This window comes from Saccoglossus kowalevskii, chromosome 19 (assembly GCF_978046115.1).
Source record: "Saccoglossus kowalevskii chromosome 19, keSacKowa6.1, whole genome shotgun sequence".
In the NCBI taxonomy this organism is placed as follows: Eukaryota; Metazoa; Hemichordata; class Enteropneusta; family Harrimaniidae; genus Saccoglossus; species Saccoglossus kowalevskii.
The window spans coordinates 22,832,954-23,121,311 of NC_140659.1; the positions used below are offsets into that span (position 1 = coordinate 22,832,954).

At 34.6% G+C, this 288,358-nt stretch overlaps 7 protein-coding genes, 1 long non-coding RNA gene and 2 other non-coding genes across 10 annotated transcripts; 4 read left to right on the forward strand and 6 right to left on the reverse strand.

Moving 5' to 3' along the window:
- Positions 1–1,947: 1,947 nt before the first annotated feature.
- Positions 1,948–2,235, reverse strand: LOC146730902 (signal recognition particle RNA). Its single transcript, XR_014927735.1, has one exon.
- A 1,963-nt stretch (positions 2,236–4,198) lies between these two features.
- Positions 4,199–4,496, reverse strand: LOC146730903 (signal recognition particle RNA). The gene has a single exon (XR_014927756.1).
- Positions 4,497–30,781: 26,285 nt separating this feature from the next.
- Positions 30,782–110,480, forward strand: LOC100372820 (uncharacterized). The gene is made up of 47 exons (XM_085493755.1): positions 30,782–30,980; positions 31,801–31,899; positions 32,814–32,944; positions 34,350–34,554; positions 35,758–35,963; positions 36,804–37,008; positions 37,704–37,876; positions 39,852–40,023; positions 40,930–41,112; positions 43,572–43,748; positions 45,205–45,396; positions 46,305–46,496; positions 49,857–49,991; positions 50,064–50,097; positions 50,235–50,449; positions 51,771–51,974; positions 53,127–53,318; positions 55,170–55,343; positions 56,412–56,591; positions 61,059–61,139; positions 62,027–62,263; positions 63,837–64,049; positions 71,423–71,643; positions 72,151–72,394; positions 74,623–74,778; positions 76,729–76,878; positions 77,175–77,336; positions 78,186–78,276; positions 80,798–81,162; positions 81,994–82,197; positions 83,090–83,241; positions 85,180–85,379; positions 86,244–86,368; positions 86,799–87,056; positions 88,061–88,229; positions 88,963–89,148; positions 90,428–90,720; positions 92,701–92,946; positions 93,451–93,651; positions 95,974–96,226; positions 96,443–96,603; positions 97,046–97,207; positions 97,948–98,103; positions 104,328–104,489; positions 104,926–105,042; positions 105,727–105,820; positions 106,310–110,480. Exons 1-47 carry the CDS (start codon positions 30,806–30,808, stop codon positions 106,662–106,664), a joined length of 8,658 nt encoding a protein of 2,885 aa, XP_085349881.1. The 5' UTR covers positions 30,782–30,805; the 3' UTR covers positions 106,665–110,480.
- LOC146730904 (uncharacterized) lies at positions 100,467–101,286 on the reverse strand. Its single transcript, XR_014927483.1, has 2 exons — positions 101,135–101,286; positions 100,467–100,640 (listed from the first exon to the last, which is right to left on the reverse strand). It is a non-coding gene; the product is annotated as an uncharacterized LOC146730904 (long non-coding RNA).
- A 13,412-nt stretch (positions 110,481–123,892) lies between the features above and the next one.
- Positions 123,893–198,001, forward strand: LOC102802972 (uncharacterized). The gene is made up of 55 exons (XM_085493756.1): positions 123,893–124,105; positions 133,111–133,198; positions 134,247–134,334; positions 134,734–134,834; positions 136,001–136,204; positions 137,104–137,202; positions 138,474–138,610; positions 139,299–139,497; positions 140,249–140,496; positions 141,011–141,221; positions 142,008–142,189; positions 142,517–142,694; positions 143,030–143,218; positions 143,756–143,935; positions 144,654–144,842; positions 145,528–145,713; positions 146,260–146,391; positions 146,579–146,773; positions 147,547–147,762; positions 147,885–148,076; positions 151,611–151,784; positions 152,510–152,695; positions 153,608–155,662; positions 159,307–159,555; positions 160,332–160,523; positions 161,017–161,228; positions 163,011–164,324; positions 177,569–177,818; positions 178,597–178,752; positions 179,041–179,190; positions 180,183–180,344; positions 180,795–180,888; positions 181,191–181,561; positions 183,165–183,368; positions 184,092–184,255; positions 185,354–185,547; positions 186,276–186,400; positions 186,942–187,199; positions 187,491–187,668; positions 187,789–187,971; positions 188,104–188,381; positions 188,481–188,720; positions 188,993–189,193; positions 189,661–189,934; positions 190,213–190,373; positions 190,704–190,865; positions 191,659–191,814; positions 192,008–192,169; positions 192,688–192,849; positions 193,132–193,161; positions 194,009–194,122; positions 195,528–195,650; positions 196,119–196,221; positions 196,360–196,675; positions 197,233–198,001. Exons 1-54 carry the CDS (start codon positions 124,037–124,039, stop codon positions 196,673–196,675), a joined length of 12,636 nt encoding a protein of 4,211 aa, XP_085349882.1. The 5' UTR covers positions 123,893–124,036; the 3' UTR covers positions 197,233–198,001.
- Positions 198,002–203,902: 5,901 nt separating this feature from the next.
- LOC100372668 (neuronal acetylcholine receptor subunit alpha-10-like) lies at positions 203,903–215,717 on the forward strand. The gene is made up of 7 exons (XM_002734655.2): positions 203,903–204,002; positions 205,128–205,190; positions 206,824–206,960; positions 207,838–207,882; positions 212,333–212,442; positions 214,150–214,685; positions 215,155–215,717. The coding sequence occupies exons 1-7, from the start codon at positions 203,903–203,905 to the stop codon at positions 215,715–215,717; spliced, it is 1,554 nt and encodes a 517-aa protein (XP_002734701.2).
- Positions 215,718–218,346: 2,629 nt separating this feature from the next.
- LOC100372520 (uncharacterized) lies at positions 218,347–227,616 on the reverse strand. Its single transcript, XM_002734654.4, has 2 exons — positions 227,361–227,616; positions 218,347–220,388 (listed from the first exon to the last, which is right to left on the reverse strand). Exons 1-2 carry the CDS (start codon positions 227,554–227,556, stop codon positions 219,604–219,606), a joined length of 981 nt encoding a protein of 326 aa, XP_002734700.3. The 5' UTR covers positions 227,557–227,616; the 3' UTR covers positions 218,347–219,603.
- Positions 227,617–230,885: 3,269 nt separating this feature from the next.
- LOC146730905 (uncharacterized) lies at positions 230,886–236,037 on the reverse strand. Its single transcript, XM_085493757.1, has 2 exons — positions 235,914–236,037; positions 230,886–233,115 (listed from the first exon to the last, which is right to left on the reverse strand). The coding sequence occupies exons 1-2, from the start codon at positions 236,035–236,037 to the stop codon at positions 232,328–232,330; spliced, it is 912 nt and encodes a 303-aa protein (XP_085349883.1). The 3' UTR covers positions 230,886–232,327.
- An 18,168-nt stretch (positions 236,038–254,205) lies between these two features.
- On the reverse strand, positions 254,206–262,839 carry LOC146730906 (uncharacterized). Its single transcript, XM_085493758.1, has 2 exons — positions 262,661–262,839; positions 254,206–254,993 (listed from the first exon to the last, which is right to left on the reverse strand). Exons 1-2 carry the CDS (start codon positions 262,782–262,784, stop codon positions 254,206–254,208), a joined length of 912 nt encoding a protein of 303 aa, XP_085349884.1. The 5' UTR covers positions 262,785–262,839.
- Positions 262,840–272,660: 9,821 nt separating this feature from the next.
- LOC100372370 (prolactin-releasing peptide receptor-like) lies at positions 272,661–285,335 on the forward strand. Its single transcript, XM_002734653.2, has 4 exons — positions 272,661–273,104; positions 279,147–279,551; positions 279,662–279,877; positions 285,147–285,335. The coding sequence occupies exons 1-4, from the start codon at positions 272,661–272,663 to the stop codon at positions 285,333–285,335; spliced, it is 1,254 nt and encodes a 417-aa protein (XP_002734699.2).
- The last annotated feature ends 3,023 nt before the right edge of the window (positions 285,336–288,358 follow it).

The following is a 288,358-nucleotide window of genomic DNA, read 5'->3' on the forward strand; positions in this document are numbered from 1 at the left end:
TTTATGCCCCTCTTCAGGACACCTATCGTTGTGGCTGGAAGATTCGGTTAAGGAGTGAAAGTACTCTGGAAAGTAGTACCTCCTGCATTACTATAAGGCCAAAAAAAAAAAGTGTTTTGCTGCCCTCAGCGACCGACCGAAAAATATGAAATATTGGGTCGCGTTTTTTTACATATACCTTGGCTATTTATGATACCTTTAGTTTTCACGAGTTTAAAAAAAAAAAAAAATCCGACCGACTGACCCAATTTTTCAATTTCCCGACTTGAGGGCAACATAAGTTGTTGTTTTTTTTACCTAACTGAAGTACCAGTATTCTCTTTCATCCATATTTATTAGTAGTAAATCATTCTTTAAGGCCAAAATAACCATGAATAACACATCTGCATAATTTGCATACTGTCAGCACAACAGAGGCATTCCCTTCACCTTATAAATATTTATAAATCCTAATAGAAATGAATACATCCAGGTAACTGTGTGTATCCAGGGGCGGATACAGGATTTTTTTTATGGGGGGGGGGGGGGTCCAAACTTTAAAATCACCAGACTAAGTTAATGAATTTTTTATATTATACAAAAACAAATTGAATAAATTTTTCAATAGGGGGGTCCGGACCCCAAGAACCCACACCCTAGATCCACCACTGTTATCCACATCTTTTTTTTTTAATGTTCCAGTGTCATTCAATGGGCCGATACACCAGGTTTCATTTCTGCAAACGAGTTACCGTATTTTCAATGTTTACTGTTGCCGCCATAATGTTCCGAACAATAAAATTGCCACATTTCCAGCAAAGTTGCTGACTTGTGTTGTCATGCACGCCTGGAGGTCGTTATGCGATTAAAATTGGAAATTGTGCACAAATTGTGACATTTAATGTGGAAAATGCTTTATAAGTTTACAAAAAATAAGATGTTTCAAACATGGAGGTAATTCTTATTACTTCCATGGTACAAATTACGAACGAATAAAATAGCTGATTACATATTACACCTTGCCCATGTCGACGAATTTACGTTTTTTATTTACTTAAATTACATTATTACGAGAATAAAAGCAATTGATTACAGCTTACGAAAATACCCTTTGCCGACCCTCTGGAATGTCCATAACACAGTTGATGGTGTGTGGGTTGCATGTGTAACTCTCGTAACTGAGTGCATTTATTGGGCATTACCATTAAAGCGGGGGAGTCGACACCTGCGCATTCTTCAGATGGTCATAGCGTGTCACTGTTTACAAACAAGTGTCTACCCATGAGCCTTTTCGTTTTTAGCGTTTGTTGTTATCGTCGCTTGGAACTCAATTTCCGCGCGTGCACAGGTGACAACCCTAGCGCTTTAACTGTTCTACAGCTAATTAAATCGTCTTTGGATTTCAAATTAAGCGCCAGGATCTAAATGTTTTATAAATGTCCATAAAACAAATTCACGCCTTTATGAAACCAGGTGTAGAAACCTCAAGTTTCAGTTTGAGATGTTTATAAAGATGACAGAAATGCCAATAGCCATATTTTAACGTCTTTGGTTAAAGCACGGTGGTCGTCGCACAGCGCGTGTTCAAATTTCATGTAAATAAACAATGTATTTTACACGTGTTGTATACGTCGCTATGTAGACTGGCGCAGTCGGAGCGATTAATTTGTTTTTTGTAGTTTAAATAAAATAAAAAAAAATCGTGAAATGGAGGTGTTACAGGGGATTTCGCGCTAACAGTCGCCAGTCTAGTCGCTATGAGTTCCATATCGAACAGGACGCGGCACGACGACTGTCGACCTTTAAAATACGTTTGCTTTTTTTGGTAGAGGTCGCTTTCTGTCAGTCTCATGTCGTTTGGTAAACAAACGATAAGTGAATGTTTTGGGGGAGAAAAAGTAACAAAAACATTGAAATGTGTGTGGTAAATATAATTACTCGATATAAATCGGGAAAATGAAAAAAAAAAAAGGATTGTGTTCAACTATTTTGGTAGGGCTGCTAGCCGCTGCCTATTCACGAGCGCGATCCCACTACTGCTCCACACGGGAACTTTTGCCTGCTGTGTTTCCACCCTGGGCCGATACGTCCCTCATTATACAACCTGGTCGTCCTAACCTCCGTCGGGCCGACCATATTGATGCCGAGCTTAGCATGGACGCCTGATCTCCATAGAGCGACGACTAACAGGACTCCCAACCTCAAACCGTCCAACAATTGGTCCAACAACTTCCAAACTTCATCTGATAAAGTGGAATACTGATAACGTTCATGGGAACATATGCAAACAATTCGCTCAGTTAAAGCTCAGACTAGTAGTCTGAGGTTAAAGGGTGGCAGTCGTCGCGCCGCGTCCTGTTCGTATGGGACCCATAGCGACGTATACAACGCGTGTAAAATACATTGTTTATTCGAACACGCGCTGCGCGACGACCACCGCACTTTAAACTTGAGAAGTTGACGCATTTAAATCTAAAAAAGTTTTTTTTTTATGGGACGATTCTGTATATATGAATTGTATTATTGGAAATAATGATTACAAAGTGGTATGCATCTTTAATCTGTCGTACGACCTCTTCGCTATAAATTATACCCATCATCCTCTTCGGCAAGTACTGGTAACCATAACTGTGTTTATGCAACACTAGTGAGTATGAGTAACGACGAGATTCATTTTAAACAACACGCTAATGATCATCATCTACCATCATGCAAAACGACACCAACTTCAAATTAGATATTTAAATAGATCATTACTATTTACTGCGTTTGGATGAGATTGTCTTTTCCACATTCTCTACACTTTCTACGGGATGCCTGATGTTTAGTTCATATAAGATCACTTTGAAAAAAAGTACCAACGTAGACCTGTGTTATTTTCATTGACTTGCTTGTGCAGAAATTCAATTGGATAACTTTGCCACCGTCACGATGACTTTGCTGCAGTTGGACAAAATATTTTACATTCCAAAATGTTTAAATTGATACCGTAACATAATAAGTTTATTATACTATAAAGTCTGCCCCGGATAACCAGTCTTGTAAATTCTTTGTATCTTTCAATCACATTAAGCAACAGGGAATTAATAGCGGGTAGTCGGACATTGTGCCATATAATAAACTACATTTTTCAGTATTACTAGTAAAAGTCATCAACAGATTTGATCAGCCATAACGTGTAATTTTGCAAGACTTATATATGTATTTTGAGGTATCTTTGCGATTATAATTTGGAAAACGTTAAAGAAAGAAGTAAAGCCCTAGCTTAATAAGTCAGTCATTGTATTTTTTCTTGAATTCCTGCAAATATATGCATGTCGTCAACTGCGAGTTGTAAAACACTTTTCGGTCATTGTAGTTTTTGACTAAATCAAGTTCACGGTCTTTGTGAAAACATTTCTATTATATTCGGTAATCCCTAAATGGGTAATGACGTCAATAGTTTATATTATATGGTCAACGTTACATTTTCATTGAATTTTATTCTACTCCAAAATTAAGAAGTCGTCACGTCTATAGACCACTTTACCGGAAGCCGTAGATACGGCTTTTCGCATGCGCGCACATGCCGTTTTAGGGTGTAACGTAAATTTTCACGCGTGATATTGCGTTTCTGGGTGCACCAATCGACGTCACAGAAATAAAATTCCGTTCTATCGACTATCAGCAAACTGACATGTTTGTCTTTTCCGCCATGACAAAGCAGGAGTATTTTTGCACCTCAGTTTTGCTACTTCCGGGAAAGTGCTCTATACCCCACTGTGTTGGGTTTGGAGCACCGCGGAGGGCGCAACTCACGCGACCTTGTCAGGCTAATTTTACACCAGTTACCCAAAAATCCAATATAAGTCATCGTATACGATATCAATATTAGAGACAAGTCAGGATATGTGTGACGAAACTGGTAGACACAAGGATAGATGTGTTCTCCATTCAAGTTTCACAACAATTATATTTCATGGGGGAATCGAGATCATTCGTCATTCCATACATTAAAACGCGGTTTATAAATAAATAAACGCTGCTCGGACTGATAAGTATGATATATTGAAGATAATATTTGGTAATCGTAGTCCTAAATAACTATTAAAAATAGCTAGACGTTTCGAGCAATGGCTCTTTATCGATAGCATATAAGCAAGTGTGATAACGTACAGGTAGAACATAGGAACGTAAGAACGCGCATGAAATTAAATTAAATCTGGAAAATGAAAAAAAAAAAGGATTGTGTTCAACTATTTTGGTAGGGCTGCTAGACGCTGCCTATTCACGAGCGCGATCCCACTACTGCTCCACACGGAAACTTTTGCCTGCTGTGTTTCCACCCTGGGCCGATTCGTCCCTCATTATACAACCTGGACGTCCTAACCTCCGTCGGGCCGACCATATTGATGCCGAGCTTAGCGTGGACGCCTGATCTCTATAGAGCGACGACTAACAGGACTCCCAACCTCAAACCGTCCAACAACCCCGGCCTCCAAGTAACTGGATTACAGGCGCACGCCACAACGCCCGGCCATTTATATCTGCCATTTATAGATTAATTATGTATGCTGGTAGACAGCGCCATCTACGATGCCCACCTAGCAATCGGCCTTTTTTCAGGCAAGTTTACTGGCAAAAGTATATTCTTTTAGCATTTTTATTTTTATTTTACAACACTTCCAAACTTCATCTGATAAAGTGGAATACTGATAACGTTCATGGGAACATATGGGAACAATTCGCTCAGTTAAAGCTCAGACTAGTAGTCTGAGGTTAAAGGGTGGCAGTCGTCGCGCCGCGTCCTGTTCGTATGGGACCCATAGCGACGTATACAACGCGTGTAAAATACATTGTTTATTCGAACACGCACTGCGCGACGACCGCCGCGCTTTAAACTTGAGAAGTTGACGCATTTAAATCTAAAAAAGTTTTTTCTTATGGAACGATTCTGTATATATGAATTGTATTATTGGAAATAATGATTACAAAGTGGTATGCATCTTTAATCTGTCGTACGACCTCTTCGCTATAAATTATACCCATCATCCTCTTCGGCAAGTACTGGTAACCATAACTGTGTTTATGCAACAGAGTAGCGACGAGATTCATTTTAAACAACACTCTAATGATCATCATCTACTATCATGTAAAACGACACCAACTTCAAATGAGATATTTAAATAGATCATTACTATTTACTGCGTTTGGATGAGATTGTCTTTTCCACATTCTCAATACTTTCTACGGGATGCCTGATGTTTAGTTCATATAAGATCACTTTGAAAAAAGTACCAACGTAGACCTGTGTTATTTTCATTGACTTGCTTGTGCAGAAATTCAATTGGATAACTTTGCCATCGTCACGGTGACTTTGCTGCAGGTGGACAAAATATTTTACATTCCAAAATGTTTAAATTGATACATAATAAGTTTATTATACTATAAAGTCTGCCCCAGATAACCAGTCTTGTAAATTCTTTGTATCTTTCAATCACATTAAGCAACAGGGAATTAATAGCGGGTAGTCGGACATTGTGCCATATAATGAACTACATTATTCAGTATTACTAGTAAAAGTCATCAACAGATTTGATCAGCCATAACGTGTAAAAATTTTGCAAGACTTGTATATGTATTTTGAGGTATCCTAGCGATTATAATTTGGAAAACGTTAAAGAAAGAAGTAAAGCCTTAGCTTAACAAGTCAGTCATTGTATTTGTTCTTGAATTCCTGCAAATATGTGCAATGTACGCATGTCGTCAACTGCGAGTTGAAAAACACTTTTCGGTCATTGTAGTTTTTGACTAAATCGAGTTCACGGTCTTTGTGAAAACATTTCTATTATATTCGGTAATCCCTAAATGGGTAATGACGTCAATAGTTTATATTATATGGTCAACGTTACATTTTCATTGAATTTTATTCTACTCCAAAATTAAGAAGTCGTCACGTCTATAGACCACTTTACCGGAAGCCGTAGATACGGCTTTTCGCATGCGCGCACATGCCATTTTGGGGTGTAACGTAAATTTTCACGCGTGATATTGCGTTTCTGGGTGTACCAATCGACGTCACAGAAATAAAATTCCGTTCTATCGACTATCAGCAAACTGACATGTTTGTCTTTTCCGCCATGACAAAGCAGGAGTATTTTTGCACCTCAGTTTTGCTACTTCCGGGAAAGTGCTCTATACCCCACTGTGTTGGGTTTGGAGCACCGCGGAGGGCGCAACTCACGCGATCTTGTCAGGCTAATTTTATACCAGTTACCCAAAAATCCAATATAAGTCATCGTATACGATATCAATATTAGAGACAAGTCAGGATATGTGTGACGAAACTGGTAGACACAAGGATAGATGTGTTCTCCATTCAAGTTTCACAACAATTATATTTCATGGGGGAATCGAGATCATTCGTCATTCCATACATTAAAACGCGGTTTATAAATAAATAAACGCTGCTCGGACTGATAAGTATGATATATTGAAGATAATATTTGGTAATCGTAGTCCTAAATAACTATTAAAAATAGCTAGACGTTTCGAGCAATGGCTCTTTATCGATAGCATAGAAGCAAGTGTGATAACGTACAGGTAGAACATAGGAACGTAAGAACGCGCATGAACTATAAATTAGAATCACAAAAAATTCCACAATAGAACAAATAACGCGCCTTAGGTAGTGAGCTCAACAAATGAGTTGAACTGTTTGTTAATACCATGGGGTTCTTTAGTTCCAAGGCGGAATATAGTTTCCTCCTCGACACGCCTGAGCTGATTTTCGTTGCCATTGGGTACGTCGTATTTGCAGCGATGATACTGATTTCCGTAACCAGGCGAGGATTTTATGTGATTATTTCAGAAAACGGGGTTATCCTCGTAATGTCACTGGGAAAGCATTGGCCAAGGTTGTGTCAATGTCAAGAACTGATTGTATTGGTTCTACGGTTTCCCGTGACAATCAGGATCGTGTAATTTTGGCACTTACGTACCATCCTTTAAATGTCAGGATTAAAAACATTATGTACAAACATTTTCACATTTTACAGACCAGTGAGGAGACAAGTTCTACGTTTCCACTAATGCCTACTACTGCCTGGCGCCGTGACACTAATTTAAGGAGGTTATTGGTGCATACGGGTGAAAGGGGAGACCCTGAGAAATATGGTTCTGTCCCGTGTAATCGTCCTAGGTGTAATACTTGTCCTTTTATTACAGACACTAATCGTATATTTGGTGCCAAGGGAGATGTTGAGGTCAAATATCCGTTCAGTTGTATCACTATGAATGTTGTATATTGCATTTCATGTATTAGATGCGGGAAACTTTGTATTGGTTCTACAGTTCGTCGACTGGGTGATCGGTTTGCTGAGCATCTACGGCAAACTAGACAGAAAAATCGTTATTATCCGGTTTCACTTCATTTTAATTCTAGTGGACATAATATTACAGATATGTCTATTTCTGGTGTATGTGTTGTCAATGGCAACGAAAATCAGCTCAGGCGTGTCGAGGAGGAAACTATATTCCGCCTTGGAACTAAAGAACCCCATGGTATTAACAAACAGTTCAACTCATTTGTTGAGCTCACTACCTAAGGCGCGTTATTTGTTCTATTGTGGAATTTTTTGTGATTCTAATTTATAGTTCATGCGCGTTCTTACGTTCCTATGTTCTACCTGTACGTTATCACACTTGCTTCTATGCTATCGATAAAGAGCCATTGCTCGAAACGTCTAGCTATTTTTAATAGTTATTTAGGACTACGATTACCAAATATTATCTTCAATATATTAAAACGCGGTGGTCGTCGCGCAGCGCGTGTTCGAACTTTATGTAAATAAACAATGTATTTTACATGCGTTGGATACGTCACTATTAGTCACATATCGAACGGGACGCGGCACGACGACCACCGCCCTTTAAATACACACACCAGATAGAACCAGTTGTAGCTTTCAATCTCTGCCAGGAAGAGTCACCTCGATGCAACCCTCCTTCCATCTTTATTTCACATTGAAGACGATACAAAGAATTCTAGGTATTAGCTTTTAAATATACACCCACTAATTAAATCACCATTATCCATGACTTGCTTATACACCAATTTCAACTCCATATGATTATCAAAGTTAATCGTATGCCGTATATGGTATAAACACAACTTTACCAGGCCCGTAGTTTTTTTTTTGGGGGGGGGGGATTTATGATCGTAGATTAGAACATAATAAAACAAACAGTATTAATTATAATAATTATCATTGTTTAAATCACTTGACTCCGTGATGTAACTATCAAAGTAATGTAATGAGTAATGCATAGTAATGAGCATTTAGGGGGCAACGAGCTTTAAATATCAATCGTGAAGTTATGCCGTCTCAGCTCAACAGCAGCCAACCCAAACAGGTTGTTATAAATAGGCAAACTTTTATTCGGTTTTTCCGCGATTGTGTAATGAAGATCGCGTTCAAGCACCTGATGTTAAATATTAAAACAACATTGAAACAATAATGTAATGGTATATAGTCACTCTCTGAATGATGTGGTGGTCCTGAATAGGGCAGTTTGTCTTGTGCTAATGTTCGCTCAGTTAGTAAAGTGGGATCGAACCGGATTGACACGACAACACGACACTGTACTTACCTAGTTTGGTTCATTAGTTTTGTATTCTTCAAGTTAATGATGGCATATATACTGTTTTGTTCCAAGTGTATCAGCCAAATGTAGTTAACTTATTGTATTAGTACGTGTAGCCTCTGTTATTGGACAATTGTGTACAGCTACGGGTTGAACATATCATTAAATCAAAGAAAGCTTAGAAAGAACTCCCGTGTGCTGAGAGTTTTGGAGACACATTAAAAATTAATTCAAAATTACTTACACTTGAGATATTGATGGAATAGCTGAAAACTAATTATGCAATAAGGTAACTAATATGAACAGATTTAAGTGTAAAACTAATAAGGTCTGCACAATGTACCAAGTTTCATTGAAATGTGATTAGAACCAAACAAATATTAGTTATTATGCTAATTAGAGAATTAATATGAACAGATTTTAACTCAAAATTAATCAGGCTGTCTATTGTCCTAGAGCATTTATGGACCAAGTTGTATTCTAATGTGATGATCAATACTTGAGATATCAGTATTAATTAATTATGTTAATTAGGTGATTAAGAAGCATAAATATTTACCAAAAACTAATATGGTGCATAGTCTTAGGTTCTTTAAAAGTTTCATTGAAATCCAATGAGTGGTTTTTAGACATCAGTGCAACAGCCATAGAACAGCAAAAAAATAACTAATTATGCAAATTAGGTAATTAATAGGCACAATTATTTATCCCAAAATTAATCAGGTCTCTGCATAGTCCTAGAATATCTATGTCGCAAGTCTCATTGAAATGTGATGATTAGTACTTGAGATATCAGGTGAAAAGCTGAAAATTAACTAATTATGCTAATAAGATGATTAATATGCGCAAATATTTACCCAAAAACTAATTAGGTCTCTGTACAGTCCTCAAGTAACTATGTACCAAGTTTCATTGAAACATGATCATTACTACTCGAAATATCAAAAGCTGAAAATTAATTAATTATGCAAATTAGGTAATTAATATGTACTGATATTACCCTAAAAACTATCAGGTCTGTGCAGTGTCATATGACACCTATGTACCAAGTTTTATTGAAATGTTATGATTAGTACTTGAGATATCAGTGGAAAAGCCGAAAATTGATTAATCATTATGTAAATTAGGTAATTAATAATCAAATCTACGCATTAGTTCAGAGCATCCATGTGCCAAGTTTCATTGAAATTCAATGAGTGGTTCTTCAAAAATCAGTGGAACAGTCATAGAACAGCTTAAAATCAGTTAATTATCATGCAAATTAGGTAATTAATATTCATAGATTTTTACCCAAAACTAATCAAATCTGCGCACTAGTTCAGAGCATCCATGTGCCACATTTCATCAAAATCCAATGAGTGGTTCTTTAGATATCAGTGGAACAGTCTTGGAACAGCTAAAAATCAGCTAAGTATCATGCAAATTAGGTAATTAATATTCATAGATTTTTACCAAAACCTAATCAACTCTAAGCATTATCCCAGAGCATCTATGTACCAAGTTTCACCAAAATTTGATTAGTGGTTCTTGAGATAACGGTGGAACAAAAAAAGTGACATACATACATACAGACAGACATACAGACATACAGACATACAGACATACAGACAGGGTAACTGCAAAGACTCCCTTTTGTGCTTCGCACACGGGAGTCAAAAAATGACGAAGATTTATCATCACGAGTTGTATAGGTCGAAGAGCTTCTTGCAGCCAACAATTTACCCCACAGTGTTGCTTCAGCACTGAAACTATGCGATGAATCATAAATTGCAAACATATTTTTTTTACACGTTTTTTTTTTTATGTCTCAGAGAATTTACTATATTTTTAGTGGGTTCATAAAAGGAGTTGTAGTCATTGAAGTCTATTGAGACCGCTGCTAATCTGCTACTGTGTGCATATTATTTTACCGCCCTCTAAAAACAGATTTACAGTGAACCAAATATATTTACATACTGTAAGAAACTTGGTAGTATACCATTGGTTAGTGCATTTAATTTGTTTGATACAATCATTGTGCCAACTATTTCTTATGGTAGCGATATGGGGGTACGTAAATTCGGAAATCGAGAGGGTACTGATAACATTTTGCAGATATCTACTCGGTACTTAGCATTAATAGTTGTACAAACAATGTAGCGATGTTAGACGAATGTGGAAGGCTGTCATTGTGCTGTGGTTATTTCAATCGTTGTATCTCATATTGGTTAAAATTACTGAAACCCCAAAACATGTTATATCATGCTTAAACGATTAGACAAGACCGGCAGACTTGCTTGGGAAACCCACATAAAAATCTCCTGTTCAAATACGGTTTCGGCATTGTCTGGTTTGAAAAACAAATTGGAGATACTGCAAATTTCTTAGGGATATTTACTCAAAGAATAAAAAAAATAGTGGCATGCCTCAATTTCACAATCATCCAGGCTGTGTATTATAACCTGGGAGATTTATTGGCAAGCAATTATAGACTAAAATATATACTGACGAGTTTTCACTGTTTTGGCCATAAACATAATGTTAATAGATCAATAATTTTTTTAGTTTTTGCAGTGATACGTTTGAATTATTTAGCATGGTAGAAAATGAAATTCACTTTGTTTTTATATGTCCATTTTATAATGATCTAAGGGCTGATCTTTTGTCAATACCCCTATGCAATTATGCAAATACTGACAGTCTGAGCTTACTTCGTCGCTACACAAACTGCCACACCTTATATCAAATAGCTCTATATCTTTTAAAAGTTTTCAAGCGACGAGATGAATATGAATTCAGCTTAACTTAGTACTATATATGGATGTTGTATTGTGTTTAAAACGTGCTATGCACTTTTATACCCATTACATTTTGTACGATAGGCTGAGGCCCTGAACAGAAATAAAATTACATAATACAAAATTGACTAATACTAAAATGAATAATTGTAGACAGATTTCGACATGAAATCGTGTCACTTCAAGGTGAGCTAACAGTTGCGAAGAGCGAAAAAACTCGTAAGTAGCCTTCTACCTTAAAATACTTAGACGATAATGCTAAGATAAGTACAGTCTTTTGTACAACATTTTGCCGTAGTGGATCAATGGTGTGGATGTGTTTGTCTGTAGATGGAGAATGGCTCAGGACCCCTTCTCTAAAATGGTAAAATAGTTCAAAGACGTTATGTGAAATATCTTACCAACGTAACACAAAGTAAACCAATTGAATTTAAAACCGATAATATAAAAATGTCTGTAACAGAGCTCAAAAACTCTTTTTGAATATAATAAAATTCACACATTTCACATCAAATGTATAATTGTTGTTTTCGAACCCCCTATTCAAAAGTGCTGGCTACGGGCCTGTTTACCCAACTTGACGTTGTTGTTGTCGCATCGTTGACGGTCAAAATCAATGTTGCGATTGTTTACTCGCATACCAGTGTACATCTCTAAACAAACCGTGTATGCCTGCTCACATACAATGTCACTGTAACGATAACCGACTCGAAAGTGTTGTTTTTGTTGTTTTAATGATCTGATATGACTACTATGTCACACCACAAGTTCGCACAGATGTAATGCCTTTTGTCGTAACCTCAAGCAATATAATTTAACGTATTACTTCACAATACTCACAATCCCACATGTGTGAATTTCATTACAATTTATCAAAATAATAAGGATATATTTCTCAATATAAAATCATCAAGACTAATTCAAATAAGGCGTAAGTAGTTGTGTTTGGCGTCATTCATCTTTGGCGCGGAACAGTTATTATATATTAGTACTAGTATTGTCTTTGACGTGTTATACTATTTACTGAGACATTGTTCTTGCCTAGCATCTCATAAACATTCGGATTAAACGTCAGAAACACTACTGTGTGTTCGAATTTATGTAAACAATTAATGTATTTTCTGTTGTGTGTACTAGTTCGTCGCGTGGGACTCACGCCGAACACAATGCGCTATGACGACCGTGGCGCTTTGTTTGATCCCATATAACGCGCACTAAACGAAATGAGTTTATTGAACCCCTGCTGTTAAGCTTTTCTCTTGAAGTAAACGATCATTATGTTTGTGTATATAATGCTTCAAAACTGTGAATAAGTATTGTAAGACGGGAATAAACTCAAAGAATTATATTGACAATACAGCGTGGATTGAAACGTCACAGTGATTGTCTATGTTAACATGTCTCTGTATACTTCGTTACCATGACAAGTAATATGTTGCATCTAATCATGTAGAAAAATTGCAAAACTATTCACACGAACCTGTAAATATGGGTGTGGTGTTTACCAAATATAGTAGACAGTTGCTGTATTATAGCATTCACTGAATGAAGAAAGAAATATCGGTCAGAAGAAAAGTCAATCCGCCCTGCCGCTTTTGTATTACCTACCGGCAGAAGAGTTTACTTATAATTGTAAAAGAAGATTGAACGCTGCTTGAATGTGCTAAACTCTGATAAATCTGGGTAATACAGCGGTGTTAAGTATTGTGTTTCTATTGATATTGCAAAATTAGCACAGAATAAAAACATTATGAATATAAAATGCACCAAGCTGTTTTATACGTAACATAATTGATTTGTATAATTTTTAACTCAAAATAAGTTTTTACTCACTTCACATGATATGGTTTAATACTACCACTGTATTTATTTTGATACTCGTTATGTATTTGGTATTTGTGTGACTTTATTAATGCAATTTCTGTTTCCATTGTTCTTCTTTCATTGTTATTTTGTTTAGATGTATTTTAGGAAATGTATGTATTACACAATTATATCATGTAGGTATAATGAAAAAAACAGTAATTCTGATCAGTCTATAATTGCCAAAGTCAATTATTAAAGATGCAATATGGACGAGAACATATCATTTTTATTATTGTTGTTTGATATTGTGCGTTGATGAATAAGTTGAACTATGACTTATCGTAACTTAAAAACGCTGTTCTTGTAGCACACATTCTTGAATGCATGTACACTGGTTGTTTTGGAAGTATAATAACAGTCACTGCACATGTGTATTAGTGGTTATGATTTTTCATTTCGCGAATATTACGTTATTTCCTGCAAGAGCAACATTTAAAATTTCTGATTCGATTTGTTCTACAGCATATAAAATCACACAACAATATTACAAAATGTAAGTATTGCATCTTTAGAGTATTAGGCTACTATTAAAACAGATTATCATATTTCTTTGACTTCTACAATATAGTTTTATTTTACGCTATGCACAAAACAGATACGGGTCAAACATTTATGAAAATGGTGATTTCATGGTCATAGGCATAAGTCTACATATAAATTGGAACTTATTGATGGTAGCCGCTACCCACGCGGGGATTTAAATGTCATACATATTTAATTATTAGTAATTAACAAAGACAAAGATTTGATTAAATCCGTGCGAATTAACAGTTCCACGCACGGTTCAATAACTGATGTGTTGAAATCAACTTATTATACTAATATGCATCGACGAGCAACGTTCATCGAGATCCGATATGCAAAATGCAATTATAGATGAACCAGATCGAGGTTGAGTGCAAATATTGTGACAGGAAGAAGCGCTATTATGGTATATATGAATCAGAACCAAATATCAAGAATCAATGATTGTATTGAAAAGGCACTGCAATGGCTCAACGTATTCGAGAAAGAAACGTACAAGACCAAGTTCATGACGCTAGGAACTACACATATTGTACACATAAAATATCAAAGATTGCAACCGCCCGGAGAAAGGGACAATTATTCCATACTATATTGAAGAACAAAATAACAATAGCTTAGACTTTCAATAGGTGTCTATATGTCATAATGTCTATATTATAAACAAAATGCCCGAATGTTTGATTGCATTTATTAAAAGTTAAACTTGCAATAAATTAACAAATCACATTGACTCAGTATAGAACGTACGTACGTGGTCCTACAAGGGCACTCCAAGTTTTAAAATGTCCAATACATCAGTGTATGAAAACAGATAGGGATTAAACACAAAGTACGAGGTGAATTACCCCATCCGTGAATTACCCCACCCATTTTACAATCGAACACCACAACGTACCCGACGAAGCTAATATGTTTATCCTTAAACATAATCAATTACTGTCCAACGTTTTGCAAGTACACTCAAGGATTTTCCGCATCATTAATTCGTACTAATTGTTTCTTCTCCATTTACGTTTCTGAATAGTATCCTGTGTGAAATGGAATGCCAAACAACTGTGTTGATGCTCCTACATAGTTAGTACACACACAGGGTGAAGTAAAAACACGTGAAACAAAACAAAAGCTGTAGCATGGAAGATAGAAGAACTACTGCCTTCCATGGCTGTAGCCATACAAGTTGGAATACAATTAATCTTATTGCAGTAATCTTATTAAATCTAGGTGTATACTCTCTTCACTTTGTCTTCTTAATGTGACTAACTCGATCGGTATGTAAACACGTGATGAAGTTGATATCACTTTTATGAAAAGATTGACGACCCTTGATGTAATCCATGTTACAATGGCCTATGTCTGATGTTATTGTACTTTAGCACCTTGGTGTGCTACTGGTGAATGCTAAAATACACTCCGAGTGACAATGAATACAACTACGCATTATGTCTGCTATAACTATAACTATAACTGCTTATATGTATTGATATTTCTTGAGTGTTTGTATTGACGTGTAATTCTTTTTTGCCTTGCCTGTAATGAAACAAAATGAAAAGGTATTGAGGTGAACTTGTCTGTTCGTCGTCGTCATTAACAATTTTTGTATTCAGGATAAGTAATTGTTCTACGATCTTTTTTTTCAGTTCAGTCAAAATTCTGACACATTTCGAGTTATTGAAAAATCTGAATAGGACATATTTTTGTTATTAATTGGGGATGCCAGGTGGCCGAGGGAAATACGTGCCGTGACGTGAGGCTGGACAATTGGGTGCCGTACGCGGGTACCGGTTCGAGTCACGCACGCGCTTTGATTTGACGTAGTATTTATCATACCGTTTATTCGGTGTTACTAGCTCTTCAAAATCTGGATTTGCTTAAAGGGCGGCAGTCGTCGTGCTGCGTCCTGTTTGATATGGGACTCATAGCGACGTATACAACGCGTGAAAAATACATTGTTTGTTTAGATGAAAATCGAACACGCGCTGTGCGACGACCACCTCCCTTTAACATAGGCTGTACTCAGTTGAATGACATTTAAAAGACTTTATTTAGATACAACCTCGAAACTTATCTACTTATATATGTGTTTGTGTTATACTGTACTTCGATCACGTGCGTTTGTATAAATCATTTCGTTCCCTAGATCAATTTTGTAAAATTTGACATGTGCACGATTGTACTCTAACTGCCCTATTTTGGTCAATATTAATCATATTCGCCGAATTTTAAATTCACAGATTGCAGTATTCAAGTATCTCCCAAATTCGCAGCTGTTAATGAATGGATCTCTGCCGATGACTTTCGACTTCTCATTCAGACTATATACACACATTCAGGATACAGTGTGTGCCAGATTTCCAATGAATCAGTGCCACAATCTAGTTGGGTACAGTGATTTTGGCCTCCCCGGTGAGTTTGTGACACATTCACCAAGAGTACAGTGATTTTGGCCTCCCCGGTGAGTTTGTGACACATTCCCACACGGTACAGTGGTTTTGGCCTCCCCGGTGAGTTTGTGACACATTCACCAAGGGTACAGTGGTTTTGGCCTCCCCGGTGAGTTTGTGACACATTCCCATACGGTACAGTGGTTTTGGCCTCCCCGGTGAGTTTGTGACACATTCCCCCAGGGTACAGTGGTTTTAGTCTCCCCGGCGAGTTTGTGACACATTCACCCAGGGTACAGTGGTTTTGGCCTCCCCGGTGAGTTTGTGACACATTCCCACACGGTACAGTGGTTTTGGCCTCCCCGGTGAGTTTGTGACACATTCCCACACGGTACAGTGGTTTTGGCCTCCCCGGTGAGTTTGTGACACATTCCCACACGGTACAGTGGTTTTGGCCTCCCCGGTGAGTTTGTGACACATTCCCACACGGTACAGTGATTTTGGCCTCTCCGGTGAGTTTGTGACACACTCACCCGAGGTACAGTGGTTTTGGCCTCCCCGGCGTGTTTGTGACACACTCACCCAGGGTACAGTGGTTTTCGCCTCTCTAACGAGTCTGTGGCACTCTACACATGGTCCCGAAATGTTTGCCTTTTCATTCAATATATATATGGCACACACAGGATACAGTAGATGTTACCTCCTTATGCGGTATACGACCTGTTCTAGTGTATAAACGCTATGTAAGATGTGTGGTTTTATAAATGTGGATATATTTTAGTAATTCTTTGTCGTGTTACTGACTCTCCTCGGAATGTATGTCTGACGCCATGTTGACTGTGGTGTTATGAGAATCAATCAGTTCCATTCATTCTCAGTGAGTCCCAGTACTCAGGGATCTAAGCCACCTGTTGATTTTGTGGGCTATTCAGAAATGTGAATGTATTTTCGAGCACAATGTATGAAAATCGCTTAATATGTCAAGCAAAACGCCGCGCCAGAGGGGTTACATTTTGTATTGTCTCGAACAAACGCCTTCTTAACAGGTACGGCATTCGTGTTGGTCGCAGATGCCGATCGACTCACTCTTGTCAGCATAAAATTTGAAGCAAATCTTCCCAACATTCTACGAACAACGATTTACTGACCCAAAACCCATTACTTTTCGGTGGATGGGTGTCGATCGAGCTACTGTCGCAACACAAACCACGCCCAACAGTGAATGTGCTTAAACTCAAAAAAGCTTTGTGTTTGTCATTAGTGTGGCCTTATATTTTATTAGTAGCCAAACAAAAATAGTTCAGGCCCGCCAGACCCTTTGTGTTAAATTTGTAACTTGAAACTTTATTTTTGCGAGGCCTTGTGATATCGAGAACACTACAGGTGTTAGACTGCCTTAGAATTGTCAGTGTGCCGCACTCACCAGTAGAGATGTGGCTTCCAGAGTTCGTGACCTCGTATGCAATAACGTCTTTGTGAATTACAAAGGCGTAAAAAGGAAGGCGCTTACGGGGAACGAGACAAATACAGAGGTTCTTTTATTGTGCTCACCAAATCTAACAGAATGTTCGATTGTTGATAACTAGGGTGGAGCCCGTATAACCACAAAGGTTTCCTCGTTGTTGTTGGGATATAGGATAAAGGTTACCATTCGCACTCTTTGACCCGAATTTTATCGATGAAAAGTGTGATATTTATGTATCTTGTCTTCACTTCAACATTGGTAGTGAACACTGCGTACTTATCCAACGTGAGAGTGACCGGCGCCGTATAAGGTTCGAAGCATAACTACTGTCAACTAACGCTGCTGACCGTTCACCGTGCTTTACAAAAGGCGCAATGAACTGACTCATTTATATGGCGTCCGAGGCATAAAAACACTGTGTCTGAAGTACTTTATTTGAACATTGGCAGTGGGTGACCTGCAACGAAACCCGCTCTTACAATTTGTAGTTGACGTGAAATCAGGAACTCACTACCTTCGCCACTTGCCAGCTAGTGGATCTGAGCGGTATATCCCGGAGGGCGGGTATATCATAACGGCCATGTCGTTGACAAGGCACATGTGTCGTAGGTGTTTTGTTTGTTTTTCTATCATATTGGTGCTGTTTCAGAAGCCGTCCAAAGCGGTGAGTCTCACTTTTCAATGGCTGTGTAGTATATTCGACCCCAACCATATCTGCGCGCACACCGAATCGTAGTAAACGTCGTCTGCTAGCAAGCTCAAAAAATACTCGCCGACGTAACGGAGCCTGTGCACGTGTGTACGGTGACCAAACCGTCACATTTCGCCCAAAACTGTAAGCTCCATTCATAGTATGTGTACTATTTAACAAATACATCTGACATTTCCAGCCGTTCAGTCTGGTTCAGACATATACGCTGTATATAGAGAGTTTACAATACCCCACTTTTCTACCTCGTTACACATCCAATGACATGTAGTTAGCTATTCACCGGACAATCATCAATGAACTCACCAACGTACACAGTAAAACTAAGATCCGTCAAATGATAAGTATGTACATAATACCCGTACCTTTCAACACGCAGATCAAAGTATGACGCTCAATTTCATTTCCACACAAAAGAATAATACATCAGCTGTTTGTTTCTCAACGCTTCATGTATTATTATTATTCCAAAGTTTTGAATGGAAATACTTGGGTGTCGGATTTCCCTGGATTCCGGCACGTTTCTCAGGATAGCATAGCCACCTTCTATTTCATACCATACATTAATACCGACAACTTGTTTGTTTTTATTTGGTTTAGAATTTAACATTATACCTCGAAAACTCGAACCAAATTGCCTGTTATGCTCCCAATATTCGTCTGTAATCACTAGAAGTATAGTGAAGACCGGTCTTCGAAATTAAACAATAGACTTAGGGGATTGACGACGATAAAAAATGCATTTATTTCGTCATCTTCGTGTGTCTATATATGAATTTACGTATTTATAATATATTGCCATATAATTATATTTAATTCATTTCAAACGAAACGAAAATTGTTTAATTTTGTGTATTCGTAACTGTATACTGTCACAAAAATCATATAACTTATATATCATATAACAGTAAATAAGATCAAGTCTTGTGTTCAAGTTCGTACAAAGCAATGCACAAGTTACTAGTTTGCATTTACCATGGATGTACACACCCCTTTTAATGACGGCAAGACTCATCTAATTACTTTGATCTGGTTTTATCATGTTTTATCTGAATGCTTATTGGTAAGACAAAGGTTTGAAGAGGATTTTAACGCATTATAACACCAAAAGTAAACTTTCTCGAGTGCCTTTTTAATCTTCTTAACTCAGTGGTTCATCCTTTCTTAGTACATCCATGCATTTACCCATTGAATACTATTATATAAATCGTTTTATGATATTTGTATATTTGTTTGAGAAATAATTTTGGACAGAAGTTTTTGGAGTACTCGTTTGTCATTTCTGTGTGTAAGACTGTGCAGAATAAGAATGTTGGCATGTGATTATTTTAAGGGACTAGATTTATTTTTGGCATTCGACATGTGATTGTTTGTTTTAAAGAACTGTAACGGGTAGGGGCGTTTGTCATCAATTAGCTGACTTTTCTGGTCCATGCATTGCTTTTTATTTAGATTAGATGTGGCTAAAATAAGACGTTTGGATAGTGTAGCTTTTCGTATAAGTTGGTTGAGACTAGCGATATTTTGGCATGACATTGCTTTTTGGTTCGATTGGAACGGGTCGATTAGGCAGTGTAGATTTTGGTATGGGTCCGGAAGATGTGTATGTTGGCATGATATGAAATACCGCACACGAACAGTAATCTCGATTTATCCCTGGAATTTAAACTAAACTGTAAACCATCCTTACAATTGCATTGAAATAATTTCGATGAATTGTATTCGATAATGTATTGGCGCCGTTATTCACCAGAATTGATTCAGCCGACAATGTCAGTGTGACCTAGCTGTAAATATGACGTCATACGTGCATTGCACCAATACAAGTTTAGTATTCATTAAATGTACTCTATGAAATGCGTTACCATGCGTTACCATGCGTTACCATGAGGATACCACTAACTCCCAGGCGCATGTTTAGTCATGACCAGTTGTACATGGCAACTTTCACTGAGTCTAATGAGTCATGTGAGTGACGCTACCGGAAACACGTCATACTATGTCATACGTCATTCAAATAAATTCTAATATTTTCAAAATATGTGCTCTTATACGATACACCATAAAACATGTATCTGTTTTTTCCATGAGACTTTATACCTCACTCAGACAAAAATCTTGAGTTTTCATAATGGTCAAATATTATTACACCATATCGCGCCCTCCTGTGACTGAGCCCCTCTGTGACGCCAAAATGACGTAGATAGGTGAAGGCATTGTCGGTCAAATCGACAACCACGTTCGGTTGTGTAGTCGTTCGTCTTCTAGAATACAGTAACATTTCTCAAAAACATATGCTTATTGATGCACAACTACAGATCAAACCAATATTGATGATTTGAACGGCCATCGTGTCATCCAATTACGTCACAGAATTGCGAAGTTAATAGAGAGCAATGTGCGTGAATCCAACTTGTAAGAAGCATAGTAAACTTGCGCACTCTCTCTCCCGAAAACTGGGCCGTTTGGAATCATAAATCATAAATACCGATTAAAAATCATAGGATGCTATTATTCTGACCTATGTTTTTCACTCTTTGCAAATATCTACTAAAATATCTGCCTCGAACGTAACTTGTCTTCTAGTACTAGGCCGACACTCTCTCAAAGTTGTAAGCACGAATTGGTGAAATACTGACCCAAAGTTTTACGGAAAACCACAGATTTCAACGAGGAATTGAAACTTGGGGAAAATCTCACTAAACATGTACAGCACATGGAATACCATCACCGCATAAACATATTATTCCAAAATCAATACAAAAACATTCAGAGAAATTGAGTCATTTCGTGCAGTTTGTATTCGCGATTTAAAATTGATATTTTGTGGTATTTATTTTAAGTTGAAGAAAAAAATTACATTTACCCGATAAAAGTATGTTTATAGTGAAACAACAAAATAAAAAAAATAAGATAAGAACATATAAACTACTGTAAAACATGTCTTTTTGGCTAGCAATTTATTTAAGCTATCTAATTTAGCTAATCTGTAATTTATCTATTTCAATCTGCAGCTAAATTAAAAGAAAGTATATTTTCACAATGAGATTGTTGGCAATGAATTAAGATTCTGTTAATTCATGCATTGAGAAAATTTTGCTAAAATGGTATGTAGCTCTTTCAAAGCTTTTTGCTGTATTTACAGAAAGTGCCGGTTTTGACAACTTTCTGACACTCTGGCGTAGAACTGTCCTATTGAACCAAATAGAGAAGTAGTGCCCACAGAATCAATGCGAATCTACGTTATGCCTGATCAACCGCCCATGGAAGGTACAAATTATATGGGTGGGCTGGGGGTGTGGGGGTGTGGATGAACATGAATAGCCCGAGGGTGCAATTTTTCGCGGTGTCATTTCTGAAAATTCTTATTTTTCTCGAATGTGCCAAAGTGTTTTTTCTTGCAACACCTTGCGTGCAATTTTAGTCGGTATCTAGCTTTCATTTTTTTTAAAAAACAAATCTGTCAGCCACCCCCATGATTTGAAATGGCCAATCCCTGAGTCAGAGAACAGCTTGTTTGTCGACAGTTTTTTCGACGTGTCACATTTCGCCTTCATTGTATATATGCTTGACTTATCTGGAAACATTGAAGCCAGAACTGAACCTGGAAAATAGAAATGTCTTTTACACATTGACAATGAATGTCATTTCATGCTTCATATATCTCAGATACACACAAAAGGCATTCCTTCATCTTTATAAATGTAAATGCAATTGAATCAAAGCAATCGACCAACAAGCACAGTGCGTGACGCCGTCAATTGAAGATGTTCCAATATGGTATTTAAAGCGGGAGGGTCGTCACCTGCGCACGCGTAGGAATTGAGTCCCAAGCGACGACTACACATGCTAAAAACGCAAAGGCCCATGGGTAGACGCTTGTTTGCAAAGCGCAAAGACCTATGGGAAGGAGATTGACTATGGCCATCTGACGCATGCACAGGTGACGACCCCCCGCCTTAATCGGCCAATAGAATACTTCTGTTCCAGTTTGAGAAATGTATAAATATTACTAAAGATGAAGGGAAATATCTTGAAAATGCATGTAAAAGATACACCATTATGGATATTGACAATATCAGAGGTACATTACTTGGGGTTTGTAACTACGGTGACATGATACCAAGATCCCGTCACAATCTCGCTCTCGCATAAACGTTCCAACTCAGAAAAAATGCGAATGCGCATGCCCGAGGTAACGAGGATACTGGGATGTCCAGGTGGATCAAAATAGCTGCCCACGATATGACGGATTACAAGAACTATATTTTCTGTACATTTTCGATGTATTACATTTTTCACTATGATAGTGACAAGAAAAGTTTATTTTTTTTCATTACAAACCTTGAACATTGATATGCGTCATGTCAGAAGGTCGTAGCCTCAGTCTCGCTATCTACGAGAAGAGACTTGAATGGGATCTTAACATGATGTCACCATACAGTACTATGCGAGTTGCAAACCCCAAGTAATGTACCTCTGACAATATACATACATTTATATTGCTATATTTGGGAAAGTGTGAAATGTTTTCTACAAGCCGGTGGTTTCAGTCGTCACTCGAGAAATTCAATAGCTTAGCAAAGTTGGGGCTTTTTTGTGTTTGTTTTGTAGTTAGTTGTTCGTCTTCTTAGCGTGACAGTTTACTGCGAAATCTTGTCTGCTCGCATTTATTTCAGATAAAACAAGCCTCTACTCAATCAGAGAGGAACAAGATATCTGCAGGGTTATTTCTTCGTTTATTTTCTCTCATTATTTTTTGTGTCACTTTTTTGTGTGCGGATATGGTTAACATTCGTGGGTTTATCTCAGTCGAGGTAAAAACGAATGAACCAGAAGCGAAGACTTATAGAGTTAATACTTCAGCCTGTCCGTCCGTCCACATCCATATGCATTGCACTCGTTTAAAACGCGGTGGTCGTCGCGCAGCGTGTGTTCGAATTTCATGTAAATAAACAATGTATTTTACATGCGTTGTATACGTCGCTTTGAGTCCCATATCGAACAGGACGCGGCACGACGACTGCCGCCCTTTAAAGATGGCTGATCCGCTATTTTAAATAAATATGTCCGATGCACGATGTGCTAGATTATGATTTATCAAACACAACAAAACAATGTTATTTTCAGTAACGTACACTGTCACTCATACTTTCCCGTCTTTTTATCGTGGGTGCGAAATCCCGCATGATCGCATTTCACAACGACGATAAGAAGGTACGGGGTTAGTTTCCCTTTTCATTATCTTTTGTGTCACTGTTCCCCTCTGATCGCGAAATCGTTGGGATTAATGGTTAGGCCAAAAATAATGATAACGCTAAATAAAAAATATAAATAAATAAAATAATATTTAAAAAATAACCAAAAAAATCTTTACATAATGATTGGTTTCGACTTTGCCATCCCAACTTTACAGTCTGCGGGAAAACTGTTCTTGCCCAAGATGCACAGCGGCACACTTCCGGTATTATGAAGTGGGAAGTTTAAAACAAAACGTATTTCGGCAGATAGTTACTTTTTCCCTCAAAATCAGCATTAATATTCGCAGAGTAGATTGAAGACATCATTTCGGCTATTTAGGAGCAATCAGGGTAGTTCTCTATAATGCAGAATGATACACAAGTTTTGGAAATTGGTTGGAAAGCAACGAAAGTCACCAACGTTGCTCCAGACTCCAAGTCCAACCAGCTGACCGTGGTTCCAACACGACTGATTCTGCCTCATATCATATATGATACGAGTACGATGCGGTATGACTGTTCAACATATATAAAGTCAGTTTCGCTGTAGCTTGCTTTTTATCGTCGGTAATGTATATCGTCAGTTGTGTGGTGATCGTTTCCATCAAATTTGGAGATACGTGAGTCAATGGGGAAATCTAAATCGCAGTCGACCAACGAGGACTCGTTGTTTGAACCATGGAACTACTGGTTGTATAAACCAAATAAATGGTTTATAGTTCCATGTTTGAGCCATGGACTAGTACGTCCATGCATGGAGGTAAAAAGAGACTTTTTATCTCCATGGTCCATGTTTGAACTTAGCAAAAAAAGTTTCGACGTTCGAGAACTTTTAGACTTTCCAGGGGAACTTACATAGCTGTAGGTCACCAACTTGATATGCACATACTTGATAACTTTTAGTCGACACAGCTGAGCTGTTCATATTACTTATTGTCCGTCGTCGTCAACTTTGAAATTTCAACTTCTTCTTCGAAACCGCAAGTCAGAATGTTTTAAAATTTGATATGCAAGTACCTTGGATGGTTCTCTCTCAGATTTGTTCATTTCATGCCAAAATCTAAAATTTTGTATTTTTGATGAATATTTTTGTGATTTTTGGTTAAAATTGATAATTTTGACTTCTTCTTTGAAACCGTAATTCTGAATGTTTTCTAATTTGGTATATATGCGCTTTGGGTGGATCTCTCACGGATTTGTTCATTTTGTGATGATATCTTTAATTCTCTAATTTTGGTGAATATTTTTGTAATTTTTGGTAAAAAGTTATATTTTCAACTTCTTGTTAAAAAGCGCATGTCCAATTGCTTTGATATTACATATATAGGTATTACATGTGGACCTCTCTAAGATTTGTTCATTTCGTGGTAATATCTTCAATTCTGTAATTTTAGTGAATATTTTTGTAAGTTTTAGTAAAAAGTGATATTTTCGACTTCTTTAAAAAAAATTCCTTTGATATTATACATATATAGGTACTATATGTGGACCTCTCTTAGATTTGTTCATTTTGTAATGATATCTTTAATTCTCTAATTTTGGTAAATATTTTTGTAGTTTTTGATGAAAATTTTGACTTCTCATTAAAAAAACCACAAGTCTGATTGCTTATAGGTACTACTACATGTGGACCTCTCTCAGATTTGTTCATTTTGTGATGATATCTTCAATTATCTAATTTTGATGAATATTTTTGGTGAAAAGTGATATTTTCGAATTCGAAGTCCGATTGCTTTGATACTATACATATTGTTCATTTTCTAATGATATCTTCAGTATTTTAATTGAAATGTGCATTGCTAACAGCGGAGCTATCTCAGCCGATAGGCTGCTTGTTGTTGATGCTCCTCAAATTAACAATTTTTGAATGTAATTTTGGATTTGTGTTTTTTGTTTATTAATGTATTGTAACCGATTTAATCTTTCTGGGAAATCAACGTAAACTGCTCCACATATATCTGTCTGTTGTATCTGTCTGTCTATATGTATATCTTTTTATTTGACGGCATTTGTGTGGGGTACCTCAACTTCAAGGAGGATATTCATATGCTCTCGTGAAAATGCACTTTGAGATCAATGGGTTTTTGGAATATTAAATTTAGATAAGATATTGGAAAGTTTACATTTGTAGTTAGGTGCATGTATATAAAGTTGGCCAGCTCTTTTGCATATGTCTGATCATACAAAACCAAATTCCTTAAGATTAAACCTCAGTCTTGTGATGGAGGAACTCTGGAGAAACTCTGCATTTTGAGACCACTTTCCAGCATACATATCATATGTTGACATTCACAGAGCATTAAAGTTATATTTGTTGTCACATTTGCGTTCAATTTGTTCCACCTTGTCTGAAACTACAACGTCTGATTTACAATAGTGATAACAGAGTTTTACATGAAGCAATATATTGCGTCATTGACGGATAATTATGACTGTATGACCCTCATGAAAATCAGCATTGCGTCCTGCGTGACGCAGGAATTTTGGCGTCAAGTAGTGAGTAATTCACCCCTCCATTTGATCGGCAGTAGTTGCTAAATGGGCTCTTGTAACACTAGAACCTCTCTCGATTTCAAATGGAACGCTCCAAATCATCATTCGTTTGTGCGTCGCCATTTACACCAATCACAAAAAATGTACTACGTAGACGCTTTGTGTTTATAGCCCGTCTGATAGTTCTCCCGTTGAAGCTTCACCAGCTACGTCCAGTGAAAACCCCCATGTTTTACTAAAGAAGAATCGTTCTTTCAACAATGGGTGGCTAAATCGTTTTAAATGGCTTCGTTACATATCAGACCGAAACGTTATGGAATGTGAAGTTTGTGTGAGAGCGAAAGCCAAAAACCTTTTCACTGACGGGTGTTCAAATTTTTGAAACTCAACTCCGGCATCAAGACTCTAGAAGTCACATCAGTGTCCGTGTGTTGACCATGAAGTCAGACTTTACAGCCGCTCGTCGGATAGCAAACGAGAGGAAATATCAAGGTACAAGTGACAATCTGAAATCATACGCAGCTCAGCTGCGAACTGTTTATGTTATGGCTAAACGGGATCTACCTTGCGATGTTTTTACCGATTTCATGCATGTTCAGAATTTGTTGTATGAATAAAGACCTCGATAAAACTTAGTAAATTAGATGTGTTTCTTTTCATACTGGTACTCCTCCATTGAACTCAAATCATCTCATTAACTCTCCATTGTATTGTTTTCCCTATTTAACAGATATCAATTTCTTGATTTGTGTATGACCCTCAAATTTGCAATTATGACCCCCAAATTTGCAGACAAGAGGTCCCAATGACCCCCACATCTAAAAAATGATGTAAAACCCTGTGATATACATGTTATGTACAGTTATGTAGCTAATGCAATTCAGCTTTTCAGGTTATGTACAGTCAAGTAGTGATTATAAATGTAAATACAACAAAAATAATTAACCCTCTGCATATTAATATAATCATCTGCATAAAGACAAAGAGACATGTGAATGTTAAGTAACTAACATGCAGTCAGAACAATTACTCACATGCCCAAAAGTGGTATAAATATCACATTTGCTCTATTAGAAGTGCATCTCCAATAAAACCATGCAGAAACCAAAAATTAAATTTGCTTAAAATACATATTTTTTTTACCATAGACTCGCGTCTGTCATTTACATAAACACATGTGCTACTAACAGATCAAAAACTAGAGGTTATCTCATGACTTATTCAACATCCGATATTGTCTTGCGATGATTTGATGAGATTATTTTTTTCTAAACGTTTTTATCATTATACATCTGTCACCGTAACGCCATAAATTACAGTGTGCCGTAATTTTGCAGTATTTCACGGGTATTTTCAACCTACCATATAAGGAAATGCGAATTCCAAATATGGAATGATTACATACATACATGTAAGCGTCTTTTACTAGTAATAATAAAAACAAACATAGCTGCCATTGGGGTTTGACCGGACTCCACACAAAAAAGTTTGCTGATTCTGTTCTCAACTTTTTGGATTTCGGCATTCCCATGATGTATCCTTGTAAGGGAAAAATGTATAATAATAAGGTTATTACGAGGATACCTCAAAGTATGCACTCAGACAGTACACTGTCGCATCAACCTCTGCTGCGCGTCGGTCGATACTCTGTAATGTCTTCGTGTATACTTTGAGTTATCCTCGTAATAACCTCATATTCACTACAGTGTTATCAGGTCATGATAAATCATGGACCAATGTATTCATCAACATACAGTGCCAAAGAAAAAATAATATTACATCTTTAAACAATAGTATATTCCTACTGAAGAAAAAATATGACAAATGAGAAAACAGAATTACAATTTTGAAGATCACAGAAATGTATTCATTTAATGAAAAGTAGTGACAGAAAGAAAAATTAAAGAGACAATAGCTGTAACTATTAATCTTTTTTCTCCATTTTTTATTTTAATAAAACATTTCCTGTGTCATTATTGACAATTTGTAACGACCATTGCCGAAGTGTAAATACTGTGAAATCATTTATATTCACTGACATTTAATTTCACTATCTTGATGTTTTGAGCATATTGACTGTGTTTTAATTTCATGAATTTGTCAAGGAGACAATATGTTTTATTGTTATTTTACATGTTCCTGTGGATTCAATTTAGCGGATTTTACTTACCAGTGAAAATAGCAAAATTAAAACCCAGTGAATAATTAATGGTTTTACAGTATGCTACACTCAGCATATACCCATTTTGTACAATAAGTCACTTGCAAAAAAGAAACTTGTGAAAAAAAAAAGACGCGTACATGGTCAACCTCAAGACAATTACAAATCATCTTCTACAATGCTATTGGGTATAAACAATTTTAATACGTCGGCATTGCATGTGTACAATCATCCATCATATACTTTGTTTTTCTCATATCACAGAAATTTAAAGATATTATCACACTGGGAAACGATATAAATTGGAAGTGTCCAGATGGTAAGTATCTGAATATCATATCATTGCTCATCTTGAAAATTGTTCTATTGCTAGAGAGAGAATTAGATAAAGATTTGGGAGTCAAGAGACATCACAGTAATATCATGACAGTAAAAATTTCAATTGGTTAGAATAACTATAGGCAAAAACTTTTGTGGAGCTAAATTATTATTATGTGCTATCAACTAACAGCATGGGCTGACTCAATGTATGATATAGCCAGTGTATCTGAATGCAACAGAGATAATGTGCCAGTTGATATTTAAGTTTCTATTGATATAGCCTGAATACTGTAAAACCATTTATTAGCCCCCTCCCGGACAAAGCCATTTTTAATGCCAAAATTTAGTCAAATTTGGTTCTTGTGTGTCCATCGTCATTTCTCGGAGATGGCTTGACCGATTTTATTGAGACTTGTTACACAGACAAAGGGACCACCCATACAGATGCCTGTTGTTTTACTTTTTTGAAATGATCAAATATGGCCGACTGGCAGCCATTTTGATTGTTAATCATGGCTCAGAGATGCCTTGACTGATATCAATGATACTAGGTATAAAGACACAGTCAGGAGGTATACATATTCGTATAAATTTTTTTCCTGATTTGATCAAATATGGCTGCCTGGCGGCCATTTTGAATTTCAATTCCTGTAAAATCCAGTTTTTTGGGTGTGTCAGTCATTATTTCTCGGAAATGCTTAGGCCGATTTTGCTGAGACTTGGTGCAGACAGAGTGACTACTGGTACAGATGCACATTGATTTATTTTGTCAAGGAATCAATTAATGAGCTTATTTGCATATTTAATTATCGATTTGAATTCTTGTGAACTAATAGTCCAAATCATACCAAACTTGGTAGAGAATTGATTTGTCAACATAAGATATATGCTATGCAATATTAAGTTTCAATTTAATTAACAAGCTCATTTGCATATTTAATGAATTTTTGTTAATATCTTGTGAACTTAATAGTTCATGTATTTGCTATTTAATATTGACTCAATTGAATTTCCATGTTCAATTAATTGTGAATTTTTGTTAAAATTGATGTAAAAAAAAAACACAGCAGAATTAAATCTAGCTTAGAACTAAGTGAAGCAATCAAATATTTTGCATAGTTCTTCCGACTCCTTCACCCAGAATTTGACCAATTAAAATCATTAAAGATTGTCTGCCATTTATTGTGCATCATGTTGGTATGTACAACTTTCCAGCATAATATAATGTACATTTTTTCACCAGACTGGGAACTAAGAGGCAGTACATGTTATATAGCATTTGATTTTGAAACAACTTGGCATGATGCCTCTGAAGTATGTGAATCGTAAGTTTCTCTTTTTTATTGTTTTATTATTTTAGTCATTGTATATAATAATAGATACATCATAATGTTATGATATATGAGAGATATATTCAAAATTCTAACATTGAATTGTATGAAAAATACTTTAAAAACAAAAGAATTTTTAATATGGCCAAATGGGGGCACTATAATGTAATATAATTTTATTATACTCTTTATGTCAAGACCACAAGGAACCTCATTGTGGTGATTTTCAATTATTAAGACTGTATTTAGGAGACTTTATGGTACTTTGATGACTGAGTTAAGGTGGCTAACGTTAAATGTTGAATGCTTTGTTTTTGCAGGCAAGGTGGAATGTTGGTGACAGTAGAAGGGTTTATACAAAATGAAGTTATCAGTGGAGTGGTATCTGGATATTTATATGAGATACTACCAGATATTACAACACAGTTCTGGTGTGGTAAGTCAATGATCTTGAAAAACAAAGTAATAATATGAGGTATCTTGAAGAAACAATATTGAAGTAAAGAAAACAAATAACTATAGAGATAATGCTACAGTGCAAACCTGTCATATCATGCAAGGTTGCTATGAGAAGATAAAAAAATATGGAAAGACTTTCCAATGTACCCCACCCCTTACCCTAACTCTAACCCCCCCTCCAGCCCCCCAAATTCAGTTGTAGATGCACCTCTAGATAACCATATGTGTCCTCAAAATGGGCATATACAATTAATTTGAGGGGGAAATAAAGGGTAGGGATGGGGTTAGTTAGGATTAAAGGTGGGGTACATTGACAAATCTTTCCTAAAATACATATGCAAAATCTTGGCAGGAAATATTAAAGAGTTACATTACATTGCATGTTTGTTTGTTTGTTGTTTCTAATCACCACAGGATTCCATGGCTATGTTGACTCTTATTACTGGGCTGATGGTGGTATAACCACAATAATGGAAGGCAATTGGGACTGGAATAGTGTTAATCTAGTGATACCTAATAATGCTGTTGATGAATTAGAGGAGACATGTGCTAGCATCAATTGGAATAACACGCTACATCAATGGGTTCAAAGCGATTGTTCCAATGCATTCTCATTTGCATGTCAAATGCCAGCTTGTCTAGAAGGTAAATCGTCATCAGTTAAACCCATCATAAAATGTTTGACATATCTAGTGAGATACAAAATGCATCTTTCTTGATAATTCTACATAAACCATATTTGATCTATTTATAGCATATATAATGTATGCTTACATAAATTACAACAATTTTTCCATGAACAAAATAAGTAGTGTAATAATTTAGTGTACAGCCAACTCGTGTTGAAGATGTACTTCTAATTATTTACAATGACTAGGTTAATGCATTTAAAAATATATACACCTATGCTATAATATGAGACAAAAAGTATTGATTGCATACGTGATATCATCATTTAAGGAGGTTTGTGCTGAATTCAAGATTATATGTCATTTTCGTCATGCTTTCATTATTATGAATTCATATTCCATCAGGATACCAAAAATGAACATACAAAATTGAGGTCACAGGATGATTTTTGAGATACAAGAGTCTGAAATATCATGAAAAATGGTTAATATTGACATTTTACACTGCTTTCTATGGTGGGATTATTTATTCATATCTCAAAATTTTGCTCGGAAACATGGGATACATAAGCTGTTTATTTTATTGATATAAAATCTAACATAGTGAAGTCAATTTTTAAAAAAAATGACATACATGTATAATTTAGTGAGTTTTGAGGGTGATGGGAGATTATCTCCCATAATCCATTGCATCCATATGCAGTAACATGCTCATGCAGCACACAATTTTGAATATTAATGACTCATTAATATTCATAACCGTTCAGCACTTGCTTTGAGATTTCTACATCATGTTTTCAGTTTATTACTACTAAATGCTTGATTATTATATTTAGATGACTTCCACTGTAATAATGGACTTTGCATTCAGGGATCACAGCACTGTGATGGATATGATGACTGTGGGGATATGTCAGATGAACTGGGATGCCCAGGTAAGTACCAACAGGCTGCTTGATTCGAAATTATATTCTCTTCTAAGCTAACCATGTGATACACAGAACACCTTGCTATATTTACACATAAAAGGGTAAAGAGCAGTTGAGATTTTCCTACAAATTGGCTACTTTAAGGGTTTAATAAATAACCTATTGATAAACAATCAGCAAACAAATTTGAAGCAGTGGACTGAGAATCGTATTTTTACAACCACCCAAACTGACCCAATTGAATCATTCTTTGCAGAACAGCAACATAATTAGGTTCAACGTAATGTCAGACATCCTAATATTGGAACCATAACGAAACTATATCTTTATACCAAACTGAAAATATTAAACTTGACAGAAAATGCAATTCGTCCTGTAGAGACCTCAGCAAAAATTAAACACTGAAAAACAGCAGTATTAGAGAGAATGTTTTAAAAGAAAATGAGCACAAACATCATCCTATTCAGGCAATGACTGAATATTTTCAGTTAGATATTGATCATTTAATTCACCACTCGTATGTTTTCTTTTCTTGACCATATTTGAAAAATACAGAACACTGCAATCTGCTCAATCTCACTTGTACAAGTACCTTAATGTACAACTTGCCTTGAGGAGCAATAATATTAATCTGTAATACCTTGTTTTTCACTTGATATTTATATCTTTTCGTTATTTCTACTGAAAATGTAAATCAGCGAAAATAAAATGCAGTAAAAATATGTTTTCTTCCTATAGTTGTCATAACAACTCAATGAATATAAATTATGGTGTGAACCTAAAGTGCGGTTTTCAAAGTAAATAAACCAATTCTAATTGTATGTGTGTGATGAATGTGGCATCTGTGTTTTAGAGATGGAATGTCATTAAAGACAAAGCTTTCATAGTTGAACTATGTTTTCATAATGGTTTCCTAATAGGTGTGTGTGGTGGCATACTTGAAGGACTGTCAGGGAGCATTGAGAGTCCTAATTATCCAAATAATTATCCAAATAATGTTGAATGTACATGGAAAATTATTGGACCAGTAGGAACCAAAATGACACTACATGTAAGTATTCTCATTTTTAGCTTGCCTGTCGACAAAGTTGACACAGCGGAGCTGTTCATGTTACTGATTGTCCGTCGTCGTCAGGATCAACTTTACAATTTCAACTTCTTCTTCGAAACCGCAGGTCAGAATGTTTTCAAATTTGATATGCAAGTACCTTGGATGGTTCTGTCTCAGATTTGTTCATTTCATGTCAAAATCTCAAATTTTCTATTTTTGGTGAATATTTTTGGTGAAAAGTGATATTTTTGACTTCTTGTTGAAAACCGCAAGTCCGATTGCTTTTATATTACATATATAGGTACTACATGTGGACCACTTTCAGATTTGTTCATTTTGTAATGATGTCTTTAATTCTCTAATTTTGGTGAATATTTCTGTCATTTTTGATAAAAAGTGATATTTTCAACTTCTTGTTAAAAACCACAAGTCCAATTGCTATGATATTACATATATAGGTACTACATGTGGACCACTTACAGATTTGTTCACTTCATGATGATATTTTCAATTCTCTAATTTTGCTTAATATTTTTGTCAGTTTAGGTAAAAGTGATATTTTCAACTTCTTGTTGAAAACCACAAGTTCGATTGTTTTTATACTATATATATAGGTACTACATGTGGTCCTCTTTCAGATTTGTTAATTTCGTGGTGATATCTTCAATTATCTAATTTTGATGATTATTTTTGTCATTTTTGGTGAAAACCGATATTTTTGACTTCTTGTTGAAAACCGCAAGTTCGATTGCTTTGATATCACATTTATAGGTACTACATGTGGACCTCTCTCAGATTTGTTCATTTTGTAATGATATCTTTAATTCTCTAACAGCGGAGCTATCTCAGCCGACTTGCTGCTTGTTTTTGTATTAAATTATTTATCTTGCTTTACTGTGATGCATTACAGAATTAGAACAAGTCTAGAGGAAAGTCAAAGCTTATTGGTCACTAATATAAGTGTTATTCCAGGAAGCTCATTATCAGTAATTTTATGCCTTGGTGGGCATGCTTCTGACTCAAATGTACCAGACCTGGTTGACCTTTGAATATCACATTATATAAATCTTTATGTTGCAAAATGTTGAATGCGAATGATTGATTCTTTCTAGGCAGTCACTGTGCACACAAAAAACATAAAGAAGTGCAAACGACCTAAGTACATGTTAAGTTTTTTGGGACTGAAAAGGGCAGACAAAAGGATGACTTTATTTTGGATTTCTAAATTAACAGTCATGAATTGTATGTGGGAGAGGTAGGGAGGGTGGCACTGAAAATCTAGTTCATCCTTGTCGCCTCCCTAAAAAATTACAATGTACCTATGGTATGGTCTGGGCCTGGAGATGTTGAGTCTGTTTGGCTCTTGTCAGACTAACATTTACATACAATCTATTTATCTACAAAGGTAACCTCTCTAGACTTAGAAGATGACAATGACTTCCTTAAACTATTTAAAGCAGTAAACCCAGTTGAAAAAAAGTTAAAAGTAAAGTATACTGGTTCAGAAAATAGATTTTCAAAGAAAACTATGCCAAGTCATGTAGCATCTGTGGTGTTTAAAAGTGATGGCAGTGTTACCAATTCAGGATTTGCTCTTGATTGGTATGCAGGTGAGATGACAATAAATTCTTTGTAGGTTTCTGGAACATTTGATTACTGTAAAACATGTCTTTTTCGCGAGCATGTCTTTTTAACAAATTTAGCGAGAGAAGTGATTCGATAATTCAAGATGTCACTAATGACTTTATTATAATTTCAAAATGGCCAAGACTTGGAGATTTGTATACAGTAATCAGGAACATAAAAATCTGGGGCGCTTCCTAATTACACTGTTTTTATGGAGACAAGTACAGTGAATTGTGAAAACAGGAAATCAACAATGACAATAGAGATACGCTAAATTTCGCTATTACTTCATTTTACCACAATTCGCTAAAATTGCATGTCGCTTTTTCAACATGTTTTACAGTATTCTGTTGTTTTAGTCACCAATATGTACCTGCCAATTAGGCGATTAATTTAATTAAACAATTCAATTACTTTGGATAAGTTATTACTTAGTTTAAATGGTAAATTCAAAGAGGGAATGAGAAATTCCTTGCTTAAGGTAGAAGCCTAGTCATAATTTTTGACAAAATTGGTCATAAATCGCATGACAATGTTCATTAGTTTATTATGTACAATCATGAAGCTAACGTCCCATGGTATAATGAAATAGCATTATTTTGTGTGTTACAGTTATGCTTTTTTAGAAACATGTCCCAATATTTCTTAAAAATTGCTATTTTTAGAACAATTCCATAGAACATAATGTTAAAGAAAAATTATTTCTTTGAAACTTTTTAAAACCCAGATTTTTTTAATAATTCAGAACAAAAAGGTACCGGTACTCCATCATTAACAATATATGATTTTTTCAGCCTATGTCACCAGGCTAGATTTTGAGTTATAGATATTACATAATATCTCTGCCATAGGAACCTGTGGTTAAAAGTGTTGTAATAGTGTCAAAATGGCGACTTTCCACTAAAATACAACCATCCACTTCTCGAAAAAAAGGCTGGTGACCCCCAACTTTTTTTAGGTCAATATCCTTATATTGCCCTGGAGTACAATATATTGCAAAATGAATAAATTCTGTTTTTTTAAAATTATGAGTAGGCTTCTACCATAAAGGAGAATTCATCAGCTACTGAAAGCCCCCATGAATAACCAAAATAATTATGGATAAAAATTGCATCAGCATGTGATGTATTGAGATAAAAATACGTCTATTGCTGTGCTGAATGCCTCTAGATAATTCGTTTTCTTAGCAGCAGAGAATTCCTGCAAGAAGTCAGAGTCTAAGACAGTAGCATGGAATTATGTAGATCTTATCAGCCCGGGACGAATATTTAATAGTAACTACCCAGAATCAGCAACTTGTATCTGGCATTACATGGGAATCAACGTGCGATGTGAGAAAGATGGTTCAGAAATGGATATATGCGATGACTGGAATAATGTATTGACATTACAGGTATGCTACCAGTATATTGATCACGTCTGTAAGCACGTCATGTTGTTTCGAAATTATGACGTTTATAATAAGCATTAAATTGTAATCTGATTCATTCAGGCAAACAAAAAGTGAACACTATCAACTGTCCGTGATGGTATAAATTCTTTTTATGCATGTATTTGTAAACAAAATTTAATGTACTAGTACTGTAAAATACTTTATTTTCTCTTGGAATTAATTTTTTGCTATTTTCGCTGATGGAATGGTTCAGTGAAACTAAAATCCAGCGAATATACATTTTTCTTATGTTTTACATTCAACTTGTCAAATATCAGTGAAAATAAACTCCATACAAAACACCCAAAAAGTATTTTCAGCGAAAATTAATTCTAGCTAAAAATAAAGTATTCTACTGTAAATGTATTTAATATAATGTAGTATGTAATCTTCATTTGTATGATGTTCTATAACAAGGGTATGTATGTGACATGCCAAGTCTGATCACCTTCAAAATCCAGTGATAAGATGCGTCAGATGACCATAGCGTGTCATTGTTTACAAATAAATGTCTACCCACGAGCCTTTGCATTTTTAGCGTGTGGTGTTATCGTTGCTTGGAACTCAATTCCCCCGTGTGCGCAGGTGACGACCCTCCCACTTTAAATTAACCCTTCCATTGTCAAAGCCAACTTTCATGACTAATCACGAAATAAAATGTTACATTTTTCAAATTTTTTTTTTAAATTTTGATCAAGTCAATTAGAAATTATTTTCATTTTGTCCAAAATGATAAAAAATACATTGATCATTTGACTGAATTTAGTATTGAATCCAACTTGTTTTTTTTGTTTTTTACAGTTTCTTGATTTTGAGACAGAGTATGATACAGACTTTGTAACAGTTTTTAATGTTGCAAGTACCACAAATAAAAAAAAACAATTGGCTGCTTTCTCTGGTTCTTCTCTACCACGACCAATCATAACTTCTGGACGACATATAAGTATCAAGCTGACCTCAAACGATGAAAATACATTTGCAGGATTTCATGCCATTGTGAAAAAAGGTAAAACATGCAATTATTATAATGAATGTAATTATTAATTATTCACTGGGTTTTAATTCTGCTTATTTCGCTGTTTAGAAAATGCGCTAAATTAAAACCTAAATCTAAATGATATCACAGCTCATCATGACAAGTTGTAACAATGTCTGTGGCTTTGCAGGTCTGATTGCATAGTGTTTAGTCAAAATGAATTCAAATTTATTAGTCCCTGTTCAGACGAAGTCCGAAAAACGGGGACTATTAATTTGGGTTCCGTTTGTCTGTGCGTCTGTGTGTCCGTCCAGAGCCATTTCTGTAACATGTCTGGAATTGGTGATATGACCTGATTCAGGTCAAAGTTGAATAGGACATTTTCAATCAAACTTTGTATGGTGACCTTACATATTAGGTTACGGTGCAAGCCATATTTCTTTTGGAGATACTTGAACAACAACACTGGCTGCGTTTTTCTTTCATGCTATTTCTTCTGTAAGATATATTCCAATTCATTTCAAAGTTTCCACATAGTTACTATACTGACAGTAACACAATCTATAATCTGTGTTAGTGTTAAAACAACATTGATCTTTCATTTCTACATGTCACTTGTATTGAACATTTACATCTACTACAGCTAATACTGAACAGGGGACATTGATAATGCTTGTTCAGATTAAAAAGACATATCTTTAAATATCTTTCCTTTTCTTTGACAGGTTGTGATAACATAATAATGAACCAGACTAGTGGTATCATCACTTCACCAGGATATGGTGTGTCCGCCTATCGAGACAAAGTACAATGCTCATGGAAAATAATCAACCCACAGGGATTACCAGTAATTTTAGAGTTTACTGAATTTGAAATTAAACCCAATGATTATATTTCAGTAAGTTTTTTTTCTATGAATGTATTTCACTTCTTCTGATGATGCGTCAACGAAGTCATTTCTAAAACTGTTTCACGAGGGAGTCATGTCTATAACTTACCCCTAGGAAATCATTGCTATAACTGTTTCCACTGGGGAGTCATTTCAGTATTAACTCGTGCCACTATGCAGTCATTTTTTATCTGTTTCCACTGGGGAGTCATTTCTGTAACTTTTTTCACTAGGGAGTCATTTCTATAACTTTTTTCACTAGGGAGTCATTTCTATAACTATTTCCGCTATGCAGTCATTTCGGTAACTCGTGCCACTATTCAGTCATTTTTTATCTATTTCCACTGAAGTCATTTCTATAACTTTTTCAATAGGGAGTCATTTCTAAAACTGTTTTCACTAGGGAGTCATTTCTATAACTTTTTCACTAGGGAGTCATTTCTATAACTGTTTTCACTAGGGAGTCATTTCTATAACTGTTTTCACTAGGGAGTCATTTCTATAACTTTTTTCACTAGGGAGTCATTTCTATAACTTTTTTCACTAGGGAGTCATTTCTATAACTTTTTTCACTAGGGAGTCATTTCTATAACTGTTTTCACTAGGGAGTCATTTCTATAACTGTTTTCACTAGGGAGTCATTTCTATAACTGTTTCCATTAGGGAGTCATTTCTATAACTATTTCCGCTATGGAGTCATTTCGGTAACTTGTACCACTATGGAGTCATTTTTTATCTGTTTCCACTGGGGAGTCATTTCTATACTTGTTTCCATTAGGGAGTTATTTCTATAACTGTTTCCACTGGGGAGTCATTTCTATACTTGTTTCCATTAGGGAGTCATTTCTATACTTGTTTCCATTAGGGAGTTATTTCTATAACTGTTTCCACTGGGGAGTCATTTCTATACTTGTTTCCATTAGGGAGTTATTTCTATAACTGTTTCCACTGGGGAGTCATTTCTATACTTGTTTCCATTAGGGAGTTATTTCTATAACTGTTTCCACTTGGAAGTCATTTCTATACTTGTTTCCATTAGGGAGTCATTTCTATACTTGTTTCCATTAGGGAGTTATTTCTATAACTGTTTCCACTGGGGAGTCATTTCTATACTTGTTTCCATTAGGGAGTTATTTCTATAACTGTTTCCACTGGGGAGTCATTTCTATACTTGTTTCCATTAGGGAGTCATTTCTATACTTGTTTCCATTAGGGAGTTATTTCTATAACTGTTTCCACTGGGGAGTCATTTCTATACTTGTTTCCATTAGGGAGTTATTTCTATAACTGTTTCCACTGGGGAGTCATTTCTATACTTGTTTCCATTAGGGAGTTATTTCTATAACTGTTTCCACTGGGGAGTCATTTCTATACTTGTTTCCATTAGGGAGTTATTTCTATAACTGTTTCCACTGGGGAGTCATTTCTATACTTGTTTCCATTAGGGAGTCATTTCTATACTTGTTTCCATTAGGGAGTTATTTCTATAACTGTTTCCACTGGGGAGTCATTTCTATACTTGTTTCCATTAGGGAGTCATTTCTATACTTGTTTCCATTAGGGAGTTATTTCTATACTTGTTTCCATTAGGGAGTCATTTCTATACTTGTTTCCATTAGGGAGTTATTTCTATAACTGTTTCCACTTGGAAGTCATTTCTATACTTGTTTCCATTAGGGAGTTATTTCTATAACTATTTCCGCTATGGAGTCATTTCGGTAACTTGTACCACTATGGAGTCATTTTTTATCTGTTTCCACTGGGGAGTCATTTCTATCATTGCTTTTGCTAGGGAGTCATTTCTATCATTGCTTTTGCTAGGGAGTTATTTCAATCTGTAGTTGTTAAGTTTTTAACTGTTTCCATTAGGAAGTCAACTTTTTATCTGTTTCCAATAGATCAGAATTATATCAGATTTCTCCATGACAAACCTTCAATCCAAACTTGTGATTGACAGTAAAGAAACATTAATTTTGTATTATAGATATTTGATGGACAAGACAGTAACAGTGCAGTTATTGTGAATCAACATAATGGAGAGAACACTGGGAAGGTACTACCTCCAATAGCAAGATCAGAAAATGGTGAACTCTTTGTGGTGTTTCACAGCGATAAATCAAAAAAAGCTAAAGGATTCCAAGCGCAGTTTACAAGTGGTGAGCACAAATAACAGATGCAGAACTCACATGTAGCAGATGTGCATTAGTTTGATGTAACTCAGGATAAAAAAAAAGTTTTACTTCTTGTCAACCTGCATCTCACGCATTTATTTTTCAATTTCTATTACTGCTGGTGTTCGCCATATATGGTCGAATTGGGACAATGTTTGTTTTCTGTTTCACTGAATGTTTTGTCGATTCAAATCAACATTTAATGCATGTATTTGGAATACATCATTTAATAAATATTAAATGTTGAAATCTTTATACAACAAAATTGAAACTATATTATATATATTTGGTCACAAAGCTTACTTTTTTATTGGTAAACTTATATATCATGTAATGATGGATATGTTTCTATTTATAGTTACAAATTACATTTATTAGCTGTTCATATTACTGATTGTCAGTCGTCGTCCGTCGTCGTCCGTTGTCAACTTTACAATTTCAACTTCTACTTCAAAACCGCAAGTCAAAATGTTTTCAAATTTGATATGCAAGTACCTTGGATGGTTCTTTCTCAGATTTGTTCATTTCATGTCAAAATCTCAAATTCTCTATTTTTGGTGAATATTTTTGTCATTTTTGAGAAAAAGTGATATTTTCGACTTCTTTTAAAAAACGGCAAGTCTGATTGCTTTGATATTACATATATAGGTACTACATGTGGACCTCTCTCAGATTTGTTCATTTTGTGATGAATATTTCTTCTTTGAAACCTAGCAAGATAGCTCCTGTATTTACCAGTACCACTCCTCACATACATGAATTTGTCAATATATTTGGTTTAAAAAAAATATACAAATGCCATCACAGTGTTCCATGTTACTTTGTGCAAAATGGTTACATTTAATTTTTTTCAATAAATTAAAAAAATACTATGATTGTAACTTTTTTCAGAGTGCCCACCTTTAGAAATATCCGAAGGAATGCTCCTGAGTACACATAACAGAACTGTAGGTGAAGTATCATTCAGCTGTACAAATGGATATCATCTTACTACTTCTACATATTCTATGATAACTTGTGATTTGGGAGGTGTATGGAATTACGGTGGACATGATGGACCTCCAGAATGTAGTCGTAAGTCTGTATTTCATTATACTTTTATTTATGTGTGTAGTACTTGTCTTGGTAAGGATGTTACAAATAATTCAGTGCTCCTGTTACACAGTCAAGAAAGGGGCTTATTCCATGCTTTTAGTATGCTCAAGGGCAATCCACTAATATGTTTAGTCAATAATTATTACAGCAAGTCTCAGAAGTATTGGGGCAGCCAATTTGCAAACTCGCTAGCAAATTGGCTAACTGCTTGGGTTTTGACTAAACAGTTGGCTTTCGAATCTTGTTGGCGCCAACTCGTGGCGTGTCCACTCTGGGCAAGTCTAAGTTGCATTAGGGAACATAGAATGCTTTTACGTAGCCTGGTAGGTACATGTCTAGATTCCCCTGAATCATTTACTTTGTTACGAGGCGTGATAATGTAAAAGTAGTTTCCCTGGTAAGCCTGAAAATAGCCATAGTCAGCTGGCGTAAAGCGATAATATGATAAATGTGATTAATCCGCCGGTATTTACTATATGGGGGTAGCCATCTTGAACATTGCTTGAAACTAAATAAAGAGACACATTGATAAACAGTTTCCTCCAAATCAGGAAGAAAATGACAAACTTTCACATCTAAATGATCCATTGGGGTAACATTAACCAACCGCTAAAAAAATCGACCTCATTACACATAGAACACTTTCCCTGTATTTAAAAGCAAAATCGTCATTCAACTGTGGCTGATTAGCTCCTAAAGTATGACGACCGTCCCCTGCTGTTATAAGGATTCGCCCAGAGTGGGTGTGACCACAAGACGGCGCCAACGAGATTCGAAAGCCAACTGTTTAGTCAAAACCCAAGCAGTTAGCTAATTCGCTAGCGAGTTTGCAAATTGGCTGCCCTAATACTTCTGAGACTTGCTGTACACCACATAATAGTTATGGTATATTGCAACCCTTCTCAGTCAAGTTTAAGTACATCCTAAGAACTAATTACAAATCTGCCATGTCTGTACGATTTTCACTGACAAGGTCAGATCTTTTCTACAAATTCACAATAACCTCCAACCTTGCACTGATGTTAACGTTTCTATCTAAACGTGTGATAATAAAATAAACTTGAATCAATTTACCGATATTTACAGTATATGGTGGCTTCAAAAACTCTGGAAAAGTATTGTTTAATTAAGTGTTCATATGTAAGGGATATTTCCACACAAAAATAACAAATTCTGCCGAGTTTTGTTAGCGGTTGGCTTAATGTTACCCCAACAGATCGTTTGGCTGTGAAAGTTTGGTATTTTTTTCCAGATTTGAAGGAAACTGAAAAACGGGTCTCTCAACTTGTCTCATTATGTAGTTTCAAGACATATTCAAGATGGCAGCCCCCATACAGTAAATATTGGTAAATTGATCACATCCATTTTATTATCACGTGTATGCCAGCGGATTGTGCTAAAAACTACAGTACTGTTACATGCATGCCCTAACTATATAATTATAATGTTAATAATATCTTTTTTCTTTTATTTTGTATTTATTGATTTTTTTGAGTCATTTCAGGTAAAATATATCTCTGGTACTGCTATTAATAATATCTTTATTACACCGTAATGATTAATCTTAAGTTGAAGGAATAAAGCATAAAAGTAGTCATACGAGACAATAAAGACAGCAAATCTATGGAAGAGTACTAATTATACTAAAATTTTAAAATAATTAACTACCTGTTTGATCAGATGCAAGTCTGAAGTATTTATTATTGTAATTAAACTTGTTTGTCTTAGAAAGGTATTCAAGTCTAGAATTTGTTTTTAAAAATAGTTTCTGCTAGTTCATTGTTGTAAATTGTCAAAAGTTGTAATAAAATGAATTTCATCTTCCACAACATTGCATTTTTCACATATTGACTTGGTATTTTAGCTCGTTTATGGTGGCTAGTTCAATTTCTAGCTTATGCCTACTTTGGCTGAGCTCAATACAGAAATGATATTAAAATTAGAGTTTTTAAATATGGTGCTTGACTTTACTATAATATGTTTTCTTCTATTAATGTCTTTGAGCCAAGTTGTCAAAGTGTGTCTTAACTTTGTCAAAAATGATTATATTTTGTTGAGTCCGCCTAGCCATGATCCTCTGTATAAACAGTGACGTTCAAGTTCTTTGACTGCAAGTACCTAATTGGACCATTATTTTCAATATTTTGATAATAATAAATTGCTTGATGCATTAAGTATTGGGTTTTAATGATCAATGATCAATCTCCCAATTTCCAGTCTGCAGCCAATATATGCAGGGGTGTTCTCCACATATGTTGATCAATCATGTAATCTCTCTGATTCTAACCAAAGTTTCATAATACATATTTGGTGCCAATAAATTATAGAAAATCGCATACAAATTAAAGGTGTCAAAATGGAGCATCTTTAATTTCTCTCTCCTACTATCATACAGCTATGTAACTCACATACCGTAACATAATCTTATTTTCTTACAGCTGTATCTTGTGGTCAGCCTCCATTACTAGATAATGGTTTCATTTACAGTATAACTAATCGTACATTCTATGGTGTTGTAACGTATCAGTGCAATGTAGGATATAGTTTACAAGGCAGTAATGAGGCCAGTTGTCAAGCTGACATGTCATGGGGACCCACCCTACCTACATGTCAATGTAAGTATAATTTTGTTACGACATTATTAACCCCATAATTAAAACGTCACGCTTTCATTGGTCGATCCATACCACATGCAGCCCTGTTATCAAGTAATTAGAGATTCCTGAGGTCAAGGTACAAACAGGTGGACAAAATTGTACTTGTATCAGCAATATCTTGTTGTATACACAACAAATCCACCATGAATCTTAAGTTAACAAAACCTGGGCATTTTCATTTGAAAAAACACTAAGCATGTTTTCTCAAGTCGTTTGCTGGTGAACGTTCTTGTAACAGAAATACAAACGTAGACAATGCGGATATCACATTGTATATTTCTCTCTTCTCAAGCTGCCACTGCACATATATAAACCTTGTCATTTTCATTTGAAAAATCACAAAGCCTGTTTTCGCAAGTCGTTCTTTGGTATAAATTATCATAACAGAAAATACAAACATAGACAATGCGGTTATCACATTGTATAATTCTCTCTTCTCAAGCTGCCACTGCACATATATAAACCTGGTCATTTTCATTTGAAAAATCACAAAGCCTGTTTTCGCAAGTCGTTCTTTGGTATAAATTATCATAACAGAAAATACAAACATAGACAATGCGGATATCACATTGTATATTTCTCTCTTCTCAAGCTGCCACTATATATTATATATATCGTCATTATAGTAGATTATATCCAACATTGATTAGGATTAGGGAATAAAGCACGACACTGCTATTATTGCGTGATAACAGGGCAAGGAAAGGAATGTGGATTTGTTTATTTCGATTATTAGTTTTCTCTAACCAATATGTCTTTCCTATATTAGTTTTCTCTAACCAATATGTCTTTCCTATAGTTTAGCCCTATCCTCGGGGGCGGACATCCGGGCATTTTCTACCGCCTGGCAACCCTCGCGGTGAAAACAAAGACCAAAAACTTGCAGAAAACGGTACTTTGCAATGGTTGTTGAGAGTTCCCTGAACAGTGTAATAAGATTAGCCCTACGTGTGTAACATATATGAATTTGGTTGTTCAGGATTACTTCAAAGTTGAGTTTGTGTTGTTTTCTCGAGTTTTCACCGGCTCCACCGGCGTTCCACAGCAGCGCACACAAATCCCATAGAAATACGTGGTACAGTGGTGCGTGTCTTAGCAACGTAGAACGTCTGTGACGTAGCTCCGCCCCCGAGGATAACATTGTCTTCACTCGTATACGTCATTGTGACATCACAGAAGCACTCTGTCACTAGAGGGCTCACCTTATAGGAATAGTGTATTACAGACCATCATTTTCCTTGCCAAATCTCAATGCAACTTTTTGCAAATTTATATTTTTCCTATATCTTTTTCTTTAATTTTGAAAACATGGATGTAAATTTTCATTATAGCTTCAATTTGTTGTCAAAGTTATAAAAGTTGACTTTGGCGCTCACAGAAATCAAGTAGTAACTTGAGTATTTTCTCTTTCTAGTGGTTACCTGTCTTGAACCCAACTCACCAATTGATGGTATCATTATTAATTTACAACAAATGCAACTCAATCAGTTTCAGTATAATTCAGTTGTACTGTATACTTGCTTAACGGGCTATCAAGCTGTAGGTGTCACCATGGCAACCTGTCAGTATGATGGTACATGGTCCAATTCTGCTCCTGTGTGTGAACGTAAGTATTAAAAAACTAGGTTTAATCTGATTGTTTGGTATCACTTTCCTCATTTGTTAATCTATATCATACCAGCATTGATTTTTTTCTGAAGAGATATTATGGAATAGATGATTTTCTATTCACTGCACTGAATTACTTCAAAAATACTTTCACTTTTAACGAATCCCACATGATGTTTTGATGGCACTGCGAGACTATTTACTGCTATTGTTTGTAATGAGTGTATTTATTTATTTATTTATTTATTTATTTATTTATTTATTTATTTATTTGTTTATTTGTTTGTTTATTTATTTATTTATTTATTTATTTATTTATTTATTTATTTATTTATTTATTTATTTATTTATTTATTTATTTATTTATTTATTTATTTATTTATTTATTTATTTATTTATTTATCTGTATCTCCCTGTTTGTGTATGTGTATTATAAGGTTATTACGAAGATACCTCAAAGTATGCACGAAGACAGTACAGCGGCAGTATCGACCGACGCGCAGCGGAGGTCGATGCGACAGCGTACTGTCTGAGTGCATACTTTGAGGTATCTTCGTAATAACTTTATTATTATACATCTTTCCCTACCAAGGATACATCATGGGAATGCCGAAATCTAAAAAGTTTAGAACAGAATCAGCGAACTTCTTTGTATGGAGTTCGGTCAAACCCTGGTGGCAGCCATGTTTGTTTTTATTATTAGAAGACGCCCACGCGCGTTATCATTCCATATATAGAATTCGCATTTCCTAATATGGTAGGATGAAAATACCCCGTAAAATACCGCAAAATTACGACACGCTGTAACTTATGGCGTTACGGTGACAGATGTATAATAATTTCAGTTAATACATGCCAATATACATGGTGATAGTAATTTTTTTAATTATAATCAATTTCTACTAGGTGCTCTATGCTTAAAATTGTTTGTTGATGAGTCTACCACCATCTTGACACCTGAAGAACCCCATCGAGTGAATGATACAGTGGAGCTTACCTGCAAACATGGCTATACAGTCTCACCCAGTGATGTTGCTACAACAACGAAATGTATCAGTGCAACTGTGTGGAGTCCTGATTATTTACCATCATGCATTGGTATGTAAAAATCAAACTTTGAGTCTTCTAAAAAGAAAAAAATGTTTCTAATATGTGTGTCCCGACATGAGATAAACAAATTCCAAATTAGATTGAAAATTTAAAACTGGTCTGAAATAAATATCAATAGGCATTCAATAGAAATTAGGTTTTAATGAGTTTGTGTGCAAGTATAGATAAATTGGACATTTATTCAAGTGTAATAAACCTAGTAAAATATATTGCTAGTCATAGTACTCATAACATACTCTTAAATTTGGTGATAAATACATGCATAAAATAAAATAAAAGCATATACAATTTTTAATGCAACAACATCTTGTATATTTATTGAAGACAATTTATTAAAAGCATGCGAAGATGTACAAGCATGCAAAGATGTACAAACATGCTAAGATGTACAAGCATGCAAAGATGTACAAACATGCTAAGATGTACAAGCATGCAAAGATGTACATGCGAAGATGTACAAGCATGCAAAGATGTACATGCGAAGATGTACAAGCATGCAAAGATGTACAAGCATGCAAAGATGTACAAGCATGCAAAGATGTACAAACATGCAAAGATGTACAAGCATGCAAAGATGTACAAGCATGCAAAGATGTACAAGCATGCAAAGATGTACAAGCATGCAAAGATGTACAAACATGCAAAGATGTACAAGCATGCCAAAATGTACAAACATGCAAAGAATAGAATAGAATAGAATATTTTATTTGACTCGAAATAATGTAAGAAATTACATAACTTATGGCCAAAAACCAACACAGTAACGCACAAATACAACAAATACAACAATAATAATAAAATTAAAAAGATGTTTAACAATTAGCATACATTTCTAAGATTTTATGTATATAGACTCCTAGACTGCTGGCAATGAAACTATCTTTTGAACTCATCAGTTTCCTAAACGTGATCTGCTTAGGCAAACTTTGAAATTCTTTGTGCATTGAGATTGTTCTCATAAATTTGCACCTAGCAGATTCAGTCTCTGGGTTCCTGCAATCTAAGAAAGCATGCATCTCATTGCCAACAGCTAGATCATCACATAGCATGCATAACCTTTCCTCTGGTGGTACTTGTAAATACCTTAATTTCTCTATTGGTAGTTTATGTGCAGAAATTCTGAATTTAGTGATGGCAGCTCTGTGTTTGACATTATTTACATATTCCAAATATGGTTCCAAAGAGTATTCAGATTTGAAATTGTTATATGTACGTAGCTTGTTATTTTCTTTTTTGTGTAAGGTAGGAGACCACAAATCTTTTATAAATTTGTGCTTTAATTTATTTTCAAAACTGTCAACATCATGGCCAATCTCATTGGATTTAGTATTTTCTTGTAGTTTACGTACGCAAAGATGTACAAGCATGCAAAGATGTACAAACATGCAGAGATGTACAAACATGCAGAGATGTACAAGCATGCAAAGATGTACAAACATGCAAAGATGTACAAACATGCTAAGATGTACAAACATGCAAAGATGTACAAACATGCAAAGATGTACAAACATGCTAAGATGTACAAACATGCTAAGATGTACAAACATGCAAAGTTGTACAAACATGCAAAGTTGTACAAACATGCAAAGATGTACAAGCATGCAAAGATGTACAAGCATGCAAAGATGTACAAGCATGCAAAGATGTACAAGCATGCAAAGATGTACAAGCATGCAAAGATGTACAAACATGCAAAGATGTACAAGCATGCAGAGATGTACAAACATGCAGAGATGTACAAGCATGCAAAGATGTACAAACATGCAGAGATGTACAAGCATGCAAAGATGTACAAACATGCAAAGATGTACAAGCATGCAAAGATGTACAAGCATGCAAAGATGTACAAGCATGCAAAGATGTACAAGCATGCAAAGATGTACAAACATGCAAAGATGTACAAGCATGCAAAGATGTACAAACATGCAAAGATGTACAAACATGCAAAGATGTACAAACATGCAGAGATGTACAAACATGCAGAGATGTACAAGCATGCAAAGATGTACAAACATGCAAAGATGTACAAACATGCAGAGATGTACAAACATGCAAAGATGTACAAGCATGCAAAGATGTACAAACATGCAGAGATGTACAAGCATGCAAAGATGTACAAGCATGCAAAGATGTACAAACATGCAGAGATGTACAAACATGCAGAGATGTACAAACATGCAAAGATGTACAAGCATGCAAAGATGTACAAGCATGCAGAGATGTACAAGCATGCAGAGATGTACAAGCATGCAAAGATGTACAAACATGCAGAGATGTACAAGCATGCAAAGATGTACAAGCATGCAAAGATGTACAAGCATGCAAAGATGTACAAGCATGCAAAGATGTACAAGCATGCAAAGATGTACAAACATGCAAAGATGTACAAGCATGCAAAGATGTACAAACATGCAAAGATGTACAAACATGCAAAGATGTACAAACATGCAGAGATGTACAAACATGCAGAGATGTACAAGCATGCAAAGATGTACAAACATGCAAAGATGTACAAACATGCAGAGATGTACAAACATGCAAAGATGTACAAACATGCAGAGATGTACAAGCATGCAAAGATGTACAAACATGCAGAGATGTACAAACATGCAGAGATGTACAAACATGCAAAGATGTACAAGCATGCAAAGATGTACAAGCATGCAAAGATGTACAAGCATGCAGAGATGTACAAGCATGCAGAGATGTACAAGCATGCAAAGATGTACAAGCATGCAGAGATGTACAAGCATGCAAAGATGTACAAGCATGCAAAGATGTACAAGCATGCAAAGATGTACAAACATGCAAAGATGTACAAACATGCAAAGATGTACAAACATGCAAAGATGTACAATAATAAGATTATTATGAGAGAACAGCACTTTATAGCATTATTTGTATATGCATCAACCTCTATGACACATTGGTCGATAAAATCACTGTACTGTCGTTAATATTATGTGGTTATTATGAGAATACAGCACAAGTTTTCGAATGAAACGTGACACACATTCCCTGATAGAAAAACTTTCAAACACATTCGTAATACTTTCAAACAATTCTGTGCGGCGATTTATGTTTTTTTTTTAAAGTTTGGAACAGAATCTTCTAACTTCTTTGTGTGGAGTCTGGTCAAACCCTGGTGGCTGCCATGTTTGTTTTTATTATTAGAGGACGCTTATGTGCGTAATCATTCCATATTTGAAATTCGCTTTTCCTAATATGGTAGGATGAAATACCCCGTAAAATGCCACAAAATTACTGCACTTATGGCATTACGGTGACAGATGTATAATAATTTACGTTATTCTCGTAATAACCTCCATATGATTGTATTTACTACAGATATCAATGAATGTCTCAGTAATATGGATGATTGTGATCCTGCAACTCAGATATGTCATAATATAGATGGTACTTACGAATGTTTATGTGCTACTGGATATGAAATATCACCTGAAAATCCAGAAATATGTCAAGGTATGACCTTTAACCTTTAGTTATCATGGCTATTCAATCCTTGTCTAATTTACCTTTACATGTCTTAAACAGAATTCCATGAAATGTTGACTTTCACATTGAAAAGGTTACATAAATCTTGAATAACATGATTACAACTTTCATTGTGATTTTTGTAAATTTTCGAAATAATTTATTAATAACAGAACCTAATTGCTTTTACCTGACATTTGTGGGAGTTTTCGGCGTATGACATAATCTAAGTCACGAATTCTTGTTCACAGATATCGACGAATGTACTGATGATTCTTTAAACAATTGTGATCAGTTTTGTGTGAATACTGTTGGACGATTCATGTGTGCATGTGAAAGTGGATTCACTTTGTATACATCCAATGGCACCAATGGATTTTATTTACCACCAAGTCAAACTGGATATAGTCCATCTGATATTTATATCTTTAATGTCACATGTGTTGGTAAGTTAGTTACTGAGTATTAGTATAATGTAATAATAATAATAACTTTATTGCGACCTTAGAAGTACAAATGTTCTATTGGTTTACAGCAATAAATATATAAGTGATTAAAATAATATCAAAGTATGATAACGTAAAAAAAAAAAAAAAATAGAAAAAAAGAGTCAAGGTATTTATAAATTATATCCAAAGAAAGCTCATTTCTTAAAATAAATGATTTATGTAAAAATTCCCCTAAAAGTTTTATTATATTTCTGTCATTACTTTTCATTAAATATGTGAATTTTTGCAGGTTGGTAATGATTTCTTTGGGGAATAAAATATTGGAAATAAAATCATTTCTATCTGTTTGATATCGTGGGCAAACTAAAAGAAAGATTAGTGTAATTCGTCTTCAACATCCTGTAATGTGCATTGTTTACAAATTCTATTTTCTAATGGGGTTTTTGGATTGGTATGTCTGCCTTTTCAAATGGCTAGATTGTGACTACTTGTCCTGAATCTAGCCATTGATATTCTTTGATTATTATCCAAAACATTAATGTAATTTTCCAGATTGTAATTCATTTTAAATTTAATGTATGTTCTCAGTTTTGTTTTTTCTTTTGTCATATTCTCTCTCCAGTATGTTATATATTGTTGTTTAATAGTGCTGCTAATTGCCTTAATATTTTGATGTGATAGCTGTGATGTTTTAGAGAGGTCTACATCTTTCAAGATATTTTTGACTGATGTTTCCCATTGTGCTTTTGACAAAGTCTGATCGCTTAACGCTATCTTTGTATAATTATTTTGTGACTTGTCTGTGACACGGACCAGAACTTAATCATATTGATTTTCACTTCAGTTATCAACGGAAATGCTCCAATTTCACCCCGACATGCACTATTCACTGTGTATTTATTAAGCCCAAGTAGTTGTTTAATGAATTTTAGGTGCACTTTTTATAATGTATGTGGTTGGCACTGTCAACTGCTTAATCTTTGCTGCTAGGAATTTTTTGGCTGTTTGATGATTTTATCGCATTTTTGAAGATTACCAAAATGACTGTATCATTGAGCTGGCGTAAGAAAGATTAGGCTACACAGGAATGATCACTGTGACTTATCAGTGACAAGTAGGCTGGGTATTCCACTCACCTCGTCATACGATATGCAAAATGAAATTCATTAATATATTAAAGCAACTCCAACTTCGAAGGGACACAAGTTGTTTTTTCACGATCACTCTACATTTTCACAAACACTGCACTATTTGGTTCTTTTTTATTTGTAAGCAAATCTAAGCCACATTCTGTAATGGCTGTTTCATTTCTTTCCAGCTGTAATGTGCCCTGTGTCAACACCGACAGAAGTCTGTATGATCACCTACCCTAATGGTACGATATTCAACAATAATGGATATCTAATTCCAGTGGACACTGTAATTAGTATCATTCCGGCCGTAGGATATGTTGTGGATGGTCCTAGGGATGTAACATGTACCATTGATGGTTCACTTGATTTACCTATGCCGCAGTGTATTGGTAAGTGGTGAATATCAACATTGGTTACTATAACAACCAATCATTGCTATGAATGCTGGGAACTGTTGCCTGGCATAAAAATATATTTCATAAAAAAAAGACACATATGGTGAAAGTTTATTGCTAGGTTTTGCTTTTGCTGATTGATACATGTATACTGGAAAAGGGGTTAATTATTCACAGGGTTTTAATTTTGCTTATTTCGCTGACTGGAAAATGCGATATTTACAATTAAAACCCAGTGAATATGTAAAATTTAGCATAGAAAACATTATCCAAATGATAAAACCGTGAATTTAAAACCCACTGAATATGCCTGAAATGGTAAATCAGCGAAATTTAAACCCAGTGAAAATTAGTCATTTTACAGTACACATTAAAGTGAAAACAAACAATAGACGATTTCCTGTTCATTGCAAGAGATCCCTTCTTCGCATGAGATTTGACAACCGCAAAACTATTTTTTGGAGCATTTCTAAGATTAAAAAACCTAAATGCCCATTTTATGATTGTCAGTTTTGTAGACATAATTGTATCTCATATTTACCTTTGGAAGCTCTGCATTTTGACATTAAACTATAAAAAAAAACATTCAAGTTTAAAATAAAATTCGATTTTTGTAGTAAACATTTCGTCAAGCCCTTTCACGCATTAATATGCAAGTTCTCGCAGTGAACGAAAAATCATCTTTTATGAATAATTGAACTGATCATGCCATGTCTAGAAACTGAATATAAAATCCAACAAAAATTATTTGAATTTGTTTATATTTTAATTTTTTAATGAACATGTAAGAATCTGGGATGAGAATTTTCCGCGGATTGATTTTCTGAAACGTCTAAATCCAAATAGAAAATTTTAGATGGAGGGTAAGAATAAAAATCGTGTTCATTCACCAGAAGTAAACACGCTGTTGGGTCATTGTTGTCGGCTGCAAGAGGCCTGTATCAGTGTATGGTCAAAGGGAGACAACTCGCAGTGTCTTCAATGTGGAATGTCACGACTCCTTTCATCAGTGCAATCGTAAAATCTGAAGTGGTTTCGAACTGTTTGAAGTAATATGTAACGATTAACATGATTGGCTGGGTTTGCAAACAAGGAGGGGAATTAATTAAACAAAATAATTTTCCAAATTACGTTTTGTTCTTGTAGCTGCAACCTGTCCAAAGCCAGAAGATATAGATCACGGTAATTGGTCTGCATCTCATCCTGAGTATGGTTATCTAAGTATAGTTTCATATTTATGTGATGAGGGCTATGCTATGAATACTGGTCCTGGTCTCAGAGTGTGTAAACGAGAGTCAGAGAGTTTATATGAATGGTCTGGACCTTTACCTGTTTGCTGTAAGTATCTCACAATTTTCAGTGTGTTCAACGTGTACCGGATTCTGCCGTAAATTCTCCCATCCGAAAAATCGACCTGGGCGGTTTCATGGCCCTTATTTTCATTGAAAAATCCACCTACGCCGACTTTCAACACCAGCAGTTGGACCATCCAAAACGAAAGAAACTAAAATTGTATACATTTTTTTCTAGCTGGATTAATAAGTAGACAGCGCATCTTTCCCCCCAAAAATCACATTAACGAACATCGTGCACCAAATACAGTTATTTTGTTTCATTTTATTAGTAACGAAAGTATATTGTAAAAGAATTTTCAAATAACAATGAACACAACTGTATTGCTTAGTAGCGAATGATCGTGGTAGCGTAATCCGGTCATGCTGCATTTTACAATTGTTGATTATTACCTACCGTAGTAATGTTTATGCAATGCAAAAAATAAATTCGTTGAATTGTTATGAAATGCAAATAAATTTCAACTTATTTCATCGTAAGCAAATGATTCCGATCGCATTTTCAACGCTCGATGAATATCCTCCATGTTTTGACCTGACCTGACCTGACAGGTCAAATCGATAATTAACCAATGAAAATGATGGTTGATGCCAGCGTGTTCAAATTACCACATTTAAATATGTTAATGTTATTGAACCCAGCATGGAAGAAATTTGCCGAGGTTGTACGATCTTTTGGCTTGGATTTTGATGGGAAAGCAGCATGATTTGTTTTTAAATAAAAAAAAAATTGTTGTTTTCAAAAGATAAGCATTTGAAGAATAATTTAAAGTTATTTACAGCGATGACAACTCATTGTCGAAACAAAGCTAATCCATTCACGCTAGTCGCAATAAACATCAATTCTCTTGAATAGGCGTTAATGACTACGGCGAAACTTTTAGGCATCAGAAAAGATTAAAATAACACCTTAAAAACCTGCCAAAAAAACGGCCTGGGCAGTTTCTTAGTTCCAATTTATTTTTTTAAAAACCCAAACTGCCGTTTAATGGCCCTGGGCGAATTTACGGCAGAATCCGGTACAATCCTTTTTTTTCATGAATTGCATCATGGGAAAAGTGCAAACCAATTTTAAACAACAAACATTGAAAATGTAATTTATGCCATGTGGTATAGGACTAAATACAATACACAGAACAAAAAACAGACATACTTTTCTTTTTATTATGACCACTTATGCATTTTCATATTATTTCATATCCAAACACAGCCTTTAACATTAATCAGAAATTTATATACCTGATGAGTTGCAATGATGTTGAAATTATAAGACAAGTGGGTGAATATGTATATGCCATATCTGACATTAGAACAGAGCATCCAATTAAAAGATAATTCTTACTTTTATCATTTTTTTTGAGCATTTTACATTTTTTTTTTTTTTGCTTAATATGTAGTATTTCATTGTTATTGCTTTTAACTGATGAAAAATTATTATTATTACTATTATTACCTTTTCTGTATCATCAAACCGAAGGTAGTTTAATTACTAGTTTAACCTACTCACTACCAGTTTCCTCTCTTCATCAAAAATGCCCAAAATAGTCTATTTATAGTCTGCACTTTCCTTCAGGAGATTGGGACAAAAAAAGCCAAATTTTTTGTGTAAAAACTGAAAATTGACTATAATTTTGACTATTAGCTTCAAAATTAGGGTTCATTACCCGAAATATTGAAGAATATAAAAAAAAATGCAGAATAATTTTGGCAAGAAATTTTGATGTTGGAAATGGTGGTAGATACTGGCTGGGAAATGAATGTTTGAGATGTAGATAGAAAATTTGTATTCATCTTGTGAGTAGATTTAACTTTCAATTGTTTTATTAATTTCTATTAGCTATTGACTGTGGAGTTCCTTCAGTCCCCACCAATGGAAGTGTTGAATTCACAAACACCAGTGAAGGTTTCACAGCAGTATACGATTGTAATATTGGTTATGAATTGTTTGGATCTGAACAAAGGACTTGTCAATCTAATGGAACATGGAGTGGCGATATAACACACTGTCAATGTAAGTATTTTATAAAGCGCCCTCTGAAGATCTTAATGAGAAATGTTAAAGTCTGACACCACTCCATCGACAACAATTTAAAACTTGAAAAGTGACGTTGGAGTCTACTTTGATACATATAACCAATTAGTTCTCTACCAAAAAATATCACTTTGTTACCAAACAAAATGCTAGCTAAGAACCATATTATGAAATGTTACTTTTAATCAGTACGGTAACTGGACTAAAGTTCCCTCTGTAGATCATATTAGGAATTGTCATTTAATAGGTAACTGGTTATAAATGTCCTTCATGAACCCTATCGGGAAGTGTTATTTCTGTGACTGGACTAAAGTTCTCTCTGTAGTCCATATTAGGTAATGTCATTTTGTTAACTGGTCTTAAATGCCTTCTATGAACCATATTAGGAAGTGTCACTTCTGTGACTGGACTCAAGTTCCCTCTGTAGACCATATTAGGTAATGTAATTTTGTTAATTGGTCATAAATTCCTTCTATGAACCATATTAGGAAGTTTTACTTCTGTGACTGGACTCAAGTTCCCTCTGTAGACCATATTAGGTAATGTCATTTTGTTAACTGATCTTAAATGCCTTCTATGAACCATATTAGGAAGTTTTACTTCTGTGACTGGACTCAAGTTCTCTCTGTAGACCATATTAAGAAATGTCATTTTGTTAATTGGTCATAAATTTCTTCTATGAACCATATTAGGAAGTTTTACTTCTGTGACTGGACTCAAGTTCCCTCTGTAGACCATATTAGGTAATGTCATTTTGTTAACTGGTCTTAAATGACCCTTATGAACCATATTAGGAAGTGTCACTTCTGTGACTGGACTCAAGTTCCCTCTGTAGTCCATATTAGGTAATGTAATTTTGTTAACTGATTTTAAATGTCCTCTATGAACCATATTAAGTAATGTAATTTTGCAAATGATCTGAAAGTTCCCATATGAACCATATTAGAAAATACCAGTTAGCAACTTGACTGGATTCTGTGGACAGGGTATTTATTTGATGATAAAACTAGGTAACAGTTGTAATCAAATTCTATATTTTTATTTCAGTAATGTCTTGCGGTAACCCTGGGGTACCGGATGGTGGTCAGCAACACGTATATGGTGGTTACTTCCTGGGTAGTACTATATATTTCTCTTGCACTAGTCCTGGATTTTCACCAGTTCCAGATGTTCCTATCCAGTGTCTCCTGGAAGGGTTTCCGGTTCATGGTGAAGTGACTGCACAAGGTAAAATGTGTGTGTTATTATAATAATGTATGGCACATAAAAAAATAAAACAAATAATGATATATTATAAAAAAAGGAACTATATATGACATTGCTAAAACATCTCATGTTAGAATACCAGACCAAATGCACATTCCCCAGCAGTTCACATTGCTTGAACACCTCTTAGAATAGTAACTACAGACCCAATAGCTCCCAACTGTTCACACTTTTAAAACCAATTTCTTATATTTCCTAATGTTCCATAATATGACAGAACCCCACACCCTCCCCGTGGCTTTCGTTGCGTATGGAAGTTATTTTCACGAGTGATGCGGTGTATCCTGCGGCCGTACTTTCACGAGCGAAGCGAGTGAAAGTACAGCAGAATACACCGCATCTCGAGTGAAAATAACTTCCATATGCAACGAAAGCCACGGGGAGGGTGTGGGGTTCTGTTATTATTACATATGTTTCATACTTGATTATTTCGTATTAAAGAAAGAACGTGCAAACCGGGATGGAATTTAGGTCGGGGAACCCCATTGCCCATTAATATGTTCCAATATAAGTGTTACGCCCTAGCAGCGCGTGTCAGTGTAGAACGCGCCCGGAGAACGCGAGTCACTGTTTGAAATTAAAATAATCAGACGTCTAATCTGAGTCACTGTCCGAATAAATAACTCGATGACGTTTAGTTGGGACAACGGCAGAACCAGACCTTGAACTGGACGACTATGATACACAGTTTATGTTGAAGTTAAAAGTTCCGCCACAGAACTGTGCATTGGCAAACATGCCGTGCAACTGCGGTACTTCATAGACGGGATGACTTTTGTCGACAGCGGTTGTCGCTTAGCTGGACGCTACAACTTCGTGTGTGATGTTGCTTGCTGGTCGTGGATTGACTGAGTCTTGATTACCGGTTAAAATGTTGCTCTTTTGGCGTTGGTAATTTGTATTTGGAATTGAGTAACGCCGCAACGTCGCCAGCAGAAACCTGGTATCTCGATGCTGATGGTTGCGGCTGCATAGTAATCGCTGATTTTACTGCTGGTGGATCTTCTGAGAGCCCTTCAAGGTTTATAAAACTCAATTTCCAGGTGGTCAATATACATTAAGTTCTCCCAATCGTAGTATTCCATGTGATGTACACCTGACATGCCAAAAATGTTGTTGGACGATTTGAACTGGATAAAAATAGCAGACGAAAATGTGTTTACAAAATAAAAATAGTTCGGTAGCCAATGAAAATACCATGTTCATTTGCATATCGACCGTGAAAATACCGAAAACATTATTGCATGGGTGATATGCAAATTAGTTTGGGCCAAAATAAGTGACTGTCTAAAAGTACCATTACTGTTGTTCAAATTTCATTTCACTCGGCAAGTATATTCATGTACCCCAAGGGGAAAATATCGTACTTCTAAATATTGTTTATTCCAAAAAACTGTACTCCTGAAGGGACTACTTTGTTTGCTGTCAGACCTCATTTGCATATGGGTTGTGGAAATACCGATTTTGATTTCAGGGACGAATCAAAATAAACTGCAGTACATATGTAATAATATTTAATACCAAATGCTGTAAATCCACATATGGTGGTATAACAAACTTACAACATGCACTGTAAATCTACATATGATGGTATAACAAACTTATACCAAATGCTGTAAATCCACATATGGTGGTATAACAAACTTACACCATGTACTGTAAATCTACATATGGGTATAACAAACTTACACCAAGTACTGTAAATCTACATATGGTGGTATAACAAACTTACACCAAGTACTGTAAATCTACATATGGTGATATAACAAACTTATACCATGTGCTGTAAATCCACATATGGTGGTATAGAAAACTTACACCAAGTACTGTAAATCCACATATGGTGGTATAACAAACTTACACCAAGTACTGTAAATCTACATATGGTGGTATAACAAACGTACACCAAGTACTGTAAATCCACATATGGTGGTATAGAAAACTTACACCAAGTACTGTAAATCCACATATGGTGGTATAACAAACTTACACCAAGTACTGTAAATCTACATATGGTGGTATAACAAACTTACACCAAGTACTGTAAATCTACATATGGTGGTATAACAAACTTACACCATGTGCTGTAAATCCACATATGATGGTATAACAAACTTATACCAAGTACTGTAAATCAACATATGGTGGTATAACAAACTTACACCATGTGCTGTAAATCAACATATGGTGGTATAACAAACTTATACCAAGTACTGTAAATCTATATATGATAGTATAACAAACTTACACCATGTACTGTAAATCTACATATGGTGGTATAACAAACTTACACCAAGTACTGTAAATCCACATATGGTGGTATAACAAACTTACACCAAGTACTGTAAATCTACATATGGTGGTATAACAAACTTATACCAAGTACTGTAAATCTACATATGGTGGTATAACAAACTTACACCATGTGCTGTAAATCCACATATGATGGTATAACAAATATACACCAAGTACTGTAAATCCACATATGGTGGTATAATCTGTGGATTTTGTCAAAATCACAACATTTCACATTTTAAAGTTGTTGCTGTGCAAATTTGGATTTCCTCTGGAATCCTAGAAATACAAAGTCTGTGCGACTTGGCGCAAAGTTTTGTTCTCACAAAGGCCTTTCTATGATCAAATTAACTTTCGAGCAAAAATTAAATGCTTTGCAGTATCTTTTCACAGTAAATTGCATTACATATTTAATAATAATTATTAAGCATTTTATATAATAGTGATTTTCTAGAATTTCCAGCTATTCAATGTACAATGATTGTATAATGTTTATATACTGGATTCTGCCGTAAATTCGCCCAGGGCCGTTGAATGGCAGTTCAGGTTTTAAAAAAAAAATGGGACCAAAAAACCGCCCAGGGCGATTTTTCTGCAGTTTTTTAAGGTGTTATTTTAATCTTTTCTGATACCTAAAAATTTTGCCGTAGTCATCTACGCCTATTCAAGAGATGTTTATTGCGACTAGCGCTGTAAACAATGTAAAATTATTCTTCAAATGCTCAGTTTATCTTTTGAAAACAACTAATTTTTTTATTTAAAAACAAATCATGCCGCTTTTCCATCAAAATCCAAGCCAAAAGATTGTACAACAACAACATTGGCAAATATCTCTTCCGTGCTGCATTCAATAACATTAACATATTAAAATGAGCTATAATGATAATTTGAACACGTTGGCATCATCCATCATTTTCATTGGCTAATTATCGATTTGACCTGTCAAGTTAAAGAACACCATTTCAGGTCAAAACATGGCAGATATTTATTTCTACAGCATCAAGTGTTGAAAATGCGATCGGAATTATCCGCTTATGATGAAATAAGTTGAAATTTATTTGCATTTCATAACAATTCAACGAATTTATTTTTTGTACGTTATTATAATCATTACTAGGTAATGTTCAACATTTGTAAAACGTAGCATGACCGGATTGCGCTACAACGATCTTTTGCTACTAAGCAATGCAGTTGTGTTCATTGTTATTTGAAACTTTTTTTAGAATATACTTTCATTACATATAAAATAAAACAAAATAATTGTATTTGGCGCACAAGGTTCGTTTATAATGTGATATTTTTGGAGAAAGATGCGTAGTCTACTTTTTAATCCAGCTAGAAAAATATGTATACAATTTTAGATTAGCATCTGCAATAGTTTCTTTCGTTTTGGGTGGTCCAACTGCCGGTGTTGAAAAACGGCGTAGGTGGATTTTTCAATGAAAATATAAGCCTTCTAAAAATATTTGATGATAATTTTTTGAACATTTTAACATCAAATAAGGCCCACCAGCCGTGAAACCGCCCAGGGTGATTTTTTGGATGTGTGAATTTACGGCAGAATCCGGTACAATGTATGTATATTTAATTTCACAAGTTGGAGTGTGTTTTCACTCGACAACGAGATGCAATTAACGAATTATATCATGAACAAAACGATAAAATTCAACAATCAGTTGCATTGCCAGTGCACAGCGCTGAACGCATGTTGATTTACATAAATACGAAAGATGTATTGTACGATTTATCTTTTGATCATGAATAACATTTGACATTGAAATGACCTTTCTAATACCCATATTTTTAGAATCCTCCATCAGAAATCCAATAGCTCAGTCATTAGAGGCTCTACCTGTTGTAGTTGAATTTGAATTTGAACCCCTTACTTGGCCTACTTTTTCAATAATTTCGAAAGAACTCATCTCTTTGTCAACTACAGATGTTTCACTGAGACTAAAGCTGCTCAGTTTCCAATTAGTATAAAGTCAAAAAGACATGTGTGGATTAATTAAAAAATAAACCAAGGGCCAGAAAAATTGATCACATGACCAAGAGTGGTATAAATTGCAATAACAATTTGAGGCATGATACCAAGAAAATTTCTGAAAAATAACAGTGCTTGATTGATTTCAGGTCATCAACCTAGTAATAAAACCAAAGATAAACAAGATGAAGATGTTGCCGAATGGAGTGGTCCAGTTCCAACATGTATTGGTATGTATAACGTTTTATATACCATACTCTTAACACCGCCTTGAAACTGTTAACAAGTTATTCCATTTGTAAGCTATTGATGCAAAGTTTGGAGAGAGAAGTTTGAATAAAAATGGAATTTTTCAAAGTGTAAACTTGTCATGATCATGAAAAGCATGCATAAAAATAAGAGAAGATTTGTATAATTGAAACGTCACCATCAAAAATACACAGCTATATTGTTAATTGTGAATATTATCAGTGAGATGAGTGAAAATAAAACCCAGTAAATAATTAAAGCGAGAGGGTCATCACCTGTGTACGCGTGGGAATTGAGTCCCAAGCGATGATAACAACACACGCTAAAAATGCAACGACCCATGGGTAGACGTTTATTTCATCGTCTATGGTCATCTGACGCATGTGCAGGTGACGACTCCCTCGCTTTATTAATAAGCCCTGTATTAATAGTGAAATGTCACAGTCTTTATGCTGTGTTGTATTTGATAACTGTCCCAAATGATGTGTGCAACGTATGTAGAATACATAGTTAGTTTCCATGGAATTCAACTACTTTCTATGGTGGTGACACTTCAATATAGAATATAAAAATTTAAATTAATTAATTGAATTATAGAAGTGAGCTTTGGTCACATCAATGTAGATGCCACATCAATGTAGATGGTAATTTCATTCAGTCAGAACATGTGGACAACGTGGCTAACCAGTTATATTTCTTGTCTTTAAAAGTCATAGGTTGGTGACATATGAAGGTGACATTTCCTACCAGATAGATTCTTAGAGAAAAATATTATTTCATTGCAAGTGGGACAACTTATATAGGATTAAGGTGTATAGGCATTCTTTATACATGTAAAGGAATTGAAAAACTGTATTTATTTTTTCAGATGTTGAGCCACCCCAAGTATCCTGCCCAGACACCCAAGTAGTTTTGACGAATGACGTAGAATATGCAGTTTACTATGATCCTGTAGAAGCTACGGATAATGTGGCTGTGGCTGCTGTGATGTATAGTAAGACAAATGGTACTGTAGTACCTACTCTTACATTTGTGACTGTGACTGTGACAGCTGAAGATGATGCTGGCAACATTGCATCATGTCTCTTCTATGTTGATGTACAGCGTAAGTAATTATCTTAGACACAGACACTTTCAGAAACATTTTCTTTGAAGATGCATTCTTGTTGGTTGTTATCCGATTATTGTGAAAACAATGAAAAATCACTCACAGCCACTTTACTTCAGAAAAATCTTCTCAATTCAATTTCTGAATTCTGTTGGATAATATTTCTCTTGAACCATCTAAAATCCAAATCCCCTATGATGCTTAAAGGCGTCAGTGAGAGATTTTCTACGGATCGTACAAAGTTAGAATACAATTTTAATTTCATGCATTTTGTTTTCAAAAACACCCACTTCAAGGTATTTTTAGTCCCCGTTCGAACACAGTCCGAAAACGGGTACTTGTGGATTGACCTCTGTGCGTTCGTGTGTGCATTCGGACCTGTATCTTAGACATGCCTGGACCGATTACATTCAAACCTTGCACATACATCATACATAATATTATACATATGCACATCAATTTGTTTCACGATCTTATTCAAGATGGCCGAATGGTGGCCTTTTTTGTACTGAAAAATCATCAAAATCAAGCATTTCTCAGCTGTAACAGATGGATTTTATTCAAACTTGTTACATACATTGGACAATATGTGTCCCTGATGCATATCATTTTGTTTTTCAGATCAATTTCAAAATGGCTGACTGGCGGCCATTTTGTTCTAATGAATGTGGTTCTTGTGCCATATCTCTGCCATGCTGTGACTGATTATGTTCAAATTTTAAATATTCATTATACATCATCTCATAGATATAGATATATTGGTTTGATGATCAATTCAAAATGGCCAACTGATGGCCATTTTGTTTTTATTAATGCTGTTCCACGGCAGTATTTCTCAATATGAACAACGTTGAGTGGAAACCCCGGAAAACACTAAACCTGTCGAAAAACACTAAACCTGTCGAAAAACACTAAACCTGACAATAAAAACACTAAACCCGAGGTAAAGGGTGTATTATGGGTGTACCATAATCGTCCAGTGAATATTTGATTAAAAGAAAGCGAAAACATGAAACAGAACCCACGACGGGTTTAGTGTTTTTTCAACAGGTTTAGTCTTTTTCAATAGGTTTAGTGTTTTTCAACTGGTTTAGTGTTTTCCGGGGTTTCCACTCAATGTATGAACAAGTACTTGTACTACATGTATGTATATTACTATAAACAAAACTATATACTGTTAAATACTTTCGCTTAGAATTAATTTTTTTTTAAATCCAGTGAATATAGCTCTTTACTAAGTTTTACCTTCAACTCATCAAAAATCAGTGAAAATAAATTCCATACAAAACACGCAAAGTCTTTTCAGCGACAAAAAATTCCAGCTAAAATAAAGTCTTTCACAGTAACTTAAATTTGATAACTGACGGGGACTGTGACATGCATGGCTTGTTTAAAATAAAATCATAACATTTCCTTGGGACAAACACAGCATGAGTACCACACCTTCAATCTGTTTTTATTGTCACTGAAAAAAGTGTGAACCTATTAAAAATATAATTGATTTCTTGAGTTCTTGATAACGTATGTATTATCACCAAGTGTATAATGTTTGTACCCCTCATACTTACAGCTGTTGATTGCCCTGAATGGAGTCTTGGCTCTCCAGAGGACCTACGCAGTTGTTCTGGATTGGTTGTTGGCGAAACTGAAACTGGTTACTCGTGTAGTATAACCTGTCCAGATGGTACAGACTTCATACAACCATTACCAGAACCAGACGGAATGTTTACTTGTGTATATGGTGAAGGTTGGATGCCGCATAATAGAGTTCCACCATGTGTAGGTAAGTACAGTCAAGCCTCTTTAATGTAATAGAATTGACTTACAATGAATGCAGACTTGGTTTCTGATGTAATAGACATTATTATAGCACAGTAAAACAATATATGTTCAACTAATTCATTTGTATCTAAGAACAATAGATAACTGTTTGATAATTATCAGTTTGAGAAAATGTCCTCCTGTACTTGGTAGGACATAAAAATTAGGATTACAATTACCTATTTTGACATGATGTGCAATGAACACTTGAGGTATCATAAGCTACGACATGTATGCTATGGACTACTTGAGGTATCATCAGCTATGACATATGCAATGAACTTTGACATGATATGCAATGAACACTTGAGGTATCATCAGATATGACATATATGCAATGGATTTTGACATGATGTGCAATGAACACTTGAGGTATCATCAGATATGACATATATGCAATGGATTTTGACATGATGTGCAAAGAACACTTGAGGTATCATCAGCTATGACATATATGCAATGGATTTTGACATGATGTGCAATGAACACTAAAGGTATCAGCTATGACATATATGCAATGGATTTTGACATGATGTGCAATGAACATTTGAGGTATCATCAGCTATGACATATGCAATGGATTTTGACATGATGTGCAATGAACACTTGAGGTATCATCAGCTATGACATATGCAATGGACTTTGACATGATATGCATTGAACACTTGAGGTATCATCAGATATGACATATATGCAATGGATTTTGACATGATGTGCAATGAACACTTGAGGTATCATCAGCTATGACATATATGCAATGGATTTTGACATGATGTGCAATGAACATTTGAGGTATCATCAGCTATGACATATGCAATGGATTTTGACATGATGTGCAAAGAACACTTGAGGTATCATCAGATATGACATATATGCAATGGATTTTGACATGATGTGCAATGAACACTTGAGGTATCATCAGCTATGACATATATGCAATGGATTTTGACATGATGTGCAATGAACATTTGAGGTATCATCAGCTATGACATATGCAATGGATTTTGACATGATGTGCAAAGAACACTTGAGGTATCATCAGATATGACATATATGCAATGGATTTTGACATGATGTGCAATGAACACTTGAGGTATCATCAGATATGACATGACTGCAATGGATTTTGACATGATGTGCAATGAACACTAAAGGTATCATCATATATGACATATATGCAATGGATTTTGACATGATGTGCAATGAACACTTGAGGTATCATCAGATATGACATGTATGCAATGGATTTTGACATGATGTGCAATGAACACTAAAAGGTATCGTCAGCTATGACATATCTGCAATGGATTTTGACATGATGTGCAATGAACACTAAAAGGTATCATCAGCTATGACAAATATGCAATGGATTTTGACATGATGTGCAATGAACACTTGAGGTATCGTCAGCTATGACATATATGCAATGGATTTTGACATGATGTGCAATGAATACTTGAAGTATCATCAGCTATGTCATTTATGCAATGGATTTTGACATGATGTGCAATGAACACTTGAGGTATCATCAGATATGACATATATGCAATGGATTTTGACATGATGTGCAATGAACACTAGAGGTATCATCAGCTATGACATGACTGCAATGGATTTTGACATGATGTGCAATGAACACTAAAAGGTATCGTCAGCTATGACATATATGCAATGGATTTTGACATGATGTGCAATGAACATTAAAAGGTATCGTCAGCTATGACATATATGCAAAGTATTTTGACATGATGTGTAATGAACATTTGAGGTATCATCAGATATGATATATATGCAATGGATTTTGCATGATGTGTAATGAACATTTGAGGTATCATCAGATATGATATATATGCAATGGATTTTGCATGATGTGCAATGAACACTTGAGGTATTGTCAGCTACGACCTATATGCAAAGGATTTTGACATGATGTGCAATGAACACTTGAGGTATTATCAGATATGACATATATGCAAAGTATTTTGACATGATGTGTAATGAACACTTGAGGTATCATTAGCTATGACATATGCAATGGACTTTGCATGATGTGCAATGAACACTTGAGGTATTGTCAGCTATGACATATATGCAAAGTATTTTGACATGATGTGTAATGAACACTTGAGGTATCATTAGCTATGACATATGCAATGTATTTTGACATGCTGTGCAATGAACACTAAAGGTATCATCAGATATGACATGTATGCAATGGATTTTGACATGATGTGCAATGAACACTAAAAGGTATCGTCAGCTATGACATATCTGCAATGGATTTTGACATGATGTGCAATGAACACTAAAGGTATCATCAGATATGACATGTATGCAATGGATTTTGACATGATGTGCAATGAACACTAAAAGGTATCGTTAGCTATGACATATATGCAATGGATTTTGACATGATGTGCAATGAACACTTGAGGTATCATCAGATATGACATATATGCAATGGATTTTGCATGATGTGCAATGACACTTGAGATATCATCAGATATGACATATGCAATGGATTTTGACATGATGTACAAGGAACACTAAAAGGTATCGTTAGCTATGACATATATGCAATGGATTTTGACATGATGTGCAATGAACACTTGAGGTATCATCAGCTATGACATATGCAATGGATTTTGACATGATGTGCAATGAACACTTGAGGTATCATCAGCTATGACATATATGCAATGGATTTTGACATGATGTGCAATGAACACTTGAGGTATCATCAGATATGACATATATGCAATGGATTTTGCATGATGTGCAATGACACTTGAGATATCATCAGATATGACATATGCAATGGATTTTGACATGATGTGCAAGGAACACTAAAAGGTATCGTTAGCTATGACATATATGCAATGGATTTTGACATGATGTGCAATGAACACTTGAGGTATCATCAGCTATGACATATGCAATGGATTTTGACATGATGTGCAATGAACACTAAAGGTATTATCAGCTATGACATATATGCAATGGATTTTGACATGATGTGCAATGAACATTTGAGGTATCATCAGCTATGACATATATGCAATGGATTTTGACATGATGTGCAATGAACACTAAAGGTATCATCAGCTATGACATGACTGCAATGGATTTTGACATGATGTGCAATGAACACTAAAAGGTATCGTCAGCTAAGACATATATGCAATGGATTTTGACATGATGTGCAATGAACACTAAAAGGTATCGTCAGCTATGACATATATGCAATGGACTTTGACATGATGTGCAATGAACACTTGAGGTATCATCAGATATGACATATATGCAAAGGATTTTGACATGATGTGCAATGAACACTTGACGTATCATCAGATATGACATATATGCAATGGACTTTGCATGATGTGCAATGAACACCTGAGGGGGGGGGGGGTTGTTTAGATGAGCTATAGCACATCTGGAACAGACATACATGTATGTTGTAGCCCTCATTGACCATTAATAAATGCATTGTTTGTAACAAATTATACTGTTGACTTTCAACACCTGCAACAGTGTTTGCCAATGATGAACACACATAGCATTTATATACTGTAATTTCCCTGAAATAAGTTTTTAGGATATACAAGTCCTGGTGTTGGAAGCTAGATTTATAAAGTACAGGGGCAAAATGAGACATAATAATGTCTTAATACAAAGTACCTGCTAAACAAGCCATTTAGCTGACCACCTTCTCAACTCTTTTCACCACCTGACTTTCTCGCCAAATTTCTCTGCACTCTTATATTCTTCAATATTTCTGGAAATAAACCCTAATTACTATTACTGGGACTATTTGTGATGAAAAAAAGTGAACTGGTGGTGAAAAGATTAACAGAACCCCTTGGTATGATTCATGGGAATGTAATTTCATCTAAGTCACTGTGACTGCTTTGACCAAATAGTTTTTTCCTGATTTGATATTTCGCTTTTTGAACGCCAAAGTCAACTTTTGACATACCATCATCTATGTTTCACTTTATGACAACTTTCATCAGTGAATACCATCATCTATGTTTCACTTTACAACAACTTTCATCAGTGAATGCCATAATCCATGTTTCACTTTATGACAACTTTCATTAGTGAATACCATAATCCATGTTTCAATTTACAACAACTTTCATCAGTGAATACCATAATCCATGTTTCACTTTACAACAACTTTCATTAGTGAATACCACAATCCATTTTTCACTTTACAACAACTTTCATTAGTGAATACCACAATCCATGTTTGACTTTACAACAACTTTCATCAGTGAATACCATCATCCATGTTTCACTTCATAACAACTTTCATCAGTGAATACCATCATCTATGTTTCACTTTATGACAACTTTCATCATTGAATACCATCATCCATGTTTCACTTCATAACAACTTTTATTAGTGAATACCATCATCTATGTTTCACTTTATGACAACTTTCATCATTGAATACCATCATCCATGTTTCACTTCATAACAACTTTCATCATTGAATACCATCATCCATGTTTCACTTCATAACAACTTTCATCAGTGAATGCCATAATCCATGTTTCACTTTATGACAACTTTCATTAGTTAATACCATAATCCATGTTTCAATATACAACTTTCATCAGTGAATACCATAATCCATGTTTCAATATACAACAACTTTCATCAATGAATACCATCATCCATGTTTCACTTTACAACAACTTTCATCAATGAATACCTTAATCCATGTTTCAATACACAACTTTCATCAGTGAATACCATCATCCATGTTTCACTTTATGACAACTTTCATCAGTGAATACCATCATCCATGTTTCACTTTATGACAACTTTCATCAGTGAATGCCATCTTCCATGTTTCACTTTACAACAACTTTCATCAGTGAATACCATAATCCATGTTTCAATTTACAACAACTTTCATCAGTGAATACCATAATCCATGTTTCAATATACAACTTTCATCAGTGAATACCATAATCCATGTTTCAATATACAACAACTTTCATCAATGAATACCATCATCCATGTTTCACTTTACAACAACTTTCATCAATGAATACCATAATCCATGTTTCAATTTACAACTTTCATCAGTGAATACCATCATCCATGTTTCACTTTATGACAACTTTCATCAGTGAATACCATCATCCATGTTTCACTTTATGACAACTTTCATCAGTGAATGCCATCTTCCATGTTTCACTTAAATTAATCTTTCATCAGTGAATACCATGATCCATGTTTCACTTTACAACAACTTTCATCAGTGAATACCATAATCCATGTTTCACTTTATGACAACTTTCATTAGTGAATACCGTAATCCATGTTTCACTTTACAACAACTTTCACCAGTGAATGCCATCTTCCATGTTTCACTTAAATTAATCTTTCATCAGTGAATACCATGATCCATGTTTCACTTTACAACAACTTTCATCAGTGAATACCATAATCCATGTTTCACTTCATAACAACTTTCATCAGTGAATGCCATCTTCCATGTTTCACTTTACAACAACTTTCATCAGTGAATACCATAATCCATGTTTCAATTTACAACAACTTTCATCAGTGAATACCACAATCCATGTTTCAATAGACAACTTTCATCAGTGAATACCATAATCCATGTTTCAATATACAACAACTTTCATCAATGAATACCATCATCCATGTTTCACTTTACAACAACTTTCATCAGTGAATACCATCATCCATGTTTCCATTTACAACAACTTTCATCAGTGAATACCATAATCCATGTTTCAATATACAACTTTCATCAGTGAATACCATCATCTATGTTTCACTTTATGACAACTTTCATCATTGAATACCATCATCCATGTTTCACTTCATAACAACTTTCATCATTGAATACCATCATCCATGTTTCACTTCATAACAATTTTCATCAGTGAATGCCATAATCCATGTTTCACTTTATGACAACTTTCATTAGTGAATACCATAATCCATGTTTCAATTTACAACAACTTTCATCAGTGAATACCATCATCCATGTTTCAATTTACAACAACTTTCATCAGTAAATACCATAATCCATGTTTCACTTTACAACAACTTTCATTAGTGAATACCACAATCCATGTTTGACTTTACAACAACTTTCATCAGTGAATACCATCATCCATGTTTCACTTCATAACAACTTTCATCAGTGAATACCATCATCTATGTTTCACTTTATGACAACTTTCATCATTGAATACCATCATCCATGTTTCACTTCATAACAACTTTCATCATTGAATACCATCATCCATGTTTCACTTCATAACAACTTTCATCAGTGAATGCCATAATCCATGTTTCACTTTATGACAACTTTCATTAGTGAATACCATAATCCATGTTTCAATTTACAACAACTTTCATCAGTGAATACCATCATCCATGTTTCAATTTACAACAACTTTCATCAGTGAATACCATAATCCATGTTTCACTTTACAACAACTTTCATTAGTGAATACCACAATCCATGTTTGACTTTACAACAACTTTCATCAGTGAATACCATCATCCACGTTTCACTTCATAACAACTTTCATCAGTGAATACCATCATCCATGTTTCACTTTACAACAACTTTCATCAGTGAATACCATCATCCATGTTTCACTTTATAACAACTTTAATCAATGAATACCATCATCCATGTTTCACTTTACAACAACTTTCATCAGTGAATACCATCATCCATGTTTCACTTCATAACAACTTTCATCAGTGAATACCATCATCTATGTTTCACTTTATGACAACTTTCATCATTGAATACCATCATCCATGTTTCACTTCATAACAACTTTCATCAGTGAATGCCATAATCCATGTTTCACTTTATGACAACTTTCATTAGTGAATACCATAATCCATGTTTCAATTTACAACAACTTTCATCAGTGAATACCATCATCCATGTTTCAATTTACAACAACTTTCATCAGTGAATACCATAATCCATGTTTCACTTTACAACAACTTTCATTAGTGAATACCACAATCCATGTTTGACTTTACAACAACTTTCATCAGTGAATACCATCATCCACGTTTCACTTCATAACAACTTTCATCAGTGAATACCATCATCCATGTTTCACTTTACAACAACTTTCATCAGTGAATACCATCATCCATGTTTAACTTTATAACAACTTTAATCAATGAAAACCATCATTCATGTTTCACTTTATGACTATATTTTGTTCAAAATACATCACTCTGAAAACATTTCCTATTGTTCATTAGTATGTCATGATGCTGAGTTGTGACTTATCATTTTTTTTTAGAGACAACATTACCTTCATGTCAGTCACCACTAAAAGCCGACTTTACGACTGATGTGCCTGTCACAGATATAAAATGCTATACATTATATGGTGAAGATATCCGTAATTTCTTTCTTGACAAAGTAGAGGAGGAATTTATTACGCTCTGTAGTTTGGATGTATGGGAATCCAATGTGGAACTCACTTTCCATGTGTCCACCTATGTTACTACTGACACACAAGTAAGATGAATATTTTTGTCATTTTTGGTAAAAAGTGATATTTTCGACTTCTTGTTAAAAACCACAAATCCAATTGCTTTGATATTACATATCTAGGTACTACATGTGGACCTCTCTCAGATTTGTTCATTTTGTATCTTCAATTCTCTAATTTTCATGAATATTTTTGTCATTTTTTGGTAAAAAGTTGTATTTTTGACTTTTTATTGAAAACCGCTAGGCCAAACGCTTCAATACTTGGTATGTAGGTACCTTGGGTGGACTTCTCTCAGATTTGTTAATTTTGTGATGATATCTTTAATTCTCTAATTTTGATGAATATATTTGTCATTTTTGGTAAAAGTGATATTTTTGACTTCTTGTTAAAAATCACAAGTCCAATTGCTTCAATATTACACATCTAGGTACTACATGTGGACCTCTCTCAGATTTGTTCATTTCATGATGATATCTCAAATTCTCTAATTTTCTTGAATATTTTTGTCATAACTATGTTTATTATCACAGGTTGTGGTTGGAGTCAACTTGAAATTTGCCATCAAAGATGAGATAGATCTCGAGTATATAGAGATATGTCAAGACAACCTATCCAATCATATTATGAATGATATAACAGATTTATCTGTCGACCTTGTAAATTCATCATGTCCAGTTCTTGTGATGAGTGACATTGGGTTCTACAAACCCTCAGGTAGCGGTGATTCAGCATGCAAGTGTGACAACGGAGACGCATTTATCAATCAGCGATGCTGTAAGTTTGTTTTGATAGGTCATTGTGTCATAGGAAACGATCGTCCATCTCTGGTGAATAAAATGTGGCCGCATAATTCTTCAAAGAGAACGATTTTGTATACGTAGTTGTCAGAGTATAAACCCCTCCGGGAAAACGGCAAATTTATGAAAAATGGGGGGGGGGGTCTTATAAATGGATAAAAGTAAAAATTTCTCCAAAGTGATAATTTATGCTAATTTATTCATAAACAAATCGGTGTGTGTGTACACAAGTGTCTATCATCATCTATCAACTTGAGGATCGGCCGTTACGCTAATCACTCTTTAATAGGTGCATTTACTGAATGGAACAGCATTTGACCCTGCATTTCACGTGAATATTGGTCTGTATGTTCTGGGGTAACGAAAGTATATTCTAAACTAAGTTACAAATAAAAACTAACACAACTGCATTGCGTAGCAGCAAATGATCACGGTTGCGCAATCCGGTCATGCTGCGTTTCACAATTGTTGATTATTCCTCAGTAGTGATTATAATAACGTACAAAAAAATAAATTTGTTGAATTGTTATGAAATGTAAATAAAATTCAACTTAGTTTTATCGTAAGCAAATGATTCCGGTTGCATATAAGACCATTTGGCAATGCTGTCGGGTATCCGCCATGTTCTTTCTCTTGCAGAGTTGACCTAATAGGTCAAATCACTAATTAACCAATCAAAAAGATGGATGATGCCAACGTGTTCAAATTACCATAGCTCATATAAATATGTTAATGTTATTGAATGCAATGCGGAAGATCTTTTGGCTTGGATTTTGATGGGAACATGGCATGATTATAATCGGATAAATGAATTGTTGTAAAATGCTGTTAATTTTTTTTTGGGGGGGGGGCTTATACTCAAGCAGGATTTATACTCAGACAACTACAGTACATGAATTTGTCAATACCCCCTATATATAGCCTTACATTGTAATAGTGTCTATTGAGTTTTTAAGCAATACTGTAAAATACTTTATTTTCGCTTGAATTAACTTTTGTTATTTTCTCTGAAAAAATGATTCAGTGAAAATAAAATACCGGTACCTATTTTTTCTATATTTTACATTCAACGGGCCAAAAATCAGTGAAAATAAATTCTATTCAAAACAGCCCAAAAGTGGGTGTGTTTTGAGTGATTGGGTCATCAGTCAGTTTTTGTGTGAGAATAGACGGTTGATTTCTAGCTTACGCAATTTATTCAATGGTTTCTTTGGTAAGAGTTCTGATGAACTATCGAACGTTAAAAATATCATATGTATATGTAACTTCTTTGACCTTTTCAACTTCATTGTCTACTTTTGTTACTTTTCACAAAATGAACTCACATTATTTTCAAAGATCTTATACTAAATATTTAATATAAATTTATATTTTTAAATTAGTAAATTTTGTAAAAAAATAGCTAGGAAATTATAGAAAAATTTGTATAACTTTTTATTTACTGTAGAATACTTTATTTTCGCTTGCAATTTATTTTCGCTATTTTCGCTGAAGGGATGATTCCGTGAAAATACAATCCAGCGAATATACTTTTTTTCCTATATTTCAAATTTAACTCATCAAAAATCAGTGAAAATAAATTCCATGCAAAATGCCCAAAAAGCCTTTTCAGCGAAAATTAATTCCAGCGAAAATAAAGTATTCCACAGTATTATTCAATGTGGTTCTTAGCGTGAGTTATAAAGGGCACTCAAGAATGAAATGGAATTCTTTCTCAATTGCATTTAACGAGCAAAACGTACACGTTCTCTCTTCACTCACTACATCTCACATAAATTATAGAGGCATTTCCATGATCAATTATACTTTAATGGTTTAGTTCATGATAGATGCAATATTTAGGTAATATGCATTTCTATTGAAGATGTGCTTCTAATAGTGAAAATACAGTCATCCTGAAACTGCTATATAGTGTATGGGAATGGGTTCCGGAAACTAAAAAACTTAATATGTGATTGACTTTCATAACATTGGGGTGGGGTGGGGGTGGGGGTGGGGGTAGATGTATAAAATGAGTCTAAATTACCTGCCTCATGCTTTAACCCATAGACCTTAAAAAAAATATTTTTAAGCTTTGTGCTTTACCATATGCTTCTTTCAAGATCTTGTTTTCTTCAGCACAGTACAATTAATTTACACATGTCAACCAACACACGATTTGCTTTGTCTCCTTCCACATTTCTCAGTGTCAAATTTTCTTTTCAGTAACATGCACGCCTGGTACATATGAAAAAAATAATGTGTGTTTAGATTGTCCACTTGGTAAATATCAACCTGAACATGGTAAAAGTACCTGTAGACCTTGTCAAGGTCATCATTCAACCCTCAATGTTGGAACTAAAAATGTTGATAGCTGTATAGGTAAGTGAGTGAAAAATGATTTTTGCTCAAATTGTCACCCATTATGCAATAGTGATTTAAAAGACGTCCATGAGCTGTGATATATGTATTTGTCTTTTTGCACAAAATTGAGTGATCAAACAGTATGACATGTCACAAGTCGAAAAAATTTCACCTAAGTGTGCGTCTATCTTTGATTTAGATTGTATTTAAAATGGTCATCTTGTGGTCATAAAGTTTTAAATATTGAGTTCCAGAGTTACCTGTATATGTCTGACTTAGTTTGACCACAGGGAACCATGGAACAACTGTACACAGTCTATGAGGAGAGGGGGGAGGGCGTGTATCCATGACGATGAGGGTACTGTCAGCTGATCAACTCGTATCTTTGTAAACAGGGTGTGATCTACGGATACAGTGGTGTGTATGACGTAAATAATTGAATGACTTCTTAGTTCTACAGATAAGTTGTTTGAAGATATTTGCTTTATATTTGTTCTTCAGCGAAGCTAACCGTGTCATGAATCGCAGTGGTCTGTAACAAGACTTGTGATTGGTTCTTGACAAATTCTGAACAGGCCATGCCTCCAACTGTGCCATGGCTTGGGGGGGCATTAATTGTTCATAAATGGAGTCAATTTGTGTAGTTTTCTTTCTTAGAATATACTTAAGTAAGGCTTTCACGAAATTTGAAAGAGCAACTAATATCCTTCAAGCTGGTATTTTTTATAGATTTTATTTTTCATTCTTTTCGTCTGTTTTTTCCAGTTTAAAAAATATGGGCTCGCTGGAGCCTTCAACTATTGTCTATTTCTTACAGTAAATACCATTGATTATAGTTCCTTGGTTCCCTGTGATTTTGACCAATCACGTTCATTTTGCTATCCAGTTAATGGCCAAATGGCAGCCATTTTAAAGTTAATAATGTGTCAAAATCTACCATTCCTTTTGTTTTGAAAACCATATATTACACATTTCCCTATGGGAAAAAAATATGCACCACTACCTATTGGCACATGTGGCATAGCCTAAAATGTAAGCCATAACCCTTTGACTCAGATGAGTGAACCAATAATGACTCTTCCCTGGCTCCCTGAGGGTAGTCAAACATGAACCAAAGAAAATTCCTGGATCATGTTTGAATGTGTTGTTAAAAATATGCATAGGAATTATAATTAGGTTGTGGTTTACATTGAGATCACCCATTAAATACGGTAACACACTCATTTCAGATATCAAGGCTGTTGAAATAGTTGAATTTTAATCATGAATATCCAGTTAAAAATGACTGCCTCTGTGTGGCTAATCAGTTTGCACTGATTTATTTATTTATTTATTTATTAACACACAACATCCCCCGGAGGGGATGAAAAGGGTTACAAATCAGATATTAGTAAAAGAAAAATAACCACATAAAAAGTAAGGGAACAAAAAGGCATAAAAAAAAAAAAAAAGATAATAATTTGAATACAAGGAATGTATTACTGGCTTAGTTTATGTAGGTGCTGCTGTAGGTTGCGGCACATGAACCAAAACGTTGTGGTCCACGAGCTGCAACAGTTAGCCAGAAGACAACAAATTTCATAAGAAGTGTTATACATCATATTATTTAAGTTCATAATTAATCAAGAAATTATAGAAAAATGCTCAAAATGTTACCCCAAAATCATTGCATTTAAAGTGTTGAACATGCTGTGCGTATGAAGCAACTGCCGCTTCTCCACCTTGCATACCCATTGTATATACACTGTATGTCGTTAATTGCCATAACAATGTCCTCATACATTTTGTCAATAGGACAAGTACTAATTCAGCAAATTGTCATCGCAAAACATACATACAAACATACCAAAAAAAAAGATCATGAAATTGAATGACTCTTATAATTGAATAATATTTGTACAGTCACATACCCATGTAATACAGAAAACATGTTGTTTACTTTTAACTGGTTGTATTTATTTGTTACAGAATTATGTGAAAAAGGTACATTTTCCAGTACTGGTATGTTGCCATGTAATGTCTGTCCTGTTGATACCTTTGCATCTGGCTTTGGAAACATCGAGTGCCAACCCTGTCCAGAAGGGTTCAACAGTAATGAAGGGTCTTCTGACTGTTTTGGTAAATTTAATATTCTTACCTATTAAATCTCTGTGAAATATGAAATATCGAGAACAATTTAATCATAATCTGAAGAGTGTAATTCAGTGGTGAATTTGAAATATGTATTATTAGATATATTTCTCGTCAACGCAACATTTATCTTTCTATGAGGCTCACACTATATCAAATTTTGGATGCAGCAACACATGTTCAAACATCATAAGAATGTTTAATTACGCTCTATGCGTTTTATGGAACCATGACAACTATGGTGACAAATGTTATAATAATGTTTTATGCATATTACTTTTCAGCCTACTGTGTACCAGGTACATTTTCATCAACTGGTCTTAAACCTTGTTTGCCATGTGTTTTTGATTTCTATCAAAATCTGTCCGGTGCTTCTTCTTGTATTGAATGTGCGGATAATGAGTACACGTTACAAGATGGTGCACAGAGTTCAAATGAATGCATAGGTAAGATAAATATCTTCTCTGAATATTTTTTTATAATTATTGACGAAAAGTCATGGAAAGACTATGATACTATCAAGTGAAAGTAAAGTATTCTTTATATGAAAAATAGATACCGGTATATACAATTTTTATTTTAACCGTGTTTGGCTTTTAAAGTGTAATAACATTAACATTTAAAACATTTCTGATATATGAAAAAAATGAATAATGTACAATAACTATACAAATGAATGTCTTTCATGCATGTTCATTATATGGGCAGTTAGCATAACATGTGGGGTTTTTTCACTGTATCCTGGAAAAAATATATATAACAGTTTGTGGTCATCATGTGTGAATTAAATTTAAGAACAAGTCGGTTTTATTTTCTGTAGTAGATTTTTTAGTTATAGATAATGTATTGTTTATTTTTGTCTGTAATGTATTTTATGTTTTGTCTTTACCATACAGTACTCTCAGATGGTACTTGTTGATTAATTTATTAATTACTATTAATTTTTGGTGAAGACAAATGCATATTTGGTTGCAAGGTGCATATTTCACTGATAGCTAAAGAACCAATTTGAATGTAACTTTGTACGTAGATGCCATTGGACAATACCTGATTAGTTTTTGATGAAATTCATGCATATTAATGACCTGATTTGCATATTAATTAGCCAGTTTTAAGTATTTTAACTTGTTTTTCACGTACTATTCAACCGATTTTAATGAAACGTGGTACATAGATATGGTCACTGTATCATAATTACTGTGTCAAAAATTTCCTTTTAAGCTTCATCTTAGCTTAGTGGCTTAGTGATTTCAAAATGTCAAAAGCACTAAATTTATTGAGTTTTTGTTCTATAGATGCCTGTAGTGATGACCCATGTCTGAACGGTGGTGTTTGTTCAGCAAGTGCTCATTCATGGCATTGTCAATGTCTGGATAATTATTTTGGGTAAGTTACGATGTTACTGTATTAATGCTTTGGGCTGTACAGACTACTTATCTGTTTACCTTGTATTCAAATATGCAAATATGGCATCACAACTTTTTATTCTACTGTCATGATTAAAATACTGATGTAATGATTTTTAAGGTAAAGATGCAGTTTACCTGACAGGTATTTTAATTAGTTAATTAGGAAACCAAGATGACCTCTCTTGTCCACAAAACTATATATTTTCGGAAAGCTTAATGTATGAATTTTAAAATTATGTCATTATTTTAATTTTATGGACACTGTAGTTTGAAATATGCACAAAAATGTGCTTTTTTGGTCAAAAGCGATTTAAAACAAATTAGGTTCTAAACCATGCTTCTGTTTCCTGTCAAAATTGGTTTATGGGTACATCTGTTTCCTATGAAGAAAGTGCCGTCTTGAAAACTGTCTACCAGGTGTCAATTTTGCAGGGCAGCGACTCATATTTCACTACTTCAAGTTTATGCATAAATTAACACCCAGGCTAGTTGTCTGTACGATTGTTGTAACACTGTTCAACCAAAAACAATGCCCTGACGGCGTTTTGAAGATAAACACATTGTCAATCGTTTGTGAAAATTTCAAAACAAAAGTTCAAAGCGTCTAGGAGCTATTTTTTTTTAAAGTTCTGGGATGTGCACTAAAACGAAGCTGAGATAATTGCTAATTTGCATAACAATTCACTCAGTAAGAAGTTTGCTAATGCTCATAATTAAAATGGCTGTTAAGGTTCCAAATTTAAATGTATTATCGTTTTGTTAAAAGTAGAATATAGTGCATAATATGGAGATTCCGTCATTTCTTTTTTTCACCATGTTTTTTTTTTATTAATTATGTACAGCCTTGCTAAATCTTGTTAAGCATTCAAAAAAGAAAATGTTTGCACCTGTTATCTACATTTTAAAATCGTTTTTTGAGTATGTTCAACTATTCACAATTCTACAAAATTTTAACAGTCTTTAGCCAAGACTGTTTGAATAATAAAAAAACAAAAAAACAAAATTTCACTCCCAGGAGCCCAGGAACCTGCATCTCTACCTTAAAGGAGTGAAAAATCATCCAACCTCATTAAAAATTTGGTTATTTAGTCCCCACCGGACATAGTTTGAAACATTTTGGTTGCGTGTGTTGGACAAATATATGCACATAAATTGAACCCTTTCAATAACATCTTTAGTTTCACTTCAAATTTGAGTGGCACATTCAAGTATTAATGTTCATTTCATAATAGACTATTTTCCATTCACTGCAAGATCATATGTTATGTGTGGAATAAATTGTAAAAAACAGAAAAAAACAAAGGTTGTAGTGGCGTTGAAACATTATTTGAAATTCAACAAATGCAAAAGTGTTCTTGGGGTATTTCCATGCTTTAATAATGTGCTTGTCACATTTTATGATGGTCAATTCTGATGAGGGTATCACAGGGGCGAATCTAGGATTCTGGAATAGAAGGGCCGATAAGTTAATTGGCCCAAAGTCAAGTTCGCGAGCGCTGATGGCGCGAAGCTCTTTTGGTTGTTAAAAATAGGGGGGGTCGTGGCCTCCTCTGCCCCCCTCTAAATCCGCCCATGTATCATAATGCCTTTTTTCCCTCTGAATGATCGACTTTTTTTTATATTGAGCTATAACAAAAGAAATTCAAGATCAAAGTCAATTCATTTTATTTTTGTGGCAAACGTTTAGTCCATGCCTTTCTGCAATACGTGAGATCTCACAGTGAACAGAGATCTCCTATTGATTATTTTTGAAACATACAGTACTCTCAAGAAATTTATGAAATTAGAATAAATTGTAAACGCTAGAATACGCATCAATAGGTGTTCTATTGCAGGTGTTTATTATACCAATTCAAAATGAAAGTTTTCCAGTCTAACTTTTGTCTTTGGGCAACCAAATAAAAGAACTTGGTGCCCATTATAATTAAGACAATCATGAAAAATAGTATTGAATATAATAGTTGATTACCTACATTTTTCATTGAACCAAATTCAACATTTTAATATTCTTTTAAGCAGTTGTTTAAAAAGCAAATTCCTATATGAACTTCACTAGTGTTGAAGGTTATAAAACAAAAATTTATCAGAAAACTCTATTTTCATGTTGACAAGCAGATTCTTAGGGTCCTGCTGAATAATCAGTTAATTTTTGTTTATTTCAACCCTGCATTTTTTACCAATTCCATCATTTGAATCTATTTACTGTCATTAAAGAGGAACCGCTCAATCCCTTGGATTGCACCAAAGAATCATGGGACACTATTGTTTATGTTGTTTACAATGTTAATCTATCTTTTGTTATCCATTATTATTTTAATCCAGAAAGTAAATTTGTTGTAAAATTAATCTTAACTGGAAGGTGCCCCTTTAATAAAAATAAAATGAATTTACAGAAAATGTGGAAATGGTGCGCCTATATTGTTTATATTCAAACAGGAGCAAACCTGGTTATAAAATGTCTTTGATCACAAGTTGTCTCTTTCTATCTTATCTTTCAGTGTTGCTTGTGAGAATGTGTTCAGCTGTGACAATAATCCGTGTTTGAATGGTGGTACATGTGAACAAACAGAAGACTCTTATTATTGTATCTGTCAATCAGGATATATTGGAGACAACTGCGAAATTCAGCTGACTCTTTGCGACACTAATCCCTGCTTACTTGGTGGTACATGCTATGAAGCCGATAATGATGATGGATTTGTATGTGAATGTCCACCTGATATTCAGGGACAATTCTGTGAATCTATTATTGATGACTGCCATAGTTATCCTTGTGGTTTCAATGCTCTATGCTTTGATACTGGTTTCCAAGCCGTTGTATGTATGTGTTTTCCAGGCTATTCTGGCGAATTCTGCAACATAAGTATGTGTATTTCTGCATTATCATAATTAAATTATGCCAGTTCATCTGTGTATGATTATCATATAGAGAACTTTAGTTTTTAGCACTCATGCATATTAATTAGTTGTTTTGCATACTGCATGTGCATATCCTATAGAGAACTCCAGTAAATCTTATTTTCGCATTTGTGGATATTGATTAGTTAATTTACATATTATCTACCTTATTATTTTATTCTATCATCGTTATTACCTCTCACTTGGGTATATCTGCATGTAAATATTCTGTGGTGAACTCCAGTATATCTTATTTTAGCATTTGTGCATATTAATTAGAAAATTTGCATATTATCTACCTTATTATTTTATTCTATCATCGTTATTACCTCTCACTTGGGTATATCTGCATGTAAATATTCTGTGGTGAACTCCAGTATATCTTATTTTAGCATTTGTGCATATTAATTAGAAAATTTGCATATTATCTACCTTATTATTTTATTCTATCATCGTTATTACCTCTCACTTGGGTATATCTGCATGTAAATATTCTGTGGAGAACAGCAGTAAACCTTATTTTAGCATTTGTGCATATTAATTAGATAATTTGCATATTATCAAGCTGACTGTTTTATAATACAGATAACTGTCATCCTGATCCGTGTGAGAATAATGTAACATATTTGAGCATTTGTGGATATTGATTAGCTAACTTGCATATCATCTACCTGATTATTTTATTCTATCATCGTTACTACCTCATATCTTCATGTAAATATTCTGTGGAGAACTTATTTTAGCATTTGTGCATATTAATTAGCTAATTTGCATGTTATCTTGCTTTATATTACAGATAACTGTCATTCAGATCCGTGTGAGAATGGTGCAACATGTGTCCCATCATCTGCTGGGTTTACCTGTACTTGTACTGCAGGTTTTACCGGTGACTTATGTGATAGCAGCATTAATGATTGCGTCATTGGTGTCTGTCAGAATGGAGGCACATGTCATGATGGAGACAATGAATTCACATGTGATTGCCCAATTGGATATACAGGTACTGTTATGAGTGCAGTTATATGTGTTGTAACTTTGTGTTTTGGTTCTGCTTGTTTTAAATATTTATCACTACCTATTCCAACCACCAAAGTGCCTGCTCAAAAAGTCAAGGCCTTCCTGCTGCTTTTTTGCTCACCAGTGAAGTTTTTTGAGAAACCTGTCCTAATATCTTTAAAAAGTCACTATTTTTTGTAGTAGATTTTTGAAATAAAAATACCCCATCATTAACAATATATGATTTTTTCAGCTATTAATGTAATTTAAAATATGACATAATTTCTCTGCCATAGGAAGCTATTGTGAAACCATCATTTTCTCAGAAATTAGGCTGGTGACCCCCAACTTTTTTAAGTCAATATCCTTATATTGCCCAAGAGTACAATTGCAGTATGAATAAATTCTGGATACTTTATTTTAGCTGGAATAAATTTTCGAGTGTTTTGTATGGAGAATTCTCCTGATTTTGGATGAGTTGAATGTAAAACATAGAAAACAAGGTACCAGTATATTTGCTGGATTTTATTTTAAATGAATCATCCCTTCAGCGAAAAAGCGAAAATAAATTACAAGTGAAAATTAAGTATTTTACAGTATTTTTTATTTATGAGTAGGCTTCAATCTTAAAGCGCGGTGGTCGACGCGCAGCACGTGTTTGAATTTCATGTAAATAAACAATGTATTTTACACGCGTTGTATATGTCGCTATGAGTCCCATATCGAACAGGACGCGGCACGACGACTGCCGCCCTTTAATATAGATCTACCTCATTTCATTTGATGGAACTATAACCAAATGTTGCACTAAATATATCGTAACAACTTCATAGAGTCTTTTATTACTGTAATGATATTTTGTGAATAACACTAATGATCTTCTTTTATTGTATTAGGAGAAACGTGTGAAGAAATGGATACCAAGCCATGTGATCCTAATCCGTGTTTGAATTCTGGTGAATGTAATGAGTTGGAAAGTCCCTTTGATTGCCAATGTGCTGGTTTTCAATGTCTGTGCACATCAGCGTATACAGGCACACTGTGTGAAGTAAGTAGAGACAACAAATCAAATAGTTTGGTTTGCTTGTTTAAATCAGAGTACCATATGCTACCCGCATCACCAGACACACTGGGTGACCAATACATGTATCTGTGTAGCTAAGTCCTTCCAAAAAATTAGATCTGTTTCTGATTAACTTGCACTTGGTGAAATGTGCCTGCTGTTGGTGGCGTAATATCTTGTTCATGGATGTGCAGTTCAAACATCTTTTTTCGCCTAAGCATACATTGTTTTTGTATAGTACCGATAGTTTTAGCCAAGTTATAGACAGAGTTACTCATTTTTTTTAGCTCTGCTGTCGACTTTGTCGAGCGCGGAGCTTATTATATGAGTGATTGTTCGTTGTTCGTGTCAATGTTTTACTTATTCGACTTCTTCTTGAAAACTATAAGCCTAAATGCTTTGATACTTGGTGTATATGTACCTTGGGTAGACCTCTCTTAGATTTGTTCATTTCATGATGATATCTTCAATTCTCTAATTTTGGTCCAATTGCTTTGATATTACATATATAAGTACTACATGTGGACCTCTCACAGATTTGTTCATTTTGTAATGATATCTTTAGTTCTCTAATTTTGGTGAATATTTTTAGCTCTGCTGTCGATGCTGTTCATATTACTGATTGTCCTTCGTTGTCTTCAACTTTACAATTTCAACTTCTTCTTCAAAACCGCAAGTCAGAATGTTTTCAAATTTGATATGCAAGTACCTTGAATGGTTCTTTCTCAGATTTGTTCATTTCATTTCAAAATCTCAAATTCTCTATTTTTGGTAAAAAGTGATATTTTCGACTTCTTGTTAAAAACCATAAGTCTGATTGCTTTGATATTGCATATATAGGTACTACATTTGGACCTCTCTCAGATTTGTTCATTTTGTGATGATATCTTTAATTCTCTCAGAATATCATGGACCGATTTTCATCAAACTTGGTACATGGTTGATACATGATGGTATACATATGCCCCAGATTTGTTTTTCTGTTCAGATGCAAAATGGCCGACTGATGACCATACTTGACCTCAAAATAGCCTAAAAACCTACATTTTTAGCTCCGCTGTCGACTTTGTCAATTGCTTTGATATTACATATATAGATACTACATGTGGACCTCTCTCAGATTTGTTCATTTTGTAATGATATCTTCAATTCTCTAATTTTGGTGAATATTTTTGTAATTTTTGGTAAAAAGTGATATTTTCAACTTCTTGTTAAAAACCGCAAGTCCAATTGCTTTGATATTACATATATAGGTACTACATGTGGACCTATCTCAGATTTGATCATTTTGTAATGATATCTTTAATTCTCTAATTTTGGTGAATATTTTTGTCATTTTTGGTAAAAAGTGATATTTTTGACTTCTTGTTAAAAACCGCAAGTCCAATTGCTTTGATATATTATACATATACATATACATGTAGGTACTACATGTGGGCCTCTCTCAGATTTGTTCATTTTCTATACTATACATATTGTTCATTTTCTAATGATATCTTCTGTTCTTTAATTGCCATGTGCATTGCTAACAGCGGAGCTATCTCAGCCGACAGGCTGCTTGTATGAAATGCACTTATTTTGACATACTAAGCTGATTTGTTAAAAACTTGGTATGATTTTATATGTTGGGTTCCTAAAGTGTGTCCTGTTTTTTTGCATTTCTCAAAATGACTGGGTGGCCATTTTGTTTCATGGTTTTGTTTTGGTTTTGAATATCTGAACTAATTTCTCAAGCATGCTTTGACAAATTTGGTTTAAACTTGATAAATGGACATAATCAAAAAGAAGCATTATAAATACTGATATTTATTAAAATACAAGTAGAGGGCTGTGACATTCATTCTCAATGGCTTGTTCATCTGAAACTCAATGACCATGCTTTTCATTAAATCAGAGTAATATGTTTTTTCTATAAATTTTCAGATTGAGGTTGATGAATGCTCCACCAATCCATGTAATAACGGTGGCACATGCACTGACTTAGTGGGTGCCTTTCAGTGTATTTGTCCTGATCAGTTTGTGGGGGATACATGTAATGAGTTGTATGATCATTGCGCTGAACAACCAGAAGCTTGTATGAATGGCGCTACCTGTACTAATATCATTGGAACACTGGAATGCAGGTCAGTTTCACCATTGATATTAAATTTACCCTTTAACCTTTCAAATGTCTAAGTCAATTGTCAACTTTTTCAAAACTTTAAGACATTTGAAAATTCCACAACCAATACTATAAGATTATCATGGGAATGCCTATGCCGAAAGGTAGTAATCTTATTGGCCAACATGTAGTGGAAGTCTATGCATTCCTTTTATTACATGTACTTCGTGGTATTCTTGTGATGATTTTTTAGTTAATGGTAAATTCTATTGTTTTCACTGCAAGATGTGCAATAATGGTTCTCAACCCTTTGAGTGTTATAATCCTTTCTTGATGCCAAATTTTGTCAAATTTTAAGTAGTTTACCTAATTTTTTTTTTTTACTTTTTGACCATTGTATAATTCCCTATTGGCTACAGATCTTGATTGAAATTTAAAAAAAAAACATTGAACAAATCAATTTATTTTATTTTATGAAAAGTGACAGAAGTCGACTTTGGTGCTGAAAGGACTAACAACAACAATCCCTGTAGTATCATCAATTTTTTCTTCTGTTTTCGATGTACTCAATTTTCGCTGCTTGGATTTTGTATGATATGATGATTTGATGGCATTCGTGAAAAACAAATTTAATGGAAGTTGCATGACCGACTAGTCATAGTTTTTACTGTTACAAAATTTCAAAATTTTGCTGACTCGCGAAATTTGCAACAATTTGTTTCTTTGATATTAAAGCGCGGTGGTCGTTGCGTGTTCAAATTTCATGTAAATAAACAATGTATTTTACACGAGTCCCATATCAAACAAGACGCTGCACGATGACTGCCATTCTTTAAAGCAGTTACATTTTCCATGTTTATTGGTGTGGATCTAATTATTCTTTCAGTTGTACTAGTGGCTGGACTGGCAGTGATTGCAATGTTAGTATAGATGATTGTATTGGTACTCCTTGTTATAATGGCGGCACTTGTCTTGATGGACATAACTCATTTACATGTCACTGCCCAACAGGTAAGGCAAATCATAGACCGTACCATGCCCTCACCAACATATACTGTAAAATACTTTATTTTAGCTGGAATTAATTAATGATTGGGAATTTTGTATGGAATTTTATTTTCACTGATTTATGACAAGTTGAAGATGAAATATAGGAAAAAAGGTATATTCGCTGGAATTTATTTCCACTGAACCATTCCTTAAGCGAAAATTTATTCCAAGCGATGAGTAATTTATCTGCAGAATATGAATTTGAATTCATGTTTGATTTGTAATCTGTAGACACTCACTGAGTTAGGGGGTCCTATTTCTCCCAGGGATAAGAACCTCCAGCACTCCCAAAATGAAATGTGTAGAAAGGACTAAGCAGAATATCTACATGTGTAGCTAGAAACCACATATTCTAATACAGATTTTACATTATAATCTCTGTTGTTTCTAGGTTTTGATGGATTAATGTGTGACTCTGATATTAATGAATGTGATTCATTGCTTGATACATGTAAGAATGGTGCCACATGTACTAATTCAGTTGGGAGCTACCAGTGTTTGTGTCTTGATGGTTATGAAGGAGTCAACTGTGAGACGAATACAGACGACTGTGTTGATGCATGCCAGAATGATGCAACCTGCACAGATGGTATAAACCAGTATACTTGTACATGTAGTGCATTCTATGAAGGAATCAATTGTGAAAAAGGTAATATTCATCATGAGAGAAAAATGATATAATTGGATTAAAGCAAAATCATTCAAACAGTATTTGATTGTGTTGACATGAGAATATACTTATTGTTTTTAGTGACAACAAGAGATACAAGCAAATAATCTGAACACTGTGAATGACGTTTTTTTCACTCATTTACGTATCTCGTTGACTGTCTTTTTTTTTCCTCGATATGTTTTGATCTATAAAATTAATTTGAAAGAAAAGTTGTCAGTGCTGAAACACAAATACACTCATTATGTGGAAATCTGTTACTCTATGTGATGAGGATGGCTGGCTTATTTAACATACTATATAACATGTCTTTTAAGATAGCATGCTAATTTAGTTAATCTGCGAGTTATGTGTTAAGCTCGAAATCATTACTCTGCGCCACCAGAACGTGTTTCCCAAAATAAGCGCTGTGCGCAACCTATTTGCGCCCCTCTTTCTGCGCCTTATTCCGCACCATCTAAAAAATGATACTGTGGCACATTCTGGCATCAAAATGAAGTTACAGCAATGATTTTCAAGCCTGTTTATCAATGTCATCGGGTAATGTGAAATACTGCAAGTTATAACATTTGTAGGGGCAGCGAAAAGTACAAAACTTGGAAACAAACAAATTATTCTGCGCTCTTCATTGGAGTACAAACTTATTTTTGTTTTCAAGGACGCAATCTAGGTCAATCTGTAATTTTGCTAATTCAAGATGTAGCTAATTCTCAAGCAATTATATATATTCTCACAATGTGATTGTTGACACTAATGACATATAGTCATTTCAAAGTGATGATATATATAAGCATATATTTTCCATGCTTGTGATGTACTGTTAATACCATGTGGCTGGTATATGTGCTCACATTGTAGTTTGAACGCTGGAACAGTGACCTTTGCCTGTCACATCTTACACTAATCCATAAAATATACTTATAATTCTAGCTATGAGTACAATTTTGATTATTCATCTCTGCCTCTTTCATTGTACATCTTAGAAAAATCAGAAGAATTTGATTTATACCTATGTGTGGATGACAACAGTGCTATGGCAAAGACGCAAGCAGTACAATTTAACGTGATGGAGTTTACCGCTGTATTCTGGATTCGATATGCCTTTGCTATGGGTGGAGGTCAACCATTTCAATTACTTACATCTGAAGACGGGTATAAATTTTCATTATCATATGACATAATTCCTGTAATCAAATATAATATTGTTACAAGACAAGAAACAGTAGACTATTGCTAGCATGTACCGTATAACATAAATTTTTGTTTTATAATAAGAATTTTGTGGTTCACCAAATGTTCAACTTTTGAATTGCATTTATAAAGCCAGTACCGAAAAATCTGTATTAGAAGCTGCATCCCTAATAGAGATTTCACCCATTCTTTTCGAACAATTGAAAACCGAAAAGTCTCTCCCTCATATGTGTAAATGCTTTAAAATAGGAGCCACACTCCCTCTGTTGCATTGTACCATTTTAATAGTAGCTGCACACAGCTTCTAATACAGATTTTACAGTAACTTTTGCGAATATAACTAAAGGCAGCCATATTAAATAATTTTTATATTTGTTTCTATATTTCTAAAACTTTAATCAAATCCCGTAGCCAGTGGCTTTATTATGTCCATTTGGAGGTATTTGAAAAAGTGTGAATTTACACTATCAAGAAATCTGGAAAATACAACTCAAATTTTTGTTAGAAATTAACAAAGAAAGAAATGCATACAAAAGTGATAAATGTTTTACCCATATTTTGTTGTTGTAATAAAATGCTTGCATTAAATGAAGTAAGGCTGGATGTGACAAAACAAAATTTGACCATTTGATACAAAAACATATGTAGAGTGATCTGGTAGAGTGAAAATAAAGCTACATTTATATATTTATAGATCCAACTTTGATGTGTTTGTTGAATTGCCGTCATCGGATAATTTCAACATTCTACAAGACACACTGTGGCATCATGTAGCAATAAGATGGTACAGTCTTAGCAATAGTGCAGAGTGGTACATTGATGGTTCATTGCTAAGCCAGTCTAGTTTGAGTATTAACGCTGGCAATCCAACCCCAGCCTGGTAAGTTCACATTTTCATCTTTCATAAGTTTGATTAATTTTATAAATAGAATCTGTGAAAGTACAAGTTTAGAAAAATTAAATGTTAAGGGCGCCCTCTAGTGGCAAAATGTAAATACATTTTGTTTTCAAATCATCATGCACTTGTTTTTTAATTCTTATGGTAATATTGGAATAAAAATTGTACTTTCCTTTTGACTTTTTTTGAAAATTTGTTTTTCAATATTTCTGACAAGAACTTGAGAATGAAGCTGTGACAGAACATTTTTAACAGATGTACATGAAACTTTATTTTTTGTTTTGTGGGCTTATTTGTAATTTTTCTGAAACGTGCCATACTTACTTGGTGATATATTCAACAGTAATATTAGAAAATTCAACATACTATATGGTTCAGAGGTGTGGTTCATTTATCATTCAAATTTCAAATTTAATTGATGTCACATGACCACTATCTGCATACTGATTTGACTACTAGTAGCTCCCCTTTGAATCACTCCTGCAGTACATTTGCTTATTGTAGGGCAAATATTCAGCAGTACTGTCACTGCCATACTGTTTCAAACAGGAACAGTGTTAGCTGGTTTGCAATGCAAGTCTCAAGATCCTTACATCATTAGAACTGGTTAGGGCAAACCATTTTCTGTAGGTGCATCGTTCGGCTAAATGTGCACATTTACTAGCATTAATTATGCCGACTTGGTATGCCGCACACTAGACACTCCAGTGTCTGCATCCAGATATCAGGGGAGACTGAGTACATACATTTTGTTAATTTGCTTGGATAACATTGCTATTTCCATACAGCAATTCATTGATATGATTGAATGATATGAATTGAATGGTAATTGCACCTTCTATTTATATTCAGTGCTTCTAAGTCCCTCACTATTAGTTTGAGATCTTCTGTTGAGTTCAGTTTGACCCAACTTGGTTCTATCCCATAATGTAATCAAGACACATAGCATTCTAGTCATTAACTTTGCTGGCAATGTTGCTGTTTTGGTGTTTGACACAATGTGACAATAACAGTAATAATTGGATATATAATTACGGTAACCCCACAATATTTTCTCTATTTTTACGCTATCATGACGGTATGCTTATGTCAACTGTACACTTATCATATTAAAAAAACTGGAGTGTAAGAATTGGAATTAACTAAAATTAACTAAAATAACATCGATTACAAATATATCGTTATACACTCATACTATGCTAGTTTTGATAAAGCAATGGTGTTTGATTTCATGCTCCAACTTTGTTGATTTGTTTTTTAGGTTGAGCTTAGTGATTGGACAGTCTTCTGAGTTAGCTGATAGTACCCAAGCATTTCATGGTGAAATCAGTCAGTTTTATGTTTACAATACAGCCTGGGAAACATCAGAAATATTGGATGCGTCTTCTAACTGTGATACCTTTGTTAGTACTGGGCAACTTATACGATGGTTGTATGTTTTATCTGAAATGGTGGGTTGTGTTCATGAGGTACGCCCAATGTTATGTGGTGAAAATGATTACTGTCCATCTGTAGAATTCTACCAAGGACTTGCATGTCCTTTAGATACCACTGGTAAGTATTGGTTGTGTTCATGAGGTATGCCTAGTGTTATGTGGTGAATGTCCATCTGTAGAATTCTACCAAGAACTTGCATGTTCTTTGAATACCACTGGTAAGTATTGGTTGTGTTCATGAGGTATGCCTAGTGTTATGTGGTGAATGTCCATCTGTAGAATTCTACCAAGGACTTGCATGTTCTGTGAATACCACTGGTAAGTATTGGTTGTGTTCATGAGGTATGCCTAGTGTTATGTGGTGAATGTCCATCTGTAGAATTCTACCAAGGACTTGCATGTTCTTTGAATACCACTGGTAAGTATTGGTTGTGTTCATGAGGTATGCCTAGTGTTATGTGGTGAATGTCCATCTGTAGAATTCTACCAAGGACTTGCATGTTCTTTGAATACCACTGGTAAGTATTGGTTGTGTTCATGAGGTATGCCTAGTGTTATGTGGTGAATGTCCATCTGTAGAATTCTACCAAGGACTTGCATGTTCTGTGAATACCACTGGTAAGTATTGGTTGTGTTCATGAGGTATGCCTAGTGTTATGTGGTGAATGTCCATCTGTAGAATTCTACCAAGGACTTGCATGTTCTGTGAATACCACTGGTAAGTATTGGTTGTGTTCATGAGGTATGCCTAGTGTTATGTGGTGAATGTCCATCTGTAGAATTCTACCAAGGACTTGCAAGTTCTTTGAATACCACTGGTAAGTATTGGTTGTGTTCTATCTAGTGTTATGTGGTGAATGTCCATCTGTAGAATTCTACCAAAGACTTGCATGTTCTTTGAATACCACTGGTAAGTATTGGTTGTGTTCTATCTAGTGTTATGTGGTGAATGTCCATCTGTAGAATTCTACCAAGGACTTGCATGTTCTTTGGATACCTCTGGTAAGTATTGGTTGTGTTCATGAGGTATGCCTAGTGTTATGTGGTGAATGTCCATCTGTAGAATTCTACCAAGAACTTGCATGTTCTTTGAATACCACTGGTAAGTATTGGTTGTGTTCATGAGGTATGCCTAGTGTTATGTGGTGAATGTCCATCTGTAGAATTCTACCAAGGACTTGCATGTTCTTTGAATACCACTGGTAAGTATTGGTTGTGTTCATGAGGTATGCCTAGTGTTATGTGGTGAATGTCCATCTGTAGAATTCTACCAAGGACTTGCATGTTCTGTGAATACCACTGGTAAGTATTGGTTGTGTTCATGAAGTATGCCTAGTGTTATGTGGTGAATGTCCATCTTTAGAATTCTACCAAGGACTTGCATGGTCTTTGAATACCACTGGTAAGTATTGGTTGTGTTCATGAGGTATGCCTAGTGTTATGTGGTGAATGTCCATCTGTAGAATTCTACCAAGGACTTGCATGTTCTGTGAATACCACTGGTAAGTATTGGTTGTGTTCATGAGGTATGCCTAGTGTTATGTGGTGAATGTCCATCTGTAGAATTCTACCAAGGACTTGCATGTTCTGTGAATACCACTGGTAAGTATTGGTTGTGTTCATGAGGTATGCCTAGTGTTATGTGGTGAATGTCCATCTGTAGAATTCTACCAAGGACTTGCATGTTCTTTGAATACCACTGGTAAGTATTGGTTGTGTTCATGAGGCATGCCTAGTGTTATGTGGTGAATGTCCATCTGTAGAATTCTACCAAGGACTTGCATGTTCTGTGAATACCACTGGTAAGTATTGGTTGTGTTCATGAGGTATGCCTAGTGTTATGTGGTGAATGTCCATCTGTAGAATTCTACCAAGGACTTGCATGTTCTTTGAATACCACTGGTAAGTATTGGTTGTGTTCTATCTAGTGTTATGTGGTGAATGTCCATCTGTAGAATTCTACCAAGGACTTGCATGTTCTTTGGATACCTCTGGTAAGTATTGGTTGTGTTCATGAGGTATGCCTAGTGTTATGTGATGAATAAATTGTGTAACAATTTAGACGATTAATAAAATGGTTGCCTTTTCTATCTTCTAGATAAAATTCCTCCTACCATTGTGGAAGGAACATGTCCTGACACTGTTCATGCCATAGATCCTGATAATCGCCTTGTACAAGTATCCTACAGTCAGCCACAGTTTGAGGATGATATTGGCATAGCTGATATCACATGTTCATTACCAAGTGGTGCAGTACTTGCATATGGTGTCTATGAAGCACATTGTATTGCGTATGATGCAGCTGGTAACCATGTGGTCTGCGGATTCATGGTTTACGTCTTATGTAAGTATGTTTCAAGCTTTCGATTATTTTCTTGAATTTAGCTGTTTTCCCGGCTCTTTGACTGGTGTTCCACAGCAGCTTGTGCAGAGCCCATAGAATTACATGGTATAGTGGAGCAACGTAGAAAGTTTGGTGACATAACTCTTCCCCTGGGAATACTGTATTAGCTCTATTAGTAGCTTGTGGAAATAATAATTTAATTATTTAGAATACAATAACATTTTGTTCATGTGCACTTCTATATGAGCAAATACTGTGTACTGTAAAATACTTTATTTTAGCTGGAATAAATTTTCGCTGAAAAGACTTTTTTAGTATTCTGAATGGAGTTTATTTTCACTGATTTTTGAAGAGTTGAATGTAAAATATAGGAAAAAAAAGTAAATTTCCTGGATTTTATTTTCACTGAATCATTCCTTCAGCGAAAATAGCGAAAAGTCTTTTACAGTATTGAAATTTGTAAATTATTTTCTTTATATACAACTGCCATGTTTTGTTTCACAGCTCATGACTGTCCAGATCCATCACCTCCTGTACATGGTAGTAAAACCTGTGGTATATGGCAGCATGGTGTCTTCTGTAATGTTGCTTGTAATGAGGGCTATGTTTTCACTGTACAACCGCCTCCATACTACGTATGTGGCAGAGAAGGAGTGTGGGATCCAAACCAACCAGATGATGTTTTCACATTTCCTGGGTGTGCAGGTAAGTACTTCAGTCTGCTATTTAATAAATCATAGCCATATTGATGGTACCAGCTATTGATGGTACCAGTGTGAGTATGTAGACCATACTCTTTAAGTGGAGTGATCACTCCACTTAATGCCTATCACTCACCCAAATCAAGACCCAGAAGAGCTAATTGTCACTCTCAGCTCCTATCCATATCATTTTGTAAGGACTTTATTAGCACAGCTTTCCTAATGGATCATGTTACTATATTTAGAAGAGCTATTTTAAGCTTACAGGTCATTTTAAAAGGCAAGGACAGGTAGTTTTGTGATGGTTACAGCTTAGATAGATACATACAATGAGTTGAACTGTCGTCTATATGATCATCACATGACTTATTTTAATGTGGGTTCTATTTTGTAGATTCCAATACCGCCCCCATTACAATGAGTGAAACTATCGTCTATATGATCATCACATGACTTATTTTGATGTGGGTTCTATTTTGTAGATTCCAATACCGCCCCCATTACAATGAGTGGAACTATCGTCTATACGGTCATCACATGACTTATTTTGATGTGGGTTCTATTTTGTAGATTCCAATACCGCCCCCATTACAATGAGTGAAACTATCGTCTATATGATCATCACATGACTTATTTTAATGTGGGTTCTATTTTGTAGATTCCAATACCGCCCCCATTACAATGAGTGGAACTATCGTCTATACGGTCATCACATGACTTATTTTGATGTGGGTTCTATTTTGTAGATTCCAATACCGCCCCCATTACAATGAGTGGAACTATCGTCTATACGGTCATCACATGACTTATTTTAATGTGGGTTCTATTTTGTAGATTCCAATACTGCCCCCATTACAATGAGTGAAACTATCGTCTATATGGTCATCACATGACTTATTTTGATGTGGGTTCTATTTTGTAGATTCCAATACTGCCCCCATTACAATGAGTGAAACTATCGTCTATATGGTCATCACATGACTTATTTTGATGTGGGTTCTATTTTGTAGATTCCAATACTGCCCCCATTACAATGAGTGGAACTATCGTCTATATGGTCATCACATGGCTTATTTTGATGTGGGTTCTATTTTGTAGATTCCAATACCGCCCCCATTACAATGAGTGGAACTATCATCTATATGGTCATCACATGACTTATTTTGATGTGGGTTCTATTTTGTAGATTCCAATACCGCCCCCATTACAATGAGTGACACTATCGTCTATATGGTCATCACATGACTTATTTTGATGTGGGTTCTATTTTGTAGATTCCAATACCACTCCCCATTACAATGAGTGGAACTATCGTCTATATGGTCATCACATGACTTATTTTGATGTGGGTTCTATTTTGTAGATTCCAATACTGCCCCCATTACAATGAGTGACACTATCGTCTATATGGTCATCACATGACTTATTTTGATGTGGGTTCTATTTTGTAGATTCCAATACCGCCCCATTACAATGAGTGAAACTATCGTCTATATGGTCATCACATGACTTATTTTGATGTGGGTTCTATTTTGTAGATTCCAATACTGCCCCCATTACAATGAGTGACACTATCGTCTATATGGTCATCACATGACTTATTTTGATGTGGGTTCTATTTTGTAGATTCCAATACCGCCCCCATTACAATGAGTGGAATTATCGTCTATATGGTCATCACATGACTTATTTTGATGTGGGTTCTATTTTGTAGATTCCAATACCGCCCCCATTACAATGAGTGGAACTATCGTCTATATGGTCATCACATGACTTATTTTGATGTGGGTTTTATTTTGTAGATTCCAATACGCCCCCATTACAATGAGTGGAATTATCGTCTATATGGTCATCACATGACTTATTTTGATGTGGGTTCTATTTTGTAGATTCCAATACCGCCCCCATTACAATGAGTGGAACTATCGTCTATATGGTCATCACATGACTTATTTTGATGTGGGTTCTATTTTGTAGATTCCAATACCGCCCCATTACAATGAGTGAAACTATCGTCTATATGGTCATCACATGACTTATTTTGATGTGGGTTCTATTTTGTAGATTCCAATACCGCCCCATTACAATGAGTGAAACTATCGTCTATATGGTCATCACATGACTTATTTTAATGTGGGTTCTATTTTGTAGATTCCAATACCGCCCCCATTACAAAGAGTGACACTATCGTCTATATGGTCATCACATGACTTATTTTGATGTGGGTTCTATTTTGTAGATTCCAATACCGCCCCATTACAATGAGTGGAACTATCGTCTATATGGTCATCACATGACTTATTTTAATGTGGGTTCTATTTTGTAGATTCCAATACCGCCCCCATTACAATGAGTGGAACTATCGTCTATACGGTCATCACATGTGATTCATCTGGGGATAATCAAGACTTGATTGATGCATTTAAAGAAAAAATAAATATTCTGAATGAACAACTGAACAATCAAGTATGTGGAGCGGTAGTTTGTGATTTCTCTAATGTACGAGTTACATGTGGTGGAGTGAGTAAACGACGCAAAAGAACCCAAGAAGCTGTCATTGATTTTATCTTCCAGGCTGGGTAAGTCAAGAGACTGACATTGTTTTATTAGCGATAACAAATAGTCTGAGGAAAACTCTCACCCAACCCTCTTCCTTGGAAAAAAGAATGCACTACATAAGTTGTGAAAGACTTATTGTGTTGATTTATGTAGTATGCCCTCTATGTGGAAAAAAATGTGGCGCCCTCAAGGATGATAAATGAAAATATTTTGTTTTTAAATTTGATCCATATTAGATCTACTGAGATTAATGGACAGGACCTTGGTGACCTTATAGATGAAGCTGTATATGGCGGTGATTTAGACACGGATGATTACCAAGCTGAATATGACACTTTTGAATATCACATTATTATCGAATGTCTCCCGGGACAAGTATTGAAAGATAATCTTTGTGGTAAGCATAAACATACCACATGTAATAACTTTGTCTCTTTATGACTTTTTTTATTACATTTTGTTTTTTCTGTCATATTTGGTCCCAAATTACAGAACCATGTACACAAGTGGAACATACTAGTTTAAAAAGGAAATTAATACTATTTATGAAATAAATGTACAGGCAAACACATACACGATACAAGAAATGTAGATTAAGGCACCTTAGCCTTTGAATTTAATAATATTTAGTGCATCTCCAAAGTAAATCTGCACACGTACAGCTAGATTCCAATACCATCTCCAAAGTAAATCTGCACATGTAAATGAGAAAAAATGTAGGAGGTGCATTGTTTTTCAGGTTGAAAGATTTATCTGTTGTCCATATTCTCACATGTGTAATGATTCTCAGATTTGGTGTGATGATATTTGTTGTAAACGCGTCATTTTGTGATTTTCAGTTTATTGTGCTAGCGGAGAATACCATGATATGTCGAGTGATACTTGTAAGAAATGTACAGTTGGTTCATATCAAGACAAGCAGGGTCAAACAGAGTGTGTAGCATGCAGTCCAGATAAGACAACTCAGGGAACAGGAAATGCTTTGTCATCTATGTGTTCAGGTTAGTTACCAGAGAAACCGGAGAATTCTCTAATTTGGTCTTCACACATGTGTGAAAATTCAAGGTTCAACCAAATGTTAAAATTGTAATATTGTAAATAAATATTCACAAATGTGCCATGGCCTGTGCACTGTTCTATTACAAATTTGAATCTGTTGAAGCATAAATAATTAAGTTGTGAGTCCCTGATACTTTTTTCTCATCAATCAATTCCTCTGTCTTTAATTTTTTATTTATTTCTGATATCGTATTTTTGCTCTGTTAGAAGCGTGTCTTTAATTTCTAAGCACACTTACAATATTTGCTCAATTAGAAGCACATTTTCAATAAAAATGCATAAATACCATATTTGCTCTATTAGAAGCATATTTCGAATAGAAATGCACAAATACTGTATATGCTCTATTAGAAGCGCAAGTTTAAATATGGTTTATTTTGACATTTGTAATTTACATTATCACATGTACTGCTAATAGAACAAATATGGTACATTCTATTAAAATGTCTGATGTATATACATTCATTGCCTTGTAACCAATGGGAAATTATTTCAATTTGGTCCAAAATCAACAAAACAATTATAGGAAAATACATTAAAATTGGGGGAAAAAAAGTGTTCTGGTCTTTCATATAATTAACCTACCGGTACCCCCGGTAATTAGGACATTTATTAATATAATATCAAGACTACTAACGTCCTTGGCTTGTTATTGCATATTTTTGATTTTTTTTTTACACAGCTAAATGTGCAATTGGAGAATACAATAATGGCGGTAAATGTGATGCCTGCCCTGTGGGTATGTACCAAGATGAGATTGGTAAATTTACATGTAAGGCGTGCCCTACTGGTATGTCAACATATCAGGTCAGATCAACGTCCTCTCAAGACTGCCATTGTGAGTATACAAAAATAAATAATTATTCCTGTTTGTGTGATGTTAATATTTTTTCAACGGTTCGATGAAGATCTTAGATTTATATGGTCCAGTATATAAAATGGGACCAGAAATGAACAAATAATGAAATTTTAGTCCAAAATTAAGGCATCAATTCTATGAAAGATGTGCTAAATACTGATTTTTAAAAGAAGAATATGGCATTTCTTCTTCTTTTTTAGCCTTTCAACTCCCAGTAGAGCATAGGCCACGGAAAGTCTCCTTCCATTCTCTTCTGTTCTGGGCTAGTCTGGTGATGATTTGCCAGTTGTGCCCCATCTTCTTCATTTCCTGTTCCCATGTTCTACACCGGGTGTTTCTTGGCCTATTTCTCTTCCCCTGCGGATTCCATTGCAATGCTTTTCTAGTGATGGTTCCTGGCTCTTTCCTTAGTGTATGACCAATCCAAGTCCATTTTCTTTTTTTCAGCTGATTTGTGGGAGATATTTGCTTTGTTTGTTTGTTGGTTACTAATCCGGTTTGGCCACCATATTCCCAGTATTTTTCTTAAGCAAAAGTTTATAAAGGCTTGAATTTTCCTGTTGCATTCTGAGGTTGTCTTCCATGTCTCTGAACCATATAATAATACTCCTATGGCATTTAGATTTAATTTTGATCATTACCAAATATGTAGTAAATGTGAAAATACCCCAACAAATTCTGTGTCCTGTTTTTATGTTTGATTTCATGCATAACACAAGATCTCGGGTTCAGAAAATAATTTTTCACAAATATATTCAAAATGTTATGAACAATTGTGATCATGATCAGCAGCCATTGGGAAATTATGTCCATTTAGATCTAAATTAGATGAATACATAAAAAGCAAAAAAAAAAAAAAATTTGATGGGACAAATTATAATTTTTAAAGTGCATATTATTCAAATGATTTTAATAGATGGAAAAGATGATTATTAGATATAAAATTTATTCACTGAATTATATTTGTCAGAACTATGTCAACGGTTTTCACCTCCATAAAATAAACATTTTCTTTTTTTCTATGACATAGTATATAAGAAACAGTTAAAATGTTTTGCCGACACACCCACTAAGTCTACACCCATGTAGGACCGTAAAATATAACTTCTTGTACTGTGTAAACAACATCACATAACTCCTTACATTCAATTACAATGGTTTAAGTTTGTAGTGCAAACATTTCTACAGAAGCTTATGCAGCTTAATAGAAACTGGTTTACTTTGCCCTAAATACTGTGTATGTATTTATGTTGATGTGCTAAGCTTAGTAGAAACTGGTTTACTTTGCCTTAAATACTGTGTATGTATTTATGTTGATGTGCTAAGCTTAGTAGAAACTGGTTTACTTTGCCTTAAATACTGTGTATGTATTTATGTTGATGTGCTAAGCTTAATAGAAACTGGTTTACTTTGCCCTAAATACTGTGTATGTATTTATGTTGATGTGCTAAGCTTAATAGAAACTGGTTTACTTTGCCCTAAATACTGTGTATGTATTTATGTTGATGTGCTAAGCTTAGTAGAAACTGGTTTACTTTGCCCTAAATACTGTGTATGTATTTATGTTGATGTGCTAAGCTTAGTGGAAACTGGTTTACTTTGCCTTAAATACTGTGTATGTATTTATGTTGATGTGCTAAGCTTAGTAGAAACTGGTTTACTTTGCCTTAAATACTGTGTATGTATTTATGTTGATGTGCTAAGCTTAGTGGAAACTGGTTTACTTTGCCCTAAATACTGTGTATGTATTTATGTTGATGTGCTAAGCTTAGTAGAAACTGGTTTACTTTGCCCTAAATACTGTGTATGTATTTATGTTGATGTGCTAAGCTTAGTGGAAACTGGTTTACTTTGCCTTAAATACTGTGTATGTATTTATGTTGATGTGCTAAGCTTAGTAGAAACTGGTTTACTTTGCCTTAAATACTGTGTATGTATTTATGTTGATGTGCTAAGCTTAGTGGAAACTGGTTTACTTTGCCCTAAATACTGTGTATGTATTTATGTTGATATGCTAAGCTTAGTACAATCTGATTAAAATCTGATGTAGTGTACGGGCTTTAATTATTTTGGCTATAAACTTATTTTAATTTTATTTTTATTACTTTTGTTATTAATGCCCTTTTATTTTATTTTGATTTTGTGATTTTTTTTATTCCGCCCTACCTACATCTGATCCGACGCCTATGTAAGTCCCGTTCAAATCTCGCGTAAGTAACAGCCAATCACAGCCCCCCTTTTATACAGGCTGTCGGTTGCTTACTTTTCAGTGTAGCGACACTCTACGGGCAATCTTTCTGTACATTATATTTTGCCCACTTGAATAAACCATTAATAGAAAATTGCTAGTATATTTTTATTTGCAAAAGAAATTCTACAGCATTTTACAATTTTTGTCATTACATTGAATATTTTTTTCACTTCCAACAAATGTGTACACTTCTAGATACATCTTCGCCAGCCAAGGTTCGTTCATTCAGTCATCGCTTCAATTTTACATTACTGAGCATAATTATCTAGAATGGAAGCAAACAAATAAGTAAATCGTAATGATTAGAACACTGTAAACAGCTATAGTAAACAATGCAAACTGATTTTAAATTGTATAACGGTCACCGGCCCACGGCATCGACGCAGAAAATTGGAGCAAAAAAATATTTCCTGATCAATTGCGGTGTGTTCCAATAAAAAATATTTTATTCCAGTCCAAATCAGCTCAATTACTTTAATAAAGAGTTATTGTATAATGTACAAAATATTGTTACAACTTGATAAATATTTACAGCTACGGCTTCAATACCGTAGACGATGTTGGCCCGATCGTCAACAAAACATCACCCGTCTCCAGGGCAGGCGACTGGAAAAAGACACTGGTGTTCGGTCGAAACGGTGGAAACAAAATCGTCACTCCCAGAATAACTATGCAAAATAACGATCTAAAGTCGAACCATTCGAGCCACAATATTAACATAAAAATGACTTTCGTTGCATTTGACAATGATAAACTTACCGAAAAGCCGTGTTATTCTCGGTCGCTATCGTCGGTATAATCCGCCATTTTATTTGAGTGTGTTTGCCACCCGACTCCGCCCGGTGACGTCATCATGTGCGTTATAGAAGGAGGTCTGTGATTCGTTGACTAAAATCGTCGACAGTGGGTCTCGTTGAAATCTCGTTACATAGGCATCGGGTCAGATGTAGGTAGGGCGAAATTTAAAAAAATCACAAAATCAAAATCAAAGAGTAAAATAATAAAATAAAAGGGCATTAATAACAAAAGTAATAAAAAATAAAATTAAAATAAGTTTATAGCCAAAAAAATTAAAGCCCGTACACTACATCAGATTTTAATCAGATTGAGCTTAGTAGAAACTGGTTTACTTTGCCCTAAATACTGTGTATGTGTTTATGTTGATGTGCTAAGCTTAGTAGAAACTGGTTTACTTTGGCTTAAATACTGTGTATGTATTTATGTTGATATGCTAAGCTTAGTAGAAACTGGTTTACTTTGCCCTAAATACTGTGTATGTATTTATGTTTATATGCTAAGCTTAGTAGAAACTGGTTTACTTTGCCCTAAATACTGTGTATGTATTTATGTTGATATGCTAAGCTTAGTAGAAACTGGTTTACTTTGCCCTAAATACTGTGTATGTATTTATGTTGATGTGCTAAGCTTAGTAGAAACTGGTTTACTTTGCCTTAAATACTGTGTATGTATTTATGTTGATATGCTAAGCTTAGTAGAAACTGGTTTACTTTGCCCTAAATACTGTGTATGTATTTATGTTGATATGCTAAGCTTAGTAGAAACTGGTTTACTTTGCCCTAAATACTGTGTATGTATTTATGTTGATATGCTAAGCTTAGTAGAAACTGGTTTACTTTACCCTAAATACTGCGTATGTATTTATGTTGATATGCTAAGCTTAGTAGAAACTGGTTTACTTTGCCCTAAATACTGTGTATGTATTTATGTTGATATGCTAAGCTTAGTAGAAACTGGTTTACTTTGCCCTAAATACTGTGTATGTATTTATGTTGATATGCTAAGCTTAATAGAAACTGGTTTACTTTGCCTTAAATACTGTGTATGTATTTATGTTGATATGCTAAGCTTAGTAGAAACTGGTTTACTTTGCCCTAAATACTGTGTATGTATTTATGTTGATATGCTAAGCTTAGTAGAAACTGGTTTACTTTGCCCTAAATACTGTGTATGTATTTATGTTGATATGCTAAGCTTAGTAGAAACTGGTTTACTTTGCCCTAAATACTGTGTATGTATTTATGTTGATGTGCTAAGCTTAATAGAAACTGGTTTACTTTGCCCTAAATACTGTGTATGTATTTATGTTGATATGCTAAGCTTAATAGAAACTGGTTTACTTTGCCCTAAATACTGTGTATGTATTTATGTTGATGTGCTAAGCTTAGTAGAAACTGGTTTACTTTGCCCTAAATACTGTGTATGTATTTATGTTGATATGCTAAGCTTAATAGAAACTGGTTTACTTTGCACTAAATACTGTGTATGTATTTATGTTGATGTGCTAAGCTTAATAGAAACTGGTTTACTTTGCCCTAAATACTGTGTATGTATTTATGTTGATATGCTAAGCTTAGTGGAAACTGGTTTACTTTGCCCTAAATACTGTGTATGTATTTATGTTGATGTGCTAAGCTTAGTGGAAACTGGTTTACTTTGCCTTAAATACTGTGTATGTATTTATGTTGATATGCTAAGCTTAGTAGAAACTGGTTTACTTTGCCCTAAATACTGTGTATGTATTTATGTTGATGTGCTAAGCTTAGTAGAAACTGGTTTACTTTGCCTTAAATACTGTGTATGTATTTATGTTGATGTGCTAAGCTTAGTAGAAACTGGTTTACTTTGCCTTAAATACTGTGTATGTATTTATGTTGATATGCTAAGCTTAGTAGAAACTGGTTTACTTTGCCTTAAATACTGTGTATGTATTTATGTTGATGTGCTAAGCTTAGTAGAAACTGGTTTACTTTGCCTTAAATACTGTGTATGTATTTATGTTGATATGCTAAGCTTAGTAGAAACTGGTTTACTTTGCCCTAAATACTGTGTATGTATTTATGTTGATATGCTAAGCTTAGTAGAAACTGGTTTACTTTGCCCTAAATACTGTGTATGTATTTATGTTGATATGCTAAGCTTAGTAGAAACTGGTTTACTTTGCCCTAAATACTGTGTATGTATTTATGTTGATATGCTAAGCTTAGTAGAAACTGGTTTACTTTGCCCTAAATACTGTGTATGTATTTATGTTGATAAGCTAAGCTTAATAGAAACTGGTTTACTTTGCCTTAAATACTGTGTATGTATTTATGTTGATATGCTAAGCTTAATAGAAACTGGTTTACTTTGCCCTAAATACTGTGTATGTATTTATGTTGATATGCTAAGCTTAGTAGAAACTGGTTTACTTTGCCTTAAATACTGTGTATGTATTTATGTTGATGTGCTAAGCTTAATAGAAACTGGTTTACTTTGCCCTAAATACTGTGTATGTATTTATGTTGATATGCTAAGCTTAGTAGAAACTGGTTTACTTTGCCCTAAATACTGTGTATGTATTTATGTTGATATGCTAAGCTTAATAGAAACTGGTTTACTTTGCCTTAAATACTGTGTATGTATTTATGTTGATATGCTAAGCTTAATAGAAACTGGTTTACTTTGCCTTAAATACTGTGTATGTATTTATGTTGATGTGCTAAGCTTAATAGAAACTGGTTTACTTTGCCCTAAATACTGTGTATGTATTTATGTTGATATGCTAAGCTTAGTAGAAACTGGTTTACTTTGCCCTAAATACTGTGTATGTATTTATGTTGATATGCTAAGCTTAATAGAAACTGGTTTACTTTGCCCTAAATACTGTGTATGTATTTATGTTGATATGCTAAGTTTAATAGAAACTGGTTTACTTTGCCTTAAATACTGTGTATGTATTTATGTTGATATGCTAAGCTTAGTAGAAACTGGTTTACTTTGCCCTAAATACTGTGTATGTATTTATGTTGATATGCTAAGCTTTATAGAAACTGGTTTACTTTGCCCTAAATACTGTGTATGTGTTTATGTTGATATGCTAAGCTTAGTAGAAACTGGTTTACTTTGCCCTAAATAAATGTCATTGACATTGACTGAATGTTTATTTCATCAGATGTTTGTTTATCAGCGGGTCTTTACCTTGGTGTAAGTGGTGAGTGTGAACCTTGTCCTAGAGGCATGTATGGTGAAGAAAATGAATCATTCTGCAGATCTTGCCCATTTATGAAAACGACGAGTGAACCAGGAGCAGGCTCAGTGGAAGACTGTACAGATGGTAACAATTTAATATGCAAATCTTATACAATTTCAACCAATCAGAACTAAATTGCTTCTTACAGGTATTCTTACAGGCCTATGTTTCAAAATGTTTGTTGTGAATTGAAAACTGTATCCATCTCTCATTAATATTAAACTGATTTATGTTTTGTACAAATTATATTCAGTTGTATCCACACATATTTAGAATAAACCTCGATGAATTGCTTGAAAGAATTAACTTAAATATCTGCTTGAACTATTTTGTTTTTATTTTAAAGAGTGGCAGTCGTTGTGCCACGTCCTGTTCGATATGGGACTCATAGCGACATATACAACGCGTATAAAATACATTGATTATTTACATGAAATTCGAACACATGCTGCATGACGACGGCCACGCTTTAAGAATTCCATGTTGTTTGACGTTGTTTTACATTGTTTTTTCCCCATAGATCCATGTGATGGCTATTGTAAGAATAATGCTGATTGTATTATTGATGATTTAGGTCACCCCGTATGTACATGTAAAAATGGTGAATCCGGTGTGAAATGTCAACTGCTTCCCACGGGTAAGATATATTGAAATCATGTTGCAGTGTTCACCCTGATAAGTACCATTTGAGCACCCACTTATGGTAAAAAATTACCAAAAATAAACAGCTCCATATTCATAAAAAATCAAGAAGTCCAAGTGCAGTACATATATTTTATACTGTAAACCATTTTCATTTTGTTAAATACAAATTTTTGAAAATTTTAAGAGCCAGTCAAATATTTTTTCAGCAGTGACAATTTCTACAACATAATGCTGTCAATTAATTTTGAAAAATGTTGTTTTCATAAATGTTGTAAAAGTCAAAAATCATGAGAATTCTGAGCAGGGAAAACTAAATGATTTATTGTATTTTGCATTGTGCATCTACCCCGGTAGTATTTTTTATATCTTCTTGTTCCCATGCAAATGAATAATAAATCATGTATAATTTACTGGTATCTATGTTGTATTGTTCCTCTCACCTTACTGTCTCATGTCCATAAGTGGTAGCTTATTCAGGCTGGCAGAAATTTAACCTACCTGCCATGTAGTCAGGTTAGCATTTTTAGATGCATATTTCAATTGCACATTCACAGATTCTGAAAAGAAATAAATAAATTTATGGCAGGGATGGTAACCTTTTGACAAGTTATGTATGAGTTTTCAAATACTGCATGTGCGTATTCATTTTATAGCAACTGACTTGTCTCTATTGCAGATGATGATTCTAATACCACTAAAATAGTTGGTATTGTAATTGGCATCTTATGTGCAATAGCACTAGTTGTAATTATATTCATCGTTTCAAAAAGGTATGTCTATTTCATCACTTTAAAAGTTTTTGCTAACTTTTTACACTTTTTCAACACTAAAGTCAGATTTAATCACTTTTCACAAAAAAAACCTATGTGATGTTTTTATCAAGATCTGTAGACGATTATGTGTTTTTGGTCAAAAAATACTGTAACAAATAATTCATAGTTACGGAATATGCAACATTTTCCACCCAAAGTTAAAAAGGTCAAATAAGACAAAACTGACATTTAACAACCAGAAATGCCACCTGATATTAATCCTTATCACAACTGTCAACTTTCACATCGTCTAAAAATATTAGTGCTTGTGTCAATCAAAAGTAGTGATTGAATTTTGTGAGAAAAATTGTAAGCTGTTCATTTGGTTCAAAATGAATGCGGAAATTGAAAAGTATTTGCTCAAAAATTTTGACTTGCAATGATAATTAAAATTATTTAGTGGAATGTTTGTTTGATAATAATAATGTTTGATCATAATATTTTCAGATGTCTTCCACAATCCAAAGAACTCAATAATGAAAAGGAAGGCGAAGACAGTTACATATTTGGTCGTCGAATGTCCCAATCCATGTATCATGAAATCCCAAGAGTCAATTCTCTAATGATGACAGACAGAACATTGGATTCACCGATTCCATTCTTGAATGATCACAATTATCGCTACAATTATGCGTACCAAGATGACAACATTGATGAACCACCGTATGAGAATGCTTATTCATATCACGTAACTCCATGTCCAAGTCATGCAAGTAGTATTCAACATGAACCTCAGTTTGTTAACATTATGCCATCAGATGAGGTTTATATTTGTAACGGTGAAACAGTTCATTATTATTAACCTTCACACCTCTGCTATCTCTCTGAGAGTCTTTACTCATTCTGAGTTATGTATTGTAGATACAGGGTACAACCGTGATTTCTCCTATAATTCTGTAATGTTCATATGGGTTATTTTCACCAAACAAATTATTAGGTGAAATATGCAGAGTGTTATTAATATCATATAATAATGAATCACACATTTTTATGAAAGTGATCATCTGACTTGTGACATTTGACCACTCGTGGCACTGACCTATGTCCCAAAAAACAAATTTCTGTGAAAACAAATAATATAGTTGTACAGAAATTATTATTTCTCATGAAATGCCTGTAAACACCAGCAAACCCACCTGCTTTAAAGTTGGATATGAAAAAAAAAACTTTCTCTACCACTGGCACATTTATGTAATACATGATGCTTTGTTGTATTTGATGTGTAATGCATATACATGATATCCAAATGTGCTCAAATTTATTGATTTATATGATAAATCCTTAAAGATCAAATTTGTAGATTCTCTTGTGTTGACACCAAATTCCCATGAATAGTCTGTTCTGTTGCGCCCTCTATAGTTGTCACCTTGTTTGTGAGGTAATAAATATGCTAATGAGTAGCATGAATTGTAAGGTATCAACCAATAAGAAGGCAGCTTTTGATCTGACCTGCAACTGAAATGCACATGTGACCTGACACATTGAATCATTTGTGCAAGTGCACATCTATTTTCTTCTTTTGGAAGTGTTCCATTCTTGGGTTCTAAAATATCACTGCATATCATGAATAATTAACAAAAATGAATACTCCTCAGAATAAACCAGTAGTGGTGCTGTGTAGGACCATGTTTAGGCCAGACTTTTATTATCCCTTGTTTCGCGAACCCACCGAATGAACAGGAGCCGAAAATGAAATAAAAATAAGATTTTATTGCAGCGTAATTTCTCGCGCAAACAATTGCTAAAAAAAACTTATTTTCATCTTCTTCTTTTTTTCGCCCGACGCATAACAAACCCAAGTTGCATTTTCGTGGGAGTACCGAAGTCTCACGCAGATGAGAAACAGGATTATACATGGAATAAAATATTATTTCATTTCTTCTCTCCAATTAATGATCTCACTTACAATTCTTTGAGAATCACACAAATCTAATGGATAAAAAGAATTAATTTTATTTTTTTTCCGCCCTCCTCAAAAAATTGCCTTATAAAAATTCGAGAAACAAGGAATAAAAAAAGTCTGGCCTTAAAAAAAAATATAAAAAAAAGATTATAAAATTGCCATCGCTGGGCCAGTCTAGTGGTCAATGTGAGAAGATGAATTATAATTAATATAATAATTTACTAATTTCATAAAACATAAGATGTAATGGTTTCTTTCTATTTCACATTTTTAGTTTAGTTTATATTTGCCGGGAACTGCCACATGACTTTATGCAGCTGATTGCTTTATCGTTCATTTATTATAATTAATTGTGCTCTCATTCTTTGAATTAATTTGTCTACTCACTAACACACATAAACTGAAAAAACATACGTCAGTGGGCATTTTCGCTTTCAGATGGCAGGTCTATACTTAATAACTTGGATACGAATACCTACAACTTTGAAACATGTTTAATCTGATATACATTTAGCATCGTAGAAAAATGAGGACATAAACAAAATTTGCCTCATGCGTAAATGACCATGTGTAGTATTAGGACATAAAAGTATTTTGGATAACGTTTTAATTGACGATACACCAAATGTGTCCACTCTGGACATTCAAAGTCAATGTGATCACCACAAATCAATTGTAGGTAGTATTTGAGACACTGAGAATTATAATATTATGCGATGCCAACGATACTGGTACCCATGGTGATATGCGATAAAGATACAATTCTGCATGAGTTACTTATTTCTGGCACCAGAGAACTTGACAAGTTTGATCGCATAAACTGAAATGAGTGTGTTTATTGGATATTTCAAGAAGGCAAAAAACACAAAAGAATGCTAGAAAATAATGAAATAAAAGATTTCCTACACAGACTCGTTTGCGCAAATATTTCTGATAATGGACGTTTGTTGTGCGATCATATTTCCATGTAACTTAAGTCATATCACACAAGTTGTATACTATTATTCGACAGGTTGCAGTGGTGGATCCAGCAAAATGTATTGGGGGGTCCAAACTTCGCTTAAGATATACGGAGCGTAAATTACAGAGAAGCTATGCGTAATCCAGATGATATGAATCGTCATGCGTTTGGGGGGGGGGGGGGCATGCCCTTCCCGTCAACCTCCCCCCCCCTCTGGATCCGCCACTGTAAATTGTATTTTTGTCAAAAAGAATTAGTTTATTTTGACTGTCTTGTAGTAACAACAAAGCAAACTATGCAAGTGTCTTGCCATTATTACAGTACTATGAGGAGATGTTTTGATCAGTAAAACACAAATGTTGGACAACGAATTTACTTACTTTTGTCAAAATTTATTCCTATATTTTTTTAATGGTTAAAACTAAAAAAAATATGTTTATGAATTGAAAGCCATAGATAATAACAAATATTGAGAATTTTGTATATTTTATAATCTGACCTTGTAACTAAAAGTATTTACACATGTTTACATTATTTTAAACTATCCAATGTAAGTTAAATACATTCTAAATAGGCACCAAAATAAAATCAAAATTGAATTTATTTTTTTAACTGTATTTTTTGAATTTTTTCTCTATTTTGCGAAGTATAAATTTTTATATAGCTAACAATCATGTACCGTAAATACAGTACATAGAAAAATGACTTTCATTTGGCTTGAATTTCTGATTTTATACTTAGCTGAGACAATGACAGAAAACCTTTTCGTATACTGGTACACACAATTATATCCATATATGTCAGCATGTAGCTTACTGTATGACTATTTTCTGTAAAACCAAACTTACCATACCTTCATGCTACCCATCTTGTTTAATGTTAGACTTAGTAAACCTTATAAATAGCAACAATGTCAACTTTACAATTTTGTACTCTGATAGAAATTAAGTCATGTATACTTAAGAGACGGATAAATACTTTTTTGTCTTAAATAGGATGCTTTCCAATTTTACATTTTGGATTTCTGTTTTGGTCCAAAAACGTCAATTATTCTTACAAATATGCAATATATTCTATCGGATAATGTACTTTCATTTATTTTTATTCTTTTAAAATTATTATATTATAAGACTTCACTTGACCATTATTTATATTGAAATATAAATTGAATAAGAGCTTGACAAATGTTTTTTGTGAACATTATGCGTATTGGCACAGTATGTGGTATCAGGGGAATGGAATCGGATATTTTGAATATACATTTGCATAATCTTGACATTCAATATTTACATCATAATTACTTATAGAAGCTTTGATTTACACTTTTGTTAATTATAATGTTGTACAAACAAAATTGCAACCACTGACTTGCATGCACTTGCATCATTATAGAAGACTTTAGTTGTATTAAATTTTAACCTTTAAACCAAGTCTATCCGAAATGTAAATTTTTTCCAGACATTCATTTTTTAGCCATGTACATATAAATATTGTTAATACTCAAGTTATTTTGCTTACCCCAGTAATGTTGACAATGTTGTGATGATCATCTATTTTGTTGTAAGCAAACCTCTCCCTTTTAAGAGTCATATTTTGTGAACTTTTGAGGTGATAATGTTTACATTTTTTTAGTTCATGCAGAGTACATTTTTGAATATTTTATTTATTTTTATGGGTTACATAATGGTTTAACTTATTGTATTTTACTGTATACAAGACAAACTAAATTGAGTAAATAAGTGTAATGCTTAAAATATGTGTATTTGTATTAAATATTGTTAATGAGGTGATTTAAATATTTCCTCTACATTGGATACATGGGATAAAAAAGTCCATGCTGGATACTCTGCATATTTAATGAGATGATTTACATACATCATCAACATTGGATAGCCTGCATATTTAATGATGTGATTTACATTCATCATCACATTGGATAGTGCACATATTTAATGAGATGATATACATTCATCATCACATTGGATAGTCTGCATATTTAATGTGTTGATTTACATCCATCATCACATTAGGAAAGTCTGCATATTTAATGAGATGATTTACATTCATCATCACATTGGATAGTCTGCATATTTAATGAGAGGATATACATTCATATTCACATTAGGATAGTCTGCATATTTAATGAGTTGATTTACATTCATCATCATATTAGTATAGTCTGCATATTTAATGAGTTGATTTACATTCATCCTCACATTGGATAGTCTGCACATTTAATGAGATGATTTACATTCATCATCACATTGGATAGTCTGCATATTTAATGAGTTGATTTACATTCATCATCACATTTGGATAGAATGCATAATTATTGACATGATATGCATTCATCATCATATTGGAAAGTCTGCATATTTAATGAGATGATATACATTCATCATCACATTGGAAAGTCTGCATATTTAATGAGTTTATTTACATTCATCACATTGGATAGTCTGCATATTTAATGAGATGATATACATTCATATTCACATTAGGATAGTCTGCATAATTATTGACATGATATACATTCATCATCACATTGGATAGTCTGCATATTTAATGCGTTGATTTACATTCATCACATTGGATAGTCTGCATATTTAATGAGATGATTTACATTCATCATCACATTGGATAGTCCGCATATTTAATGAGTTGATTTACATTCGTCATCACATTGGATAGTCTGCATATTTAATGAGTTGATTTACATTCATCCTCGCATTGGATAGTCTGCACATTTAATGAGATGATTTACATTCATCATCACATTGGACAGTCTGCATATTTAATGAGTTGATTTACATTCATCATCACATTTGGATAGAATGCATAATTATTGACATGATATGCATTCATCATCATATTGGAAAGTCTGTATATTTAATGAGATGATATACATTCATCATCATATTGGAAAGTCTGCATATTTAATGAGTTCATTTACATTCATCATCACATTAGGATAGTCTGCATATTTAATGAGATGTTATACATTCATCATCACATTGGATAGTCTGCATATTTAATGAGTTGATTTACATTCATCATCACATTAGGATAGTCTGCATAATTATTGACTTGATATACATTCATCATATTGGAAAGTCTGCATATTTAATGAGATGATATACATTCATCATCACATTGAAAAGTCTGCATATAAAATGAGTTGATTTACATTCATCATATTGGATAGTCTGCATATTTAATGAGATTATTTACATTCATCATCACATTGGATAGTCTGCATAATTATTGACATGATATACATTCATCATCATATTGGAAAGTCTGCATATTTAATGAGTTGATTTACATTCATCATCACATTGGGATAGTCTGCATATTTAATGAGTTCATTTACATTCATCATCATATTGGAAAGTCTGCATATTTAATGAGTTGATTTACATTCATCATCACATTGGGATAGTCTGCATATATAATGAGTTCATTTACATTCATCATCATATTGGAAAGTCTGCATATTTAATGAGATGATATACATTCATCATCACATTGAGAAGTCTGCATATTTAATGAGTTGATTTACATTCATCATCACATTAGAATAGTCGGCATATTTAATGAGATGATATACATTCATCATCACATTGGATAGTCTGCATATTTAATGAGTCCATTTACATTCATCATCATATTGGAAAGTCTGCATATTTAATGAGTTGATTTACATTCATCATCACATTAGGATAGTCTGCCTATTTAATGAGATGATATACATTCATCATCACATTGGATAGTCTGCATATTTAATGAGTCCATTTACATTCATCATCATATTGGAAAGTGCATATTTAATGAGTTGATTTACATTCATCATCACATTAGGATAGTCTGCCTATTTAATGAGATGATATACATTCATCATCACATTGGATAGTCTGCATATTTAATGAGTCCATTTACATTCATCATCATATTGGAAAGTCTGCATATTTAATGAGTTGATTTACATTCATCATCACATTAGGATAGTCTGCATAATTATTGACTTGATATACATTCATCATCATATTGGAAAGTCTGCATATTTAATGAGATGCTATACATTCATCATCACATTGAAAAGTCTGCATATTTAATGAGTTGATTTACATTCATCATCACATTAGAATAGTCTGCATATTTAATGAGATGATATACATTCATCATCATATTGCATAATCTGCATATTTAATGAGATGATATACATTCATATTCACATTAGGATAGTCTGCATATTTAATGAGTTGATTTACATTCATCATCATATTGGATAGTCTGCATATTTAATGAGTTGATTTACATTCATCATCATATTGGAAAGTCTGCATATTTAATGAGATGATTTACATTCATCATCATATTGGAAAGTCTGCATATTTAATGAGATGATTTACATTCATCATCATATTGGAAAGTCTGCATATTTAATGAGATGATTTACATTCATCATCACATTAGGATAGTCCGCATATTTAATGAGATGATTTACATTCATCATCATATTGGAAAGTCTGCATATTTAATGAGATGATTTACATTCATCATCACATTAGGATAGTCCGCATATTTAATGAGATGATTTACATTCATCATCACATTCGAAAGTCTGCATATTTAATGAGATGATTTACATTCATCATCACATTGGATAGTCCGCATATTTAATGAGATGATTTACATTCATCATCACATTCGATAGATAGTCCGCATATTTAATGAGATGATTTTCATTCATCATCACATTGGATAGTCCGCATATTTAATGAGATGATTTACATTCATCATCACATTGGAAATTCTGCATATTTAATGAGATGATTTACATTCATCATATTGGAAATTCTGCATATTTAATGAGAGGATATACATTCATATTCACATTAGGATAGTCTGCATATTTAATGAGTTGATTTACATTCATCATCACATTGGATAGTCCGCATATTTAATGAGATGATTTACATTCATCATCACATTGGATAAACCGCATATTTAATGAGATGATTTACATTCATCATCACATTGGATAGTCCGCATATTTAATGAGATGATTTACATTCATCGTCACATTGGATAGTCCGCATATTTAATGAGATGATTTACATTCATCATCACATTGGATAGTCCGCATATTTAATGAGATGATTTACATTCATCATCACATTGGAAAGTCTGCATATTTAATGAGATGATTTACATTCATCATATTGGAAAGTCTGCATATTTAATGAGATGATTTACATTCATCATCACATTGGATAGTCCTCATATTTAATGAGGTGATTTACATTCATCATCACATTGGATAGTCCGCATATTTAATGAGATGATATACATTCATCATCACATTGGATAGTCTGCATATTTAATGAGATGGTTTACATTCATCATCATATTAGGATAGTCTGCATATTTAATGAGTTGATTTACATTCATCATCATATTGGATAGTCCGCATATTTAATGAGTTGATTTACATTCAAACTCACATTGGATAGTCCGCATATTTAATGAGTTGATTTACATTCATCATCATATTGGATAGTCTGCATATTTAATGAGATGATTTACATTCATCATCACATTGGAAAGTCTGCATATTTAATGAGATGATTTACATTCATCATATTGGAAAGTCTGCATATTTAATGAGATGATTTACATTCATCATCACATTGAATAGTCCGCATATTTAATGAGATGATTTACATTCATCATCACATTGGATAGTCTGCATATTTAATGAGATGATTTACATTCATCATCACATTGGATAGTCTGCATATTTAATTAGATGATATACATTCATATTCACATTAGGATAGTCTGCATATTTAATGAGTTGATTTACATTCATCATCATAATGGATAGTCTGCATATTTAATGAGTTGATTTACATTCATCATCATATTGGAAAGTCTGCATATTTAATGAGATGATTTACATTCATCATCACATTGGATAGTCCGCATATTTAATGAGTTGATTTAAATTCATCATCACATTGGATAGTCCGCATATTTAATGAGTTGATTTACATTCATCATCATATTGGATAGTCTGCATATTTAATGAGATGATTTACATTCATCATCACATTGGATAGTTCGCATATTTAATGAGATGATTTACATTCATCATATTGGAAATTCTGCATATTTAATGAGATGATTTACATTCATCATCACATTGGATAGTCCGCATATTTAATGAGATGATTTACATTCATCATCACATTGGATAGTCCGCATATTTAATGAGATGATTTACATTCATCATCACATTGGATAGTCCGCATATTTAATGAGATGATTTACATTCATCATCACATTCGATAGTCCGCATATTTAATGAGATGTATTACATTCATCATCACCTTGGAAAGTCTGCATATTTAATGAGATGATTTACATTCACCATATTGGAAATTCTGCATATTTAATGAGATGATTTACATTCATCATCATATTGGAAAGTCTGCATATTTAATGAGATGATTTACATTCATCATCACATTGGATAGTCCGCATATTTAATGAGATGATTTACATTCATCATCACATTGGAAAGTCTGCATATTTAATGAGTTGATTTACATTCATCATCACATTGGAAAGTCTGCATATTTAATGAGTTGATTTACATTCATCATCACATTAGTATAGTCTGCATATTTAATGAGTTGATTTACATTCATCATCACATTGGAAAGTCTGCATATTTAATGAGTTGATTTACATTCATCATCACATTGGAAAGTCTGCATATTTAATGAGTTGATTTACATTCATCATCACATTAGTATAGTCTGCATATTTAATGAGATGATTTACATTCATCATCACATTGGAAAGTCTGCATATTTAATGAGATGATTTACATTCATCATCACATTGGATAGTCTGCATATTTAATGAGATGATTTTCATTCATCATCACATTGGAAAGTCTGCATATTTAATGAGATGATTTACATTCATCATCACATTGGAAAGTCTGCATATTTAATGAGATGATTTACATTCATCATCACATTGGAAAGTCTGCATATTTAATGAGTTGATTTACATTCATCATCACATTAGTATAGTCTGCATATTTAATGAGTTGATTTACATTCATCATCACATTGGAAAGTCTGCATATTTAATGAGTTGATTTACATTCATCATCACATTGGAAAGTCTGCATATTTAATGAGTTGATTTACATTCATCATCACATTAGTATAGTCTGCATATTTAATGAGTTGATTTACATTCATCATCACATTGGAAAGTCTGCATATTTAATGAGATGATTTACATTCATCATCACATTGGATAGTCTGCATATTTAATGAGATGATTTTCATTCATCATCACATTGGAAAGTCTGCATATTTAATGAGATGATTTACATTCATCATCACATTGGAAAGTCTGCATATTTAATGAGATGATTTACATTCATCATCACATTGGAAAGTCTGCATATTTAATGAGATGATGTACAAATGATTTATTGAAGTCTCAGTCTGCAAAATGTCTACTCTGCATCAATTCACTCCATTGTGTGTAGTTTAGTAACAAAGCGAAATTCTTTTTATCCATTGATGCATGTGTAGTAATTTAATATATACGTTTTGTTTCCAATAAATTTTCTATAAATTATGAATTGAACAAATGACTTGCTTAATGCATTGTTACCTGACAACAGGTCCTGTGCGCCCGGACCTGTATCTTAGAAATGCCTGGACCAATCACAATCAAACTTCACACATACATCATACATGATATTATACATATGCACATCAATTTGTTTTACGATCTGATTCAAGATGGCCGAATGGCGGCTATTTTTATTCTAAAAATCATCAAAATCAACCATTTCTCGGCTGTTTAAAGATGGATTTTGTTACAACTTGGTATATACGTTGGACATTATAGGACCTTGATGCACATCATTTTGTTTTTCAGATAAGATTCAAAATGGCCATCATGTCATAGATACACATATATTGGTTTGACGATCCTATTAAAAATGGCCGAATGGTTGCGTTTTTTGTGCTAAAATATCTTCAAATATCAAGCATTTCTGGCATTTATGGGTGGGTTTTGTTCAAATTTGGTACATACATTAGACATTACAGGTTCTTGATGCACGTTATTTTATTTTTTAGATCAGATTCAGAATGGCTGACTAGTGGCTATTTTGTTTTAATGAATGGGCTTCTAGAGCCATATCTCTGACATGCTTTGACTGACTATGTTCAAATTTTATAATTATATTTTTAATTAATGCTGTTCCAGAGCAATATCTCTCAATACTCGTTTGACGATCAAATGCAAATGTCAATCATTTAAATGTTAAACAATCATCATAATCATACTCCTGACATGTTTCCAGCTATATTACTATAAACAAAACTATATATCTTAAATTTGATAACTAACTGGGACTGTGCCATGCATAACTTGTTTAATATATTGTGTAGATTAATGTGATTAAAATAAGGTCAGACTCGTTATGAAAACCTATCTTGTGAGGGATGTTGCAATAAAAAAGGTATACCTCATATCAAAATAGTAAAAAAAATATATCTAAAAAAAAACTGCTACAAAAGATCTAATTTTAATCAGATTAAGCCAAGTTGTGATGCAAATACATGTAGTTCAACATTCGCCATCATTGATGATTGTTCAATGAAACAGACATAACTGTTACAATGTGTTTATAGATTGTAACGAATTTCAATGGTTTGGATTCGAGCATTCTACAAAGGCAGGTTTCTGATACTAGTAAATGACTTTCATTATGTATCGAACAGCGCCCTCGCGAATACACTATTTTAATTATACATCACCACTATATGTGTGACACGGAATTGTAAAATTACACAAAAAACGACAAGGCAATACCGTGGACCATTTTCCATTCAACTACAAGTATAAGTCAAGTTTACAGGCAAGTGTTGGCTGATGGAGAACTAGATGAGTTGTGAATATACAGTCAGAAAAAAAAAAAAAAAAAACAATGAAGAGGGGGACAAGGGTTATTTTCGTTCAACGTAATTGCAATATTTTTTTGTTCGTGCAACGTAAATTGAAAAAATAAATTTCGTAATTCTGTAATCACAGGCTAGACTTACAATGTAATCAATCAAATATTTTTTTTGTTCGTACACTGTAAAAATGTGTCATTTTCTTGGTACGTACAAGAATTTTCTAGGTTTTCTTTCTTAATTTTCCGTGAAATGTAAAATAACCTTTATTTTCTCTGTAAACTGTAAACATTCAATTTCCACTGTAAACTGTAAAAACGTCTTTTTTCCATGAACATTTTGGTTTAGATGCCCATGGAGGTAACATTTTAATGGGATTTGTTTATACGGTTTTCTAAAGTACCGTACAAAATAATGTGGGATTAAGACCAAAGAACTTAAATATATTACTATAATAATAATAACAATTAAGATAATAATTATAATTAACACTGCATATATTACAAATCTATACTAAATCTATATATTAAAGGGCGGCAGTCGTCGTGCCGCGTCCTGTTCGATGTGGGACTCATAGCGACGTATACAACGCGTGTAAAATACATTGTTTGTTTACATGAAATTCGAACACGCGCTGCGCGACGACCACCGCGCTTTTTCCGCGAAATTATATTATAAGATAAGTATCCAAAACACTTAATAAATATATATAAATACTTGATTTATTTGTTTTTTACTTTGGAAAACTTTTCTTGCTCTGCTTGAATTAGCGTTACAGTACGTAACTCAACGTCTTCAGGTCATTGGTGATTTGAATTGTAAACCTGAGTATCGACTGCGCGCGTTAATGAATTCCCAGCAACAAATAAACGCTAACCATCTTTGCGGGTTGTATTTTTTGATAATAGTCGATATCGATCCATCAACACACCAGTCCATTGGGTGTGGTGAGAAAAAACAAACAAATATAGTGCCGCATGTCAAGGTCAATTGTCTTCTGGTCAGAGCAAGGAGGCAACTCACCCCGTTGACGCTGCAGGTCGGCGTCCTTTCTACGTGCTTGGACAGCGCTTCATGTGACGACACAACGCAGCTCACCCAGCAAAGTGTATCAATAGATCATTCTCGCGAGCGAAGGCACGTCACAGAACGTTCCACGTTGCCAAGACGCGCACCTCTGTGTATGAGCTCTCAGTGTGCGAGCTGCTGTGGAACGCTGCTCGAAGACGTAATCCCGAGTAACCATGCAAATTTACGTATGATCATGGTATGATGATTCTGTTTAGGGGAGTTTTTTTTTTTTTGTCGTGAATTATTTCAAAAATCTGGGTTTAAAAAGTGACAAAATTAAATTTTTCTTTAACTTTGTGTTCAATCTATGGAATGTTCTAAAAAAAATAGCATTTTTTGAACAGTATTAAGACAAGTTTCTCAAAGAACGTCACAGTAACACGCAAAAGGGAACAGTACTTCAATGCAAATAAGAACTTTAAAAGGAAATGGTTCATTTAGATCAACACTCTTTAGAATATATGGGTCATGCTTAACCCTGTGAACGGCATCAGTGCCAACATCATTTTGGTACATTTTGCACATCTTCATGGATTTCTCAAATTTCTGTGTTCATTTTGTACCAAAGGAACATAGTTCTGTTTTGAGATCTGAAAGAATTAAATGTCTATATTATACCAATATTTTTGTATTTACTTGTTATTAGACTGTGCACCATATCACAGTCCATCGAGAGGACTGGAGCGATCACGGATTATTTGAATTTCAAGTTGAATAAAAAAAAATGGTGCTGTTCTAATTAACTAGTTTTAGCAGTTTCTCCATTGTGGAACCTTCCTTGCGGAGCGACTGTGACCACAAATTGATTCATACAGTACGAGGTCAAAATAGAAATAGTATCTTTCCATATATTGTAGTATTTTGCACATATTTACATGAATTGGTGATCGTGTGACTATCAAAAAACAATATATAATTGTGGTATTCCAAATTGACGAAACAAGATACAGTACGAGTAATAATATTTCAATGTATATGCCGCAATATCGAACACAGTGGATAAAAAAACGTGCATGCCTCTCTGTGTAAAATATAACCATCCAGCGCTGTGAATGTTTCTGTTTTATTCAAAGTCTTTTTGGTCTAAGACCGCGAATTGTAAAGATTTTCTTATCATTGTCAGGGAAAGACAACATATTGAGAATGTCACCATTGTTGGCCGAGTAAAAGAAAATGTGCTGTACAATTGTAAGTGACCGCAAATCAATGGTTGGTTTCTGAGGTGGCATGGCTTAGGACCGCTCCTTCTACAACAATCGAGCATTGTTAGTATGCTATTTATTTTAAATACTCCAACCGTTGTCTCTGTCGCATTTTCTCCAGAGACAACGTCTTCACATGTACACACGATACGTGACATGGCCGACACACGCCCAGTGTCAGAATGCTTGTCATGAACTAGCACAATATTGTCACATCAATCATTCATTTATCATGTTTTCTTGTACCGAAAATATGACTATTTAGTAATTCTGGACATCTGCATTATATTGTAATATATTATTTCTTCGATTATTGTAAACTAACAATGTATAACGCCAAAAATATAACTTTTGCATTCGTCTGTATTTGTAGAACTTCTTCGTCTAGAGTATCACGCAGTTAGCCTGTATTTCTTCTTTTAATGATAATTTCTTTTTTGACAGCTTTACAACATGAAACGATAAAAAACAACCATTCAAAACGACCACCTACTTTGAATAATATATTACTAAAAATGCAACAAAAGTGCATACATCTGGACAGACAGCAATTTTTCAGTTTTGTTGGGACAAACTACATTTCTTTTTTCTCTTATTTGAAAACATGTCTACATTGCCTTCAAAAATGCAATATGGAAGAAAACATATTTCTTCAATATTGTTGTTCGCTATTCTATTCTGTAGACCAGATGGGATTAATATTTGTCATCAATTAAAAATGTTGCTTTTGGATGCTTACAACAATATTCGCCAAATGAAAAATTAAAAACTCTAATACGCATGCGTAATGATTTTTATTGTACGTACCAAAATACATGCACATATATATATTAGAGAATTGCATTGTTTCATTGAGCGATTACTCTTATGTGTGTTACAGGAAAAGCATAGTTTAATATATTCATCCATACGGTGTATAAAACAACAATAATACAAATGACATCTTCTCGTCCATATTACATCTTTAATGCGAGAGGGTCGACGTCGTCACCTGCACACGCGCGGAAATTGGGTCCCAGGCGACGATAACAACACACGCTAAAAGCGCAAAGGTTCATGCGTAGACGCTTGTTTGTAAACAATGACACGCCATGACCATCTGACGCATGCGCAGGTGACGACTCCCCGCTTTGAATAGAGAAAATACCAATTTTAGCAGTTTCAGTTACCAGAAAATAAGAATCAGCCTACGATTACATTAGATTAGATTAAATACAAGTAATAGCCTAGCAACGTAGTGAATATCATGTGCGTGATTTGCCAGCGCAGTACACGGATTCATGACACTTTCTTCAAAAATGCGTGGGCGGTCATATGCATTATATGCATGTCATTGAAGACGAGTTATGTGACGTTGTTGAATCCAATGGATGGTACTCAAATAAACGCACATGTCGAAATGTACCATATAGGCGTAACCCATGTCATTGTCCTAATTGTTGTTACGTGACCGTATCCATGATTCGGGTTACTTCAGTTAGACAGGGCGTTGAATGCTCTTCACCCTGTCTCTTGACATCGGTAATGTTGGCGACTGATCTCTGATTTATAAACCAGCCATTGCAACACAATAACTGTGTTAGTAGTTCCACTCATCCAGCTTAGTATGTGTTTTTTCAGACACACCTATCTTACATGAAACAAACCAATGAAGAAAACTTCTTACTTCACATTTTAATTAGCGGATAACATTCGCTTCTTCTTACACTATTCTGCTGTAAGCTCTCTTTCAGAGAAATCGTGGTACATTCAACGTTTCATTTACACACAAACCACAATAAATTTAATACTCCGATTGCTTCAGAAAGTTGATGATTATACTAAAACGTTTAGCTGTCTGTGTTTACCATACTATGAAACTGAGGAGAGGAGCCGATGAGCTACTGTAAATTCTCACAGAGTTCAGCTTGTGTAATTGTGTTTTTTTTCGGGGCGTTGGATATATATCTGTAATAAAGATCAATATATTCAAATATAAGATTATTCGAAATATACTGGCATTGTTGTGGGGCAGTGATGGGAAGGCTGGAAGTGATTTACAATGGAATTAATCATTAATCGCAATCAATATTTTTTAACAATTGTTAATTTAAGCTTCAGCAGTGCCAGCTATGAGCTGGTAACGCCATGTCAGTGATGATAACACGATATTCTACATCTACAATATAGGACTGCATGTGCAGATAACACCACGGGACTGTCAGAAAGTTATTGCGAGGACGTAGCCTGCAACAACTCCCTGGTGTTCCATGGTGTTATCTACTCACACACTAGCTAGTGTATACTTCCCCGATCAAAAAACATAACTCTGTAATTTGTACCTTCTGATGACATTGACCTACTCGGTAGTCATGGCAACGTCTGCTTTACGACATCACGTGACTACTTCAAATAACTTTACTTTTAAGTTTACAGTGGGGAGTAACAATATGACTAGTTACCAAAAATTAACAGCTGCAAGGCAGTCGCTGATTCCTACTTGTGCAGTGAATCGTATAAAATTTATAAGGAAAAATATATATTCATATATATTAACTAATACTAACTAATATTAACCATTATTAACTAATATTAACTAATCATATTCTATAGATATAACAAAATGTGAAGTTGTCATCCATAACGTGACTATAACCGTAGGTGATAACTTGATACTTATTTATCTGTAAGCATTACACGAATTCGTCCATTTTATTTACATGGTCAAACAAAATTCAATGAATATATCAATTTTCTGCTCGGTTGAATGTTTGATCGATTAGTTTGATTGATTATGTAATTGGTCTGTAAGTACCAAACTAACTAGCCTCCAGGTCGGTATGTAGCAAGCTATGTATTATCCAGATTACATGGTAATAATGTAGTCGACTAATGTAAGTACATTGTACTACATAGTGTGTTTCTGCGTTGAAGATTTATGCCCGGAAAGCACGTAGTGTGATATGGCCGTTGCGTGTGCTGGACAACGTTCTAAACAGTGACTTTCACAGTCTGTGTCCGGGGGTTACACATTTACATTTCAGGTCAGTTGCTAGGCAACATGGGAATGTAACGATGTGTTTGATGAACTTAGTTAAGATTTCACATCGCAATTACAGTAATATCACCATTGTTTCGTCGAATACAATATTTGAGTGGGTGTTCACTTCAAATCGACCTCAAGTGACCTAGTGTAGCCGCCCACTGTACAGAGGGCGTGTCATTTAATGTAGATCATTAACAACACCTCGTTTTGATGGAAATGCATTTTCAAATATAAAGTTAATGAGATCGTTTAACAGAAATGTGGAGCTGTTGTATGAAGTCAGAACTGTTATTTATGTAACTATTCAATTCTTGCAAAAATACACTGCGTTTGAAATTCAAACGATGTATATGTTTTGCAGATGGTTATAAATATATTTAAACGAGAGAGTCATGACGACCTTGAGACTGCGAGGTTACTGCACGCGCTGTTGATTTCAATAAATGACATATTAACAGTAAACTAGTATCCAAAGAATGAAAGTTCCACCACACCCATGTGTTTCCAAAGATGCGCAACAACAATAACAACAATACTTCATCGTCGCTGACAGTAACTAGGCCCGGAAGATCCTACTCTATTATCGACAACACGAGATAAATAATTAAACGTGATTTAACTTTGAGACAAAACCAACGTGGCAGTTGACCTCTAAAGGTTGAAGGTGCCACGCCTTGTTTTAGGTGAACGGTATTCGAGTGTGAAATTGGTTGCGCGTAAACGTGTCCCACCTTTTTAATCGGACCTGACCCCTCCCAACATAAATGGAAAAGTCCTAAAGTTTTCCCACTTTTAATACTGGCTCCCAAGCTTTGGATTGGTTTAGACACCATTATACACCAGTCTTACGTAGTCGAGGCTGTGACGCGCAGAAGACTTAAGCCAATCTAAGAATCTGGCGGGTGCTATCGATAGGATATTCGCGTGAAGACTAGATCTACGCCATCACGTTGACTCTGTGACAACGCGAGAGGAAAGTGTTGAAACTGAGCCTCGTCAGCTCTGACACCATGAAGCTACCAGCGAGGGTAGCGTTGCTTGCTCTCTTGTTACTACCTGCCATACATACAACAGTCGCGGTAAGTAGCTTTTTTTTTTTGTTCATCCAAAAGACTATCTACTATGTTGTCGTCATTATTCTTTATTTTTATCCCATCATCAATCATACAGACGGTAAATTTTATTCATAACTGACATCAGATATAAAGTTATGGTATCTCTTCGAAATGTTATCTTAAGGTACACGGTGGAATACTGCCCTATCCACGCACGGACTACCTGTTGATTCCAGTAATCACTGACCCCCCCCCCCCCTCCCCAACGCTAATTCGCACCACAACATGTGACAATTGTTCAAATAGCCATGTAGGAAAACCAGTCGTCGTGCATGGGCGCGTCTTGATTTTGCACACTTTTCTTGATAAACGACGATAAATCTGCGAAGGATTGTGGTTTCCATAGACTGTACTTCAGCGCAACTCTTAAACACGGGACCTGAGGTATTGAAATAGGAACTCTTTAAATTTGGGTTTTGTTGATCGTTGTCTTTCACAGTCCAAAGTGCCGCACAAGTTAATTTCTCATATTGTGCAATATTCTAACCAGTAGATGTGATTTACTGTTTCGTTTACTACAGTTGGCTATTTGTTTCACATAACATGGCTTGTCACCCGTAACTCGAACAAGCAGTTGAAAACCGATCACAAGGACTGTCGTAATGACGACACTATTCCAGGGAACCTCAAGGTTGACATTGAAACGCGTAGACAGAGCCGAATCGCCACTTGAATTCTTGAATTTGAAACTACATTTTACATTTATAAATATTTATAACAATTTGCCATATCCACGTGTAATATATGGACATTTTATAACTAACAGTTACCGAAAGCATTACGCTAATGACCAGCATGTCTGCCTACCCCCGGCAATCGTTGGTCATGTGGCCTGCGGTCACTGATAAACGCACAGTTCACGGGTTCCCGGAAGGATTGGGAGGGGGGGGGGGGTAAAGTGTCGCATATACCGGATCACCGTAGTCTACTGCGGATTTCTTTACATAGCATACTGAGAAGACAATTTATAGGTTGCTGGGTAGAGGCCTGTCCTTTAAGAATTAGTAAGCTAATCTTACATCGTAGTAAAAATATTCAACCACTAATTCACCAGTACTCTTACTTAAAGATATGCATTGTGCAGAAAACGCATCTCGCCACGAAAGTATGATGATTAAAATGCAGTTCTTCAAATAAAAATATATCCAAGTTACTTATAAATACGCCATACACAGAAGGGAGTAAAATGGGAAGACACCGGAGTATGTTCTGTTGGGCGACAAGGCCTCAAATGCCGTCCGGTATTCACTGCACGGCGTGTAGAAACTGTTTTTCTCTATCGTGTTAGAGGCAAGGTCTTTGGTATAAACAAGAGTAAAGTGAAAACATCGAACAAATACCAATTGTGTCTGTGGTGAATGGGAGTCACTCGAGTGCGCCTTTGATATTGACAGTCAATCTGACAAATACTGAAAATAGGGTTAATCCTTCATTATATGGTATGTGTCTGTTTCACAAAAGACACGTCTAAACTTTGTCAGTGTCTGGTCAGCACCCCGTACACATGTTAACAACATTATAGACGCAATGACGACACGCAACTATACGATGGAAATTCGCCACGGATCGATGGCTGTTGTTGTTTTTTAAATGCCTCAGTCGTTTTCTGAAATCAGTAATGAATGTGTTTTATTCTTAATTTACACCACTAAAATATCCTCCGTCATTTGTATCAGTGTCTAATAGAATAATATAATTTGTAATATGAAGCGGGGTCAAGACTTCATTGGAGACTATAAAATCATTTCTATATTAAAATTTATGAAAAATACAAAATACAAAACGGAACTGAACACCGTCTAATAGTATACAAATATAGTAAAACTAATATTCTGGTCTCACGTACGTCTATAAACTATTTTGACACGCATATTACGTCACTTCTTTACAACTCACTCATGTATGAACAAACACCAAACCCACAACAGGTGTTTTTGAGGACAAAGTAGTCCGCAACAACCGAGTTCTGATCGAACACCCTAGTCCAGTTGTTGTGAAAGAAAGTAAATCCCGAGTCCCACAATTTATTGGGCCATAGACCAAAGTTATGTAAACATGGTGGCAGCAAAGGGATCCAATATAACAATAACTACTACAGTTAACGTTGTACAAGCAATGTGTTCACAGCAGTAACCATGGTAATAGTGGTTATATGTGCTCTATTCAGTGCCCAGTAAGGGTCACGTAACCTTGAGAAAATGTTGTCTGACCTCGGCTTTCTCTCTTCAATACGAAATGCACAATACCGCACTGATAAAACGTCGCTGGTATTCGTAGACGAGGTATGCGTTAGGTTCATAACCTGATACAGTCGCTAGAATCGAGCTTAATTAGATCCGCAAAACTAATGACTTACGATTAAAGTATGAATTCAAGCAAATGATTAATTATTACCGGCACGTTAATTATTAAAAACATATGGATAACTCACTAATTTATCTTTGGGTGATTTCGAAATTAATTCGATACATTAAACAAATTAATTAGCTTAAACTCAATGACATGTTGTACCTGCAATAAAGACGCGGACACCGTATGTGAATTCTGCTAGCCCGAGGTACAGCACGAGCGTTGAACCTAGGACGCATCAACATATTTGAGTAGAGGGTTGGGCGATAAATGCCGCACCATGAAACAACAGTCGCTAAAGTTAGCATTTAATAACCCCCTTAAACTGACCATTACAAATAAACCCTCTTTTGCTTGGCTGAGATATTCTTGACGGGAATGTGGGGGGTTAGTAACCCACGTAATCTCATTGTTTCACCGTTGCTTACACGCAACGTCCGCCCTGCTCCTTCCTTGAACCTTCACGTTCGTACATCGACAGATCCTAAGGTGTAAGGTTCATCACGGGTTGTTGATTGACAGTGTTTTCAAACGCAGTACGTGAATGCCCCATAACCGTTTAGTACGGTAATGTAATTCGTATGCAGGGCAATAGGTAACTTCATATGCATGGCAATAGGTAACTTCGTATGCAGGGCAACAGTTACTGGTAACTTTATTGCAGGGCAATAGGTTTTTTGATATGCAGGGCAATAGAAATCTCATATGCAGGGCAATATGTAACTTCACATGCAGGGCAATAGGTAACTTCGTATATAGGGCAATAGGTAACTTTGTATGCAGGGCAATAGGTAACTTCGTATACAGGGCAATAGTTAACTTCGTATGCAGGGCAATAGGTAACTTCGTATGCCAGGCAATAGGTAACTTCGTATGCAGGGCAATAGGTAATTTCGTATGCAGGGCAATAGGTAACTTTGTATGCAGGGCAATAGGTAACTTTGTATGCAGGGCAATAGGTAACTTCGTATACAGGGCAACAGGTAACTTCGTATGCAGGGCAATATGTAACTTTGTATGCAGGGCAATAGATAACTTCGTATTCAGGGCAATAGGTAACTTCGTATGCAGGGCAATAGGTAACTTCATATTCAGGGCAATAGGTAACTTCGTATGCAGGGCAATAGGTAACTTTGTATGCAGGGCAATATGTAACTTTGTATGCAGGGCAATAGGTAACTTCGTATTCAGGGCAATAGGTAACTTCGTATGCAGGGCAATAGGTAACTTCATATTCAGGGCAATAGGTAACTTCGTATGCAGGGCAATAGGTAACTTTGTATGCAGGGCAATAGGTAACTTTGTATGCAGGGCAATAGGTAACTTCGTATTCAGGGCAATAGGTAACTTCGTATGCAGGGCAATAGGTAACTTCATATTCAGGGCAATAGGTAACTTCGTATGCAGGGCAATAGGTAACTTCGTATACAGGGCAATAGGTAACTTCGTATACAGGGCAATAGGTAACTTCATATGCAGGGCAATAGTTACCGGTAACTTTATTTCAGGGCAATAGGTAACTTCGTATACAGGGCAATAGGTAACTTCGTATACAGGGCAATAGGTAACTTTGTATGCAGGGCAATAGGTAACTTCATATACAGGGCAATAGGTAACTTCATATACAGGGCAATAGTATAACTTCGTATACAGGGCAATAGGTAACTTTGTATACAGGGCAATAGGTAACTTCATATGCAGGGCAATAGGTAACTTCATATACAGGGCAATAGGTAACTTCATATGCAGGGCAATAGGTAACTTCATATACAGGGCAATAGGTAACTTCATATACAGGGCAATAGGTAACTTCATATACAGGTCAATAGGTAACTTCATATGCAGGGCAATAGGTAACTTCATATACAGGGCAATAGGTAACTTCATATACAGGGCAATAGGTAACTTCATATACAGGGCAATAGGTAACTTCATATACGGGGCAATAGGTAACGTCATATGCAGGGCAATAGGTAACTTCATTTCATAGAACGAATAATGTTGTGTGTTCTGTAAATGCAACATTTTAATTTATGTTAAATCATAATCGGATTTAGTCTACAGTATGGTGTATCAAAGAATAATATTAAAAATGCAAGTTTTCGTTCATATTACGTCATTAAATTAATATAAAAGTGGAAGATATGCCCAACAGCAAACTAATTTACATAATGTTTGACATTTTTGATAGTTTACAAATGCCTACTCTTTTTCTTTTTTTTAATGCACAAACGACATTTTTTCAAAACTTCAAAAATGTTAAACATGCATTTTAGAACTAACAAATTATTTACTCTTCAACAAAACCAAACGTATATTTTTGAAAATGAAAAAATATAAAATCGTCTTGTTTTGGCCATAGATGAGTGTGGAGAGTAATAATAATCCAAGTAAATGTGTTATTATTAGTTCTGTTTAAAAAAAACACCGAAGTTGGTCGGTAGTGTGAAGAGAGTAGCACAATGCATGTATCTGTAAAAAGGGCTGTTGGATTAATTAAAGATGAGAAGTGGTTATTTAGTCAATTTTCTAATTCTAGCATATGGAGCAAACTAAAAACGCTCTTTTTATGTCAATGTGCGCATTTATATCGTGTGATGGCGAACTGAATCAAGCATAAAACCTATATATGTATTGCCCAATACAGCGTTGAAGAGAAATAGGCAATCCACCACTAATTCATCGGTAGTCGGTTCCTATGTGTAACGGAAAGCGATGAGGAAAACGAGAGATCAAGTAAAATATAACTATTGTGTATAATTGTTATGATAAGGTTCAGAGATGGATAACAAGAGACGAACTGGTGTACACTATAAAAGATGACTTTATTGAAACTCCTCCATGGTGTGTGTGCCCACACTTATATACACAAGTTTTACATTCCTTGCATTTTGGCAGAAAGTGACTTGTACATGATTCGGTACTAGGGACGAGCTGATTGGTAAATAACTATTAATGAGGTTGTTTCATTGGCTAAAATTAACGTACTATATGATTAGCTAAATTATTTGCAGGCAGAATGCTATATAGACATCAAGCTCGGCTAGTTATATTTCCGATAACTATACATCTTTAGAAACCGTTTAGTCTTTTAACCAGTCTTTAAATTCCTCTTTAAAATGCTAACTGTGCATCTAAAATATATGATCCGTGTAGCACATTTTTTTTTATCTGACGGAGCTCAGTTGCTTTGGTCGTATACTAGTGAAGACAAGTTTGAACAATGCGGTAGATACTGAATGACCATAAAACATCCACCAAACAATTGTGATACAACTGTGACCTGTGAATGAAAGTACTAATTAATTTAACGGGAAAACCCAAAAGGTATTTCTTAACAATATAACCCATGCAACTTGGAGTGCGAGTAAAGCGACTTAGTATCACCCACAAGAATTGTGTATTGTCAGATTATGCGACGTTTTCTATTTCATACATTCCACTGTATTGTATTGTATGTCCGTTCCCCCACCTCTAAAGCAAAGCCGATATTGGGTGTGGTCACTATTACGTCAATGGGGGTAGTTTTATTACTATACTCGACCTGTGAAGTGGTTTCCTGTTGATAGCCGAAAAGTATACATCCAAACATTCAAAATGACCTAGTAAGTATAAGCATGGGACTTAAAAGAAACATTATGATTTAAACCACTCACACTGAATCCCGATCTGCGCAGACTCCCTGTACCTGTCCCGGGGCTATTTGGTATACTTTCTTGTCGGAGCGTCTCACAATAGCGTGTTTGATTTTACGTCATCGGTATTCATCATTGTATGTCGATTTCAGTTTACTTAGCATAATAAGTGCTTACTGTATTGAATTGTATTGAATTACTGTATTGAATTGAACACTCTCCTTATAATGTAGGTCAACACGCCCCATCTCGTTAATGTTTTGGTCTCACAAAGTGGTGGGAGCCACTCAGATTGGGTATTTCCCTTTTCTCGGGCGTTACAATGGTTTGAACGGTTGGCAAACTGTCTCACATTTGAATAAGTTCGATGTCCTATAGTTATAAGTCACTAAATTCGTAGCATACAATATAACGGTACATGTATATGAGCAGTCAACTCAGAACTAGTTTTAAGTGTTGAGGCTTGTTAGCTAAACGGAAAAATTGCCGCAATTCAGTGGTCCAATTGTTCCCTATCGTTATCCTAAACAACTTTAAACGAAGTTGTATTTTAAAAAATAAAAATAATTGCCGTATTTGTAATATATTATTTTATAGTTTTGTATATACACGTGTTTAAAATGTGTTTTTGAAAATGTTGTTCTTTAAATATAACTATTTAAAGATGACCAAATCTTACCGAAATATTGTCAAAGTCACCGTACACAAGGCTAATGTCACATGAAATACGACGTGAGAGCTGAAGGTCGAATTCGCTGGTTCCCGGCGTCCTTTGCGAATGGCAGGTAGGACGCAGGTAACTAGTAATCGCCATATTGTTCCATTTGGGCCGGTTTTCAGGCCGGAAGGAACGCGACTGGGTGACGTAATTTGAAAACATTCCAAGTTCCGTTTTGCGTAAACGTGTCTGTAATGCTACATACAAAGCCATGCTCATACATACTGCCTGCTTAGATTTACAGATTTGATATGTTCTGTGCAAATTTATAACAAAAGAAACAATTCTTTTTATTCGCCCAACTTTCGAAAGCAAAAGGAAACCCCTGAACAGCCACGAGCGTAAGCGCTGACGTCAGGTAACTAAGGGAAATGGAACAAGCAACGAGAAAGTGATGTACCAATCAGAATGCCAGAACCGTTACTAGTTACCGGCCTCTTGTGGCTTGGTACGCCATGACACTTGAGGCGGGAACCAGCCAAAAGGTCGAATAGTTGCCATTTTCGTTGAGGTCGGTCAAAACTGGGAACGTAGAAAATTATGACGTACGGCGCACACTATTATTTAATTACCGGAAATATTTTCCAATACTAACCCTACCTGACCCCATATCTCTATAACCCCCTCAAATTACCGTTATCGAGGGGACATGTGCAACTGAATTGGGGAGCTGGAGGGTAGGGTTAGACTTAAGGAAAATAATTTATTTTATTTTTTTTCCGCCCTCCTCAAAAAAATTGCCTTATAAAAACTCGAGAAACAAAGATTAAAAAAAGTTTTGAGGAGGGCGGAAAAAAATAAAATAAATTATTTTTTTCTATTAGATTTGTGTGATTCTCAAAGAATTGTAAGTGAGATCATTGATCGGAGAGAAGAAATGAAATAAAATTTTATTCCATGTATGTATAACCAGAGGTACATTACTTGGGGTTTGCAACTCGCATAGTACTGTATGGTGACATCATGTCAAGATCCCATTCAAATCTCTTCTCGTAGATAGCGAGACTGAGGCTACGACCTTCTGACATGACACATATCAATGTTCAAGGTTTGTAATGAAAAAATAAAACTTTTCTTGTCGCTATCATAGTGAAAAATGTAATACATCGAAAATGTACAGAAAATATAGTTCTCGTAATCCGTCATACCGTGGGCAGCTATTTTGATCCACCTGGACATCCCAGTATCCTAGTTACCTCGGGCATGCGCATTCGCATTTTTCTGAGTTGGAACGCTTATGCGAGAGCGAGACTGTGACGGGATCTTGGTATCATGTCACCGTAGTTACAAACCCCAAGTAATGTACCTCTGGTATAACCTTGTTTCTCATCTGCGCGAGACTTCGGTACTTTGATCATGATACTCCCACGAAAATGCAATTTGGATTTGTTATGCGGCGGGCGGTAAAAAATAAAGATAAAAATAATATTTTTTTAGCATTTTTGTGCGCTTACAAGTCGGTTGAGTGTTTACCTGTTTCAGTTTTCAAACAATGGTTGCCTAATCGAGATTCTATTTTGTTGACGTGATTCCCTATTTTCTTATTTGGCCAGTTAGTTTTATGTGATACTCTTCGCGTAAGGAATTCCTTCGTCTTTAGTATTTGAAATTTACCTTACAGAAAAAATTTATTCCTGTCATCTGAATATATCATATTTTCACCACAAGCGGCGCTCTCTTACCGGCAGTGTTGATTACCCATAACGCATAGCGTTGCGGGAAATTCAAAATGGTCGATGTTGTTTTGAGTCTAAGTTCCCTGACCGCAAGAATTCGATCGTGTGATGAAAACATGCCTTGACATACATTTATAGGGTGTTAAGCTGGTGTCATATTGAGGATGTTGGACACTCGAGCTATCGAAATGTATAGTACTGCATGTAGGCAAGATAAATGACGACCCAAATTATTACCGATTAACTTTATCCGTGGAGTTACGCACAGGCGCTGGGAACGTTTTCTTGGCTAATAAAAAATGACCTAAAGTGGGATCGGCATAGTTAGTCAGTCGCCGGTACATTCCCCTACCACTCATATTATATAATATTATTATATTATTATTATTATTATTATATTATTATATCTCAGTCAATGAATTGAATACAGTCCCGATAAATTGAACATCTTTCCAAGGCCAATTGATGTCGAAAATTGTTTCCATATCCTGGGATTGTCTCTTGATCGAGACATGTATCTTCCGATCTTGCAAATTCTTCGATTTGTTCATTTGTTTATTAAGCGTTTGTATATCTTTTATCTCTTCACAGTTTGACGTTGATTTTGGTGTTGCCATTAACGATGTAACATCATCGGTATCAACTATTATAGGCGTGTATGATCCAACTTGTCCTGATGGTAAGTCTTCATATACCCGGTATTCATGCGAAATACTGTAAATTCCTCCTATACTGCAAGAGAAAAATGCCTCTTGAGTGATGGAAATTATTATTAAACAAATAGGGAAATAATTATATATTCATAACTTGTTTGAAATTAGAAAATGAGATTTTTCAAATCTGGTTACAGTGAAGGGTAGAACACTGAGGTCATTATAAACATTTTGAAATGTATACATTTTTAGAAATCAAAATGGATGTTGGAATTAATTCAAATTGACCAATCCAGAAATGGTATTGTGACATCATGTTAGTTCTAATTAATATTATTAAGTTACTGTAGAATACTTTATTTTCGCTATTTTCGCTGAAGGGATGATTATGTGAAAATAAAATCCAGCGAATATACTTTTTTTTCCTATATTTCACATTAAACTCATCAAAAATCAGTGAAAATAAATTCCATACAAAACTCCCAAAAAGCCTTTTCAGCAAAAATTAATTCCAGCGAAAATAAAGTATTCCACAGTAGTTCAATTTTATCCAATCAGCGAGCACCTCATTTAGAATAAGTGAAGGCATGTACCTGGTACATGCCTAATTGACATAGATAATAGTTAGCTTATGTGTCAATCACTATGCATTGTATGGGACCCTCAGCACGGCTTGAATTTCAGAGTTGAGAGAGCATCCATTTTAAAAGCTGAAATTTTACATGTTTTGTATACGTTGCATTTTCCATGATGTGACATGATGACTTGTGCTTTGAAATTGTTCACTTTGAAAAAGAAACAAGCTTTAGCATTTAAAGCAGGATCGAGGGTCGTCACCTGCACACAGGCAGGAATTGAATCCCAAGCGACGATAACAACACACGCTAAAAAAACAAAGGCTCATGGGTAGATGCTTGTTTGTAAACATTGACACGCTGTGGCCATCTGATGCATGTGCAGGTGATGACTCTCCCGCATTAAATTTGATCCCCTGAACCTTTTTTAGTAACTTGTGCAAGCTTACAGAATTGTTTTACTGATAATTTTACTCATTCATTGATGTTGTTTTTGTAGGCTGGGAATATCAGATACTAGGAGACAGATGTCTTAAAATATACACTGAAGCTGCATCCTGGCATGATGCTAATGCAGTATGTGGAAGGTAAGTAAGTTAGGATTATGTTACACAGCCTGGATCTGTTTTCCTACTACTGCAAACTCTGTATTAGAGGCCGCGGCTTATATTAAAATGGTACAATGCAACAGATGGGATGCGGCTTCTATTAGAGCCTCTATGTATACCGGGGTATGACAAATGATGAATTTTGGGTTCTCAATATTAAAAACAAATGAATGCAACTTCTATTAGGGATGCGGCTTGTAATACAGATTTTACGGTACTTACTTCTACTTACATGGCTTTGACTTCATCATTGTGTGTTTGGCACACTCACACAGGGTACAGTGGCCTTTGTCTTCTGATTGCATCTGTGTCACACTTACTCTAGGGTACGGTCTTTAAGCTTTCCAAAACATGCCTCTTTTCTCATTTTTTATATAGCCATGGAGGATCATTAGTGATGGTTCAAGGATTCACGGCCAATTTGGAGGTTGGAGTGATGGCTTTCACAACACTTGGTTATGGCAACTCTATGTGGATTGGTAAGTGTTTTATAAAAGAAATATTTTACTGAAATATGTTGGAATATAGTCATCTTTAAATATCTAAATGAACACAAGTCATTAAAAATAACACAGTTCCCATTAAGTTCTCTTTGTGCTCGTCATATTAAAGCGGAGGAGTTGTCGCGAGCGTGTCCTTGAAACTTGAGTTCCAAGTGGCGTATATACAACAGATTGTTTATTTACATCACAACACGTTCTTCGTGTCTAGTAATATGGCGAAAATAAAAACAGCCGTTATATTTATTCAGCCATCTTTGATCTGATTATGAAACACACTGATATGTATGATGTATGTGCCAAATACGAATGAAAAAGGTACATAAATTGTGGAAATATAGTAGTAAGGCCAAAAAGTCAGATGGCTGTCAATCGGCCATCCTTGACCAGATTTTGAAACAAATTGTCATGGACATGCATCCTAACATGTATAAAGTACATGTATGTGCCAAATTTGAATGAAAACTGACAGAGCACGTCCAAGATACCGCATAAAAAAACAAAAACAAGATGCCTTCCAGTCAACCATCTTTGATCCAATTGCGAAATAAATCGTCATGGACATGTATCCTAACATGTATAATCTATGTACCAAGTTTGAATGACAACTGACAAATCATGTCCAAAATACAACAATTTCAAAAAACAAGATGGCTGCCAGTCGGCCATTTTGAATCGAATCGCTAAACTACTGCATGTGCATATGTCCCACATAAGGTACTAGGCACATGCAAAGAATGAACAGAATCGGTCCACAGGATTCTAAAATATGACGTTGGATAGACTTATGCACGGACAGACGGACACACGGACGGTCGAACGGACAGACTCAGGAAGTCACGGACGGTCGGGGACGTGTATCCTAACATGTATGATCTATGTACTAAATTTGAAGGAAAACTGACAAAGCATGTCCAAAATACGACATTTTCAAAAAACAAGATGGCTGCCAGTCGGCCATTTTGAAGCGAATCGCTAAACCACTGCATGTGCATATGTCCCACATAAAATACTAGGCACATGCAAAAAATGAACGGAATCGGTCCAAGGGATTCTGAGATATGACTCCGGACGGACGCACAGACGGACGGAGACCGAATTATAAGTATATAATTATAACTAAAAATAACATGCCCTTCTTTCAGGATACAATCGTATTGGAAATAATTATTACTGGGCCAGTGGAGATGAAGCCGAACTGCTTGATGGTTTTTGGAGTGCAACTGGACTTGAATATGGTGAAGGTTGCGTAGGTATTGACCTTGAAGTCAGCGGATCGTGTCCTTGGTTACTGAGAAACTGTGAAATCCAGTTACCATACATGTGTGAGATGAGGCCAATACTTGAAGGTAGGTTACTTTTAAAAATTATTGTATCCACAGTTTTTGTTCTACTCGCTCGACATATTGTCACTAGTGATCAGCATGCGCTAGGTTTACAAGCAAAATTTTATTGGAGCTGCACTGTTGCTTCTCCCACCATTTAACAGAAGATTTATCTCTTGTGTGTTTGACCTGGTTTGTTTAAAACCAAGCTGGAACATTTCCATTGACTGAAAGTTTTTTTTTTAACTTGATGCACTTGAGTCTCTTATCATGTTGGGAGTAACAAACCGAATTGAATTGTCATATAATATTAAATATTTTGTTGCCAAAGGTCATTCCTGAGGGCTCTAATAGGCTCAGCTAGCCGATCTCACACACCATTTTAGTTCATACTAAGGTATAGCTCAGTCTAGCCATGTCCATACTGAGTGCTCACTCATGTTTTGTTAGCTTGTGGTAAATAACTGTGCACAGTGGGTCACGAATGGGAATCTGCTCTTGTTGGTATACATCGTAATGATAGTTTTGTATGTAGCAATGCATCATGGGAAATATAATTTGAGTGACCCATTCATCAGAGGTGTTAAATCTGTTAGCTATCTTGTCACATACACCATTGTGAGCCTTGAAAAGACATCATGAACAGTTTGTATTAATTTTTATTTTAATAAACCAGATTAGAAATGAAATCTTGCCCATTGAAATCACATTCAGCATTTATTTTTGATTCAGTAATTGTACACAATAGAAAATAAAATATTCCGTGATTATGAAAAAGTTGGGAGATTTTGCAGATATCTCTGTCCTGATGCATCACCATTAATTGTGTGTTATGTACTGAAACCTGGTTGCCATTTTTTTACCCAGTGCAGTGTTTTAGGCAATAACTTAAATATTTAGTCTACAAATGTTGCTGTTTACAGATGACTTTGTTTGCTGCAATGGACAACATATACTGGGTTCATATGAATGCGATGGAATGGAAGACTGTAATGATGGTACTGATGAAATTGACTGCCAAGGTGAAGTTAAATATCCTTACTTACTGTGGAATACTTTATTTTCGCTGGAATTAATTTTCGCTGAAAAGGCTTTTTTGGCCGTTTTGCTTGGAATTTTCGCTGGATTATATTTTCACGGAATCATCCCTTCAGCGAAAATAGCGAAAATAAATTCCAATCAAAAATAAAGTATTCTACAGTATTTCAAACCAACTATACATACATAAATATACTAGTCAAGTTGCATATTTATTTGAAGCTGTTTTGTGAAGACAAGGGAGTTGACATAGGTCTGAATGCTGGTTGTTTCAGTCCTGAACATTTCCGTGGCTGCTTCATTTAAAGACAGATATTTTGTCCATGAGTGATTCTTTCTGGAAAGATTGTGCATCTCTTATATGTTCAATTCACTAAGAACTTTTTTCTGTTCATTTGTACCGGTAATTATTTCCGAAAATCAAATACGTTGAAGTACAATTAAAAAATAAATTTTATTAGTTTGCACGTTACAACAGTTTCATTTTATGATGTGTATGCTTAGTTCACCTAACCTACAAAAATTTCAACATTTCAGTAAATATGACATGATGACACAACTTACAGTTTCATAAAAGACGTATGTAAAAACTATATCTGCATAACCTGTACAGTTACTGCATTCAGATGAATGCACTTGGCCAACTATCATCTGAACACTCTGGCATGACCTGAAAATTGACCTGCTTCTTTGACCCAGACCATCCTTGGCAACATGTCCAGCTTGAATCGATTATTGGAGAAAAGAATTCACAAAAAAATAATAGCAGTCTGTATATATACATGATTAAGTTTGATAGATTACCATAATGAATCATAGTGCTATACTTTTTTGCAACAGTATAATGCAATAATTTGTTGTACATGTCTGCAATTGAATGCATTGTGGTTTCCATTTATGTACATCTATTAGCACGGATTCTTGTCTGAGATTCTTTTGAAAATGTTATTCACTTATACTACTGACCTTGAACCGTGCATTAGGCAAAATGTTTATATTAATTTCTGAGACTGCATATTATTTATATTTCAAAAAGCAGTTTGTTATATGAAACATTGAAATATTGAAAAAGTAGTCAATTGGGGATGCAATTTTGAATCTACTGGGTCCACTTACGGTCTTGGCACATGCTGAAATTCCGTCTGAATGTGGCTTATAGGTAAATTATTACATAACATATAATTTTCTGAAAAAAAAAAAGAATAACACTAAAGACATTGATTATAAAGTTAATAACTAAAATGTTTTATTTTAGACGCAGTATATGGTGGTTCGATGACTGGTACATATGGTGAAATCACTAGTCCAGGATTTCCAGATAACTATTATCCTAATAATCTTAACTGTAGATGGCAAATTATTGCACCATTCGGAAGTAGGATAAAAATCAGGGTAGATTATTATTATATATTGTTTTTGACCCCTTAAAGTTGCCCTCCCTCTTTGTATTATATGCGAAACACCTTATACTAATCTTTGAGATTCACTATGAAAAATGATCAAATCAGTATAATAGTTTAGTAACAAATCCTGAAATATTGGAGTACTGAAGCTACACATAACTTGTACTGAAAGACGTTGTGTCTAATCATCATATTGAACATATTTTCATTGTTGTGTTCTCAAGGTTACTTAATTTATTTTATGAGGTTCCTCTAAATTCTCATGATTTGTACAATATCCAAAACCTTATGACACCATGTGGGAATGCAAATTTAACAAAATTATGTAAATAATTAAGTGGTTGTTTGCATTTTGAATGGCAAATGGAAGTCAGCTTGCTGTGCTCAGTTTTTTCTCCAATTTGCGTCTAAAATAACATTAGTACTATTTTTTTGTTAGTTGTCCTGAAAGAATACACTAAAAGAAAGTGATATACCGATTATTAAAAAAACATGAAATTTTGACCAGATTTCCCCTGTTGCTACCTTAATTTACATAACAATGTAGTAACACCATTTACTATTTTCATTTTATTTTGTTTTTTTCATTTGTTTTTTAACCATTAGTTTTTCTTTATAAACAAAATAAACATTGGGTACTAGAATACTGAGTCTTTTTCCATCCCTATTGTGTACAGGTAACAGATTTGAACACTGAACTTGGATATGATGTTTTGAAACTATACGATGGCTGTGGGTATGATAATTTAGTTGAAATGCTTTCTGGTTATTATGGTCCAACGTATGAAGTGATGTCAACGAATAATATTGTCAAGATTCAATTCACAAGTGATGGCAGTGGCTCCTATGAGGGATTTTCATTGACATGGGAGTCTGGTAAGTTTGTGAGGTATTACCATGCATAGAACTGTGATATCCAAACATTTCCATGGGAAAATATTAAATTTTCACTGTTGGAACTACTTTGATCAAACGATAGATCACATGGGTTTACAGCAAGTCTTGGAAATATTGAGGCAGCCAATTTGCAAACTCGCTAGCGAATTGGCTAAGTGCTTGGGTTTTGACTAAACAGTTGGCTTTCAAATCTTGCTGGTGTCGACTCGTGGTCATGTCCTCTCTGGGCGAGTCTATATTGCATTAGAGAACATGGAATGCTTTTACGTAGCCTGGTACATGTCTGGATTCCCCTAAATGATTTGCTTCACGAGGCGTGATAATCTGAAAGTAGTTTCCCTGGTCTGCCTGAGAATGACCACAGTCAGCTGGCGTACAAGTGATAATATGATAAATGTGATTACTCCATCGATATTTACTATATGGAGGTAGCCATCTTGAACACTGATTGAAACTAAAAGTTGAGAAACAGTTGCCTACAAATCAGAGAGAAAATAAATTTTCACATCTTCTGAGACTTGCTGTAACGATCTAAGTCTGCGATTTGTTCGAAAAAGTCAAGCAGGGAATATTAGATAAAAATTAATAATAAAAAAAAATGTTGTTACTGCCATTTATGCAGGGTTCATGTTCAGTAAAAATATCACAAGAAAGGAATAAAATATGCGCATTTTCAGAAGTTACAAGTTGTATTGTCTGCCTCCTAACTCTTTGTCTTGGTTTCCTTTAGTTGAGGAAGAATGTGGTGGAACATTTGATGCTACCACTGACCCTGTTGACCTCTTCTCACCGGGATTTGTGCTGAATAATGAATATCCCCATGATGAAGAATGTGTGTGGATTCTCAAGGTGTACAAGGAAGACTGTGGATCTGGTTCTAGGTCTGGATCTAGAACTGGAAGTGGGCGACGTGGAAGTCGTGGTAGTGGTGGAGCGTCAGCCAATGGATGCAAAGATGATGACGTAATCACTTTACAGGTACAATTAATGTTTTTCAGTATCGTGGACAACTGTTTTCACTCTTATTAGTCTCTGTCCCTGTGTATATCCAGTGGTTTACTGTTTCAATCCAAGATAGCTGACATGCAGCCATTTTGTTTTTTGAAAATGTAGTATCTTGTGCTTGCTTTGCCAGTTTTTGTTCAAATTTGGTACATGCATTATACATGTTAGGATACATGTCTATGACGATTTGTTTCAAGATCGGATCAAAGATGGCTTGTTTTTTGGAAATGTTGTATCATAAAAATTGTTTGTCATTTTCATTCAAATTTTCTATAATACATTGTACATTTTAGATTACATATTCATGGCAATTTGTTTTACAATGGATTGCATTTATTTCATGTATAAGTCAAACCAACACAAGCAGTTGAGTCAGATCTTCATGGTTTTGAATCAAATTATTACTACCGGTAGTCATGTCATTCTGACTGTGAATTCTGTTGTTTTTAATATCAGAAGTATATAATTAATAATTTTTTTTCTTCAGTTTTATGATTTTGAAACTGAGTACATAAATGATGTGGTTTATGTTGATGATGGTAAATCACCGAATAGTAACCGCAGACTAGGTGAGATATCAGGAACTGACTGGGAATACATGCCTGGGCCGTTCATCTCATCAAAGAGCGAATTGTATATCCGATTTTCTTCAGATAGTGAAGATCAGTATGATGGATTCAGCGCTAGTTACAAATCAGGTATGACACAAATTGGGTAGAAATCCCATGCATATTAATTACCTAATTTGCATAATGGTTTGTTAATTTTCAACTTTTCTACTGTTATCTTGAGTACTAATCATCACATTACAATGAAACTTGGTAGGTACATAGATGTCATAAGACAACGCAGAGATCTGATAAGTTTTGGGTTAATATCCATGCATATTAATTACATAATTTGCATAATTTATAAGTAAATAAGAACGCATATTCACATTTAAAAACCTCATTTGGTGCAAGAAGTATAACTGCATCAGTCATTTGAAAGAATCTTATCTTATGGCATGCTTGCTAGGCTTCTTAACCCTTATTCTGCGAGCCCCATATACTTTTAGATGGACTTGACCAGATAAGGGTTAAATACGCACTGGTGACAGGATAGACAGGATACAAGGTGTTTATTTTCCTAGGTGGATAGAATGTCAGCCTTTCAAATGATGTGAAAGATAGGAGTGTGCCGTTAAGTGCATAGTTATTTACATGCATAAAATCACTGAAATAAGAACATTGCACTTCACCTGTTGGCCATAAGCGAGCCTCAAGACAGGGAGGATTTGTTTTAGGGGGAATTTGTAAAACATATTTACAAATTTTAAAACAAATTTTACATATTTATAAAAAAAAATGAAGCTCAAAACTCGGTGAAGGAAAAAATTATTTGCCCAGTAGTTTTACCTCCTCGAAGTTTCTAATGGTCAATCATTTACCAATGAAAATATAATTTTTCAGGTTTGTTGTTAATGTAATTTTTTGCTATTACAGGTTGCCAGGATATAGAATTAGAACAGAAGTGTGGTTTTATTACAACACCTGGTTATAATATGAAAGATTATCCTAACCGTGTAACGTGTTCATGGATCATTATGGACACAAGTACACGTGGAATGTCTCTATCATTTGACACATTTCAGCTAGAGGATAAGAAACAAAACGATTATGTCAGCGTAAGTCCAACCCATCTAAAAATAATTAATTCACTCAGAAGCCCTAAATTAAAGTATTGTTTAAATCTTTTATAGTAGTAGGATTATTGTACATGTATATTACTAGTAAATTCCAAAATTCCAGAGGCAGCATTCACCCATTCGAAAAATTAAATCTAAATTTTTTTTTATCTTTTACCCAAATTTTGGTGAAGACTTGTAATCAGAAATTATGTCCATTCGGTCAAAAATTATAGAAAAATACATAAAACAGGCAATATGTTGCACTCAAATCTTAGCAGGAAATATGAGATTTAAAATTAAATTAAGCTTTCTGCTGTATAACAGGTATATGATGGAGAAAATGATGCTAATTATGCGTCAATATTACTTGATGAATATACTGGTGGTTCAAGTGGATCTAACATACCTGGTGATATGCACTCAGCGGATGGTAACTTCTATGTGAAATTCTACAGTAATAAAAACAAGAAGGCTGAAGGCTTCAAAGCCAGATATTCTCGAGGTAATGACACATGCATTGATTTAACCATCTAGGAACACGCACACCGTGCAAACAGTCTATGCATAAAGTGTTCAAATCGTCTATGGAAACCGACATTGATGAAAAAACTACCAGGGACACATTGTTCAGGCCCATCATGGAGATACAGTGTACACGCTGTGTTCAACGAGACACCATATACTGAAGAATCTTTGCTAGTCTTAAACACTGTTATTGAGCGATTATTGTCTGAAATTATTAGCATTATTATTCTTATAATTATATACATATACTGTATAATGTGGTTTCTTTTAATATGATAAATATTAAATTGTATGCTTGGTATTCCTTCACAGATTGCCGACCTTTGGAAGATCTCAGTGAGGGTACCTTGATTAGTACCGCTGATGTTCATTACCGTGTTTCTGTACGCTTCAGCTGTGCCCCAGGATTTGAACTTGAAGATCCAAGTTATGATACTGTCGTCTGTGGTTTTTGTGGACACTGGGACTACAGTCATCATGCTGACATACCTCAGTGCAGACGTAAGTGCTGAATCCAAGGAAAAAAATGCCTGATACTGTGGAATACTTTAGTTTAGCTGGAATTAATTTTCGCTGAAAAGGCTTTTTAGGCGTTCTTTATGGAATTTATTTTTACTGATTTTTGATGAGTTGAATGTGAAATATAAGAAAAAAAGTATATTCGCTGGATTTTATTTTCACAGAATCATCCCTTCAGCGAAAATAGCCAAAATAAATTCCAAGCAAAAATAAAATATTCTACAGTATTGTATATATAGTGTTTCCAAAAATGTTGAATTCATTTCCTTTAAACTGTTTTATACAAAAGTAAACTTTGTCTGCTGTCTTGTACGCTATACATATTGATTACTCATTCATATTATGGTTGACATTAAAAAGTTTGCTATCATATTCCTTTAATTACTCTGTCTATATGAATAGTATATAAATGTATATAATGGCCTTATTGCAGTAATACGCTATCCTGGTGTCAACCAGGCCCAAACTTGGCTTGGGATATTTTACATATTATTGTACTTAGTATTTTTTTTCTTATAGGTGTTTTATGTGGTCAACCAGTCCCAGTTTATCATGCCAGTATAGATAGCATTACAACACGTCTGTTTGAAGGTCTTGTTGTTTATACGTGTGATGATGGTTATCAACTTAAAGATGGTCTCTCCGATGCTGCTTGCCAAGATGATGGTTCATGGGGACCTATTATTCCTACTTGTCTACGTGAGTACAATTCTTAGCCATTGTTAGCATCACTATCAGTAATTTGTTACTCAACTGTGATTAAATTATCAAAATCCTCGCTACATTCATCATAATTAGTCTCAAGTATGTTGTGATAGGAAAGTGAATTGAGATACACAAGTTCATTTTGTTTTTTCGTGAATGTACACTAATTATTATCATAATGCAACACTTCTACTATACCTACCTTGGTCCCCCTTTCTCAACCAATCACTAAACCTGGCTTAGAATGCTGCACATGGAGCATCTTTCCTTGAGAAATTTCTGTCTTTACACTTTATTCATTTTTTTAGAATTTTTAGACCTTATATGTTTATTTCATCAGAAAAAAAAAATGAAAATACAAGCAGTTAAGTAAATAAATAAAATAATCTGATGAGGACTGTAAGAATAGTTCTACTGAACTAGTCTAGTCACATTTGAAATTGATTGAATTGCAATGCTGCAACAACTGAAAAATTACTGGATGTAATTCAATACTTGTAATAACTGCATTTCATATCAAAATATAAATCATAGTAACTTTAAGAACAATGGAACACTAAGATACTTAAATAGCGCCCTCACAGTCTGAGGAACTCAATTCACTAGAATCACTAGTGGATTATTTTAGACATCTGTTTACTTCCTGTAAACAATAGAAACTCAGAATAATAATAATAATAATAATAACAATGTATGTATTTTATAATTGCAGCTGTTGGTTGTCCCAACCCTGACGAAGATCTACCAGATAACGTGCAGTACACAGTTACAACTGATTTTGGATTTTCATTTGGTAGTTTAATTGTGTACAGTTGTGTAGGTGATTATGTAATCTATGGTGCTACAGTTGCTGAGTGTGGAATAGACGGCACTTGGTCCATTACTCCACCACAGTGTCAAAGTAAGTGAATTCAGTCATATACTGTAAAATACTTTATTTTCGCTTGGAATTGATTTTTGCTATTTTCGCTGAAGGAATGATTCAGTGAAAATAAAATCCAGCGAATATACCTTTTTTCCTATATTTCACATTCAACTCATCAAAAATAAGTGAAAATAATTTCCATACAAAACACCCAAAAAGTCTTTTCAGAGAAAATTAATTCCAGCTAAAATAAAGTATTCTACAGTATTCAAAGGCAGATATCCTGGCTTTTTTGCATTCTAGCATTCATCACCGGTGAAAATAAAGGTCGATAACTGTCAGAATTTAAACTGCACTTTGGGCTAGTTGTTGAGGCCTTCCCGAACAGTATAACAAGACTACCTCTGCATGTTTAAACATATTTAAATTTAGTTGTTCTGGATAACCTCAGGCTGTGCTGTATCACCAGTTCTTCGACTAGTGTTCAACAGCAGCTTGCATAGTGACCATAGAAATGAATTTATATGTTTGAAAGTATCTTGTCTCAAAGAACTACTAAATTATTGAAAATGCATTTGAAAAAAAAAGTGAATGTGATTCCATAATTTATGCATATAAATATGTATTTAATATTAAATTAAAAAATATGTGTGGAATAAATCAGTAAAGTCTGAAATGGAATTGCATTTCTAAACTGAGATGTATCCTTGATTTCTTCTAGCACCTTACTGTATTTACCCTGCAATTGACACCACTGCTACTAGTTTTGACCAGGATGAACGATATCAAATTGGTGATACTGCCACTATATCATGTAAGGTCGGTTACAAGCTTCCAGATGATCCTGTTACCAGTGCTGTTTGCCTCGGACCATTGGAGTGGGATGCCACAATCACATCTTGTATTGGTAGGTGTATTATTATTCGTATTCATAAATGGTAGTATAAGATCAGTTTTATAGATTTTTTAAAGTGAACTTTTTACTGTATGCATGTTATATATCCCGAGGTCGGCCATGAGAAACCTGGAGAAGAACAATAGAAAAGGAGCTCAGGAGTAAGAGACTGTCCCTTGAGACTGTCCCCAGGATAGCGGCTGACAGAGCCAGATGGAAACTCCTTGTTTCGCCTAAAGCGCCAGACGGCCCAGATGAGGACTGAATGAATGTTATATGTCCTATGACCATTGTTGTTTGGTTTGGTTTAAACTTCAAAACTTTTGAAATCAGGTTGGATCAGTTAAAGTTAAGCATGACTGACATCCCTCTTTTATAATGTACATGTTTACATGTGTGGCTGTTTAGTGAATCATTGACACAATATCAGTTATTTTCAATCATTTTTATATTGTACAAACACACGAGTAGATTTCATGCGAATTACTAAATGTAAGTGAGTTACCATGATGAATTTAAAAACTTTCTTAACTTTTGAAAATATTTCTTCCCTTTCAGATATCAATGAGTGTAATGACGGTTCTAATGGATGTGGTTCTGACCAGATATGTACTAATTATCCTGGTACCTACTCATGTAGTTGTCCAGATGGATTCCAGAATCCTGTAAATGACCCTGTTGCATGTGTGGGTAAGTTAACATATGAAGCTAAATTGTTTTCTAAGTGATGCGTTATATATGGATTTTATGATACTAATCAGGTTTTGAGATAACAGCTTGCAATGATGGGCACGTGATATGCTACGTCTACCAGGATGCTCGGGGTCCCTATGTTTTTACATTTCAGTAAATATTAATTGTTGATTTGTTTTTCCAGATATTGATGAATGTTCAGATCCATCATTGAACCTGTGCAACCAGCTTTGTAACAATTTAGAAGGTACCTATGAGTGTACGTGTTACACTGGTTACACACTTTTCACCGTGGATGGCACCAATGGTTTTTACATTCCCACTGGAGAAGATGGGTATCATTCTCTGGATACTTACATTTATCATAGAACATGTGTCCGTAAGTATATTCTTTAAAAATATTAATAAATCAGACATTTATGATTTTCTGACCAAATAGTAGTAGCCATGCATGCATTAGTTGCTATTTTGAAAGTTGGTATCCTGTGTTATTAAATTAAAAATGTTTGATATCTAAAAAAATTATGCCATAATATTGCACCATTGTTATTAGTGAATTTGGCATATTGCTAACTGGTTTACAAATAAACAGTTATTGATAGACAACAGCTCTGGGAATCTGAATTATTTGCTTATCATAGCTTCACCGTTGGCCATGTTGCTGAATGGTTTGCTATTATCATGCATGCTAATGTTTGACACAGGAACTTCCTGATATTTGGAGTGGTTATTTAAAAGTTTGAAAATGTTTTTACGAACCGCCATTTTATGTACATTGTACTTGTACAAAATTCTAATTCCAAATGACTGCTGGAGTAAGGTTTAACGCTATGAAGAAATCACAGTCATTGTTTTCATGGAAACAAGTTGGATACCTCCTATTTCAAAAATTTGCTTTTAATTTTCTGTACTTTTCGTCTGAATAACTGAATATATTGTTATTACAGTATCTATCAGCATTCACTGGTTATTCATAAAAACTAAGGCCAGGAAAAAAAAATTCTGAAAAGAGATATTTTTTTTCTCAGCCTAAATAGATGCATATATTGTTTCTGTCCAGCACTCACACATCGACGGCTGAAAGCCTCCATGGTGTCAGCAGGCAATATGTTAAACATAATGACTTACTCGAAATCTAACATTTTATTTCAGCAATCATGTGCTCAATGTCGCTTGAACTACAAATAACAGTTGGCATTGCTGTGTTTCCTGATGTGTGTACTTGTGAGTATGGGGACTCCTCTGTAGAGGTGGCATATGATAATACTGTGCACATTGTGGCTACTATGGCATATATGGTGTCTGGGTCATATGAACTTACCTGTACAGTTGATGGTCAATTCGATAACGAATATCCCACGATTATAGGTGAGTCTACACTACAATATTCCTGAAGTTTCAAAAATGATGGTTTTTGTCATAGATTTGTAATTTTTCCAGAAAAAACAGTAAAAATCAAGTATAATTCATAAAATGTATTTTATAACTAGATGCTGTTTGTGATGCGCCTCCTGATATTGAACATGGTACTTGGACGGCATCTGATGATAGCTATGCTTACCTCAGTACTGTACAATATTCTTGTGATGTTGGTTATGTTCGTAATGGACCCATTGAAACTATCTGTATTAGAGACACTGTGTATTCCAATGGTTGGAGTCAACCCATACCAATGTGTGAACGTAAGTATTTCATTATCTAAGTTTACTTACAAACTGTTATGACCAATTAATTTATAACTGTAATGTGTCTTTATTCATGTTTAACATTATTTCATTTTTAATCTGTTTCTGAATCACCAATTGTACAAATAATGAAACATACTCAGACATGATGTGCAACTTGTTGTAATATAATTTTAATATATAATTTCTGAATGATGATATCAAAATGGCGACGTCTTTAGCATAGGAACCTGAATGATGATGATAGAAATATGAAGACGTCTTTAGCATAGAAACCTGAATGATGATGATAGGAAAATGGATGACGTCTTTAGCATAGAAACCTGAATGATGATAATAGGAAAATGGCTGATGTCTTTAGCATAGAAACCTGAATGATAATGATAGAAAAATGGCTGACGTCTTTAGCATAGCAACCTGAATGATGATAGCAAAATGGCTGATGTCTTTAGCATAGAAACCTGAATAATGATGATAGAAAAATGGCTGACGTCTTTAGCATAGAAACCTGAATGATGATGATAGAAAAATGGCTGACGTCTTTAGCATAGAAACCTGAATGATGATGATAGAAAAATGGCTGACGTCTTTAGCATAGCAACATGAATGATGATAATAGGAAAATGGCTGACATCTTTAGCATAGAAACCTGAATGATGATGATAGAAAAATGGCTGACGTCTTTAGCATAGAAACCTGAATGATGATGATAGAAATATGAAGACGTCTTTAGCATAGAAACCTGAATGATGATAATAGGAAAATGGCTGATGTCTTTAGCATAGAAACCTGAATGATGATGATAGGAAAATGGCTGACGTCTTTAGCATAGAAACCTGAATGATGATAGAAAAATGGCTGACGTCTTTAGCATAGAAACCTGAATGATGATGATAGGAAAATGGCTGACGTCTTTAGCATAGAAACCTGAATGATGATGATAGAAAAATGGCTGACGTCTTTAGCATAGAAACCTGAATGATGATGATAGAAAAATGGCTGACGTCTTTAGCATAGAAACCTGAATGATGATGATAGAAATATGAAGACGTCTTTAGCATAGAAACCTGAATGATGATAATATGAAAATGGATGACGTCTTTAGCATAGCAACATGAATAATGATGATAGAAAAATGGCTGATGTCTTTAGCATAGATACCTGAATGATGATGATAGAAAAATGGCTGACGTCTTTAGCATAGAAACCTGAATAATGATGATAGAAAAATGGCTGATGTCTTTAGCATAGAAACCTGAATGATGATGATAGAAAAATGGCTGACGTCTTTAGCATAGCAACCTGAATGATGATAGAAAAATGGCTGATGTCTTTAGCATAGAAACCTGAATGATGATGATAGAAAAATGGCTGACGTCTTTAGCATAGAAACCTGAATGATGATGATAGAAATATGAAGACGTCTTTAGCATAGAAACCTGAATGATGATAATAGGAAAATGGCTGATATCTTTAGCATAGAAACCTGAATGATGATGATAAGAAAATGGCTGACGTCTTTAGCATAGAAACCTGAATGATGATAATAGGAAAATGGCTGACGTCTTTAGCATAGAAACCTGAATGATGATGATAGGAAAATGGCTGACGTCTTTAGCATAGAAACCTGAATGATGATGATAGAAAAATGAAGATGTCTTTAGCATAGATACCTGAATGATGATAATAGGAAAATGGCTGACGTCTTTAGCATAGAAACCTGAATAATGATGATAGAAAAATGGCTGATGTCTTTAGCATAGAAACCTGAATGATGATGATAGAAATATGAAGACGTCTTTAGCATAGAAACCTGAATGATGATGATAGGAAAATGGATGACGTCTTTAGCATAGCAACCTGAATGATGATAGAAAAATGGCTGATGTCTTTAGCATAGCAACCTGGATTATGATAATAGGAAAATGGCTGACGTCTTTAGCATAGAAACCTGAATGATGATGATAGAAATATGAAGACGTCTTTAGCATAGAAACCTGAATGATGATGATAGGAAAATGGATGACGTCTTTAGCATAGCAACCTGAATGATGATAGAAAAATGGCTGATGTCTTTAGCATAGAAACCTGAATGATGATAATAGGAAAATGGCTGACGTCTTTAGCAAAGAAACCTGAATGATGATAATAGGAAAATGGCTGATGTCTTTAGCATAGAAACCTGAATGATGATGATAGAAAAATGGCTGACGTCTTTAGCATAGCAACCTGAATGATGATAGAAAAATGGCTGATGTCTTTAGCATAGCAACCTGAATGATGATAATAGGAAAATGGCTGACGTCTTTAGCATAGAAACCTGAATGATGATAATAGGAAAATGGCTGACGTCTTTAGCATAGAAACCTGAATGATGATGATAGAAAAATGGCTGACGTCTTTAGCATAGAAACCTGAATGATGATAGGAAAATGGCTGACGTCTTTAGCATAGCAACCTGAATGATGATGATAGGAAAATGGCTGACGTCTTTAGCATAGAAACCTGAATGATGATAATAGGAAAATGGCTGACGTCTTTAGCATAGAAACCTCAATGATGATGATAGAAAAATGGCTGACGTCTTTAGCATAGAAACCTGAATGATGATGATAGGAAAATGGCTGACGTCTTTAGCATAGAAACCTGAATGATGATGATAGAAAAATGGCTGATGTCTTTAGCATAGCAACCTGAATGATGATGATTATAAAATGGCTGACGTCTTTAGCATAGAAACCTGAATGATGATGATAGAAAAATGGCTGACGTCTTTAGCATAGCAACCTGAATGATGATAGAAAAATGGCTGACATCTTAGCATAGAAACCTGAATGATGATGATAGAAAAATGGCTGATGTCTTTAGCATAGCAGCCTGAATGATGATAGAAAAATGGCTGACGTCTTTAGCATAGAAACCTGAATGATGATAATAGGAAAATGGCTGATGTCTTTAGCATAGAAACCTGAATGATGATGAAAGAAAAATGGCTGACGTCTTTAGCATAGAAACCTGAATGATGATGATAGAAAAATGGATGACGTCTTTAGCATAGAAACCTGAATGATGATGATAGGAAAATGGCTGACGTCTTTAGCATAGCAACCTGAATGATGATGATAGAAATATGAAGACATCTTTAGCATAGAAACCTGAATGATGATAATAGGAAAATGGCTGATGTCTTTAGCATAGAAACCTGAATGATGATGATAGGAAAATGGCTGACGTCTTTAGCATAGCAACCTGAATGGTGATGATAGAAATATGAAGACATCTTTAGCATAGAAACCTGAATGATGATGATAGAAATATGAAGACATCTTTAGCATAGAAACCTGAATGATGATGATAGAAAAATGGCTGACGTCTTTAGCATAGAAACCTGAATGAAAAAATGTTGTCATTATTGAGTTTATATCCAAAATATCCTCAAAAAATAGTCAGTGGTTACTTCAAAGTATAATGAAATTCGTATTTCAAAAATTTTTTGTTTAATAATGGTTTTATATGCAATGTGTTTTTCAGCAATTCAGTGTAGTGTTCCAACACATCCTACTAATGGGTTATGTTATTTTGATGGCCATGCCTACCAGGATAAAGTAATCTGTCAGTGCAACCCTAGTTATGTCATGTATGGAAATGCCGAGAGACACTGTGATCAAAATGGTTTATGGGATGGAGCAACTCCTCATTGTGAATGTGAGTCCCTCCTTTATATACCTGACTCCCCTTCATAAAGTGATCTGTTCTATGCATGCTGCAGATTCATTACTTATAATACTGTACAGACAGACTCAGTTTGCTGATAACTGCGGTAAAATCGCAATAAAAACTCATTCACTCATTTCTCTAGAAAATCTGTGAATTTCACATGTAATGAAATGCTTGATTGATCAAAGTAATCAAGTTAAATGCAGGTGAAAAAATAATGCTTCCACAGAAGCCTATTGCATCTGTGTATAGAGATTATAATAAGATAACTTTTTAATAAAAAAAAAATCATCCCAAGAATGGTTGGAACATTCAAGGGTCTGCAGTATGTTTGAACTTACCTTTTATAACTTTAATTACCATAATTTTTCCCTCCAAAATCCTGGTATTACATTTTGTATATTAATCTATAATTTTGTAATTCTCCACTTGCTACAAATTTTGATAAACATTTTTTCCAAAAAGTTAAAATAAAAAAATAAATACAAACTGCCTTTAAACTGAATAAAAAAAAACTTGATTCCATACTCAACTTCCCCCAGATTTCAAATGATCCACCTCTGATTTGTATTAAACCATTAAATTGCGAAACATGGAAAACTTCTAATTTATCCAAAATTCAAACCCAATTTTTAGCGGACACACCAAACACCTGACACTGACAAAGATATGCAATTATCAATTTTGTGCATGTTGTTTTTCTCTTCACACAGTGGCATCATGTGATTCCCCTGGCACTCCAATAAATGGTAGACAGTTTAGTACTGATGGAGGATATTTCTTTGGTGCTGTACTATACTTTGTTTGTGATCAAGAAGGATTTGGTCCAAGTCCTGCAAGTCCTATGGTCTGTATTTCTGATGGTTATATACCCGCGGTAATGTGGCCTGAGCATATGGGTATGTATACATTCACCAGTTATATTCATGTATTACCATATAATATATGTGTGTTCTGAGGTCTATAATCTCTACAATATGCCTAGAATCTATGGGTTTTCTGGGATATCTGTACGCCTAGAATCTATGGGTTTCCGGGTTCTCTGTATGCCTAGAATCAGTGAGTATTCTGAAGTCTAGGCTCTTTAGAGTATGCCTAGAATCTGTGGGTCTTCATACATCTGGAATCTCTACAGTGTGCCTAGAATCTATATGTTTTCCTATGTTTGGGGTCTCTGTTATATGCCTAGAATCTATGAGGGTTCTAAGCTTCGGTGATCTTTAAATTTGCCTAGAATCTATTAATGTTCTGAGGTCTGTGGTCTCTGCAGTATGCCTAGAATCTATGAGGGTCCTAAGCTCTGTGATCGCTAAAATATGCCTAGAATCTATGAGTGTTCTAAGCTCTGTGATCTCTAAAATATGCCTAGAATCTATGAGTGTTCTGAGGTCCAGGATCTTGGTACATATATGTAGATGATCCACATATACCTCTAGTTCCAGATTCCTTTGAAACTTGCTAATATGTGCTCTGTGGTCATCCAAATGTGTTTAGTTTGGGATTAAAATTCCATCTATGAAAATCACCTAATTTACATAAATCGATAAATAACCATTTATTAGATTTAAATTGAACTTTGTGATCTTGGATATATCACAGACTGCATACAATAGATGTACAATAGTAACATTATAGTTAACTTCAATACTGTGAATCAGATTGTTTTCACATTGTGCATCCAATCTATATTTGTTGTCAGGCTTCTTGTTTAAAAGGCCGATTTCAGATATGTCTGCTTCTTATGCCTTCCATACTCTCAGCACTAAAGAGTTCTTTCCAAGTATTTTTTGATTTTTTTCTTCCTTTATCAGGTCAACGTCGTAAAAGATCCACTCCTCGTTTCTCTCTAAGTGGTAGATCCAAAAGGTCTGTATTATTGTCAGACACAGATGCTGTTCTCATAGCTCTTGCTGGTTGCATTGAAGGATCAACTGTGACCCCTGTTGAAATCACATTGCTTCTTCCATCCTCATTAACAGACAGTCATGATGCTTATCTTCAAGGTGATATAACAGCACAAGATTTTATAGATCTATTAATGGATCCTGCTGGGGAAATGTACGATTCAGAACGAACATGTATTGGTGACCTTGATTTCACAACTGGAGAAACTACTGTGGAACATGTGATTGATTGGGTTGCACTTGAAATTGCTATAAGGGACTGCTTTAAAGATGTACTTCTATTTGACACTTTATATCCTGGAATAGATATTCTGCAACCATTTGCTTCTGACTTGGCAGATGGAAGTGTGACAATTCGTAGTTTATTAGAAACATATTTCACAAATGGTCTTCCTGATTGTGTAGATTATATTGAAATAACTTATACGGATGATGACGATGATGAGGAAGAGGAAGAGGAGGAGACAGGTCTGGTTATTGATTGGGTTGCACTTGAAATTGCTATAAGGGACTGCTTTAAAGATGTACTTCTATTTGACACTTTATATCCTGGAATAGATATTCTGCAACCATTTGCTTCTGACTTGGCAGATGGAAGTGTGACAATTCGTAGTTTATTAGAAACATATTTCACAAATGGTCTTCCTGATTGTGTAGATTATATTGAAATAACTTATACGGATGATGACGATGATGAGGAAGAGGAAGAGGAAGAGGAGGAGACAGGTCTGGTTATTGATTGGGTTGCACTTGATATTGCTATAAAAGACTGCTTCAAAGATGTACTTCAATTCGATACTTTATATCCTGGAATAGATATTGTGGAACCATTTGCTTCTGGCTTGTCAAATGGAAGTGTGACAATACGTAGTTTATTAGAAACATATTTCACAAATGGTCTTCCTGATTGTGTAGATTATATTGAAATAACTTATACGGATGATGACGATGATGAGAAAGAGGAAGAGGAGGAGACAGGTCTGGTTATTGATTGGGTTGCACTTGATATTGCTATAAGAGACTGCTTTAAAGATGTACTTCTATTTGACACTTTATATCCTGGAATAGATATTCTGGAACCATTTGCTTCTGGCTTGTCAAATGGAAGTGTGACAATTCGTAGTTTATTAGAAACATATTTCACAAATGGTCTTCCTGATTGTGTAGATTATATTGAAATAACTTATACGGATGATGACGATGATGAGGAAGAGGAGGAGACAGGTCTGGTTATTGATTGGGTGACACTTGATTTGTCTATCAGAAACTGTCTTGGTTATCTGGATGGATTTTCTCATAACTATCATGGGCGAGACACTCTGGTACAATATGCAGATGTCTTAACTGATGGCAGTGAGACAGTTGCGAGTATATTAGAAACATATTATAATTTTGACATTAGCCTTCCTAGATGTGTGTATGAAATTCAAGTAACCTACATCATGGCAGATAGCATTACATTGGATTTAGTCATTGACTTTACAGCTCTTGATGTCTCAATTAGAGGTTGTTTCAGTGATGATTTTCTACTTTCGTTTTCTGCCTTCTACTCGGGGCCTGATGATCTGAGGCCTTATAGGGATGTATTGACAGGTGGCAGTCAGGCCATCGTTACTATATTATCAGCGTGGGGTATTGACATTTCTGATAACCAATGTGTTAGAGATATAACAGTAAAATATACATATGAGATCAGTTGTTTTGATGATGGTGTACCAAGCTGGTTGGCATTCTACCTCACTGTGGGACACAGCTTCAATGGTTTGTTAGCCTCAATAGACAAAGGTGAGGTGCCACTTGAACTAGGAATTGATATTGCTGCAGTACCAGATGAAGATATGGTGACTACTATTCTGCATGCTTTGGGTATAACTTCTGCACAGTTTGAATGTCTGAAGTCGCTCCATGTTATTGAGCGCACATATGGGGTGTACTGGAGCATAGATCTACCTGTATGTGTTGGTAAGTACTTTCATTATTATATGTCATGATAATATCTCACCTTCCATGATACACCTTATCTATTATACTGGTAGTGATGATATCTCACCTTCCATGATACACCTTATCTATTATACTGGTAGTGATGATATCACACCTTCCATGATACACCTTATCTATTATACTGGTAGTGACGATATCACACCTTCCATGATATACCTTATCTAGTATACTGACAGTGACAATATCACACCTTCCATGATATACCTTTATTATACTGACAGTGACGATATCACACCTTCCATGATATACCTTATCTATTATACTGACAGTGACAATATCACACCTTCCATGATATACCTTATCTATTATACTGACAGTGACGATATCTCACCTTCCATGATATACCTTATCTATTATACTGACAGTGACAATATCACACCTTCCATGATATACCTTATCTATTATACTGGTAGTGATGATATCACACCTTCCGTGATACACCTTATCTATTATACTGGTAGTGACGATATCACACCTTCCATGATATACCTTATCTATTATACTGACAGTGACAATATCACACCTTCCATGATATACCTTTATTATACTGACAGTGACGATATCACACCTTCCATGATATACCTTATCTATTATACTGACAGTGACAATATCACACCTTCCATGATATACCTTATCTATTATACTGACAGTGACAATATCACACCTTCCATGATATACCTTATCTATTATACTGACAGTGATGATATCTCACCTTCCATGATATACCTTATCTGTTATACTGGTAGTGATGATATCACACCTTCCATGATATACCTTATCTATTATACTGGTAGTGATGATATCACACCTTCCATGATACACCTTATCTATTATACTGGTAGTGATGATATCACACCTTCCATGATATACCTTATCTATTATACTGACAGTGACAATATCACACCTTCCATGATATACCTTTATTATACTGACAGTGACGATATCACACCTTCCATGATATACCTTATCTATTATACTGACAGTGACAATATCACACCTTCCATGATATACCTTATCTATTATACTGACAGTGACAATATCACACCTTCCATGATATACCTTATCTATTATACTGACAGTGATGATATCTCACCTTCCATGATATACCTTATCTGTTATACTGGTAGTGATGATATCACACCTTCCATGATATACCTTATCTATTATACTGGTAGTGATGATATCACACCTTCCATGATATACCTTATCTATTATACTGGTAGTGACGATATCACACCTTCCATGATATACCTTATCTATTATACTGGTAGTGATGATATCACACCTTCCATGATACACCTTATCTATTATACTGGTAGTGATGATATCACACCTTCCATGATATACCTTATCTATTATACTGACAGTGACAATATCACACCTTCCATGATATACCTTTATTATACTGACAGTGACGATATCACACCTTCCATGATATACCTTATCTATTATACTGACAGTGACAATATCACACCTTCCATGATATACCTTATCTATTATACTGACAGTGACGATATCTCACCTTCCATGATATACCTTATCTATTATACTGACAGTGACAATATCACACCTTCCATAATATACCTTATCTATTATACTGGTAGTGATGATATCACACCTTCCATGATATACCTTATCTATTATACTGGTAGTGATGATATCACACCTTCCATGATATACCTTATCTATTATACTGACAGTGACAATATCACACCTTCCATGATATACCTTATCTATTATACTGACAGTGACAATATCACACCTTCCATGATATACCTTATCTATTATACTGGTAGTGATGATATCTCACCTTCCATGATATACCTTATCTATTATACTGGTAGTGATGATATCTCACCTTCCATGATATACCTTATCTATTATACTGGTAGTGATGATATCACACCTTCCATGATACACCTTATCTATTATACTGGTAGTGATGATATCACACCTTCCATGATATACCTTATCTATTATACTGACAGTGACAATATCACACCTTCCATGATATACCTTATCTATTATACTGACAGTGACGATATCACACCTTCCATGATACACCTTATCTATTATACTGGTAGTGATGATATCACACCTTCCATGATATACCTTATCTATTATACTGGTAGTGATGATATCACACCTTCCATGATATACCTTATCTATTATACTGACAGTGACAATATCACACCTTCCATGATACACCTTATCTATTATACTGACAGTGACAATATCACACCTTCCATGATATACCTTATCTATTATACTGGTAGTGATGATATCTCACCTTCCATGATATACCTTATCTATTATACTGGTAGTGATGATATCTCACCTTCCATGATATACCTTATCTATTATACTGGTAGTGATGATATCACACCTTCCATGATATACCTTATCTATTATACTGACAGTGACAATATCACACCTTCCATGATATACCTTATCTATTATACTGACAGTGACGATATCACACCTTCCATGATACACCTTATCTATTATACTGGTAGTGATGATATCACACCTTCCATGATATACCTTATCTATTATACTGGTAGTGATGATATCACACCTTCCATGATATACCTTATCTATTATACTGACAGTGACAATATCACACCTTCCATGATATACCTTATCTATTATACTGACAGTGACAATATCACACCTTCCATGATATACCTTATCTATTATACTGGTAGTGATGATATCACACCTTCCATGATATACCTTATCTATTATACTGGTAGTGATGATATCACACCTTCCATGATATACCTTATCTATTATACTGGTAGTGATGATATCTCACCTTCCATGATATACCTTATCTATTATACTGGTAGTGATGATATCACACCTTCCATGATATACTTTATCTATTATACTGACAGTGACAATATCACACCTTCCATGATATACCTTATCTATTATACTGGTAGTGATGATATCTCACCTTCCATGATATACCTTATCTATTATACTGGTAGTGATGATATCACACCTTCCATGATATACCTTATCTATTATACTGACAGTGACGATATCTCACCTTCCATGATATACCTTATCTATTATACTGACAGTGACAATATCACACCTTCCATGATATACCTTATCTATTATACTGACAGTGACGATATCTCACCTTCCATGATATACCTTATCTATTATACTGACAGTGACAATATCACACCTTCCATGATATACCTTATCTATTATACTGGTAGTGATGATATCTCACCTTCCATGATATACCTTATCTATTATACTGGTAGTGATGATATCACACCTTCCATGATATACCTTATCTATTATACTGACAGTGACAATATCACACCTTCCATGATATACCTTATCTATTATACTGGTAGTGATGATATCACACCTTCCATGATATACCTTATCTATTATACTGACAGTGACAATATCACACCTTCCATGATATACCTTATCTATTATACTGACAGTGACGATATCTCACCTTCCATGAGTTAAAATTTGCATGAGTCAATATACAATTACAGTGAATCAATTTATTGATTATTGTACTTTTTTTTCTCATAACATTATCATGCTATTGTTATTTTTGACAGATGTTGAGCCCCCTAAATTGACGTGTCCAGATACGCTGGTGATTGAAACAAGTGAAGAATATTTTGAGGTGGTTTTTGCAGATTATAATTTGACTGTTGATGCTACTGATAATGTTGGCGTTGTTGATATTGTATTTTCATCTGGAGATAATATTACAGTATTAACGTTCACTTATGCAACGGTCTTGGTTCGTGGCTATGACGCTGCTGGTAATGTCGGAGAATGTGCCTTTGATATCTATGTCATTTGTAAGTAATTATTTTATCATACATAAAATTATTATAAAATAACTTAAAGGAAAATTATTTGTTTATCGATATCAATGTTGTTCTCCTAAATTGTTATTTATTTATGTTGTTATCATACTTGTTCGACGACTCAGCTCCCATGACTACAGCCATTTCCCACAGACCATATTAATTTACACCTTAAATTATGATGGTATGTAAATAATATTGTGATAAAACGTGCATGCATTTTTGGGATCTGTTCTGTTCTGTTTTGTCAACTGACGATGCAAATAATTTCACAATTTTATTTCCATCAAATTCCACCTACTATTCTGATACTATACTGATACTATTTTTTGAGTGGGTGCTCGGCTAAGTGCCCACCTCCCAAAAAATATGATTTTGTGATCTGAGTACCCTGGGCTCTAAGTTGGACGAGTATGGTATATATAATATCTATTCATATAATTTATCAAATTTATGAATTTACTGTATTTGCATGGTAAATTACGTAGATTTTTTTATTGTCAAAATAAATAAGATTTTAATGATTCAATATACAACAATTGCAGTGGGGGAGGTATGGTTATTGTAGAACAAATATGATAATATCTATTTCTATTTGTACTTTGTGTTTTCTGGAAAATAGATAAGATCAGACTGACATGTACTTTGTGAAATATAACAACAATCCATGTTGGTGGGGAAAGAGTTAAAAAAAAAAAATTAAAATTGATTTTATTAATTTTCCAATTTCATGTTATTATTATATTTTTTTTATTGTATCTTCACAGTGAAAGGATGTCCTGAATGGTCCTTGCTAATTGATGAAGGAGGCATTAAGACTTGTCAGTCATATTTTGGTCTGACTTGTAATGTAGCATCTCCTGATGGATATGACTTCACACAGTCACTACCCCCGATATACTATGCTTGTTCAACTGAATTAGGTTGGGTACCAAACAATAGAGTACCCGGAATCTCACGTAAGTACATAAAGTTGTTTTTTGTTTTGTGGTTTGAACTGTAATGTTCTTGTATATTGCTAATTGTATTATATGTACGAATGATTCTAAAACATTTAATAAAACAGTTGTACAACTTTTTTGATGACAATGTAAAACACTGACTGAAGTTTAAAAGTGAGAAACTATGCCGAATAAAGATGGATATTTTTTCTTCAGTTTTCAATATTATCACAAAGGAATAATGGTAATCATATTGACTGACACATAGCCTCGTGAAACTGAGTGGTAGGCTCATTCACTAATCACTACTAAAATTATTATATTTTTCTGGGGAAAACACTAGGCAGTTCAATCAACCCATTTTGGACAGGAGCCTTTTACATTGTAAGTCTGGTTGGGACTGTTCAATTGTGGCGGTTATAGACATGTGCCCACTTTACAGGTGGCTGTTAACATAGGTTTGGCTGTAGTTTGAATTTATCTTAATTTATTTCCTGTTTCTTTTCGACAGAGAATGAAGTGCCAGACTGTTCTTTGATTGTGAAAGCTAACTACACAGCTGAATGCCAAATGTATGGAGACTGCTTTGATGTATATGAAGATATGATTGAAGATAAAATGAATGAACTTGCACCACTTCTATTGAATGATTGTAGTGATGAATTGAACGCCAATGCCGAAATACGATATCGAGTTATGATAAGGCCAATAGGAGTGGATATTGTGAGTAAACAATTTATGTGACTTTGGACTGAACATTTCTAAAGATGATGGTTAAGATTTCAAGATTGTGATCAAATTTTGATGGAAACATGTAAGCATATGAAAATTATGCTCATTTTGGTCTAAATTAACAAAGGACTTTTACCTTTATTTTTGTTAGTATTGAATGCCCCTCTCGATCACGCTGTACTAGCGTTTAAATCTAATTATTGATAGTATTATGATTACAACCCCCTCCTCTAGAGAGTCCGACAGTATTTACAAATGTCTTGATTAATTACTAATCGTTCTAATGTTTTGAATGATATATCCATTCAAAAAAATCTGTAAATCACTGTCAAATGACACAATCATATTCATAGAGTTACTGGCACCAATCATCACTCTTGATTTTTAGAGCTGAAAAAAAATCATGACCACAACTAGCTATGCACATGAGATAAGAGACAGCAGTATACATGTGCAGCACATTGGCAAAGCCTGCCATTGGAAACAAAATAGTTTTTAGTTTTCCAACGCAAATAGATAATGGACTGCTCCATTCCTGTGGATTAGTGTTGAAAAGACTGACTGCTCTTCAGAGTCTGGGAGTAAAGTTTAATACATTGACATCTATGTCATCTCCATGGAAACTATGATTTGCAAATCCACATGAAGCTTTTTAAAAAACTTATCTCAAACCCTTTGAAAACTTTCTTATGAAGCCTTCCGACGAACACTGATAAATTGTCACCTGAAAACTCTCTTCTTTCTCATCTGAAACCTTATGAAAATTTCTCTAAACCATTTTTAAAACTTTTTTGAAGCATTCTGAAAAACATCATATGAAACTTTTTAAAATCATTATCTAAAGCCTTACTTTGGAAGTCTTCTGAAAACCCATCTGAAGTCTTCTGAAAACCCATCTGAAGTCTTCTGAAAACCCATCTGAAGTCTTCTGAAAACCCATCTGAAGTCTTCTGAAAACCAATCTGAAGTCTTCTGAAAACCCATCTGAAGTCTTCTGAAAACCCATCTAAAGTCATTTGAAAACCCATCTGAAGTCTTCTGAAAACCCATCTGAAGTCTTCTGAAAACCCATCTAAAGTCTTCTGAAAACCCATCTGAAGTCTTCTGAAAACCCATCTAAAGTCTTCTGAAAACCCATCTAAAGTCTCCTAGTAACCCTAATTAAAGTTTCTGAAATTTATGAAAACTTTCACTCAAAGCCTTCTAAGAACTTGTCTGAAGCAGTATGGAAATTTTCATTCAAATCCTTGGAAAATTCTTCTGACAAGAACAACTGTTTGTACCTGATAGATTTTGATTAGATTTGGTTTGATTTTTTACCAACACTTTATAACCTGCTAAATCTTGTATGTGTTGAAAGGGCGATAAGCTATATGGCTATGCACACTACTTGTATATCAATGTGGTTGTTGAATTCCTTGTATCACACGAACTACTCATGTGTTTAATCTGTAAATGTGTAGTGATGAAGTTTTTTTTATTTTCAAAGTTGCTTTAATATTTGAATCCACTTTGTAGAATGATTGACTCCCGAGTGCGAAGCACAAAATGGGAGTCTTTGTGGTTAGTGCATCTGTGTGTATGTCTGTCTGTTTGTGTCTGTGAATCATGTGCATGTGTTTACTTGTAAATATAAATGACAAAGTTAAATCTATGATCAAAATATTCTGTATTTCATGTCTCCAATACCTCTTCTGCACATGGGAGTTCTTTTACTTATAGTGCCTGAATAAATTAAATTGTTAACCTTAATTATTATTATGCTTATTATAGGATCATGGAAGTAGCAGCTCTGGAAGTAGCAGCTCTAAAAGTAGCAGTCATTCTCGTGGAAGTAGCTCTGCAAGTGGTCATAGGAAAAAAAAAAGTGGATCAGGCAGTGAATCAGGAAACCCTGGTAACAGTGGTAATAATGGGTGTAACGGTGTGGGTAATCCTCACTGTGAAGACTCTGGGAGTAGTAGCACGTCTCGAGAGAGTGGTGGAAGAAGTGGCTCTCGTTGTGCAAGAAGGAATAGTGGTAGTCGAAGTAGCAGTGAAAGTGGCAGTCCAAGTCGCAGCAATAGCGGAGAGGAATGCGACAGCAGTATGTTAGATCTTTGTGGGTGTCGTTCTGGTTCCTCATCAACTTCTGGAAGTGCTGACTGTGATGATTGGTGCCTATATCTATATGAATGTGATTGTGCAAGTGGTGGGAGGAGTAGGAAAAAGTCCTCATCGAGAGGGTCAACTGAAAGTGATGATGATGACTGTGATAACTGGTGTTTTCAGCAAATTGATCAAAATGTTTGTTTGAGTGACAGCGGCAGTCAAAGTCGGAGGAGTGGCAGCGGCAGTCAAAGTCGCAGTCCAAGTCGCAGCAATAGCCGAGAGGAATGCGACAGCAGTATGTTAGATCTTTGTGGGTGTCGTTCTGGTTCTTCATCAACTTCTGGAAGTGCTGACTGTGATGATTGGTGCCTATATCTATATGAATGTGATTGTGCAAGTGGTGGGAGGAGTAGGAAAAAGTCCTCATCGAGAGGGTCAACTGAAAGTGATGATGATGACTGTGATAACTGGTGTTTTCAGCAAATTGATCAAAATGTTTGTTTGAGTGACAGCGGTAGTCAAAGTCGGAGGAGTGGCAGCGGCAGTCAAAGTCGCAGTCCAAGTCGCAGCAATAGCCGAGAGGAATGCGACAGCAGTATGTTAGATCTTTGTGGGTGTCGTTCTGGTTCTTCATCAACTTCTGGAAGTGCTGACTGTGATGATTGGTGCCTATATCTATATGAATGTGATTGTGCAAGTGGTGGGAGAAGTAGGAAAAAGTCATCATCCAGAGGGTCAACTGAAAGTGATGATGATGACTGTGATAACTGGTGTTTTCAGCAAATTGATCAAAATGTTTGTTTGAGTGACAGCGGTAGTCAAAGTCGGAGAAGTGGCAGCGGCAGTAGCAACACAAATTCCAACTCTCGAAGTAATTCTAACAGCTGTAGTTGTGGTAGTGGAAATGGAAGAAGAAGATCTAGTACTGCTAGTGATGAAGAATGTGTATGCAGTGAGTCAGAGAGTCAAGAGAGTCAAGAAGAAGTACCAATCACTGTAGGTTAATATACAAATCTAAGTACGACCAGAGGTACATTACTTGGGGTTTGCAACTACGGTGACATGATACCAAGATCCCGCTCTCGCATAAGCGTTCCAACTCAAAAAAAATGCGAATGCGCATGCCTGAGGTAACTAGGATACTGGGATGTCCAGATGGATCAAAATAGCTGCTCACGACATGACGGATTACGATAACTATATTTTGTATACATTTTCGATGTATTACATTTTTTCACTATGAATGTGGTAATACATATTTTATTGTTTTATTACAAACCACCCATGTTATGTCAGAAGATCGTAGCATCAGTCTCGCTATCTACAAGATGAGACTTGAATGGGATCTTGGCATGATGTCACCATACAGTACTATGCGCGTTGCAAACCCCAAGTAATATACCTCTGGTACGACTTATTAATTTGAAAGTATTCAGCCATGAACTAGATCCAGTAGTAACGGCATTTACAATTTATGCTTGTTATACATGACACTTACTGGCTAAATAATTTAATACAGTACTGTAAAATACTTTTTCTGGGTGTTTTGCATGGATTTTATTTTCACTGATTTTTGACCAGTTGAATGTAAAATATAGGAACAACGGTATATTTGCTGGATTTTATTTTCACTGAATCATCCCTTCAGCGAAAATAGCGCAAATTAATTCCAAGCGAAAATAAAGTATTCTACAGTATCTGTTCAACCTAAAATTTGCTCATACGTTGCAGTTTCGGAACATGCTCAAAATAACTATCCTAGGAGCAATGAAATGTTCCATAATAATTATTATTATTGAAAAAAATAAACAAGAGACTGTATGCAAGTCTAGCAATAATTGTACATATTCTTGCATGTCAAGTGTACAATGGAATGACATTAATTGTACATATTCTTGCATATCAAGTATACAATGGAATGATATTAATTGTACATGTTTATGCATATCAAGTGTACAATGGAATAATATTAATTGTACATGTTTATGCATATCAATTGTACAATGGAATGATATTGAATGTACATGTTTATGCATATCAAGGGTACAATGGAATGATATTAATTGTACATGTTTATGCATATCAAGTGTACAATGGAATGATATTAATTGTACATGTTTATGCATATCAAGTGTACAATGGAATGATATTGAATGTACATGTTTATGCATATCAAGTGTACAATGAAATGATATTAATTATACATGTTTATGCATATCAAGTGTACAATGGAATGATATTAATTGTACATGTTTATGCATATCAAGTGTACAATGAAATGATATTAATTATACATGTTTATGCATATCAAGTGTACAATGGAATGATATTAATTGTACATGTTTATGCATATCAAGTGTACAATGAAATGATATTAATTATACATGTTTATGCATATCAATTGTACAATGGAATGATATTAATTGTACATGTTTATGCATATCAACGGTACAATGGAATGATATTAATTGTACATGTTTATGCATATCAACGGTACAATGGAATGATATTAATTGTACATGTTTATGCATATCAACGGTACAATGGAATGATATTAATTGTACATGTTTATGCATATCAAGTGTACAATGGAATGATATTAATTATACATGTTTATGCATATCAATTGTACAATGGAATGATATTAATTGTACATGTTTATGCATATCAATTGTACAATGGAATGATATTAATTGTACATGTTTATGCATATCAAGTGTACAATGGAATGATATTAATTATACATGTTTATGCATATCAATTGTACAATGGAATGATATTAATTGTACATGTTTATGCATATCAATTGTACAATGGAATGATATTAATTGTACATGTTTATGCATATCAACGGTACAATGGAATGATATTAATTGTACATGTTTATGCATATCAAGTGTACAATGGAATGATATTAATTATACATGTTTATGCATATCAATTGTACAATGGAATGATATTAATTGTACATGTTTATGCATATTAAGTGTACAATGGAATGATATTAATTGTACATGTTTATGCATATCAATTGTACAATGGAATGATATTAATTGTACATGTTTATGCATATCAACGGTACAATGGAATGATATTAATTGTACATGTTTATGCATATCAAGTGTACAATGGAATGATATTAATTGTACATGTTTATGCATATCAACGGTACAATGGAATGATATTAATTGTACATGTTTATGCATATCAAGTGTACAATGGAATGATATTAATTATACATGTTTATGCATATCAATTGTACAATGGAATGATATTAATTGTACATGTTTATGCATATTAAGTGTACAATGGAATGATATTAATTGTACATGTTTATGCATATCAATTGTACAATGGAATGATATTAATTGTACATGTTTATGCATATCAACGGTACAATGGAATGATATTAATTGTACATGTTTATGCATATCAAGGGTACAATGGAATGATATTAATTGTACATGTTTATGCATATCAAGTGTACAATGAAATGATATTAATTATACATGTTTATGCATATCAATTGTACAATGGAATGATATTAATTGTACATGTTTATGCATATCAACGGTACAATGGAATGATATTAATTGTACATGTTTATGCATATCAACGGTACAATGGAATGATATTAATTGTACATGTTTATGCATATCAACGGTACAATGGAATGATATTAATTGTACATGTTTATGCATATCAAGTGTACAATGGAATGATATTAATTATACATGTTTATGCATATCAATTGTACAATGGAATGATATTAATTGTACATGTTTATGCATATCAATTGTACAATGGAATGATATTAATTGTACATGTTTATGCATATCAAGTGTACAATGGAATGATATTAATTATACATGTTTATGCATATCAATTGTACAATGGAATGATATTAATTGTACATGTTTATGCATATCAATTGTACAATGGAATGATATTAATTGTACATGTTTATGCATATCAACGGTACAATGGAATGATATTAATTGTACATGTTTATGCATATCAAGTGTACAATGGAATGATATTAATTATACATGTTTATGCATATCAATTGTACAATGGAATGATATTAATTGTACATGTTTATGCATATTAAGTGTACAATGGAATGATATTAATTGTACATGTTTATGCATATCAATTGTACAATGGAATGATATTAATTGTACATGTTTATGCATATCAACGGTACAATGGAATGATATTAATTGTACATGTTTATGCATATCAAGTGTACAATGGAATGATATTAATTGTACATGTTTATGCATATCAACGGTACAATGGAATGATATTAATTGTACATGTTTATGCATATCAAGTGTACAATGGAATGATATTAATTATACATGTTTATGCATATCAATTGTACAATGGAATGATATTAATTGTACATGTTTATGCATATTAAGTGTACAATGGAATGATATTAATTGTACATGTTTATGCATATCAATTGTACAATGGAATGATATTAATTGTACATGTTTATGCATATCAACGGTACAATGGAATGATATTAATTGTACATGTTTATGCATATCAAGGGTACAATGGAATGATATTAATTGTACATGTTTATGCATATCAAGTGTACAATGAAATGATATTAATTATACATGTTTATGCATATCAATTGTACAATGGAATGATATTAATTGTACATGTTTATGCATATCAACGGTACAATGGAATGATATTAATTGTACATGTTTATGCATATCAACGGTACAATGGAATGATATTAATTGTACATGTTTATGCATATCAACGGTACAATGGAATGATATTAATTGTACATGTTTATGCATATCAAGTGTACAATGGAATGATATTACCGGTAATTGTACATGTTTATGCATATTAAGTGTACAATGGAATGATATTAATTGTACATGTTTATGCATATTAAGTGTACAATGGAATGATATTAATTGTACATGTTTATGCATGTCAAGTATACAATGGAATGATATTAATTGTACATGTTTATGCATGTCAAGTATACAATGGAATGATATTAATTGTACATGTTTATGCATGTCAAGTATACAATGGAATGATATTAATTGTACATGTTTATGCATATCAAGTGTACAATGAAATGATATTGATTGTACATGTTTATGCATATCAAAGGTACAATGGAATGATATTAATTGTACATGTTTATGCATATCAAGGGTACAATGGAATGATATTAATTGTACATGTTTATGCATATCAATACAATGGAATGATATTAATTGTACATGTTTATGCATATCAAGGGTACAATGGAATGATATTAATTGTACATGTTTATGCATATCAAGGGTACAATGGAATGATATTAATTGTACATGTTTATGCATATCAAGGGTACAATGAAATGATATTGATTGTACATGTTTATGCATATCAAAGGTACAATGGAATGATATTAATTGTACATGTTTATGCATATCAAGTGTACAATGGAATGATATTAATTGTACATGTTTATGCATATCAATTGTACAATGGAATGATATTAATTGTACATGTTTATGCATATCAAGGGTACAATGGAATGATATTAATTGTACATGTTTATGCATATCAAGGGTACAATGGAATGATATTAATTGTACATGTTTATGCATATTAAGTGTACAATGGAATGATATTAATTGTACATGTTTATGCATATTAAGGGTACAATGGAATGATATTAATTGTACATGTTTATGCATATCAAGGGTACAATGGAATGATATTAATTGTACATGTTTATGCATATTAAGTGTACAATGGAATGATATTAATTGTACATGTTTATGCATATTAAGTGTACAATGGAATGATATTAATTGTACATGTTTATGCATATCAAGTGTACAATGGAATGATATTAATTGTACATGTTTATGCATATTAAGTGTACAATGGAATGATATTAATTGTACATGTTTATGCATATCAAGGGTACAATGGAATGATATTAATTGTACATGTTTATGCATATCAAGTATACAATGGAATGATATTAATTGTACATGTTTATGCATATCAATTGTACAATGGAATGATATTAATTGTACATGTTTATGCATATCAAGGGTACAATGGAATGATATTAATTGTACATGTTTATGCATATCAATTGTACAATGGAATGATATTAATTGTACATGTTTATGCATATCAAGTGTACAATGGAATGATATTAATTGTACATGTTTATGCATATCAAGGGTACAATGGAATGATATTAATTGTACATGTTTATGCATATCAAGTGTACAATGGAATGATATTAATTGTACATGTTTATGCATATTAAGTGTACAATGGAATGATATTAATTGTACATGTTTATGCATATCAATTGTACAATGGAATGATATTAATTGTACATGTTTATGCATATCAAGGGTACAATGGAATGATATTAATTGTACATGTTTATGCATATCAATTGTACAATGGAATGATATTAATTGTACATGTTTATGCATATCAATTGTACAATGGAATGATATTAATTATACATGTTTATGCATATCAAGTATACAATGGAATGATATTAATTGTACATGTTTATGCATATCAATTGTACAATGGAATGATATTAATTATACATGTTTATGCATATCAAGTATACAATGGAATGATATTAATTGTACATGTTTATGCATATCAATTGTACAATGGAATGATATTAATTATACATGTTTATGCATATCAAGTATACAATGGAATGATATTAATTGTACATGTTTATGCATATCAAGTGTACAATGAAATGATATTAATTGTACATGTTTATGCATATCAAGGGTACAATGGAATGATATTAATTGTACATGTTTATGCATATCAATTGTACAATGGAATGATATTGAATGTACATGTTTATGCATATCAAGGGTACAATGGAATGATATTAATTGTACATGTTTATGCATATCAAGGGTACAATGGAATGATATTACCGGTAATTGTACATGTTTATGCATATCAATTGTACAATGGAATGATATTAATTATACATGTTTATGCATATCAAGGGTACAATGGAATGATATTAATTGTACATGTTTATGCATATCAAGTGTACAATGAAATGATATTAATTGTACATGTTTATGCATATCAAGTGTACAATGGAATGATATTAATTGTATATGTTTATGCATATCAATTGTACAATGGAATATTAATTGTACATCTTTATGCATATCAAGTATACAATGGAATGATATTAATTGTACATGTTTATGCATATCAATTGTACAATGGAATATTAATTGTACATCTTTATGCATATCAAGTATACAATGGAATGATATTAATTGTACATGTTTATGCATATCAATTGTACAATGGAATGATATTAATTGTACATGTTTATGCATGTCAAGTATACAATGGAATGATATTAATTGTACATGTTTATGCATGTCAAGTATACAATGGAATGATATTAATTGTACATGTTTATGCATATCAAGTGTACAATGGAATGATATTAATTATACATGTTTATGCATATCAATTGTACAATGGAATGATATTAATTGTTCATTTTTATGCATATCAAGTGTACAATGGAATGATATTAATTGTACATGTTTATGCATATCAACGGTACAATGGAATGATATTAATTGTACATGTTTATGCATATCAATTGTACAATGGAATGATATTAATTGTACATGTTTATGCATATCAATTGTACAATGGAATGATATTAATTGTACATGTTTATGCATATCAAGTGTACAATGGAATGATATTAATTGTACATGTTTATGCATATCAATTGTACAATGGAATGATATTGAATGTACATGTTTATGCATATCAAGGGTACAATGGAATGATATTAATTGTACATGTTTATGCATATCAAGGGTACAATGGAATGATATTAATTGTACATGTTTATGCATATCAAGTGTACAATGGAATGATATTAATTGTACATGTTTATGCATATCAACGGTACAATGGAATGATATTAATTGTACATGTTTATGCATATCAAGGGTACAATGGAATGATATTAATTGTACATGTTTATGCATATCAAGTGTACAATGGAATGATATTAATTGTACATGTTTATTCATATCAAGGGTACAATGGAATGATATTAATTGTACATGTTTATGCATATCAAGTGTACAATGGAATGACATTAATTGTACATGTTTATGCATATCAACGGTACAATGGAATGATATTAATTGTACATGTTTATGCATATCAACGGTACAATGGAATGATATTAATTGTACATATTTATGCATTTCAAGGGTACAATGGAATGATATTAATTGTACATGTTTATGCATATCAAAGGTACAATGGAATGATATTAATTGTACATGTTTATGCATATCAATTGTACAATGGAATGATATTAATTGTACATGTTTATGCATATCAAGTGTACAATGGAATGATATTAATTGTACATGTTTATGCATATCAATTGTACAATGGAATGATATTAATTGTACATGTTTATGCATATCAACGGTACAATGGAATGATATTAATTGTACATGTTTATGCATATCAATTGTACAATGGAATGATATTAATTGTACATGTTTATGCATATCAAGGGTACAATGGAATGATATTAATTGTACATGTTTATGCATATCAATTGTACAATGGAATGATATTAATTGTACATGTTTATGCATATCAAGTGTACAATGGAATGATATTAATTGTACATGTTTATGCATATCAACGGTACAATGGAATGATATTAATTGTACATGTTTATGCATATCAATTTTACAATGGAATGATATTAATTGTACATGTTTATGCATATCAAGTGTACAATGGAATGACATTAATTGTACATGTTTATGCATATCAACGGTACAATGGAATGATATTGAATGTACATGTTTATGCATATCAATTGTACAATGGAATGATATTAATTGTACATGTTTATGCATATCAACGGTACAATGGAATGATATTAATTGTACATGTTTATGCATGTCAAGTATACAATGGAATGATATTAATTGTACATGTTTATGCATGTCAAGTGTACAATGGAATGATATTAATTGTACATGTTTATGCATATCAAGTGTACAATGGAATGACATTAATTGTACATGTTTATGCATATCAACGGTACAATGGAATGATATTAATTGTACATGTTTATGCATATCAATTGTACAATGGAATGATATTAATTGTACATGTTTATGCATATCAATTGTACAATGGAATGATATTGAATGTACATGTTTATGCATATCAAGGGTACAATGGAATGATATTGAATGTACATGTTTATGCATATCAAGTGTACAATGGAATGATATTAATTGTACATGTTTATGCATATCAAAGGTACAATGGAATGATATTAATTGTACATCTTTATGCATATCAAAGGTACAATGGAATGATATTAATTGTACATCTTTATGCATATCAAGTGTACAATGGAATGATATTGAATGTACATGTTTATGCATATCAAGGGTACAATGGAATGATATTAATTGTACATGTTTATGCATATCAAAGGTACAATGGAATGATATTAATTGTACATCTTTATGCATATCAAGTGTACAATGGAATGATATTGAATGTACATGTTTATGCATATCAAGGGTACAATGGAATGATATTGAATGTACATGTTTATGCATATCAAAGGTACAATGGAATGATATTAATTGTACATCTTTATGCATATCAAGTGTACAATGGAATGATATTGAATGTACATGTTTATGCATATCAAGGGTACAATGGAATGATATTAATTATACATGTTTATGCATATCAAGTGTACAATGGAATGATATTGAATGTACATGTTTATGCATATCAATTGTACAATGGAATGATATTAATTGTACATGTTTATGCATATCAATTGTACAATGGAATGATATTGAATGTACATGTTTATGCATATCAAGGGTACAATGGAATGATATTGAATGTACATGTTTATGCATATCAAGTGTACAATGGAATGATATTAATTATACATGTTTATGCATATCAAGGGTACAATGGAATGATATTAATTGTACATGTTTATGCATATCAATTGTACAATGGAATGATATTAATTGTACATCTTTATGCATATCAAGTGTACAATGGAATGATATTGAATGTACATGTTTATGCATATCAAGGGTACAATGGAATGATATTAATTGTACATGTTTATGCATATCAAAGGTACAATGGAATGATATTAATTGTACATCTTTATGCATATCAAGTGTACAATGGAATGATATTGAATGTACATGTTTATGCATATCAAGGGTACAATGGAATGATATTGAATGTACATGTTTATGCATATCAAAGGTACAATGGAATGATATTAATTGTACATCTTTATGCATATCAAGTGTACAATGGAATGATATTGAATGTACATGTTTATGCATATCAAGGGTACAATGGAATGATATTAATTGTACATGTTTATGCATATCAAGTGTACAATGGAATGATATTAATTGTACATGTTTATGCATATCAAGTGTACAATGGAATGACATTAATTGTACATGTTTATGCATATCAACGGTACAATGGAATGATATTAATTGTACATGTTTATGCATATCAATTGTACAATGGAATGATATTGAATGTACATGTTTATGCATATCAAGGGTACAATGGAATGATATTGAATGTACATGTTTATGCATATCAAGGGTACAATGGAATGATATTAATTGTACATGTTTATGCATATCAAGTGTACAATGGAATGATATTAATTGTACATGTTTATGCATATCAAGGGTACAATGGAATGATATTGAATGTACATGTTTATGCATATCAAGGGTACAATGGAATGATATTAATTGTACATGTTTATGCATATCAAGTGTACAATGGAATGATATTAATTGTACATGTTTATGCATATCAACGGTACAATGGAATGATATTAATTGTACATGTTTATGCATATCAAGTGTACAATGGAATGATATTAATTGTACATGTTTATGCATATCAACGGTACAATGGAATGATATTGAATGTACATGTTTATGCATATCAAGGGTACAATGGAATGATATTAATTGTACATGTTTATGCATATCAAGGGTACAATGGAATGATATTAATTGTACATGTTTATTCATATCAAGTGTACAATGGAATGATATTAATTGTACATGTTTATGCATATCAAGGGTACAATGGAATGATATTAATTGTACATGTTTATGCATATCAAGTGTACAATGGAATGATATTAATTGTACATGTTTATGCATATCAAGTGTACAATGGAATGACATTAATTGTACATGTTTATGCATATCAACGGTACAATGGAATGATATTAATTGTACATGTTTATGCATATCAATTGTACAATGGAATGATATTGAATGTACATGTTTATGCATATCAAGGGTACAATAGAATGATATTGAATGTACATGTTTATGCATATCAAGGGTACAATGGAATGATATTGAATGTACATGTTTATGCATATCAAGGGTACAATGGAATGATATTAATTGTACATGTTTATGCATATCAAGTGTACAATGGAATGATATTAATTGTACATGTTTATGCATATCAAGTGTACAATGGAATGATATTAATTGTACATGTTTATGCATATCAAGTGTACAATGGAATGATATTAATTGTACATGTTTATGCATATCAAGTGTACAATGGAATGACATTAATTGTACATGTTTATGCATATCAACGGTACAATGGAATGATATTAATTGTACATGTTTATGCATATCAATTGTACAATGGAATGATATTGAATGTACATGTTTATGCATGTCAAGTGTACAATGGAATGATATTAATTGTACATGTTTATGCATATCAATTGTACAATGGAATGATATTGAATGTACATGTTTATGCATATCAAGTGTACAATGGAATGATATTAATTGTACATGTTTATGCATATCAACGGTACAATGGAATGATATTAATTGTACATGTTTATGCATATCAACGGTACAATGGAATGATATTAATTGTACATGTTTATGCATATCAACGGTACAATGGAATGATATTAATTGTACATGTTTATGCATATCAATTGTACAATGGAATGATATTGAATGTACATGTTTATGCATATCAAGGGTACAATGGAATGATATTAATTGTACATGTTTATGCATATCAAGTGTACAATGGAATGATATTAATTGTACATGTTTATGCATATCAAGTGTACAATGGAATGACATTAATTGTACATGTTTATGCATATCAACGGTACAATGGAATGATATTAATTGTACATGTTTATGCATATCAATTGTACAATGGAATGATATTGAATGTACATGTTTATGCATATCAAGGGTACAATGGAATGATATTGAATGTACATGTTTATGCATATCAAGGGTACAATGGAATGATATTAATTGTACATGTTTATGCATATCAAGTGTACAATGGAATGATATTAATTGTACATGTTTATGCATATCAAGGGTACAATGGAATGATATTGAATGTACATGTTTATGCATATCAAGGGTACAATGGAATGATATTAATTGTACATGTTTATGCATATCAAGTGTACAATGGAATGATATTAATTGTACATGTTTATGCATATCAACGGTACAATGGAATGATATTAATTGTACATGTTTATGCATATCAAGTGTACAATGGAATGATATTAATTGTACATGTTTATGCATATCAACGGTACAATGGAATGATATTGAATGTACATGTTTATGCATATCAAGGGTACAATGGAATGATATTAATTGTACATGTTTATGCATATCAAGGGTACAATGGAATGATATTAATTGTACATGTTTATTCATATCAAGTGTACAATGGAATGATATTAATTGTACATGTTTATGCATATCAAGGGTACAATGGAATGATATTAATTGTACATGTTTATGCATATCAAGTGTACAATGGAATGATATTAATTGTACATGTTTATGCATATCAAGTGTACAATGGAATGACATTAATTGTACATGTTTATGCATATCAACGGTACAATGGAATGATATTAATTGTACATGTTTATGCATATCAATTGTACAATGGAATGATATTGAATGTACATGTTTATGCATATCAAGGGTACAATGGAATGATATTGAATGTACATGTTTATGCATATCAAGGGTACAATGGAATGATATTGAATGTACATGTTTATGCATATCAAGGGTACAATGGAATGATATTAATTGTACATGTTTATGCATATCAAGTGTACAATGGAATGATATTAATTGTACATGTTTATGCATATCAAGTGTACAATGGAATGATATTAATTGTACATGTTTATGCATATCAAGTGTACAATGGAATGATATTAATTGTACATGTTTATGCATATCAAGTGTACAATGGAATGACATTAATTGTACATGTTTATGCATATCAACGGTACAATGGAATGATATTAATTGTACATGTTTATGCATATCAATTGTACAATGGAATGATATTGAATGTACATGTTTATGCATGTCAAGTGTACAATGGAATGATATTAATTGTACATGTTTATGCATATCAATTGTACAATGGAATGATATTGAATGTACATGTTTATGCATATCAAGTGTACAATGGAATGATATTAATTGTACATGTTTATGCATATCAACGGTACAATGGAATGATATTAATTGTACATGTTTATGCATATCAACGGTACAATGGAATGATATTAATTGTACATGTTTATGCATATCAACGGTACAATGGAATGATATTAATTGTACATGTTTATGCATATCAATTGTACAATGGAATGATATTGAATGTACATGTTTATGCATATCAAGGGTACAATGGAATGATATTAATTGTACATGTTTATGCATATCAACGGTACAATGGAATGATATTAATTGTACATGTTTATGCATATCAAGTGTACAATGGAATGATATTAATTGTACATGTTTATGCATATCAACGGTACAATGGAATGATATTAATTGTACATGTTTATGCATATCAAGGGTACAATGGAATGATATTAATTGTACATGTTTATGCATATCAAGTGTACAATGGAATGATATTAATTGTACATGTTTATGCATATCAAGTGTACAATGGAATGACATTAATTGTACATGTTTATGCATATCAACGGTACAATGGAATGATATTAATTACAGTTAATTATTTTCCTTCAGCTTGAAATAACACTAGAGATTCGCTTGGTTGTGGTTACAAACCGATCAGAGATTGGCTGTGATGATATCAGACAATGCCGTAACCATATAGCCGATACTATCGTAGGATTGGAAAACCTTGACCTGGTGATTCCGGAGGAGTCTGAAGACTATGACAATTGTCCTGATCTTATCCAGGAAACTCCCATTGAAGAACATGATAGATACTGCAGTTGTCCACCAGGCTACACCCAGAAGGACTGCTACTGTTGTATGTGCTTTACATATTTATCGCTATCCCATAATCTACCGTATTTACCTTGTACCTGTGTTCTTTCTGCAGAGCAGACCATGAAAACAATGTGTTATGATAGCGGGGTGGCGGCTACCTTTCACAATGGTTGTTCTGAATTTCAATTCTGAATCAATATTATACTTATAATCTATTACCAGTACTAGTTGACCACGTCGTCAAAATGCGACATTTAATTTTTGTTATGCTAGCAATTTTCTTGATTTGATGATTCAGTGGTATTGTGTGGAATATTTTGTTGCATGAAATACTGCCTAAAATTCTGTGTTTATGACTCAAGGACATTTGTTTCTTGTGGAATTAAAAGCAGTTTACATTCATTTTTATTATAACCGTGATTGTAAAGACTCTACACACCAGATTAAAAGTAAGAAAATTTATCAAAACTAGTCAGCCACAAAGAAATAAAATACATGCGTTAACATAACTACTAATGGAAAGATTACACAATAAAAATATACACTAAAAAATTGGGCAAGGGTTCACCCTTCAAACCTCCTACTGGTGAGCATTAGGCAAAGGTGTTCATAAATTGCCATGCCAAATAAATTACAGTTCGTCTTTGGTTAATTTGCAAATGTATTAAACTTCACTAACCGACAAGGTATATCAGTAGTTAACCGTAGTTACTCAGTATCCATCCATTTATAATTGTGTTTACAGTATACACATGTATTTTAACAATTTATTTTGAGGAATATTTATTACTGAAGAGAATTATTTTGTTTGATTTCAGTGTTGTGTACACCTGGTAGTTATGAAGTAAATGGAACATGTGTTGATTGTCCAATCGGTAGTTATCAAGACGAATATGGTCAGACTGAATGTAAATGGTGTCCCGAAAATCATTCAACCAGACATGAAGGAGTTAAATATTTTGAGTATTGCATACGTGAGTAAATAAATGCACACCATTGCTGCTATAAGTGGTTTGATATTGCAAAAGTCAATGTGCAGGCTTGTTAGAATTATGAACCTCAATTGTCTATCCATTTTGTCTGATTAATGATCAGGCAGTCATTGTAGGGTTTATTGTTTTTAGAACATGCAAAGTCATTATTTTCATATTAAAAATTGGTAGTGCTTTTAGTCCTAGTTCGTAACATTTGTAAGACAAGTAATTAACAGTTTGCAGTAAAGCAGAAAACAGCTATAATAATTTTTAATTTTAAAATTACAGCATTGTGTCGTCCTGGTCGCTACTCTGATTCTGGTCTCAGTCCGTGTAACAGCTGTCCTGCTAATTATTATGCACCCGGTTATGGTAATACTGAATGCCTGCCATGTGAAGAAGGATCTTACAGTTCTAGAAGCTCTGGAGAATGTACAGGTGTGTTGGATTTTTACCTTGTCTGTATCATCGTAAATGAAAGGCAAGATATATGAAAGGAAAAAGTCTGTCCTCGTTGTTGTCGTCATCCATTGTAAAAAATTTTCTTGTGGTAAAAATAAGACATTATAAATATAGATGTATTTTGCTGTACTATTTTTATACAATTTATACAATCCAAGTTATACAATTCTATGAGGAACATTTATACCGTACATGTACATTGTAGTACGATACTATTTGAGGAATGTGAATAATATAGCAGTCACATGTAAACTTATTTTGATTGGATTATATCAGTCACATGTAAAGTAAGTTATTAAATTATTGCAGTCACATGTAAACTGTGTTCTGATTGGATGATAGCAGTCACATGTAAACTTTATTGTGATTGGATTATATCAGACACATGTAAACTTTGTTATGATTGGATTATATCAGTCACATGTAAAGTGAGTCATGATTAAATTATTGCAGTCACATGTAAACTGACTTATAATTGGATAATAGCAATCACATGTAAACTGACTTATGATTGGATGATAGCAGTAACATGTAAACTTTGTTATGATTGGATTATACCAGTCACATGTAAAGTGAGTTATTAAATTATTGCAGTCACATGTAAACTGTGTTCTGATTGGATGATAGCTGTCACATGTAAACTTTGTTGTGATTGGATTATAGCAGACACATGTAAACTTTGTTGTGATTGGATTATAGCAGTCACATGTAAACTTTGTTATGATTGGATTATATAAGTCACATGTAAACTTTGTTATGATTGGATTATAACAGTCACATGTAAAGTGAGTTATTAGATAATAGCGATCACATATAACTGACTTATAATTGGATGATAGCAGTCACACGTAAACTTTGTTGTGATTGGATGATGACGGTCACATGTTATAAATGCGTTGCTATCACATGTTTACTGTGTATATTATAATTGATCACATGATTAATCCATATCTATTGTTATCTAATAGAGTACTGTCCAGTTGGTTACCGATCTCCAACCGGAAGACAGCCATGTTTCAAGTGTCCTCGTGGTTTCTATCAAGATGAGATTGGGTCCAGGAGATGTAAAAGATGTGAAGATCATGAAACAACAGTAGACCGTGGCTCTGATAGTCCAGATGACTGTGTTGGTCAGTTTGATTTTACTTATTCATTCATTGACATTTATTTACCAAAAAGATCAGTTTTTATTATATTGTCAACATATGTCTGTCTGGTATGAAATAGATTCGATAGTTGAACAAGAACCAGGTGCAACAAATGGTGCTTTGTTCAAAACGAATATTAGTCTTTTAGATTCATTTCATTTTATTTGCTGAGCAACATGTACATGTAACATTTATTTTCACAAACATGGCTGAATTATAATACTGTTATGTTTTGTTTACATCACTGATATAATAAATACCTATACGCCGTCAAACTGTGACATCGGGCAAACCAGAATTTGACTGTTTGATATCAAATGTTGCTCACTGATCTGCAGAAACACAGACACAACAGCAAGCAATGCCATTATCTTATTTTCGAGTATGAACTACTAATGAAGGAATGTAATCATGGTAATTTGATTATTGCAGATGCCTGTCATACTGAACCATGTTTAAATGGTGGTACATGCTCAGCGGGACCAGGACACACTTGGCATTGTGAATGTCCTCAACATTTCTTTGGGTAAGGTTTTTCTTGTTAAAATCGTAATCATTTCTAGGTAGAAGAGAATTTTTTTCCCCAACTGATTTCTCGATAGCTAGATCAGATATGGTAGAATGTAAATATAGTCTTGTATTGCTAATAGTTAAAAGTATTTAAAAGGTTGCATCCAAATTTGTGGTGTACAAAGTGTTAGTACATGTACATTGCCTACTGAAAGCTTCCACTGGTAGTTAAAATGAATAGGAACAAAACATTTACACAAAATGTCTAAATTACTCAAAATCTGAAGATCTTAAAATTATTCATATTATTTGCTTCAGAATACGATGCGAAGATGAAACAAGTTGTGCCAGCGATCCTTGTCTGAATAGCGGTACATGTGTTGATACTGATGACTCTTTCTACTGTGTCTGTCCTCCTGGATATTGTGGTGATTATTGTCAGAATCCACCGCATCCATGTTACAACAACCCCTGTCTATTTGGTGGTACTTGTCTCCCCACTGACAACGAACGAGGATTTGAGTGTCACTGCCGAGATGATTATCATGGAGACTTTTGTGAAGAACCTGTGGATGATTGTGAAAGCGATCCATGTCTCAATGACGGTGTATGCTGTGATATTGGTTTTGATGATGTTGTTTGTTTCTGTAAACCAGATTACACTGGGGAGTTCTGTGAATATCCAATTGGTATGTATTGCTCCCTGTATATTCATCATACATGACCTACTGTAAAAGGGTTAATAATTATTCACTGGATTTTAATTTTGCTTATTTCGCTGACTGCAAAAATGCGCCAAAATATGTAAAATATGTAAAATTTAGCATAGAACACATTATCAAAATAAAATAAAATCGTGAATTTTAAACCTACTGAATATGCCTGAAATAGTAAATCAGCGAAATTTAAACCCAGTGAGAATTAGTCATTTTACAGTAACTAATTCACCAAAAAAAAAATGGACCAGTCTTTGTCAAAATTGATATCAAGTGTCTTATTCTTAGTGAGTACAGTGTGGTTCAACAATAACTTATGATTGAGCTACATTGTAGTTTTAAGCTAGGTTAGCCGGATTTGAAAACTGCCACATTAATTTGTGCAGGACAAACTGCCTAAATATCTCTCATATTAATAACATGGGTAAATACTACAAATAAAAAGTTGTAATTATTAAAAATGAATAAGTTTTATAAAAAACGCAAAGCCAGGTGATACCAAGCGTGGAAGTTATGTTATACCAGACTGTCCTGTAAATTTTGTGCAAAATTAAGTAAGTATTCCCAATACTAAAAGTGAACAAAATTTTTTATAAAATACTACAAAGAAAAAGTTGAAATTTTTGATGACATTGATACTCATTTTAAAATTTAATAAGTTTTTATGAAAATGCAAAGCAAGCTTGGAAGTGAAGTTACTGTAAAATTACATTACTGCAAATTTTGTTCAAAGTTAAGATGGAATTCGCAAAATAAAAAACGAACAAAATTTTTGATAAATTAATGGTCAATTTAAAAATTAATAAGTTTTTATGAAAATAAAAAATAAACAGCGTTTTAGATAGAAAAAGAATTCTACCGGTAGTGTTGTAAAAAGAATAATTATGTGAAATGCATATTTACTTAATTGGTTGTAGCGTATACATGGTTAGAATAAGTCAGGTTTTAATGACTTAGTATACAACCAATGTGAGATTCTAATAAAGCAAATTAGTTTTTTTTTCTGAAAACTATGTTTAGCTGAGAAAAAATAGACTAAACAAATTTCAAAGGAATAATTCATTGCATAATAATAAACATTATTTGCTTACAGTCAAGGTGATTGCAGGTTTGTCACCTGCTCACTCATTCTGTAGGCAGAAAGACCCCGTGTTTCTTTTCTTGTTATACACATAAAATATTCTTTATGACAGTAGCACAATATCCAAATAAAGATACGATTATGCAATAAAGATTATTATTATACATCTGTCACCGTAACGCCATAAGTTACAGCATGCCGTAATTTTGCGGTATTTTACGGGGTATTTTCATACTACCATATTAGGAAATGCGAATTCCAAATATGGAATAATTACGCGCGTAAGCGTCCTATAATAATAAAAACAAACATGGCTGCCACCAAGATTTGACCGGACTCCATACAAAGAAGTTCGCTGATTTTCTAAACTTATATGTTTTGAAAATTATATGTATTGATTTAAATTTGGTCATATTTTTCTTTTCATATGTGTTATACATGTAGATATGATTTTGAAAATTATGTATTATAAAATTTGCCTCAATTTGATTACAGATGATTGTGATCCCAACCCGTGTCGCCATGGCGGCACATGCGAAGACGGTATCAATACATTCACATGTCACTGTCCAGTGGGCTATTCGGGTAAAAGGTGTCAACGTGATGATGATGATTGCGCTGATGTAGAATGTTATAATGGTGGCACTTGTATTGATGGTGATAATTCCTATCATTGTGACTGTGCTGATGGATACACTGGTATGAATTCAAATTGTTTATACTGTAGAATACTTTTCGCTTGAAATTTTGAGGGATGATTCTGTGAAAATAAAATCCAGCAAATATACTTTTTTTCCTATATTTCACATTAAACTCATCATATATCAGTGAAAATAAATTCCATAAAAAAAATGCCCAAAAGCCTTTTCACCGAAAATTAATTCCAGCGAAAATATAGTATTCCACAGTAGTTAGTTAATCCTCTTGACTCTCTACTGGAGCATAATGTGTCAAATTTCTACTGGACTGAATTATATGCAACAGAAGGCAATTGAAATCAATTGTGAGAAAGATCAGAAAATGACTTGTCATACCACCTTGTATAATCAACAGGTTGTACATACTAAATATTGTACATAACAGGGCTCGAACTTTCATTCCAGGAATGATTTAGATTGAAATTGTCGAAATAATACTTTAAGTAATGTTGTGGGTTAGTAGTTTTCTTAGACCTTAGGTAAGAAGATAACAGAGCACATGACGCTATGAGTTTCAACCAGCTCCATGAATAAATGATATCAGGTGATAACTTTTTTATCACATGACCAACTTTGAGTGCCCAAATGATGGAGAAATTTAATAAACTATGACGTTATGCATGTAATTTGATAAAACACAGGGTGACCCTGCAAGTGAAATGAGTTTACATGTATGTGTGATTTCATGTGAGGTATGATCTAACCATTTTATGTGCCTTGGCAGGTGATGATTGTTCATTGGAAGATTTAGACCCATGTGATCCCAATCCTTGTCAAAACGATGGCTCCTGTGCCCCATCAGACAATCCAGTCAGCCCTGGTGATCCATGTACCTGTCAGAATATTATTTGTACATGTCAGCCTGGATTCACTGGCAAGTATTGTGAGGTAAGTTTCAAGATTCTTGCGTGTATGTTCTGATGCCAAATAATGTAAACTTGATGCTTGTTTTTTTAAATAGCTCCATGTAATTCTGAGATAAAATTATCTTATGGTACCAAATAAACATGTATGCGGTGACATTTTAAGATGTTCACATAGTATATTTGAACAGCACTTAGACTACTGAATAAAAACAATTCTGCTGCAACAATTTTTTCAGCTATTTGTAATTTATTATAAATATAAACCATGATATTTTTATGATTACCTTTTGTTCATTTATTTTTTTAAAAATGTTAACAAATTGCCAAAAAAATGTACACAGTATCACCATCACCAATTTACTATAAATTGTAATAAAAGGTCATTCTTGGTAGAGAGAAAATCATGCAGAACGTGTTCTCTTTGTTGTTGATTACACCAAAAACTTCTCTATACCTTACATTTGTATTTGACATAATGACGTAGATTTGATTCGTACAATTAAAACTTAAAACATACTTTTTGATAATCTGCAGATCTGATTAATGTTTGGTAGATATCTGTGAATAATAATCACCTAATTTACATAAAATAATCAATGTTAGCTTTTCTGGTTAAATATGAATATTAATTAACCCAATTTGCATAAATTAGACAATTTTATGATATCTTAATAACCATTTATCAGATTTTAATTGCACTTCTAGGATAATCTGACTTCAAAACTGCAAATATACAATCAAATTCATTTTTGTTTTGTTTTAATTTTTGTGTTTTATGTTTTAACAATTCAACACATGTACTACTGTAAAGTCTGTATTAGAAGCCATTGCTTCTATCAAAATACAATGCAATATAGGGGATGTGGCTTCTATTAGAGCATCTACACAAATGAGAAATGATGAATTTTTGATTGTCAATTATTCAAAAAGAATGGGTGCGACTTCTATTAGGGATGCGGCTTCTAATACATATTTTATGGTATGAATCATTTTAACAATCTGCAACTAAAAAGGCAGATCTAGATATATTAGACAGGCTTATTTTTTAAAAGATTTAAATATTCCCTATTTTGACTACCAGTATATGCCTTTCATTCATATTTACTGAATTCTATTACAGGTGGATATGGATGATTGTGTATCAGATCCATGTATAAATGGTGCTACCTGCGTTGACTTGGTAGACAGTTATCAATGTGAATGTGCACCTGGATATGTTGGTGACAACTGTGAAACTCTTCAAGACATGTGTATTTCTGATCCTTGTGATAATGATGGTACATGTATTCCTCAATCTAATGGCTTTATCTGCAGGTAGGATTTACTTCGGTGGTGGTGTTCATCTACAGATATTGAAATAAGCAGTTGTTTAATTGTCCTGGACTTCTGTTTTTGTCGCATATCCAAATGGTTGCCCATGGGAACAATCATGCATATAAATGTGGAAATCAAAATATTATGAGGTTATTACGAGGTTAAGTATGCACAAAGACAGTACAGCTGGAGTATCGGCCGACGTGCAGCGTACATCTTTTCCTTCCAAGGATACACCATGGGAATGCCGAAATCCAAAATGTTTCTTCTTTGTGTGGCGTCTGGTTAAACTCTGGTGGCAGCCATGTTTGTTTTTATTATTAGAGGACGCTTATGCGCGTAATCATTCAATATTTGGAATTCGCATCTCCTAATATAGTAGGATGAAAATACCTCGTAAAATACCGCCAAATTACGACACGTTGTAACTTATGGCATTACGGTGACAGATGTATAATATTTCATTGTATCATCACTGTACATTTATTCTATTTGGTTTAATAAAGGTTTTTCTGTGAGTGCTATAGACTACTGTGGATGAGATTGCTTTCACATTGTGCTTCTCACAAATTAGAGCTGTATTATACTTATTTTGAAAGCTAATTATAAATTTTGCCTATTTCTATATATGCCTTCAACACACAGTACCCGTACTTCTCTTTAAAATTGTATTGATTATGTAACATGTATTTAATCTGTAGTTATTTGTTTTTATTATTTCTCATCAGTTGTGCTCCAGGATGGACAGGATCTTACTGTGAGGATAGCATCGATGACTGCAGCGATAATCCATGTGAAAATGGTGCAACATGTCATGATGAACACATGTCATTTAGATGTGAATGTCCACCTGGTATGTAATGTGTGTATTATGTAGTATGACATCGTGGTATATATATCAAATTGTTTGTATTTGATATTGTATCATGGCATATAACTAATATAATAATAAATTTTGTATTTTCAAATTGGCACCTTTTTTAAAAATATGATACCATTGAATATGAATAGACACCATGGTATATAAATATAACATCATAGTATATAAACATGGTGACTTGATATATAAATATAATGCTATGGTATATATATATATATATATATATATATATATATATATATATATATATATATATATATATAGTGTGGATATGAAAGTCGATTATTCCAAAACAAAAGTGCTCAATACAAAGTTTATGTAGAGCGGGTGAATACGGTGATAGAGGAATTAATACGCAACTACATGAATATTGAAACTCAACAGCTCTGTTTATATACGACTTCATGGTATATAATAATAATAATAATTAAATAAATAAATAGAACCATGCATTTGACCGATGAGTGTTGATATATTTTTGCATATTTAGTTCTTGAGTTGTTGTTCATTGCAGGCTACAGTGGTCCAACATGTGGTGAGGACGTTAATGAGTGTCTACAAGATGATTTATGTCAGAATGGAGGTACATGTTATAACAGTTATGGCGGTTACTTCTGTGATTGTCCAGATGGCTTTACTGGATTGCAGTGCGAGACTAATATTGATGATTGTGAGGAAGGGCCGTGTGAGAATGACGCAACTTGCGTAGATCTTGTCAACGGATACCGTTGTGAATGCCCTCCATTCTATGAAGGCTTTAACTGTGAAAAGCGTGAGTCATTGTTTTCTTTGTCATTAATTTATGTAATGTCAACACGAACATGACAGACACCTGGTAGATTTGACTGTTTTAACGACATTGAATACTTTTAAATAATGAAATCGTGAAAATGTGTGTCAAAAATAAAAAATATATTTGACTAAAAATCGGCACAGTACATTGTTTCGCTGCCTATTTTCAAACATTGTGTAAACAAACAAACAAACAAGTGAATGTATTTGTACACATCATATAGAAACAAATTTGCATATTGGAATCAATTGATGTTGTTTTTATTTACAGGAAAGCTCCCTAACTTTGATTTGTATTTCTGCATGGAAGACAGAGCCAGCGCACAGTCCCCTACTTTACCATTTTCTGCCACAGTTTATACATACATGTTTTGGATCCGATATGCTTGTGAAGATGAGAACTCAAATGCCACTCCATTCCAACTTTTGGAGTCGGAGAATGCTGATATGTAAGTTAGGGTGCCTACAAGGCAACCTGAGTTAAACTTTGTTTAATAGAATGATGACAACACTAAAATAATTAGACTAGTATTTTTATGTGTAATATGTTCTGCTTGTCTAATTCACAGGAGTGACTATAATGTGCGACATGAAATACCGACAAGCAGTTCATTTAAAATACTGGAAGATACCAAATGGCACCATGTAGCTATGTCTTGGAGTTCCGCCAGTGGTGATCTGCATTGGTACATTGATGGATCTGAGGTACTGAGTAGAGAAAATGTGGATACTGGAGTCACCACTCCAACATGGTAAGAACATTTAATCCAAACTATCCTGCACTTTATTCCATTGCATCTTTTGACGTTTCTGCTGTCTACTTTAAATCACTTCTGATCAATGAAATCCAATTCTTTGCATTCCATCCATGACTTTATTTACAGGTTGAAGATCTTCTTTGGACGACCATATGAATCAACTACTAACACGAAGGCATTCCACGGTGAAATCAGTCAGTTCAATATGTACAGCCGTGAGTGGTCAGCTGAGGAGATATACAATGCATCCAATGACTGCTCCAAGCGAGATGAACTTGGAGATATTGTAGACTGGGTATATTGTTCTTATCTGTTGGTTGGCTGTTCACACGTTATTAGACCTTCTATCTGTGGTGACAGTTCCTGTCCAGCTAATGATATTTATAGAGGATGTGCCTGCACAGGTAGGGTATATAACTACTCAAACACACTTTCCTGCCCAGATAGTCTGTGTTAAACACACCCATCAAACTTTCCTGAACCTCCTCTGTTTTCTAACTCAGACAAAGAACCACCAGAAGTTATTGAATGCCCAGATGTTGTTCGAATTGTTGATCCAGAAAACCACCTTGTACCATGTGACTATGAGGAGCCATCATTCCTTGATAACGTTGGTGTTGCTGATATGACATGTTCCATTGTTCGTGGAACCACTTTAGCATGGGGTGTTTACTACGTAAATTGTATTGCTACTGATGAAGCAGGAAACTCTGCAGTATGTGGATTCTCTCTCTATATTATTCGTAAGTTTTATTTTTCTCTTGAATTATACTTTAGACTGAACAAAACTTGCTGTAAATGAACAGTGTTTGAATGTGTTACAAATTCATTCAAATGTTTTTATGGAGACATTCAACTGTCACGTATGTGTTCAAACATGTAGTGGATGTGTTCAAATGTGTTACAAATTCATTCAAATGTTTTTATGGAGACATTCAACTGTTACATATGTGTTAAAACATGTAGTGGATGTGTTCAAATCTGTTATGGTTTCATTCAAATTTGTATTTTTCAGCATTTGACTGTGAAGACCCAGCACCACCAATTAAAGGTAGCAAGACCTGTGACATGTGGCACAGTGGTCATTTTTGTAATATTGCCTGCAATGCTGGACATGAATTCAGTGAATTACCAAAACCATTCTATGTATGTGGAAACGACGGATCTTGGGATCCAGCCAATCCTGATGAACCATTTGTCTTCCCTGGATGTTCAAGTATGTATTATTATAGCACTATATGTATAATAATTGTATGCAAAAATATAGTAGTTGAACTTTTGTTGTGGGTTGCGTTCATGCTGTCTTTGTCCAACATCATTTCTCAGACATGTTTGAATCGATTTTGTGCAGTGATCTAAAGGCAGGTCATACTTTGACTGGCTGGTGGCCATTTCAGTTTTAAAAAGCACCCAAAATCAACATTTGAACATGTCATCAACTGTTTATCAGACATGCCTGGATTAATTTCTTTCAAACTTAGATATATTGACATTTCTGGTGGGTTACTGATGCTAGTTAGTTATTTTTGCAATTTGATTCAAAATGGCCAACTAGTGGCCATTTTGTTAGAATTTTAAAACAAAAATCTACATTAATTGTTTCGATATATATTAATTGGAGTGCATTAACTCACAATGCAAGCTCCAGATATTTTATTAATGCTAAATAAAATGTTTTTATAGGAACTGACCCTGCAGATGCTCTATGTGAAGGAAGCATCATGTATACAGTGAGTGACTGTAACCCTGAAGATCCTTATGGTTTGGAAGAACCAAATAGTTTGCTTCGGCAAGCATTCATTGACCGCATGAACTTTGCTGATACAATGTATGGTATCTGTGGTGGCACTGGCTGTGATTTCACCAATACTGTAATTACCTGTGATGAGGTATCAAACAGACGTAAACGTCAAGCAGATCAGACATCAGCAGAAATAGCATTTGCTTTCAATTCCAGGTATGTACATGTGTATGCTGTGAGCTAGTTTACCATAACACTCTAATCACACAGTGTCGCAAGAAATACGTATCATTCATGAATTTGGAAATTTAATCACAACACTAGATTTGACATACATGTAAATAAGTTAAACATCATATTTTAATAGTTGCAAGACAGTCGTCATTACAAGGAAAACCTGACCAGCACTGTATCTTGCAAATCATACATGTATATTATCAATGACAATATTTTTGTGAAATTGCAAACTGATATATTTATATCTTTTTTTGTAGTACATTTGCAAATGATGGAAGCAGCATCGATGATACCTTGGAGACTGCAGCATTTAATGGTGATCTTAATGCCCCTGGATTTACAGCTGATCCAAACACTATTGATTCTACAACAAGTTTCTCCTGTCCAGAAGGTCGAATATTAAATGGTGAAAGTTGTGGTAAGTATGTTGGCATAACCACCTGATGAATCTGAGCATCTGATATTCCTAATATATTGGTCCATGAACTACCCAATTTAATATAACCAGGAAGTACTAGTGTTTCTACCTGAAGGGTGTGGTTATGTAACACTTGCAGTGGTTGTAATTGTATGGCTACACTGTCAGCAGTAACATGGACTGTGTCTATGTTGTACATTCAAATCTACCGCTAAGATTAATGAAAGTTATTTGTAAATTCTTAATATACAAAACTTGAACTTGAGAATCATGATACATGTATGCCATGTATAGTGGAGTGAAATGGAATTTTTTTTTTTATTATAACAGTGTATTGTGCTGAGGGAGAGTTTCACAATGTGACAGAAGATGAGTGTCAGAAATGTCCAAAAGGTAGCTACCAAAGTGAAGAAGGCAAAGTTTCTTGTAACCAATGTGGTGAACAGAAGACTACAGCTGGGAAAGGAGCCACATCAGCGAGTGAATGTCTTGGTGAGCATTAATAAACCATGACTCAGTTAGAATTGATGCAATAAAAATGTTATATTCTACATGTTTAATGATATTAACATTGATAGGTAAAACTGAAAAATATAATGTATACTGATCAAATTTGTCGAAATGACGGCCATTTTGTTTAATATCTTAAAATCACAGTCCGGAACTGTTTCTCAGGGCTGAATAGGGCGATTTCAATCAAACTTTGTATGATGATCATGTATATTAGGTTACACATGTACGTCATATTGTTTTTCAAAATTTGGACCAAAATGGCCGACTGGCAGCCATTTTGTTTCTTTCCTTTTTGTGCCGATTCCTCTGAAAGATATGGCCTGATTCACTTGAAAGTTTATACATAGGTAGTATACTGCAAGGTAACACAACAACATGTTTTGTCTTGAAATATGATCAAATTTGTCGAAAAAACGTAAAATATCATCTGTAAAATGTCTGGAACAGTTTCTTGGAGATGAACAGGGCGATTTCAATCCAACTTTGTATGGTGATCATGCATATTAGGTTTCTTTTGGAGATACTTGAACAACAATACCCAACTGGCTGCGTTTTCCTTTCATGCTATTTCCTCTGTAAGATATAGTCCAATTCAGTTTCCACATACTGACAGTAACACAATCTATAATCTGTGTTAGTGATAAAAAACATTGATTTTTCATTTCTACATGTCACTTGTACTGAACGTTTACATCAACACAGCTAATACTGAACTGTGATGATGCATTATCAATGCTTGTTAATATTAGTCTTGTGTACATGTTCATTTCAGTTAGCTGCAATGTTGGCTATGCTAATAAAGATGGCCGCTGTCAGCCTTGTCAGATTGGTATGTACCAAGATGAACCCGCTAAATTCTCATGTAAAGCGTGCCCTAGTGGGATGTCCACTGCCAATGCCGCTAGTATATCTCTTGATGATTGTGAAGGTAAGTAATCTACAATTATAATAATGTATAATACTGTGTTTGCTTGATTTAGTAGCACATACACCTGCGTAGCGTACATGTACATTAGAGGTATTTCTATGGGCAAAATAAATCATATTTTTATGATTTAGTATACAACTCATGCAATTATGACAACCAAATTCAATACATACTGCCTAATGTTATTTTTCAGTGAAGTGCATGCAAGCTGGTAAACAACTTGGAGTGAGTGGTAACTGTGAACCATGTCCTGTTGGTACCTATGGTTTACAGGGTGTAACATCTTGTGCACGGTGTCCATATGGATTTACAACCTCTGTGACCGGTGCTGTTTCAGCTGATGAATGCAATGTTGGTACGTGTGTCAGTTTTAACGCTTTACATTGTTAAGAATTTCATCTCCGTTACATTAAAAACAATTAGAATATAATATTATTTACCAGATCATTCAGAATTTAATAATTATTCTCACCGAATTTTTCACCCAACCACCATTTTGACCACTCATGTGTCTGTGATCTCAATAAGTGAAAACAAAATTATAAAGTGGATGGTTTTCCTGTTGAAAAATAAAATGTTGTCAGAAATTAAGTGAAAAATGGTTGATTAAATATCGATAAAAGCGTAATGTTGGATGAAATAAATACTGGATTTCCCCGATTCCTAAATATGTCGAAGGAACCATATCTGAAAAGTACACTTAAAATCAAATGAATATGCTCAAAATACTAAACCAGTGAAAGTAAATGGTTTTACAGTATTCATCCCCAAAATAGAACAACATCAATGTGCCCCCCCCCCTAGAAGAAATAACTCTCTCACTGCCCTGTAACATTCATATTTTAACTATTTAATAATGTCATTCAATTGCAGTTGAGTGTAACAGTGGTAGTTACAAAAAACGACCTAGTGATAATTGTGAACCATGTCCTATTGGTGAATATCAGTCACGTCTTGGTGCATCTTACTGTTACAAGTGTCCACCTCATTACACCACCAGTACCGTTGGTAGCGTCAGAGAAGAACAGTGTTACAGTAAGTACCATATACAAATATATGGGTTTATATCAATCTGATTAAAATCCGTTTTATTATGTTTGCTTTTGTGTATAATTTTTTTTTTTTTTTATTTCATTTAACTTTTCTTTAAGAATCTGTTTTTTGTCATTTTGTTTTACTGTGAAAACTGGACATCATTCTGACCAACTCCCATAGGGAGAATCATTCCAGCGTCTCTCAAATTCAAATGTCCACTCAGAGTGTTTCAAAATTTGTGTGGCTCTAATTGTGAATTTAATTGTTTGTGTTTCTTTGCAGTATGTGAAGAAGGAGTGCAGTGCAATCCAGGTACGTTGACACAAATCATGCAGTAGTTTTCATTGCATTGCTACTAAGGGTTATATGCATGCAACTAAATTGGGGGGAGGGGGGGGGGTGATTTCATGAACAGTTATTCATGAGATCTTTTGCTTCAGTTTTTCTTAAGGTGAATAGACATCATTCCACAATGTTTTTGCAAACTTTTTAAGGCAACTTTGATGCCTACAATAAAAAATCATGTTTAGTACAAAAACTAAAGTTGATATACCATAGTATATTTTAAATAATCAGAAGTGTACCAAACACCTGCTTATACAAGATCAATATAGTGCTCAGAGTAGTCCAGGATTATAGTAGTTTGCTACTATAGAAAATCACTAAAAACAAAATGTTTAATATTTCACATTCAAAGAAGGAAGTATTTTCAAGTAAACCTAATTCTGCAAAATAATCTAAAAAACAACCATTTTTGAACATTTCCCATATAAGTTCATGTAAACATATTATACTATGCATAACTTATATACGAGTATTCAAAATTCTTCAATTTTTCGTGACATCTATAGGTAGCCCTCATAACACTACATATCATTTTTTAGCATAGGTCACCGAACAAAATTTTGTGATATGATGGAATGTTTCTGTCCTAGAAACCAATTGTAAACAAGTCAAAACGTGCATTTTTGATCAATTTTAAAGGTCATTTTGTTTAGTGACCATATATTTTTATTTCAGAATTTTAAACTGAATGTTACAGTAACCCAGCCTCTCCTGGTGGATTTTGAGAGTTCTGAGTATGTTTTTTAAATGGTAGCAAAATACCTCTATCAAACAATCTAAAACCCATTGATTAAAATGCATTGTATGTTTACAGATCCATGTGAAAACAACTACTGTGGGAATGATGGTACATGTAGTGTTGATAGATTGGGTGAACCAGTCTGTGAATGTATAAATGGTGCTAGCGGAGACAGATGTCAAGTTGCTGGTAAGAACTTGTATTTATTGTACCGTAGAATCTTATGATTACCAGTAGATGTTACACTAATTTAGGAGTGAGGGAAAATGAAAGGCTTTAATTTGGTTCAAAAATAGGCGTCACAAAATGTTGAAAAATTAGTCAATCAAAAAAACTGTTCACTTGATAATAAAAAAAACTTTCAGTATATTTTTTTTATTTCATTTTGTAGTAATGAAAAGTATATTCTAAAAAAATGTTTCAAATAAAATAAACACGAATGCATTGCTTAGGTATCGTAGCCCAATCTGGTCATGCTGCGTTTCACAAGTGAATAACTTACTTGTTCATTGGTACTCAGTAGTGATTATATTAATGTACAAAAAATAAATTTGTTGAGTTGTTATGAAATGCAATTAAAATTCAACTTAGTTTCATCGTAAGCGAATGATTTCGGCCACATGTCAATTCTCAATGCGATACGATATCTGCCATGTTTTTTCAGAAACGAGTTGACCTGAAACTGTTCTTTGACCTGACAGGTCAAGTCGCTAATAAACTAATCAAAATGCTGGATGGTGCCAAAGTGTTTGAATTGCCAAAGCTCATTTAAATATGTTAATGACAGTTCAACAACTTCATGGTGAATGCAACACAGAAGAGATTTACTGATGTTGTAGTGCAATCAATGTCTGATTTTGATAGGGAAACGGCATGATTTTTTTAAATCAAGAAATTAGTTGTTTTCGAAAGATGATCAACAGCTCATTGTCTAAACAAAGTTGACCCATTCACACTTAGCCACAATAAACATCATACTCTTGAAAACCTAAATTTTAAGATTGAAATGTTCGAAAAATGTAATGTCTTAGGTACCAAACAGAAAGACAAAGTTTTTTTTATTGGTAATATTAATATTCTGGAAGAATTAAAAAGTGATGTTTAGATATTCAAATATATTATGAATTCAAAATAATAAGCCAAGCTGTTGAATATTTATATAAATTATTTGAAATCAAAAATATTTTGTATTGCTGTCAACCAATGAAAACTATTTCTAAGGATGAACTGAATTTATTATTATACATCTCTCACCATAACGAGATAAGTTAAAGCGTGGTGTAATTTTGTGGTATTGCACTGAGCATTTCATCCTACCATATTAGGAATGTTTACGTGTGTAAGAGTCTTCTAATAATAAAAACAAACATGGCTACCTCCAGGGTTTGACCGGATCCCACAAAAAGAAGATCGCTAAATCTGTTCGAAAATGTTTGGATTTTGGCATTCCCATGATGCATCCCGGGGAGGAAAAGATGTATAATAATAATAAGGTTATTACAAGAGTGCAGTGGAGGTCGATGCGACCACGTACTATCTATACTTTGCAGTATTCTCATATTATTATGATTACCCGGTAAATTGTGTTTTTCAGAACTTTGCAACAACTACTGTGAGAATGAAGGTGTTTGTAGCATTGATAGTCGCGGCTATCCCACATGTAGCTGTGAATCAGAGTGGATCGGGGATAGATGTCATTTGGAGGCAAAGAAATTTGGTGAGTACATTACACAGTATGAAGACACTTTGGAAGGTTAAATGAAAATCATTGTCGGAGTCGCAGAATTGATATTTAGATATCATGAAAGGACTTTATTGCTAGAAGGTGCAACTAACAATAATGCAAAAGTCCCAGTTGTCACACCTTTGTATATCCCATTATATTATCGTAGTGAATTTATCTAGCTCATGAATTGTACCAAAGTTTCCACTATACGTAATACAGCTATAAATTTGTTCACCTTGCGTTTAAGAAACGAGACGCGCTTCTCAGAGTATATTAATTATTTTGTCCTGTGTATATAGTGTGTTCTTTCAACTATTGTACATTTAATGATAATACTATTGTATATTTGGGCCAGTGGCCTATAGTATGGATTAAACACAATATTATATTACAATGCAGAAGTGTTCACATGTTAGTTATGACCAGTCCATAAATTAAGATGTTATATTAACACTACAGGTGGTCGATCCATTACAAACAAGAAACAGCTAGCTGGTATTGTTGGTGGATCGTTGACTGCAGTCATTGTCCTTATTAGTATAGCATACTTCCTGACAGTCAGGTGAGTAGTTTGGTTTGTTTGTGAATATTTAATAGATGTACATGTATGGTATGGAAAATTATAATTTTAGTTCATAAATTTAAACGAGCAATATTTCAGTTATGTTTAGATTCATAATTATTATTTGGATCATTTCAGACACCTGAAAAAGAAACGTGGTCCACTGTACCCAAGTGAACCACCCCCAGAGTATAAAACTCATATTATGTATGACAATGCTATATACGGTGAAGCGGAAGACTTTAAAAAACCTGGTGAGCTAGAATCTGAACCGCAGTCACAGGCAGCTGTCGACAAACAAATTTATCATTACAATTACGCGTACCAAGAAGAGAAAGAACCGCAGCCATCCACATCGGGTTCTTCTGGGAATTCTACTCCAAAGCAGCTACCAACTCAAGGTGATGTACATGTTGATGTAACAACACCTGGTGGAGTACGGTTTGATTCTTAGGTGAGAATACAAGTTGTCATTATTGACTTGTAATTAACCCTTGAGCACTAAATTCGTTTCCCTTTTTGTACTCTGTTTCTGTAAATTTTCACTGAATTCAGTTTTAAATTATATCAACCAAACAAACAAAATGTGTCTTTAGCTTTTTGATCAAGAAATTTGAATTAGTTTTCTCATGCATCTCTTTCAAACCAAATATAGTGTATAATGTGAGGATACCTTTAAAGTATGCACGAAGACGGTACAGCAAGAGTATCAGGGAATGCTGAAATCCAAAATATTTAGAACAGATTCAGCAAACTTCTTTGTGTTGAGTCTGGTGGCAGCCATGTTTGGTTTTATTCCATATTTGGAATTTGGATTTCCTAATATAGTAGGCTAAAATTACGGCGCTACAGTGACAGATATTTTGCATTAGAGTTTAAGATGTGCATGTGAAGAACAAATTAACACTTGTTACTGCAATAATTTGACATCTGAATGCTACTTTCCCATCGACCTCTGACCTAGTCAATAGAATGTTACTCCATTATGACCATGTGGAAATTTTTTCACAGATACAAGTGATGAAGAAATAGGAATCATTGGAAGTATGTCTGTAGCAGCTACATGTATATAGCATTGTTGGAGAAAAAAAAAGGACTGGTTGTTTGTCATACGAAAATTTGATAAATGCAGATTCATTTCTTTATCAAAACATAATTTTCTCCTTGCTCAATAGTGGGTGCAATGTTAACTATGTTTAGATTCATTCTCCAACTTATTGTGGTACAACAAGTCTTGACTATTCACTCACGAAATGAGTTTATTTTTCATCATTTTATACTGCTATTATTATGCCGAAGTAAACTTTTTTTTTCAAATTTTGATTAGATAGTATGTTAAACCCACAATTTGGCAGGGAAGTTTTTAGCATTCCAAAAGTTAATACCATTCAACCATCTACCTAAGTAGTCTCCATTATTATATTTTTAAATACATATCAACATTACATATCCCTTAACTTGTATATTATATCCATGCATTTTGTAATTTAGTGTCTTCATTGATGTATATATTTATAACTGTTCATATGTGTAGCGTAACATTAGTTGCCATATAACCTGATGTTTACCATTGTCGCTCAGCAAATAGTTTGCAATATTCATTGGAGTCCATGAAAAAATCCTGTCCAAATTAGGAAGCATTTTCCCATCCTTTATTGCAAACAGTTCAGTGTGTTCAAAGATGGATACAATTATTTAAATTTACTTACCGGTATAATTAACATATATAACACCATGTGCAACTATGCTCAATAAAGCAGTTTAGATTTTTGTAGATAAAGATGCTTAATGTTATTTGTTCTATGAATGAAACTGGTCAATTCACAATTATTATACTAAATCCACTATCATTTTTGCCATGACACTGAAATATCGTACGATAAGGAAAAGTAATTTTACAAGAAAATATGTTACAATAAACTGCTGGTAAGCTGTTGTATTACTACTATAAAATAAATTAAACATAGTTATATTTTAGTTTCAGTTATAAACTGGTACCAGCCAGCTACACCGATAAGCCTCACAATCTCTGAATAGGTTCTTTTATACAACATACACCTTTCACAATACAAACTAGCAACACTTCCTTACTAAGAAACACAAACATTGGATGATATAATGCAACAACTATCGCAGTTAGGCGCCATCGAGAAACTTGCAACATTGTACTATTTAGGATATTCCAAACACTTGTACTTATAAATACACTTACCGATATGTAACAATAAATAAGGATAAATAATTCAATACAACAATAAATATTAAGCTTTAGACCAGTTTGTGCATGTTGGCCTTGCAACTATGCTGCTGAACAACGTATCAATGGTCGGTGAGTTGGCACGTATTTCGGGACACTGCGTCTCCCCGCATGAGTCGATCCATACACAAAATAAATACAGTTTCCGAACTAGTTGACCACACAATTTGGCGAGTCAGAAGTGTCGAACAATACAAGAAGTTGAGCATTGAGCAGGTAATAAATCTAACGAAGGAGTCACCAAGCAATATCCACGTAATATCGAATGTCAAGCATCAAGGTAATCTTGTACTAATATATGGTAGATTTGACCAGTTCTTAGGCGTCGTGAATAATGGTTTGACATTGAGCTAGCAGACTTGCAATACAGTCTCTTGTACGTCTTGAATAATGGTTTGACATTGAGCTAGCAGACTTGCAATACAGTCTCTTGTACGTCTTGAATAATGGTTTGACATTGAGCTAGCAGACTTGCAATACAGTCTCTTGTACGTCTTGAATAATGGTTCAACGTTGAACCTGGAAGACTTGCAATACAGGTTCTTGTACATCTTGAATAGTGATTTGATGTTGAACCTGGAAGACTTGCAATACAGTTTCTTGTACGTCTTGAATAATGGTTCAACGTTGAACCTGGAAGACTTGCAATACAGGTTCTTGTACATCTTGAATAGTGATTTGATGTTGAACCTGGAAGACTTGCAATACAGTTTCTTGCACGTCTTGAATACTGGTTTGACGTTGAACCTGGAAGACTTGTGTAAGCCTGGACTCTCCCGGCACGAGTCGATCCATACACAAAATAAATACAGTTTCCTAACGAGTTGACCACGCAATTTTGTGGTACAAGTAACAGTCTTATAGGGGTGAACAACAAACACACTGACACAGGTATCTGTTTAAAGACAACATTAACTATTCAATACTCAAATGAAGTTACAACAATAATATTTAACAGTAGTGTGACAATAATACGCTTACATCATTCACACTAAGCTCTAACCACAAGACAATTCAGTGACAATAATACACCCACAGTATTGCTCAGCAATAGTCTTTAACAGTAATCGGCGTGATAATAAGTTCACAGATGTAATATATAGTTCTACAACACTGCTGATGAGCATAATAGATGTGGATTTCACAGAATCAACGGATAGAGACTACCCAAAGTTAAATCAGTATGTGACTAAAATTGATATAGGCAATAACATATTGTTGCAATCACTGGATGCAATGTCCGATGCACTTTAATGTTACTTCATAGAACAGAGGTTTTATTGATACATACGATTGACCACTGATGATGCTGGCTCCCTATTTGCCGCCGAGTTGTCAGTCCTTAGATTATTACATCACTGGTATGTTGCCATCTTGGAATTTTCCGAAGTGGCAACCCGCCGTTCTGCTGAGAGTTTCTTTCCCCAGACAGGAACCAAGCGTTTCACTAAGTGTGACCATCTGATACAATTCAGTCGTCTTGAACCACCACAAGCACTTTTTGTATAAACATTTCAAATAAAGTACAGGTAGACATCAGACTTTCACTTCGGACGCATCTCAGTTTTCCACGAGAAACTTGTATACTGATCAAGGCGCAACAGTAAGTTGGCAGAAATAATCCAACCAGAAATTGTACATACTAAATAGAAGCAAGCATTAAAAACGACTTTCTACAGCTAAACCAAATATTAGAGTATAATTTTAAATAAATAATACCAAGATACCAATTAACTTAATTGATAATTAAATTTCATATGCGAGACTTATTCTAAAATTTTAACCTATTTTGATTTAATTTTCATATGCGAGACTTATTCGTAAATTTGAACCTATTTTGATTTAATTTTCATATGCGAGACTTAATCTTAAATTTGAACCTATTTTGATTTAAATTGATTGAATTATAATGAAACACATAGTTGAATAGATAGGATATCAGATAGATGATATATGATAACGAGGAGTATTTTTTGCAGGAGTGAGTGTGAACATTCTGATATAGATCAATCGTCGATTTAGGTCATAATAAGGAGTTAGACATGACGTAGCAAGACTCTTTTATCACTTAACACAGAGGCATTTGTTGACATTCGATATCTTTCAGTCAGTGCGATAACGACATGGGAAATTGTTATGCAATATACGTTTACTTAGTGAACACAATGAGTGTTGATAAATGTAAATAGGTTCAGCCAGCTTTACATTCACTGTAGTATTCTGTAATTCTGTAATTTGTGCAACCGAATTACTATATTGACCACTATGAAACTGGTGTCAAGACAATTGACTTTGAGAAAGGAATATATTTATATGGTGAAAAAACAACAAAACACGAAGGTTTCATTTATTTGCATTCCATTAGGTTAGCCATATGTTACGGAATACGACATGTTTGTTCCTATATCCGAATTGAAATAAGTAAAATAAAAAATACTCGAGATACAGTCATCAAGATATTATTATTTTTTAGATATAGAACATTTTTTATTAATATATTTGAAGCTGTTCCAAGGTTACCACACACTTAAACAATCTGACTAAGCTATGCTCAATAAAAAAAATCATTCATAATTAGATTGACCGAAAATTGTATTGCATATTATAAAAACGTAAATAGCAAATGTGCACCATATGCATTTAAACTTATAAAACGTGGCCACCCGCACAAACCCGCAAAGCAATAACACGATTTTATTGACTACTGGACGCAATATATTTTGATGGGAAAAATACATGTTGCCGAAATGTACTTACTGCTTAATTGCTTACTGGAAGATAAAATAGAGAAATCAACTTATCACATCTCATTTACTTATCAAGACAGCCAAATATATTATTTGGAGAACTACCCAGAATCTGCTTTATACACACTATTCATTTACATACTCGTACCTCTATGCATAACTGTTATGTTCGAGGGAATACATTTTGCAGAATAGCTACACTCATGATTCTTATATACTACTATTCTACTAATATGTTAATTATGTTTCGACTTACATTCATATATAACAGTGTGCTTGTGGTTGGATATCACAAAAGAAGGCAGGATTAGTATTATAACGAGTCTGGTAGTGTGTATATATACTACGCAGTTACGAGATAGAGTGACAAAGAGACAGTATTCTACAGCAAAGAATACTCTTCATTCGGGACGTGCGTCATAGAGCGTTAGGTTGAAACAACTAAAGAATTACATCGAATCACAGTTTATATAGACTACAAGGATTCACACCATGTAAATAAACTCCGACTATATCTACTTTCCAAGTGTGTTGTCTCCTACGTTAGTACTAATAACTTTGAATAGTTAAATGACGTGAAACAGTCAAGGTTGTGTTAGTTTACCATAGGGATACATGTAATTTCAAAGGAATACAATAATAATGTGACACAAAGCGAAAATAGAACGAATCAATAACGAATAATTTATATGTTCCCGATAGTGATTATTATTGATAAAATCAAAAAGTATTGTTGACATTGAGTTTTAAAATGTACGTTGATGAGACGATTACATATGTTATGTTGTTGTCAACATTATTATTACGTTACATAGTAAAAACATGCTAATGGACATGATAAATATCTATCTAATATTCAACAATTGTATTTTCAGTGTGTTTGTGTTGCTTAGTAGCACATCAGCGTTTACTGACAAAAATCCAAGACTAACGTACAGTTTTCAGTTCTGAACAATTACAACACATAACATGGAAGGGCTTTGGATTTTGTTACGTAGGATGAGCTGGGAAAATGTTTAAGTTTTAACATGCTTTAATATACAGATTTTCATTTGCGCCTCCTTATTGTGCCGGGGTGTGCATAACTGTTAAGATGAAATATGGAAAACTATGAGTTTATTTTGCATGATAAATACCAAATATTTGTATGCGATCTACATACGTTATTTTGTTTTTTATCACAGATGAATAAAATGACGCTCAATAAAATAGCCTGTGATAAGCTGTATGTTAATGTCAATATATACGACTACGGAAGAAAAACATGAAATCTTGTCAATATTACAGATAAATCTTGTCGCTATTTTTCAATTTATACACCCGTAGCCGCCGTTTATTTTTTTGTATTTACTGTGTCGCCATGGAGGGAGATTCAATATGCTACGACGACAATTTCAACTATTTTCGTCTTGGGTGGGGATGTAACGTATCAACAGCAGCAGCAACAACAACAGAAATACAAACAATATTAATTTAAAAACCTCTATTTATATATAATTTTGCGATAAAGTTTAACAATTTTACTATAGGAGATCTGTTCACAAATATGCCCTCGGTAGATATATAATGATCCGTCCCTTACCGTTTCTATGGCGACATTGAAGTTGAAATGATTGGTCTTATTCAGCCATACATCTACGAGGACACAAAATTTAATAATTTGTGCAAATAACGAGATTTGACAATGGCTTCATCAGAGGATCGATACCGTCCTTCGTACGCCAGCACAGTCCCAACAACACAATATATGTAATTCGAAATAAATTCAGATCACTGTAATTTATTATAGGTACAAACTATTTATCGCAGTCTAGTTATCTCTTTGTAATAATGTGTTTCAGAAACAGTTTAAACAAGAGAAATATTGTTCGAAACGAAACAATGATGTCAACAACGGTGGGTAAATGATCATATTAACATGATTTCATAGGGAATATCAGAAATTACCCAATTAGCAACTACGATATCATCACCACAATTGTATGGAATGACAAAACTGGCAAAGTAATTAATACGCCATTATTGCGTAAACCACGACATGGGAATACAATACGACGCTATCCAAATACAGGCTGTGGAATTCTTTATTTTTAGTATTATTATTGTTGGAAATAAATCAATGAGTACATTCATACAGCTGAAGCTTGGAAACTATAATCGATCACGCATCAACTATTATATATTAATATAATCATATTAAGGCAGTCACATGACTCGTCTTATCAATATCGCTTCCTTTAACAGTACAAATTGTCTATTTGGTAATAGGTAAGGATCGGGAAACTCGTATAGTTTAGAGCCCGCATGGATTTTACTTTTTGCTGATAAACAGATGCTCCAGTGAATATGAATTACTCAATGTATGCCAATGTGAAGTATATACCGAGGATGTAGGACCGTGGCCCGAGTAATACCGAGTAATACCGAGTAATACCGAGTAATCCGGAGTACCTGTGCAAATGAATATGCATTCTAATTGTGACCGCCTGGACCAGGAATCGCATTAGCCTTTTGCTTATAGGATACATTTCAGCGAACGAACACTGTGCTGCTACATTTCGTTTCCGTTTTGCGCACATAGAACGTTGCCATGTATTGACGTATGCTGTTGGAATACTAACATCGCACTGTATCTTAAACTAATCAATAATTATAAATCACCTCAAATGCCAAGACAATGGTTTCACGGAAAACTAACACCGATTTTTTAAGCTGTCTTGTCAAAATAGAAGTACGTTTCTTTCGTTTTTTTATCATCGCCTATTGTGCCTTGAAAGGTAAGTTCTGGGGATAAATCAGTGTAACTTTATTATATTTTATCGACGGTTGTAGTTTCATAGTCAGTAAAAACAGTTATAGATTGCAAGAAATAGTGTTTGTGGAATTAATTTAATCTGCAATTATGTTGTACAAAAATAATTAATAGAAGTTAAGTCAACCATATTCATTTAAATCTAGTAAATCACAATCACACTATGTATACATATATCATATGTTGAGGATTATAAAAGGGATGAGTGTGGCCCTATATGTCGACACAGTTCCAAGATTGATAAAGCTATGGAAAAATACACCTATACTGAACACATAAGGTTATCAGCTCAGATATTTCCAAGTTACACTCCCCTTTCAACAATTAGGTAAGCACATACTCTAATACCCACGATATTTCCATAGCATACACTTGTTTTTCATTCCCGCCACCAAATTTCACAATCAGACAAAACCTTCTTCTAATATTTACCACATTACATGACAAAGAAGACTGACTTCCACCACGTTTTACTAATAAATAATATATTTCCCAAGTTTATTTTGTATATCACATCTGTAAGATTTACACATATACATATCAGAGAGTTTGGAATTACATTAAATATTACTCAAGCTTAATATTACTCAAGATATATTCACAATGGGCAAATTAATATTAATATATTCATATTTGTTAAGTTAGATTAATACGAACTCGTGAAACGAGTATCGATTCCGAATGCGAGTTTTTAGTCAATAAGACAGTTATTTTTATGATTAAATGTAATGGAAAAAATGTAATTGGGTTTCTAAATACTGTACTGTTTATTGTCAATTTATATGAAAGTCTATCAAACTGGTAATATGTTGAAAATTAATATTTTGTATCTCTATTCAATACTATGGTATATGATAATTAATATAATATGTCTCCAAATGATATAACTGTCCTAAGAACGTTTACAGTCCCACATACAAAATAAATTAACTTTATTTAAATTAAGTAACAAACGAAGTGTAATACAAAATATGTATTCATATACTAGTATATTTGTATTATTTCTTATTGAAATATTCTCCTACCTTTCAAACATAATACCAAATACTTTGTTTTTTCTAATTTCATTTAATGCTTTTTTAATTCGTAGTTGTGATACCAATCACCGTGACAGCAAATCCACTAGTAAATACGGATGTTAATAATAGTACAGGTAAGGCGTATCACAAAACAATGCAACGTTAATAGTGCTAGAATAATAATGCAGGGTTTGGGTCTAGCGATACAATTTCGCAATTCAGAAAATTAGTTTTAATATCGATAATGTTTACGTGTGTTACTCCAAAACACTGGTGAGGTCAACACTGGCAGGGTCAAAACTGGCGGGTCAACACTGGCAGGTTGAACACTGACGAGGTTGCGGAAAATCATATTACATGTACTCAGTATCTATGAATTCGGAGTTGCGTCGTAGGTACCGTTTGTTTGATTACGAATTAAAAGATATCGCGTGGTGTTGATCGAATACCTCAAAATTTATATTTTGCAGCAGGTAAAACACAGAAAACCGTGGATAACACAGTTACTCATATGATATTTGTCACTATGGCCTATGAATCGTCATCTGGTGCATTGTATCACTATCTAGTTCAAGATGTATTTACATCGTATTTACCTATCAGACATTTTGTGTCAAGGATGATGTTATACTTGCACACTTGCATTTGGACTATATATCTAAAGTGTCGATTATCAGCTCTTTCCCGGATAGCAGAATGATATGAGAGCTCCATCAGGTCCATTTGTATCATCTTCTTTGCAGTTCACTAATATTTTTGTTTTGTTTCCCAATACAAAATCACTGATACATTCTACCATTTTCAAATCAAATTATCATCAATAAAATTTAATTTAAGAAGAAACTGGAATGTTGGGATAACTGGTGGAGAACATTGATCAGTCGTAATTTGCAAAATATCTTGGTGATGGCACAGATTGTGTGATTCTCTGCATAAACTGCTTCAAGCATAAGGTTATGTTATTTAAGGCATGGTGAATCGCAATTATTGCATTTGAGAAAATATTTGAAAATCCGTTTCGAATAGTCAATCCTTGAATAATGATGAAATACGATGATCATACCAATGGTTTTCACCCATTTCAAGAAAAATAACGAAAGAACCTGATAAACACGTGTCAATTTTCTGCTTGTGCGAAATGTTAACTCGACGCACCAGTATAAGTGATATTGCAAATTCAAATCCAAAAGTCCTGTAAACAAAAGATTTCTTGATGACTATGAATAATGAACAACTACAATGACGGCATGCAACATGGCGATACTATAAATACATATTCATCATGTTGAAAGTACTGATTATTATTGATGTTATACGACACAATACATTTAAATGTATTTCGCAATTTACATAGATTTAACCGTTTTTAGGATATATAAGCGCGCAAATAATAGGTGGTCATTGGAACATTTTAAGTTTGTATTTGTTCACCATATAAAGCCTAATGACTAACCAATTCTATACTATGTGACCTTTGTATGTATCGTAGGGACGGATATCGAGGCCACAGTTTTGTTATATAACTGGAAAGATATAGCTGGATATCCAATTCGCGAGTTACAGTGGCAATCAACTTGAAATACACATTATCTACAATTTGCCATTCATATGCACCATAAGTTCGCGGTAATCGATGCCTGCCAGAGAAAAAACAGTAACATTAGCCGATACTTGCATTTTGAATTGGTCGATCGTTGCCTTAAGCTTCTGTAGAGCGAAAACTCTAGTGACTTTTTTATGATGACACAATTTATGCTTTGTTGCCAGGTAACTGTTTGTCAAACTACCATGCACTGTTCAACGATTTGTTCGATGATTATAATAAATTACTACGCCCAGTTCGTGACGCATCTGTAGCTACCAATGTTACGTTTGGGATTTCCGTGATTCAAATAATTGACGTGGTAAGTTAACAATACTGTCGGTATTTCAGTATGCGCACGCAGATATATATTAGTGCGTGATTGGCCAAATCAACATTTGTTTATAAACCAGAATCCACTGAATACCAACATTCAACATCGAGTTATTCAAAGTTCTGTCTTCAATCTTTTTTTGAGAGAATAAACGGAATCTTCGATTGTTTCAGTTGTTGTCACTATTAAAATACTAAATATTACGTGAACAATATTAATGGTGGTTGTTAATTAGTTGGGAAATATTATACCCCTATCGACAGCTCATCAGAGAAATAGAATGTGGGTCACTCGAAAAACTCATATCCGAGGAGGACAGATGACTGTTATTGTCAGAATAATGTCAGTATTTAGGTATATTATAACAATTTGAAACCCCATAAAAATTACCCCGGGTACCCTTTTTTTCTAATGTGTAAGAATGTAGCTACCTTTGCAAAAACTTGTGCGATTGCTTTGTTGCCAACTGTTTCCAAAGTGGGGTCATTTGAATAACAGTTTGAAAACTATTGACTGTGTTTTCTCGTTGCGCAAGCCTATGTGACGGCGGATTGACCAATCGCATCACATAATCTCGATTTAGAGTGTTGTAATACGACCACACATTCAAACTACTGATTCCTGGGATGCGATAGACTGGCATTTTGTTGGTGTTTTTTAATAAAATAAAGCCGTGTTATCGAGGTAACACGGATTTCGCCATATACACACTCCCATGATATTTTATTCTATTAAAAAAAACATCAAAACATAAACAAGAGACTGTGTCCGGGGTTGGGAGAAATATAACATATGGTTTATTATTGATTTGTTTTATAACTATTTTGTGGTGTTTAAAACACTGCTCTATTTTTTTACTCAACAGGATGAACGAAATCAAATCATCACTATGAGCAGTTGGATGAGACAGGTATAGTTAATTCATCACAATCATTTCCTAAAGTGTAATTGTTCGATTTATGTTATTATACGTATGATGCCTGCTTTACTACGAGAAAAAAAAAGCACGAGCATACCCATTCATTAATCTAAATTCAATTATAGTCGTGTAGGTTATTCAACAAAGTACAATTACATATAACAATATACATGGAACCAAGTAAATTTTATACACACATACATAATTCAATTGTGTACAGTAGTACAGAAATTAATGTACTAGTCTTAGGGCATTTAGAAAAATGAGTGGACAATTGTACCTCACGGTTAAAACAAAGAAGTGATATCAGGTGTTTGCATATCCTGCCCTACAGGTAGCATTCGCCATACACCAATCTAGGTAGGCAATCGATGAACTAGCCTTCCACATGTTAAACAACCGTATATCACATGCCTAAATTTTGTCGTATTGTGTCGGCAGTACATGGTATCTATCATAGCAACGCTTGAATGTTGAAATAAGAAATTAAATTGACTGAGCAGCAGAGGAAAATAGGGGACTAAGAGGTCCAGTTCAAGCTCTAGCATATGAGATGAGTGCTTCAAACAAAGAGAGCGTCTGGGGTTATGTATATGCTCGTAATATTTTCAGCAGCAGACTACAATCCCATGACCTACAAATCTCACTAAATAGGAATTTATATTTGACCTTCTGCGAATGTTGACTGAAACGATGTATAAAGACACGGCTATATAGCATACAATCCACTCAGTATGTACACAGCCATACTATACACGGTGTTTAGCAATAAGACAATTAACATCGTTTTATGTTACAGTCATAGCTGGGACATCCCCAGAGGCATGAGTGTCCAGGTGACCACTTTGTGTAACCCGATATTAAGGAGAATCACTGGTATGACGGGCGAGCATAAACATACATCACATGTACACACAATATAGGATTCTTCATACATTAAATTAATCGATTTTTTACGGCTGTTCAGATTGTTATAACTACGCATCTCAGTACATGCCCTGGGGTTTTTTGTCACCTACTGTGCAATTAATTATACAACATTTCGCCAAAACGGAATTAATACTTAGATACATAGAGTGGTGGTAAAAAGCCCTGCCTCAGAAATTTACGTTCATTATATATTTTTAAATAGCATATCTACTATATTCCAAATTTATGACGATCTTTATTTATTCATATTTGCATAACTGTATACACAACAGTACCAATATACGCGCATTTCCATTTTCGAGAGTTTTGCGAAAAGTTTGTACAATAACAGTTTTTTTTATTCTACAATACAATGTAAAAATTGTCCTTCACAGATTGTCACTTGTTTATTGTCATTTCTTATTTCTAAAAAAAATAATATTTATTGTAAGATGATCGAGGTATGCCTCGGATTTGAATTTAATGATCAGCGCAATGACATCACGCCAGCATTCAAGTGTCAAATAATCACCGAATGCAAATAAATAAGGCCATATATTTTATAAAATCTTGAATTTTATGGTGATTAATACTATAGGATGTATATCGAAGTATATAAAGACGGTCACTAATTTACATGTAATTAAATGTGTGTGTGTAATAAATAACTCATGAATATCGCGTTACATCCATAAACAAGTGGTGAATGGCCGTATGGTTCCCATAGCGACGTGTACAACGCGTGTAAAATACCTTTACTTGCTTACACGTAATTCGAACATGTGGTGTTTACGTACGTAATTGGAGAGATTATCCATATTGAACTATAAACTAGATGCTAGAAATACACTAATACTAGTAATAAATTATGTGTGTCAGTTTCAACACGAATGATGACAATTTTAATTAATTAGTTTTATATTCTACTTGTTTATCTGACAATTTAAGGTAGAGATGCAGGTTCGTGGGCACTTGGGAGTGAATTATTTTTTTTTGCTTTTTATTATCCAAACAGTCTTGGCTATAGACTGTTGAAATTTTGTAGAATTGTGTATAGTGGAACATACTCAAAACACGATTTTAAAATATAGATAACAGGTGCAAAATTATCTCTTTTGAATGCTTAGCAAGATTTAGCAAGGCTGTACATAAATAATAAAAAAAACATGGTGAAAAAAAGAAATGACGGGATCTCCATATTATGCACTGTATTTAACTTTTTACAAAACGATAATACATTTAAATTTGAAACTGTAACAGCCATTTTAATTATGAGCATTAGCAAACTTCTTACTGAGTGAATTGTTATGCAAATTAGCAATTATCTCAGCTTCTTTTTAAGTGCACATTCCAGAACTTTAAAAACAATAACTCCTAGACGCTTTGACCTTTTGTTTTGAAATTTTCACAAATGATTGACAATGTGTTTATCTTCAAAACGCCGTCGGGGCATTGTTTTTAGTTGAATAGTGTTACAGCAATCGTAAAGACAACTAGCCTGGGTGTTAATTTATGCATGAACTTGAAGTAGTGAAATTTGAGCTGCTGCCCTACAAAATTGACAACTGGTAGACAGTTTTCAAGACGGCGCTTTCTTCAGAGTAAACAGATGTACCCATAAACCAATTTTGACAGGAAAGAGAAGTATGGTTTAGAAGCTATTTTTTTTTAAATCACTTTTGACCAAAAAAGCACATTTTTGTGTATATTTCAAACTACAGTGTCCATAAAAATAAAATACTAACAAAACTTTAACATTCATACAATAAGCTTTCCGAAAATATATAGTTTTGTGGACAAGGGAGGTAATCTTGGTTTCCTAATTAACGAATTAAAATACCTGTCAGGTAAACTGCATCTCTACCTTAATTAAGCGCTTGATATTGCAAATACATAATATGAGCCGACATCTAACGTATTGTATTGTTGTTTTTCTAGATATAAGCGTATTTTTTACATTCATGGTAAATAGAAAGCACACTTCTTCAATACAACCTCAAATGAAAGTATAAAAGGAAGTTTCTAAACATTTACGTAATTAATGTAGTCCTACGTGACTCGATGTTTTCGTATACATGGCACAATTTCTAAACGCTCTTTGACAGTTTCGCTTACTGCAAAAACATGCAATATCGACTTCGCTTAATTGATTGTTCTGTCAATATTTGTAAGGATAGCTGTGACGACAACAAGTCCATTAATTTAATAATGTATACAAATTTGAATCACCGGATCGTGTTGATTATTATGAACTGAAACTTGATAGTGTTAAATTGAATTTGACGAAAATTTAGCAATACCCAGCAAACAATAACCCACTTTCAATTTGCAGATATTTCACTAGCACTTTTAACCTTGGATGTATGATATGACAATATCCATCGACGCTCGTTCTGTGAAATGGAAGAACTACAGTCGACTTACCGCGCCCCTTGTTCGACGTGGATCCCATAGCAACGTATACAACGCGTGTAAAACACATTTTTTTTTACATAAAATACAAACACGCGTTGGCGATGACTGTATACTGCGACACAAAGAAGAGATTATAAACATAAAGTGAATCATTAATGTATTTGAACAAAATAAAACGCACCTGGCTGATGTCTATTATTTGCATGCGCTAATAATAAATGATGGATGGATTTAATTTTTTTCTGAAACTTGATTCCAAAAATCAATATACCAGTACATTTATACGCTCTTCGCCCATATACACGTTCTTATGAATGTTTAGAAAGCCCGTGGAGGATGAATTGTCAAAGTAAAGCAGAATGATGACATGTTGCTGAAGAGTGTATTGAATATACACATCGCGAAACGTCAATGGCCGTATGACTGATATGACTTGTATAGTACGCGTAGGAAATTGTTTTTTAAACGTGTAGTTGTTGAAGCTTCTACACACGATATTAGGTTTTATGAAATAACATGTATGGATGATTTATTCAGGATATCGGACAGTTTTTATTTATTGCATTTACGGGGAGGGAGTGTCGTCACCTGCACATGCGTCAGATGACCATAGCGTGTCATTGTTTACAAACAAGCGTCTACCCATGAGCCTTTGCGTTTTTAACGTGTGTTGTTATCGTCGCTTGGAACTCAATTCCCGCGCGTGCGCATGTGACGACCCTCCCGTTTTAATACTAGTACGGTAAACATTTCAACCATGTCAAAAAACAAAGATCTATTTGAGATCGAACAGGTGCTACTTGTTTATCAGACAAGCTAACAGGTTCAAATCAGTCAAATTGTGGAGGTGCATTCACAATTCAAGTAGTTCACATACAAACAAACATATGGGATATGGACCATAGGTCAATGCGATGTGTATCATATATGGATTTATATTATGATCTTATATTAAAAACAAATCACAGATATACCAACATAATCACACAAGTACTAACATATTGTTTCTTTCAGCGTAGTATGACGACATAGTGTAGGTTACTATGAGACGGCATGTGCTTAAAATAAAATAATATATTAAATCTATTATATCATCGGTCTCGTTTATTAATTTCAGAAATGGGTTGACGAGTACCTGCGTTGGAACCCTGATGACTACGGAGGAATCGACGTCATACGACTACCAGCAACATTATTATGGCGACCTGATATCACTTTATACGATAAGTTAGTGTGATGATTTACAGTACTCGCTTCCACAACAGGGTCCATAGCACCAAGACTTCTCCAGACCTCTTCCCAACATTTTTCCAAGACATTTTGACCCTAAATTCAGGCCGACATCATCATCAAAGCCCATCAATGTTCTGAGGATATCGTAGTTCCCTGGAGAAATTTTAAAGACTTTTCAAAGATTTTTTTTATTCTTCCTGTAATTTATAGACGACTCAATGACTTTCCAGACTTCAAAAAATCCAAAGACTTTCAAAGGATTTTCCCAACGCTATGGACCCTGCACAATGCGCGCCCTCTAGCGACGGAGCGCTTGTATGATATAATTCGTGTAAGGGCTGCAACCCCAGGTGTTGACGCCGCTTTTATCTCTGGTTGTCAATGAAAATACTGCTTTTTATGAGAGGTTTTATTCAAAATGACGAACGACTACACAACAAAACGAAAAATATCAATTTTATTGACAATTCTAACACCATTTACGTCACTGTGATGTCACAGAAGCGCGTCGACTCCAGGGGCTAAACATGTTATTTTTCTTTCCCGTAACCTGTACCAGCTATCCCCTTGCCCCCCCTTATTGGTCACAAGTACCTATGGGTCAAAGATCATATGTCAGGTTAGTCTAGTCATTCTTTCCCCAGTACTACTATCATATTATTGGTCTTAGATTATTAGATCAAATAAATGTTTTTGGTCAACACTCTTTCTAAAATTGACTCGCGTAGGTTAATTTTATTTTTTAAACATAGTACTTTCATATCACATAGACAAACATTCCTCACACGTTTGGAAAATCAAGCGGATGCCCCAAATGCGGCCCTCATTTCTGAATATTTGTAAATAGGTTAGGTAACGAGTTCACAAAAACAATAAAAACGATTGGAAAGACGGGAGAAGATTGCATATCAATGTGATGCAGTACAACATACCTTAATCCAAGCTTTACTTTGCAGACTAATCATAATGGGAAACATTCGTATCAGCTAACTAATTTATACATTTTTACAGTATTGTTAGGTTATTTGTCGGGATATTAATAAAAGCCAAACTGCCCCGATGTTTATTAGATTTACACACTCTAAATTTAATTATATTCAAACTGTTTTATCAAATCATAAGTAATCGTAAACACTTCATTTCTGCTCCTGTTAAACTTGAAATTGTCTTTTTGTCAAGTTTAATTTACTAAAAAGAAAAATGCACATGATTATTTTAATGTTAAAATGTTCAAAGCATGCATGTGTGTGTGGGGGGGGGGAGGGGGTTAGACCATCCCTACAAACCAGTCCCTCTATCGACGAGCTATCTTCGACAGAATAGGACTGTAAGACCATTCATGGCGTCGAAACGTTTTGATCTTTATCCGTCCGATAATAACAAATATAATGTGTAGTGATTTAGCACACTGGCGACTACAGAATCAAACACAGTTATCACTTTAAACGGCATAATACTTTCACCAACTGCTAATGAGTTGGCGATCGAATGGGGTTGTTGGTGCTTGATAAGGTTGTGCATGGGGCTAAATGGTTTGACAAGTTTCTGAAAATACATTTCAATCTATGTCGAATGACTATATCAATAAGCAATCGAATTATTGAGTCATGCTTACGGAAGCGCTTCGTCGGAGTAATATCATAGCATAAAATTCACATAGCATTTTATAATATTTCTTTCTTTCTTTCTTTCTTTTACCAGCGTGGACGAGAAGTTTGAACGCATAAAAGACGCTAATGCTATTATAAACTCCGATGGTAGCCTAACGTGGTTGGCCCCGGCCATTTACAAAAGCGCATGTAAGATAGACGTTCGTTATTTCCCCTTTGACATTGAAAAGTGCTCAATGAAGTTTGGTTCTTGGACTTTTGATGGTGCGGAAATTAACCTAACCGCTGAAATGCCATCGGCGGACATCGCGAATTTTAAGCCGAACGGCGAATGGGAGTTGGTTGATGCCCCTGTATTACGAAATGTATTGGTGTACCCATGCTGTGAGGAAATATTCCCCGATCTGACATACACGATAATCATCCGCAGAAAACCAACATTTTATGTCCTAAACTTGCTACTACCGAATGTACTGATCTCTGTGTTGGCAACGATGTCATTTTATTTGCCGCCTGATTCTGGTGAGAAAATTGCCCTAAGTATGACCAGTTTACTGACCCTCTTTGTCTTCAATCAGGTAGTTGGGGAAACCATGCCCCCAACGTCCGATGATGTACAAATTATCGGTAAGTCAGAAATACGGGGGCGCTCTTTATCCTCTTCCGAGAACATACTCGGTAGACCTTCAAATGCAAAATTAAAATTGCAATCAAATACGTAAATCGCATGCAACTATATAATATATAATTTAATCTCAATATATTCATTTAAATATGAAGCCAATTTTAGTTTATTTTCTTACTCGATTATTAAAAAGACATTTGGAAACAATATACAGATTAGTTCTTTAAATAACATTTATTAAATAACATTTTCAAATCACTGTGACGTCAACGCGCGCTCGTTGATTGGTTAGTCGCATTCAATTGCCATTGACATTTATAAATATCAATAAAGGTGAAGAGAATGGGTTTGTTGTGCAGAGAGTACAATTATTGCTTATATGTGCTTTTTTTTTTATTACAAACCGCTATAACACTATAATTTTAACACTATAATTTGATACTGAACGAGCAATTATTTTTGTATTTTCAGCTCAATATTTTTCGTCAATGATCGTTATTGTGTCTATTTCATGCGTTACGACAGTATGGGTGTTGAACCTCTACTACGTGCCATCTGGATACACTACTGTTCCGCGTTGGTTCCGAAAATTTGTATTTGATTTCTTGGCGCCAGTGGTTTATTTTCAGCGGCATTATTCGCCGAAGTCAACAGCCAGTAAAACCCACATTGTTGCGGACGAACACGCAGGGGCAGTACGCACGCGCCACGACTTCGACGGCTTCTTGATTTACAACGGAAACTCCATTCAAGAAAATTCAACAAAATCTGAGGAAATGCGAGAACTGGAGTCGGAAATCAGGTCAGATGTGACTTGTGCTCGCTGCGATAAGAAACTCGACAATATCAACAGTCATGTGACACAGTTTTCTAGAAGGTACCAAGAAAAAGACAGTAGAGAAAAAGATGTACATGAATGGCGAGAAATTGCAGAGGTCATTGACCGATTTATGCTACATTTGTTTCTCATTAGCATAGCAATAACAACAACTGTGCTTATGGTGAGAGTAGTATTTGGATCCGCTGACAGATAGCTGTTTGGCGCCAGAATATTTGTTTGATACGAGAATATGTGCAAGGTCACTGCATTTGCAATTGCAAGGTTAAGCGACGAAAACTGTATTTATTGCGTATATAAAAATACATTTATTTCATAAAGAAATCTATTTTACAACTTAAAAAAAAAATTGCATTCCCGGTAGAATTTTTTTTTTGAGGTTTTCTAATCATCTTGCAATTCGTGTGTCTTCATATTGAGATATTTTCATTTTCATTCTAAAAATCATTGTAGTTATTTATCTTTCACCATTATTTTGAATTTATGCCTTTCTAACAGGATATTGTTAATGTATCTTCTTGGTTTAGCTAAGAACGACACAGCATACTGCCGTAAAGCATGGTGGCAATACTATTACAGGAACAATATGTTGTATATTATGCTAAAAATTTTAACGATTTTTCTGGCCAATCAATATTATTACCAGGCAACCATCGTTATTTTCCATGAGTGTCTATTATCGTTATATACTAAAAAATATTTGCCAGTTGGTGTTATTGTCGCAGACCTTTCTGTGTACTGACTGTATAGGATACGCATCGTGAAATGTATTCCGATCGTTTTATTCTAGGATACTGGTTAAAGGTACGTAAGTTGTCGCACTACGCATGCACAAGCTATAGATTAACCACTTTGCGAGTTTCTAATATGGTATTATGTAAATATTTAAAATAAATAATAAAATGTTTTTATTTCACAACAGATTGTATTGCACGAATTATACATAGCTCAGACAGCTACAAGGCTAATCTAATTAAAGGTACATACCTTTAAAGCCTAGGCCAATGTAATGAGTCAATGATACGTTTAGTTTGCTATTTTGTGGGAACATCGGTAATCGAATTTAGGTGCTTTTTACATCTCCCGAGAATATATTGCATTTGATATTTAAATTAGATGGAAAATAAAATATGAAGTAAAAATGGAAAAAACATTTAAATTTAAACTGCAAATATCATGTGAACCGCAAACAAGTGAATCATAATAAATTTAAGTGCATAATTAATTTTATTTACAATAACATGATGAAGTCCTTAGACTAACATATCTATAAATATGACAACCTATTTAAATTTGTGAAAGCGCCGCCAAGTTCCGACTTACCAATGATTGGAACACTATGAGAAGTTTATTTTCATTAATTTAGTAGCAGTCACATGCTTTTTATTAATAATACATTTGCAACAACTTGGGAATATTTTAATATTACTCAACTTGGTATTGCATTCAGGCTGTATCACTAAAATATTTGCATTTCCATCCATAAGTATTATTGCCTTGCCCATTAAACTCGTACAATTACAATTACAAATACAACTCAACATCATACAATAAGAAAATATGTGTTTCTTTATAGTTTATTTGGAATAGTAGACATTATTATACATCTGTCACCATAACGCCATAAGTTACAGCGTGCCGCAATTTTGCGGTATTTTACGGGGTATTTTCATTATACAATATAAGGAAATGCGAATACCAAATATGGAATGATTAGGCGCATAAGCGTCCTTTAATAATAAAAACAAACATGGCTGCCACCACGGACTGACTGGACTCCACACAAAGAAGTTTGCTGTTTCTGTTCTAAACTTTTTGGATTTCGGCATTCCCATGATGTATCTTTGGAAGGAAAAGATGTATAATAATAAAAATTAATACAAAGATACCTCTAAGTATCAGACAGTACGCCGTTGCATCGACCTCCACTGCACGTTGGTCGATACTTCCGCCGTACTGTCTTCGTGCATACTTTGAGGTATCCTCATAATAACCTCATATTATTGAATTCAAGCACATATTAAACTATAAAATATTCAAGATTTCAAACTAGAAAAAATAGAATAATCTGTTCTCTACTGATTTATTTATAAACTTAATTATAGAATGTATGAACTCGAACTAAAATTTCAACATCTGATCACTAGGTTGTCTATAATTAATTTCTTATCTACATTTATATTGTCAGAATTGCAACAAAACATATCAGCCTAGAGATATGGTGACTTTAATTATCGTGTTATTAAACCTTCAACTGAGGTACCAGGGATCTTAACGCTCGCAACCATTTCACTGAGAAAAAAAAGGCACACACACAGGTAGAATTCGTGCCAACTTCAAGACCTAGTCGCTCGCCAAAAACTCACCAAGACAGAATACCCAGGGGGAAAAGTCCCCCAAGACTCTCTAAAGGCTGACCCAAGACTGCGTGCCCCGTGGGGTTCCGCAAAGACCGACTAAGACTCCTTTATTCACTTCTCCAAACCTCAACCAATTACAAGAGAGTATAAAGACTGTAAGGCATAGCCTTCAATCATACAGCCAATCACACGTACTGGACACGTCATATCTGCTGATTAATCGTCCGCTATATCAAGAAACAACACATAGCAAACTGTCAGAAATAGTAGTCAGATTGGCGACGTTTATATTGCAATCAGTTCCATCCACTGAGTCAAGTTCCGTCCAGGACCTCGCATATAAGCTTAAATGTCTGGACAGGTTATGTAAATGTGTTGAATTATATAAACCAGCTTTCCACTAAAACACAACTATCAAGTCGTATTAGTGAAATAATAGAAATAAATCATGACAGAGACATGCAATTTGTGTTTACAAACACTGGATTACAGAAATTGTTAATTTAATGTTTGGAGTTAAAGGGCGTGGTGGTCGCACAATACATGCGCAAGATTTGGGTCTCATATAAACAAAGATGGTGACTTTGACTGAGAGGAGACAAAACTTTAATTAGGTAATTACTGTTGGTGATTGTAAATATTGATGAAGTCGCTGGTGGTAATTAGTACAAAAGGCACCCAGGTCAAAACTCATACTTGTGATTTCATTGAAAAAAACGCATTAGAACGCATTTTTCTAGGAAAATCAATGTGTATCAACATAAATGTCGCACATACTCAGCGGGATGACCGCCGCCCTTCTTTGACTAATTTTGTAATTAAGATGCAGGTCTGTATAAATCGATTGAGCACCAATTTTGTCCACTTAAAATGTTGTAAATTTGTTCACATTTTCTTTAATTTTCGCTGAATTCAATCTTAATTTTGAACTTGACAAACAAAATGCGACATTGCTTCTAGTTTTTGATCAAAAATATGAAATTTTCATCAACACCTTTTGTCAATGGTATTTTATTGTGAATTGAATTGACTTTGGCGCTTAGAGATTTAAACTCATTTGACTAAATACACAAAGAAGTAAAATATATGTTTGTAGAGATATATGCACAGGGGAACTAAATTAATATCTTCAATATGATTGAAAAATTATTAAAACACTTTCTGACACATTTTCATAGAATTTCCCACCACATGATAGTTGAAACATTAAAACAAATCTTGTCAATATATTACCCAATCAAATCAATCAAGTTATCAAATTTGATCTAGCGCAGCTTAGGAAATTTTGAGGTTCTGCTTACACGACTAAAAGGAGAAAACTATTTAAATTTCTTCTTTTTTTACTGATGATAGAGGGCACTGTTTCAACTGCAGTAGAAATTGTAAGTGGTAGAGAAATCGTATAGCTTTAATAAGCTTTGGAAATTAGATAGTAAAGTTTGTCGTGAAATGAATTCTTAAACGAGCAGTGTAAAACAGACACTTTTGAACAAAATATGTGCTTATATGCAACTTGTACCACAGTGACCCTTTTTATGACCTGAGATAATATATTTATTTATTAGAATCATTTGCTGATTTAAAGAAGATTTAAAGAAGATTTTTCAATTTTGCAGAAACAATAATAAACAACATAACTACTGAAAATCATAACTGCAGTTTTTCTGAGTGATGTTTATCCCATAAAATTGTGTTTGTCATATATCATTACTTTTTCGGTAATTATAATAATTTGCCATCTCTAAGACCAGGCATGTATGGGTTATAATTTTTCTGAGAATAAAGTTTGATTGTACAATGAAATACTTCTTTACCAGTATCTGTTTTACTAATGATAAAGTGAACTGTATCATTGTTGTTTTCATCCTCCCACGTATCTACAATAAGTTCATCATTTACATTAGTCTCACTAAGGTATAGGGTTGAAATATGTTTCACTTGATACAATGCGAAGTCTTCAGTGACTTTGGTAAAAAACCCATCAGCAACAGCACCGTGTGCACAATTAGAACACAGTTTTAAGTACAGTTTATATGATGCATGGTTGTTGAAATCGATATCGTGATATTGAACTCTCTCAGCGTACTTGTATACTTCCTTAACCTTTTCAAGTTTCTTCATCACTTTTGCCATGGGGCCATTAGCGTATGGACCATATTTTTCTTTGTACCATTCTGGCAATGGTGCTGATTTGCGAGTAACTTTATTCATAAATACATGAAACACATCCATTGATGACAGAATATGATTATTTTCCTTATCGACTTCAATATGATGGTAGTTCAGTGATACCCTCCCAATATGACTCAGCCATATTTGAAGAATTACTGGTTTTCGATGTTTAATAGCTTGATAATATTCACTGCTGATTGTCATATTCATGCCTCCTATCACAAACGTGGAATCACTCTTAAGCTTATCTATTCCTGTGAACCTTTCGTCAATTGCCATACAATGATATCTCAACGAATCAGACCACTTGCAATGGTCCCATAAACCAATAAGGCCTGAAGAGGTAATAATTAATAAATAAATGAATAATTGGCAATGACACTATTTGTTGTGAAATTAAAATTCCCAGAGACACTGTAAGAATTCTAACGTAAACAAAACTTATGTTATGATGGTTTATATAATCATTTATTCATCTAACAATACTAATTTCATTTCATTTTTAATACTTAACGTGATTGAAGGAAATCTTCAATGGAACACACATTGCTCAAAAGCAAATAAGCAAAGCAAATTTAATCAAATAGATTTGGCAAGAATCTGAAAAGTTATGATTTAAAAAAAACAAGCAGCCTCTCGGCTGAGATAGCTCCGCTGTTAGCAAGGCACATTTCAATTAAAGAACTGAAGATATCATTAGAAAATGAACAATATGTATAGTATCAAAGCAATCGGACTAGCTGTTTTCAACAAGAATTCAAAAATATCACTTTTTACTAAAAATGACATAAATATTCATCAAAATTAGATAATTGAAGATATCATCCTGAAATGAACAAATCTGAGAGAGGTCCACATGTAGTACCTATATATGTAATATCAAAGAAATCAGACTAACGGTTTCTAACAAGAAGTCAAAAATATCACTTTTTACCCAAAATGACAAAAATATACACCAAAATTAGAGAATTTAAGATATTATCACGAAATGAACAAATCTGAGAAAGGTCCACATGTAGTATCTATATATGTAATATCAAAGCAATTGGACTTGCAGTTTTGACATATTACTATGGTAACACAATATGTTAATTAGTTAATTACTTTGTAAAGTCCTATATAACGTTATTGTATTGTTTAGCAAATTGTTTTCATCGTTTTATTTTAAATTATTCCTTTTTGAAAAATATTAAATAAGGTCTTTATATCTAATTTATCATTCTTGTCGCTGGGCATTTGGATATTGTACAAATGAACAACTAAACAAAGACGTCGTCACCTGCGCATGTGTCAGATGGTCATAGCGTGTTATTGTTTACAAACAAGCGTCTACCCATGAACTTTTGCGTTTTAAGCGTGTGTTGTTATCGTCGTTTGGTACTCATAATTCCCGCGCGTGCACAGGTGACGACCCTCCCGCTATAACTTCATTAACCACAACATTCGTAAACAATATTAACAAATTATGTGTTCTTATTTTAAACTTTGAATGCACAGCATTGGCACGCAATGAAGTAAATAACATGTAGCTATACATGTTTCACCCACAAGGTTCACTGAACTTTCATCAGTGCATGCAAACTCTACAGACTTAATGACGAAGTTGAAAAATATGATGTCATCTTGTGGTCGAAAATAAAAGTAAATAAAAAACAAACAAATGATATATACAAAACATACTCTAGCATTATGTATCGGTTGTATATGAAATTCTATTGTAAAAATAATAATGGCATCAGCAATTTTAAGAGTATAAAAATGTTTGGACTGTTTGATGTCACTCCTGATAGCGAGTCTATTGCAACTTTCGCTGGTTCCCGGCGTCCCTTGCGGATAGCAAGTAGGACGCAGGCGTTGTGTCGTCACAGAAAGCGCTGTCTCAGCACAGACGTGTATAGAGGACGCTGACCGGCTGGTTTGTTAAACTAATGAAATAAATATACTGGTATTATTACCAAACGCTTCAGCGTGGTATTAAGAATTTGTTTTCAGGATTGGGTGATACGAAGGTGGAAAATGGTTGCACATATGGGGGTAATCCCTGGAATTGCAATAAAGAGGGTTCAGGCCAAAATACAATATATAGTGTTTTCATGTTTCGTCTGATATTTCTGTGGTATTCTGCTGCTGTAACTAATGCAAGATTTGTTCTGAAATTCAGTGTATTGTGTGCACTCAAAGGTTATTCGTTTTTTGCTGAAAACACCCCTATTTGTTAATGGCAGATTCGAGCTAGGTTCACTCCCACTGGGAAATGTGCATTGTCGCTTGAATGAGAGCTAATTAAACACATTTTCCAGACCGGCGAAATAGTATGTAACAGCCAATTGTAACAGCCTATCACGTGATTTTACTCAGAATGTCAACATGGAAAGAGGCTATTCCATTTTACGCAGGAATAATTGGGAGTAGAATATGTGAGGGATAGTATCAACAGAGATGTGTATACTGAAAAGTAATATCTATCCTTCTTTTGCATCGCTGAGCATTTCTTTTTTAGTATACTGGTTTGAAAATGCTAAATTTGCATGATTTGCGATGTTTTTTTTTTATTAAAACGCCCCTAATGGTTGAATCCCGGGTTTGAAGAAGAATGTAACAGCACACCACGTGGTTTGTTTGAATACAATGGTGAAGTATTGGTACGGTAGGGCACCGTCCGATCTTGATGGAATGTTTCGAATCAGTCATACGTAGTTTAAATTAAGTTAAAAGTTCCTCCACAGAATTGTGCATTGGCAAACATGCCGTCACAACTGCGGTACTCCACTGACGGAATGACTTTCGTCGACAGCGGTCGTTGATGAGCTGCACGCTAGCTACAACTTTGCTTGTGATATTGCTTGTTAGCCGTGGATTGAACGAATCTTGATTTCCGGTAAAAATGTCGCTCATTTGGCGTTGGTAATTTTTATTTGGAACTGGGTAACGCCGCCAGCAGAAACCTCCTGGTACTATGATGTTCATGGTCTATGATAAAGCTCGTCAACATACATCAAGTTCTCTCAATCGTAGTATTCCATGTGGTGTACATCTAATACATTTGTATGCCAAAAATGTTGCTGAACGATTTGAACTGGATAAAAATAGCAGACAAAAATTTGTTCGGTTGCCAATGAAAACATGTTCTTGGCTGTTACCATGGCAGGACATGAACATGAAGCTAACGTCGGTTTATAACTAAAACCGGGTACCTTATACGAAGTTTGCAAAATAACATTCAGTCTTTAGAAGTCACTTTATTTTATTGCTTGGACGTGTTCTGCCGTTAAATGTATTATTTCCAATCGTTTTACGATAGTATTTTCTAGATTGGAGGCAGCATTTACTTTTCATTCAAAATTGCGTTGGGATTACGTTGATTCAGTCACAGGGGCCTGACGATCTATTCGTCTCAATGCATGGAAGTCTATGGGACCGAGCGACTATGTCCGGGTACAGGACCCTGTCCTTGCTCAAAATAATAGAAATTATAGAATTAAAACAGTTTAGTAATGTAAAGCAAGCATATGTTATTAAATTTAATCATCACGCTTTGAAACCACGAAAATCACTAATACTTGTTTCCGACTGATCTCTAAGACAGACCGGAAACAAGACAAAAACAAAAGGTTTTTCAAGTTAGCGTGGGGGAAATAACGTTGCTAAGTATTATCGTCAGGGAAAGCTATTGTTTAAGCTAGTCTGTGATTGGTTGCTGGCAATGTTTGGGGGATTTTGACCAGTTTGTGACGTAGGCTTGTCTTAGAGAAGACAAGGGAGGAAACAAAATGTGCACACATTTTTCTAGCTGCCGAAAATTATACCTCAAAATACAAAATACCTTGTCCAAACCAGTTACAAGTGCTTATAAGACATTGAACTATCGCAAAATGTTGCCCGATTACATATAAATCATATATTTTTCCAGTTTTTACGCATTTATGACAAAATTTGACAATTTCTATTCTCTGTGATACCAGCCTTCAAGTTGCGTCAATCTGCGCATGCGTTCGCGCCCTCAAACGCCAGGATCACATTTCCTTTCTAACCCTTAAAGCGAACCTAAATGCGGCCTTAATTTATAGTTGTGTATATTCTAAACTGTATTCGAAATAATATTGCAGTGGTTTAATTTTGTTTTAATTATAACTGTAGCTTGAATAGGCATTTGAAGTGCTTGCCATGGAGGCCATTCATGGAGGGGAATAATTAACGAACGAACATATTTAACATCCGGGTACTTTTCAAAGCTATGACGTTTTAGTATCTGATCGCATTCGTATACGCCATTGTACATAGCCGTTCATGCTGCCAAGCATTGCATACTATTAGTATAAACTCAACTTTTATATGCACATTGTGCTTTTTAAAACTTGGGTTAGAGCCTTATGCGTTTGAACCACAGTATTCTGAGAGTGAAAGCCCAATTGCGTTAAAGTACCGTACTTCCCCGATCGTAAGCCCCTCCCGAGTATGAAGCCCATCCCTATGTTTTTACTTGGGATTTATCGAGTTGAGGGCATTCACGATTATAAGCCCGGAGTGCTTTTACTGGGCGTCGACGATATTCTTTAAAATATGCGTGTAAAGGTGTGTTTCATTTCATAATAATCGTGATTGGCATGTTAGTTTGGTTCATGCTTTTAGTTTTATGAGAAAACTCGCATTAATTTCAAGTTCAGAGTGCATGGCGAACGTACACAACGTGATTCGCATCGTTTCTATTCTGTCATTTACTCAGGATGAACATCAATGTTGCAATTCCATAATCCATATTTCTTTGAGTAGTAGCCTTCGAAAAGCCACAAATTTGATCGTCAAGGCGTGTACCTGGTTATTGGGCATGGTTTACTTTGAGACTATCATGAAAGGCCTAGGGTTTGAACGATGAGACATGTTGGTGGCCGAGAAAGGTGTTTAAATTCTTCCTCCACACTCAGTTTACCCACGGTTACTATTAACCGTCGTTTATATTTCGGAAATTGCGAATCGCCAGTTTTTAGGGAAAAAAATCATCGTTTTTTTCATTGCAATCAGTGCTACAGATCGCATTTTAACATTGCGGTAATTCACTTCCGCATTGCCCTAAAAAATCATCGTCAATAATCGGAAAATTTCATCATTACGACACATCATTTTGATTGGTTAATGAAAGATATGACCTGTTATGTCAAAGGAAGTTGTTCCAGGTCAAATCGTGCTGAAAAACCTCATGGTGGAAAATTGTTTTGCGTCGAGAGTTTGCGTACGATCGAAAAAATACCAAAACGAAGATAATGATAAATGCCTTCGTCCACTGTTTCCTCACAGACCCTACCTATTATTTCACCGTAAATTCAGACGGTATGTCGTATTGTAATAAAATGTGTGTGCTTTTTATGAACATGTTTGTTTCTTCATTGTAAGTATCGTTCAAATCAATGACACATTTTTTTTCAAAAATAAGTATTATTTTCCCGAGCCCGGCGTGGTGAACGAATATTTTTTTTGGATAATTTTTCGTTGTTTGCAAGATGGTTACAGTGTTGAACCCCAAAACAAAATCATTTTTTTCTGAGTTGGTCCTCGAGTACAAGCTCATCCCTTACTTTTCTTTTACGTGTTCATGCCTCCGGGCTTATGATCAGGGAAGTACGGTATACTGTAACGATTCAGATCAGTCCAGTGTGAGTGATGAGAGTATATCGTCGACGATGCCCCTTGTTCGGATGAAAGTTTTATTTCAAATTACACGGAAGTCTGTGAACAATCTGCTTGGTGTTCCTGTGACACTTGTCCCATGATTTGCCAGTGCAGCCCCGTGAATACATGGACGAAAATGTTTCCACCACCACCCTACGAACTCAAGATTGCATACTCCAGCATCCATACTTTGAATAATTTGCACGCCGCACAGTGCAGTACTGGAAACAGCATTTATTAGACAGTTAGACAAAAAACAAAACAAAATGCCTGTCTCGATCAATCGCATATCCATAATGTTTGTATGTTGATATGCTTGTAAATAACATTAACGTAAAAGTCGAAACAACCTAGACTAGAAGTCAATTCACCAGTCCAGCCAGCTATGGCTCCCTAAGTTGCTTATATTTAATCAGATACTATTTCGTCATCATGCTTTGTTACCTTTACCTGTTTATGCCTCATGAGGGCGTTTTTTTATGGCAAGATGGCGCAAACGGAAGTCCTTCGCAGGTTTATGGTTTCTCATATTTAAATCATCATAACTCTGAAGATAATCATTTTTTTTTTATTTTTTTTTTCAAATTAATAATCAATATACATAACTTGATAAATACAAACACCAAAATAGGCTCTATTTAGTTCCCCTTTAATCAATAATTCCACGCACAGTACCACTACACCACAGAGGTAAATTGCTGACTTGTTTTCGTAATATGGGGAATGCCGTCGTGACAATTTAATATCTAGCAAAATTTCCCTTGACTTTATTTTTTTGTTTCTCTCTCAGGTAACCATTAAACAATTTGCGCGACAGACAGTGTTGAAGGACTGTACTACACTGTCTATGGTATAATTCGAAAGTTATATTATTTATTTATTTTATTTATTTACTTTTGCATGGTGGCGTTTTGGGGGTTTATTATTCTTTCATGACGTTCTTTGTTCACTTTTTATGGTTTGATGAGTTTCAGTTTATATGTTTTACGTTTTTACGGTAGCTCTGACACGACGTTGGTCGATGACCGGATCGATGAGTGGTGTTCAATTTCCTAACCACGTCAATGTCCCGATTAGTTGAATGGGAAAGCCAAAACCACTGTGTTGGTTCCGGTGAGTGTTTATCAAGTAGGATTCGAACCCTTGGCGTTTGTAATAGGCGGTTTTCCCATGCTTGCCACGCCAAAATATGCGACCACTTCCTCGTTTTATTATGACTTCCTCGCGCGTCACGCTATGACCTAGTTTCAACCACTCGGCCATTTTGGCAGGAAGTGCGTGACCTTAGCGTGACCCGACTGACTACATGATCGTTCTGTCAGGATTTATTACCGTTATTATCAGTATATTTTCACGTAATTTGTGCCACCTTATTGGTTATGGCTTAAGTATCTTTATTGTAATTTTATATAGCATAGAGGTCTGTCTTTTACGTCCATGTATACACAGTCAGCTGGCATTGGTGTCGCTGGGTGTATATCATACACACCGATGCCAGCTGACTGTGCATGTATATACCGAACAAACGACCTCGACTGAAGGGCTTGTATTTTATGACGTAACCAATTCGTGTGCAGGTACGGTTTTTGGAATTGTGCCCTAGGGTGACAACAAGGTCATTATATAGGTTTATAAACACTCACCTCTCCAGTTAAAATCGTACGCATCGTACGGTAAACCATTGTCAAGTTTCACTGTCACTCTGCAGTCACCGTTATCCATGATAATATCGTGCATATATCCTTTTATAACCAGTGATGACGCCATCCTTAGGAACGAAAATTGCACGCTAGATCGAAATAATAATCGCAATGAAGTGGATAGATTTACAAAGTTCATCTTGCGTGGGTTATAACGCAAAAACTAATGTAATGTCACAAATTGACTCCAGTGTTCACTCCTGTCACTGAGGGCGTTTTTCTCCCAGCATGCTTCATGCACAAATGCTTCAGGTCTCATGCCACTAATTAACCAATTTAAATGCCTAGCAAGAACTAATGATATTTTTTAAATATTTTTTTCTCAGGTGCTCCTTGTTTGAGGGCGTAATCACCTGGGTCAGAGGTGAGACCAACATGTGGTCATTTGTTTACTACTTAGCGGCTGTGTACCTGTGGGTTTATTCTGTGTGTATTTGGATGTTCTAATCTTGGTGTTTTTCCAGCGATTTCTCTTGGTGCAATCCAAATACAGTAGGTGTGTCTTGTTTACCTGAGATTTGCAAGAGTTTGAGCTGGCCAACATGTTAGTTTTTTTCATATGGTTGATTACTGGCATGTTGATTTCCCATTTTTGAGCCATATTTTCAACTTTGTTTGTCATTTCCATATAGCAATCTCGTCATATGTTAACATTGTCGTCCATGGAAATTCAATTAGTGATATGAGCCCTTCATGAGAGTGTACTCGTATATCGTGCCTTACCCCGTGTTTGAAGGCAAAACGAATATCCTATCTTACTCTGTATTACACAGATAGAGAACACAAAAATTAAATATTAATACAGCAAGAAATATTGGGGCAGTCAATTTACAAGGGATTCTCCGCACAAAACGACGAATGTGATCGAATTTTATTGGCGTGATCGTTTTGCTGTGAAAGTTTGTTATTTTCTTCCGGATTTGTAGGAAACTGAAAAACCTTTTTCTCACTTTGTTTCTTTATTTAGTTTCAAGCCGTGTTCAAGATGACAAACCCAATAGTAAATATCACATTTATCATATTATCACTTGTACGCAAGTCTAGCACGGGAAAGACGTGGGAAGTACGTAATTATGACGCCCCTTTATTTGATATGCGTGAGATTTCCAGATTTTTTTGTAAATTACTTTTACAGTGTCACGTCTTGTGTAACACAGCAAATCGTCTCTGAAATAGGGAAGCCCAGACATGTACCAGGTTACGTAAACGCATTCTATATCCCCTACTGAAATATAGACACGCCCAAAGTGAGCGCTGCCACAAGCTTGCGCCAGCTAGATTTGAAAGTCAACTGTTTAGTCAAAACCCAATCAGTTAAGCCAATTCTCTACCGAATTTGCAAATTGGCTGCACAATTACTTCCGAGAGTTGCTTTAAACATTTAAAAGACTTAATTAAATCAGGGACTGTGATTAAATATGCCACATGACCACTGTTATCTCACGTTATAAATTGATATGAATTATATTTCGTTGTATGTTTGGTGAATCTGAATGCACATATATTAATGCATCGTTGATAAGTGCGATACAGTGAAAGCGCCCTCATGAGTTACATGGTGACGTTCCAACGATTTAATTTGTTATTAATAATGTCACATGATTTGATATTTATTACCATATCATATTTGCAATATACAATATAAAGGGTGTGCGGGTGTTTTGGGGGATGTTGGCAATATTCCGTGAATGTTAGCAGTGATTCATAGGATCAGTAAATGACGACTCACCGTGAGACTATAGTCAACTTAGTCATGGTGGAATAATAGCATGCTTATCTAAAAAAGTCAGTTATTTTCTTTTTATTTTACGCAGCATCTCTAATTTTTTCATGAAACTGTATTGGTAAATATTTTCACAAAATTGTGATTTGTGATTAGGCCACACTGATTTAATTTTATGGATGTCATCCTCCGAAGACCCCAGAACTAATGCGAGAGGGCGAAAAAAAAATTCCTGTAAAATCAAAAAAATGCTGCTAAAACCACAGGACTACGGAGCTGTTATTACGAATTCAACCACAGTGTATCAAAAAAACAACAACAAGTCTTTATTTGTAGGGGGCACATGTTGATGTACACATCTCGTACTGTATTGCAGTCACAGGTATCATCACCTTTGAATTTGAAAAGGCAATAGGATAAGGTAGATGTTGTATTGAAAAAAAATAATTAAAAATGAACAATAAGTTTGTCAACAGCAACCTGGAAATTAACTTCTTTGACATTCAAACTGCAGCTTTTAGACAGATAGACTAAGTGTAGACACAAATGCTCTAGAACTACTTTAACTATGGATCAAATTTTAAGAGGCTCGATATTGAAAAAAAAACACCAACAGAGAGTCAACAAACATTTGAATGCAGAAAATTATGTACATGTATCTTGATGAAAATTTGTCATATGATCAAAATATTACTGGCTGTGTGTGCAAGCAAATTATCCGAATCAGAAAATATAGCTGTGTAAACGTCACATCTCCCTGGCCAACATCAAATGCATACCAGTCTACAACAATCTCTCCGTTTTACCTCTGAACTTTTATGCTCACGTATTTTGGTGTTGTGGTCGCCATGTTGGATCATTTATGACAAAATTGGCATGTTTTGAGACAATCCATTTCCCATAGGTCTTTGCGCTTTACGTAACGCGCATCTAATTTCGCGGAGTTTGGTTTTGAGGTAGTCCAAAACGAGTTTTACGACAAGTCGGCGCTTTGCGACAATAGGAGTCGGCAAGTTCCGGACAGAAAACCGACTGTGGAGACTCGTCGTCGGAGATTATTTTTTTTTTTTTTTTTTTTTGAGAACAAGCAAAAACTAATGCGCGCGCGGATGTCATTCATAAAATTAAGTCGGTGTGGCCTTATTACAAACAAACAAAATTTACAAGAACCCATGACGTCACCAGCCGAAATTAATTATGTTGTATTGTATAAAAACACACAATTTCTTCTGCCCTAGAATGATTACTACCGGTATATAACCAGAAACATATAAACTGATTTAATTTGGTTGCCCAATGTTATCCCAACTTGAACTTGCTCTCTTAATATCCACAATGTTTCACTATGTCTCAAATATACTCATAAATAAATCAACATATTACCCGGATAGATTTAGATGCATTAGGAGTCAACGAAACATTAATGAGATCCAACCATGAATATTATGACAGAACCCCACACCCTTCCCGTGGCTTTCGTTGCGTATGGAAGTTATTTTCACGAGTGATGCGGTGTATCCTGCGACCGTACAGCAAAATACACCGCATCTCGATCTTGTAGTTTATGTTGATTAGTGGCATGAGACCTTCAGGGTTTATAAAACTCCAGGTGGTCAATATAGTATATTGTATATTCCATATGATGTACAACGAATATGTCAAAAATGTTGCTGAACGATTTGAACCGGATAAAATAGCAGGCGAAAATGTATTTACAAAATAAAAATACTTCGGTAGCCAACAACTTTGTATAGATACATGTATTTTATTGTCCCTCTTAAACAGAATCTAATTACAAAACAACTTCTAGTAATTATATATACCTCCATGACATGTATGTGTACCAACTTTGAATGAAATCCATCAAATGTTATCCAAAATTTGACCATGCACACACACACATAGACACACATACATATACACGTCTTACCATCGTTGTAACGGCACATATTGGATTAACATTTAATATTGTTGTATTAAATTTCAATACAGTTGCGTCATGAAATCGATTAAAACACCTCCATATATAGGATTGCGTTTTAATTGGAGTTTAACAAAACTCAATTACAATTCAATTCAACATAGAATTGCGTTTTAATTTATCCTGTGAATAACATAGAAATGTTTGCAAAGATTATGTTCATTAAATGTGGAAGGTAAGGTACAATTTATATTAATATTAATATGTATATAATTGTACCATGCCTAACCCATCTACTATACTAAAGCTACGTAAACCTGACTTAAATTCGGTTAAATATTAATATAAATTATGAAAATAGTGAGGTTCGTCACTGGGTAGGTCACAACGTTGATACCACTAATGTATGCACGCATACACACACTGAAGCAAAATTACTATTTCCCGCTTTCAGACTACTGTCCGAACGGGAACTACTAATACAATATCACAATTCATATGTGAATTATGCATATATCAATGAATAGCACTTATATTTCATTTTATTGAAACTTACATTTTGATGTCTATTACAAATACACATTAAGCTATTAAATAAAACAAGCCTATTGCTGAACACAGAACTAGCCTTTTAAAACACATGGAACCCACACTTGGTTGAAATCCAATAAGCAGTTATCTAATGGGACTACAAATCAGCTAAAAAATAAACTACAAACAACCCCCAAAATAACTCCATGGTACCAATAAAAATTATAACAATAATATGCAAAATAGTTACTTAATATGCATAGATGTTATATTAAAACTAATCATGTCAATATATTACCTAGAGCAGCACTGGAGTTTTTAGATTTTGCTTCAAATTAATTAATTAAATAAGTCTTTACACCATTATAGAAGTATCTGTAAAGTGTGTTGTACAATGAACTTTGTAACTCACAAGGGCAGTATAATACAATTATTTGTTGCTTTTTCATTTTCGCAAGTTTAAACTGAATGTACTTGTGCCACAGTGGACCCTTTTGTGTTTGTGACCTGTCAGATATTAAGTTCTTTGAGACAATATATTTATATATTAGAGTCATTGGATGAATTGAATTTGAAGACGAGTTTTCAATCTTGCAGAAACAATAATACATGTAATATATCAGTTTAATTTCATCCTATAAACAAAAATAACTAAAAACAATCATACATACAGTTTTCCTAGTGATGTAAAACCCATAAAGATTTGTTTGTCATATACCATTACTTTTTCGGTAATTATAACTTTGATTTGCCATCTCTAAGACCAGGCATGCATGGGTTATAATTTTTCTGAGAATAAATTCTGATTGTACAATGAAATACTTCTTTACCAGTATCTGTTTTACTAATGATAAAGTGAACTGTATCATTGTTGTTTTCATCCTCCCAGGTATCTACAATAAGTTCATCATTTACATTAGTCTCACTAAGGTATAGGGTGGAAATATGTTTCACTTGATACAATGCGAAGTCATCAGTGACTTTGGTAAAAAACCCATCAGCAACAGCACTGTGTGCACAATTCGAACACAGTTTTAAGTACAGTTTATATGATGCATGATTGTAGTAATCGATATCGTGATATTGCACTCTCCCAGTGTACTTGTATACTTCTTTAACCTTTTCAAGTTTCTTCATCACTTTTGCCACAGGGCCATTAGCGTATGGACCATATTTTTCTTTGTACCATTCTGGCAATGGAGCTGATTTGCGAGTAACTTTATTCATACATACATGAAACACATCCATTGATGACAGAATATGATTAGTTTCCTTATCGACTTCAGTATGATGATAGTTCAAAGACATTCTTCCAATATGACTCAGCCATAATTGAAGAATTACTGGTTTTCGATTCTTAATAGCTTGATAATATTCACTGCTGATTGTTATATTCATGCGTCCTATCACAAACATGGATTCATTCTGAAACTTATCTATTCCTGTGAACCTTTCATCAATTACAATACAATGATATCTCAAGGAATTAGACCACTTGCAATGGTCCCATAAACCAATATGACCTGAGGAGGTAATAATTAATGAACAAATAACTTAAGACAAACTAGAACTACACAGAACACAGAACAGGTGCAAAACAAATAGTTTGGTGACAGAATTCCACTATTCTCTGGAAGATTAGGAGTTTCGCCCTCGATGGTGTCACATACAATGATATATTTTGCATATAACACATTCAGTGGGCAGTGATATTCGTTTGCCAATCATACTTGATTGTTGGAACGATATGGAAACTGTTATTATGTGTTACAGAGTCTGTGAGACAACTCACACATTGTGAAATTTTACTTTAATCAGAGGTTTATTCATAAATTAAAATTACCAGAGACAATACAAGAACACTAACTTAAACACAATTTATGTAATCATATACCACGTATTGCCAAGCCCTGTATCGCTATTGGAAGTGGCAATAATTTCCCGTATCACGGCCAGCCCAGCGCGCCTAGACTTCACTAATCAAAACAAAACGGGTCATTCTAAATTACGCTGTGTGTTTGAGGTCACGTCATGGTAAAATTGTAATTACACCTATAAGATATATGATAAAGCGTTTATTGGATTGATGCAGCTTTTATCGCCTCGATCTTACGACGTACGTGCCCTCGCCAGCTTGGGTGCTTTTGCTGCACGACTTTGGGACGCAAAAGACGTATCCGGTCCATCAAGTTTATTATCATTCTTTCATTTAACAATACTGATTTTTTTATTACTTTACGTGATTGTTTACATTAAACCCATACACATTTAACCGTAGTTCACCAAATTTTAGATTTTTTTAATTACCATACAACAAATCTGGCATCATTCTTAGAAATTATAATTTTAAAACGGATCATAAACAATAATTTGAAAATGTTGTGACATGCAAGTCTGAATGAGATGTTAGCATGATAACATAATACGTTAGTTAGTTATTTACTTTGTAAAATCATTTTGCAATGTTATTTTACTGTGGTACTTTTTTCATCATCATCATTTCATTCCTTGTAGAAAAACATTAAATAAGGTCTTCATATCAAATGAATCATTTTTGTCGCTGGGCATTTAGGTATTATAAAGTGAACAACTAAACAAAGACATGTTAGCATTTGAGCTTGCCAAAAATGTGTTTTACTGGCTGGAATTCGATTGCATACAGTGTGTTTCAACAATATTTCGATCTTTGTAACCCTTTTTTGGAGAAATTCACCCAAATGCTAACATTGTCGGTAATTGGTGGTATGATCTCTGATAGCGAGTCTATTGTAACTGTTATGTATTGCGCCCTATTATGGCAAACAATTTAGGTACTGCGTGACCCTTATAGCAGGTTTTTGGTAATCCGTTGTGTGATTATGCTCGAATTGTTTGTTATGGGATAGACTTGGGCATAATTCCAGAAGATTTGTCTACACTTTATACACAATTTTCAAAATTATGCTAATTCATTCATGATGTGGCAGTTTCTGTGCTCATGAATATGCATTAATCTGTGGGTCAATACATTCTAAACGGAGCGATACATTATTTTTTGGGGGGGGGGTGAAAGATAGAAAGGGGGAACTAGTAATTCTTAGTTCTTTAGCTGTAAAAAACTCGTATTTGATTAATTTCCACCATTACAAGTTGTTAAATTGAGAGAATAAATGTGTCCACATATATTTGATATTCATTTTTGTGTAAACAAATCTTTTTTGATTTATTTCTACCATACAAGTTGTTAAACTAATGAAATAAATATACTGGTATTATTGGACGTATGATTTGATTGTGAAACTTCCTAAAAGAATGTTAACAGCTAAATTCTAACCCTTAATCAATAATTCCACGCACAGTACCACTACACCACAGAGGTAAATTGCTGAATTGTTTTCGTAATATGGGGAATGCCGTCGTGACAATTTAATATCTAGCAAAACTTTCCCTTGAATTTATATTTGTGTTTCTCTCTTGTCACGATCAGGTAACTATTAAACAAATTACGTGACAGACAGTGTTGTAAGACACTGTACTACACTGTCTATGGTATAATTCGAAAGTTATATTATTTATTTATTTTATTTATTTACTTTTGCATGGTGGCGTTTTGGGAGGTTTATTATTCTTTCATGACGTTCTTTGTTCACTTTTTATGTTCTGATGAGTTTCAGTTTATTTGTTTTACGTTTTCACGGTAGCTCTGACACGACGTTAGTCGATGAACGGGGTCGATGGGTGGTGTTCAATTTCCTAACCACTTCAATGTCCCGATTAGTTGAAAGGGAAAGCCAAAACCACTGTGTTGGTTCCGGCGAGTGTTTATCTAGTAGGATTCGAACCCTTGGCGTTTGTATTAGGCGGTTTTCCCATGCTTGCCACGCCAAAATATGCGACCACTTCCTCGTTTTATTATGACTTCCTCGCGCGTCACGCTATGACCTAGTTTCAACCACTCGGCCATTTTGGCAGGAAGGGCGTGACCCGACTGACTACATGATCGTTCTGTTCAACAAGCCAGGATTTATTACCGTTATTATCAGTATATTTTCACCTAATTTGTGCCACCTTATTGGTTATGGCTTAAGTATCTTTATTGTAATTTTATATAGCATAGAGGTCTGTCTTTTACGTCCATGTATACACAGTCAGCTGGCATTGGTGTCGCTGGGTATATATCATATACACCAATGCCAGCTGACTGTGCATGTATATACCGAACAAACGACCTCGACTGAAGGACTTGTATTTTATGACGTAACCAATTCGTGTGCAGGTACGGTTTTTGGAATTGTGCCCTAGGGTGACAACAAGGTCATTATATAGGTTTATAAACACTCACCTCTCCAGTTAAAATCGTACGCATCGTACGGTAAACCATTGTCATGTTTCACTGTCACTCTGCAGTCACCGTTATCCATGACAATATCGTGCATATATCCTTTCATAACCAGTGATGACGCCATCCTTAGGAACGAAAATTGCACGCTAGATCGAAATAATAATCGCAATGAAGTGGATAGATTTACAAAGTTCATCTTGCGTGGGTTATAACGCAAAAACTAATGTAATGTCACAAATTGACTCCAGTGTTCACTCCTGTCACTGAGGGCGTTTTTCTCCCAGCATGCTTCATGCACAAATGCTTCAGGTCTCATGCCACTAATTAACCAATGGCTGCTCGTAGCAAGAACCAATGAAATTTTTTAAATATTTTTTTCTCAGGTGCTCCTTGTTTGAGGGCGTAATCACCTGGGTCAGAGGTGAGACCAACATGTGGTCTTTTGTTTACTACTTAGCGGCTGTGTACCTGTGGGTTTATTCTGTGTGTATTTGGATGTTCTAATCTTGGTGTTTTTCCAGTGATTTCTCTTGGTGCAATCCAAATACAGTAGGTGTGTCTTGTTTACCTGAGATTTGCAAGAGTTTGAGCTGGCCAACATGTTAGTTTTTTTCATATGGTTGATTACTGGCATGTTGATTTCCCATTTTTGAGCCATATTTTCAACTTTGTTTGTCATTTCCATATAGCAATCTCGTCATATGTTAACATTGTCGTCCATGGAAATTCAATTAGTGATATGAGCCCTTCATGAGAGTGTACTCGTATATCGTGCCTTACCCCGTGTTTGAAGGCAAAACGAATATCCTATCTTACTCTGTATTACACAGATAGAGAACACAAAAATTAAATATTAATACAGCAAGAAATATTGGGGCAGTCAATTTACAAGGGATTCTCCGCACAAAACGACGAATGTGATCGAATTTTATTGGCGTGATCGTTTTGCTGTGAAAGTTTGTTATTTTCTTCCTGATTTGTAGGAAACTGAAAAACCTTTTTCTCACTTTGTTTCTTTATTTAGTTTCAAGCCGTGTTCAAGATGACAAACCCAATAGTAAATATCACATTTATCATATTATCACTTGTACGCAAGTCTATCACGGGAAAGACGTGGGAAGTACGCAATTATGACGCCCCTTTATTTGATATGCGTGAGATTTCCAGATTTTTTTGTAAATTACTTTTACAGTGTCACGTCTTGTGTAACACAGCAAATCGTCTCTGAAATAAGGAAGCCCAGACATGTACCAGGTTACGTAAACGCATTCTATATCCCCTACTGCAATATAGACACGCCCAAAGTGAGCGCTGCCACAAGCTTGCGCCAGCTAGATTTGAAAGTCAACTGTTTAGTCAAAACCCAATCAGTTAAGCCAATTCTCTACCGAATTTGCAAATTGGCTGCACAATTACTTCCGAGAGTTGCTTTAAACATTTAAAAGACTTAATTAAACCAGGGACTGTGATTAAATATGCCACGTGACCACTGTTATCTCACGTTATAAATTGATATGAATTATATTTCGTTGTATGTTTGGTGAATCTGAATGCACATAAATTAATGCATCGTTGATAAGTGCGATACAGTGAAAGCGCCCTCATTAGTTACATGGTAACGTTCCAACGATTTAATTTGTCTTTAATTATGTCACATGATTTGATATTTATTACCATATCATATTTGCAATATACAATATAAAGGGTGTGCGGGTGTTTTGGGGGATGTTGGCAGTGATTCATAGGATCAGTAAATGACGACTCACTGTGAGACAATAGTCAACTTAGTCATGGTGGAATAATAGCATGCTTATCTAAAAAAGTCAGTTATTTTCTTTTTATTTTACGCAGCATCAGTAATTTTTTCATGAAACTGTGTTGGTAAATATTTTCACAAAATTGTGATTTGTGATTAGGCCACACTGATTTAATTTTATGGATGACATCCTCGGAAGACGCCAGAACTAATGCGAGAGGGCGAAAAAAAAAATCCTGCCAAATCAAAAAAATGCTGCTAAAACCACAGGACTACGGAGCTGTTATTACGAATTGAACCACAGTGTATCAAAAAAACAACAACAAGTCTTTATTTGTAGGAGGCACATGTTGATGTACACATCTCGTACTGTATTGCAGTCACAGGTATCATCACCTTTGAATTTGAAAAGGCAATATGATAAGGTAGATGTTAGCCTTGCCAAAGGCATACACATCAACTCAATAATAAAGAAAAACTTACTGTGTTGTATTGAAAAAAAAAATTAAAAATGAACAATAAGTTTGTCCACAGCAACCTGGAATTTAACTTCTTTGACATTCAAACTGCAGCTTTTAAAGTGACACTTCAGATAGACTAAGTGTAAGCACAAATGCTCTAGAACTACTTTAACTATGTAACAAATTTTAAGAGGCTCGATATTGAAAAAAAAACACCAACAGAGAGTCAACAAACATTTGAATGCAGAAAATTATGTACATGTATCTGGATGAGAATTTGTCATATGATCAAAATATTACTGGCTGTGTGTGCAAGCAAATTATCCGAATCAGAAAATATAGCTGTGTAAACGTCACATCTCCCTGGCCAACATCAATTGCATACCAGTCTACAACAATCCCTCCGTTTTACCTCTGAACTTTTATGCTCACGTATTTTGGTGTTGTGGTCGCCATGTTGGATCATTTATGACAAAATTGGCATGTTTTGAGACAATCCATTTCCCATAGGTCTTTGCGCTTTACGTAACGCGCATCTAATTGTGCGGAGTTTGGTTTTGAGGTAGTCCAAAACGAGTTTTACGACAAGTCGGCGCTTTGCGACAATAGGAGTCGGCAAGTTCCGGATAGAAAACCGATCTGTGGAGACTCGTCGTCGGAGATTATTTTTTTTTTTTTTTTTTTGTGAGAACAAGTGAAAACTAATGCGCGCGCGGATGTCATCCATAAAATTAAGTCGGTGTGGCCTTATTACAAACAAACAAGGTTTACAAGAACCCATGACGTCACCAGCCGAAATATATAACCGGAAACATATAAACTGATTTAATTTGGTTGCCCAATGTTATCCCAACTTGAACTTGCTCTCTTAATATCAACAATGTTTGACTATGTTTCAAATATACTCATAAATAAATCAACATATTACCCGGATAGATTTAGATGCATTAGGAGTCAACGAAACATTAATGAGATCCAACCACAGTCAGCTGGCGCAAACGTGATAATAAAATAAATACGATATTTACTATATGGGGGCCGCCATCTTGAATGATGCATACAACTAAATAAGAGACAAGTTGTGAAACGCGTTTTTCAGATTCCTACAAATCAGGACAAAAATACCAATCTTTCACAAAAATATGGTCCGTTCGGGTTATATTAAGCCAACCGATAACAAAATTCGGCCTGATTCGTCGTTTTTGTGTGGAAAAATCCCTTGCATACGAACACCTAATTACGCGAAGAACATAGAACACTCAGCCGGGGTATTTGAAACCGAAATTGTCATCTAAGCATTAGGCCGTTGCTGATTGGCTGCTGAGCTGGAATGCCAATTTTTAGTTTTAAATACCCCCAGGAAAGTGTTTGTAGGAATCTGAAAAACGCGTTTCACAACTTGTCTCTTATTTAGTTTTTTGCGTCCTTCAAGATGGCGGCCTCCATATAATAAATATCATATTTATTTAATTATCACGTGTGCGCCAGCTGACTGTGGATCCAACCATGAATATTATGACAGAACCCCACACCCTCCCCGTGGCTTTCGTTGCGTATGGAAGTTATTTTCACGAGTGATGCGGTGTATCCTGCGGCCGTACAGCAGAATACACCGCATCTCGATCTTGTAGTTTATGTTGATTAGTGGCATGAGACCTTCAGGGTTTATACAGCTCCAGGTGGTCAATATAGTATATTATATATTCCATATGATGTACAACGAATATGTCAAAAATGTTGCTGAACGATTTGAACCGGATAAAATAGCAGGCGAAAATGTATTTACATGCATGCATACACACACTGAAGCAAAATTACTATTTACCGCTTTCAGACTACTGTCCGAACGAATCTAATACAATATCACAATTCAAATGTGAATTATGCATGTATCAATGAATAGCACTTATATTTCATTTTATTGAAACTTACATTTTTATATATATTACAAATACATAGGCCATTGAATAAAACAAACCTATTGCTGAACACAGAACTAGCCTCCCAAAACAACCAGATTTGCACATGAAACCCACACTTTGTTGAAATCCAATAAGCAGTTATCTAATGGGACTGCAAATTAGCTAAATAATAAACTACAAACAACCTCCAAAATAACTCCATGATACCAATAAAAATTATAACAATAATATGCAAAATAGTTACTTAATATGCATAGATGTGATATTAAAACTAATCATGTCAATATATTACCTAGAGCAGCACTGGAGTTTTTAGATTTTGCTTGAAATTAATTAATTAAATAAGTCTTTACACCATTATAGAAGTATCTGTAAAGTGTGTTGTACAATGAACTTGATAACTCACAAAGGCAGTGTAATACAATTATTTGTTGCTTTTGTTTTACTTGTGCCACAGTGGCTCCTTTGTGTTTGTGACCTGTCAGATATTAAGTTCTTTAAGACAATATATTTAGTCATTGGATGAATTGAATTTGAAGACGAGTTTTCAATCTTTCAGAAACAATAATTCATGTAATATATCAGTTTAATTTATCATATAAACAAAAATAATTAAAAACAATCATACATGCAGCTTTCCTAGTGATGTAAAACCCATAAAGGTTTGTTTGTCATATATCATTACTTTTTTGGTAATTATAACTTAGATTTGCCATCTCTAAGACCAGGCATGTATGGGTTATAATTCTTCTGAGAATAAAGTCTGATTGTACAATGAAATACTTCTTTACCAGTATCTGTTTTACTAATGATAAAGTGAACTGTATCATTGTTGTTTTCATCCTCCCACGTATCTACAATAAGTTCATCATTTACATTAGTCTCACTAAGGTATAGGGTGGAAATATGTTTCACTTGATACAATGCAAAGTCATCAGTGACTTTGGTAAAAAACCCATCAGCAACAGCACTGTGTGCACAATTCGAACACAGTTTTAAGTACAGTTTATATGATGTATGATTGTAGTAATCGATATCGTGATATTGCACTCTCCCTGTGTACTTGTATACTTCTTTAACCTTTTCAAGTTTCTTCATCACTTTTGCCACAGGGCCATTAGCGTATGGACCATATTTTTCTTTGTACCATTCTGGCAATGGTGCTGATTTGCGAGTAACTTTATTCATACATACATGAAACACATCCATTGATGACAGAATATGATTAGTTTCCTTATCGACTTCAGTATGATGATAGTTCAAAGACATTCTTCCAATATGACTCAGCCATAATTGAAGAATTACTGGTCTTCGATTCTTAATAGCTTGATGATATTCACTGCTAATTGTTATATTCATGCCTCCTATCACAAACATGAATTTATTCTGAAACTTATCTATTCCTGTGAACCTTTCATCAATTATCATACAATGATATTTCAAGGAATCAGACCACTTGCAATGGTCCCATAAACCAATATGACCTGAGGAGATAATAATTATTAAACAAATAACTTAAGACAAACTAGAATTACCATGAACAAGTGCAGATCAAATGCTTTGGTGATAGAATTACACTATTCTCTGGAAGAATAGGAATTACGCCCTCGATGGTGTCACATACAAGGATATATTTTGCATGCAACACATTCAGTGGGCAGTGATATTTGTTTGCCAATCACACTTGATTGTTGGAACAATATGGAAACCCAGGAAATGTTATTATGTGTTTCAGAGTCTGTGAGATAACTTACACATTGTGAAATGTTACTTTAATCAGAGGTTTATTCATAAATTACCAGAGACAATACAAGAACACCAACTTAAACAACATTTATTTAATCATATATCTCGTATTGCCAAGCCTCGTATCACTATGGGAAGTGGCAATAATTTCCTGTATCAAAACAAAACGAGTCACTCTAAATTACGTTGTGTGTTTGAGGTCACGCCATGCTAAATTTGTAATTACACCTATAAGGTATATGATAAAATGTTTATGGGCTTGATACAGCTTTTATCGCCCTCGGTCTTACGACGTACGTGCTCGCGCCATCATTTCATTTCATTCCTTGTAGAAAAACATTAAATAAGGTCTTCATATCTAATGCATCATTTTTGTCGCTGGGCATTTAGGTATTATAAAATGAACAACTAAACAAAGACATGTTAGCATTTGAGCTGGCCAAGAATGTGTTTTACTGGCTGGAATTCGATTGCATACAGTTGGTTTCAACAATATTTTGATCTATGTAAGCCTTTCTTTGGAGAAATTCACCCAAATGCTAACATTGTCGTCTATGGAGTTTTAATTGGTGGTATGCCCTGATAGCGAGTCTATTGTAACTATTATGTATTGCGCTCTACTGTGGCAAACCTTTTGGTACTACGTGACCGATATAGCAGGTTTTTGGTAATCCGTTGTGTGATTTGGCTCAAATTGTTTGTTACTGGATAGACTTGAGCATAATTCCAGAAGACTTGTCTGCACTTTATACAAAATTTTCAAAATTATGCTGATTCGTCATGATGTGGCAGTTTCAGTGCACATGAATATTCATTACTTTGTGGGTCAATACATTCTAAAAGGAGCGATACATTATTTTTTGGGGTGAAAGATAGAAAGGGAGTATTAGTAATCCTTAGTTCTTTAGCTGTATAGAACTGGTATTTGATTAATTTCCACTATTACAAGTTGTTAAATTGGGAGAATAAATGTGTCCACAAATATTTGATATTTATTTTGGTATAAACAACCCTTTTTTATTTTTATTTTTTTTTATTATAAGTTGTTAAAATAATGAAATAAATATACTGGTGTTATTGGACGTATGATTTGATTGTGAAACTTTTTGAAAGAATGTTAACAGCTGAATTCTAACCAGATAACTATTAAACAAATTGCGCGACAGACAATGTTGTTGTGTTATTTATTTATTTATATTTGCATGGTGGCGTTTTGGGGGGTTTATTATTCTTTCATGACGTTCTTTGTTCACTTTTTATGGTTTGATGAGTTTCAGTTTATTTGTTTTACGTTTTTACGGTAGCTTCAATGTCCCGATTAGTTGAAAGGAAAGCCAAAAACATTGTGTTGGTTCCGGTGAGTGTTTATCTACTAGGATTCGAACCTTTGGCGTTTGTATTAGGCGATTTTCCCATGCTTGCCACGCCGAAATATGCGACCACTTCCTCGTATTATTATGACTTCCACGCTATGACCTAGTTTCAACCACTCGGCCATTTTGCTAGAAAGTGCGTGGCTTTGGCGTGACCCGACTGACTACATGATCGATCTGTTTAACAAGCCAGGATTATTATTATTACCCTTATTATCAGTATATTGTCACGTGATTTGATTCCACCTTATTGGTTATGGCTTAAGTATCTTCATTTTAATTTTATATAGCATAGAGGTCTGTCTTTTACGTCCATGTATACACAGTCAGCTGGCATTGGTGTCGCTGGGTGTATATCATACACACCGATGCAAGCTGACTGTGCATGTATATACCGAACAAACGACCTCGACTGAAGGGCTTGTATTTTATGACGTAACCAATTCGTGTGCAGGTACGGTTTTTGGAATTGTGTCTTAGGGTGACAACAAGTTCATTATATAGGTTTATAAACACTCACCTCTCCTGTTAAAATCGTACGCATCGTACGGTAAACCATAGTCAAGTTTCACTGTCACTCTGCAGTCACCGTTATCCATGATAATATCGTGCATATATCCTTTCATAACCAGTGATGACGCCATCCTTAGGAACGAAAATTGCACGCTAGATCGAAATAATAATCGCAATGAAGTGGATAGATTTACAAAGTTCATCTTGCGTGGATTATAACGAAAAGACTAATGTAATGTCACAAATTGACTCCAGTGTTCACTCCTGTCACTGAGGGCGTTTTTATCCCAGCATGCTTCATGCACAAATGCTTCAGGTCTCATGCAACTAATTAAACAATGGCTGCTCGTAGCAAGAACCAATGAAATTTTTTAAATATTTTTTTCTCAGGTGCTCCTTGTTTGAGGGCGTAATCACCTGGGTCAGAGGTGAGACCAACGTGTGGTCTTTTGTTTACTACTTAGCGGCTGTGTACCTGTGGGTTTATTCTGTGTGTATTTGGATGTTCTAATCTTGGTGTTTTTCCAGTGATTTCTCTTGGTGCAATCCAAATACAGTAGGTGTGTCTTGTTTACCTGAGATTTGCAAGAGTTTGAGCTGGCCAACATGTTAGTTTTTTTCATATGGTTGATTACTGGCATGTTGATTTCCCATTTTTGAGCCATATTTTCAACTTTGTTTGTCATTTCCATATAGCAATCTCGTCATATGTTAACATTGTCGTCCATGGAAATTCAATTAGTGATATGAGCCCTTCATGAGAGTGTACTCGTATATCGTGCCTTACCCCGTGTTTGAAAGCAAAACGAATATCCTATCTTACTCTGTATTACACAGATAGAGAACACAAAAATTAAATATTAATACAGCAAGAAATATTGGGGCAGTCAATTTACAAGGGATTCTCCGCGCAAAACGACGAATGTGATCGAATTTTATTGGCGTGATCGTTTTGCTGTGAAAGTTTGTTATTTTCTTCCTGATTTGTAGGAAACTGAAAAACCTTTTTCTCACTTTGTTTCTTTATTTAGTTTCAAGCCGTGTTCAAGATGACAAACCCAATAGTAAATATCACATTTATCATATTATCACTTGTACGCAAGTCTAGCACGGGAAAGACGTGGGAAGTACGTAATTATGTCGCCCCTTTATTTGATATGCGTGAGATTTCCAGATTTTTTTGTAAATTACTTTTACATTGTCACGTCTTGTGTAACACAGCAAATCGTCTCTGAAATAGGGAAGCCCAGACATGTACCAGGTTACGTAAACGCATTCTATATCCCCTACTGAAATATAGACACGCCCAAAGTGTGCGCTGCCACAAGCTTGCGCCAGCTAGATTTGAAAGTCAACTGTTTAGTCAAAACCCAATCAGTTAAGCCAATTCTCTACCGAATTTGCAAATTGGCTGCACAATTACTTCCGAGAGTTGCTTTAAACATTTAAAAGACTTAATTAAATCAGGGACTGTGATTAAATATGCCACATGACCACTGTTATCTCACGTTATAAATTGATATGAATTATATTTCGTTGTATGTTTGGTGAATCTGAATGCACATATATTAATGCATCGTTGATAAGTGCGATACAGTGAAAGCGCCCTCATGAGTTACATGGTGACGTTCCAACGATTTAATTTGTTATTAATAATGTCACATGATTTGATATTTATTACCATATCATATTTGCAATATACAATATAAAGGGTGTGCGGGTGTTTTGGGGGATGTTGGCAATATTCCGTGAATGTTAGCAGTGATTCATAGGATCAGTAAATGACGACTCACCGTGAGACTATAGTCAACTTAGTCATGGTGGAATAATAGCATGCTTATCTAAAAAAGTCAGTTATTTTCTTTTTATTTTACGCAGCATCAGTAATTTTTTCATGAAACTGTATTGGTAAATATTTTCACAAAATTGTGATTTGTGATTAGGCCACACTGATTTAATTTTATGGATGTCATCCTCCGAAGACCCCAGAACTAATGCGAGAGGGCGAAAAAAAAATTCCTGTCAAATCAAAAAAATGCTGCTAAAACCACAGGACTACGGAGCTGTTATTACGAATTCAACCACAGTGTATCAAAAAAACAACAACAAGTCTTTATTTGTAGGGGGCACATGTTGATGTACACATCTCGTACTGTATTGCAGTCACAGGTATCATCACCTTTGAATTTGAAAAGGCAATAGGATAAGGTAGATGTTGTATTGAAAAAAATAATAATTAAAAATGAACAATAAGTTTGTCAACAGCAACCTGGAAATTAACTTCTTTGACATTCAAACTGCAGCTTTTAAAGTGACACTTCAGATAGACTAAGTGTAAACACAAATGCTCTAGAACTACTTTAACTATGTAACAAATTTTAAGAGGCTCGATATTGAAAAAAAAACACCAACAGAGAGTCAACAAACATTTGAATGCAGAAAATTATGTACATGTATCTTGATGAAAATTTGTCATATGATCAAAATATTACTGACTGTGTGTGCAAGCAAATTATCCGAATCAGAAAATATAGCTGTGTAAACGTCACATCTCCCTGACCAACATCAAATGCATACCAGTCTACAACAATCTCTCCGTTTTACCTCTGAACTTTTATGCTCACGTATTTTGGTGTTGTGGTCGCCATGTTGGATCATTTATGACAAAATTGGCATGTTTTGAGACAATCCATTTCCCATAGGTCTTTGCGCTTTACGTAACGCGCATCTAATTTCGCGGAGTTTGGTTTTGAGGTAGTCCAAAACGAGTTTTACGACAAGTCGGCGCTTTGCGACAATAGGAGTCGGCAAGTTCCGGACAGAAAACCGACTGTCGTCGGAGATTATTTTTTTTTTTTTTTTTTTTTGAGAACAAGCAAAAACTAATGCGCGCGCGGATGTCATCCATAAAATTAAGTCGGTGTGGCCTTATTACAAACAAACAAAATTTACAAGAACCCATGACGTCACCAGCCGAAATTAATTATGTTGTATTGTATAAAAACACACAATTTCTTCTGCCCTAGAATGATTACTACCGGTATATAACCAGAAACATATAAACTGATTTAATTTGGTTGCCCAATGTTATCCCAACTTGAACTTGCTCTCTTAATATCAACAATGTTTCACTATGTCTCAAATATACTCATAAATAAATCAACATATTAGATTTAGATGCATTAGGAGTCAACGAAACATTAATGAGATCCAACCATGAATATTATGACAGAACCCCACACCCTTCCCGTGGCTTTCGTTGCGTATGGAAGTTATTTTCACGAGTGATGCGGTGTATCCTGCGGCCGTACAGCAAAATACACCGCATCTCGATCTTGTAGTTTATGTTGATTAGTGGCATGAGACCTTCAGGATTTATAAAACTCCAGGTGGTCAATATAGTATATTGTATATTCCATATGATGTACAACGAATATGTCAAAAATGTTGCTGAACGATTTGAACCGGATAAAATAGCAGGCGAAAATGTATTTACAAAATAAAAATACTTCGGTAGCCAACAACTTTGTATAGATACATGTATTTTATTGTCCCTCTTAAACAGAATCTAATTACAAAACAACTTCTAGTAATTATATATACCTCCATGACATGTATGTGTACCAACTTTGAATGAAATCCATCAAATGTTATCCAAAATTTGACCATGCACACACACACATAGACACACATACATATACACGTCTTACCATCGTTGTAACGGCACATATTGGATTAACATTTAATATTGTTGTATTAAATTTCAATACAGTTGCGTCATGAAATCGATTAAAACACCTCCGTATATAGGATTGCGTTTTAATTGGAGTTTAACAAAACTCAATTACAATTCAATTCAACATAGAATTGCGTTTTAATTTATCCTGTGAATAACATAGAAATGTTTGCAAAGATTATGTTCATTAAATGTGGAAGGTAAGGTACAATTTATATTAATATTAATATGTATATAATTGTACCATGCCTAACCCATCTACTATACTAAAGCTACGTAAACCTGACTTAAATTCGGTTAAATATTAATATAAATTATGAAAATAGTGAGGTTCGTCACTGGGTAGGTCACAACGTTGATACCACTAATGTATGCACGCATACACACACTGAAGCAAAATTACTATTTCCCGCTTTCAGACTACTGTCCGAACGGGAACTACTAATACAATATCACAATTCATATGTGAATTATGCATATATCAATGAATAGCACTTATATTTCATTTTATTGAAACTTACATTTTGATGTCTATTACAAATACACATTAAGCTATTAAATAAAACAAGCCTATTGCTGAACACAGAACTAGCCTTTTAAAACACATGGAACCCACACTTGGTTGAAATCCAATAAGCAGTTATCTAATGGGACTACAAATCAGCTAAAAAATAAACTACAAACAACCCCCAAAATAACTCCATGGTACCAATAAAAATTATAACAATAATATGCAAAATAGTTACTTAATATGCATAGATGTTATATTAAAACTAATCATGTCAATATATTACCTAGAGCAGCACTGGAGTTTTTAGATTTTGCTTCAAATTAATTAATTAAATAAGTCTTTACACCATTATAGAAGTATCTGTAAAGTGTGTTGTACAATGAACTTTGTAACTCACAAGGGCAGTATAATACAATTATTTGTTGCTTTTTCATTTTCGCAAGTTTAAACTGAATGTACTTGTGCCACAGTGGACCCTTTTGTGTTTGTGACCTGTCAGATATTAAGTTCTTTGAGACAATATATTTATATATTAGAGTCATTGGATGAATTGAATTTGAAGACGAGTTTTCAATCTTGCAGAAACAATAATACATGTAATATATCAGTTTAATTTCATCCTATAAACAAAAATAACTAAAAACAATCATACATACAGTTTTCCTAGTGATGTAAAACCCATAAAGATTTGTTTGTCATATACCATTACTTTTTCGGTAATTATAACTTTGATTTGCCATCTCTAAGACCAGGCATGCATGGGTTATAATTTTTCTGAGAATAAATTCTGATTGTACAATGAAATACTTCTTTACCAGTATCTGTTTTACTAATGATAAAGTGAACTGTATCATTGTTGTTTTCATCCTCCCAGGTATCTACAATAAGTTCATCATTTACATTAGTCTCACTAAGGTATAGGGTGGAAATATGTTTCACTTGATACAATGCGAAGTCATCAGTGACTTTGGTAAAAAACCCATCAGCAACAGCACTGTGTGCACAATTCGAACACAGTTTTAAGTACAGTTTATATGATGCATGATTGTAGTAATCGATATCGTGATATTGCACTCTCCCAGTGTACTTGTATACTTCTTTAACCTTTTCAAGTTTCTTCATCACTTTTGCCACAGGGCCATTAGCGTATGGACCATATTTTTCTTTGTACCATTCTGGCAATGGAGCTGATTTGCGAGTAACTTTATTCATACATACATGAAACACATCCATTGATGACAGAATATGATTAGTTTCCTTATCGACTTCAGTATGATGATAGTTCAAAGACATTCTTCCAATATGACTCAGCCATAATTGAAGAATTACTGGTTTTCGATTCTTAATAGCTTGATAATATTCACTGCTGATTGTTATATTCATGCCTCCTATCACAAACATGGATTCATTCTGAAACTTATCTATTCCTGTGAACCTTTCATCAATTACAATACAATGATATCTCAAGGAATTAGACCACTTGCAATGGTCCCATAAACCAATATGACCTGAGGAGGTAATAATTAATGAACAAATAACTTAAGACAAACTAGAACTACACAGAACACAGAACAGGTGCAAAACAAATAGTTTGGTGACAGAATTCCACTATTCTCTGGAAGATTAGGAGTTTCGCCCTCGATGGTGTCACATACAATGATATATTTTGCATATAACACATTCAGTGGGCAGTGATATTCGTTTGCCAATCATACTTGATTGTTGGAACGATATGGAAACTGTTATTATGTGTTACAGAGTCTGTGAGACAACTCACACATTGTGAAATTTTACTTTAATCAGAGGTTTATTCATAAATTAAAATTACCAGAGACAATACAAGAACACTAACTTAAACACAATTTATGTAATCATATACCACGTATTGCCAAGCCCTGTATCGCTATTGGAAGTGGCAATAATTTCCCGTATCACGGCCAGCCCAGCGCGCCTAGACTTCACTAATCAAAACAAAACGGGTCATTCTAAATTACGCTGTGTGTTTGAGGTCACGTCATGGTAAAATTGTAATTACACCTATAAGATATATGATAAAGCGTTTATTGGATTGATGCAGCTTTTATCGCCTCGATCTTACGACGTACGTGCCCTCGCCAGCTTGGGTGCTTTTGCTGCACGACTTTGGGACGCAAAAGACGTATCCGGTCCATCAAGTTTATTATCATTCTTTCATTTAACAATACTGATTTTTTTATTACTTTACGTGATTGTTTACATTAAACCCATACACATTTAACCGTAGTTCACCAAATTTTAGATTTTTTTAATTACCATACAACAAATCTGGCATCATTCTTAGAAATTATAATTTTAAAACGGATCATAAACAATAATTTGAAAATGTTGTGACATGCAAGTCTGAATGAGATGTTAGCATGATAACATAATACGTTAGTTAGTTATTTACTTTGTAAAATCATTTTGCAATGTTATTTTACTGTGGTACTTTTTTCATCATCATCATTTCATTCCTTGTAGAAAAACATTAAATAAGGTCTTCATATCAAATGAATCATTTTTGTCGCTGGGCATTTAGGTATTATAAAGTGAACAACTAAACAAAGACATGTTAGCATTTGAGCTTGCCAAAAATGTGTTTTACTGGCTGGAATTCGATTGCATACAGTGTGTTTCAACAATATTTCGATCTTTGTAACCCTTTTTTGGAGAAATTCACCCAAATGCTAACATTGTCGGTAATTGGTGGTATGATCCCTGATAGCGAGTCTATTGTAACTGTTATGTATTGCGCCCTATTATGGCAAACAATTTAGGTACTGCGTGACCCTTATAGCAGGTTTTTGGTAATCCGTTGTGTGATTATGCTCGAATTGTTTGTTATGGGATAGACTTGGGCATAATTCCAGAAGATTTGTCTACACTTTATACACAATTTTCAAAATTATGCTAATTCATTCATGATGTGGCAGTTTCTGTGCTCATGAATATGCATTAATCTGTGGGTCAATACATTCTAAACGGAGCGATACATTATTTTTTGGGGGGGGGGGTGAAAGATAGAAAGGGGGAACTAGTAATTCTTAGTTCTTTAGCTGTAAAAAACTCGTATTTGATTAATTTCCACCATTACAAGTTGTTAAATTGAGAGAATAAATGTGTCCACATATATTTGATATTCATTTTTGTGTAAACAAATCTTTTTTGATTTATTTCTACCATACAAGTTGTTAAACTAATGAAATAAATATACTGGTATTATTGGACGTATGATTTGATTGTGAAACTTCCTAAAAGAATGTTAACAGCTAAATTCTAACCCTTAATCAATAATTCCACGCACAGTACCACTACACCACAGAGGTAAATTGCTGAATTGTTTTCGTAATATGGGGAATGCCGTCGTGACAATTTAATATCTAGCAAAACTTTCCCTTGAATTTATATTTGTGTTTCTCTCTTGTCACGATCAGGTAACTATTAAACAAATTACGTGACAGACAGTGTTGTAAGACACTGTACTACACTGTCTATGGTATAATTCGAAAGTTATATTATTTATTTATTTACTTTTACATGGTGGCGTTTTGGGAGGTTTATTATTCTTTCATGACGTTCTTTGTTCACTTTTTATGTTCTGATGAGTTTCAGTTTATTTGTTTTACGTTTTCACGGTAGCTCTGACACGACGTTAGTCGATGAACGGGGTCGATGGGTGGTGTTCAATTTCCTAACCACTTCAATGTCCCGATTAGTTGAATGGGAAAGCCAAAGCCATTGTGTTGGTTCCGGCGAGTGTTTATCTAGTAGGATTCGAACCCTTGGCGTTTGTATTAGGCGGTTTTCCCATGCTTGCCACGCCGAAATATTCAACCACTTCCCCGTTTTATTATGACCTAGTTTCAACCACTCGGTCATTTTGGCGGGAAGTGCGTGACCTTGGCGTGACCCGACTTTGTAATTGTATATACCATGGAGGTCCATGTATACACAGTCAGCTAGCATTGGTGTCGCTGGGTGTATATCATACACACCGATGCAAGCTGACTGAGCATGTATATATCGAACAAACGACCAATTCGTGTGCAGGTACGGTTTCTGGAATTGTGCCTTAGGGTGACGACAAGGTCATTATATAGGTTTATAAACACTCACCTCTCCAGTTAAAATCGTACGCATCGTACGGTAAACCATTGTCAAGTTTCACTGTCACTCTGCAGTCACCGTTATCCATGACAATATCGTGCATATATCCTTTCATAACCAGTGATGACGCCATCCTTAGGAACGAAAATTGCCTGCTAGATCGAAATAATAATCGAAATGAAGTGGATAGGGTTACAAAGTTCATCTTGCGTGGGTTATAACGCAAAAACTAATGTTACAAATTGACTCCAGTGTTCACTCCCGACACAGAGGGCGTTTTTCTCCCAGCATGCTTCAGGCGCAAATGCTTCATGAGAGCATATCTGTCTTTTACCCTCATGATAAGAGTGTATATCCAATGTTTTGAAGACCGGTAGTAAGGCAAACCTAATATCCTATCTTACTCCAGGTGGTCAATATACATTAAGTTCTCCCAATCGTTGTATTCTATATGATGTACAACTAATATGCCAAAAATGTTGCTGGACGATTTGAACCGGATTAAATAGCAGACGAAAATGTGTTTACAAAATAAAAATACTTCGGTAGCCAATGGAAATACAATGTTCATGTGCATATCGACCGTGAAAATACCGAAAACATTATTGCATGGGTGATATGAAAATTAGTTTTAGTCAGACCTCATTTGCATATGGGATGTTGAAATACCGATTTTGATTTCAGGGACGAAAAAAAATAAACTGCAGTATATATGTAATAAACATGATTTACTAGCCATTATACATGTATACACAAAACATCACGATGACCGGACATAATTTCGAAGGCGTGTCACTCGCCGGATAGGTGTAGTTAATAATAAGTGATTTTTGTGAACTGTATCACAAACTAAACCTGATGAAAAACTAACGTGAAATATACAAATGCCTAAAGGGGATTTCCTGACCGATGTCTTCATGCACTTTCGATTCAAATTGGTATCCAACCTCGCTCATCGTGAAGAAGGGAACATTAATAATTGGAGTTTAACTAAACTCAATTACATTTCATTTGCAACATAGAATTGCGTTTTAATTCAACTTAATTCAATAAAGGTTGAATATCCTGTGAATAACATAGAAATGTTTGCTATTTATAATAATATTAATATTTATATAATTGTATCGTGCCTACCCCATCTATTAAACTTAAGCGACGTAAACCTGACTTAAATTCGGTAAAATATTAATATAAATTATGAAAATAGTGAGGTTCGTCACTGGGTAGGTCTGTCGTCACTTGGTACGTGTAAAGTTTAATGAAAGTTGTCACAACGTTGATACCACATATGCATACACGCATACACACACACACGGAAGCAAAATTACTATTTCCCGCTTTGAACTACTGTCCAAACGGGAACTACTAATACAATATCACAATTCATATGTGAATTATGCATGTATCTATGAATAGCACTTATATTTCATTTTATTGAAACTTACATTTTTATATATATTACAAATACATAGGCCATTGAATAAAACAAACCTATTGCTGAAAACAGAACTAGCCTCCCAAAACAACCAGGTTTGCACATGAAACCCACACTTTGTTGAAATCCAATAAGCAGTTATCTAATGGGACTGCAAATTAGCTAAATAATAAACTAAAAATAACCCCCAAAATAACTCCATGGTACCAATAAAAATTATAACAATAATATGCAAAATAGTTACTTAATATGCATAGATGTTATATTAAAACTAATCATGTCAATATATTACCTAGAGCAGCACTGGAGTTTTTAGATTTTGCTTGAAATTAATTAAATAAGTCTTTACACCATTATAAAAGTATCTGTAAAGTGTGTTGTACAATGAACTTGATAACTCACAAGGGTAGTGTAATACAATTGTTTGTTGCTATTTCATTTTCACAAGTTTAAACTGAATGTACTTATGCCACAGTGGACCCTTTTGTATTTGTGACCTGTCAGATATTAGGTTCTTTGAGACAATATATTTAGTCATTGGGTGAATTTGAAGACGAGTTTTCAATCTTTCAGAAACAACAATAATACATGTAATATATCAGTTTAATTTCATCCTATAAACAAAAATAACTAAAAACAATCATACATGCAGTTTTCCTAGTGATGTAAAACCCATAAAGATTTGTTTGTCATATACCATTACTTTTTCGGTAATTATAACTTTGATTTGCCATCTCTAAGACCAGGCATGTATGGGTTATAATTTTTCTGAGAATAAAGTCTGATTGTACAATGAAATACTTCTTTACCAGTATCTGTTTTACTAATGATAAAGTGAACTGTATCATTGTTGTTTTCATCCTCCCACGTATCTACAATAAGTTCATCATTTACATTAGTCTCACTAAGGTAAAGGGTTGAAATATGTTTCACTTGATACAATGCGAAGTCTTCAGTGACTTTGGTAAAAAACCCATCAGCAACAGCACTGTGTGCACAATTCGAACACAGTTTTAAGTACAGTTTATATGATGCATGATTGTTGTGATCAATGTCGTGATATTGAACTCTCTCAGCATACTTGTATACTTCATTAACCTTTTCAAGTTTCTTCATCACTTTTGCCATGGGGCCATTAGCGTATGGACCATATTTTTCTTTGTACCATTCTGGCAATGGTGCTGATTTGCGAGTAACTTTATTCATAAATACATGAAACACATCCATTGATGACAGAATATGATTAGTTTCCTTATCGACTTCAGTATGATGGTAGTTCAGTGATACCCTTCCAATATGACTCAGCCATAATTGAAGAATTACTGGTTTTCGATGTTTAATAGCTTGATAATATTCACTGCTGATTGTCATATTCATGCCTCCTATCACAAACGTGGAATCACTCTTAAGCTTATCTATTCCTGTGAACCTTTCGTCAATTACCATACAATGATATCTCAACGAATCAGACCACTTGCAATGGTCCCATAAACCAATATGACCTGAGGAGGTAATAATTAATAAATAAACAAATAATTTGCAATGACATTAAAATTAAAATTCCCAGAGACACTGTAAGAATTCTAACGTAAACAAAACTTATGTTATGATGGTTTATATAATCATTTATTCATCTAACAATACAAATTTAATTTCATTTTTAATACTTAACGTGATTGAAGGAAATCTTCAATGGAAGACACAAAATTGATAAAAAAAGCAAATAGATTTGGCAAGAATCTGAAAAGTTATGATTTTAAAAAAGAACCTTAACAGTAAATTTGAAATGTTGTGACATGCAATTCTGAATGACATATTACTAAGGTAATACAATATGTTAATTAGTTATTTACTTTGTAAAGTCCTATGTAACGTTATTGTATTGTTTACCAAATTGTTTTCATCATTTTATTTTATTCCTTTTTGAAAAATATTAAATAAGGTCTTCATATCTAATCTATCATTCTTGTCGCTGGGCATTTGGGTATTGTACAAATGAACAACTAAACAAAGGCGTCGTCACCTGCGCCAGATGGTCATAGCGTGTTATTGTTTACAAACAAACGTCTACCCATGAACCTTTGCGTTTTTAGCGCGTCTGGTTATCGTCGTTTGGGACTCAATTCCCGCGCATGCGTAGGTGACGACCCCCCGCTTTAACTTCATTTACCACAACATTCGTAAACAATATGAACAAATTATATGTGTTCTTATTTTAAACTTTGAATGCACAGCATTGGCACGCAATGAAGTAAATAACATGTAGCTATACATTTTTCACTCACAGGGTTCACTGTACTTTCATCAGTGCATGCAAACTTTACAGATTTAATGGCAAAGTTGAAAAGTATGATGTTTGTCGCATACGACTTATTTACCACTTCCGTGTCACTGAGAATGTTCTCGAACCGTACTGTGTCTGGGTGGAATTTTTAGAAACTGGTTGAATAGGTAATAGAACACTGTAGGAGGCAATAGAAGGTAATGGAACATTCTAGAAATTTATAGTAAATTCCAGACACATTATGTATGCTGATGTAATGGTCTATTTATAGACAGTGTGGGTATATATAGGGGAGTTTTTCAGCACTGAGTCAGATCGGAGATCTCGTTGAATTGTATTGGAGTTTAAGTATCTAGTTATTGGAGTAGTGGAGTTTTACCGCGTTATTGTACTTGATGTTTGCAGAGTATAATAATACCAGTACCAGTTGAAACCTCATCTGTTGGCTCCGTGTTCGTATGTTATCATCGCCGCCAGGGAAGTCTTTCTGTTACTGTTGCCATTTTGGTATTTGAACCATCACACCTGTACTATACCAATTACGGTAATATTACGTTGCGTGTGACAATGGTGAAACTCGGGTATTTCTCGCACCAAGTTCATCGTGAGATATTTCGCTCTACGCACAATGGAGGACGTGGATAACCGGATTTAGGCTCCGGTGCGAATCTCCCAGTTTCATAAAATTAATCGTATCCGAATCTTGAGCTAACTAATTTGGCGTGGTGAGGAGCATACAGGCATTGATACCGCCTGGGGGGGGGGGCGACTAACTTGTCGAATAGAGATAAATAAAATACAAATGTAAAGTAAACAGATTTAATATTTTAACCAATAATTCATTCAACACAAGAATGCAACAGCAACAACATGTCTTATTACAATAGCAGTTTCCGAAAATTACAAAACATGTGCTTCACAGAAAAATAAACAAGAGGAGAGCTGAGTCTGTGCTATGTCCCTGCTCCGAGCGATGGTAGCGTTCAAAAGTACCGCTACCCAAGTATAGCTGAAAATTACAAAGCGATGGTTTCTAAACTATAACCAAACCGCCAAAAACATGAACAATCGCAGGGTAATGTCACTTCAAACTACAGACCCACGCCATCCACTATAAATCACTTTGTAAAATTTACAAAGAGAACACAACAGCTTTACCGATATTGTCAGTTCTCATAAAATGATACATACTACAATAGGTGATTTTCCGTACAATTGCGAGATCTCGCGAGATGCATGAAAGACGCGCGTCGAACGTCTGCCGCAAAAATCGAACGATTTGATTTTGAACTAGAATTTCTTTATTTCGTAGCTTACATTGACCGGCCGATCTTCGACAGAGGAATATTGCTTCCGAATACCCTTACTTAATCGAAATTGCCTATCATCAAATGTGGCAGCACATTATTAAGCATGGAAATGTCCCCAAAATACTTTCGCGTTTGTCGAATCCCACGCGATGTTTGACGCGGCTACGACGCTATGACCTTTGTTTGTCCTGTTTTTACGTTCGATTTCACGCATAACGCATGATTCTCGCAGTGAACGGAAAATGGTCTATACTAAACTTATGTCAAAAAGAATATGGTACGATGTCAAAAAAATCGCCAACAAGTTCTGTACTGTTCCGAAAATTCGCTGACCACCAGGCAAGTTTAACTAGCGATGACGCAATGTCGTTGCCAAAGAACACGGCCATTCTCAAAGAAGTACAGCTACTTCCGAAGATTCTAGGCTCCACGATCTGATGTATGTCAAGTTCTTTGATCCCTACGTTGCAAAAGATCACTCGCCGCTTATCGATCAGTTTTTGAGTTACATCAACTTGGTGCAACGCAAGTTCGACAGTCACTTTGATTTCTTTGCGGTACGGGAATAACATACACTCGTCCGTGGGCTGCAACACCCTGAACTCAGTTCTTTCCCAGCATTTCGTGCACCGACTTGATGCTTTCCAAAACACGTTCGTGTTCACATTTCCAACACAATCCCGCTTTCAGCTCCTGTCATCTTTTTCTCTGTCCTGCACCTTCTTCTCTTGTTTGCGGAGTGGCGTGACGTAGTTCGACGCACCAATCACCGCAGCGAGTCTTAGTGTTAAGGGCTCATACCACTAATTGAATTTCCATAGACGACAATGTTAACATATGACGAGATTGCTATATGAAAATGACGAAGAAAGTTGAAAATATGGCTCAAAAATGGGAAATCAACATGCCAGTAATCAACCATATGAAAAAAACTAACATGTTGGCCAGCTCAAACTCTTGCAAATCTCAGGTAAACAAGACACACCTACTGTATTTGGATTGCACCAAGAGAAATCACTGGAAAAACACCAAGATTAGAACATCCATTAACACACAGAATAAACCCACAGGTACACAGCCGCTAAGTAGTAAACAAAAAACCACATGTTGGTCTCACCTCTGACCCAGGTGATTACGCCCTCAAACAGGGAGCACCTGAGAAAAATAATATTTAAAAAATTTCATTGGTTCTTGCTGGGCATTTAAATTGAGGGCTACGAGCAGCCATTGGTTAATTAGTGGCATGAGACCTTCAGAGAAATAAGAAGGTTTAATAAAGTTCTTGTTGATCTTATATATGATGGAATATCATTAGACGAGTAATTTCCCATGCAAAAAAAATCCCCAAAATTTAAACCCTGGGAGTTATTTATCAAAATCTACCACTTGGTGGCGCCCTATACCCAGACAATTAGTTGTAGAAAGTGGCAACATACACACTCAACATAACACCAAAATAGATGGTAGGCAATGAATATAAGCCTGATTATTAGATGCAGTACTGTAAAATATAATGTTCTCATTCACCACAAACAAGTACAGACCAATGTTTGGCATGATTAGTAATTTTAATTAATTTCTAGAAATAATACATAGAATAATGACAATTAAAAGTAGTTTATCACTATAATTTAAAAAAAAAAAAAATTCTACTGAATCAAAAGTTTCAATTCATCAGCTCATTATTTCTCCAATTAATTAAAAACAAAAAAACAATTCCACGGTATCTGCATTTAGGCCGGAGACCTGTGACGGGCAACCTTGGATATACCAAAACACAACAGTGGTTTGATTTACCATGGCCACACATAGAATTTGCTCAACATAAAATACTTAATCAAATCTTATGTGAAAAAAAGTAGTTCAACGAAACAATTTTATGATTTAAAAAGAAATAAAAATAAAAATATACAAACAAGAAAAGGATCTAAATATAAAATACTTGTATTACACATCCCTGATCAAATTAAATTCAAATCAACAGGATTTCTGATTAATTGGGGGGGGGGGGGGTACATGCACTGTTCAATAATAAACTCAAGATGGGATTAATTAGCTAAAAATTCACAAAAATTCCGAGAAAAGAGCAATAATTGTGAAATTGAAAGAGTTGTACTACTTGGCTAATATACTGACAGTATGCAAATCTCTTGTCAGTGACAAGATACACAACACAATTTTGAGAATTTATTTAAATATTTGGGATTTTGACCTCATTAAACTTTGAATACGGTACATTAGAAATGACCGCACTACAAATTGTTAAGTTTGTCTGCCATTATGTGAAAATAAGAAAAAAAAACCATAAAATGGGGTTAAGCATTTTTCTCAGAATTCCTAGAGCCATTGAAATTAGTGGTGACATGAATAATTCATTGATGAATGAATAAAATTTTTGGACCAGTTTAATAAAAACATTTATATTTACAGACCACAGCCCAACCACAGCCAATTAATAAGATTAGGGCAAAAAATATACCGAATTACAAATTTTCAAAATCTTCAACCAAGATATAAGAGATTGACAGAAATGGGTGAAACGCATAGCAAAATATAACATTTCTGGATAAAAAATTACTCCATTGTGTCTAAATAGTTGAATACAAAGCAAGAAAAGTGGTAAAATAAAAATAAAAAAGATTCCCAGTTACTTTGCACTATACCTGCCAAATCAATGGAGCTGATCTCATGAAATGTGTGCTTGAACACACAACTTCATAATTATCAGATCTATGCAAGGTCAGGAGAGGTCAAAAATTATAATAATTAGGTCAAAGTAAACTTTGGTTATGTAAGATGAGATCTGCCAAAAATGACTAAATTCCAGTGAATAGAGCCATAATTATGGTTAAAACAACAACCTCAGGTGGTCCTAGGCAAACTGTTACTTCAGGGCTCATACCACTAATTGAATTTCCATAGACGACAATGTTAACATATGACGAGATTGCTATATGAAAATGACGAAGAAAGTTGAAAATATGGCTCAAAAATGGGAAATCAACATGCCAGTAATCAACCATATGAAAAAAACTAACATGTTGGCCAGCTCAAACTCTTGCAAATCTCAGGTAAACAAGACACACCTACTGTATTTGGATTGCACCAAGAGAAATCACTGGAAAAACACCAAGATTAGAACATCCATTAACACACAGAATAAACCCACAGGTACACAGCCGCTAAGTAGTAAACAAAAGACCACATGTTGGTCTCACCTCTGACCCAGGTGATTACGCCCTCAAACAGGGAGCACCTGAGAAAAATAATATTTAAAAAATTTCATTGGTTCTTGCTGGGCATTTAAATTGAGCAGCCATTGGTTAATTAGTGGCATGAGACCTTCATCATGAGGCAGAAACATTTCCATGACGCCACAAATACGGGTTACCATAATGAAAAACGCACGGGCCCGTAATAACAAGGAATACAAAGAAAACTACATAGATTTAAAAAAAAGACAGTAAAATCACCCTGGAATGGCAAGTAGGACGCAGGCGTTGTGGCGTCACAGGAAGCGCTGTCTCAGCACAGACGGTGTAGAGAGGACGCCGACGTGCGGCGTCAGTGGGACGCAGGTAACCATCCTGCATAACAAAGGTCGCGCCATCCTGCGGTCACTGTTGCATGGGACTGATGGTAGAAAATGGAAGGTAACTAGTAATCGCCATATTATCTCACATTAGGCACGTGTGTCGTAATTTGAAAAACATCCAAGTTCCGTTCCATACGTAATCATGTCCGTAATGCTGAAATAATGCCACGTCCATTTATTCCACCTGTTACACACCATACTTGAGGTGGGTCTAGCCATGGGATAAAAAAGAAGGAGCACTGACGGAGAATAAGCCTATTAAATTCAATTGTTTAAGTTAATCTCCTTATCCCTTTGTGCTCCTGGTCTTTGAACTCGATTATAGTTGTCGATTGTTTATATAATTAAACTAGTGTACTGACGGTAATATTCAGATTACACAGAAACAATTTTCCGATGAAATATTTAAGTCAGTTGCGCAGACCATAAATGAGGTCGTTACTCATGCGCAGTGACCTTTGTTGAAAACAAGAGGTCACCATTTACACTGCACACCGGAAACTAGACACTTGGACATTTAATCCCGTTTGTAGTTGAAGATTGACTATAATTTAAGCTCTCTGACGAGTTAGCTTTTGAAACACTTTATTTATATGATCCACAGAATTCCGCAAAAATATTTAACTTTTTATAGAATCTTTGCATTCTCAGCTTTTGAAAACCACTGTCAAATCTGGTGAGCGACGGCGAGCGGTTGTCGAAAATCGCAAACAGTGCATCGGCTAGATTTTGCTGTCAACCCTGCACACTCGCATCTCCATGGTCTAGCCTGTTTCGTTATTTTTGTGGGAAGTGATAACAAAAGAAACAGTTGTATATCCGTGCAACTGTTGAGAGTAAAAGCGGCGTAAAAGGAACCCCCCGCTTTATATATAGAACGACCATGAGAGTAAGCACTGACTTTAGGTCAAGAATGAGAACGTGATGGACCAATCAGGATGTTGAAATCATTACTAGTTATGTAGGGGGGGGGGTAGCACGAAAGGGAACCGTCCGATTTGGATGGAACGTTTCGAAGTCAGTCGTCTGTAGGCCACCGTTGAAGGACGTTACGAATAGATGGAATCATTTCAGGGATTTATGTACAAAAGAATCCTCAACACAACTTAGAAACATTACATAGGAATATACAGGCCCTAAAAATTCTTCTATTGCAAAACAATTTAACCGACAACCAGTTTGACGCTACTAGTTTCTTGCAGCAGTGCGTTCAATGCGCGATTTTAGTGCATTCAAAATTTCATACTGCGCATGCACACACACAGTAATTTATCGAAATGAATACTAATTAGGTAACTTGTCACTGTTAAAGTTGTTGAATGAAAACATTATGCGCAATTTTGAGCAATAGTACTAGAGTGAAAAATCAACGTGCCTCTGCATTCTCCATGAATTTCATAAGTTGCTATGATCAGGGTAAAGAATAAACCTGTGGTTAGTTTGCTGGACTCTGATGAAAAACGTGTCTCAAAAGACACTTTCACAACAGTTTTTAGATTATTTTTTCAGCACGTAATGATAGAATCAGTCAATTTAGAACTATCATGTATACTTTTAGAAAGCATTTAGACACAATTTTACTGAAAAGACGAGTTTTTCATTGCTCATGAATATTAATTTATGCAAATGTTGTTACGCGTCTCTCGAGGCTTGGTGCCCATGACGCGGGGACCAGCCAAACTGGAACTATTCTGTATTGCGCCCTCCTGTGGTGAACTTGGAGTACTGCGTGTGACCTTGATTTTGCTCAAATCGTTTGTTACGCGGTCACATTGTGTTGTTCTAGGTAGTATTAAATAGAAGTATTGTGTGGGGATGTGGATTGTTTCTGGTCGTTCTAGTAGGTCGTCTGTATTTGGCTTAATAAGGTTTTTTGCAAACGCCCTAGTCGGGTTGTGCAATGAAATATGGTTGGTGTCATCATATACCCTCTTCTCTAGGGTGACGACAAGGTCATTATATAGGTTTATAAACACTCACCTCTCCAGTTAAAATCGTACGCATCGTACGGTAAACCATTGTCAAGTTTCACTGTCACTCTGCAGTCACCGTTATCCATGACAATATCGTGCATATATCCTTTCATAACCAGTGATGACGCCATCCTTAGGGACGAAAATTGCACGCTGGATGATCGCAAATGAAGTGGATCGGGGGGCAAAGTTCATCGTCGTCGTCAAACAAATACACGTCACAAATTGACTCCAATCCCGACTCTCCACATAGAGGGCGTTTGCATACATGCTTCATGGACTCATGAGAGTGTCGAGTGTTGTATCGTGCCTTACCCGGTGTTTTGAAGACCGGCGGTAAAACAAAACTAATACCCTATCTAAATACTAATAAACATATAAATGACTCAATTATATACGAACCTAGACTTCAATGTGGATAACTTATTTGTGTCACGTGACCATTACGTCATTCTGCTAACTTTTCATATAAATTGGTACGACATATGTTTTGTTGTATATTTGGTGAAAATGAATGCACACATTCAATTAATGCATCGCTCATAAGTGCGATACGAATACAGTAAAAGCGCCCTCATTAGTTACATAGTGACGTTCCAACGATTTAATTTGTGTTTAATAATGTCACATGATTTGATATTTATTACCATATCATATTTGCAATACACAATATAGCAGGTGTTTAAGGGATGTCAGCAGTAATTTATAGGATCAGTAAATGACGACTCACTGTGAGACTATAGTCAGTCACAGTAAAATAATAGCACGTTTATCTCCAAAAGTTGGTTATTTTCCTTTATTTACATAATATCAGTAATTTATGAAACAAACTGTATTGGTAAATATTTTCACCAAATTGTGGTTTATGCTTATTACAAACAAACATGGTTTACAAGCACACGTGACGTCACCAGCCGAAATTGATTATGTTGTATTGCATAAAAACACACAATTTCTTCTGCCTTAGAATGATTACTACCGGTATATAACCAGAAACCTATAAACTGATTTATAGTCCCGCCAATATATGTGACGTGACCTACAACAAATTGCAATAAAAATGAGACCAAGTGCGTTGTATAGCATTTTTCATGCTGTATAACATACTGAAAGTCCCATAAAATTCCAAGAGTGGATCATGTCTAAATTTGACCTCTAATTTCATTGAAAAAATAGTTTTAGAGATTAAGTTTTATAAATCAAAGTAGTTGATAGATACTTCATAAAATAAGCACATTATACTGTCAAAGCTGTGTATCTAAACATGATTCTTATGGCTTCACATTAAAATTAAGTTAAATGTTTCTCAAATGGACTTTAGCTGTGACATTTGCAATTTCAACAAACTTTTCTTATGTCAGACACTTCCTCACAAAAAGAGCCGTTGACACTTTCCTAGGGAGTGCGAATACAGGTCACAGCTTTGGTAATAAAGTCACAGCTTGCCAAGTAATAACATTTCAAGAATGTTTGAAACATCTCCAAATAAGTGTAATATAATTCTAATTTAGTAAGTCAAATTGAAATAAGTATGGATAGTATCATTTGTGTGTTAACAGGAACCCACAGATGATTTGGAATATATTTTAGCTTTGTGACAATACCATGTTCAGATTATGTGCAGTGATTGGCTCATACGCTGGCAAGTGTTATTTGATAATATAGCGATTAGACGAACTATTGCTTGATAATGACTTCACTCCAGGGAACATTTTCAATTCTGCTGAACACCTCTCACATATGACGTGATGATGCGCATGAGTGGCGGCGAATACAAGCCATGTGAGCAAAGCAGACGGCGGTATGTAATAAAAACACTTACTGAGTGACCATTATTCGGGCAACACCATATGTCTATTCCCTCGGTACAGACAGTCACCCACAAAACGGCCCATTAGACTGCTGTAGGTGACTGTCTGCCCCTTGGAGAAAAATAGACATATAGTATCGACCTCATGGCCAGTCAAAACGAACTTCTCGGTCTTTTGATGTATGCATTTTAAAAACTTTCTAATGACTTGCTTCTCGTTTGATATTGAAAATAGGCAGTATTGAGAAGTAAAAACTGCTTTCAGGTTTATTCAACGAACAGTAGATAAAATCTAATATTTATTGACTAAGACCTGCAGTTTATTTAGTTAAAAGTAGGTATATTCTTTAGTCAGGATTTATTATCACATGCTAAGGTATTTTGTTTTTAGTTTATTTGAATGCTTTTAGTTTTGGCACCCCTCATTACAAAGATAATTGTGTTTAATTGTTGAAAAATACTTATACCTATAATCAAATTATGCTGGTAGATGAAATATTAGCAGAAATTTTATATTATATATTTTAATTCAATATTACTTTCCCAATATTTCAGGATTGCAATTACTGATTTAAGGACAATAATGGACACCTGTGCAATTTGTAGCAAGCCAGTTTCAGGAGAAAGTGACATTGGGACATTAGGTGCAAAGGGAGCAGATGGCATTAATCGAGCAAGTTCAGAACGTGGAGATGACATTTTTGTGGAGGCAGGCCAATCTGTGCACAAATTATGTCGTAAGATCTATACATGGCCATACAATATAGTAGCTGCCCAAAAAAGGGGCCTTGGACCACTGATAACGAAATTCAACAACCCACTTTGCGATTGCAGGATAAACAATTCAGCTTTAGAAGTGATTGCTTTTTCTGCGGCCACTCAGATAGATATGTAGAGAGGAAAAAAAGTATGAGCTTATTCAGGTTAGAACAGTTGCTTTCAGTGATTCTGTAGAGAAGGTATGCAGAGAGAGAAATGATGAATGGGCAAGACTTCTTAGTATAATTGATCTTCATGCTGCTGATGCCCTGTATCATAATCAATGCAATGTTAATTTTAGAACAGAATTCTACGCTGCTATGTTGTCTGTTCGGATAGTGAGCCATCTAAGAAGATTAAATTTGGTAGAGAGTCATCTAAGAAGATTAAATTTGATAGACCAGAAGATGTTGAAAGGTCACAACTCACTATACAAGATTCCCAATCTACATAAAGAAGAAAATACAAGAATACTTTGGAGAAGATGTTATTTTTGCTGAACTGGATGGCCAAGCGGATATCGTGATATTACGACAAACAGCCTCACACATTCTCACACTCCTAAAAAAGAAGATCCAGATATAGAAAAATTGAGATTTGTTACTGCTGCGGCAAAGATTGTGAGAAATGACATAAAAGCCTATGTCACCAGAAATGATGTGTATCCAGGTATGCAATGAAATGTCATCCATTGAAACAGGTCTAACATTTTTACCTACATCCCTCAAGTTGCTGTTAGATACCATATTTAGTGGCAAGAACAAGAACTTAAAGATTGCGTCTATTGGACATGCAATTATGCAGGCTGCAAGACCTAGAGCTATAATTCCTCCATTGCAGATAGGACTTGCAGTGCAAATGCACAATCATTTTGGCTCTAGATTCTTGATTGACCCTTTGCATCAGCATGAGTTGTGTTCTTCATATGCAGAAGTTCAAAATTATGAACGCAGTGCAGCACTTGTTAAGGGTGTAAGTATTCCTGATTTTGTTCCAGGACAGTTTGGACAATATGTAGCAGATAATGTTGATCACAACATAAGAACCATTGATGGGAGGAACACATTCCATGGAATGGGAATACTTGCAGCAATTACTCCATGTAGTGCAACTATAGTATTTCGTGTCCCAAGAAACCAAAGTGTTACTTCAGAGGAAATAGCAGCTGTTGGACACATCAATATTCATTTTTATAAATAACCAAATGACAGTTTTACAGGGCCCTTGGTTTACAGTGAGTTGTCCTGCCCGGAAATGACAGATCTAACAGTCGAGGTTGATGTTTTGTGGAAAGCATCCTGGTTATTTAAGCCTGAGAGGCCAGGCTGGTCAGGTATTATGCAAATGATCCACCAAAGCAATCACCCTGGGAAGTCTGTTGTTTTTCTACCGATGATAGACATAAACCCAAGTGATGTATCATGTGTTTACTCAACATTGTGCTTTGTGGCATGACATGCAAAGAAGTATGATATAACGCCTGTTCTGACTTTTGACCAACCACTCTGATGGAAAGCCAACCAAAAGTGATATCCGAAGATTGGTATTGAGACTTGGGCCATTTCACACTGAGATGAGCTTTCTTGGCTGTATTAGCCACCTAATCTAGCCTTGTAGAAGTTTAGGAGTTAGTGTACGCAGATAATTCTGTAAGCCATATGATCAGTGGAAAAGCAGTTTTGCGTACAGTTCGTGGTCGTTTTCTGGTTCTGTCTGCATTATATGCACTGTTAATGTCAGAAGCATACAACTTACCACTACCTTCTCATGCTGATGGCGAGAAAGATGGAGGGAGAGAAGTTACAGGTTGTACTGATGCCTTTGTTGACATACAAGAACATAATTACCATAATGGACAGACAAGTGACAGCATTGAAAGAACTTGTACACAAACAGGAATACATCCAATAGATAATGTTTCAAAACTGCAAATACTCTTTGATAAAGTGATAAAGAAGGAAGTTTCAGAGGAATGTTGTTCCTCAGATATTCTCAAACATCTTGTTGATAAAATTGAAAAAGAAAAATCATCTTTGAGACAATCTCGTACTGCATGTCTATGGTTTCAATATATGGATATGTTAGATATTTTGTGCAAATTTATTAAGGCAGAGCGTATTGGTAATTGGACACTTCATCTACAAAGTATCACATCAATGTTACCATATATGGCAGCTGTCGGGCACAATTTATACACTAAATGTGGAAGAATATACATTCAGCAGATGAATAACCTAGAAAATGAGCATTCATCTGTTTTTGCTGCATTCAAGAATAGTCATCATGTGATACGGCGTACTGATCGTTTCTGGGCTGGACTGTCATCTGATATAGTAATAGAGCAGATTATTATGCGTAGTATCAAGATTGACACGTGGCAGGGGTTTATCAAAAGCGCAAAGGCTTGTATGGTTGTTGTCAATGCCATATATAGCAGACATTAACAATGCAATGCAAGTAGTAACAGCACAAAGAGACACAATCGGTCAGAATAGAAAGAGACATTCGTGACACTAAAATTATTCTCAACTTCAAGAAATCCCTTCAGTTCAGTTGATGCACTTCGCAGTATTTCCACTGGTGTTACTGCAGATAAGCATGTAAATGTGGATATATCATGTCAATTAGGTCAAAAGATCCTAGAACAAATGACAAATAAACATGTCCAAGAGTATGTCTTCAAAAAAGAAGGTCCAGGTTGTAACCTTGGATGCAAAGCAAATGATCAAATTAGATGGAGACAGAGTTAATATAGATTCCCACCTTTTGGTTCAAAGATTAATTACTGTCGCAGAAGGAACTATGGATCATCTCTCTTCAAGTATGAGTTGTGCACTAGTCCACCTTTGAATCATCGGGTCTAACAAACCAGTGTTGGTAGATGCTATCTGTAAACAGCTTAGCGATTTAGAAAGTTCTGAAGTTGGTGGACCAGTACAATTTTTTCTTTATGGTGGTTCATTACTGCAACGCGTTCCTTGGAAGTGTTGTATGTCTTATACTCAAATATGTGATGTATATGTGAGATATACAAAGCATAAATATGGGAAGGCAATTATTGTCTTTGATGGTTATGAGGATGGTCCTACCACAAAAGACACTACTCATCAAAGACAAACTGGGGGCTGGTCTGGTACTGTAGTTAAATTTACAGAGAGCATGATTCTTACTGTCAAGAAGGAATTATTTCTTGCTAATAAATAAAACAAGCAAAGATTTATCAACATGCTAGGTGAAAAACTGCAATTAGCTGGATGTGACGTACATCATGCAAAAGGTGATGCTGATTTATTAATAGCAATAATATCAGCTGAGAATATGGACACTGTCCTAGTAGGGGGGGATACAGATCTTCTGGTTCATTTGTTGTACCATGCAAATATTAATGCCCACAAGATCTATTTTAGATCTGAACACAAACAAACTACTTCACGTAACAAGTTAAAAATATGGGACATAAATTTAGTTAAATGTGCACTAGGTGCTGCTGTGTGTGACAACCTTTTGTTCATTCATGTTATATACTAGGATGTGACACAACATCTAGTCTGTTTGGAATTGGTAAAGGTGCGTCACTCAAAGCTTTTCAAAGCAGTGATTTTTTTAGGCAACAGGCTAATATTTTTTACAAAACATGGCTCATCAAAGGATGAAATTCAATATGCTTGGGAAAAAAGCGCTGGTCTGTATATATAAAGGGCAGCAAGGAGATGCCTTTGATACACTAAGATATAGCATATTTGCAAAAAGGTATCAACCAGTGTGTTTTTTGTAAAGCCACGTACATTACCCCCAACTTCGGCTGCTGCTAAATACCACAGCCTACGTGTATATTACCAAGTACAACAATGGAGAGGTTTGGACATGCAAATGCATCCAAGAAACTGGGGATGGAGTGTGCACAATATCAAATGACGCCAACATGCACGGATTTGCCATATGCACCAGAATCTCTGTTGAACGTTATAAGATTGTCGCATACGACTTGTTTACCACTTCCGTGTGACTGAGAATGTTCTAGAACCGTACTGTGTCTGGGTGGAATTTTTAGAAGTTGGTTGAATAGGTAATAGGACACTGTAGGAAGCAATAGAAGGTAATGGAACATTCTAAAAATTTGTAGTAAGTTCCAGACTCATTATGTATGCTGATGTAATGGTCTATTTATAGACAGTGTGGGTATATATAGGGGAGTTGTTCAGCACTGAGATCAGATCGGAGATCTAGTTGAATTGTATTAGTTATTGGAGTAGTGGAGTTTTACCGCGTTATTGTACTTGATGTTTGCAGAGTATAATAATACCAGTACCAGTTGAAACCTCATCTGTTGGCTCCGTGTTCGTATTTTATCATCGCCGCCAGGGAAGTCTTTCTGTTACTGTTGCCATTTTGGTATTTGAACCATCACACCTGTACTATACCAATTACGGTAATATTACGTTGCGTGTGACAAAGATGTAACTGTAAAACAGACTGTAATAGTATGTGATGTAGCTGTAGAAAACATAGCCTTGCATGTTCTCCAGCATGTAGTGTATGCCATGGCTACAACTGTGATAATTCAGTAGAAAGTGATCCAAATGACCTTACTTTCGAATAAAATTTGTATTGAAATTTGTGCAGTTTATGTACATGTCCACGAATAAATCTCTCTATTTACATGTTAAAAAACTAAAGTTCGTGATTCTTTTACTCACATTTACATTCATTACATTATAACAAAAGTCATACTGAGAGAAAAATGATTACAGAAAAACGATAGTTGTCTTTTGACTAAAAAATCAAGTTTTTTGGTACAAAAATCCACATTTTTAGTTCAAATTTGTCTCTGTTAACATAGTAGACAAACACAAACATGTATTTGTATTGCAGTTGCCTTCAATACCAATAAAATTACATAAACAATGTATAAAATTTACTGAAAACAATGGAAATATCATCATATCACTTACTGTAAAAAATTACAAAAAAATACCTGTTTTTAGTGATTTTTGAGGTCGATTTTACACCTTTTCCACTCCCTGGATTTTATGGGACATTTAGTATTTCTTATAGGAGGTCAACTACAACATTTCCCACCATGTTTTGTTTTTATTGCAATTTGCAGTGGGTCAGGCCTAAAATAGCAGTATATTGACTGGACTATTAATTGCGTTGCCAAATGTTATTCCCAACTTGTACTTGCTCCCTAAATATCAACAATGTTTGACTATGTTTCAATTACAAGTCATAATAAATCAACATATTACCAGGATAGATTTAGATGCATTAGGAGTTAACGAAACATCAATGAGATCCAATCATGAATAAACATGATTTCCTAGCCATTATACATACATACCTGTAATCCAAAACAAACCAACACGATGACCGGGCATAGTTCCGAAGATGTGTCTCTCGCCCTGATTTTTTATGAACTATTTGCACAAACTAAACCTGATGATAAACTAATGTGAACACTTCGATAAAGACTTTCCGTGTTTGACTTTGTGAAATTCTTTGGTTTTTATGCAGAAAATACAGTATTTTTACCAAGTAAAATCATATTTATTAAGTTATCGTTCATACATGAGTAGTTGAACACACTACATAGTTTGTAATTTTATTCAGCTTCTTTCAGTCACAATTCAAGCCAAATAAAAGGCGAAAATGTAGAGAATATAGCAAAATATCTTTTCTCAGTATTATTCTTGTGTAATTCGTAATTATGAAAATTAGTTATGGGTGCATGGGGAATACATTTCGTTATGAATTATTCTTAAGGTAGAAGCCTAGTCATAATTTTTGACAAAATTGGTCATAAATCGTATGACAATGTTCATTAGTTTAACATGAACAATCATGGAACTAGTGTCCCATGGTACAATGAAATAGCATTATTTTGTGTGTTACAGTTATGCTTTTTGAGAAACGTGTCCTAATATTTCCTGAAAATTGCTATTTTTTAGAACAATTCCATAGAACACAATGTCACATAAAAAATCATTTTTTGACACTTTTTCAAAACCCAGATTTTTTAATAATTCAGAACAACAAAAAGTATTCCATCATTAACAATATAATAATTCAGAACAAGAAAAAGTTCTCCATCATTAACAATATATGATTTTTTGTCACCAGGCTAGATTTTCAGATCAGACATCTCTGCCATAGGAACCTGTGGTAAAAGTGTTATAATAGTGTCAAAATGGCGACTTTCCACTAAAATACAACCATCAATTTCTCGAAAAAAAGGCTGGTGACCCCCAACTTTTTTTGGGTCAATATCCTTATATTGCCTTCAGGGGCGGATCTGGGATTCTGGAATAGGGGGCCGATAAGTTGGCCGAAGGCCAAGTTCGCGAGCGCTGATGGCGCGAAGCCTTGCTTGTTGTTGTTAAAAAAAAGGGCCGCGGCCCCTCGTCCCCTCTCTAAATCCACCCATGCCCTTGGAGTACAATATATTGCAAAATTAAAAAATTCTGTTTTTTTTCTTCAATTTATGAGTAGGCTTCTACCTTAATATAAATTTCTGAATTATCTTACCAAAATCATTTTTTTCGCGGTCTTTTCTCTCCAAAAACAAAAGAATTTTACAATGTCGAAAACCGAAAGTCTTTATCGCAGTGTTCGTGAAGTATACAAATGCCTAAGCAAGATTTGCTGACCGATGTATCCACCCACGTTCATTATGAAGAAGGAGCCTTTTTTCCAAGTATCACTCCGTGAAAAAAATAAAAGGTAATTTTCCAGAATTCTTTGTTTTCAAATCCCAGGTTAAGTGTTCAGAACCTGAGTAGTGGAATTGTTATGTCTTCTTATAGTTATAAACTCTTGAAGATATAAAGATTATGCTTCATACTCTTTGACCCCTAGGATTTTCATCCCATTCCCCAGATTTAATATAAATAGGGGTGTTCTTTCACAATTTGATGTGAAGCTACTTACAAGATTATGCCTTATTGGCTACTCGGAGAACAGATTTGTTTTTGGCAAGTTATTTTCGACGTATCCAATCATCGTTTTTATATATGCTTCGATTCAAATAACATATATACAGAATATAACACAGTGCTCGTTACTGTAATAACAAGAGTGTTTTTAGTGTATAGGTTTCTACCTTCTCTCTATATGTAATTAAAACACATAGTGATGACACAGAATTATAACATTACATTTCGGTGGAGATGTAATTTATAATTACTAGTATGTTGTGCACTATAAGCTATGTCTGACTCTGTGCGCACTGCATTGCGAAAGCTGTAACTAAAATCATTCACACCGCGCGTGCGTATACACCATAATATTCAGTTGTCATCCATTAACGACATGTAACAGCCTCGCCACATAATCGCTCGTACACACGTCTACGACTCACTGACCAATCGTGACGTGTGGATGTAATTTTACAAATATCGAAACTTTGTGGCCACAAAAGGGATATATATTTAAGTTGAACATGGAAACGGACGACTTTATGTCGATGAGCGATGATATGTACTACACGTGTTTGTGCACGCCGTCGTTGTGTTTTCTGCCAGAGAACTTCACTTTCAACAGCACCTACTCTAGTTCAGATGGTGAATACTCCGACTCGGATTATTCAATTGACGATAGTTTTTGCCACGTTGATGACGACGCGATAAACTTGGCTGGAAGGATAACATTGATATTAACCTACGCATTGACTGTGACGTTGACGATCATCGGAAACACCATGGTCATTGTGGTACTATTATGTGGGTCCAGAACCATGTCCGAATTAAACAAATTCATCGTTAATTTAGCAGTGGGAGACATGGCAATGGGCATATTCTGTATGCCATTTACGTTTATTCACGGGATGTTACGGAAGTGGATTTTTGGCGAAGCCATGTGTCCGTTGATCCTCTTCCTGCAACAGGTTAGCCTTATTATTGTCATCCATTGTTGGGAGAACGCTTTGCTTTCTCTCCGACAAAATTTAAAACATTTTACGTATACACATTACCCATGCATATCTAATTTACACTTTGACGGCAGATCCACTCAGTTGTTCACTAATCATGCTCAGTGTAGATATCGTATCAAGTTATTGAATTAGTTAGTATGTATTAGCGCGTTCGTTTAGTACATATTCAGCGAGCGCATTACTGTAAATAAAATCCATCGAATATACCTTTTTTCCTATATTTTACATTCAAATTATTCCGTACAAAACATCCAAAAGAGTCTTTTCGGCGAAAATTTATTCCAGCTAAAATAAAGTATTTTACATTACTTTGGCAAAATTAAATTATTGCATCTGTAACGAGATTTCTCAGAAAAAAACGCCAAAATCAGAAATATATTTCCTCGTTCTCGTTAACTATACTGATATATTCTAATTTCCGGCACATGCATTTAAACGTGTTCACAATAAACAAGAACACTAATAAAGAGGCAAGTAGTTGGATTCAAGCTGTACACAGGAATCAATAATCACAGAGTCATGATTTATAAAGAACATCACTTATCATGTGACAGTTTTTAATTCAATGTATCTATGAGGGGTAAATTCTTCTCCTCGGGGTTCTCCACACTTGTCAGGGTGGAAACTCGTCTCGTCTCTCTATCTCGTCCCCTTGAGGTACGGGATCGGGAAAGTCACTTATACTTTACAGTCAAATAAGACACACACAACGAAATACGTTCCAGCTCTCATCTTAGTCGGTCAATCAGCACTCTATAAGACACAGCGCCCTGGCGAAAAATCCCCAAGACTATCGCAAGGCTGACCCAAGACTCGCCCAAGACTGCGTCAAGGCTCGCTCCAAGTCTCTCCAGGACTGCGTCTGTTCTGGTGTACTCCTCAAGACCAACTCAAACTCTCTTTATTCATTTTCAAAACTCTAACCAATTACAAAACAGTAAAAAGACTCTAGGGCGTAACCTTCAATCATAAAGCCAATCACACTAAGTACTGAATACGTCATATCTTTTGATTAATCGTTCACTACATTAATAACTACGAATACCAACTGTCAGAATTAATAGTCAGAATAGCGACGGTTATCTCGTAATTAGTTCCAAATCACTGAGCCAAGTTCCGTCCAAAACTTCAAATAGGCCTAAACGATGACAGACATAACACAGCAATTCGCTAATAAACAGCTAATTAAGTCGGTCAACAGATACGCGAAAACTTGACATATGACATATCTCGTACATATCTTAGCGTTGCAAGGCATGTCAATTTCGTAAATTATTTACGAAACTGTGTGTCAGCTGCAGTTAGTATCAGACCGTTTCTTGAAATTTGTATTATATTTCGATGTACATTTATGTTGTCAAATAAGTATACCTCTGTTAACTATCACATCAAATGTGGAAATAAAAATATTCTTTTCTTTATCTTTTCAAAACAACAATTGACAACTCACAAGTACACTACACTACATAGTTTACATTTTATTTTGCATTTTAAAACATCGATGCTTAATTTATTCATATATATAGGTTTAGAGCGATTTTATAAAAAAACAAACATATTTATTAATTACAAGTTCAAAACAAATTGCCAGTCGATGTTTTTTGGCATGAATATCGCATATCTTTTTCAGAAAACGGAACTCATATTCAGTCAACCAGGTAATTTCAGTATTAAATATGTTTGTTAGGTAAACAAGACAGTGTATGACTCTAATAACGTGTACATGACAGTAAATTATACTGCTTTGGTGATGATGAGCAAGCTGACGATATCCAACATCACTGTCTGATCTATTTACTTCATGACGCTGGTTGCAGCATTAAATATTATTTTCTTCTCAATGTGTGTCGTAAAGCCTACACAACATTGTGTTGTTTGATTTTAACAATGTAATTCAAGTGGTTTCACAAAACTTACTTTTGACATAAATTCGCCAGTTGGATGAGTAGGACCTAATTCTTAAAACCCAAACGCTTTTGCTTTGGTTTAGGAGCGATACTTTCACCCGAATGTTATTAACAGTACTTATTAAGATACTTGCATTTTTCATGTATCAATACATTGTCTGTTATGTTACACAGATCTCATTTAAAGCAAAATGTCTTTATAATTACTAGTATTTGATCAAGCCTAGCTGACTCTTTATGTAATACAATGATACATATAAATTGATGTTGCATTAATGTGTGTGTTTGTTTGCCGCTAACCCGAAGTTCGTGTGAATAAACAATGTATATTACATGCACTGTGTACGTCACTATGAGTCCCATATCGAACAGGACGCGGCGTGACGACCACCACCCCCTACTGAAATGTATGAATATATTTACCACGACCCAATTTAACCATGGATATGAACAAATCTTGAGTGTATTTGTGATGATAAATACATTATTAAAATATAGCTGCATAGCAGCGATGACGGGTTTCGAGCCTGCATGACTCATGGCATATTGCACTTGCTTGATGTGATTATTTGACGAACGTTTCATGTCTAAAATGCAATGTTCTTAACAAGTCCTCTGGTATTTTGCTATTATGAACCACACTGGAATCAACAGACATAACCATTTATAGTCATCTGTCTAATGTCTGGCAAATTGTTCATGAGTTATAGCGTAATTTCACTTTTTACTAAATCCAAGATGGCTGCCAAAAGAAGCCATTTTTCAAAAATCTGCTTCAAAAACTTTGTAGAGCTATCAACATAGGTGCTATATTCTAAACTGATTGTCAAACAAGCAAGCAATTTTTAAGAAGATAATTTTTTGAGGTTTTTTGCATTTTTGTGATAAATTCAAGATGGTCGCCAAAACCACTTGAATCATGGGAAATATTTTTATGAACACATAATCATCTTATTGAAGGGATGTTGTATGCCAACTATGGTGTCAATCTGGCAAATTGTTCATGACTTATAGCGTAATTTCACTTTTTACTAAATCCAAGATGGCTGCCAAAGGAAGTCATTTTTCAAAAATCTGCTTCAGTAACTTTGTAGAGCTATCAACAGAGATAATATATGCTGAATTGCTTTTCAAACAAGCAAGCAGTTTTTAACAAGAAAATGTTTTGAGGTTTTTTGCATTTTTGTGATAAATCCAACATGGCCGCCAAAACCACTTGAATCATGGGAAATATTTTCATGAACACATAATCATCTTATTGAGCGAATGTTGTATGCCAAGTTTCATTTAAATCTGGCAAATTGTTCATAAGTTATAGCGTAGTTTCACTTTTTACTAAATCCAAGATGGCTGCCAAAGGAAGCCATTTTTCAAAAATCTGCTTCAGTAACTTTGTAGAGCTATCAAAAGAGATACTATATGCTAAATTGATTGTCAAACAAGCAAGCAGTTTTTAAGAGGATAATTTTTTGAGGTGTTTTGCATTTTTTTTGATAAATTCAAGATGGCCGCCAAAACCACTTGAATCATGGGAAATATTTTTATGAACACATAATCATCTTAATGAAGGGATGTTGTATGCCAACTTTGGTGTCAATCTGGCAAATTGTTCATGAGTTATAGCGTACTTTCACTTTTTACTTAATCCAAGATGGCTGCCAAAGGAAGCCATTTTTCAAAAATCTGCTCCAGTAACTTTCTAAAGCTATGGTCATAGATGCTGCAAATCAAATTTCTAATCACATGAGTGAGCCATTTTTAAAAAGAAGATTTTAAAAGTTTTTTGTCAATTTTCAGAAAATCCAATATGGCGGCCAAGGTCACATGACCGCTAAATATTTTGTTGCCGATATTTGCTAGACATGAGCCAATGATGCCACACACAAAAACCGGAAGTTCCTAGATCCTCAGAAAGATCGCATTGGATTGTGGGAAAATAAATAGTTATCAACACAAATGTCGCACATGCGCAGCGCGACGACTGCCGCCCTTTAAACAAGTGTGACAGCCTATAAACTATTTAGTTACATATATTATGCATGTAGCAATACATATCAATAACAATTCAATTTGGGATTACATAACATACCATAGACTTGAAGCCATCTTGATTTTTTGCCATATTACTTTATCTTAGACGTGAATAGTATGCCCCTTAATTGCAATGGGGACTATGTCATTTAACAATGACTTGTAATGTAGATAGATCAGAAGTAAATGTCAAGGTATTCTATTATACAAGATTATACTAAATTACCTCAATATTTCAACATCTGTGTCAGATAAAAAACATCGACCACTGTGAGGTACCATGGATACAGCATATACTGATACGTCCGTAGTTTATATGAAGTGACTGTGAAAGGTGATTTAGAACCCAGGGGACATAAAAGTAATGGTAGTTTAGTAACCATGTGGTTTGTAAGTGTCAAGTCTGATGTACTTCTAAGTATGCCGTACTGCATGTTGTCACATTAACTCTCAAAATAGTTTATACAAGAAACGCGTAATTATTTGCATTTAATTTACAAGTATAAATTGCTATCGATTAAAACATAGACTTGAACGCCCCAAGGATAAATAGACACCAAAACACGTGTTCAGAATGCAAATTGCAAAATAAACACTGAAGAAGAAATAATGTTTCTTTTAGCGTAAAGGGATGTTTAATTACCTTCACCAAAAAGGTGAACATCATTTTCAAGGTTGGGAACCTAATTTGTACTCCATAGGCCCTGGGGAATTCTTACTTAGGTGCCTGAATAAAGAATATGCACATTGTTTTTATGTATCCTGGTATTAATTTGTTTTTGTATGTGTCTATTCTGTTTTCATGTATGTATGTATGTACGTATGTCTGCCTATCTTTCCCTCACAACAGGGACGATTGGTTGTTATAGAAACGGTAATTTTGGGAATGGTTGCTTATTTATAATACAGAAAGTTAAGGTTGGATGCTGATGAATGAACCCAAATCACTTATATTTTAGTAGAAATGTGAATGCGATTGTGACAGATTCAGTAATTTTGGGAATGTTTTTTCATGTATAATTTGTAATTTTCTTGTATAATTTTCTGTATCCTGGTAGCATCACTATATAAAGACTGCATACAATATTATGTTCGGCCGAGCCTCATTAACTTTACGAAGCGACATAATATGGAGTAACACATGTTACTTATGTAATCGTTTATTTTAAACTATTTCACAATATGAGAATATCCATTACATTGCTAATCACGTATTGTTGTGATTTCAACATCCAAGAAGACTAATGATCCAATTTATCTGACATTCACTCATGTGGCAGACCAAATTAGCAGATAAGTGGCTGCTGTCAAATATAGTTTTAAACAGATGATAATTTATAATCTTGTAAATATGCGGATTTTGAAAATGCACATGGCTTGTTTATGATCTACGTTATAGTCGTACCAATGCCCTTATCGGCAAATATATAGAAATAGCCTGCCATCAGTATTCATGGACACGATTCTTCCTAAAAAGTTTGAATGAGATGAAATGTATGGAATAATAAACATCAAATCGTATTCAGGTATGGAGGGGTTGCTTTTTCCGGGCTTTAGTGTTTTAAATTGACAAGCCAAACATCTTATATGGTGTTATAGCGGGTAACTAAACATAAATCAAGATGTAATAATTACAAATACTATACGTGTAAACATGCCAACGTCGTCATACAAGTGGAATGAACTTTACAACTCTACCTCTGGGGTGAATACATATATCATAACTATTGTTTTTGCCATCAATACACGGTTTCCCTCATACGTTGTATTACACTTTGACTGATTATATATTTTATATCAGAATAACACAATGTTACAATTATGTTGTTGCGCAAAGTTTGAAATACTGTTACAAATATTGACAACCAATTTAGTTTTCTATGATAAAATCACATAGAACGGTCTTTGCGAATTAAAATGTTACTTTATGTAAATATAGCCAATTTAAGTATATCTTATACGATTTGTGTCAAAGGCAATAATTTTAACAACTCTTTCAATGTTCATTGTGTAATATTCATATAATAATTGCAAATTAATGCAATTTCTGTTCCAGGTTTCTGTCGGAGTAAGCATATATACGCTAACGGCTATTGGTATTAACCGCTATCAAGCAGTAACTAACCCCATAAAGGCGAAAGTGTCGACGTCAAGAACCAAGTTTATCATACTGGGCATCTGGGTGTTATCACTTATCATATCGATAGAACCGCTGATCAATGCGAGGGCCGTGCTGAAAGAATCCCGTAATGGTGACTGGTACTACCAATGCGATGAACATTGGTCACATCACAGCACATCCATCGTGTATGAAGTGTGTATGTTTCTATTTGTATTCGCAGTGCCACTAGGTGTACTAGGGTGGACGTACACCAAAACGGCGGTTATTATCTGGAAACGATCGTTGCCAGGCAACGCCCATAGTAACAGGGATGCGGCACATCTCACCGCAAAGAAAAAGGTTAGTATATATAATTCTTTTTCGAAGTATGTTCATTGACAATGATATTATAGAAAAATGTGGTAAATATGGCGGGGCAAATGTTGCATCTGTTACCTTTTCTGTTGTAGATATTGAAGATGTTGATCGTAATTGTTATCGCATTCGCTGTCTGCTGGCTGCCATTGAATATATTCAACATCATTATAACTATTGACCAACGATATTTAAAACATTCGAAATACTACAAGATGGTCATCGGTGTCTACCTCACCTGTCATTGGTTGGCGATGGCAAACAGTTTCCTGAATCCCTTCGTCTATACGTTTTTCAACGACACATTCAGGGTAAGATAATATTTTACATCAATAATGCATGTTCATTAAAACATGGTCGCATTTTTTCTTAACGAGCAGCAACTATCATAACACAACACAATCATTATCACGCGACTTATCAATCATGCGACGTGATTGGCTAATCTGCGGTAAAGGGGTGGGTAGTGCGCATGTTTTGGAAACTTACAAACTGTATGTAACATTATCATATGCGCAAGCGTGATGTAACATTTGGTAAAATATGTTGTCCGCATCCACCGACGAGAAAATCCTATAAAGTACCCATAATCCTTCAGTGTGTAGTATGGTAAATGTACATTTAGAATAATTAGGTATGACGTGATACTAATATAAAACACCTAATTATTGCCGGACAACAGCATATCACGTCTTCAAATCGGTCGCATATTCTTTTTTCCCATATCATAGCACCATGGGGAAACATAACTCTGACTGACGTTGCCCGCATGGCAAATCAATAGGTGTACCTCGCAACACTTTGTTGTTTGTTATTGAGATGAATAAAAAACAAAATCACCATTCATTTAATTCTCATATATCAGCAGTGCCAGTTGGATGCTGTATAGTCCTGATATGCAGTCGCGTTTTATTGCCTAAAATCACGGAAGTGAACCTCGCCTGCCAGACATCAATTAGATTGTAATGTGCCATAGCAAATACATCATCCGATGACCTCTGACAGGCGACCTGGTTTCAATGCAAGGTATTGCGCGAGTCTATTTGAGAGGTTTTTAAGTGATTTCTGCATCAGCCAATCCATTTGTCATCTGTGTCCATAATATGAATGAGCCGCACTGATATATACAGTAGCGCTAATGTATAATCCTTTATCATAGCGAATAGATCTTGTAAACACGCATAGGTTCGGATGGTTGTGAAAATCTTCATTTCTATTAAATAGTATTGCATGGACACACATGGGTTACCGACCCTCGTTTTTTATGTTACTGTACGTAGTACAATACAAGCTCTGTGAGAAAAAAAGTAAGCATTGCCATTTATTTTGAAACTGTGGATAATAAAAGGCCTTTTAAAAATGGTATTCAAATTTTGGTATTTTGCGCTACACTAATATATTCGCGATATAACATTTCTACACGCTTTGTGACGTAGAAACTGCAACTAACATACAGAGGTATGTTCAAATGTTTGCTGGACATATTGAGATTTTGGTGGAGTTATACTCGACACATATGATGAAAAAATATGTCCTGAGAAAATCTACCATTTTGACATATAAAACGCAGTTTCTCCAAATAGACATATGCTTGCACTCATATTGTCTTATATTCGAACTGGCGTGGTTTGTTCCCATCGGGCACACATTGTAAACGTGAAACTATATCAAACATCCTTTAAGTCATTTTGTACAGCAGTCCTACCCACCGTGAAAATAGAACATATCGCATATTGGTTTCATTTAAAGTCTGCGCACGTTCGCAGAGAAATGACCTGCGTCAAAATGTTGACACGATGTTTGTGAAGTCACCCGAATATACAGCGACTCGACACAATACTGGGAGTATTGAGAATAATCTCTTTAATCTGAATTCAATAACGCATATGTTGTGATAGGTATGTTGCATCTATACACAATACACAGAAATACTTAATTAATTGTTGTGTTATAGATATTCCGATACATTCTGTGTAATAGCATATACGTATCTTCCGATTTTGACTTGTTATCTATGATAACTTTAATTTTCGATTCACAGCGCGATTGTAAACTTGATAAGCTCAGGGAGCTCACTGACACGCTTCCTAAGCCGATAAAATCCGCCACGGTTTGTGTTATTGTCGTCAATTGTAAGAACATCGTGCGTTGACTGCATATACGCGGCCGGCATACTTCTGTATTATTGGCATTTGACATTTGCGAAATGCCGAAATATTTGAACTAGGAAGTAGATTTGGAATCCTCCATAGAAAATAACATATTATACTATATGTTCAACGATTTATTGAATGAAATGTATGAAAAAAAATTTCAAAATATCTTTAGATCCCACTAGTAACACTTTTTTGTACGAAATTATTGTGTATCATTCGGTGCTAATACTGAATGATGAATAATCCCAATGGTAACGAGTTGGATAAGAATTCAACATATGTACATGTATTGTGAAAGATCAATAGTGGTATCTAAACAAAACCAGTGTGCATCATTATTTCTGTAAGTGGATGCCTTAGAAACAAGAAAGATGCAAAAATCTGAAATCGCTATCCTTGCGTGAACACGTTGACATTTACTGATATACTAGTATACAGATTTTCTGAGGCGATCTTGATCCGGGGTATTGACAATCCCATGAGAGCTAATTACAATCAATTGTTATTTTCAACATTATTTTACTCGTGTCGTGTCAACTCAAATAAGAAAGTACTTGCTTATGTAATGTTTGGTACTTAAGATCAGATTTAATATTATTATTATTTAATATTACTTATATACGAAGTTTCCTTTCAACCGGACTCTTCATTTTTTAAGGAATATTTGAACAGTACATGACATGTTTTGACGAAAGTTCTAGTCTGCTAACCAACCAATTCCCGGGCGGACACTCCTCCCTGATAGTGGAGTGCTTCGCCGGAACATTCACCTTGAAAATTCAAGATGCGTCTTAGCAGCGTGGAACATCTTGTGCATTGTCGTGCTTTAGATAGTAATTTTTGTAAAATGTGTGTGTTTTTGCAGTTAGTTTAACCATTTTAATTCCTTCAGAGGAATGTTAAGGGTTACAATAAACCGAGGATACAATTCATTTCTAAGCGTAGTACATAATTCAATGATGTTTCGGGTTTCAATTATCAGTTGACAGGTGTGTTTGTAGCAGTTATCTTATTTATTATTCAATGCTGCTCCAAGGAATAAGAGGATTTTATAAAAGGGTTCAATGCCATGCGTGTTATAGATGTCATATTATATGCTAGTATATCTGCGAACGATCGCCAACAGTTACGTTAATATGTGCATAAAAGAAGGCACTTATGTTAAAGCGGGAGGGTCGTCACATGCGCACGCGCGGGAATTGAGCCCCAAGCGACGATAACAATACACGCTAAAAAAGCAAAGGCTCATGGGTAGACGCTTGTTTGTAAACAATGGCCATCTGACGCATGCGCAGGTGACGACTCCCCCGCTTTAAGAATATCCTTAACAAACAAATCTTCAAACAACAAGCCATGCATGACACAGTTCCCGTTAGTTATCAAATTTAAGATATATAGTTTTGTTTATAGTAATATAGCTGGAATATAACTATGTCAGGAATATGATTTTTTTAACATTAAAATGATTGACATTTGTATCTGATCGTCAAACAAGTACTTGTCCATATTGAGAGATATTGCTCTGGAACAGCATTCAAAATCAGCCATTTTGAATACATGTATATATAACATGATATATAACGAATATATAAAATTTGAATATAATCAGTCAAAGCATTTAAGAGATATGGGTCTAGAAGCCCAATCATTAAAATAAAATGGCCGCCAGTCAGCCATTTTGTATCCAATCTGAAAAATAAAATGACGTGCATCAGGAACCCGTAATGACTAATGTATGTACCAAGTTTGAACGAAATCCATCCATAAATTCCAGAAATGCTTGATATTTGATGATTTTTTTAGCAAAAAATGACCACCATTCGGCCATTTTGAATAGGATCGTCAAACCAATATATCCGTTTATCTATGACATGATGTATAATGAATATTTAAAATTTGAATATAATCAGTCAAAACAAGTCGGAGAAGCCCATTCATTAACACAAAATGGCCGCCAGACAGTCATTTTGAATCCGATCTTTAAAATAAATGACGTGCATCAGGAACCTGTAATTTCTAATATATGTACCAAGTTTGAACGAAATCCATCCATAAATGCCAGAAATGCTTGATATTTGATTATTTCTTAGCACAAAAACGGCCACCATTTGGCCATTTTGAATAGGATCGTCAAACCAATATATCTGTCTATCTATGACATAATGTATAATGAATATTTAAAATTTGAATATAATCAGTCAAAACAAATCGGAGATATGGGTCTAAAAGCCCATTCATTAAAACAAAATGGCCACCAGACAGCCATTTTGAATCCGATCTTAAAAATAAATAATGTGCATCAGGAACCTGTAATGTCTAATATATGTACCAAGTTTGAACAAAATCCATCAATAAATGCCAGAAATACTTGATATTTGATGATTTCTTAGCACAAAAATGGCCACCATTTGGCCATTTTGAATAGGATCGTCAAACCAATATATCTGTCTATCTATGACATAATGTATAATGAATATTTAAAATTTGAATATAATCAGTCAAAACAAATCGGAGATATGGGTCTAAAAGCCCATTCATTAAAACAAAATGGCCACCAGACAGCCATTTTGAATCCGATCTTAAAAATAAATAATGTGCATCAGGAACCTGTAATGTCTAATATATGTACCAAGTTTGAACAAAATCCATCAATAAATGCCAGAAATACTTGATATTTGATGATTTCTTAGCACAAAAATGGCCATCATTTGGCCATTTTGAATAGAATCGTCAAACCAATATATCTGTCTTTCTATGACATGATGTATAATGAATATTTAACATTTGAACATAATCAGTGAAAGCAAGTCAGAGATATGGCACGAAAACCCCATAATTAAAATCTTATCTGAAAAACAAAATTATTTGCATCAAGATCCCATAATGTCTAATGTATATACCAGGTTTGAACAAAATCCATCTGTAAACAGCCGAGAAATGCTTGATTTTTAAGATTTTTTAGCACAAAAATGGCTGCCATTCGGCCATCTTGAATCAGATCATAAAACAAAATGATGTGCATCAAGGTTCTATAATGTCTAATGTATATACCAAGTTCGAGCAAAATTCATCTGTAAACAGCCGAGAAATGCTTGATTTTGATGATTTTTAGCACAAAAATGGCCGCCATTCGGCCATCTTGATACAGGTCCGGACGCACGCACGCACGCACGCGTGTATGCACGGACACACGCACGCACGGACACACGGAGGTCAACACACAAGTCCCCGTTTTCGGACTGCGTCCGAACGGAGACTAACAAACTTAACACTGCAATCATTCGACATGCAACCTAAACTGCAATGGTCTTAAATAACTTCGATCTAATAGTTTCTTACAGCACGTAGATGCACCAGTAACGTTTGTGAAATAAAAAAAATGTTCGTAAGTAGTTGATTATTTTATTTTATTTTTGTATTTTAGGGAGACCTAAAACGTCTTATCAAACGTATTAGACACAACGACGCATCCTTGGTTCATAGAAGAAGATTCGGGTTTTCCGTCTCATCTAATGATGGACCAAGTCGTTCATTGCGGAGTACACTGACAACGACAGTGTCATCCGGATTCCAGAAAAGAAAAGAGCTCCGCTTCGCTGAAAATAACGCATAAATTTACTACCTACTCAATGTAATGGCTACACCAGTTTAGTTGTATAGTGAGTACATTGTGTGCAGCTTAGGATTACGTCATATTACAAAATGTACTTACAAATGCACTCTATATTGTATTCAACTGTAAATCTAAGTGATTAGTACTAGTATTTAATTTCTCTAAAGCCCGCCACACTACTCTACACTCCCCGATGCACACCGAGTGAACATGCACGCAATCTACGTTCAGTTTTTTTCAGATAGGTTCATTACGACTGAGATTTGAGTGAGTGAGTGCCGCACACTGCTACACGTAATGGTACACACTGTCACGACTGAACATCGGATTTCATTCAACTTATTATTCACCCTTTATATTCTTACTCAGTATGCAACGTGTCAAATGGCCTTTCTTTGGGACCAATCTGCTACACTTTCTGTTCATCCAAATAACCCCATATGTTGCGGATCGTAAACTGTGACGAGCATTAATACCTGCCCGTTTTAAAATAAAACTGTAAATCAGATAATATATATATATACAGATATTATGACATTGAATAAATAAAAAATGCTCGGTTGCAACATGTTTCCATACAATCGTTTGTAATTAAGATAATACTCGCGTATTCACAGTGATTAACGTTTTGTGAAATTTTACGTAAAGAAAATGGCAATAGAGATTCTTTCATTTCTTCTTTAATCCAAATTACATGACGAGTTTCAATTATTTAAGCTGTCCACTTGTAGCAGAACTATGAAGTAATATTTAATAATTTTAACAATGTGATAAAAAGAACGTAAAAAACGATTACCCACGAACACGTGCATATACCTCAATTTATGTTTTGTATTATGTTTATCTTGTATAATGCATATGCACATTGGTTAAACTGGCCAGTTGAACGACGTAGACTAAGTGTAAACAATGCGTAATACAAAACGCTTCGACTGCTATTACAAATGCGTTGGTTGGCATTCACAAACCTCGGCTTTTTATTACAAAACGCGTCAAAATTATTACAAAACGACTACACGTGTTGTGTTGAGATGAGTTGAGATGAGTCGGGGACGTGTTCAGTCGGACAGTGTGCAGCGGGCTTAATGCAACTACACGCACATGTAAATGGTATTTAGACGATAAATACAGATTGTTATATTAAAGGTCGGCAGTCGTCGCGCTGCGCTGCCACAATTCAATGCGCTCTTTTAATGGAAATCACAAGAATGAGGTGGACGCGAATTGCACTATTTACCGCCGGTGACTCCTTCGATACCTTCCAATCATCTAAAAAATAACTAATTTAAAGCTAGGTAACGTCCCAGTTTTGTACTCGTTGATCTGCGCAGCAGTCAAAGTCGCCATCTTTGTTTATATGAGACCCATATATCTCGCGCATGCGTGACGCAACGACTACCGCCCTTTAACCGTGCATTATTACGAGTATGACAAGTACGTACGTTAGTGAAATCAATAACATAATTATAACATGTAGCTCACGTGTGGATTACGTCGAGTTCTAGTGTCCATGGAGACTCATTTGACACTAGTTAATTTCTGATGCGGAAAATGTCGATATGCATGCAACTCATGAGGTGATTTTATTGGGTTATTTCAGAATTATTTTACTCATTTGATCTCAATTAACCTCTAGCTGATGATGCAGCGATATGGTGCATTACTAATGCAACCCGTAACTGCAAGGCAAAACAATATATGATTATACAAATAGATGGCTGTCCTTCGGTCTGTCAGGTGTTATGTTGTTTGTAAGTAACTATTCATTTTTATTAGAATGGTGTTTAAAATAAATATGTGTTGGATAAATATATAATGACAAAGGTGTTTACTATAATGACATGTTTGAGTGTTTATTCTGCGTATATATTCAACATTCATATTGATACTTGATATCATAATTGTGTCTGTATGCACAGTCAGCTGGCGCACCAGTGATAAAAAAATAAATGCGATATTTACTATATGGGAGCGCCATCTTGAATGCGGCATAAATAAGAGACAAGTTGTGAAACGCGTTTTTCAGATTCCTACAAATCAAGACAAAAATGCCAATCTTTCACAGAAAATTGTCATTCCAGCTCAGCAGCCAATCAGCGACGGCCTTATAGTTAGATGACAATTAGTAGCATACATGATTGAATGAAACCCATGTTTCCTTGACGGTAACCTCGCGCTGATTATTCCATCTTGCGCATGTTTACTTGTTCGGGAGAAGAAACAAATATAATTCTTTCTGGGCTGTTTTTTTTTTACCGAATTATTGTCGTTATTGTTATGTTCACCCATTGTTCGATCGACGATTTTCGAGATCTTTGTAAAAATGGAAGTTTATTTCGTTTCCATTGTAAATGGACACACCTGGTTCTTTAGAGCACAAGGGGCGCGATATGGAGAAACTCAGTTGAAACTCGCAGATTACCCAGCGGAGCTGTTGGTATGGGGGTCTCTCCGGCGTCGTCCGTCCCGCGTCCCGGTCCCGCGTGAAGTTTTCCTTTAAACGACTTCTTCTTCAACAGTACTTGACCAATTACATTCATATTTGTACCAAAGGTACTTGGGGTGGTCCTCTGTCAGATTTGTTAAATTTGTGTCAAAATATGCAAATTTGGATTTTTAGTGAATATTTTTGTCATTTTTGGTAATTTTGTTATTTTCGATAACCAGTCCAAAACCGTGAGTCCAATTGCTTTCATATTTGCAGCAAGGATACGTTGTGTGGTCCTCTGTCAGATTTTTTGAATTCGTCTCAAAATATGCAAATTTGGATTCGAAACCGTAAAGCCAAATGCTTTGATATTTGCAGCAAAGGTACTTGGGGGTTGTCCTCTGTCAGATTTGATAAATTTGTGTCAAAATTGGATTTTTAGTGAATGTTTTCGGTAGAGAAGGTTATTTTCGACAACTAGTCCGAAACCGTCCACCACAATGCCACTTTATTGATTTTTGTTCAATGATAATGAAGACAGCGGAGCTATTTCGACCGTCAGTTCGCTTGTTTTTAACAGTTTTGTATGAATCAG

Coding starts and splice junctions, on each gene's coding strand:
- LOC100372820 (XM_085493755.1), top strand. CDS start 30,806: ATGGAAGGCAATTGGGACTGGAATAGTGTTAATCTAGTGATACCTAAT. Junction 83,242..85,179: donor ATACAGGCACACTGTGTGAA/GTAAGTAGAGAC, acceptor ATAAATTTTCAG/ATTGAGGTTGATGAATGCTC. Junction 96,604..97,045: donor ATTGAAAGATAATCTTTGTG/GTAAGCATAAAC, acceptor TGTGATTTTCAG/TTTATTGTGCTAGCGGAGAA.
- LOC102802972 (XM_085493756.1), top strand. CDS start 124,037: ATGAAGCTACCAGCGAGGGTAGCGTTGCTTGCTCTCTTGTTACTACCT. Junction 136,205..137,103: donor GATGAGGCCAATACTTGAAG/GTAGGTTACTTT, acceptor TGCTGTTTACAG/ATGACTTTGTTTGCTGCAAT. Junction 164,325..177,568: donor AAGAAGAAGTACCAATCACT/GTAGGTTAATAT, acceptor ATTTTCCTTCAG/CTTGAAATAACACTAGAGAT.
- LOC100372668 (XM_002734655.2), top strand. CDS start 203,903: ATGGTTTCACGGAAAACTAACACCGATTTTTTAAGCTGTCTTGTCAAA. Junction 204,003..205,127: donor CGCCTATTGTGCCTTGAAAG/GTAAGTTCTGGG, acceptor TTTAATTCGTAG/TTGTGATACCAATCACCGTG. Junction 205,191..206,823: donor GGATGTTAATAATAGTACAG/GTAAGGCGTATC, acceptor CTTTGTTGCCAG/GTAACTGTTTGTCAAACTAC.
- LOC100372520 (XM_002734654.4), bottom strand. CDS start 227,556: ATGAACTTTGTAAATCTATCCACTTCATTGCGATTATTATTTCGATCT. Junction 220,389..227,360: donor GTACGATTTTAACTGGAGAG/GTGAGTGTTTAT, acceptor TTACCTCTTCAG/GCCTTATTGGTTTATGGGAC.
- LOC146730905 (XM_085493757.1), bottom strand. CDS start 236,037: ATGGCGTCATCACTGGTTATGAAAGGATATATGCACGATATTGTCATG. Junction 233,116..235,913: donor GTACGATTTTAACTGGAGAG/GTGAGTGTTTAT, acceptor TTACCTCCTCAG/GTCATATTGGTTTATGGGAC.
- LOC146730906 (XM_085493758.1), bottom strand. CDS start 262,784: ATGGCGTCATCACTGGTTATGAAAGGATATATGCACGATATTGTCATG. Junction 254,994..262,660: donor GTACGATTTTAACTGGAGAG/GTGAGTGTTTAT, acceptor TTACCTCCTCAG/GTCATATTGGTTTATGGGAC.
- LOC100372370 (XM_002734653.2), top strand. CDS start 272,661: ATGGAAACGGACGACTTTATGTCGATGAGCGATGATATGTACTACACG. Junction 273,105..279,146: donor TGATCCTCTTCCTGCAACAG/GTTAGCCTTATT, acceptor TTTCTGTTCCAG/GTTTCTGTCGGAGTAAGCAT. Junction 279,878..285,146: donor TTTTCAACGACACATTCAGG/GTAAGATAATAT, acceptor TTTGTATTTTAG/GGAGACCTAAAACGTCTTAT.